General features: G+C 40.6%; 4 protein-coding genes across 11 annotated transcripts; 3 read left to right on the top strand and 1 right to left on the bottom strand.

The window, feature by feature from the left end:
* The first annotated feature begins 20,242 nt into the window (after positions 1-20,242).
* On the top strand, positions 20,243-54,286 carry CREM (cAMP responsive element modulator). Of its 5 annotated transcripts, XM_082478975.1 has the most exons (8): positions 20,243-20,378; positions 26,108-26,231; positions 33,831-33,977; positions 37,860-37,951; positions 38,094-38,239; positions 43,154-43,342; positions 50,989-51,145; positions 53,340-54,286. In XM_082478975.1, exons 2-8 carry the CDS (start codon positions 26,112-26,114, stop codon positions 53,482-53,484), a joined length of 996 nt encoding a protein of 331 aa, XP_082335101.1. In that variant the 5' UTR covers positions 20,243-20,378; positions 26,108-26,111; the 3' UTR covers positions 53,485-54,286. The 5 variants fall into 5 exon arrangements, with proteins under 5 accessions (XP_082335101.1, XP_082335103.1, XP_082335102.1 ...); XM_082478977.1 differs by lacking the exons at positions 20,243-20,378; positions 26,108-26,231; positions 33,831-33,977; ... (1 more) ...; positions 38,094-38,239; positions 53,340-54,286 and adding exons at positions 40,503-40,570; positions 52,939-53,142; XM_082478976.1 differs by lacking the exons at positions 20,243-20,378; positions 26,108-26,231; positions 33,831-33,977; ... (1 more) ...; positions 38,094-38,239; positions 53,340-54,286 and adding an exon at positions 52,939-53,142 and having other exon boundaries at positions 42,866-43,342.
* Positions 54,287-80,343: 26,057 nt separating this feature from the next.
* Positions 80,344-207,232, top strand: CCNY (cyclin Y; the record flags this gene model as incomplete). Of its 4 annotated transcripts, none has more annotated exons than XM_082479063.1 (10): positions 80,344-80,497; positions 156,187-156,261; positions 162,102-162,136; positions 173,448-173,548; positions 177,107-177,142; positions 181,033-181,090; positions 181,191-181,310; positions 194,780-194,946; positions 200,304-200,466; positions 206,403-207,232. In XM_082479063.1, 10 exons carry the CDS (start codon positions 80,344-80,346, stop codon positions 206,517-206,519), a joined length of 1,026 nt encoding a protein of 341 aa, XP_082335189.1. In that variant the 3' UTR covers positions 206,520-207,232. The 4 variants fall into 4 exon arrangements, with proteins under 4 accessions (XP_082335189.1, XP_082335188.1, XP_082335190.1 ...); XM_082479062.1 differs by having other exon boundaries at positions 156,187-156,283; positions 162,106-162,136; XM_082479064.1 differs by lacking the exon at positions 156,187-156,261.
* A 17,080-nt stretch (positions 207,233-224,312) lies between these two features.
* GJD4 (gap junction protein delta 4) lies at positions 224,313-228,697 on the top strand (the record flags this gene model as incomplete). The annotated part of the gene is made up of 2 exons (XM_082479858.1): positions 224,313-224,376; positions 227,517-228,697. The coding sequence occupies 2 exons, from the start codon at positions 224,313-224,315 to the stop codon at positions 228,695-228,697; spliced, it is 1,245 nt and encodes a 414-aa protein (XP_082335984.1).
* An 18,101-nt stretch (positions 228,698-246,798) lies between these two features.
* Positions 246,799-249,455, bottom strand: FZD8 (frizzled class receptor 8; the record flags this gene model as incomplete). Its single annotated transcript, XM_082499359.1, has 1 exon — positions 246,799-249,455. The coding sequence occupies one exon, from the start codon at positions 249,453-249,455 to the stop codon at positions 247,437-247,439; it is 2,019 nt and encodes a 672-aa protein (XP_082355485.1). The 3' UTR covers positions 246,799-247,436.
* Between the last annotated feature and the right edge of the window lie 26,804 nt (positions 249,456-276,259).

Here is a 276,259-nt window from a genome sequence, read left to right as displayed (position 1 = left end):
ACACAGCTGTTCTTATTATGCAACAGAATTTTCATACCTGTATCCTCCTTTATTTCCTTGTAACTTCCAGAACAAACTTCTTCAGGCCTAGATGATAGCCAGAGATGTATTTGTACACGTGCATGTATAAAACCACTGACTTCAAATTCTTAAATATGTGTTTTCCCCTGATTGTGGAAAAATATTGCTTAGGCTGCTTTTTTATTAAAGTCAAGTCTAGTTCCTCAGTTCTGCAGGAGCAAGCTTAAATATGTCTTCAATAAAGAGGCACTTTATTAGAAAACAGCAAATCACGTTCTAAAGACATAGGATAAAAATGCTCTGTAGTCTACATTGAATAAGATTGTCATAGTGCATATTTCTGTATCTCTGCAAAACTGTATCTAGGTATCAGGTTTACATAGTTATGGTACTCCAAAATATCTTAATTCTATGTATATTAAAAAAGTATGGCAGTTTTACTGTGGTCTTCACATGGGCCACTGTAAAAAAAAAAAAATGTCCAAAATTATGTAATAATCAGGCAATTACATCAGCAGGTAGTCCAGCCAATCAACTGTTAATGTTCACGGGATGAAAAGTCTGAAGTTAAACCTCTGAAAATCATACAGTGTGGATATCAAGTCCCCAGCACCAACAGTTTGTTTTCTACAGATGTGTTGTGTCACATTCATGACTGTCGGTACAGCCAGAAAGCATCAAAATACAAAAATGTTTATTATGGGATAAACACCCAGACTGTTTTCTGGAAATCTGTCCATCCATGCGCTGCAGCGGTTATTTAGTTCACTCGCCGTCAAGTAGTAAGCAATATTATGGTGACTTTTTTTTTAAGATGCAATTAAGGAGATTCTAAAAGAGGCTAATTCTGCATCTACGAGGTAGATTTCTAGAGCTGAGCTAGTCATTTTAGACCCTTCTTTTGTACTGAGAGAAGCAGGCAAGTCATTTACCTCATGACTAAGTGTCTTGTTTTAAAACATGTATAGTATCAACCTTAAATATGACTACAGATTGCTGCTGTGACTGTATTTCTTAATACTGGACAGAATTTAGGACCCTCTAGGACCTGCTGCTAAATATAGCTGATCCAACTTTGTTCCTGTCAAAGTGGAATAGAATCTTACGTTTCATCTTTTAAAATTTAAACTTCGAATTTAAAAAGTATTGGGCATGGGTTTTCTAGAAGTGCCTAAGTGACATAGAAAAATTCCCCGGGGCGAATGGCATGTCATGGATACACAGGCTTCTACAGCATTTCACTGAAAAATTAAAAACACGTTAATGTGAAAGGTGTTACATAAAACCTATGCATGTTAAGTAAGTTCTCCAAAAATGTCTCTGCATCAATATTTATGTTTTATTAAAGCTAAAATAAGGATCCATTTAGAGGATACAGTATAAGCATCTAGAGTTTTCTGGAAAACAGGCATTTATTTCAGAAAGCTCTCCATTGTTCAAATCACTTAAAACTCAAAGTAATTCCTTTTTCTGTTGGCAAATCAAGCCCTTGCCTGTTTCATCTGCAGTGCTGACAGCTTTTTCATTAAGCCTTAATAACTTTCTCTGGTTTTAATTAGCTTTATTAACTTTTTCTAGACATTTTAAACACCATTTCACCTTTCTCTATTTTCACCCTAAAAACCATTCTTTTCCAATTTTGCTGGTTTAGCTCTATTCTGTTTGCTGCAGGGAGGGGGGTTGTAATGTTCAGCTTTTGATTGCATGTTATTTCAGCAAGCGTTACACTGTCTTCTTTTTGTAGGGCTGAAGGCTCCTTTCTAGGGGTAGCATTAGCAACAAACTGGTAAAATTAAACACTTAGGAGTGAAAATATATGTTGGCATAATTACATTATGCTATTTAATCACCCTGTGCAAATATATTAATTGTCCAAGATCATATTACATATCACAAGTTAGATGGCAGTTAATGAAAAGCATCCTTACCTGTACACTACCCAAACTTCACACAGCACATATTTTCTATTGTATGAGGAAATATTATCCCAAGTTAACTGCTGCAAACTGGAAACATAGATATAGGAAAGAAGGTATTTTCAATTCTAATAATTTTGGGCATTCAGCATGGGAGAATCGTGCTGATTTTCTGAGATGATGAATATTCACAGTTTCCACAGGCTTTAAGTTAGGTACCAAATCCTTACCTCTTCTGCAAATTCTTTTCTGGAAGACTGCAGTTGGGGAACCACGGTTAGGGAAACACAATTAGGAGGAAGAACATGAACATTTATTATTGCTTTTTATGTAAGGTATTTAAAAATTGTTCTCAGATTTAAACGTATAGAGGAAGTAACAATTTCTAAGTCCCAAAACTTTGTAAAATCTGGATACTCTTTTCATCAAGTTTCTTTGCCAAGGCTGGCCAGAGAATTGCCACCTGGAAATGTGTGATGGGGTATTGCAGGAGCCTGAGGTGAGCACACACTCATCCCATCGCTCCCACAGTGCTGCCTGCACATCCAAAAGAACAGAGAGGTTCTCCTGCAGTCCATTAAGAAATAATTTTAATGTATCTGCTCAGAACAAGACTAAAACTGGTGTGTATGCACCAGTGCTTTACATGAGTGGATACATGATTTACGCATCAGTGTTTAATTCAGTGTTAACTGTGCAGTGGGGCTGCTCCACTGTCTGAAACCCAGATGCTGATGGAGTGGACTAAGCCTGCTGGGCAGTCATGCCCAAGAATACCAGCTAAGAAAGTTGCCATTTGACAAAACTTTATCAATTAATGGAGCATTCGGCAACCTTAACCATATCTTGCTGCATTTCTTGATGACACCAAATTTCCAAACCTACTTTAAATCCAGCTTAACCTGGGCACAGTGTTATCTTTTCGCAGCTGTAGCTGGTGGAGTCACAGATGGGTGACACAGATGGAAACTCTGGAATTTTTCATAGGATGGTCCTATGGAGAAGCCAACTTCTCAGTAAATTCCTATCAATTCTTTATCAATTCTTGATTACAGTAGTGACATACACATTAATTTGTAGTATATGCATATGCATATGCCACCTTAAAACTTTACCGCAACATATATACAAATTTAACACTTCTGTGATCACATCTGCTATCAAATCTGTTCATCATTCTAACCAGTATTCCTGAAATTCCACTGTTGTTTATATGCATTTGTTTCCTCTTATCTGATGCTTCTGTTTCTCTGTTTGTATTAACTTGTTTTCTTTTCTGTTATATAATAAATTCTTTTGGCAGGAGCTGTTTATTTTGTTTATGTTTATGCTACATCTAACACTGTATTATTCTGGTCCAAAATTAGGAATCCCACAGACCTCTGATAATACAAACACTATATGAAATACGCCACTATATGACCTACTGCTTTATTTAAAAGCTGTTTTACAGACCACAAGCTGAACTGACAGTAAATAGTCCACATTCCTCACCACCACCGTTTCATTCGCAGATGCCTTCCATGTTACTGCTTTTTGCCTCCGATTTCAAATCCCGTTTTTACAGTAACAGATCCTTTGGCCTTTTTCACGTAGAAGAAGAGAATATTTGCTAAATTCTGAGCAAGTTACCTGTCTCTCCTTCCCTTGCAACCACATTATTTAGTTTGTGCACAAGATGTATGCGGGATTATTCATGTTATATTCATGCTACATTAAATTTTCACTAAATGAGTTAGTCTGCATTATTGGTGCATATAATAATATTAAAGTAATTTTAAAATAATTTATTTTTTCTAAAAGCAACATAAATGAAAGCAGAAATGAATCTTCAGTTCATTACAGCTATTTTTAATCTAGACTTCTATTGTGGCTGTTTGTCTTTCATGTGGTGACGTACAAAACATAAGTATAAATTAAGCGTCCCGTTTGTGATTATAAAAATCCACAGTAATAAAATATTATTCTTGTAGCTTTCAGTTTTTAAGTTTATGAAGAATTTTAAATGTGTGACTATTTTATCTGCTTAAACCCCTTTAATTCTTGGTACGAAATGGAAGCTCACTGCAATCATGTCCACTAGATGGCAATGCCGAATATATAAAGAATAAGAGTTTAAACTTGCACAACCTACACTAACAAAAACTACATCCCGTTGTTCGTGAAATAGGAAAATAAAGAGGAGCTGAGCTCCCCCAACCAACATTTATTACTTAGCCATCAGCTTCTTAGTTCAGCTCCCAGATTTGTTCTGTCCTTCCCCAGGACCTGAGATTGCTTGAAAAAAAAAAAAAATCACTAATGTCATTTTTTCCTTGATCATTAAAAAGGGGCACCAATTTATTTTCATGTCTTTGTAGCTAAGCAGTTACATTATCTGTATGTATAAGCAACCCTAGATAATTTTCCTGTATTTTTTGCCAAAAAAAAAAAAATTGCTAAAAAACCACCCTGTTCTCTAACATTATTGACAAGTAAAATTGTGTATTTAGAACTTGGATTTAAAGACCAATGAGTTGTAAAACTTTACTAATGCAGTAACCTTGAATCTAAATGATTCTACTTAGAGGACTTCTCAGATATAAAATAGCTTTATGTGTGATGTATCAAAATAGTAAAAGCTTTCGGAGCATTCATTTGTTCCATTACAAGATTGTCCTTCCTGTTCAGTGAGTGTACCAAATGCAGACAGCTCTGGCACCTACTTGTTACGGGCTGGGTGGAATTAGGTATAATAATTTACCAACAAACAAGTAATCTGGCATTTAAGAGGTTTCAGTGTTCCTATTTATCACATTGCTAATCTAAGCAAACTTGGAAAAAGAATAAAAGAACTTCTATTGAAGCTCATATGTGACTTTTTTTCTGGCTTGCTGAAAATGGAAGAGTCCTGGCTGGGTCATTACCTGGCTGGGTTTGAATTTATTATTGCAATTTTGCTTTCACGCTTTTAATTTGAATATGAAACTACCCCTGAAGCTTACTATCATAAATAAGCTATTGTTTGCAGTTTTCATGCTTTATCTTACCTGCATAAAATCCCAAAGATATTATGTGTTACAAAAGTGCAGTAACAGAGTTGAGTACACAGAACTGTTAAAACATATATCGTCTCTGTCGGCTGCGTTAGGAAAATGAAAGAGCCGCGTGAGGGCACTGTGCACAATGGAAGGAAAATGGGCAAGTTCCAGAAAAAGTTCGTTTACTTCTACCCACTCATGATTAAGAAATACAGTTGTTTATGCTATCAGCAGCCAACCAAACAAAACACTACAACCAGGCCGGTATTATTTTAAACTCCTCTCCCCCTTTAATTCAGAAATTGTGTAATTACCCTCAGATAGTGATTCAACCCCCCTTTTTAGCCGTGTGACTACTTTTTATAAAAAATGCATAGGTCATGTGCACCATAGTAAAATCCTATTTAAAATCATACTAAAATAATCCTCACAAGGAGATGCTTGAAACGCAATGAAAAAGTATTGCTCAACAGATACTGCGAGAGGAAGAAGTCTGCTTCTTTTTGTTTGCCAGGCACAATCTTTTGGAGAAAATAGTCATGTAAATCCTGCGGGGTTCTACCACTCCACTAAAAATGTAAACCCCAGCATACTGCTCTTTGACATCTGTGTGTGGGGTATGTATAAATACACACAGATGGAAGAAAAACGTTGGAACTTGGTGACTGCACAACCCTTAGGGATGATGAATCTTGGACAATACAGCTTAGCTTTGAGACAAGGTTGAATTTGCAGAGCTGTTGTTTCCAGGAAAAAAAAAAAAAAAAGAAAAAAAAAAGAAAAAAAGCAAGTAATAACTGTCTTCACAAAAATATGATAAATAGGAAACATCTGGTGCCCATTTCTAAAATATCATTTTCCAAATTAAACTAGATATCATTCCACTGTCAGTTTCCTTGTTTTTTTTTCTTTGAGAAATGATTTTATAAATATGTATATTTGTCTCTCAAACAGTTCAGTAAAACACGTTTTTCATACTTAGTGGAGACTGAAACTTGCGTAATGTGCAAAAGTGGCAGAAATATAGAATGAGAAAAAACAGTTCATAAATAAGCCAGCTGGCAAAATAGCATCATCAAGAAGATTAGCTGAGCTAGCATTTGATAAAAGAGATTTCCTCTTCAAGAAAAATATCTTGCTTTAGCCATTTATGTGTATTACTGGTAGATTAAGAACCAACAATTCTTGACATGAAAGATACAAAAGCTCTGTCACATAAACTACACTGTGAATAGCCTGATAATCTCCTTTTATACTGAACACTATTCCATTTTATTATTTTTCACTTGTATCTCTTCATTCTCTTTATAGCTCCCAGATACCTCGACTTTATGGCTAGAGAGCACCATTTATTCTGTTGCTTTTGCTTTTCATTTTTTATTCTTCATTCTTGCTCTTCACTGTCATTTACAACCATCTACCACAAACAACAACAAAATCTGCTTCCCCATGGTAAACAACCCACGGGTGCAAGAAACTCTGGTCTGCAGCCAGACTGTTAACCAAATGCAAATTCTTCTTAGTACTTTTTTCATGTTTTCATTGCATATTTTTGAATGAACATGAGACCTTTATAAGCATTTGTCTTTTACTACGTTATCTGAATGGTTATGTCATTCACCTTTGTGGGAGGTAGTTTCTCCATGTCTGGATTAGTGCCTGCCCCATTATTGCATTGCCTTACTTTGCTTCACAGGATAAATCTTTTGCAAAGCATGATCATACAACAGCAAAGAGTTTGTGGTATGTATGCTTCTGTGATGCAGTATATTCCCATTATGCTACCAGAGCCTTTTTTAAACTTTCAGGAAGCTTTTCATACTGGCAAACTTTGTTTTCTGTGTACTACTTTTAACACAGCATATTCAAAATACTTTTAATAGTGAAGTTTTATGTATTTAAATTTTAAATAGAACTCAAGCAGTTGTTTGGAAACTTAATATTCATGTTGTAAGTACAAAATAATGTTTTATACAAATCTTATCCTTTTCACCAAAGAAGTTCAAAGATCTCTACAAACTGAAATAAATTGCAAATGGCTGAGAATAGTGTGAAGTACATATTATGTTCACGTGTCTTGTTTTCAGTGACACAGGATTAATTTCTCTTTCAGTAATTTTACTTTGCAGTAAGGTCTTTCCCAATGCTAGGGAAAACTGCAGTTTTAGAAGACTCTCGTGTCTGAATTTGTGAAAATATTTACTTTAGAGCCAGCTATGGTGTGCAGCTTTCAAGGTCTCAGTGTTTTCGAGATTGCCAGGTGCAGGGATGAGAAGGAGCGAGACCCAAGCACTTGACCCAAGCTGGCCAACAGGATTATTTCATGCCATGAACGTCACATTCAGTATAAATTAGAAAGTTTGCTGAGGGGTTTCTCCTCTTCTCTGATGGCTGCCATCCTGAGAACTTCTTGCCCCGGTGCCGGACCCCCCTTCCTCCCGAAGCCGCAGTGCTCGCAGTGTCCGACATTTCCTGTCCACTGCTGGGAGTCCATGTCTTCTGACCGATATAGTTGGCTGAGTATAATCCTCGTGTATTTTATATTGGTAATGGGATCAATATTGATTCTTTAGTGTTTTTAATGTTAAATATTTAGTCTTATTCTATTAAATCTGTTTCTATTTCAACCCTTGGGTTTCCTTGTTTTTCCCAATTCCCCTTCCGGGGTGGGGAGGGGTCATCAGGTGATAGAATAATTGTCTAAATGACAATAAATTGTTGTGGGCTCTTCAAACCATAACAAACTTGGCACCCAACGTGGTGTTTTGATGAACTTGGTGCCCAACATGTTATTTTGCACTTAATTCAAAGAGTGCTGGGAGAACTGTAGGCTTTTAATTTGATAATTTTGAAGAGTTGAAGTTTTCTACAGATTTGGTCGGATTTGTCAAACAGTCATTATGATTCTGTTGGAGCGGCTTAAAAGGACTATAGCTGGAGTAGTCTGGTATCTCTGTATAGACTTATGTTGGGAGCTGTGGGAGAGTTCATTGCCATTTATGACTGGGTTAGGGCAATTTATTGTTTCGAAACATGGAGTTAAAGCCATCGCCTTGCTATCTTGTGTGGTGGTATTTTGTTATGTTATTGGGTCTTTTGTAATCTTTCCATTTTTTGTCACTTACCTCATGGCATGTCACGAATCACTGCGGTCAGACTCATCTCAGGACGGTGGGAGACCTCTCCAGGCCATTGTGCTTGATTACACCTTGGGTTATATTTTGGGCCGTTTAGCAAGGGGGGGGATGTCTCTTGAGGATTTGAATGTTCCGGTGGCATCAATAGCAATCAAAAAAGTCTTTGAGAGTCTGGAATACCCCTGGGATGTTTAGATAACCGTGCTTGTGTTGTTAAGCTTTGTGGGCTTGTTCTTCCCCATTGGCTGGATCTGCTCTAGAGGGAAACGTCCAGTAGAGACCCCACTGGCATCCACAACAGGACTGCCTGTGCAGTCCCTGCCGGCTCCTGCAACATTCACCACACCTGCGCAGACCTCACCAGCCCCCGCGACAGACGCTGCACCCGCGCAGACCCCACCAGCCCCTGTGACATACATCTCACCTTCGCAGACCCCGCTGGCCTCTGCGACAGACATCACACCTGCGCAGACCCCGCCGGCCCCCGTGGCATACATTGAACCTGAGCAGACCCCACCGGCCCCCACAACAGACATCGCACCTGCGCAGACCCCACCGGCCCCCATGACATACATCGAACCTGCGCAGACCCCGACGGCCCCCACGACAGACATCGCACGTGCGCAGACCCCGAACCCCCATGACAGACTTCACCTCTGCAGCTGCGACAAGTACTGAACTTGCTCCAGCTTTGGTGCTGGATGATGCAGCTGACCTAGCGACTCAGTCAGTCCCACTATCAGTCAACCCCGCGCATGAAAGCAAACACGCAGTAAGAGCCGCTAGTGACAGTCGGCCAGGGGCATCACACGCCGAAGAAGCAGAGGTAACCACTCGCTCATTATCCCTAAGCGAGCTGCGAGATATACGTAAGGACTACAGCCGTCAGGAAGGTGAGCAAGTGGTTACTTGGCTGCTCCGATGCTGGGATACTGGAGCCGATGGTTTGCACTTAGATGGCAGACAAGCCAAGCGGTTGGGACTGTTAGCTGGAGAATCGGGTATTGACAGGGCCCTTGGAAGAATACCGCAATCCCTCACCCTCTGGAGGCGACACCTGTTAAGCGTGAAGAGCAGGTATCCCTTTAGGGATGACATCGTATACCGCCCATGCAAGTGGACAACTATTGAGAGAGGTGTTAAGAATCTGAGGGAAATAGCTGTGCAGGAGGTGATTTTTACTGATTTGGACAACCCGCAGCCACCATTAGATCCAGATGCACTCAATATTACTGGATCCATTTGGCGTAAGTGGGTACTGGGCGCACCACTGGCGTACGCTATTGTACTGGCATTATTTAGCTGGAAAGATGATGAGGCACCGACAGTGGGTGTGAATGCAGCGTTACACAGGTAATCTCCTTTCCACCCCACGGGACGGTCTCTCAGCTGCAGAAAAAACACCTGACAAGGCCGGTGTCTCAGTTGAGGGAAAAACCTGTGACAAATCCACGATACTGCTTGGCAAGGTGTTGGACAGTGTCCCTCTGTGGTTGATGTTTCAGCCATGGCAAAAACATCTGGCAAACCTAGGCAATGGCTTGATGAGATGTTGGAGAAACCGTGCAATGTTCCTCTGCAGGCTGATGTCTCAGCTATGGGAAAAGCATCTGATAACTCTGCAGAATTGAGTGTTCCTCCAAAGGTCGATGTCTCAGCTGTGAGAAACGCATCTGATGACTCTGTGGAATTGCTTTGTAGTGTGTTCCACAAAATATCCCAGATGGTGAATAGTGTGAACTCCCAACCTGTACTGACAGGTGCTACAGCCATTGGGGAAAAACTTTCCCCTGACAAATCAGTTCGAGAGAAACGACGCACACTGCGACACACCCCATGGGCTACCCTGCGTGATCAGGGAGACAGGGATAATCGAGTTTACTGGACTGTCTGGATTCAGTGGCCTGGCACATCAGAACCACAAAAGTATAGGGCCTTGGTGGGCACTAGTGCACAACACACCCTAATGCCATCGAATCATAGAGGGGCAGAATCCATCATTATTGATGGAGTGCTGGGGGGATCTCATGAACTGAATGTATTGGAGGCCAAAGTGAGCCTAACTGGCAATAAATGGGAAAAGTTCCCCATTGTGATTGGCCCAGATGCTCCGTGCATTCTTGGCGTAGATTATCTCAGGAGAGGGTATTTTAAGGACCTGAGGGGGTACTGGTGGGTGTTTGGTGTAGCAGTGGTGGAGATGGAGGAAGTTATGCAACTGTCTACTTTGGCTGGGCTGTCCCTTCCATTGTGGGGCTGTTGAGGGTTGAGAAACAAAATGTGCCCATTGCTACTACAATGATGCACAGGCAACAATATCGCACTAATCGAGATTCATTGCTCTTTACCCAGAAGTTGATCCGTCACCTGGAAAGCCAAGGGGTGATCAGTAAGACTTTTTCACCCTTTAACAGTCCCATATGGCCAGTGCGAAAGCCTAATGGGGAATGGAGATTGACAGTAGACTATCGTGGCCTGAATGAAGTTACACCACCGTTGAGTGCAGCTGTCCCAGATATGTTAGAACTTCACTATGAACTGGAGTCAAAGGAAGCTACATGGTATGCTACAATTGACATTGCTAATGCCTTTTTCTCTATTCCTTTAGCAGCAGAGTGCAGGCCACAGTTTGCTTTCACCTGGAGGGGCATCCAGTACACCTGGAATCGAATGCCCCAAGGGTGGAAACACAGACCTACTATTTGCCATGGACTGATCCAGACCACACTGGAGAAGGGTGGAGCTCCAGAACACCTGCAATACATTGACAACATCATCATATGGGGTAATACAGCAGAAGAAGTTTTTAAGAAAGGGAAGAAGGTAATTCAAATCCTTCTGGAAGCCGGTTTCACTGTCAAATGAGGTAAGGTCAAGGGACCTGCGCGAGAGATTCAGTTCTTGGGAATTATGTGGCAAGACAGGCGTCATCAGATCCCAATGGACGTGATTAATAAAATAACAGTGATGTCACCACCTACTAACGAAAAGGAAACACAAGCCTTCTTAGGTGTTGTGGGTTGCTGGAGAATGCATATTCCTAGTTACAGTCAGATTGTGAGCCCTCTCTATGAAGTGACTAGAAAGAAGAATGATTTTAAATGGGGCCCTGAGCAGCAATCAGCCTTTGAACAAATTAAACGGGAGATTGTTCATGCAGTAGCCCTTGGGCCAGTCCGGACAGGACAAGATGTAAAAAATGTGCTCTACACCGCAGCCAGGGAGAACGGTCCTACCTGGAGTCTCTGGCAAAGGGCACCTGGAGAGACTCGAGGCCGACCCCTGGGATTTTGGAGTCGAGCATATAGAGGATCAGAGGCTCACTATACTACCATTGAGAAAGAGATATTGGCAGCATATGAAGGAGTCCAAGCTGCTTCGGAGGTAATTGGTACTGAAGCACAGCTCCTCCCAGTGCCCCAGTTGCCAGTGTTGAACTGGATGTTTAAAGGGAAGCCTCCTTCCCCATGTCACGCAACTGATGCAACATGGAGTAAGTGGGTAGCATTAATTACTCAGCGAGCTCGAATAGGGAACCCCAGTTGTCCAGGAATTTTGGAGGTGACCATGGATTGGTTGCAAGGCACGGATTTTGGAGGGTCCCCAGAGGAGCGGGTGGTGCATGCTGAGGAGGACCCACCATATAATCAATTATCAGCAAATGAAAGGCAATATGCACTTTTCACAGATGGATCTTGTCGTACTGTAGGAAACCAGCGAAGGTGGAAAGCTGCTGTGTGGAGTCCTACTCAACGAGTCGCGGAAGCGGCTGAGGGAGTGGGTGAATTGAGTCAGTTTGCAAAAGTGAAAGCCATCCAGTTGGCTTTAGATATTGCTGAGCGAGAAAAGTGGCCAGTGCTTTATCTCTACATTGACTCATGGATGGCAGCACATGCCTTGTGGAGGTGGTTAAAGCAGTGGAAGAAGAGCAACTGGCAGCGCAGAGGTAAACCCATCTAGGCTGCTGACTTGTGGCAAGATATTGTGCCTGATTAGAAAAGCTGTCTGTGAAGGTACGTCACGTAGATGCCCATAATATACCCAAGAGTTGGGCCACTGAGGAACGTCAAAACAACCAGCAGGTGGATCAGACTGCTCAAATTAAAGTGTCTCAAGTAGGCTTGGACTGGCAACATAAGGGTGAATTGTTTTTAACTCAGTGGGCCCATGACACTTCAGGTCACCAGGGAAGAGATGCAACATATAGATGGGCTCGTGACCAAGGGGTGGATTTGGCTATGGACGCTATTGCACAGGTCATCCATGAATGTGAAATGTGTGCTGAAATTAAGCAAGCCAAACAGACAAAACCTTTGTGGTATGGAGGATGGTGGCTGAAATATAAGTATGATGAGGCCTGGCAAATTGACTATATCTCCCTTCCACGAACCCGCCGGGGCAAACGCTATATGCTTACAATGGTGGAAGCAACCACCAGATGGCTGGAAACATATGCTGTGCCTTACGCCACTGCCCATAACACGATTTTAGGCCTCGAAAGACAAGTCTTGTGGTGACACGATACTCCAGAGAGAATCGAGTCAGACAATGGGACTCATTTCCAAAATAATCTTATAGATGCCTGGGCTAAAGAGCATGGTATTGAGTGGGTATATCACATTGTCTACCATGCACCAGCTGCTCGGAAAGTCGAACGATCCAAGGGACTACTGAAGGCTACCCTGAAAGCAATGAGTGCTGGGACATTAAAAAAGTGGGATGAGCATTTAGCAAAGGCCACCTGGTTGGTCAGCACCAGGGGAAATGTCAGCCGAGCTGGTCCTGCTCAGTCAGAGCTTTCACCTACCGTAGAAGGGGATAAGGTCCCTGTGGTGCATGTAAAGAATATGTTGGGGAAAACAGCCTGGGTTACCCCGGCCTCGGGCAAGGGCAGACCCACTCGTGGGGTTACTTTCGCTGAAGAACCAGGGCATACCTGGTGGGTGATGCAGGAGAACGGAGAATTTCAATGTGTACCTCAGGGAGATCTGATTTTGGGTGAGAATCCTTAATTTTAAACTGTATGCTGTTGATTGTTGCATAACACTAACAGTGTTCTATAAGTGTTTTTCAGGATAACATAGTGGTAGTGAAACCAGAGTCAGTTTCATCCAGTGGCATCCAGCGACAGGGAACATGCCAGCTGTGAGTGCAACACGTATTTCTGCGCTCAACTCCATCCGTCTGTCATCCTGTACTGAGGCCTGGTCCCTATCCGACAACTGAGTGAAGGTCACATCACTTGTTCCTACCCTGAAAGACTATTATGACAGATGGAACTCACAGTTTTGGATTAAAGGAATTGAATGGACCTTTTAGAGGAGTAGTTCATAGCTTTAGAGAATTATATCTCTGTGTGTGTATATACATTAGAAGGCAAATGTAATAGTAACTTGAGTGTGACATATATATGGTATGAAATAAGGGGTGGAATGTCCTGGTTGGAGTGACACAGGATTAATTTTGCTTTCAGCAATTTTACTTTGCAGTAAGGTTTCTTCTAATGCTAGGGAAAACTACAGTTTTAGAAGATTCTAATGTCTGAATTTGTGAAAATATTTACTTTAGAGCCAGCTATGGTATGTGAGTTTCAAGGTCTTAGTATTTTCGAGCTGGCCAGGTGTGGGGACAAGGAGGAGCAAAATCCAGGCACTTGACCCAAGCTGGCCAACAGGATTATTTCATGCCATGAACGTCACATTCAGTATAAATTAGAAAGTTTGCTGAGGGGTTTCTCCTCCATCCTGAGAACTTCTTGCCCCGGTGCCGGACCCCTGAGGCCTTCCTTTCCTCCCGAAGCCGTAGCGCTCGCAGTGTCCAACATTTACTGTCCACTGCTGGGAGTCCATGGCTTCTGACTGATATAGTTGGCTGAGTATAATCCTCGTATATTTTATATTGGTAATGGGATCAATATTGGTTCTTTAGTGTTTTTAATGTTAAATATTTAGTCTTATTCTATTAAATCTGTTTCTATTTCAACCCTTGGGTTTCCTTGTTTTTCCCAATTCCCCTTCTGGGGTGGGGAGGGGTCATCAGGTGATAGAATAATTGTCTAAATGACAATAAATTGTTGTGGGCTCTTCAAACCACAACATCATGTTATTAGGAAATTATTACACCGGGAAAGTTCATTATTCAGCAGAGGAAATGAGAAAACTTCATGTAATGGGTCTCAATTGCCATTCTTTTTTCCTGCTGCAGCAGAAATACCATCATTCGTATATGTTGAGCTCACCAGTCAATTCTTTAGGCATTTCAGCCACCTTACACTGTTACCTAGTCAGAATATTATTTTTCCACTATAATAATTTCTCTCATGAAATGAGTAAGTAACAAATGAGTACACAGCAATTTATAGAATGTCAAGTTATTTGCCAAACTACAGGTTTCCCCATTTTTTCCTTCGTTCTGGCTCCAGTGTGCAGGGAGACAACACTGCTGACGTAGGCATGGTAGATGAGAAAACAGACGCTGTGAATCATGTCAGTTCTCCTTCTCATAAAGCTTTTCTTACAAACATCAGACCAAATGTTGTATTTCAGACTGTACATCTGGGTGTGAAATATTGTAGCATTACTGCAAGTTATTATCCAAAATCAAATCATTACAACCCCCCCAAAATCAAAGTAATGATATTTTTAAAAACTGAACTAGATTAGTACTCCCTTCAACAATAATAGCCTCCAAGCCTCCCAAATAAAGAAATCCTGTTACTTACATGAGACAAGGCAGTGCTGAGCTAGCTGAGGCACCGCAAACCCTCACAGCGGTTAGGCCACACTTCTCACTGCGCCGTACCTGGGACTCCTCAAGGCCACTCCTTCCTGCGCTTCTGGCTTCTGCAACCCACAAAAGTCAAGGTGGTACCTTAGCACAGCACTGATTGAGGCACTATCAATTTTCAGAGGTTCCAGTGATGGGCAGTAGCGAAAAATAAGAATAAAAGGATCAGTAATTTGTTCTTATACTACTCATACTGTCACTCAGTCTTACTTCCATCTTAATGTAGTTTAGGAAAGGAGACATAACTAAATACTTATAATCCTACAGATGTGTAACATTTTTTTAAAAAAAACTATATACATTAGGGAAAAAAAGAATTTACAAAGCTTTTACCTTTTACAATATTGTTAATATTTGCCTTTTTAAGGGTGTGCCATTTCTGTTTCTATTTGAAAGCTAATTGAAATATGTATTTTTCTTGAATTGCTAGCAGTTTATCAAGAAAGAATAGGTAAAATAAATGATTAGTCTTATATTTTATATTCACTACAGTATTTTATATTTTGTACTCATTACAGTGTACTTGCCTAATCTGTTCTTTGTTTCAGACAGACCAGGATTCTGTTGCACCATGAGGGTATAGGTTACTTCTGACTTTCATCACACTTACAAAATCAGTTGTGAAAACAGTGGCTGTGTGTTGACTGCACTTTCCTGTGACTACTCTACGAGTTCTGCACTTGTCCTTCTATTCCTTTAGTGGCAATGAAAGAGTAGAGGTAGGGTTATTTAATGACCAGCTAAAATTTGAATGGTCCGCAAAGAGATCTGTGGTGCAATTATTTTATAGTAATTCAGTCTCTTCTAGGTTCATATACCCAACAAAGAATTAATCTATGACATATGACAATAATTACAACCACACAATCTTTAAGGAGACAAAGACGTAGACATAAAATATTAGATTGCATATGTGAAGAAAACCAGAACACTGTCAGAAAAGCCTAACAGTGAGCTTTATTAAGTGTTACGTGAGAACACATTTACTGGACATCATTTAGCTAGGCATTCAGTGGGAATTATTTCTGGCATAATAAATTACCTATAAGTTATAATTTTCTTTATTTAAATAACAGGGCATTTCAGACATAATTTGCATAAAGGGTTTTTTTTAGCCTTTCTTTAGCATGAAAGTTGTATTTCATCATGTTTAGGAAGTGTGTGTGTGGAATAGGCTGAAAAGAGAGATATGTAAATGGCTCTAGGATGAAAAAGAAATCACAGAACAAACATTTAAACATCAGTCAAGATGGCAATATTGGGATCATTTCTATAACGCATAACCAATGCAAAATTATATGTCCTGGTTTGAGGTAAAACAGAACCAATTTTGTTCAGTAACTTCGCTTCTTAGCTGGGCCTCTTCTAACAACTGAAATTAACTGCATATTGTGCCGACAGTGTTCACTCTCTCAGAGTGATAAGGCCAATTGTCTATAGGTGATGCCCAGGCATGGGATGCAGAGAGGCTCCTGCTTACACTTATTGCTATAACCCCCAAGGCCAACCAACTTTGTTATTTGCCACGTTGGAGGGTCGGAAGCGGAAAAGCATAGTGGGGTCCCACCTGCAGGGAGGAGCGGACAGGACAGGTGACCCAAAACTGACCAACAGGGTATTCCATCCCATCTGCCTCATGCTCAGTATAAAAGCTGAGGGATCAAAGGGTCAGGGGCTCTTCCTTCAATGGCCGACGTCTGAGGAGGACTCTCTCTGCCTGTGATCCCAATCCTGACTCCAGATCCGGAATCCAGTTCCCGTCCGTCACTGAGTCCAGCCTGGGACTGCCCCAGTGCCAGCCGGTGACGTGATTGTCATCTCGGGAGCTTGATACGGTTTTGTATATATTTTTCATTATTTCTTTTTATTTTATTATTAATATTTCATTAAAGTAGTTTAGTTTCTTCTAAACTCGTAAGTCTCTTTTTCCTCCTCTGCCTCTCTCTTTGTAGAGGGGTAGAGGGGAGCATCTGTCGGTCCCGTCTGGGGTCCCTCGGGTCCCCAGTGGTGGATTTGGCCTAAACCACGACAGATTAATTGGCGCCCAACGTGGGGCTCGAACGTGGGGCCTAAACCACGACATTATTAAATATCAGTATTATTTTAATGAGAATGCCAGTCTATTTTTCTGTTAGTCTAACCTATATTATCTTCAAATGTCTGAATGCGAACTAAAAAGAAATCTACAATGTAAGTAGCATATCCCTTTCTGTCTTTCCTTATGCCATGACAATCCATGAAGTTTTTTAGAAGAAAACTACTTAGGTGTTTCATAAGACTATAACTGGATGCACCAAGTTCTCTTAACCCTATTCCTTAAAAAATCAATTTAAAAGATAGCTGTGAAGACCCAATATGTAAAATCAGTTGTCTGAAGATTACATAGATGGCATTCAGATTGTTTTAATACACATTGGTGAAGTATTTATGTTCTCTGCAAAGAGCATCACATTTCTTTTGGTGTCAGTGCCGGCTGAAGTTGCTCAAACTCCTTGCTCATATATTACCCCCCCTCAGTGGTGGTAGTATTTCTCTCTGTGAGGATGCAGTGGACCAGACTTAAGAACTGATCCAGGCTGAAAGAAACTTTCTTTCTTGATATATTGTTTCTAACTCGAATTACTTCCTGGGACAGGATTCTGGGTTGCTCAAGCAGTCCTACCAGTGTAACCGAAGGGGTGGGAACAAGATTTGGGCTGCTTAAATTGACATTGCTCTTTCAGTTACACTTTTAACTTCTCTTTACAGAACTTCAGACTTTGCCCACCAAAGCCAAGAAACAATGAAAAGGTAACTGCTACTGAATCACTGATGCTTCCTTGAATCTGCAGGACATAGCATCAGGTTGGACATTTCAGGTTAAAGAGAAAAGACGGCCCAGGTAGTCATTATGACGGCAGCAAAGTGCCTGGATTTCAAATATATGTTCAGTACCATCTTTGGTAAATCATAAAGAATCCTGACCTGTGCAGTCTTCTTATGGATTGCTTTTGGTTTTAGCATTTGAAATTAAATTGGTTCATATCAGGGATTGATACCAATTGAATTAGAACCATTTTAGAATTATTTTAGTTCAAATGACACACTTTTGTAGCAAAGGTCATTTTGGCCTCAGCTAACAAACATAGTGCCCCACCCCTGTCACCGTAAGAATACAACACTTCCTCTTCTGTGCACTCCTCTTCCAGCCCACCAGCCCTGTGCCCAGAGTAAATCCTGACAGAACTTGACCGACTTCAGTAAACCCTGTCAAGAGCTGAAGCTGGTTAGTCGCCTTTATATCACCAAGGACTAAATCCCTTTGGCAGTTCGCTCACTCCTCTGATACACTTCACTAAATTATCAGAGAGAAGAGTAATAAATTCTTAGTTAAACATTTCAAAGATGCTTATAACTTACTTGGAAACTAATAGAAAATAACTGTTTTTCCAAATTCACACTGTGAGAGTTCCATGGAAATTCTCAGCTTGTTTAAAAATAACTTATTCTAGTGGTTTCCCTTATTTAACACACTGATTCGAAATTTCTTCCTGTTTGTAACCAGATTTCTACCTGCAAAAATATTTTTGAGGTTCTAGTAGTATCACAACTGCCTCTTTTGGCTTTTTTAGTATACTATGCAAAGACGGATTTTTTCCAAAGGCTTCAGCAGAGTTATTCTCAGTAGTTTTACACTTGCACGCTCATTTGATTATCTTATTATTCTGTCAAATATTTTCTAAGTCACCAGAGGTTTTCTTAGTAAAGCACATCTTTTGACGAATGGGCCTACCAATTTTGTACCTAACGGGTTAGCTGTCAAACTAGAATACATGCAACAAACAAAAAGAGGGAAACAGAACTCAAACCAGGAAGGGGGTGTTGTTCAATATTTCAACAAAGGAAATGTAGGATAAAAACTGAAAACTTGCATAAGCAATACGGACCTTAAAAATTTTATATTCTTTGCACCATATTATGATTTTGATGGGTGTGTTAAATGACTTCTGTGAGGCAAATTAACAAACTTAAATGCTTAAAAGCAAAAAGTTTTGCAAATAAATATAATTCATCTTTCATGAAGTCAAAGATAAGAGTTATTTGGCTTTTTTTAAACACAGGAAATCAGTATCTAGGTTTTCTTCATTCCACAAATAAGACCGAGTATGTGACCTTCACAGATATATTACCATCCTGACACACACATCCTCCAATTCTTCAATCACAATGAGTTATGTGAAATTAACGTAGGTTTTTCATTCTTATTTAACATACTATTGAATAGGTTCTCACAGAAAAAAAAGAAAAAAAAAAAAAAAGTAAACATAACTTCAGAATACAAGTGGAGTGATGTATAGACATGTACTTTAAAGTGTACTGTAGTATAATCCGTTCTGACACTACTTTGTAAAATACTGCACAGCAATAAAACAGATGACGTTAAAAGACCACTAGTAAGAGAGTTTAGGGCCCAAGCATTTATGGCATTTTAATATTATTAAGGCTGAGAATATGAACCTTATACTTCCTGGAACAAGAAACGCTCAAACATACAGCGCAAACCAAACATGACTCATGACATTTGAACGTATCCCGTGGCAGCGAGCCGGGAAACACGCGCGTCACTCCCGTTCCTTATCTCTTGTCAATTTCTGATTTATTTAGCTGAATGAATACAAAACACCATGTCATACTTCAAAAGGAAAAATACACCGTATTTGGAATAACCGATGTAAGGGACGTGCTTTCGGCAAGCAGAATTTAAGACCAAGCTGTGGGCGCCGGCTCGGCGGGGCGGCCCTGCCTTCCAGCTGCCTGCCCGGCCCTCGGCAACTCTCCTTGCACCTCACTACGCCGGCACCGCCAAGGGCGGGCAACCGGTTCCTCTTCCCCGGGGGCGGCTCGGGGAAAGCTCCAGCCTCGCCTGGGCCGGGCTCGGCGAGGAGGGCGCTCCGCCGAGGGCCAGCGCGGCCCAGCCGATCGCCCTTATGGGCGGAGGCCGGCCGGCACGGGGAGCGGCCGGCACCGCGCCCCCGCTATCTCACACCTCGAGCGCAAACCGCGTCCGGGGAGCGGAGCCGCCTCCCCCGGCCGCCACTGACGGCGCCCCGGGCCGAGCCGAGCCGCAGCAGCCCGGCGCCACCGGCTGTTCCGCGGCTCCACAAAACCTCCGCCTGCAGAGCCCCGGCGGCAGATGGGGGGCGCGCCCCTCCCCCACACCAGCCGGCTGGGCCCGCCCCCCAGCCAATGAGAGGCGCCGCCGGCAGCCCCGCGCCGGCAGTTGGCCAGCCCGCCAGCCGTTGGGCGCCCTGTAGCCAATCGGCGGCACCGTCTAGCGCTCCGGCTCCTCCTCCCTCCAGGGCCGCTGGGGCTGGGAGTCGCCGCAGACGCCATTTCCTCAGCGCCCCCGCGGCGGCGCGGCTGCATCAGCGCTGACGTGAGGCCGACGTGCAGCTTCGCCCGGCCCAATCCCCCCCTCCCCACCCCCTGTGACGGGGGCAGCACGTACAGGGCGGCGGGTGAGTGCGGGAGGGGGCGGGGACACGTGTGCGCGCAGCCCGACCCCCTGCGGGCCGGGAGCGGGGGAGCGCAGCGGGCAGCGGGCGGCCCCGGCAGCGCCGAGGGGCGGGCAGGGCAGGGCAGGGCAGGGCAGGGCAGGGCAGGGCAAGGCAGGGGGGCGCTGTGCCGCTCGGCTGGGCCCCTGCTGCCGGGAGCGCGCAGGAGGGGGCGGAGGCGCGTCCCCGCCGGCGGCCGGGAGCGCGCCCCGCTTAAGGAGGGCCGCGCGGGGCCCGCTCGCCCGGTGCGGCTCCGTCGGCCGGCCTCGAGGCGTGCGGAGCGCTCTGCTCCGTTACAGCCCGGCAGCCGAGGTGTGCCCGCCGGGTCCCGGCAGGCTGCGGCTCGGGCCCTTCCTGCGGAGCGAGGCTTGGGAAGGGAGACCGGCTCGCCTTGGCCTGTCGGCGGTCCGGCGGAGGAGGGGACGGGGCAGCGTGCCTGCCCGCTGCGCTCAGGGCCCCCGCACCTCCGGGGTGCTGTTCCGGCTTGCCGGCGGGGTGCCCCGGCTGAGGGGAGAGCGCTGTCCCGGGGGGAAGGGCCGTGGTGCCTGATGGCTTTTCCCCCTTAGCTCGGTAGGCCTGGTCACATCCTTGCCCGTAGGGTTGTCCGAGCTGGGACAGGCAGACAGGCAGGAGAGCATCACAGTGGGCTTCGTGGGTCCTACGTGTTGCTTAAAGTTTGAGGGTTTGGTCTGCATCCACCAGTGCCGTTTCAGAATCTTGGTGAGCGGACCAGCGTGTCTCGTTAAACGATGCGACGGGTACCGGCACTTAAGTAAATGATCTTCTTACCTGTTCAGGGACTGGTTGGGCTTTTCTTCTAAACGGGGAGGGACCGTGTGTCCTCTTCACAGCAGGCTCGGCGCCGTCTTGTCAGGATCATTGAGGTGGCCGGTGCAGAGGGGTGGGTAGCGTGCTTGTGCTTACAGTAATGGCAGGCTGGGATTTTTAATTATTTTTTGAGGGTTTTGATACAATATTCTAGGAAGAAAAGGATGGGGAGGAAAACAAGGAAACATGTTAGAGTTTAGGAGATGCAAGAAACTAAGAAGTATTCTGCTGATGCTGAAAACTTAGCAGAAAGATCCCACTGTCAGAATCTGGTCTGTTGCACTGTCGCTCATTTTACCTGGCTCCGTGCTGTGACCACCTTGCCGGCTGGTGTGCTTCACAAAGCACTGTAGTAAAACAGATTATAGACTTCATACTTGAAAACACAATGCTTTTCTGAAACTGGTGCATTCTGAGAGTTTCCACACTCACAGTGAGCTCATCAATAAATGCAAAAATAGGTGTTTGTAAATTCACGTCCGTGCTTTCTAGTAATTTCCCTGTTAATAAAAGCCCTCAAAGAGATTTGGAGCAAAGGTTGAAACATATTTCTTAGCCCCTTACAGTTTCCTTTGTAATAAACCACCTTTGTAAACAGCCTCTGTATAACGTATTGTTGAAATAAAGTTGTCTTTAAAATGTCTCTGGGTATTTAATTAGACAGGCGCACATTTCCAGTTATGCAAAATACTATATCAATTTGCTTATGCAGTTTAATTTCACCAGCAGACATTATATATTTGTATTAATATTTAGTGATGTACTTGTAAAACAAACAACAGTATTGGAGGGGATTGAAAGGATTTTTTGTGCTCTTTAATCCACGAGAACACATCTTAATAGGGATGCTGTCCTTAGCTTTTTTCCCATGGACAAAAATATAAAAGGTTAACACCTTTAGCTATAAATGACTTCCAGTTTTCTAGGTCACCTGGGCAATGTTTTCCTTTAGCTGATGCTGTCTATCTGTATTGTCCCATCAGGGATGTGCTGATATCAACTGAAGAAGCTTTTGATGTGCATCTTCTTAATCAGTGTTTACCTGTTACTGACCTATGGTGTATTAGTCTCAGTGACTATAGTGAACACATGCTAATGTATATTGAGATGTTACTAGCTAGTTAACAGTTAATCCTCCTGTCAGATCCCAAAGATTTCTTTGCTATTTTGTAGGAAGAAGTAGGTGTCTTTGCGTACATTATGGAAAGCCATTTTTGCCCCTTTTTATGGGAGGGAAGAGGTGTAACTTGTTTATTAATGTAAAAATCCAGCCTAATATTTAAAAATACTGTGCAATGATGGTAAGCAACCAAGGTGGAAAATCTAAGAAATGAATGTATTACTACTGAATATAAGACTAAAGCTTGTATATAATCATACAGTGAAGAAAAACATTATATAATTTTAAACAGGACCTAAGACCATATACCTCAAAACTGCTTAGTTTTCATTTAAAATAGGAGGAAGGTAATGTAGACTTTAAAGTATGATGGGTACTATTACTGATGCACTTCTATAAAGGATTTTAAGTGCTTGGCAAAGGTTTTTCCTTTTTCTTACTTTGAAATGTAAGAACAATAAATATGTTAGAATTTGCTTGCAGTGTAGACTGATTGAGTGTGTTACATGCAAAAACTGTTTATGTTGGTAATTTCTGGACTGGATTAATAACTGTTTCTTACCACAGTCTGTATTACTGATATTTTAGAAAAAACATACTTATGATCTTGCTCTGTATTTTTCTGTATTTTATTAAAAACAATTTGATGTGTTAATGATAAAATTATATCTGAGGTAATACGGGAAATACAAAACCTGTACACCTCAGGTTATAGGAGTCTGAGAGTTTATGAGAGTGTAATAAAGCCAGTGATAACCTGGACTGGACTGTGACGTTCAGGAGTTTGTTAGCATGCATGATCTCGAGCTGTGCACGAGCCCACGTGAAGTGACATGGCCTGGTGCAGCTGTCCCGCTTCTAACCCTGTGCGCTCAAATGGCTGCAACTGACCTTTATCTGCAAGTTCAGCAATCGCCTATGGTTATATCTACTGAAGATTCATAATCTTCCAACATTATGATACTAATGTGCTACATTTTGTCTTTAGTCATCTTTCTCATTGAAGTTTTATGCCAAGATAACTAACTAGCCTGTCTTTTAAAATTACTTATGACCTTTGTTATTTTTGTTTTGGGCTTATAAGACTATGGTTAGGTCTTTATATTTGGACAGCATTTTTAGTCAAGTCTTTGTTTATAAACATACTGGAATTACCAGGTTGTCAAAAAGAAGCAGATTTTAGCTTATCTTGAAAGAGTATTTTGCTGTGTTCTGGGGTAACATTTACATTTTATGGCAGTAAAAAAAGGCAGCTAATTAAAAGCAATATACAAATTTTCAGATTTTACTCCATGTTGCTAAAGATTTAAAATAGGCAATAATTTGTGTTAAGAGCCAGAACATACACAATTATAGATGGAAAATCTATTTATATTTTTGAGGTTTTCATGTATGTCATAAGTCTTATTTATATTTGTCATTTCAATAGCATATATAATACTTGCTGTTGTTTTTCTAATTTAACATAGATAATCTAAAAAATACAGTCCTTTGGATAACTTTTTGTTAGATTTTCTGCTGCACTGATGTTCTTTTCATAGCTATGTGCAAACTCAGTTAATGGAGCACAGCAGAGGAAAAGACTTTGGGAGAAAAATCCTGATAACGTAGTAAACAATTTTTTTTCAAGTTCTCTTCAGGAAGTGAAGAACTAAGCTAAAATTTAGAAATGAAACCCTATTTTTTACAAGAAGAATGGCTCTTTCAAGATAAAATTTTTATGGCATGCATTCAGTGGGAATAAAAGTACTTGTTTTTTTCCAGCAGTAGGTTATCAGTGACAGATGGCTTTGGATAAGAAAATACTTCAAGGCCTGTATAAAATGAATTAATTCTGACTATATTCCCATCTTTAGGAAGAGAATGATATGTTGCCAGTACCTATCCATTAATTAATCTTCCTTGGTGCGTGAGCTGTTTTGAAGCTTATAGAGGCAGTCTTGCATGAACCAGATGAGAGCTTTCATGTTTGAGACTCTATGGATTGTCCTAGTTTACTGAGGAGGGATATTTTTTTTTCTACTTTTAAAATTATTATTGTTATATTGAATGCATAAATAAAACTGAAATGTTTCAATAAGATAAATGTCTTGTTATGGAAAATCGTGGTGGAAAGCTTGCTGAAAACATTCTTCCCCAGAGTTGTTCTACTTTGGTGAATTTCAGTAGATCTTTAATTAAGACTGTGTCTAGAGAAAAAGGTAATTAGTGGTAACTAACAAGACAGGAATGTAGAAAAATTTTAGGTGTAAAATGTTGCCTTATGAATCTAATCTGAATTGATACTGGCATAGAGTATGTAACTTCTGTTGGCAGAAATACTAATGTTAACCCATAAAATCTTGAATTGCGTACAGCTTGGCTACTACTAGCTGTAGTGCTGTTAAGTCTGGTCAGTAGAATACCATTGGAGGAATAGAAGCTAGAAATAACGCTTTTCTGAATCATTTGACTAGATTCCTTTTCATGCCTTTATTCTAGGCAAAAGGGGTGATTTTTAGAAAAAAGTTAGTTTTCTTCAAAGACTATGGAATATTCTGTAAAATAGTGCCACAGAAGGAGTTTGGTTTATATTTAATCTGATTTAATGTAGTTAACTTTTAACACGTGGGATTAAATTCAGGAGCCTTGGAGTCAAGCACCTTCTTCCCCGTCTCTTCCATCTGTCAGTGTAAGATCTGAGAAGAAACTGCAGTAACTATCAGCCAGTTGAAATAGTTGAACTTTGAGTTTAGACAGGGTTGCCATCCCCTAGTTACAGTAACTGAACCCGAGGAAGTGAGATTTGCTGCCTCTTAAATCCCACAACTGTATCACGTCTTCCTTTTGTGGCCTCAATTCCTTGTGTAAATAAGGTGTAGGTGGGAGTGCGCCTGCCGGGTGTCCTGCCTGCCTCTGCCTGACCCTATCCTGTCTCTGTTCTGTTTGTAAACTGACCTGTTGCCATGGCAATGTTTGTGACATCACCTGTTGCACCTTCAGTGCAGGGTTTGGTAGGAGAGAAAGGGAGCCGAAGAGAACCAAGCTCTTGTTTTAAAACACACACCTTCCGTTATGACTAAATGTGCCAAGAAATATGGAAAAGCAACTGTCAGGTAATTGCATTTTTATATAGCAGATGTATTTGGAAGCTTTCTCTATGGAGTTTAAACTCATAGTTTAAGTCAGGGAGTTGCTTATTCTTCTGTGAAACTTACCCTACTTTTAAACCTGCAAAACAAGAAGAATCATTGTGGGTCTTGAGCCGCGAGTAGTTTACAGACAATTCAAGTGTAGATCCCAGCCCAGGGTCGGTATCTCAGAAAGTTTGAGAGGCCTGTAGCAGAACATGGCTGCTGGTCAACTTGAGCCTTGTCCGGTGGGAGACACGAGGCACGAGGGACCTGCTGTGTGCAGTGCTGGTGGGCTGCTCCGCCATGCTGTGCTCCCAGCCCCGCTGCCAACACTGCAGGGACCCCAGGACTCTGCTTGTCCCTCCCCTGAGAACCGTTTCCAGACCTGCCTCTCCTTGCAGCTTTCCAAAGTACTTGTTTTAGAGCTCCTGGCTATATGAATGAATATTTTAATATGGGGGATTGGGAAGAAAGGACTTCAGTTAATCTGACAGTTTTGAGAGAAATCTATTTTTTTTCCTGTTAGTTGTCTGCTCCAAGTATAAAATAGTTTGGAATTGATGTTTTCTCCCTCAATGCCTGATATGCCTCCCTGTAGTGCATTATTTAGATGTGTATTTACTTACTTTTAGACGGATGACCATGGAAATGGTTGAATCACAATCGGATGACAATGCAGTGGATTTTGTACCCGAGAGAGATGCTGGTCGCCTTCAAAATCAGCCAGGCCGAAGTCAGATTTCCTCAGGATCTGAGGTAAGTTAAAATGTGGAAAGATGAGAAGAATCAATAAAGTGATATTCAGAACTGCTGTGATTTTTAAATTATCAATTTATATGGAGTTCTCATGTTCTACATGTCTTGTTAAATAGGAAAAATCTAGCAAAGGTATACTGAAAACTATGCCTGTGGTATTTAAGAAGGTGCTAGTATAACACCAGGTCTGTGAAAAGGTAACACTTTTCAGAGTGATCGGTAGGCACATAATCATTTTTTCTTTAACTTTTCCAAGGTGATTATGTTTGTTATGGAGATGGGAATAGGGTCTTAAAGAGTTGAGGTAGTTGCAAAATCAAACATAGCTTGTGTGTATCTTGAAGATGTGTGTATAACAAAAATGAAAAATAAAACAAATAACGGTGGTTCTTTCCTAGTTCCAGTTTTTGTACAGAATTTGCATCTTCTTGCAAGTACATTTTGCACGTATGCTTGTTTTGTTTCATCCCTGTGCATCCGATGACAGTGTCTGGAGTTCTAAAAATATACATGTTCTGTATGGTAGATGTACCTGGATTCTTCTTTGGTATTTAATGCATAAAAGATGATGTAACAATAATTCTCAAACATTAAAAATATGCACTGAAACATTTATCACTTAAGAGAAATAGTCTTAATGCCAGTACTAAGATTTATAGCTTCAGGAAGCTATATAGACCCCTTAGAAGGATCTTCAAAAACCCTTTGTGAAAGAAAGGAACTGATTTTAAAAATCATTTTACAGAATTACTTGGTCACCAGAAGTTAGAAATTACTTGGTAAGATTTGATGCCATGTATTTGGTGTGTTAGATACTTGATTTACACTATGGGTATATTTTCAAGACTGAATGCAGCTGCTTTTTGTCAGGTCTTCAGACACAAAGTAGAGTGCAAAATATTTATGAACACTTATTTGTTGGTTTTGTTACCCATGGCATTTGTTGAGGTTTTCATACCTGCAGCACTGGCAATACTGTTTGGGTTTTTTTTAAGAATGGATCATGAAATCAAGAGTTTTATTTGGTTTGCTCTGTTGATGTCATCCCCTCATTTCTTCTTTCTGTGACAGTTCAGTTCCAATTTTGACTTTTAACTTCGTAGGACGATTTATATGTAAGATCTATCGGCTTGTGCAGTAGTCTCTGAAAAAAAATACCTGTGAATTCTGTTACTTGGGATTCTTAATGTTGATTTAGAGACAAAGCTGTTACTGATGCTGTAGGAGGGCTTCTGCCGAGTCCCCAGGGAAAACTTTCTGTCTTTGTAACGCTTGAGTACTGTGTATGAAGGTTCTCTCAGTTAAAACTAATAACTCTGAAGTACCGATGGATCTCAATCAGTTAGCCCTAAAATGAAATGTGCACTTCAGTTTGAGGGCTCAGTATAATAGTCCAGAGTTTACATCTGGGAGTCCCTCTTTGGTCAGACAGCCTAGAGAGCCGGCCTGGACCTCTCAGAGCTGCTGGGCGCTCATAGCTGGAGTCGATGTTCCTCTCCTGGGCTGTCAGGAAAAGTGGGGTTGATGCAAGTGTGCCAATCTGTGAAAAATACTGAGGCTGAGAGGCCTCCAGTGGACAGGCCTGTCACCTCAGCCGCCGGGCAGTGCCTTGGGCTGGGCTGGGCGCTCCGCTCCCCTGCCCTCACTGCCGGGGCCTGCAGGCCGCGCCGTCGCCCTCCCTGCCTGGGGAGCCCCTGCCCACAGCCTCGCGCCCTGAGGCCGAGCTGCCACAGCATTTCTTTTGGTAAAACGGGGCTCTGACTGAAAGCTTGTTGCTGAAAGGCCTTATTGTGACATTTCTTGGGCTTAAGATGAGGAGGACTTTCTTACCTTATGTTCCTGCCTGGCAGGCTCTGAAGGTGAGATGCTTTGTCATGGTGAGGGGTAGAGGCGGACGTTAAGAGGTGTGGGACACCACTCATCTGCTTTTGCTGGTATGGGGTGGGAAACTCATGGTGTTTGTGAGGAATTCATTCATGTCTGTGCTGCTGGTCCAGCATCTGTTTATTTTGACTGTTACAGAAGGGCACAGATAGCTCCTTCTCCCTCTTTGGCTTCTGGAGGACTGCAGTTAAGAGAAGACAGCCACTTAAAGTGACTGAAATGTGCCTTGCACCAACTTCCAGTCACCCCTCCTACTAATTTTCTTGCAAATTTGCAGGAATATGACAGAAGAAGAATGACTTGGCTCTTACCAAGAGGTAAAACGCCTGGTCACTGAACCTGAGGGCTCTTTTTCAGATATCTCTGGGGTTTTTGTTTCTGGTGGTTTTGTTTTTTTTTTTCAGCTGAATGTTGGTTCAGCCCTGGTTTTGTTCAGTCAGAAGTAAAGCATTTCAATACACTATCTTTTAATACTCAATTTGTGGCTTTCTGTGTATTATCAAAGAATCTCAGAATGGTTGAAGTTGGCATGGACCTCTTGAGACCATCCTGTCTAACCTTCCTGCACAAGCAGGGTCAGCCAGAGCAGGCTGTGTCCAGTTGGGTTGTGAAAATCTCCAAGGATGGAGTCTCCACAGCCTCTCTGAGCACCTGTGCCAGTATTTGACTGCCCTCACAGTAAAAAAGGTGGGGTTCTTTTATGTTCAGATGGAATTTCATGGGTTATAATTTGCTTGTTTTTTTGTTTAACTGTGACTAGCAAAATCCTGAGGGATACAACTGTCTAGTAGGTGTATTTTTTGTGGGTTTTTTTTTGGTGGGTTTGTTTTTCCCCCTCTGGAGTTCAGGCTTTTTACAGAAATACCTGCCATTTAGGTTTAAAAAGACAGACAAGGTATTCAATAAGATAATAATCTCTAGAGGGCAGACATTGTTTTGTGCTGAAGCATTCTGCCGTGTTGGGAGGGAGGGGAGAGGAGACATTAAGAATGTTTGGGCTGAAGCACTATGGTGTGATGGGATAGCCTCCAGTGCTGAGGACCTATTAAACATTATTAGTAGAGAAAAGATAGTATCTTCTTTTTTTTTTTTTTTCCCTAGCTTGTGTAATAGATATTGCTATATGCCTCAGTTTTTTGGTGCTGAAAGTAAAATTACTTTTTCTGCAGAAGTCAACATTAGTAAATTAGAAATTAGCAAAAATGAGATGCATTTTTCATCCATGGAGGCAAAAAATTCAATTTCTGTCTTTAAAGGGTCATTTTAAAAATAAAATTAATTAATATAGAATAAGTTTGCATTTATATTTGAATTTCTTCCATCCCTCACTTTCAGCCAGTCAATGAATTGACATGATATTGCTTTAGTGATTCAGCCACCAAAAGAATTAGGTAAGAAAATATTTATTTATAAAATTTTTGGTGGTTATCTTTAGAAGCTGTTGGAAGTGTACAGAACACCTGTGTGTCCAGAAGCTTGACGCCATTTCTTCAGGGAATAACAAAGGTGCAGGGTGGAAAATTTCACAACCTGTTTTGAGATGGGCTCCATGAGTCTGTCTCACATTCACAGTTCTTATACGTAAAGAGCTGGTCTTAAAAAGAAATTAATTTGGATTGAAATATTCTGATGATTATGATAGTCAAACTTGTATCTTGGAACAATTAACATCTGCATTGGTCTTCAAAAAGAAATGTTCCTTTTGCAGGATCTAGAGGCCATACTGTATTCTGTGTTGCCTTGCGCTCACCTACACAAAATAGTTCTATAAAAATGTAAAAAGAATGTACTTAGACCTTTTTCAGATTTGACAAAATAGTTTTGGTTGTTGTTTTTTTCTTTAATCCTACGTCCTTGATGAGTTCTTCTTTGAGTCAATTTTTGTAAACTTTGTCATGTTCTATCTATCAGTAGAGCTGGCTGCTGTTGTGGTCTGAGATACCATCCGTTGAGCTGTCAGTGCTGGCCCTGAACTAGACGTGGGTCAGGATTTACAATGTGAGAACTCCTGTCAGAGAGAGCAGAGGGAGTTTTCTGGAGCCTGGAGTGCATAGCCGTTGCAAGCTGGGACTGCTCAGGTTTAGTGCTTAAGGGGTATTCTCCTTGTGGGCTCTCAGCATCAGACTTTGTCTTAAATCCTGCTCCCAACAGATGGAGCCCTGTAGAAGTTTGCCAGGCAGTTGTAAATATGGCTCTAAAACCAGCCTGCCAAATGCAAGTCCAGGATGTTTCGTAAAGTTGATGTTAGAGCATTATAAACCTGCAGCCTTGTCACCATTTTCTGCTTCCTCAGGGGTACGTTGTCACTAAATGGCTGAAATCAGCCTAACCTTGTCTTCCTTAAAACTATGTGTTGCTGCTTTGGTATTAGCTTTGGAATTGACCAAAACTTCCCTGTCTAAGCTTTTCCATACATGGTGCTTGAGTGTGGTCAGTCCTTTGCTCTTTTATTAGATGAATTGAGAATAGGTTTGCCTTGTTTATTCCTTTTCAAGAAATACTTTTCACTTTACTTCTGGAGTCCTTGTAGTATTTAGATTCTACACACCAGGGACAGAAATCAGATGGAGCTGTGTACTGCATACTTTGTATCAGCAATGTTTGAGGTATGAGGGGTTGAATGTGACCATAACCTCTGTAGTACTCTTTAGGGAAAAGTTATCTGACCTTGGGTGACACAAGTGCGTACATCCACAGTATAACTGTTCAGATGGAAATGCATCTTGAAGTCAGATAACGGGAGTAAGCTCTTTCTTTGGAATAATGTGTGCCTCAGTATGAAGATCATGATCTTTTTTGCTGATGACTTCTATCTCCCCTCTTCGAAGAGAGATCATGTACATTTCCAAAGATATGAAGTGTGGGACCATAGTGCTATGACAGAATGTATGGTTGGTGTTTGAAGCTATTAGACTTGACTGTTGCATAGCTAAGAGGATAGAACGAAAAAAGACATCACAACATCTGAAGCCTCTTTGCCATTGTCAGGGATGTAACCCTCACACTGCTTACCAGGTGCTTAATGTGTTAAGCTTCCCCTCACCCTCTGTGTTTCTCAGTTGCTTCTGTGGATTGTTTTCAGTCATTGTACCAGACAGCCCTTGAAGTAATGATGTTAAAGGTAGCATTGCTCATCATTGATGTCAGAAAGCAATTCTTTTGCCAAGTCTATTTCAGTCAACATTTATGCATGGTAGCATCAAAAGGTTTTAGTATTTTGGTTAACACGGGACCATTCAATTTGAAAACAGTGCAAAGGGAAATGTAGATCAAAATTGTTTTAATAATCTCTAATATTTATAAAAGAGATGCAGAACATGAAATTGGAAAGATTTTTTTCAGTCTTAGTTGTAGAAACAAACCTAATACAAAAGAATAACAGACATTTTAAAGTAAAGTTCATAGATTATACATTGTGTAATCTTCGGATATTTGTGGAAACTCAGCAAACAGTGATCAAATCGAATTGAGCTATTTAAAATAGATATAAATGAACAAACCAATCATTTTTAAAACACTTTCATCTCCTCTTCCCTCAACCCTACTTCCCCATTTAATCTCTTATCTGAATTAATGGGGACAAAACAATTTCTCTTGCGATATTGAAAACTTTAGTCTAATAGAGTATTAGCTGAGTGTGGTTTTCTTTTTTTCTTGTGTGGTTATACTGAATAAGGAGCTTTTAAATGAATGTGGTGTTTCTTAATCTTGAGTACTGGATTACTTCCTGATTATATGTGCCTGACCCGCTGTGTACTAAAAACAAACTCATAAACTGTTCACCTTGTATTTTGCGTATAGTACTCATAAAGTTCTTTCTGATACACAGAGTATTGTGTCAGATTGCAGCTCTCACAAAGATAGCAGTAAATTGAAAGATTTGGTGAAATTTCCCTTGTAATGTTTTGAAAAGTTAGCATATATTCTGTAAACATTTGGACTGCTCCATGCTCTTTCCTTGAAGCTTGGGTTTAGGGTGATGTCAGCTTTTACACAAAATCAATCATACTTTTCAAATCCTCGAGACTTTCTAGATCTTAATCTCAAATATCTGTTTCTGATAAATTTCTGATAATAATATTAATGTTTCTTTTATAGATTGGGAAGAAGCTTTGTATGTCCTATTTACATATTGCCATTTAATGCCATTTAAGGAATGACCGTTTCCATTTCAGGGTTTGAAATGTCCTCAATTGTTCTATTTCCTGAAAAGTGGTTCAGTTTCCTATAACAATTGAACAAGTTACACAGTTAATGTTGACAAGATCCTGTCTCTTTCCTAGAAACATTGTTTCTTCAAGATAATTTGAGCCAACATCTGGTCTTTTTGATAGTAGTGCATCTTAATAGTAGTTAAAATTTTTCTCTTGCCTCAAGAAAGGAATGTTTCCCAGACAAGCAATGGCTTATGGATCAGGAATGAAAGCTTCTTTAATATTTGCAATTCAAAAAAAACATAAGTGTGAATACAGAAAAATACAAAACTTTCTTTAACTTTTTATATTCAGCATTCATCACGCTTTTATTCTCACTGTCATGTCTGTTTACCTTTACTGTTCATACCAGATACCTTTTGGGGCTGAACTAAGCAAGGAAGGGATTTATACCAGAATTTTATATATGAGTCTGGGTTTATTCTTGTACATGCAGAATTTATAAATAAGTTTTTTCAGTGCAGTTTACTTTGGAAAGCACAGTGTCTCTTTTTATCTTATGAATTATGTTTGTCATTCTCTTCCTTTTCTGAGTTTAGAAATGTTTATCACAACTGAACTTGAGAACAGTCATAGTGTTTTCCCTTTGCTTCAGTATTTGTTTCTGTTAATTAACAGTAATAGGATAAATATGGAACTATTTCTTAGCCTGTAGGTGTTAAACTGTTTCTTAACCCATTCATCCTCTGTACTGATGGTTGAGAGCCAGGGGCTGGGGGAACTGTGTGTGCTCTAAAATGTCACCAGAAAAAGGGATCAGATTATTCCTAAACAAAACACTTTCTTCAGCTGTGCTAGGCTTAAAGAAGATACAGCTGTTATTTTTGCCTTGAAACACTGATACACTCCAACTCTGTTTTTCAAGAGAGAGATACATATCCAAGAAGAGGATTTCTTAAACTAAAACAACTTACAAATCCATGTATTGCATTATTTAATATTTTTTTTGCTGTCTGAAAAGGTCTCGTGTCTCTTGAGACATCTATCTGAAAAGCATAAGATCAAACTAAACTTCTTGCCTAATAACAGAGCAAACCCAAAGCATTTCTGGATTTTTATTACTTTTTTTCTGACTAAGAGCATTCTGCCCTGTATGTTGTCGCAGCAGCATACCACTTCAGTTAATATTGATATTTTTTGTTACATTTCTTGAGGTTCTTCCTAACCTTCATGCTAGTGACAGCAGATTTGGTGTGTGGTAGCTTACGGTTGTTTTTAATTGAAAAGAAAACATGAAGTCACTGGAGAAGAAAAGAAAAGGAAAAAAAAAAGTAAGAAAGATTTGCAATCTTTAGGGGACAGTTTTAAGCTTCCAATAGCGTTTGGAAAGGTACGCCCCAACCTTTTACTAGTAAAACTAGTTTTCTGTGCATGATAATTATACACATCTAAGCTATTTTAGATGCGGCATCAAAACCGGTTTGTTTTAGTATCACTTTTAAAAGGATTTGCTGAAGTCTTAAGGCATGTTACTTAAACACGATGATTATAATTTTTGCAGGTTTCTGTAGCTGCATCAAGTGCTGGAAGAGGATCTCCAGCTGTAACTCTAGTGCAGTTGCCTTCTGGTCAAACTGTTCATGTCCAGGGTGTCATTCAAGCCACACAGCCCTCAGTCATTCAGTCACCACACATGCAAGCTGTTCAGGTTAGCTCTTTTATTGTTACATTTTCATGAATATTTGGTGTCTCGTAACTCTTCCCCCCAACCCCATCTTCAGTTTATCTTCATTCCTACCAGTGCTGCAAGATGTACTCATAAGGTATGGGAAATGGCAGGGGGGAAGGTGGCAAACTGCCAACCAGTAGCAGCTCTACGAGCATTGTGTAGCGATTCCTTAATGCTTCCTGTTTATCTTTTAAGAAATTGTGTTGTGGAACTCTGAACTTAAGCAACAGCAAATTTGTGTAATGATGTCGCCTTTAGTGTATCTTGCAGGTTTTCTGTTTTGTTAAATTCTATGTACATCTTGTTTCTAATGAGACTGTGAACTCACAAATTTGCAAGTATCTCATACTGTATTTTTGGAGAGCATCTGGATGTAATGGAAGTAAACATATTATAGTCAAGTGATTCCTTGTTGTTTTTAGCAGGCCATGTTAGAGCATCTGGTATTGCTTTTTGTGGGTGTGGATATGTAAAGACCAAAAATACAGGCAGCCTCAAAATAACATTTATTTGGCAAATCTTCAAATGTTTACAATTGCTGATGTTAGAAAACAAGGACTGGTGCAAAATGCTTAAGAGCTTTCAGAGCTTCTAAATAGTGAAAAAGACTAGAGAGAATGAACTTGCAGTGTTTTGAAAATGACTTGGCCTCCAATTGGTGTTTTTCTTGTAGCTAGGAATGCCTTTGCTCTAGTTTTCCTAAAATCTGATTGTGAAATGTCAACTGAATTGCCTTTTGCAAATAGAATAGATATCTCTGGTGAGAGGCTGTATACCTTTTGGATGTCAACTGTTTTACCTGCAGTCATTACAACATGTTAAGAAAAAGATGTGTTGTCAGTCTTCTTGAGAAGCTAGCTTTAATGTTTGAGACTTTTTAGTAGCTTTCAAGTATAATAAATAAAAAGGCATGTATATGTATGATTTATCTTGGAGATTAGAGAAAAAGAATAAAACTGTGGCCAGATACTGAATATTTATTTGTAAGCAGTAGGTGTAGATGATGGGACCTGGTAAGGTTTTGAAGTTCTCGATCGCTATTGAAACAGGGCAGAAGATGGCAAGACACCTGGGTTTGGTCAAACTTGAAGTCAAATCAGACTATTAAAAAAAAATACTTTTAAAATGGAATTATTTCTAACTGTAATTTGCCAGAGTGAACTTTATCAGATAAGCATATTACAGTCATTCCCACTTTCTGTCACTGCTTTTCTTCAAGTCGGTATAGGCAGGACATACATGCAAAAAGTAGAGGACTTGCTGCAAAGCTCAGAAGTAACAATTTGTCTGGAATCTCTTGCCAGCTGCTGCTGTGTCTTACCAAATAGAAGTCGACTGTTTGTTGTATTGAGTGAACTCTGGCTGTCTTCCTTTTCCCAAAGGAGTAGAGACAGGAAAGCTGTGTCCTGATTAATACTGACTAGTTAGTTCGAGAGTTTTGCTTTGGTTTCATTTGAGCATGCTAATGGCAAATAAGGTGACTCTACAAGAAGGGCTTGGAGATGCTGTAAAAGACTCCATTACAGAAGTTGTTCAGCCCTTCTGTGATCTTCTTACGTACTTTATCCTGCCACCTGGCATTTCCTCCAGATCAATTGGCTTTAACTTGATATCCTATCTCTGCCAGACAGTGGGGAACTTGGGAAATGATATTAGTTTACTCTAATTTAAAGAAAAAAAAAAGTATGCTGAAGGGTGATGTTAAAGCTTCCATGACCTCTCCCTCAAACACCTGCAGCTTTAAACTGGAAGGTGTTCAAAATTTTTTCTTGTAATGCTGTTGCTTTTGGGATGAAAAAAATGCGTATCTGTGTCACGTTCCTTACTGTTTTGTTAATGTTGTTTTACTTGTAGCAAGGTTTGAAGTTCAGATTGGTATTTGACTTTTCTGCTTGCTCCTCACTGTAACATATCGCGAATCAGCAGTCTAACATGAGCTTGAAGTTAAATTTGTTCAAGTGCAGAGTGGTATGGTAAAGTTGAACTCTGAATGATACCCTGGAAAAAATGACAGTGGTTTCCATTGGTTAGCATTGTGAACATGGTTGCTTGCTATTAGTACAAGTTGAAACATTTAATTTATCTCTTTGTCTTGATGAAGCTCAGAACCTTTGAAATTTCTTGCATAAAATGTCCTCTTCCACATTAAAATATTTAAATTGTCATGTGATTTCCTTACCTTCTTCCAAAAGTACAACTGTTCCTGACTTCTTCGGCCCTCTTTACAAACTAGGAGTGGCTATTGGTAACCCTTGGTGGAATGGGAAAGTTTAAAGGCACTAAGGTCGTCTTTTCCTGCTGTTTGTCCTGAGCCAAATAGATTATTATGGTTTCCCAACCCCCCTGCAGAATGAGAGTTCTGTTTTGAGATAGGATGCCCAGACTCGCGGCTGTGTAATACTATATTAATTTTGGAGTCTTATGCCAGAGGCTTGAAGGTCGATTCACAAGCAGATCATTGTAGGGTACTGGAAAGAAACACCTTTAAGAAGATCCCTTTGCTGTTCAGCATCGGTACGTCCTGCAAAGGGATGCATACAAACTTCTTGAAGCTCTTGTATGTCTGCCAGTCAGCTCTGAAGTCCAGTTTGGAGCTATACATCTGTAGACATGCAGAAGTACCTCTCATTATTTCTAGGTGGTCTTTTTTTTCATTAGGCAAGCATAGAGTTTTAATGACATTTCCTACGTATTACTTCGCAAAATGAGGCTACATTAAATATCTTTACACAGAACTGGAATGTAGTAAAATTAACAAGTGAAGAGACAATTTCATTCTGCAACAGCTGTAGTTCTTTCAAGGTGTAGTTTTATAAGTTTGAGTTGGGGTGACCCAGTCCCATAAATTTCCAGAATCTTCCAGCCAGTCATTTTTTCTTGGGGTCATGCAGGTTTTGTTTCTAGTATGGAGCATTCAGGCCCGGTGGCTGCATTAGTTCTAAAGCTTGTCGTCGTCTTCCCCGAGCTGCAGGGAAGCCTCCACTGCACCCAGGTCGAACATTTGAGCCTTCTAGTTACTTAACTCATATTTGTTCAGTGTTAGCTTAACACAGCGCTTAGTCTGAAACCACAGTCTAGTCTGTCTTCAAGTGGAAAGGTCGTTTTCCACAATAACTTTACTGCACTGTTTCAGTTTGAAAATCTTACACACCAATAGTTCTGAGTAGTTAATCAAATGAAGAAAATGGCGTGTTTTCCTTGTTCAATAATCACTTTCAGTTCTGTGTAGTAGGATAGTTGCTGATAAAGAGTGTGATTCAGTTCTAAGCCTTAATGTCATCTTGGGTAATTTTAAGAGAAAAAGAACCTGTGAAAATACTACTAATAGCGGTCTGAGAAAATGAGACATTGTGAACTTGTCAGGAGTTTCTAAAACTTGCACATTATTGCTAAGCAATGTATTTGTATTTATGAACATGTGTTGGTAAGTGTAATAAATGTGTGTATTTAAATAAAATTATTTCTAAATAGCCTTGGTGTGGTTTTGAAGAGACTTTTGTGTTGTATACTGTTGTATAAGGCGCGTTATTGCAGTATTCTGTATTTTAAATGCATAATTTAATGTTTAATCTTCTGCCTTCAGTACTTTTTCTTGGTGTCATTCACAAAAGTAGTAACCTGGATTATTTTGATTTTTTTCTTTTTCAAATAGAAGATGTCATGTAAGTGGCGATATGTTGCTAACCTCATAATTTGTGATTTGCTTTGGAAAAAGAAGTCCAAGATCACATGATTAGTGATTAAATAAGTGGACAAACTTCTTGTAGGCAAACAAGGAAGGAACTTTGAAAATAATCTTTTACTCTCTTGCTATCTTCTATTTTTATAAAGTTATGAATTTCAGAAACTTTACTATTACAGGTAGCATCGATTGCAGATGAATCTGCAGAATCAGAAGGGATAATTGATTCTCAAAAACGTAGGGAAATACTTTCAAGAAGGCCTTCATACCGGTAAGGACTTTTTATTTTGGTTTTGCTGGTTTTTAAAGGCAGCTTATATATTACAGCAAAACTGTCTGATAAAAGCCAGTGACTTTGTTTTCTTGTGGATATGGATTTTCATATATATAAAATTATTTACATTCTTTTTTAGAAAAATTTTGAATGAACTCTCATCAGATGCTCCTGCAGTACCGAAGATTGAAGAAGAAGAAAAGTCAGATGATGAAGGAGCACCTTCTGGAATTCCTGCAATGGCCATGCCAACCAGCCTGTATCATACTAACACAGGGCAATACAGTATGTTTGCAAAGATACTATGTGATGTTGGAGAACATATATAGGAACAACTTTGTTTCTAAGAGTTCGATAATGAAGTAGAATGGTGAAGAAGAATGAGAGCTTCTGTATTTCTAATTTTTATATTTAATTTTTCCTAACATGGGTGTTATAAACTTTTAGTCTGTTTCTTGTAATGTTTGTTGGTTGCTAGATTAAGTCTATCTAGAACTCCTATGCATTAAAAATGTGGAGGTGAGGCTCAGGTGAAATGAAAAATATTGACACTTTTGAGTGAACATTCAGTGTTATAAATCATTGCAGTTTCAAATTACTGTTATTTGCTATGTATTAGTGCCATTCATTACATGGAATGACAATTAGTGAGTTAGACTTTTTCAAAGTGTAAGGTTTGAGTATGAAATTATTGCTTTACTTTTAATTTTCTTTCTTATGTCTCTTCCTCTCCAATTGCCAAGTAAGAACGCTTAGCTGCAGAATTAACCTAAATCATGGTCTCCAACATTTGACATTTCATCCAAATGCAAGTTAAAAGTTAGATTCACAGTTCTGTTCTATATATATTTAGATTTTTTTTTTTTTATTCCTATATTCATGTTCAAACTGTTGCATAACTCACCATAACTTCTTTGGACTTAATCTTATATCATCCGAGGGATAACTTTCTAGCAACTCTTTTTATCAATTATGTATCAATTAAACCTTCACTCCTGCAGTTATTCTTTTCATGTCTTTTCATGTGTAGGCACACTGAAATGCAGGTATTTTTCCTTTGACATAATGACAGGAAAATTGCAACAGAAATGTTGTGGGTTTTTTTCCTGAAACAAGAGAACAGAGGAAATCTATTAAAACATTGCGATGGCATATAAAAAAGGATAGAGTGCCTCTCTAGTTGTATTCTAGTCACCCTTAGAATTCTTCAGTTACTTTTAATTTATGCAACTAAAGTAATTATCAACACTGAGAAAGCAGAATTTGCCTGCAGAAATTCTGCTTTCTATAGAATAGCATAGACTGTAATTTTGCTTGGGCTCTTAAGCTGCTTTTCTCATGCATTCTGTAAGGTATAGACATAAATAAACGTCTACTTCATGATGTCCAGCATCTGAAGTGTTCTTTTCTGTGGGCTTGTGGTCATGCTAAATGATGCTTATCCAGTACGAAATCTGTCAGGTATCCTTGACCAAATTAAATTATTTTCTTAAATTTTTTTAATTGTATTTTTGGTTTGGCTTAGGTTTAGTTTTAAAAATATATACATATTTGCAGTTTCAAGGCTTAAAAAGAAGTGGTGTAGTGTGTTCTAATAAGCCTTCAAACCTTTAGGATTTCTAAGAAATTAGAAGTTTAGGTTTCTTAGTTATAGATTCCTCTAGGAAACCAGAGTTGTACTTTTACTAGCAATGTCTTGCAAGAGGTTATTCTTACCTCTTAATTGAGGATGTTTTCATTTGAACATAGCTATAAATCATAGTGACAGGGAAGTGCATAAAAGAATAATGAAATTCACAGGTTTTGCTTTCTTGTTCAATCAAATATTTACTTTTGAAAAATCAAACAGAGAGTATCACCAATAATGTGCTTGAATTAACAGTCTGCAAAACTTTTAATTAATCTCATTTATCATAATTTAAACTTGGCTTTTGCATGAGCCAAACATAGAAGAGTTCTGTTTTATGCTGCTTTTTCTTTGAATAAGTTATATTTGTAGCCTCAACCAGGTGCTGTATATCTAAGATAATTTAACTTGTTAAATAAGTTCTCAGCCATAACGAGGCATTGCTTCAGGATGCAATGTCAGCCTTCATAGTCTCTCCTGACTCTGGCTCAAAACCTTTGTTTTGAGAGCTTTGTCTTCCTGGAAATGTTTTTTCTTACCCAATTTATTAGTTCATTAATTTGATTTATTTTCTTTTAAGTTAAACTTTGTAAGTTAAAATATCACACATCTTTTGCTGCAGTGAAGTCTGTGTGTTCTCTCTAATTCTGCTTAGGAAAAATTACATCAAAATCTTTCTCAGGATGTTGGTCATTACCCTTAAAGTTATTGCTTGCCAGAAAAGTTAGATTTTAAGTTGAATCCAAGTGGTAGCAAGGAAGGTCATCTCTGTGTTAGTAGAGGGGATCTTAATTTGGAATTTACCAAAGACAGCTTAACTGTTTACTTCTAGTCCTTTATGCATATAAGGCACAGATCTACAGCATTTCTGAGCAGCCATCCTGTTAGCTGCCTGTGATCCTCAGGAACTGCTGTCAGCTAAAACTGGGAACACTGTGTGGGAATGCAGCATCTCATGTGTTGATTTCAGCCTGGATATGACATAAAAGGTCACTACATTTATCTATTTTATCTTTAAGTCTCCTGTAAGTAGCTCTTTACTTCGGCTTATCATTGTATCTGAGTACTCTTCCCATCTTGGCCAGCATTGTTGTGTGAGTTCTCTTGTGCAGGCATCCAGCAGTTCATAAATTAAGCTTGTGCAGTGTCCACGGCAATGAAGAACTGGTCTTGGCAGTGTCACTACAGCCATCTGTACTGTGCCCTGGTTTAAAACAGATATATTACTACATTTGCTGATTCCTTATTTCCTCTACCATTCTCTCTATTCCTGCATAGGAAAGGCATTTAGTTGACAAGATAATTTTGACTGTATGTTGATGTCTGGATGTCTGGGGTGATTATTTTTGGAAGAACTCGATAAGTAAACTTTTCTGAAAAAACAAATATATTTTTTTCTATTAGCAGCAGCGATGGCTGTTCTTTGCTTACTTCTTACCAGCCAAAATGGTATGTTGCCATGGTTTCCAAATATGTTTTTCCTCAGAGTTTCTTGGCTTTGGCTTATGGAAACAGACAGATGGAGAGGCATGACCAGCTAGATAAAATGTCTTTCCCAGTTACCTGCATCAGCATGTATGTTATATTTCTGTAAGGAGAATGGATAGTTTTGCATAAGGCGGTGTCTTGTGTGTGAGCCTTGTAGCCTGATCTACAAACCTACTCTGTTGGCTATAGTTCTGTCATGTTGGTTATTGAATACTGAAAAAAAATTGGTTTTCCTCATCTGTGGTGATGGTCTAACTGTGCAAGAGTTGTTTGTTCAGTTGGAGTCTGTGAATTAATCGCTCCATGCTTTGTCTACTTGTGCACATCATGATGTTCTGTCTGAAACGATGTAGGGGAAATGAAATTTACTTGTTCTTTTGCCATCTGTTTGGGTTGCTTGCTGTATTAGGACAGATTTTTAACAATTGGAGAACTAAGAAATCTTTTTGGAAAGACCAACTTTAGTTGCTTTTTCCAATTTTGGACGGGAGGGGGAGATCTGATTTTTCTGGATTAGAGCTGTTGATAATACTGAGAAAATGGTATCAGTACCATGTTCAGTCCTAGCTAGAAATGAAGGTGCCACTTACCTCCATCCACCTGCATGATGTAGAACTCCAGGGACTGTCCAGAAGAGTCCTGTACTCTTCATTGAAGGTCCACTTTCCAGTAGAGCTCCAGCACAATGAAGGTCTGTGCAGTGGTTGAAATCAGGACAGTGAATGGGTGGGGGGCACTTGTTGTGTTCTGGGAATATGGCATCATGGTTAGGATTTCACCTTATGGGCCTGGGTTTTTTGTTCAGAGGTTGTGCATGTATGTATGTTTGGCAGCATTCTGATGTGCTGGCCATGTAAAGAAAGAGACAGACATCCTGGGATAGTGGTTTTGAAGACTGATAAATAAGGCATGGGGATATAATGGAGAATTGAGAAGCACCAGGCCTGCTGGTAGGTAGTTTTTGGATTTTCAGCAAGTCCCTCTTCCTGGAATGCTGCTTTTCAGACAGAAGAAAGACATTCAGGTGCTGGAGCATGTCCAGAGAATGGCAACAAAGCTGGTGAGGGGTCTAGAGCACAAGTCTTGCGGGGAGCAGCTGAGGGTACTGGGGTTATTTATTCTGGAGAGAAGGAGGCTCAGGGGAGACCTTATCGCTCTCTACAACTACCTGAAAGGAGGTTGTAGTGAGGTGGGGGTCAGTCTCTTCTCCCAAGTAACAAATGATAGGACAAGAAGAAGTGGCCTCAAGTTATGCCAGGTGAGGTTTAGGATGGTTATTAGGAAAAATTTATTCACCAAAAGGGTTATCAAGCATTGGGACAGGCTGCCCAGGGAAGTGGTTGGGTCACCATCCCTGGAGGTATTTAAAAGATAGGTAGACATGGTGCTTAGGGACATGGTTTAGTGGTGGATTTGGCAGTGTTAGGTTAATGGTTGGACTCTGGAAGGGACCTTTAAGATCATATAGCCTTGATGATTCTATGGCAGCAATCAGTCCTGTAAGTGAGAGAGTTACTGGAGTTAATTCACTCTTGTTTAGAAAGTACTGGATTGTGATCTGAATTAATAATTGCAGGACAGCTGTGACATAATTGTTTACCCAGGCTCACTGTGGAGCCAAGAACTTTGAATGATTCTGTGCTGATGTTTTACTGCTTAGGAACCCAAACTGACTGTTTTTATGTGGTATGGTACTGTGATGGTGTAGACATACCATTTTTGGTGCTAACTTTGTAAGAGGCAGAATTCAGCTGTGTATAACGTCTCTGGGAGGTAGAGGTGACAAATCTGTCTGGGAAGCTCCCATGCTGCTGGGAACCTGCTCTTGTCCTGGGTCTTGTGAAGAATAGAGGAGACAATGGTTTATTCTTCTCGCTTCTTTCTCTTCCACCCTGCCCCAAAATGGAGCACTTTCTGCTTTGGAGGCCAGACCGCAACAACAGCTTGCTCATTTTTTCTTTCTTTTTTTTCCCCCTCCCTTAATGCCTATGGAGCCTGCGTGTTATTTTAAAAAGGGAGATGTGCTTTTTAATGTGTTATATCTCTTTCTATTGCCTAACTTTTCTTTTTCTTTTTATATTTAGTTACTATAACTCAAGGTGGTACAATCCAGATTTCTAATCCATCCTCTGATGGTGTCCATGGACTACAGACATTAACAATGACAAATTCAGGAGCTCCTCAGCCAGGTGCTACCATTGTGCAATATGCAGGACAATCACCTGACGGCACACAACAGTTTTTTGTTCCTGGAAGCCAAGTTGTTGTTCAAGGTATATTTTATTAGTCTACTGCATTTTAGTTTTTTTTCATAAAACAATTTTTCTTAAAAGTTTTTTTATTTTGTGTTGACATTATTGCGATATTAAATAAAATATTTATGCATAACAAGATGAAAGACAGTCTTAGGAGGAGACTCAGTTTCTCTGCTCAATAAAGCATGTATTTCTTTTCATTAAAAAAGTTACGAGGAGGAAATAATGGTACAAAATCACTTCCTGCTTTGAATTCTCTTGTTTGGACTTTGTGAGATATGTTTAATTGCAGTAAAGGTGCTGTTACAGATTGAAATGAGATGCTGAGGCTCCATCTCATTTAATATATGAAACTAATTTATTGTTTTCAGCAGCTGATAAATCTCAGTAAAACATGAGATCTGAGGTTCTTTGGATATGTTTAGGGGAGAATTTCCTTGCAACTTACAACTCTTGTAGTTACTAGAAAGGAGATCCTTTACTGAAGCTAGTTTTCTCACAGAAGAACATTTTGTAGGTTCTATAAAATGCACACATATGAATTGAACTGTAAATAGTGAATTCTTGAACCTTGCTGTAGTTTATGCAGGATTGTTTTTTCCTTCCACTGTTCCCAGCCTCTTGGAAATGCTGAGGCAGATTGAGAACTAAAGGTAACTGGGATTCATATTGATACCAGGGTTGGGATTTGGGTTATGCTGAGGAAAACCTTTGAAAATGGGGAAGAGATTTCTGTACAGAGACACTAAATTAATGGCTGCCATGGAGGATGTAGGGAATTTATTTTCCATTTTCCCTTTTTTTTTTTTTTTTTTAATCGGTACAGAAAAGTAGCAAGGGAGGGCTGTACGAATGCTTTCTTAAGCCAAAACAGCTATCTGAAATAAACCACCAGATGAGCTAGGAAGACTTTGAATATGTATTCATGGAGTGGATGAGAGTCATCGACTAAATGACACAGATATCTGAGACAGTTGGTGAAGTCCAGGTTGAGGTGCTCTTTTTGCCCTTATATGGATGTTTGAAATAAATTCTGTCTTTAAGTGGCTGTTTCTCTCCCCTTTCCTGTAAAGGAAGCCCAGGATGTAAATAAAGCTAATAGCTTGTAGATATCTGAACTTGTTGAGACAATGTTGAATGATGATACCTAATTTGAATTCTTCCATTGCCTGTGGTTAATTCTTTGCTGAAATACATTGTCTTTCCAAGACTCTTGAGAAGCATTTCAAGGAAGCTCTAAGACTATAATATGAAAAAGCCTAAACCAAAATATTAGTTTTCATCATGCAGAGAGTATTGTTATAACTTCCCTAAATATTATTCTGAATACATTCTTAGCAAAGCCTTAAGAACCAAATTTGGCTGTCCCCCAAACAAATTTCCCACTCTGGTAGTGCGTGTTTTCTGAGTATGAGTCTAATATGTTTTCTTTACATGTGTGTACACATCCCTTAAATTAGAGGACTTCTCTATCTCTCAAGGTTGACTGTAGTCTTTTGTATGTATTGCTTTGATTCTTCAGAGCTTTGGCAGGGGGGAGGGCAGAGAGAGTAGCTCCTCAGTGGTTTCCTAAAACCTCTCCAGTCTGTGAGGACGCACAGAACTTAAGGATTGTGTCTGGCAGCATTTCAGTCCTTGGGAATTTCATGTGACTGGCCACCTTCTACAGACTCTTCATTACAGGGTTGTCCTCTGACAGGGATGTCCTCGAACCTCCCTATTCAGTCTTGTTGATGGGCTCAACTACTTGATGGTATAGCCCATTAAGTGTCTTGACTGTAATGAAAACTTTCAAAACAGATTCAGAGGCAGTTACTGAATATCTGCTATATCCTGTTTCTGGAAGCTTCTGGATGCTTTTAACTAAATTGATTTGTTCTCTGTCCATGCACAGAGAAGTTGATATATGGAATTCTCTGTTCCATTGGCCCAAACAAAGTCCAGTGCTGTAGTGGTGCTCATAGCTGTTGACACAGAAGAAAAATGCTACATATACAGGGAAAAATACAAAGGGAATAGTAAGTGATCATGAACTCAGAGATGATGAGAAGATAAAAGGTTTCAACTTATTATACATGCTATTGATACTGGAAAGTCTTAAAAAAAACCCCAAACAATAAAACTTAATTAAAAAAAGAACTTAATTTAAAAAAGAGTATATAAAAGGAGTATGTAAGCACATGAGGATGTTTACAGTAATACAGATCTCTTTATGATAATAATTGCATATTGTCAACAAACAGTTATTCAGGATGAAGCGAGACAGTGGAATTAGTTGGATATACAAGTCTCTAACATGTCCTTACAGGTCATACTGCCTATGCTAGAAAGTCTGTAAGAATATAGTTTATGAATGTTGGTCATTTGTGTACACTTTGTAGTTGACTGTTCACCTAGTCTCGTAATAGCACAGATTATAATAGAAAAGGAACATTCTGCTTAGCAATCTTTCCACTTATGTATGTTTTTATAATGATTTTGGGTAGACAGCATATAAAATTTATTTGTAATAATCACAGAAGTAAAAGAAAAAAAAAAAACCAACAACAAAAAACCCACAAAACCCCAACAAAACAGCCCAACCCAACACCAAATATCAGTCCTAAGGCAGAAAAGATCTGTTTCAGAATCTTTCAGATAGCATATGTATTTATATTTTTTCTAAAGTATAGGTTGATGAAGCTCATATAATAGTGGATGGCATCACATAAACCCTCTGCTTGATATTTTCTGATAACCTGTGATGGGGAAAAAGGATTAGCATAGTAATTAATATGCATTGATGCTTCCATTATTGCTGTCCTTTGTATAGTTTCACAGCTGATGAATTACCAGTCTGAATTTGTTTCATTTAAATGGATATAAACAAGGAGTAGCTCTGTTGGAGCTGAGATTTTTTTTAATTTTTGTTATTTATTATTATTATTTTTAAATTTTTATTATTATTTTTTAAAACTAAGTCAACCAGATCTCTGGGATTTATTTTGAAAAAGGAGGGAACCGGGAAGAGGCAGCCCTTATCCAGAGTTATTGTGCTGCCTGTTACAGCATCTGAAATCACCAGCTTTAGGTTGACTGACTTTGTTGGAGCTTTCTTCAATCTTTTCTGAAGCTTTTAACTGAAATTAAATGCGTGGGTTGTGAGTTCCCCCCCACCCCACTGCAAGGAGCTTTAGCCTTTCATTTACCTATTTGTTATAGCTTATTAAGCTTTCCTGTCTCTCACGTCTTTCCAACAGTTCTCTGCCTTTTAGTGGAACTGCTCCAATCAAAACAATTGCATGTCTTTTTAAAATTTCCCTATTTTCTATCCAGTCATGACTTTATCATTCTGTTTCATTCATGAATTCTAGAGCCACGTTTTAATTTCTGTCAGTCAGTGCTGTGAATTTTCAGGTCTTGCTTTGCAGCCAGCCTAGTGGTGAGTGTTTTCTGTAGCTTTATGAATAATTCAGGGGAAAAGAACAAAGCTAGGCTTATAGAAACATGGAAGAGGAAGAAAAAAAAAGGGGTTACTGGAAAAGGAGTTCTTTAAGCTGCAGATACAGTGAGCTGTTCCAGTGACAGAGCATATTAATGACAGTGGTAAGCAAGTGAGGTCACTGTGATGTCAGTGCTCTTGCTTGTAATCCTGCACATGCTTGCTAGTTTGGAACAGTTCATGCTGAGCTCTGGTAGAGGAACAGGAGAATCGTGTGTGCAGAAGCTGATCATGGCTGTAACAGGAGATGAAACAGGTAAAAAATTTGTTAGTCTTTTACATTATATTTCTGGGTGGCTAAGCAGTGCTTACTTGGTATTTGTGACATTTTCTTTTAAACCTGTTGCTGTAACTCTTTCATCTTTCAAAACTGCTACAAATAGCTTCTGGTTATATCTGCTTAGTGTAGGATTTCAGGGCAATTTTAACAGTTTCATTTGGGGAGGGGAAAACCACTGTTAGTGCATGAGTTCTTGCGCAGATTGATTCAGATAACTAATCTTTACTCTTTGAGGCAGGATTTTGGTGAAAAATCCACCACTCTTAAATCCTTCTTTGTTGTGGAGATAGTCATATATGTTACTATGTTTATAATGCTTTTATTTTGTGAAAATGACACTGCTTTTTTGTTTAGCAATAAACACTTCAGATTTGATAGCTAAAATAGGCTTTAAGCATAGCTGTAAGAGAAAGGTGTGCATTGTTTCAGTAGTGTAAATAAACCCTGTGCTTTTATTATTAAAGAAAATACTGAAGGCAAACAAATATGAGAGAGCAATAATTTTAAATATTGTAATGCCTGCTTGTTTTCTCCTCCACTGTTAAAATGGTCTGTTCCTCAGCTAATTGAGTTCAAAAGGCTTACGTCATTAGATTTCCTGGAATCGTGTTGCAGTAGGGAACTGGAAAAGTTAAACTCCAAACAAGATACACATTGACGTCAGCTCCAAGTCATGCTGCGATTTAGTCAGTTCCTTTCTGCTTCGTCAATTGCCTCCGGCAGATCTGTAATGTTAACCAGTTCGCAGCCGGTACCTACGTGCTGCTGCTTGTTGCTGGTACATATTGTTTCATTAATCTAAAGATAAGTATCTTCTACAGGTCCAGGGTTTGGTTTGTTCGGGTTTTTTTGTGCTCAAAGGAATAATGATTCATGCCTTGTTTAGCCAGTTTAGTGGTGAAGTTAAAAACCCTTTGATAATCTAGTCCCATCATTATGACTCACAGAAGGGGAGAATAGCCGTACTAATACATAAGCTTTTTTTCATCATAAATAATATATCAGGCATTTTATCTCCTGGATAGTCACTGAAAGAACTCAAGTGCAGGGATGCTCTCTAGTGTTCAGCCAGTTACTTTTTCCAAGAACGTACTGATACAAGGTGGTTGATTTTTTTGTTTGTTTAGTTTTAAAGCTTAATTTACAAGGTTAGTTGTACTCTTCTGAAAGTGGTTTGGGTTTTAGGTTGTTTTTTTGTTTGTTTGTCTTCCTGTTAATAATTTCCTTTTTGTAGGTCTCAACTCAGAGCTTCAGATTTTCAGTGACTTTTTAGTCCCTTGCAATTTTAAGGATCAAAAAAAAAAAAAAAAAGATGACTTGGGGCAATGTGTTAGGGAAATACACCATCTCCAGGTTTGTTGCTTTATTAACAATCTCAGTCCTACTTCTGATATGTTAGGAATGACATTAAACTTCCATGGGGTTTCATTAGAAATGGCCACAGAGGTTTATCAGTCTATATCAAGGTGTGTGGGATTTTTGTCTCAGATGCCGAAATGGAAGGGCCCCTTCCCTGCAATATGTAGATACATTATTAGACTTACCTTGAAAAAATTCATCATTTATTTTTCCCCCCTGCTTAAAGCTTGTTTCATCTTTTTTTGGATGATATACAAAAATTTTGCAGACTTTGAAACAATTGATTTGCAATAATGTATCATAAAGCACATATTACTGCACAACTAAAAGATACTTTGTCAGTGCAATTTTTTTTTCCTCAACTGCGGTTTCTGGGTTTACAAGGTCTGTACCACCAAAATGGTTAATTATCTTTGTTACCAGGCTGGTAGGTTTTTAAGTGAGCCAACTGTTAGATAGGGACAGAGACTACTGGAACTTGGTCAAACTATTCATGCAACACACTTACAGTGGTGTTTGCTGATCCTGGCTGAGATAGGGACTCACTTTTGTTAAGTCATGTTGCAGGTACATTATCGCACTGAGTCCTCTTAAGAGCAGCAGTAAGTCCTGTTAGCTGACATCTAAGTGTAAATCAAACAAAGGCAGCAAAGTAGTTGGTCTTTCCAGGCTGAGGTGACCTTGGTTATGAGTCTTTCCCCATGGCTTGATCTACAAAATGATTCACTTTGATTTCTAATTCATTGTAGCTAATGCAAACTAAGATAACATCTCTTTTTTTACCTAGTGGTGAGAAAGAGAAAAAGGTAGCTCTTACCATAGAGTCTATATATGTACTGTGGCCAGCATAAAGGTGAGCCTGAAGAGTTTCTAAAACTCCATTTTTATAAATACTGAGCTGAAGTATTGTTCAATTGACATAACTGGGACTGCTAACAGATGTGGAGAACTTAAAGGGTTAAGGAATTATCTTGTAGCTATACAAGAAGACCAAGCCCTGTGTTCACTGTTCAGGGTGGCTGCCTGTTAGTGCTCACAGGGCTGTCCTGGGCTGATTTCTCTCTCTGTCCCCGATCCCCAGGGGATTATCCCTAACCCAGGTCAGTTCACTGGTCCAGTTCATCTTGTAATTCCACAAACACTTTTACCCGTAGGACTGAGAGAGGGGGGAGGTGCAAAGTGTTTAAGCTGATAATGATTTCAGGACATGGCTGTGGAATTGTAGTCTACACACAGCATGATCCTATTTTTTGTATTCAGTTAGTGAAGAACGCGCATGAACTTATAAGAATAATAGTATTTTTTTGTTAAGTTTAGGTTTTGGTTTTGATTCTTTTTTTCCTCCTGTAGTTGACCGATGTCTCTTTACTGCTCTACCTGTCAGCCTCCACAAAATGTTTTTGTCTACATTTTATTTTTCCAAGTTAAGTTTTTCCATTATTTGAATTGCTTTAAAGAATTAAAATATAAAATAAGTATAATGTAGCAGCCCCTGGAATTTCATCTTTTATGTTCAGTTACTTTAATGATAAAAATTGAAGTTTTGTTCTGCAATAATATAAAATACTTATGGAAAGGAATAGGTAAATACTTGCTTATGATTTGAAGAGGGATATATTTTTTGTTTGATTATTTTTTTTTTCTTGTGTCAGACAAGACACAAGTACTTAGGATTTTTGCAGTGTTTTAAAGTTGGGGTACCTCATGTAAGAACAAAGTACCTCAGAAATACAGAAATGAGGTGAGACTATCAGGAAGGTATTGGTTCCAAATAACATGTCAGATTTCAGATTTGTGTTTAGCTTGGGGAGAGCTCAAAATTGGTAGGCTCAGGAGCTGAATCTGAACTTTTGCACTGTGATTTACTGTGTAGCTACACCCCTTCCTGTGCAACTGCCACTACCTCCTCTCGCCTGCCAGTGCTGCAGCATTCTATTTATGGTCCTCTTGCTCAAGGAACATACTCCTGTTCACCATGAGCACTTATCTGTTCCTTTTCATTTTGGCAATGGCAGCTCTCACTGGTTTTCCAAGGGTTGCCAAGCTGCTGCTGTAAAGGGAGGAGAGGCAGTAAGGCTGGTGCTGTTGGTGTCACAGGGAAGGAGGAGAAAGTTGACTTCAGAAGCAAGTAGACTCCTGAAGCCTCTGTTAGAGGAAGGGGGTAGCGTATAAACCTCAGTGGCTACAACAGCAGGAAAATCTTTTCGTGGGATTGTTGAAACAGGAAATAAGTGTGGGTGCTCTGACAGTGTTTCTCAAACAGCTTTCCCTATTTTGTCTGAAAAGAGCCATGTGGGAGCTTTCACAGGCTTCAGTCTGGCTGGCTAGTGGGGCCACATGCTAGAGCAATTTAGATAACTTATTTTACAGTGTGGAAATAAAAGCTAGTATGATAACAAATATAGTTGTGACATTGCGGGCCTGTGAAATATTTTATGTAGCAGGGATCCTGGGTAACTCATGAACAGAAATCTGTTATTTCCAGAGAGACTTCTGCATAGTTCTTTCTTGCTATAAAGTTTAAAATATGATTCTTTTTTACAGCTGCCACTGGAGACATGCCAGCTTACCAGATTCGAACTCCCAGTACTACCTTACCTCAGGGAGTGGTAATGGCAGCTTCACCAGGGACTTTGCATAGCCCTCAGCAACTGGCAGAAGAGGCAACACGCAAGAGAGAGCTGAGACTTATGAAAAATAGGTAAGACTATGTAACAATTAATAGTCAGTATTTAAAAAAAAAAAAACACAACACAAACAAACAAACAAACCAAACCAAAACAAAACCAAAACCAAACAAACAAACAAACAAAAAACCCAAAACAAAACCCCCAAAACGTTCTAATGAAGTTTTCTTCTTAAGGTCATGAGCACTGCCTGTGACTGACAAAGGGAAGGCAAGAAATTCTTTGTCACTCATCCCACATCCTTATAGCATTGAGTATGGGCTGTCAACTCTGGAAAGTTAGAGTTGACCTTATCAACATGGATTTTGGTTCTAAAATATTACGGTAATTCAGAAATCAGTATTAGTGTTGTTCCTTTCTGATAATTTCTGTGATGATCTGGAGGTATACTTATTGTTGATTTTTTTTTTTATATTTTTGTTTCCCTACTGGCAGGAAAATGACCAGTGTGGGTTTGTTCATCATGAAACATCCCAGCAAAGAATTAGTTAGGAACATATCTGAGGATCTCATTAGCAGCTGTCCATTAGTGATGCTGTGAAGAGGACTTATTCTAGGATGGAATGATAATGATAGGCTTTCCTAAATACTTGGCTGCTGGGATAAGTTCATCATGCAGTGCCCTTGTCATTTTGTGAGGCATATTGTGCGAGGTGGCTGCATATCTTTTATTTAACTGGCGTGGACTTGACTGTATGCTGTAAATGCCAGTCTTTCTCTGTGCATTCTTCTTGCTGTTCTTAGGGCACTTTCTTTTTTTTAAGTGCATAGTAACTGCTATCAATGGCAGTTAGATTAACGGAAGAAGTAGTCTGCTATGTGGATCTCTCATACATTGAATAGCCACTTGCTTTGTGATTGAATTTATGGTATTGCTTTGCTCTCATGCCTGTCCTTTATTTTAAATTGCTCACAAGGATTGCTACATTGTGCCTTCTTTTGTTTCCCCTCACTTCAGTTTTAAAACTAGTGATTATACTATCCCTCATATAACTTGCTGGAAATTTACACTCTCACAATTTGACAATTTGTTATGTTCCAAGATGTTAAAGGAGTGGACTCCCGGTACTTCTAAAATTTCTTCTGGAATTGAATTCTTGTTCAGTCACATGCTTCTGAAAATACTACCCAAAGTGTTTAGCTTCAGTATTCTGAGAATACAGAATTCTGAGCAGAACTATGAGAATGGCTCCAGACTGCCATTTGCCAGATTAAAAAAAACCCAGACGCATGTTGCTGAAACGTGCCCAGGTGGGCAATACTGAAATGCTATTTAATTGTTTTTGGACATAAATTTTACTGTAGATTGTTACATTAAGGTAAAAAATTACAGCAGATTGTAAACTTGGCATCTAACTTTTAGCTGAAAAGAGTAGTGTTATGCTTGTATTTTCTGAATGTAAATTCTTTGGGTTTGATTTAAGATTTTGATTGCAGAAGATCATAACTCCTGATAAACAAAATGGAATGTGACTGGAAGAAGAATTGCTGCTTTCAGTATTAACGTTTAGTACAGCTCAAATCAATACATTATCAGTTGCTCACTGTTTTTCTCAGTTCCTCTGTGTATTAATTCCATCTTTGTATTTGTTGATGCTGAATTTGTTTCAAGTTCTAGTTGTTTTGAATTGTATTTCAATCATGTTATTGTTTATGGCTGCTTCTGCTGTTCTGTTTGTGCAATCCAACAGTTGTTGTTGGTTGTTGTTGTTATTGTGGAACTGCAGGGATTGCAGGTAATTTCATTTATCCAGTCTTTGCCATACTGTGGCTGTTCCTGTAGTCATTTGCCTTGTATTGGTTCCAGGGAAGCTGCCAGAGAATGTCGCAGAAAGAAGAAAGAATATGTCAAATGTCTTGAAAATCGTGTGGCTGTGCTTGAAAACCAAAACAAGACTCTCATTGAGGAACTCAAGGCCCTCAAAGATCTTTATTGTCATAAAGCAGAATAACTGTCTTTCATTTGGACCTTGTTTATTATGAACTTTAATCAAGGCATGAGAGGAAGCAATTCTACAGATTGCCATATGAACTTGAGAAAGAGACACTTGAGGCCCTTGTGGAACCCAGTTTTGCTTAGTGTTTTCAGACTGATTTGGGAGATATTCCAAAATTTGGAATTCTGTCATAGTCTCCATGCTCTGCTGAGCTTTCTAATGGCATGCAAATGGCTTTTTTGTTTGCACTTTTTACTTCTGCTTTTTGCAGGGAAGCTGCTAAAGAATGTCGACGTCGGAAGAAAGAATACATAAAATGTCTGGAGAGTCGTGTTGCAGTGCTAGAAGTTCAGAACAAGAAACTTATAGAGGAGCTTGAAACCCTAAAAGACATTTGCTCTTCCAAAACAGATTAGTAAAAATATTTATTATACTGTGAACTGACGAAAATATGTCCAGTTGCTTTATAAGGCAATACATAGCCAACGTGAATTATGGCATTCTCTTTGTGTCATTTATATTATATTCCAACTTCTAACATTCCTGAAATGCTTTCCTGCTTTTCATCGATTCATAGCTCTGATTTCAGGTTTTTCATGTTCCTCCCTTCCATCTCCCAAGGAGCCAAATGTTAAAAAAATGTAACAAAGTAAAAAAGTGCATAATTTCTAAGAGCTGTTTCTTTGCCATATATTTACATACTACTTTTTACATGTTACTGAGTGTCCTGCACATACAAATTATTTTACAGTTGTTTTAGATTAATCATAAAGATGATGCATCCGTAATACAAGAACATCAAACAACCCAAGGTATCTCAGGAAAGAGTTTATAAAAGAATGCTATGATTACATATATGTACTAGCATACTAGTCTACAGATGATTTTATGGCATATTTTTATATTAGTTGCTTTGTGGAAAAAAGTATTGTATTGCTGTCACCGAGTGCCATGGTAAAAGATAGTTTTTAATAGAACCATGTTGTTTAACCTGTGTAGTGTCTGATTTCCTTTAAACATCTGGTTATTTGAGATGCTTTAAAACCCATGAGTACCTGGAAGAGGACAAAGGCAAAAAGCGTACCTAAACTGGTGACATGATGCAAGTATATTGTAAGTAGCTGAAAGCAGCTGTCTGTTTTATGGCTGCTATTTCCTTAAACTTCCTGTATTTTCTGATATTTTTTTTATTAGAGGTCTATATATATCAAAATTCAATTTTGCATCCTGAATACTTCCTGTTCTACATTCTGGACAGTTGTAGACAGTTGCCTATAGCGAAGGCTGATGGTGTAGTTCTTCTCACACTTTCTGCAAAGTACTGAGAGGAAGTAAAGGTGACTTAAAGAAGGAAGCTTTCCAATAAACAGTAACTGTCTGCTGATTCACAGGGTTCTGGAATAGCCTTTAGGTGAGAGCTGAAGATTTTTAAAAATAAACACGTGCTTAAACCAGATTAAAGTTCTGGTAAATGTAGTACATGCCAACTTTCCATTGTACTTTGAAAGAAAATAATACTTATGCAAAATTGCTTCTGGGTATTTCTTTAATTCAGGAATCTGATCTAATTGATTGTTGGCCAGTACTGTCTATGAGCAGAGTATTTGTGAGCTTTGCAGGAACTAGCAGCACCATTGCCTTGCTGATGTGGTAGGAAGAAAGGCTTAGTTCCTACTTAATTGGCTTTACTGGGGGGAGTGTGTGTGTGTGGAGGAGGGGAGGAATAGAATTGTACTGTTACTGAAGTTACTGAGACTTCTTCACTTAATTTAAAATGAATTCATATTTAACCCAGTCTTCGCTCTGACACTGTTGGGGCAGGGTGTGTATCTTTTTTTTTTTTTTTTTTTTTTTTTACTCTGGTTTTCTTTTAGCTTTCCCAAATTACTTGAAATGCAGGGTGCATTTTCTCAAAATGTACATTCTCAAATCTTTTGCAAATCCCACTAGGTACCTCAGTGAGACCATTTGTAAGAAGGAGTATTATTTCTCATTTCCCTCAGTCACATCAATTGATTTAAAAAGGAAACAGGCTGCCTTTTGGACCCACAGGCTCTGCTTCAGGTCTGGAACAAAAGTAAAGTAAACATTGAAACATCTGTTTTACTGTGAAAATACATCTTAAGTGCTAAAGTCAGCAAAGGTTAAAGATTCTGTGAAAGCTGGACAGGGTGAGTACAGTCTGCAGGTCCATGTTGCAGCCTCTAGACTGCAAATTGTTTGTTGTGGCTCTATCACTAGAATCTATTTTCTGTTACAGGTAGGCATTGGTCCCGACTCTCAAGGGATTTGGAAACTTAAGCAGAAAGAAACTTGGGTGCATGGTGGATGTCTCTCCAGTATAAACTTCTGTTATCTTCCCAATAGTATCTGGTCCTAACTGTAATTAGAAATTCGATTGGAGGAATCCTTGTCTGTTCTGCATCTATGTAGTCTACAGTCATTTCTTTGTTAGTACTTTCAACACATTCAATTAATGGTTACTTTTTATTTAAATGAATACTTGTGTGTGGAGGGGTGCATTGTTAATAATGGGAGCTAAATCCAAATGCTATTAGCGTGTTTGGTCATTCTGGAAAACTCGATTTGATCTGTTTATCTGCACCAGGGAGAAGTATCCTTCTTCAGGAAAGTCAATTGCACAAAACCTGGCTCATTTAGACTAAGACTAGGAAAAAAGAAAAGTTTATGACGTATTATGCTTTCATTCTCAGTAATTCACTTTGGTGTAGCAATTATTTTGACAGAATTAGCAACACACATTTCTGTATTTTAAAATGAAAATGGGTGAGTTTGTTGGTGAATAAGATTTTAAGATGTATGGTCAGTAAATTGGAATCAAGATGCATCTTGTTGAGAAGGAAATAACTTTTTTGAAAATGAGCAAAGGCAGGTCTTTACAAATGCCAAGAATCTGCTGCCAAATTGCTATTGCAAAAATTACTGCTTAAAAGAATAAATCCAGTTCTGAATTGTTTTGAGAGATGTACATTTGTGAGAGTCTTCCCTGAGATTAAATGAAGATTTGAAGGAAAACTCAGTGTACCACTGGGGTTTGTCAGAGAAACAATACCAAAATATTTACATGAGATGGGACTGCTGGAGCCTGGGTCTCTGTTCAAGCAGCGTATCAGACAGTTAAAGTGATAGATAGGATATATGCTAGGATATACAAATTAGATTATAAAGGAAAATAAATCATATTCAGTCTTCCTTCAGTTTATTTTTTTCTCTTTATGGTGTCAATATAGCCCTCTCAAGTTTTAGATCAGTTGTGAGACTCATTTTATTCTATGTCAGTGTCATGTTTCTGAGTGTATGTCAGCACTGGAATCCAGAGTAGATGCTCGTGTGCTATGAATGAGAATTTTTCATTCGACTTGCTGTCCATCAAGTTTGCATTTGTGCATGCAAGTCCTGCGCTTGCTAGTGCTCCTTGCCAAGGGCAGAAAAAGTAAAAATGGCTAGAACTATTCATCATTACTTGTTACTCTTTATGCAAGAAAACTGAAATTTGATTGGGGTCTGAATTCATAACTGCCAAAGTTCTTGGGGGGTGACACTGACACATTTCAGGAGCTGTGCTGCCTAGCAGTCCAGGCAAAACTGCCTATGTTTCTATAATGCTACCTACATTCTGGATACCAGACAAACAAAAGGTCAGTTTATAATGGTTGTGTTGAACTTCTTCAGGTAAATCTTAGGGTTTTTATTGAAATTGGTTACTGATCTTTTTTCTGAGGATGCATTTTGAAGGGAGAGAGGAAACTGCTTTCTGCATTTTGTCTGTCTCTTCACTTTGTGACCACTTCTGGTCAAAAGGCCAAACAATCTGTTTGCAGAGAGTTACCAAGTGGATCAGACACTGAGCTCAAAGCATTTCCTTCAGTGACAGTGGCTGGAAAAGCTGTTTTTTTGAGTTTCTTCACATCTTATTCTTTGTGTAAATGATAGATCCATCCCTTTTCCTAAAAGTATTATCATCTAAAATCGTACAGTGCAAGCATGCAAGCTAACTGTTGATTTTTGTGATAGGTCTGTGATGTGGCTGTTAATCACATAACCTAAGGAAACACAGTGTCAGTGGCTGGTGTTGATCATGCGAGTTACCGGGACTTGCCCTCTGTCCCTGTTTTACTACTTAAATTCTCAGTTCAACCAGGCTTTGGGTTCAGTACTCTTTCCAAAGAGCTTCTTGACCACAAGATCAAAACCCACATTCTAGCATGTGTGTGTTTTTAGTTTTAATGCCTTTTCCCACAATTTGATGTTGTTTCTACTCTCAGAAAAAGAGGTTGCTAAGAATGTACAAATAGCAACTGAAGAGGTGTTGACTCTTAATTATCTGACTCAGTGGCTGTGTCACTGTCTCATTTGACAAGGCTGGGAAGCACCTACTTCTCTAGTAAAAACATAACTCTGAGCTTTTGATACCGGTATAATTTCCACAGGAATCTGGTTCCAGTTCAGATTTGTGAAGCAGAGTGCTTGGTGTGGTGCAGGAGAAAGGCCTTTTGAACACAGTATTATTCTTAGTACAGAAACATTAAATGAATCTGAGTTTGTTTATTACATGAGAACTTGAGGTATGCCCAAGCTTTGATTTATCAGAGCCAGGAATTTTGTTTTTTTCAGTACTAGAAAAAAAGGCTGAAATAATTGTGATTTTTCTTTCTGTAAGGAAATTGCATCCCTATGGTACAAAACTCTTCTCCCTTGCTGAAACCATGCAGCTGTTTGCAAATTTCTTTGCAACAGATAGATAGAGGATCTGCCTTCACAGGAAGGTGTACACAAGACTGCATGAATGGGTATTTTAAATAGAATTTAATGTAGCTCAGGGAAAATGGTCTCTTTAAAAATGACTTCAGCCTCCTAGAGTTGTGGGCGATGAGGAATGTAACAGTCAGCTTCCTCTTAAGGTACAGCTTTGAGTCATAGCTGTTTTCTTCCCCATCTAAACGGAATGGGGAGCAGTGTTATAAAGAGAAACTCTAGGCCGTCCAGGCAGAACTGTCTCTTGACTGTCTAAACCAGCCTCAGCCTGTGTTGACCTGGGGAAAACAAGGATTAAAATAAGTGTATTGTGCGAGTGTTGGTTTAGTTTCTTGGGGTTTTTTTGATTGTTAGTTCCTGTGGATTTTTCTGTTTGCAAGAGTAATTGTAGCTTTTTCTGCCTGCACTGATACAGTCATAAGGAAGTGCAAGCTCTATTGTCTCCCACTTGGTTCTCCAGGGTTTTCCTTCCATTTTTACCAAACATAATTGCTGATCTGTACTGTTATCCTGCAGACATCAGTGCAAGAGCTAAAGTCAGTGTGATATTTTTTTGAATGAATTATCACTTCAAAGAAAACAAAGGGGTCTGCTCAGCTTCTGGTTTGGATTGACTCATTTTGCCCACAGTTGTTTTTTCTGTTTTATCCACTTGGCATTTTGTGTGTGGGTGTGTACATGACAAGAATGTATTGAATGCTGAGCTGTTAAGCAGCTGATAGAAGTAGCTGCATTTTGGTTGTCAGCATTCCTGTACAAAATATTGTCTTGGGGGGGTAGCAGGTTTCATTTGGCTGGGGATTTTTTTTTTTTTCAGGGCACTATGAGGCTCTTCCAGATGAGGGATAACAATGACTTAATTATTCCAGCAACAGTTGTGTTAGTATGTAAAACCTGAAGAAAATTAGTTAATTTTTAGGGCAATTAAACAGTATCTCATGCAGACTGGTAATGGCAGGTAGCAAAAATCACTTTATTCTTTGTCTGTCTCTAATGAATCTTTTCTAGTCCATTTCTTCAGGTTTCTGTTTTTTCCTGTTTCTGAGACAGAGCTTCCTTATTGCAACTTGCTTGTTAGACATAGTTATGAAGCAGAAGCTGTGCGTATACACAAAAACTCAAAGAGAAAGAGGGTAATGTGAGAGTTGAATGCTGTGTGCAGAGTAAGGAAGAAAATAACTTCATTGTATTATGTATGACTTGAATGGAAAAAACAGTGAAGGAAGTGTCTTTGTTACGGTAACTGCTGAGGTTTTTCCTCTCCTTTAATAGCCATATCAGTGGAATTGGGTGTGATTAATACATCTTGTGAATGGAATTATAACTATAAGGATGTCACAATTCAGAAGTCTTGTTACCTAGCAAGTCATTGTTTTTGTTTTGTGGTTTCAAAAATATAATTTCCAAATGGCCTTGAATGAGGCTTTTAATGGTCTCATTTTCATGATTTTTTTTTGTTGTTGTTGTTCAAATGTGGTTGTGGTCATACCAGGTAACAGCTGCAGCAGAGTTGTTTAACATAGGGTCTGCTTCTTCCAAACTAGTTCTCCAGAAGTCTGGTGGTTTGTTTTTGTGGTGTGGTGGGGTTAGTTTTTTGGGGTTTTTTCTTGTTTTTGTTTTTGGTTTTTTTTTTTGTTTGTTTGTTTTTAAATTTCAGCAAGGTATTTATCACGTTCCTAGCTTTCATTAATTCTTACAGAAGTGAGAGAAGTGCAAACACATTTTTAAGTTTAATGCATACTAAGGTGTTTTGCTTGATGAAATCAGTTTTCAAGAACAAGACTCTCAAAGATCCTGTTGTATGAACTAGAAGCTTTCAGAATTTTGTCAGCTGCCATACAAACAAGAAAATACTTAAATCTTTACACACCTGCCTCTTTACCGGTGAAGTTGTCAGTTACTTCAAAGATCTGGACATGGCCCTGGAACTGCAGCCTTCTTGACACAAGTTGGCAACCAAAATCTGTTGAGATCTTCAAAGTAGACTTTCCTCCATTTCTCTCATTTGAGGTCTGATCTAATTAGCTTTTCTGAAGCATGTCTACTAGAAATGAGACTAACATGAATTATTGCCAGAGAGAAACAGGAAAAAAATCTGGATAGAGTGAACAATGTGTTTGAAAGCTGTAGTGTTACAGAGTAACACAAGCAGGCAGGTATTGTTAATTTGCATGTTGGACTTTTTTTTTTCTTTTTATTCTTTGTTCTGTATTTTTTTTGTTAGAATCTGTTTGCTCTATGCAGGGATCAGAGCTCTGCTGTACTGAGCACAGGATGAAAAGTGTTAACATTTCAAAACTACTTCCAGTTTCTATTGTAGTATCTTGTGTAAATTGTCACCTATAGCTATCTCCCTCATGCTAACAGATCTGTTCCGAACATTCTGTGTCTTTTCTCGTAAATGATTTTCATTTTCTTGAAATATTAATCTTGTTTCCTGTGAAATGACAGTTAGGCACTCATGTCTGTGTGTGATTTCTTCTAGTATGTTTTGAACCAGATGGTTAATTTCAATTAAGGTTGACAGATGTGTCAAAGATCCCTCAAAAGTTCATGAAAATAATGTTAGTTTCCAAAGAAGGCATGGACTTACTAAAGGAAGAGCTACAATATAAGCTTTGTTAGATGCAAGAAAACTTACTTGGAATTCTCAACTGTTAGAATCCAAAGAATTAATTCACTGATTGCAGGTGAGCCATAGAAAATGAGGTTTCGTTAGTTTTATTGCTGACAACTATTAGTAGTTTTGGGGGGATGTTGAAATTTCTATGGAATACACTGCATTTATTAAAAAGGAAAAATGTGTTTATAGACAAAAGCGTATGCCTTGCAGATCTAAGCTGTTGGGTCTGAAGTTGTTCTCTGCCTCTTCACTAAGCCAACAGTAGTTGACTAAGGGGCAAGGGAATGTACCGTTATAAAATACTTGCTGGATTCTGTCCTAGATTTCAACAGTTACTGACAGTTCTGCACACTTCAGCTAGGCAAATAAGTTAAAAATAGATTAGTTTCGAAATACACTATTTACAAGAAAAAAATACCCACTGCCTTTACTGTTACATTGTAGTAGCTTTGAGTAGAGAGTCTGGTGATTAGCTCTGTTAAAGCCGAAATGCTAGTAATTTCTGACCGTTTGGGTTAAGTTTAAAACAAGAAGACATGATTTTTTTCCAGCTGTTTTAGAGTGACACCTGGTGGAGTATAAATGTCTACACTTTATTTCCAAACTGATTAAGCAGCCAAAGGATATTACAGAAGTAGAGAATTTCTTGTATCTCCCGGGGGGCAGCGGGAGAACACAAACTCATTTTTCCTGCTGTCCCAGGAAAAAAAATTCATATTGACGAATTTTCAATGTATAGTCTTTCTAACCAATAGTCCTCCTTAATGAAAGCCAAAATGAGAATTATTTAATCTTGATTTTTATAAATTCTAATAATCGTAGAATGTTATCTAAGTATTTTTAAAATTATATTACACATACTGCTATTGAAGCACAGTAGTTACTAGTTCTAGGTCACAAAAATGAAATATAATTAAAAACTTCCATATCTTTTGAAATATAATGGTGTGAAGGGAAAAGGAAATAATGCAATTTTAATCCAGGCATATGGAAAGATCATTTTGGAAATAGAAGAGGGGGGGGGGGGGGGGGGGGGGGGAGATAAGAAGTGGGAATATGGAAGATGGAAAAAGATAAAGGCAATCCGTTCTTCAGGCTTATAGGTTTCACTTTGCTAATAAATTGCTCACTTCTGCATTACAACCATGAATATATAGTATTCCATCCTATAGTCATGTCTGCAAGTGGCTGTCTGTCTGCATAGGTTACACAGGACTCTGCAGTGTAGTGTTTTTCCATAGCTCCTATGAAGCTTGAACTGAGCACCTAAACAGAATATTTTTTTCCTCATTCAAGAGAATTAGCCAAATATATGAGATGTGGTCTCAAGATCTTCAACAAATGAATTTCCATATGGTAAGTTAATGGGCCTGTACTATGAAAAATGAAAAGATACATGATTTCAGAATTGTTGTTATTGAGTAACAGGTTCACTTAAACATTTATGTTATTTAATTAACAGTTAAATCAGTTGTGAATACAATGTAATTTCCAGTCATAAATGTAATGTTAACTTGGTCACAGTGTAAAGCTGTTCTTCGAGTTTGTGTTGCAACTGAGACCGTCTGAAGAGGGTTGGTATCCACTTTCCCTGTAGTGTATGACTGCAAAGCTTATAAAGTTGATTTACTGTCCCAGCTGTTTTCAGCATAGCTGTTTGGCCTCTATTAGATCTGGTTGTATATCTTTTCCACAGACTGGGGCATTCCTGAGGTTAAAACATTGTGCTCAAACAAACATTTAACATTAGCTCTTGTTGTGTGAGTAGATCAGCTGGTTTCACAGACAAAGCCCTTCTGTTACCAGTGTGGCTCCCCTCCCCTTTCTAGAATGAAACAAATAATTGCTACATTTCTTTAGCCAATATTTTAGCCCTGGAGATGCTTAAATCTTCTGCTTGGTCTCCTGCAACCTGCCATTACCACCCTGGGGTTCACGAATGGATTTTTGCCCTCATAACACAACTGAGCTCTTTTACTAACAGCAGAGGTCTCACTGTCCAACTTGAAAACATATGAGGAAAGAGGAGAAACAACTCGTGCAAATATGCACTGCAGTATCTGTGGGCCTCAGGTCAGAGCCATCTCATAGTGGCACCATTGCACCAGATCTCCTTAATAAATATCTGACTACAAAACCTCTGCTCTCTACTGCACATTTGCCCAAAGCCAGATATAAGGGAACCTGAACAAGTTACTCTCATTTCTGAAAGTAGCACTTTCTATCAACTCCTTTTAGTTTGTTTTTCAAAGTCTTCTCTCAGAGTGATGGCTCTTGTAGCAGAGTTTGACCTAGCTGCCTCCAGGTGACAATGTTCAAGCTTTAATTTTTCATACGCTTTTTCATACACGCTTCCCACTAAGGGAATGGCTGCAGAGGTGTTAACTTTTTCAAGAGTACTAAGGTGAAATAAAGGCATATGCTCAAACTTGATGGTAGGAGGAGCTTCCTCCCAGCAAGAAGGGCACTCCCTTAATAAAATTATCAAAGCTGTGCTCTAAAGTTTCATAACATAAAGGCTGTATTTAGGACAGAGAAAAACATGATTAACAGTGTCAACATAAACTTAACTTTTGGTCAGAATATGGGGCAGTTTTAGCTGTCTGAATTACTCTTGGAAAAATCTTCATGTACAGAAAAAAATGACATGTAATGATTTATGCAATTGCACAAGAGAAATTGTGTATAGATCAAACAGAAAATGAGTCAATTATTGTCCCTTGTGAACGGGCATGATGGTTAAGTATGTAGGTCACTTTTTAGAGATTAGTTATCTGGGATCTTGGACAGATGCCCAGTAAAGTGAAACACACTTAATGGAATTGCTGATATAAAAATAATCCTATTAAAATAAAACATTAAATTTGCAGTAATATAGAGAAGTGGTGTAAAAACAGCAGCTTGGTTTTAAAATATGTACACGATAAGGAAATAAGCCTATCCAATAAAATCTCTTCATAAGGAAAATGACTAAATACATTTTAAATGTGATTAAATATTATATTCTTGATGATGAAGTCATCTGCTTTGAATCTTTAGCAATATAATGCAAGATGAAAGGTGTTCAAAAATACAGGGAACGTAGCTGATATGTGAGCAGGTGATACGTGGTATGTGACATGTAGCCCAAATCAGCAGGTTTTGTTTGCTCATGGTAGTCTGTAGCAGAAAGCCTAGTGGGACCTGGTAGCAGCATTTCCATGTGAACCAACAAATGCTATACTAAAGTTGTCCTTTTTTTTTTTTTTTTTAAGCTACTTAGCAAAAAAAAAAAAAAAAAAAAAGCCAACACCCCAAACCCCCCAAAAAACAACCAACCCCTCCCCAACAACAGAAAAACCCCAAACCCAGTATGCACCTGAGGCAAAATGAAGGAGTTTACTGGAACAGATGGAATGGAAAAAAATAGTAATGCCTGCTATCTTAGCCAAGTATTCAGTAGGAGGGGTACAAAATGAGTCCGGAGTGCTATGCCTGGTTCTCATTCAGCTCTCATGAAGCTGAATGTGTCCAATGATGCGAGGAACAGAACTGCCTGAAGAACAGAGTGCTTCACATCTGGAACTTGACCTGCAGATTTACTTGTGCCTTATCACCGCAGAGTCTCTAGAGGGGCAGAAACCTTAAAGAGCATTCCACGTTGATGGTACCCAAGAGAACTATAATGGCATCTGTGAACCTATGGTGGGAAACAGTATTACCTTAAGGGCCAGACATTAGATCGTACAGTAAATTGTTGCATGTCTAAATTAGATATCTGGTCCTGAGTATAGTAACTGTTTCTATCTCTGTGTGCACAAGCTCTCTACGCAATACATGACTACTTACATTAAAATTTGGAAATGTTTATAGAAGCAGACATAGAGAGTCCAAGACTTCTTTCTCCAGACTCTTGGACAAGTTTAGTTGCTTGAAGTAATATTTATCTTATCTAAAAATGGTAATCTAAAATCTAGGTATTCCTTTGTAGTCTTCTCTGTTTCAGTGGGATAGCAGGCAGGGTTTCCACAGTGCAGTCCAGAACTCTCCTAGGATTAAATTATTTGCCCTTGATGAAGTCCCTTTCCTTCCACTGAACATACAAGCAGTTCAGAGAAGAGCTAGGAAGAAAGGGTTGACTTTTCCCTAGCTATAGTCAAGATACACCTAATGTCAAGGTTATAAATAACAAAATATAAACCTATCTCAAGACAGATCAACTTTCATCTTGAAGAAAAAATTCTGAGAAGAATGGCTACGGTAAGGAAGTGGAGGCTGTACTGTCAGAACAATGGTATACAGACGGCAGACCCTGACTAGCGTGGTGGTTAAAGACTCCTCCCAGGAGAGGTAAGGTTGAATGTTCTTGGGCAGAGGAGGAGTTGAATGCGGGTCCCACACATCTGGGAGAGAGTGATCCTGATTCTGCGCCACAGAAGATGCACCATAAACATCCCAGGCATGAGTTATGTCACTTTAAAGGTAGTAATAGCTTTGTTGGCTTCACATGTCAAGTTTGATTTGAAAGCATGAGGTAGGTTTTGCTACTTTGAAGCTAATTGAGATCCCTAATGGTATTAGGCCTGTGTTCTGGATTCTGGTCAGGTTGAGTGTAAGCAGCTATATGAGGACTGAAAAGATTAGCTGTTAACAGGAACAAAACTGTAGTTATGTCAGGAGCTCTTAATCAAGAACTGAGATACGCAAGTTCATTCATATCTCATTTTGGATAGCGAAGCCTTTCTTTAGATCTGACCGTGTTGGAGCATGTTTAGTCAAGTATCTCATCAAGTTCTTATTAATTTTTCTACCTTGGTAAATGTGGATATAAATACTTTCATAAGTCTAAAGTACAAAGATACCCATGACCATTAAATACAAGATAATGTTAATGATTATTTTATTTCTCTTTTCTTTAGTCTTCCTTATCAGCTAGCATATTTTACCTTACTTGATGTAACCCACGGTTTACTAAAAACTTAATTATTTCTGTGTAGTTCTTAACCTTTTGAATATATTCTAGAAATATTTTATGGATATTAACTGAGTTGGACAATTGCATATGAATACAAACAGGGCTTAAACTAACTAATGTGTGACTGACTCTTGAGAATGAGTCAAATGTTCATTTGGAATTGAAAACACACAATCCCAGGAGAAGATTCTAAAGTGATATCAAGCTATTCTGTTAAAATGTGTTGGATTTTTGTCAATAAGTTAATTGGCAGCAATGGTATGTGAATGAGAATTCACTGTTACCTGTGAAACAGTCTCACAGTAAAAACACTAAACTCCTCACAAGATTTTATCTTCTAGAGAGGAAGGTTTAAAAATTGAACATTATTGCAATGTACAATTTGTTCATTGTACATTGCAATAAAGTTCCCCGACCCATATCTCTACTCTAACCTAGATAGTTATTTAGTTTATTTGGATTCCAGATGTCAACTTCAAAAGTTATGTTATTCAGATTACCAACATAAATTAATAATCAGTGCAGATCTGAAAATGTTTGAAGTTATTTTTGTCTTTGTTTGCAGTACTGCTCGCCACTGATGCTGGCAGCTTTAGGACGTGTGTAATTATTTCTCTGTGCAGACAGAAGCCTATTTGTTATCCTGTATTTAAGTGTATGCTTTCAGTCTTACCAATATCACACAAAAAATCTTGACTTACGGAGTCGAGTTATGGATCTTGCCTCTACAATTCTGTGTCTCTGTGACCTATTCAATCCCATCTGGAATGTAGTGGTTGTCTTATGATCTTGCAGTTTCTGTGTGTTATCCTGTGCACCTTACCCTTCTATTTACTTAGCCAATCTGGCAGATTAGAATTAAATTGATTTGCTCTAGTAGGTAGGATAGCAAAGTCTTTTAATTGATGTTGGTTGGTACATATGGATACAAAATTACAGATGAGCTTGTGGAAATAGACCGTTACGGAAGTTTGCCCTGAAAATGGGTGTCCATATAGTTAAATTACATACATAATAGGGTTACAACACGTATGTGCAGTAAATATAGCACTCCAGGATACTCAGTAGGATCAGTGGTGGAGGTAACAGTGGTATAAAGAGTTAGAAAACTGACCTCCTTAGTTCCCAAAGAGAGAGAGGTACGTACATTCCTCCTCCCTCAGAAAATCCCACAGACACTGAGTTAGTCTCTGCTGGCAACCCATCAGCGCCTCAGTACTTTCTTCGGCAGTGTTTTCCCCTTTATTATATAAAGGAAATTGCTGACTTACAAAGGCAGCTGCTTCCTGCTATCTCTGGCTAAAAATACTTGGGTTTTGATGGAATAATGTTTCATCTATTTATAAAAAAAAAAAAAAAGAAAAACGAAGAAACAAAAAACCCACACAAGAAGCACCAAACCAAAACATACAATGCCCAATGCCAGTGAAGGCTTCTGACTTGACAGCCCAGGAGGATGAAACCCCAGAATGGCTATAACAACTTTAAATTTCCCCATGATATCTTCCATTGGCCTCTTTTGATCTGAAGAGTCCAGTGGGTGTGACGAATGTCATCTGATTTATGGCTTTTTATAAAAGTTAACTCTGGAAAGTATAAAATAAGGTGAACAGGGTACCCTTTTGTTGGAAACTGGCCTGATACCATGAATGCCATTTAACTTGCATCCATAATGTCCATAATGCAGGAAGTGAAGGTATGACACTGTTATGACAATTCCTATGTTCTCCTTGGCTGTAGGATGAAAGAATAGGGCTGTGCAATTAAGATGCATTTCAAAATATGAGATTGAGCAGAATAGAATATCTTGTGTGCACTTCTCTGTTCTACATTTATTATATGCTGGGCATTGAAGCAAAACCTTAGTGTAAATGAGTATTTGATAATGCTTAGTTAATGGCATATATTCGTCTCTCATTATGATGTTTACTTCTGTGATTTCAGAATCTCAAATCTGTGAACCTGTAACCTAACTCCCATTCTTACTAGCTCCAACAAGTTCTTGCATGGATCACGAATAAGCTGTAAATGCTACACAAGTAGTGAAATCCTGATACCTTAGCTTGTTGCTGAGGCTTCCTGTAGAATGGGGGTGGTAATCTCACAAAGAAAATTCTGTAAATCACATTGGAGTTCTGCTGAGTTCGGTGGCTAGTGAAGACAACACATCTTTATGTGCAGAAGCTTGAGCTGAAAACAGTGTTCTACTGTTAGTCCCACGTTTTATATATGGATCTCACATGAAAAATGCTAATCCCAGTTGTGCAACACTTCTCTGTTTCAGGCCTTATTAAAGAGCTGGGGTTTGTGTTTATTCAGGGCAACTGTTTCAATCCTCTTGTTCTGCGGTCACATTAGTTTTTGTACCACCAGAGTCTGAGGGCTTGCATTCTATCCCTTATTTGTAAAAAATGCATTTTTATTTTGTAGGGGAGTCACTCAATCTTGTTTCCTTTGACTTGATAGCTAATTACTCAAATGAAGCAAGGTTCACTTCTAACATGAAACTTGTATCCCCCAGAAATCTGCCCTAAAAACTGGATGAAGACTGGAGGTGATGGACTCCTGTTCAAACGCAAGGATGGGAGTAGGCCTATGTTGGGAATTCTGTCCCAGGGCTGTTGGCCAACGTGTGCCTTATGCAGCTTCCAGGTTCTGCAGCAGAAACTTGACTGTGAAGGCAGGAATTGTTTCTTTATTAAGTCACAGTTATATATTCTAAAATTGCACTGGGGATGGATGATCTTATTCTAAAATATATTTTTTTAAATAATATTTTTTTACGGTCTTTTTTACTCTACTTTTCTTAGTCTTTATAATTTTTCATGTGTATACAGGGTATGGTAACCAAGATAGCCACTACTCAGCACTGTCTGCGCTGCGGGTGAGAGAAGCTTCAAAGATATGTATGATGCTAAGGTGAATAAAATAGAGGTACTAAAGAGACCCTGTTTCCCTCCTGTGTAAAATGAAAAGAATAACTGGAATGCCTTGACAGAGAGAAGAAAGTAGAATTTCCCAGATGTCATGGGGAAGAAGCAGCAAGTATACGTGGTATACACAGCTGTGAACGCTGTGAATGTACAATGCTGTGAAACTTTGAAGGAAATGTGAAAAATTAATGCATTACATAGACTTGATAGGCAAATTACATGGACAATGCAGTAGTCCAATCTGAACATATCTAGGTCTAGAAATCTTGGACAAAATCTGAAAAACCATGACCTCTGCCCATAAAAATATTTCCAGGGGAAGTCCCAGATGTGTATACTCTTTTTGTAAGTAAAAGTATTAATGAGATACTTGGGACACTATGCAAGTATCCTTTTCTCAGAAATGCCCAGAACTAAAACTGCCCACTCTTGATCTAGAGTTCAAGAACCGAAGTCCTAATTTTTCTCCTCTTTCGGGTGCAGTTTAGTAAACTTGGAGACAACTCCAAGGAAGCTAAGATTTAATTTTTCCAGGCTATGCTTGTTCTACAAGTGTGTGAAAATTATTTTTCTAGGACTCTCATGCCAATGCTTCTCGTAAAAATAGACTGTATAGTCGCAAAGGTGTTAGTAAGAATTGAGAGAGTTTTGCATTTGTAGGTCCATCCTCAAAGGGAAAATTGCCTCAAATTTATTACAATTGGTTATTTCCTGATGTAATATATTTTTGTTGGTTTTGTGTAGGGATCAGCCAGATAATATCCTTCTTGATCTTCTCTGTTGCATCATTTCCTCTAACAATCGAGTAGGTTGCGAGAAGTCAAGACTAGCATGACATCACAACTTGGGAAGTAGAAGCCAGTAGCTTGCGACTTCCGCATGTCCAACTGATAGTAAGCTGGAGCTCGTGGGTCATTGTGCAGTAGCTTTCTGGGAAAGTTTCACTTGGATACGTAGCCTCTCATTTCCAGCTGAACTTTTTTCTGTTGTCAAAATATGTAACTCCTTCTCTGACAGAACATTACGATTCTAATTTTCTTTTGACAGAGCAGAAAGCATGTCATCTTTTACTTAAAAATACATTTCCAAAATTACACAAGCAGAGGTCCAACGGCTCTGCTTGTGAAATGAGATAATTCAGAAGTATGATTTTCCAGCATGATAGATAAAGATAACGGGATTAATACAAAGCCAGTACTTGTTTCAATATCCATATTGTATGTTTCTGATTCTTAGTCTGTGCTTAGCAATGCTCTGTGATGGTCCAGGTTCTTGAAGTCGAAGCAAATGATATAAGCACTAGAAAGAGGACGGCATGGTGGAAGATTTCAAGTAAACTGCTGAAGTTGTCTGGCACTAGTCAAATTCACTTGATTAAAAATACTGTCCTGCTTTTATTCCTGCATCTTGGATGTCCTGAAAAAGGAAGTGGCAGCGTAGGAGTAGTAATAAAGAGAGAGAATTGATGAGAATACATTTGCTCTCAGACATGATTCCCAAATTAAGGCTGCTGTCTCAGTCACTTAAGCCCCTCGAGTGAGACCATGACCCAGAAAAACAGTCCTGTCTTTCCCCAGTCACCAATTTCTACTGCTTCTCTTGAGCTAGTAATAACGTCAGCACAACTACTTGGTAAGCTGGGTTAGAAACTGGCTGAAAACTTTTTTGGCTGATTTAGCTTCAACTGGAACAGGCTCCTGACATAGCTTCCTATGTGGCCACACAAGTAATGATGTTGGCAGGGGGGAACAGACATGATTGTGCATACGGGAGGTTGGGACAGCCAGTTTTATAACAGTTCAGGATGGCAAATTTCCTGTCTGAAATGACCCTCTTAGATAACGTGCAAGTGTTGCTGTCATTGGGCCTGAGTGATTTGTTACAGTGTCAGTGGAAATACACTCTTTACAACATATGACTGTGAAAAAAAAGAGTATTAATAAATACAGACATGCTAAAACTGAGCAGTGGTTGGTAGAGTGAAGAGTGAAAAGCTACTCAAGCTATGTCTTGCAGTTGCTGGGAATCTCCCTATTGACTGACCCTCCCATACAGTTTTTAGGGATGCATTATTCCATTGGCTCCCTGACATGTTTACTGCTTCTATGGCATCTAAAGATTTGTACATTAAATTTAAGCATGTATAAAGCAGGATGTTTGGGAGAGAGAGCACTTGCAGTGAGAGAGTTAACTCAGTGTTTGTATTTCTGTTTATTCCAGTAGTCTGTTTTTTTTAACTTCTTGTCAATGTGATTGTGTGCGATTAAGGATATAGATCAAACTCAAAGAGCCTGTAAGCCCCAACACTCTAGATGAATGACAGAAAAAGTATTTTGCATTACTTTCATGTATTATTTTTTCTCCTTTTGTTGGCTACACTGCCAACAACATGTATTTGATGAGAAATGTTAGCCACCACCAAGACACTTATTTTAGCTATGCAGGCAGTCCCATACCAGTTGTGAATTCTTAACATATCTCAGTCCGAACAGCTGGGAAAATTATGTGACTGGTTAACAGATTCAGAGAAAATACTGCATTATCATTATGGATAAACCACCATACTTAAACAGTGAGATGTATCTTCAGCAACTTTATTAGGGACAAAGACAATGAAGGCTGAGGTTAGAGACTTCGTATAACTTGAATACATAAATAAAGTCCAAAGACTGGATTTCATCAGGTTTAAAGCTTTAAGGGGCGACTGCAAACATCTGCCCTGAATTGTCTAAACACTCCAAAGAAAGAATTTTGCTTTGCAATCTTGTACCAAATTTTGCAATTTGTGTAATTCACCCAGTATTAGAAATTATTTTAACTCGGAGATTACAGAAACAAAAAAAGGTCTTTTTTTTTATTGTGCTTTTGCTATTATTGAAAAGATATTGCTGCTATTTTAGAACTTTTATAATAAAATTTGAAGAAAATGTGCATGTGCTTATAGACAGATATTCTGTCTTGTATTATACAAGATACCTTTCTGTTTTTAAAATTGATTCTGGGGAGGTCTGTCTCCTCAGTTTGGAGCCACGCATATCGAGGAGGGCTGCAATTTATAGTCATATGTTGTAATTTGCTTTCATGTTATTTATTAGAACTTGGTAAATTGTGAAAATATGTGACAGTTGAAAGTTCCTGGAATGTAAAAATCTGGTGTCTCTAAATCCTTTCCAGTAGAGTAGCTTTAAAATAAAGGGACACTCATCACCAATTTGGTCAGTTGTTTGTTTTTTTTTTTTTAAAGTATTGCACTCATGAGCACAACAAAATTATAGTACACTAAACCTGGTGATGCAGTGAACTGTGCCTAAGAATATACCTGTTCTAATGTGCATATTTTATTTCCTGTAGCACTCCCCCAGGGGTATTTTATGAATGAGAGATGTCTATCAGCAGAGGGCAGTTCAGTAAAGAGTTAGCTGAAGAGTTCTGGCAGAGAAGGGTAGCATTAACTTAAAAGGAAAAAAACCAGCAAGCTAGATCCTTATTTGAGATAAGAGCATCTTCATTAATTATATTCTCTTTAATTTGAAGTATAATTCAAATTGACGAGATTCCTCCCAATGTTAGTCAGCAGTTTTCTACAGAAGTTGCTGGGCTGTGTTCCTCATTTAACCACACGTTGCTAGATGTGCCATCATAAGGCCTCTGGCTGGGCAGCTGCTAAAATTCCAGAGCTGCCACAAGGACTGCAGGACAGTGCAAATATATAACTGTTTCCTCATTAAGAGTTTAAGAACTGTTCCCTTATTTTAATTTTTATTAAAAAATAACTTTAAATGGGTCATTTTGTCTTTTAATTATTTGGAATAATTGCATGATAGTATTAATGTATTTTCATTACTTGTACTTGGTGTTATTTTCATGTTTGCTAGGACACTCTATTCCTTATTTTACCGTATGGTCCTGCTTCTTTATCTGCTTTAGTTCCTGTCACTTTTAACTGTGAAATGGATTCACAGACATCCAGCACGAAGTGTTTGTAGGTCAGTGACTAATTTTCCCAGGTCCATTTTTGCAGACTCTGGTGACTTATACCAACTCTATTTATAGAGAAAAGATGACTTTTTTAACCTATGAACTTACTGTTCTCACGTTGGCATTTCTTCTATCAACTGATGTATCTGCTTGTTGAGTGATGATGACAGCGAAGTTAATAAGCGCACACATGGCAAAATGTGTTACAACATACAAGGATTTGTTTCACATTTAATGACAGGTACAGGCACTGTCTGCACTGAGTAATGTTAGTGTGCACATCAGAAGTACCACGATAGGATAGAATATCTATGTTTACAGAGTAATCTAGCAATCTGGTCCCCTTTCCTATCGAATCATAGAATGGCTGGAAAAGACCTTTAAAATCATCAAGTCCAACTGTTGTCTAACTCTATAATACATGAACAACTCACCATTTAAAATATTTTAGTTTTAAAAATACCCTTTGATACAGTGAGATTGTATTATTCCCATTTCACTGAAAGAGATGCGCAAAACAGGGATGAAGGGGTTTTGAAAAGTCTTGCACTCAGTCTGCAGTGGAGCAGAAGACTGAATTTGGGTTCCTTGACTGTGTACAAATGAGTGGATGGTTATTCCCAAAGCAAGCAGTACTGCTGTCTCTGGGATTACGTAGTTTAAAATGTAGTAAAAGAATAAGCAGAAAAAGTTCAGGATTTCCCTTCAGATCAGTTATGAAGTGTCTGACTGAAGGCTTGCTGATAGCAACTGAAGGAAAAACAAAGCGAGCTTCACCTGGTTAACAGAGAAAGCCTTTCTTTCCTGTTTTGCCAAAGTAATGGAAACTGATTCTGATGATCATGACAGCTTTTGCTATATTTGAGGGGAAATTTTTAAATGTTCATATGGGACTCAGTTTTAATTCTGTAGGCTTGCTTATGTCCTGGGTACTTTTTCATTGAGAGGGAAAGGACTTTGGAAATCATACAGAGGTAAATGTTTTCACTACTTTTGCAGGCCAGCCTTTCTGCTCAAAGGACATCCATACCAATGCCTTTTGAGACTGGACACAATTCACTGTTCAAATAGAAAACAAAGGAAAACTTTTGGTTTTCCTTTAGGTTTAGGTGCATAGTTTTCAATCTTACATTATTTTTCAAAGGAAAGGGTGCTGCCTAATACCATGTAGGACCTGGGGAAGCTGAACAAAATCTTTAAGAACCATAGTTCTTAATCACTCAAAATGATATATCTGCTATTCATTTGTTAAGTCCATTAATTAATTTGTGGTCCTTTACCTCTAAGATCTGTATTTCCATTTTATGTATTTTCCAGGCATATATGCAGAAACTGAGGGGATTTGTCCTGAGAGGGGTGATTTTTGGTCACTCTGCAATTCTAGATGAGTTTCTACAGGTATTTACAATTGTAGTACCTTGCTAAAAACCCACAAAGTTCCTGCCTGTACACTTCTCTGTTGAAGACTTGGATACTTCAAGAGCTTTAATTTTCATACTGAGAATTTCCTCACTTTTTCATTTCACCTCGTGATTTGAAAATTAACTGAGGAAGGTCTATTTTCACTCAATATAGATGTTAAGACTCAGCAGAACTTTGCTCAGTTTGAGAACGTGTTTCACCAGAACAGTTCTTGAGATAAGTCTGTACAACTTACCATACTTAGGTTGATTCTCTGTCTCTGCAACATTAAACTTTTCTTCAAATCTATTCTTCAAAGACCTCCCTTATTCTAGTTAAAAAGGTTGGTCTTCTAGGGAGCTGTAGGCTACAGTAATAAGCTTCCCTGATGCTGCTCTTCATATAGAGGACTCAGCCTGAGCACATGTATGCACAGCTGTATCCTTTTCTGGTGAGCTATGTTTCCGAGTACATGAGTCCCTTGCATATTAATCTGTATTAGTTCATAATACAGGACTTGTAAGCTCGTACTACACATAAATGTTTCTAACTGTGAGCTGCCACAACTGATATTCAAAATTGCCAGGTATTGAGAGGTGGGTAAAAGTGGGGTATTTTATTTTCATAAGATGAATTTGAGAGAAAACAGTTCTGTCTGAACATGCTATCCCAAATTGCTGCGCCTGGTTCAGATCTCATTCTTAGTGTAAATTAGGAGTAGCTTCATTGAAACTAAAGAAGTTATACTTGCCTAGACTTGTATGAAATCAGTACACATTAAGAGATATCTCTTTATAGGCAAGCAGAAAGGAGTAAAACACAGTAGGCTCTTATTTGTACTCCATATAGACTCTCTAGCTGGCAAAGTGCTTTGTGGCAGCACTGCCTGTTTTTACACATTACTTTGTTTTGTTTAGTTATGCTGTTCTCTACAAGGGGTTTTATTGTTCGAGCGGGGAGGGGGGGGGGGGGGTGTGTGCTCCCACCCTTGCTCGTAGTCATCAAGCCATACTATTGGGTAATTATCAGTCTTTATGAGCCAAGATCTCAGACCAAGAAAAGGCAGCCAATCCTGATATGGGAAGACACACACTGGCACAAAAAAACTAGCAGGGAGACAATGAAGAGAGAAAAACACAGTGAGAGACTGTATGGGATTGTGCTCTTCTGCCTATGACAGTAGCATCAGGGGCAATGTTGGTTTTCTCCGGTAGCTTTCCAATATAGTTACTCCATTCACGGATGAATTAAGAGTATGTGAAACTGTGCTAAAGCTAATCCAATCCAATTCCACCCAGCTGGTTAAATCCATGCCTAAAAATTGCCTGTGCCTTCCTCCACAATGCAAGAGCATCCATGGTAAAATTTGCTAAACAGACTCTTCCCCTCCCCATTCTCACTGCAGATCTGTGCTCTATGGGTGATCTTCCCTCATATGCATAACGCGTGGATTTCTGGCTGCTTCCAAGTGCAGATCTTATCTTGTTCTATCCCTGAAGAAATAATAAAAAAAATATGAATGGTTATATATATATATAAAAATATATTCCAGTGTAGTTGTTCTTGAAGTGTTTCACCTAAAATAATGAACAATCTTTCCCTAGTTGAAGGGAAACCGCTTCTTTCTGCAGTGATTTCAAGGTGGTGAATAATATAGCAATAAGTAAAGTAAATAAATAAATAAACAAATAAAAAAAATAAAAACTTATCTGGGATATGTACACTTAGGGAAGTATTCTAGCACCTGCTCTCCAGTGTATCACTTTCATTCTTGAATTGCTTATTTCCTCCTCTATAGCAAATGAAAATAGATAGGATCTTCAGTTGCCGTGCACTTCAGAGCAGGACCTTCGCTTTGTGCTCTCAATTATTGCCGACAATAGTATCTCTTCATTGGCTAGCACAAGATTAATACCCTAATTTATGCACTAAAGTTAAATACATGAAGTAGGTAGCTCAAGTTTCTTCCTTTATCTTCAAAAGAAATCCTGATTTACTCTTTACATGTTTCTCTCTGATTCAAATGAGGTACTTGCTTTCTGAGAAACAAGAGTACCATTCGCCAAAGGGCCAATGTCACTGATAGCATTTGAGTATTTTGAAGGTAGGTAACACTAACGAGTAACTGCCTTCTCTTACATATTCCTTGTTAGGTCTTGATGTCTTTCCTGTGAACAGTAGCTGCAGCTATCTGCCAAGTACCACAGAAACCTCCAAATATCTCTGATGACAGCACAACGGTTTGGGTAGGCATAAAAGGGCTTCAGGTAACTTGTGACAAGGCTGAAAGGATGGTTTTTGACAAGCACTGGATTTCTCCCTCCAAAAAAAAGAGAAGACTGCCTTAATCCTAGAAGAATCAATACCTTAAGCAAAGGGGAAATTCTCCACAGGAGTAGTCCATCCAAATCCATACGGGTGGGAATCTAAGAGGTGATCCATGAATGCGTTCTCTTGAGGAGCACAGCAAAAGTCTTTGCCATGCTGGTTGGGTCAGAATCAAGTATGATGCATTCTGAACTCTCCTTGAGGAAGAAAAATCTTTTGCTGCTACTGAATTTAGGCTTGTAACAATAAACATAAGTGATAACAAATAGTATTATCAGAGGGATAATAATTAACATTCCTCAGGTGTGTTCATCACCGCGGTTTTAGCTGATTTGGAATTTAATATTATAGTCAAAAGAAATTTAGCTATTACAATAAACAGTGTTTAGGGCACGATTCAGTTGACCAGTCAGATCATTTTTTACATAGGAATGTTCATTTTAAGCTTTTGCTTAAACTCCACACAACGTTTAGTAGCTCTGTGATAAATTTGACAATAGGGCATTTTAGAGCAAATGTATGCCCAAATTGCTCGTAGGACTCTTATTAAACATTAGATGGCGGTGTGGGGAAGGTATTGTGTGACAGATTTCTTGGGCTATTTGAAAGACGAGCAGAATCAAAAGATCTGGTTGCCACCAATTGTTTATCTTAAGGATTTTTTTTTTTAACTGTGCTTCCCATATCATTTGGTTTGCAAGCAGAATGTAGTTTTGGATTAAATAATATTTATCATTTTCATCTACTCAAAATAGGTAAAAATCTTATCTAAGCGAAACAGTGACCTACCTCTGCTGGTCTGAAACACTTATTTCAACAATGTTCCAGGAGGACTTCAATCACAAAAATTTAATGGGTCATATCACATCATTAATATTTAACCTATGAAAATTCAATTGTCTTCTGTATAGTAGAGATGCTACATATTTAAAATTAACTTTGTGCAGGAATAAGCCCTTTGTAAACAGAGGTACCTCAGCGCTGACCAATGTTGAAAGGCCTGGCCTTAGTTTAAGGAGCTCATGGTGTTCCTCAGCTGATGCATGAAGTTGCTCAGGAGGGCAAAAATCATGAAAATACATAATTTTAAACCTCAAGAATAGAATGGCCTCTAATCAAAGCAAGACACAAAAGAACTTCTTGTGACATACATGACATCTAGGCATGTCACTAAGGTACAGTGAACTGTTCTTGCTTTACTGTACCAATATTTATCAAATAATACAATTGCATTTGCATGATGCACTTGATATACCTGAACTAAGGTAATCATAACTGACAACAAAATATGCTTTCCTGACATATATTTCACCTAGGTACTTTTCTCAGCTCTCAGATACCAGCAGGAGACCATTACCCTAGAGCACCGTTCCTTTTCTTTGACTTTATCTTTAAATATGTATTGTAGCACCTTTGTCATTATAATGTACTTCAGCAAGCTCTTAGGGTGAAAGGAGGAGGAATAAAGGCATATGAAAAATTCAGAACAAAAGACTGCAAGTAAGAAAATAGGTAACTATGCAGTGATTACATGGTCACAACTGACGATCATAAGTTTTAAACACTTTATATTTTAAAATATTTTAAATGTTAAGACCAAAGTTTAAATCATCCTCTTTTAATGAAGAAAATATGTAATTTTAAGCTCTGCTTATCTACTTAGAGAAGCGGACTTTGCAATTAACCCATCTCCATCATTACATTGCTGCCTGTTTTATTTCAAAGCTTATGAAAATTGCGGTCTATGTATAAATTTCAATATTTGACTATGGATTTGCTACAATAGATTTAGAGCTGTTAAAAAGTTTCTGAATAATTAGGGGTTATGAAATGTTTGCTCTATGCCTAAAAAACGTAGTGGGATTGTTACAGCAAGGCAAGACAACACAATGGCTTCCCAGCTGACGTTACCCAAGCATGTACTTAGAAGACAATGGTACTGCTGCCCCAGGAGTAGTCCTGCTGGGACACTACAGGTCAAAAAGGCCATAAATGGGTAAGTGTTCCTGATTCCTACAGGAAGGTAGGATTTAACAGGGCAGGTCAGTAGCCATGTCAGGCAGGCAAGCAGATAATTCTTCCGCAGAGGTCGCTCTAGCTCGGTTGAGGTCCTCCTGTGAGGTGTGGCAAGCTAGGCACTTAGTCCACTAACATTTTATTATTCTGTTGTATATGCACTAAGGTGATCTGATTCTTACAAATTTTTGTTTGAAATTTTCTGATCACTGCTTGTGCCCATTTGAGATTTAATGAACCCTGCCGATGAGCACAGTTTATGCCCAGGCTGGGACTGAGCAGAGGAGGCACCGCTGAAGGCAGGGTGTGCTCGAAAGAGGAGCTGAGGTACCCTCAGCAAGTAATGGTGGTGGAAAGCGCTAGGTAGCATCCTACAAGGTAACATCTCTCAACCAGACCACCAGGAAATAGTTCCTTTTGTTTGGATGTGAGCTACTGAAGACACTAATACACAAAAGACGCTAAACCTATTCTTGTTCATCCTGAGTTACTGAAACACAAAGGGACAAAGAAACTCAAAAACAGCTGCCCATCCATGCTTGGGGTGTCTCACAAAACTAGTTACAGAAAACATCCTCAAAACAGTTTAAAAAACCCCAACATTCTTTTTCTTTCTTGTTGTTTCTTTGTACCTCAGTCGGGTACGTTTGCATCAAATAAAGATTCAAAGCTAGTTGAAAATTAAAAATTAGTTTTTCTTTAAAATGTGTGATGTGAAAAAAAAATGTAGGATGAAAACTTGGAAGTCTTTCATGTAATTATCTGACTTGAACAGATCTTATGAAACCACCAGATATCATGAGATGCCTGGTGGAGTAACGAGTAATGGTTCCTGGACACGGGGCTGTAAGTCAAAGCATTTTATATAAACACATAAATGTGTTTTTCTGTTATCAAATTATCAGTGTAACCATTCAATTACCATGACTCAGACCTCCAGTAGTCATGAGATTTGTTTACAGAGATATTTAAAAAAAAAAAAGAAAAAAAAGAAAAACATGTGCAACCCCCACCTTTAGCATTACACTGACCCGAAAAAGTGGGTTTTGACTGGGAAAGCTCTGACCACAGGGAAGGCTGTCTACAGGGACCTGTTACACACCCTCCTTCCTCGCTGGCCAGCGATCTTCAACACCGTCAGTCTAAAGGAGTTCTCATCAAGTTCTCAAAGAATTGGTGCATTCTTTAAAAAGCTGAGAAACATGGGTGAAAATTTCCTGCTGGCGGCCGCAGCCAGACTTCTCAGCCGTGGGGCAGGCAGTGTGTCCAGCCAGGCTCCAGCCGCTGTGCCTTTTGGGCCTTGACCGGGAGGCAAAGTGGAGAAGACCGTGGCCACCAGGCAGGGCTCCCAGTGGCAACGGCGGCGGTGGGCATGAAACCGGGGGTTTCCCGAGGGACGGTGGCGCAGAACTGCATCATAGAATTGTCTAGGTTGGACGGGGCCTTGGAGATCTTCGAACCCCGGGGCCGTACAGGATGGTTTGGGTTGGAAGGGAGCTTAAAGATCACCTCGTTCCAACCCGCCAGGCAGCAGCCGCTGCCATCCCCTCTCTTCCTTTGCTCTCACAGTGTGTAAGAACACCCACAGATGCGTGAGGGGACGCTCACAGCGGCAGGGCCGGGCTCCCGCCGCCGGCCCGCGGCCCCTCCTCAGTCAGCGCTGAGGGCGGGTTCGACCAGTCGCCCCCGCCGGCTACCGGGCCGGCCCCCTCCCGCCGCGCCGGGCACCGCCGTCCCCCGACAGCCGGCACGGCGAGGGCTGCCGGCTCTCTCCGCCCGCCTGGCGGGAGGCGTTACCGCCCGCTTGAACCGGAACCGGTTAGCGGGGGCCGCCCGGGGCGGCTGCTGGGGGTGCCGCTGCCGCCTGGGTGGGTACGCGGAGCGGGCCCGGCGGCTGCGCGGCGGCGGGGGAGGAGCGCGGCGGGCCCCGCCGCCGGCGATGGGGCTGTGCCTCGGCGGGCCCGGCGCTGCCTGCCCGCGGAGGAGGGCTTAGCTGCCGCCACCGCCGCAGCAGCAGCAGCCCACGCCGGCGGGCCGCGCTGCGGGGCTGCCTCCGCGGATGAACCGCCGAGGGGTTCCGCCGGCGAGTGCTGCCGCAGGGCGCCGCAGCAGCCGCCGCCTCTTCCCCCGCCGCTCCCCTTCGTCTCCGCCGCTGCCCATGGCTGCCCGCCGCCCCTGCTGACCGGCCGCCCCTCGCCTCCTCCCGAGCCGAGCCGGGCCGGGCCGGGGCCGGGGCTGGAGCTGGAGCCAGGGCCGGGCAGAGAAGATGGGGAACACCACCTCCTGCTGCGTCTCCTCCAGCCCCAAGCTGCGCAGGAATGCCCACTCCCGGCTGGAGTCCTACCGCCCCGAGGCCGAGCTGAGCCGGGAGGATACGGGCTGCAACCTGCAGCACATCAGCGACCGGGAGAACATTGACGGTGAGGGCGGGAGGGCTGGGGACCCCCCGCTTCCCTTCCCTCCCCTCCCTTCTCCTTCCCTTCCCCTCCCCGCGGCCGGGCAGGGGCTCTGCCTCCGGCGTCTGCCCCGCGGGTGGGGCCGGTCCCGCCGCCCGCACCCCGTCCCCCCGCCGCCCCGCCACGACCCGGTTGGGTGCCCACATCCGCCCCTGTGGGGCTCACGAGGGGGTTGTCGCGGTACACCTGCGCGGGATTTATCCTCCAGAGCCGCTCCTTTCCCCGGGGAGAGGCGTGTGGGACCCTCCCGGGCAGGGCTGGGTGCATCTCCCCTCTTGACCCCTCCCCCCCGCCGCATCCTCTGGCGAGGCGCGGGGTTCGGTGGTGGGGCCGCGCTGCCGAGACCCCCTCTTGGGGGTGTCGGAGGGGGATGGGATGGCGTTAGTGACACTCTCCCGCCCCGCCGGGGACCCGGGGTGGGGGGGTGGGGGGTGTCAAAGGCAGACGTGGGGGTTCGGTGACGGCGCAGGGCAGCGGTGTCCCCGCAGCGCCGGGCAGCGCAGTCCCCGCTCTCGCCAGCGAACGTCACCTGCCAGGCCGCTGCGGGGACACACACGCACACACACACGTTCAAAGGACAAACCCAGGCAGCGACGAAAGTGGGAGAGATGTTTCCCGTGACAACCTTCCCTTCCAGTGACTTTTTCTACCCCCGTTACCGTCGTGCTGAGGCACTGCCCTATGAGACCGCGGGTATCTCCTTCCCCTCTCCCTCTCTTTCTCTGCAGTGATACTCAAAAAAGCCATGTTCCCGTTGGGTTAGCGATGACTGTGTGCTGCTGCTTTGGCTAACCAGGATGCAGCTTAATCTTAAAGATGTGGTTTAATGTATACATGTAATTTAGTTTTTGATTAGCTGCAGTATTTAGTCCTAAAACTTTACTTGGTAAAAGGTCAGTTATCTCATGGATTGGTTTACGTGAACCGCCTTTGGTAGGAAGCCAGAAAGAGGGACTTTGGTGCACTTCAATTTACCTCCCACATTTTTTCATAGCTTATTCAATTGTGATTTTTATTACGGAGTTTTATGTTAAGTCAATTCTTGACACTGGCAAAGTTATGAAGCCTATAGAAACAGACAGGTTCCCTCTCTGGTTAAGATTATTTATTTTAATTGGATATGTTCTGGAAATATGAATGTTATTCAGATGTCTTTGCTGCATGCAGCTGAAAAATTGGGAGTGTAACAGGATCAGTAGGTGGAAAAAAATACTTAATGGTCTGGTCTGAGAAAGCCAGGGAGATGAAAGAACCAATTGTTGATCTGTGAATGATTAATTCTTCCAACACCAGTATTGTCCAGCATAGCAGCATGCAGCTCTCTCCGATGGTACGGCTTTCTCCATCTATACCAGCACAGCCTGCTGTAAAGTTTTTGGTCAGAGATGTGTGGGTTTTGTGCCTTGTTCTTCACACATTGGTGGTTTTTTTTCTGGATGGGAAGAAGGGCATAGGTGGAAATAGTAAGTGCACGTGCGCTTTTTAAAATGTGTGTTTAATGCAGATAACTTCCTGCATCTTAGCAGTTATTTACAAAAAAAAAATAAATCTTTTTTCATTGGTTGTTTCATTTGTTGGATCAAGGCACATGCGTGTTCTGTCTCTCCTTTCCATTAAAGTGTGGCATGTTGTAAGCCTGGTATTATAACCTGTTAGAAAACTCCTTTTGTGTTATTTATTTTTAAATTTTGTTGTTTTTGATCTGGGACTGTTATCAGTGTAATGTCACATGTTCAAATGGACAAGCTGTCTTTAATTCTGAAAAAGCGCAGTTTTGGGTTTCCTTTTTGTGTCTTGTCTTGCCCCTTTTTATGGATAGAATCTGATAAATAAGTTTTCACTGAGGACACTGATGGACAATAAATGTCTGTACACACAAAACAACTAGACATACTTTGGGTAAAACAGCTTTCTGAACTGTGCTTTGCAGCTCTGTTACCCTGGAGTTGTGTCCACTGAAGGTCTTTCAGTCAAAGATGATAGACTGGTTCCTAAATGTAATAAGATGATATGGTGTTCCTGAAATTTTGTTTTCTGTTAGGCTGGCTACTATTTTTTTGTTGTTGGATTGTTTGAAGTTGCATGCAGATGTTTACAGACAAGACACCAGGGTAAGAAAAAACCTTCACAATAGACAACTCTGATGGTATTTTTATCATTTTACGGTGATATTCTTTTCAATGAAAGAACAATACTTTGGTTATCTGTGTCATGAAGAGAAAATGCTGGATGTTGTTTCCTTAGTGTTCCTGCAAGTCATAAAGTATTCCCAAGAGTTTCTCAAATTGGTAGTGTTGCCAAATGTACCTTTTTTTTTTTTTTTAAATAAGTGGTGACAAAGACTGATGCACTGAAAGGAAACTTATTTTGACAATTCAAATTTATGTTTCTTGCTGTTCTTCAAGCGAGAGCCCTTCCATCTATCTCAGCACAAGTGGCAGTGACAGTCAGGCTCTCGAAGTGCAAATTCGTGTCCCTAGGAAGGGTTTACCTTAAGAGTGGTACTTTCGAGGGAGGTAACAAATCATGGCATGCAGTGTCTGAGTTAATATGTCATGTGGAAGTTGCCTTCATGCTCATATCCATGGAGATCCATGAAACATTTTATGTTTTGGAGTGGGTAAAGCTGCTTCAGTAAAACAAGAACTTTTAGAACCTTTAAACCAGCTAGGGGCTGTTTAAAATTTTAAGAGAGGAGCGGGGCCTGCTGCAGGCTCCATGTCTGGCAGTATGAGAGGGAGAAAGAAAAAGACAGAAGGATGTCAAACCTTTAAGAGTGATTTAACTGGAAGTTTTAGTACTAGTGGAACTGTTTGAAGTTTGCCAGTCTTATATACTTCATAAGGAAATATTTGTGAAATCTGCCTTCAAGATCATGCTTTTGAATTGTCCCCTATAATTCAAGTACAATACCCAATCCTGTAGCGTTTTTTTAAAGAACAGTTGGAGGAATTCTACTTCAGTAGGAATGGCTTTTATTGCAAGATTTTACCTCTAAATCACTGGTACCTTGTCAGAAAAATCTCGATTTCTGTAATATTTCACAACTGTTTATGAAGTGGTATCTGAAAGAGAAGGGAATTTTGAAAGAGATTTGATTAGGAGGAATTTATCAAATGACTTATTCTGGACAATGATAGTCTCGAGTTTTTCTTTCTTCCTTTTTTTTTTTTTCTCCCAAAATTTCCAAGGCGGCAACGGTTTCCTATAAAAATCCACACATATGCAAAATTGCCTCTCTAAATATTGTGCAGTCACCAGAATGCCTTTTTTTTCTTTCTTTTATTTTTGTTTGTACAGACTCATGATAATGAAGAACACCAAACAGATTTTTACCTCTGTTTTTCTAGAGAGGGAACAAGAGGATAATTGTAATGTACAGAGGTTACCATCTGTTTTTGATAACTTATTGCTAAGGGGGAGCTTCAACATTTTTTAGTGCTTCACATTTGAAAACTTACTTCAAGAAAATTATGGCAGCGGATTCAAGACTTGCAGATTCCTAGCTCTATCTGTTTGCCATCAAGACATTTTTTGACAGCAGCGTTAATGACAACAATAAGTAAAAGGGGTGGAAACCTTAATGGATCAGATGCTGTATCTCATTTGCATATAGACTTTTGTCTGTGCAAGCCATGTAAGCATCTTGACGTATGCATTGTTTAAATCCTGACTAGCTGGGTTGACCATGGTCTAGACTCCACTTACTTTTTACATCAGCGGGACACACAGTCATACCCACTGTTGGTTTAACTTGTGAAAAAACAGCGTGTGCCGATGGGCTCCTGAAATGCGATTTCTCTGTTTGAAGCATGGTTTCTGCAGTAAGTTTTTCAAGTACAGAGCTGTAGGGAAGGGGGATACCTTACCGCAAATGTACCCCAGGTAAGAAATAACTCCCTAGGCCACAGGGGTTGGAACTAGGTGATCTCTAAGGTCCCTTCCAACGCTAACCATTCTATGATTCTATGAAGTATGATGGCATGAAGCAAAGCTGATACCCTATAATGAAATTGGCCAAAAGGCTGCTCTTGAAATAAAGACTAGATGGAGCGTTCCTAGGCTATTGGAAGTAAAGACACTTCTTAATGATTAGCCCCTCCCCTGTTTCATCCTGCCCTCTTTCTTTCCCCCCTCAGCCACTCAAAAACCTGATTTTTTTTTCCCCCTCTGTAAACTCCAAGTGTAAACACTTGGTCATTTTTCATTGCTAGCTCAGATAATGTCCTCCTGTGCAACTGTGCATCACTGATAAACCTCTTCAGCCCTTTTCCTAATGGGCCAATCATGTTAATTTTTTGCTGCATAATGCACAGGCTCCTAAGAATGAACTGCTTTTTTAAAACCCATCTTTTTGTCCATTTACTTTTTTTTTTCCCTTCGCTTTCTTGAAACTGGCATATGGGAGTCTGTGAAATGAGATTAGTTAGTAGTTGTGTATCTCTGTCTACTTCTGTAAGAATTGTGAGATTTTAGCGAAATACAGGGAAGTTTTTAAATGTCTGCCCCAAATACCTAATGAAATTTTGCTGAAAGGGAATACTGGTGTTTTCAAGAGCTAGGGCATGATGGGTTGCATGTTGTGAAGGAACTGACCTACATTCACAAAACTCAAGATATAAGCACTTGAGAAGCAAATTAAATATCTAGTATGTTGCACACAGACATTCCTGCTCACACCTGGATCGTAAAAGGATAGCCCTTCTCTAAAAAAAAATTTTCTTGTTCCCTTAGCCAGAATTCCTGCACAGAGGTGATCTATATTCTTTTCAGTACTATTGTTTGCATTTCCTACCTAAGCATTTGTTAGAGGTCATGTGTCAAGGTACCACTGCAAACTTGTGCATCAAAAACCTAAAAATAGAGCCTGCTGTGGCCTACATCACTGAACATAGTCCTATCCCGCATGCTGCTAGCGATGCATACCTCACAGCTTGCTTTTCTTCTTCCACTATCAGCTTCATCTGTTTATTCTGCGCTGTGCCCTGCTTCTCAGAGAGGTGCCATCATGTGTACAAAGACTTCCTAAAAACCTCACTTCCACATTGGTCACATCAAATCAGTAAATGTACACCTTTTATGAAGTAGGTATTTCCATATTTAGCTGTAGAAGCTTTTGGATGCACACATGCTAAGACTAATCGTATTTGAACTTCTGACAAGTTTTATTAGTGCACTGCCATCTGATTAAGATTTTCTTTGAAAGTGAGTTACACAAGAACAACAGTCTTGGCTGGGTAAATTGGTACTTGAAGCGGAATGACAAGACTTAAAATTATAGGTTTCTGAAAATTGAATTTTGAGTATTTTTTGTATTTGAGTATTTTTTGTAAAATTGTATTTTGAGTGTATTTTTTTCCTTAGATTTTGCATGTAATAAGAATAATGTATTTTAAAAGGAGAAAACAGCTCTCCACTGTGTGGTCATATCTGTTTTACCTGATTTTATATGCTTACTGAAGGTTTTTTGGACTTTGAGGCTATGTTTACTGCATCTTCAGGCGTAGCTCAAGGTCAGACCGTACAAAAACCAGTCCTGAAGCCTGGCACCCGCATGGTGGGGCACCATTTTCCGAAACGTGTGAGATGCTGTTTGCTGCACACATATAGCAACGCACTGACACTGTGAATGCCTTTTTCTAGCTGCTCTCTGTAATGTACCATGAGGCTGGAAGGGGAATAAGTGAGCAGTGCCTGGCGCTCCCTAATAGCCGTCCTTGTCCTGCCAGCCAGCTGCAGATCAGGCGTAGTCTAAATGTCTTCCTTGTTTAATATCTTTGGAAGAATATGAAATACACTTTACACACTGAAAACATAATGTATAGCCTTTCTCTGAGTTTTCTATGTAGACATGAAGCAGCATTACTTTTGCTTCTTTACTTTTTCTTTGAACTTGGATAACTAAAGCTTTTAAAATCTATTAATTTTCTATGTGCATTCTGACATATGGAGTGGTCTTTTTTTACTTCATCCTGCAGAATATTTAATATATGTGCCGTACATCTCTGAAATGTATGTGAAGAGCTAGTGAATGTTAATAAACTATTTAAATTTAGCAGTTTTTTATTTAGATAGAATACTCCCAGCAGTATGGTTAAGTGGTGCCTTCACTGGAGTAGTTACCACTTCTTTAACAGTTTTGTCTCCGTACAATCCAACTTTAAAAGCAAATATTCCAGAATTGCTGAAATGGGCTGTTGGGATTTCCATGTTTCCCAAGCTGAAACTTTTTGCAGAAGTTGACCAAAATTCAGAGATGGTTTTATTAAGCTCAACGTAAACTACTTCTGCTGTAGATTGTGTAGGCCTCTTCATATGTCGTCGTAACCCATCCCTCCCAGCCAGTTCAGTTCGAGCATGAGCAGCTCCGGACCTTCTTCTGGGAGGACTAACTTAACTTTAGAGCTCTCATTAGCCTGAACTGGATGGAGAAAGAACTTAGAAGCAGGAGCGTTGTCCTGAAGACCAGTCCTTAGCTAGTCCTGGCCAAAGAGCTGCGATTGGCATTAATCAGTAATGGGAAATTACTAGTGAAAGCTAGTTGGAGAATTTGCATGAAATCTTTTTTTTTTTTTACCTTTGTTTTTGTTTGTTTCCTTTCTCATTATGCCTGTAACACTTTGGGCCTGCAAACTGTAAAGGGTTTATTAGACCAGCTGTCATTCAGCTAAAACAAGTTTCTCAGATCAGCAAGAATGTATGCTTTCCGTTAACAGGCGTTATTTGCTTCTCTCTTTATTTCTTTCCAAAATAATTCTATTTCTGTTAAGTCAGGCTAATGTTGTAGCCATTTTACCGAAATACCTTTGCTCTGCCATCATAGGTGCAGTTTGCACTGCAAAAGTTGTGCCCTTGTGCTATAGGTTATGATGGTTTGCATAAAATGTATCAATAAAAGCAATGTTTTTGTCACTGAGTGGCACTTTCTTACTGTCTTTGTCGGTGTAAAAATGTTGCAGAAAACTGTAATATTAGAATGCTAAGACAAGTTTATGGAGTAGAGCTAATCCCAAGATTAAAAGTGAATTGTCATCCACCTCAAATGACATTTCTCGCACTCCTCTCCACTGTGGTTCTTAGAGCAAAACAGCATCTGCACTGGTATCTGTGTGATACAGAATCATAGAATGGTTTAGGTTGGAAAGGACCTATGATGGAAGATCATCGTGTTCCAATCCCCTGCCATAGGCAGGGACACCTCCCACTAGACCAGGTTGCCCAAGGCCACGTCCAGCCTGGCCTTGAACACCTCCAGGGATGGGGCCTCAACAACCTCTCTGGGCAACCTCTTCCAGTGCCTCACCACCCTCAAAGTGAAAAACTGCTTCCTAATGTTCAATCTGAACCTGCCCTCTTCCAGTTTAAAGCCATTCCCCCTCATCCTATCGCTACATGCTCTAGTAAAAAGTCCTTTCCCAGCTCTCCTGTAGGACCCCTTTAGGTATTGGAAGGCTGCAATAAGATCTCTCCGGAGCCTTCTCTTCTCCAGGCTGAACAGCCCCAACTCTTTCACCCTCTCCTCCTAGGAGAGATGCTCCAGCCCTCGGGTCATCCTTGTGGCCCTCCTCTGGACATGCTCCAGCAGGTCCATGTCCTTATGTTGGGGACTCCAAAGCTGGATGCAGTACTCCAGGTGGGGTCTCATGAGAGTGGAGTAGAGGGGCAGAATCACCTCCTTTGACCTGCTGGCCACACTTCTGATGCAGCCCAGGATATGGTTGGCCTTCTGGGCTGTGATCGCACACTGCTGGCTCATGTTGAGCTTCTCGTCAACCAGCACCCCCAGGTCCTTCTCCTCAGGGCTGCTCTCCAGCCATTCCCCGCCAAGCCTGTGTTTGTGCTTGGGATTGCCCCGACCCAGATGTAAGACCTTGCACTTGGCCTTGTTGAACTGCATGAGGTTGGCTTGGGCCCACCTCTCCAGCCTGTCCAGGTCCCTCTGGATGGCATCCCTCCCCTCCAGCGTGTCTACCTCGCCAAACAGCTTGGTATCATCGGCAAACTTGCTGAGGGTGCACTCGACCCTGCTGTCCATGTCACCGACAAAGATGTTGAACAGTACAGGCCCCAGTACCGACCCCTGAGGAATGCCACTCGTCACTTGTCTCCACTTGGACATTGAGCCATTGACTGCAACTCTTTGAGTGTGACTGTCCAGCCAGTTCTTTATCCACCAAGTGGTCCGTTTGTCGAATCCATGTCTCTTCAATTTAGAGACCAGGATATTGTGTGGGACAGTGTCAAACGCTTTGCACAAATCCAAGTAGATGACATCAGTTGATCTTCCCTTTTCCACTGCCACTGTAGTCCCTTTGTAGAAGGCCACCAAATTTGTCAGGCATGACTTGCCCTTGGTGCAGCCATGCTGGCTGTCACCAATCACCTCCTTGTTTTCTACGTGCCTCAGCAGAGTATCCTTCTCTCTTTGCAAGAAGAAGAGTCAGCCTGCAACTACTTTTTCATAATTATCTTTAAAAAAAACCCAAGCCACCCAACTTCAGTAAAAAAAAAATTGTTATCTCAGGCTTTTTGCTTGCTTGTTTCTTTGTCTGCAAAATGATTCTTATACACCTCTGGCTGAGATCCAGAAGATATCAGATGGGAAGTGAAAAGATTTACTTTCAACAGTATTGAAACCAGTATGAGCCTGTGTTGAAAATTTAAAAGCTTATTTTCTTTGCTGTATCGGTATTTCATTAAGAGTGGGAATTGATAAGTTATTCCAAAATCCAAAAGTTGGTTGTAAGGAGGCAAAACTGTTACAGAAGATACAGAGGAAGTGATAATTGCCCCAGCTTTTAATAAAGCTAAGCTACCCAAATGTCATCGTAAGGTGCATTGTTACTAAATAAATGTGAGACTGGTGGTATGGGGATCCTTTTCTAGATTTTGAGCAAAATTAGTGGATTATTGGCATGCTTAAAGTTGTCTCTGGTATGCGGTTTATCCCTAAACATTAGTATTCTGGGAAATGGTACCTTTCTGTTGCTGTGTTGTTATTTGTGTTATGACATCTTACTGAATGCTTCCAACTGATAAAGAAACTTATTACCATCTTTGTTCCTGAAAAGAATACATTGATTTCAGACACTGAAAGTAATACTGAATGAGAAAAAAGCTATACTTGATCAGCAAAGATGTTTTGAAATGCTATCCTACAGTTTCTCGCTTTTATGTGAACTCCCTAAGGAGTGGGTAATTTAGGAATTGTGAGTATATGTGAGGTTGTGTATGTGAAATGACTGGCAATAGTTAAGCGCCTGTGCTTGTAGTTTAGTGTTTGGCTTTTTTTTTTTTTTTTTTTTTTTTTTTAGCATTTATCAATAGTTCCATTTTGCACCTAAAAATACTGTGGTTTGTTTATCCTCTTTTCTGACTTTCCTAAGGAAGGAGATTGCATTAGTTGAAGGTCCAAAGTTTGGGAATTGTAACTGGTCCTGAACAAGGCAGGACATGCTTCCCTGCTTTGGCTAAAAGAAACGTTCAGGCTGTGGTCAGTGAGCTTTACAAGCAGTAATTACATCTCTGAAGTACTTTGTGAGCTGTGTTATTCTGTGAAATGATGCTAGTGATGTAAAGACCTTGAAGAAAGTCTTTCAGTATTTGAAATTAATTAGACCTCTTGATTCCTAGGTTGATGTTCAGGTTTTAGATCTCATCTGTTTTTCTAGCTTGAAAAAAATTGTCTGTGTGTTATACCATCACACATACAGTTCACATTCAGTAAGCTGTAGTCTCTACTAATTTGGTGTGTGTCCCCTCCATTTCCTCTTCCTCAAAGAATGCTGTTAAGGTAACCAGTGTGAAATACAGGTTAGAAAAAGAAAAAGTTATGATCGAGAACACGCAGACAACCTGAACGAAATTTTTATTTCTAGAAGGTTGGTTGGTTGGTTGGTTTGCTTATTATAGGATTGCAGTCTCCTGAGTGTCTGGGAGATAATATCACAGCTGTTATGAATCAGGATCTTTATAATCTGTTCTGATACCTGTTTGGGTTTTTTTTTCCATTTTGGAGGACTTAAAAAGACTAATTTTGGTTTTATTAATTAAGTTTATGAAACTATGTAACTGAAATCTACAGAGATAAAATTCATAATCATAGAATGGTTTGGGTTGGAAGGTACCTTAAAGATCATCTGGTTCCAACCCCCCTGCCATGGGCAGGGATGCCTCCCATTAGACCAGGTTGCCCAAGGCCCCATCCAGCCTGGCCTTGAACACTGCCAGGGAAGTGGGACGTCCAGTTATTGCAGAATGTTTTGCATAACCATTCAGTGCATTATTCTGCTGTGGTTGTACTTAGAAAAAAACCACAGTTTCAGATCTTATTAGAAAGAATTTTATATCTAGTTGCTAACACAGTTTCAACTACAGCTATAAGAAGGATCTTAAATTTATTGGATCCCCAAACTCAGTAAAATCTGTTGAGGATGATCTTTAATTTGAAATTCTCTGCCCTATTCACTATCCCTATTAAAACAGAGAATGTAATTAACCTCTTGCCATAGCTGTTCACATATATGCTTTGAAATTCTAGTGTTTCAACTATTAAGTAGTCGTCAGTGATAGATTTATTTGCATTTGGAGTGAACAGTTCCTGAAAAGGGATTCTGAAATTAAGATGTGGGAGATTTCTTCTGGTTAGTGTTTTGGTATTTCTTACTATGTGGCCATATGTAGTAGATTTGAAGTTCAGATGTTAAAGTAAACATCAAGATAAAATCCAGCTCCACGAGTGAATGACAAGATCTTTTGTATGTGCTTCTACTATAAGCTATGTGTCAGTCCCACCTGATGCTCCCTATGAACCCACAGATAGCTCTCGATGGCACTTTGTTCTTGAAGCTTTTTGTTGTGACTGTTCCTACCTGGCAGAAATCCATATGCATTTTACTCAGTCAGTCAGTTGAAGTAGAAAAGGTGTGAAGAGTTTGGAAATGCAATTGTATTTTAAGCTTTCAAGTTGTGCTTCCTGCAGCTAAACGTCCTCCTTCCTTCTGGGATAATTCATTGGGGATGATAAGTGTCTACTGTACTGCATTGACAATGCAGTTACCTTCTCTGTGTCAGACACAGAGAGAAATTGGAACTGTAATTTTATGGATGGGTATATGTACTTTTTCGAGGGTTTAGGTAGGAGAAGGATTCATGTAACTGAGGTGGTCGTAGAGATCCAGTCTATGATAAAAAATAATAAGCAGTAGGAGAAATCTAACTCATTTTGTGCAGAATAACAAACCAATCCTGCCTTTGAAAGCTAAAGTAAACAAACAAAAAATCATTTAAAATTCCATACATAAGCAGTGATGTAAATTCTACATCTAGGAACTTGTTTCCCCCTGGCAAAATGGATATTTAAGTGAAAGGGATGTTCTGAAGTTAAATTTAGCTGGAAATGAATGTTTTGTGAAAAGTAAGCTCTTGACCTTAAGTCACATTTCTTTAAAAAATGTTATAGTAAAGAGTTATTTTTATAACAAGTATTTGAATCACAGTTTATGCAATGCAAACACTGAAGCTTTATGTTACTACGTGAGAACCTGAATTTAATTGAACAACTGCTCTTGTATTGTCACATATCTGGTTGTGTGGTGGTGGTTTTTTCCTTTCTTTTTCTCCTTACTGCATGCTTTAATTTTTGAATATAAATTTGCAGTTCAACAGCAGTGAAGTTAGGCATGGGTGTGGGTAGAAGAGGAGATGAGAACTTAAGGGAGCGCATCAGTAGTTCTTTTGTCTCTGCTTTTGTGTGGATTATCTCAAAATGGGTTCACGTGGATATCAACGTATTTATTACTCTAAGAAAAAAAGGTGTATTAATACTGGCTTACACACAGTGGTTATTCAAGTGAAGTATGCTACTTTGAGATTGTGACTTCTGCCAAGCATCGTATGCTAAAGAGAAGATAGTTGCTCGCTGTGGGTGAGGCACTGCCTGATGGAACTGGTGTGTGCAGCAATGTCCTGGGCACGCTGCTGAGGTCTTCCTTTCCTTCTGTTCCTGGTGGCTGAGGTTAGCTGAGGGCCTCTTCTGTTACGGTGGATAACTGTGTGATGTAAAACCAGCATGGCGTTTGTCTTTGGGATATTTGTGAGCTTCAGGAAGCTCCAGAAGTGAAGGCTAGATCTCTTGGCTTTGTTGGAAATTCAGGCTAGGGTTAGGTAGCAGACTGTTTGCCCAAATTACTTATTTTTTTTTTTGGTGCGTGTACTTGAATGAAATCTTTGTACCTAGGATTTTATATTTAACAAATGTTTTGAAAAATAGTATTTTAAAAGTAAAATGTTATTTTCTCTTCTTTTGTCATGTTGCTAGTATAATGTTAAACCTAGCTTTGAGTTGAGAGATAAATATATTCCTTTTTGGTCACTGCCTTTCTCCGTCCCTTTAGCTTTAGCAAGATTGTCTGATTTTTCTCTCCTTCCCTCCTCCCCCATGTTTTTTTTGTACATCTCTGTCGTAGTCTGCCTCACTTGCCTCCTGCTTGTGCTTTTCAGCCCAACCTTTTTCTATCCCCAACATACAGAAGTTCCTCTCTCTGATCTCATCTCCTCTTGTTTGACCCCTTCTGTTTTGCTGTGCTTTTTGAGTGATGAGAAGTGCACAATAGGTACAGTATTCTGGAGCAGGGTCTATGTGATGACTCCAGGATGGCATCACAACTTTCAATGTTGATTTCAAAACCCTGTTTTAGATGACATCGTGTTTGCATTTCAACATTTGCTGCACATTCCTAGTCTCCTACCTCTCCTGCATGTTTTATAGTCAAGCAAATAAAATAATCCTTGTTTTCTTGGGTCTGTGTGACAGTTATCCACATATTGGTAAAATTTCTGTTTCCCCCCCCTGTATCTTTGGACTTTTAAGTAGCACTGAAGATGTTTTTTGATCTCTATAATTGTCTTCCTGACTTTTGGAAATGTGTGCTTTATGATGAATTTATGTCCTGGATTACAGTTTGGGATTAGATATAAAGATTAGAAGTAAACCATGGTGCATGAGTTGTAATTCTTAAAATAGGTTCTGAGGCTGTGTAGGTTTTTCTCTTTTTAAAGAGTAGTGGAGTGCATATACAATGCTTTCTTCTAAATAAAAAGCTGAAAAGAGATTTAGTTAGTAGCAATATTAAGATTTGCAATTCATGGAAGAAATTTCTTGGTAATTACCGTCTCTGTAATTGATACTCTGCCCATGCTTCAATGTGTCCAGCTGTATGTAAATCTTCTCTAACTACATATTTTTGCATTTCTTTCCTCATGCAAATTAGGAATCTCCTTGGTTTCTATTTGGAGACTCAAATCTGATTGATTTGGCATCACTGAATTGAAAGGCAGGGTCTGTTACTAAAAAAGGTTTTTCCTTCTGTTGAGCGTGTGGGGACGTGTGACTCCTGAGCTCAGAGACAGTCGATGGGGCTGGCGACTGGTCTGTCCTGGCCAGGGTTACCTGGCGAAGCCGGTGGCACCCTGGGCATTAGCAGGGCGAGGAGGGCCGCTGTGCTGTCATTGTTGGGTTGCCGGGGTCCAGCTCACGTGCCGCCCAGCCCTGTCCTGCCAGGGAATGGTGGGACCAGGAGGGAGTTTTCATGTCCCACTTGTGGCCCATGTCTGGTACTCTTCTTTCCCTTGGGTTTGTTGGTCTGTGGCTCTTGTCCGTGTGAAGGTTGTAGTTTGTGGCTCTGTAGGTCAGAAAGGCTCTCCAGCCCTGTTGTCCACTTCTCTTAAAAAGTTTTGCTGAAAGTTGCTGAAACATGCATGGGTGCTTCCCCTGCTCTGCTTGCTCACCATGCCATCATCTCCTCAAGCAGCTCCTTCAGACTAATTGTGCTATGCTAATCAAACCTGTAGGGAATGTCACACGTTACGACAGCACTCTGCCAAATGTTGCTGTAGCTGGAGGATTTGTCTCGTCTTATTTATGTGACAAAAATGAGTGGAGGCACCTAGATCTCAAGAGAATATGCTGACCTGCTGGAGCCAATGTCAGTTCTTACATGGGGATTTTAATCTTGTTTTTCATCAAGGCAAAATAGTTTTGATGCAGGTATATCAGAAATAAGCTGTTAAAGGTAACCTATCAAATAAGGAGGGGGGAAGATAACTCCTGATATAACTGCTTTGGTGGGGTGCAGCAGTGTAAAATTAAGTATTGTGAGGCTTCAGTTCAGCAGCACACATAAACTGTACGATCAAGTCCATTGCTGCCTGTAAAGCGCTTGTATTTGCAATGATATTAGAGCATCTGAGCTTGTTCTTATCTTGTGGTTAAGTCCTATGATAAGTTTGCTAAACAGGGCCGGTGTGAGAATAACGCTTATTAAAATAATTGAGAACATGGAGCTTGCTCTTGCAAGATGCCTAGCGTTCCGTTCTCTGTTCAGCGAAGCACTTACTGAGATAGGATATTGCATCTGATTCAGAAATAGTCCTATTGACTTCCTGCTGCTTGCTGCTTGCTATAGTTCTCTTTCCTCAAGTAACTCAGGTACTTTTTTTTTATGTCTGTTAGAAAATAGTAGGGAAAGTATGTGCTGATAAAGTTTTATTGTTGATGTCTTCTAGAGAGTTTGTAATATCTAGCTATAATCTGGAAAATAATTTGACGCAGGAGCCTCTTTGATCTCTGGAAAGATCTCTGCAGCATCTTTCAAGTAAGAGTCTGACAATATTTACTTATCATTTGGGGAAAAACCTAAGACTTGGTTCGAGAAAGTGCTTTTGTGTCATTGCTAAATGGAATTACCTGTGTCTATCTCGCTGTCTGGGTCTGCTTTCTTTTTCCGCCCCCTATATTTTCATTGGATCCTTCTCTTTTGTCTTCTTTTTATCCCTTTATGGCAGGGTTTATTGTTTTGCAGCAAGTAAGCTTTCTTATCCTAGCAGGCTGAAGTTATTATCCAGGACTGGGTCATGATAGCATTTTTTGATGCCACGAATAAACTTGTGTTTGGTGTATTTTCTTAATGGAACTTAAAACAGTTGGGAGGAAAAAGTCACAGTTTCCCTATGATAATATATAGCAGCTAGCCCCAGGCACATGCCTATGTATCTTAAATAAATAGCTAATACATCGGTAGTTACCATTAATTATTTCCACTAGCTTCATTCCTTTGATTAAAAGGGATCATTATCATCTCTATGGTGGTACATTGACCTAGTAAACAATGGAGAATCAGAAATTACTTGCAAAAGAAGGTTGTTGTGATGAACACCACTCTTTATTCATGCCTGGGCTTATTAATATAATATATTAATAATTGGTGACTTACTGTGTTTTCAAGCTCAAACAGCAGTAAAGAAATGTCCTCAGCGCTCTGTTTACCAGAAAGATGGAATTAAACAAAAAGGATTGATGAGACTTACAAAGAAAGCTGAAGGCGATTTGGATATTAAATAATCTTGCAAAGACTGTGCCTGACTCTTGGGAACGGAATTTATTTTTGAATTAATGTATGTCTCCTTCCCCTTAATGGAAATTCTTTTATTTCCCCGTTATAAAAGATTTTTATTTTCTAAAGACAGTCTCTTGATGCCGCAAGCAAGCATTAAAAATAACAGTAGGCATCTTTCAAGCAAAGCAGTCTCCATGTCAACAAGTAATATTTGTGAGAGAATTAAAAGCCCTTGAAACACATTAGAAGACATATGGTGAATGGGTAGGGAAATACTGTTTTATTCGTTGGTACTACAGACTGTAGCAGGAATTTCAGCATCCCTAAGTTGCTTGCTTAAATACCCTTCTCTCAGCGCTAAAATTCACTTAGGGTTAAATACTAATCTGTTGTAAATAAGCTTAACTGAACTCAGTGGAACTACATCTAAGAAAATGTATCTCTCTATTTTCCAAGGTGGTGTATTGAAGCAGCTCTTGAAGTCAAATCCATGTTTTGGGAGTTCTTTCAGGCTGTGTCAGTTTTCTGAGGTCTGTAAGAAAGTAGAGGGATTTTCTGCCAGTTTAGACTGAGCTAATCCAGTTCTTGTAGTAAAATTGCTTCCTTGAAAGTAAAATAATGCTGTAAGATTTGTGGAATAGGCTTGGTTTTAGTTGTGGAGTTGTTTGGGTTTTCTGGGGTTGTTTTCTGGTTGTTTGGGAGTTGGAACTTGATGATCTTCAAGATCTCTTCCAACCTAAGCCATTCTGCGGTTCTATGATTCTCTGTGTGTGTGTGTGTATTCATGTATGTATATATAAAAAAAACCCCACAACTAAAACCTTTCTGTAAAGAAAATCAGGGATAGGTTTCTGCCAGGAACATGAAATCAAGTGGAATTGGTAACAGCCAAAGACTTTGCTAATTTCTTCACGCCTCTGTACACTGTACAATAGGTCTTCTTGACTTTATTTTTTGTTCTCACAAAGGGGAAAAAAAAAGAGGTGAAAAATAACCTTCCTGTTTGCAGTCAGAAACCAGGTGTGCTTCTGGGTTTTGGTCCTTAGTTCATGGCTCACATAGGAGTTTTTCATTCCCATCACTCCTGGCTGAAAGCTGTTTTGTTCTGTGCTTAAGGTGTGAAGGACGTATATTGAGAAGCATCTTCTGGGACCTGCAAGGGGAGCAGCATGTGGTATGCTTGTTAGGGTAGTTGCTTGGGACGGATGGAAGACAAGATCAGCAACTTTGCTGTCCTGTTGAAGATGAATTTAGCATTAAATAATAAATTTGACTTGCTGTTTTGTTTCTGAGCGAAGTCCAGCAGTGTCGCTACTTAAAGCTTAATTTGTAGCTTTGGTAGTAGTTACAACCCCTTTGCGGGTTTTAGCAAAGGACAGATTTTTTTCCTGTCTCAAATATCTTCTCTGTGAAAGTGTATGTAAAAGGTAGCTGACCAACTGTTCTTCTCCCTCCCTCCCTTCCTTCAGACTAAGGGTCTGTTACTGCCTATGTTGTTTTCTGATGAGTATTAGCTGTGTATATAGTATGCTGAGATAGTCACTATATAAGACTGACTTTCAGAAAGGCAAAACACTTGACCACTCTGTAAGGTTAAAAAACAAATGCAAAATAAGCCTTTACTAAATTTTCCCCCCTTCCAAAAAATGCCTCACATACTTCTCTTCAAGTGTTGTATTAGCACATAGCAGACAATTTGGGAAGTCCCACAGTTGGTCAAGCCAATGTCTCTGAGAGCAGTGGCTGCTCAGAGAATGTGCATAGAAACATCTGCACTGTGCTGTATTGGAAGAGGAGCCTTTCGGAGCTGAAGAATGCCTGTGAATATGTAAAAGGAGTCAAGAAATAGAACGGTATTTGAATGTGACCTTATTTTTAAAGGAAAGATTGAACTAGCCTTAAAAAAAATAAAAAATACATTGCCTATGTATAAACCTTTGTGTTAGATTTGGATTGCTTCTGTTACAGGAAAGTCGTTTTGTCCATGGGATTGTTCTGGAGTGCACTCCTTTATTTCCTGGGCAGAAGGGCACGTGCTGGAGTCCTCCAAAAATATGCCCGTACATGAGCAGCAGACATCCTTACATATTTGAGACTTTAATTTTGCTGGGCTTAGGCTGTGTTGAGGATCTATGAGCACACTGTGACAAGTTTTCAGAGTCAACTAAAACGTTGAAAAACACTAATTATTTTTTGTTTACTTAATATTTTTCCTAACAAAAAAAGGTAATTCTGAAAGACAATTATCACATACCAATATATTTTATAAGGACATGCAAATCAAGTCAGATTTTTGATGTGAAATACGATTTTAGTGCTTAGGCAGTACAATTGCGTGCCCGTACAGACTGATGTTTGCTTTTGGCCTTAAAGGGAAGAGCAAGGGGTCGGCTTTTCTCAGAGTCAGCTACAGAATCACAGAATCACGGAATTTTCAGAGTTGGAAGGGACCTCTAGAGATCATCTAGTCCAACTCCCCTGCCAAAGCAGGATTGCCCAGAGCACATTACTCAGGACTGCATCCAGGCGCGTCTTGAAAATCTCCAGGGAAGGGGACTCCACAACCTCCCTGGGCAGCCTGTGCCAGTGCTCTGTCACCCTCACCGAAAAGAAGTGTTTCCGTGTATTTGAACGGAACTTCCTGTGTTCTAAAGAAATGTCATAGGCTTTCCAAAACTCAGTTATTAGTTTACTTCAGTCCCTAATTTCTGAAGGAACTATAGTCAGCCTTAGGGTGTCTATAGTTCTTAACTTTTTTTTTGCGTAGAATGCTGGGGGTGATTTGGATATTACATGGCCTATAAATACTGTTTGATGGGAATGCAGTGAAACTGTCAGCTGTGCTGCATAGCCTGGGTTCTCCTTGCCTGATAGCAGTTTGCGAAGGGGAAAAGAAACTGGAAACATGAAACTTCTGTTAACAGTTACATTTCTGCTGCTCTGTGTATTGGAGAGCATTGTTAGCACACTGAAAAGAAAACTGGATTTATATCGGGAAATGCATTACTGTTGGATAAAAGGAAGCCTTTTCTTCTAGCAAAGGTGTCTTGCAGAATATACTGCACTTGATTATATAGTCAGCTTTAGTAATTGCAAAAAATTACGTACTTGAAAAGTAAGTAAAATTCAGAGGTTAAATTAAAACTGAAATCTACCACGTGGTGAAAGTGGATGTGCATAGCAAATCTCACGGTCCCTTAAACAGTGTATTAGGGGAAAAAAATTGCTATCGTTCCCCCCCACCCTCCCCATTCCATACTGCACTTATTCACAAGATAGGTATTTGGAGGAAGCAATATTGCAATTTGAGACCACAGTCAAGTGTTTGTGCATTTGTGGCGTTATTGTTTTGGTTCCCTTTAATTTCCAATTAATAGAAGAACCTTCTCAAAGACTGCATTTCACAAAATATTAGGGTTCAGAATATTCAGTTTAGGATAATCAACAGGTGACGTTCTAGACTATAATTTCTATGTATTTTATCTAAAGCCTGTCCAGAACACTGATTAGAAAATAGTTTTACTTTTAGCCCAGTAATTTTGGGCTAGTTAAAAAAAGGAAATATTTAATTTTTGTACATGTCTGTTTGCATACCTTGATTTGAAGTCTTCTGAGGAACCCAACAGATAAAACCTACAAAACGTTACGTTGTCAGTATTTTTCAAACTGCCCCTTATCCACCTCAAATTTTGAGGTTTGAAGTCTTGTCCATCTTTAATATAACTTTCATCATTGTTTTAAAGACCTCCCCAGTCATTTCTGAAATTGCAATAAAGTCTCTACATTGTGCGATGCTACTTTACAAAGTCTGGATATGAAAGTAAATAGACAAAGGTGGTATTAGTCTGTCATCTCTCTGTTATTGCTTGCTGTTACTTACTTGTAGCCACTGCCTGGGACTTCTCTGATGTCTCAGATGCCCTTTTCTGCTTGTTTCCTGAAAGTAGAAGTTTAATACACACGTAATAGACAACACTTTGGCATTCTGCAGTTGCTTGTATCTAAAGACAAGAGGAAACTAGCTGATAAGCACCTCCAGTGCAAGCCTACAGTGTGACACAGAATATTATATGCCAAATGGGCATTTTAGCAGAGTATCCCCCACCCAGCGTTGCTTTCTCAGTTGCATTCTGTATTCTACATTAATTAGATGTGTTCAGCAGCAGTAGCTGTGTCAGGGACAAGGTACAGCAAACACATGTTGTGTTTCTGCTCGGGGGTGGCTACATTTAATTGGTGGATGAACAGTCAGAGTCCACTGTCAGCGTTCATCCTGCTATTGTTTTTTAACTGGAAATTGTTCAGTGATGGGCACTGAAACTCCAGCTATGCTGATGGAAAGACGGCAGAGGGCTGTTGGATTTAACAAAATGAAAGTCTCTGCTTTGGCATTTACCGTCTCAATTCTTTCTTCTGTTTTAACTTTGTCATTAGGGAGTGGAAGAATGTTGCTGTACTTATAGAAAAATAATTGCAAGCAGGTGTTAATATTGTTAATTCTGGTTTGTGTTTATCCTTTCAACTCTATCTGCTAACCAAGGTATATAAGTGTTTTCTTTGTGAGGCTGCTCTTGTGTCATTTTGATAAGATTAAGTTAGCTCTTAGACTGTTAGTAGGTAATTCCAGTTTTATTTGTATTGCCATTGAAATATTCTTTATGCATTCATTACAGATTTTCATGCTTAAAAGAAAATTTTCTGTTATTCATGAACACTACTTATTTTCTGATTCAGTTGGACTTCCTTACCTCATGCTGATTGTGTAGAAGTCCCTGTAGACTACTGAAGAATTGTCTGCTTTCTAGTTGACTGTTCTTGTTTTTTCTTTGTTCTGGATAGTTAAATATTCTGTTTTTTTAAATTAATATATTTTCAGAAGCTTCCTGTTACAATTGAAATCCTATCAATTTACTTCTAATATTTTCTGTTTCAAGTGAGCCTTTCTAGTCCGCTTGACTACGTTCTGCTCTTTTATCTGTTGCTATGTGGAAAATCCAAAATTAAAACTTCTTAAAATAGTTTCATTGTATTACTAGTTTTGAATGGGGACTTCTCACACAGCTAGGAAAGGGCAGGTACGTGTGCTATTTGTAACAGAGTAATGGGGGTCTCCTTTTTTCAAATAGTTTTCTCATTTTCTTCTGTCGTGCTTCTCAGTTCATAAAGTAGACATCCGCAAAGGGAGGAATCAAAATCTCCCTGTAAGGAATGCAACTCAGTATATCAGCAAGAACAATGCAAGTCTGTATTATTCTCAGAAGTTGGAGAGGACCATGTCTTAAGAGACAGGCTTATTATTCAGTTAAGTAACTTGCTGGGATGGCACTGGGAAATTAAGATACAGGAACTCATTCTTTAAAGCCCCTGTTGAAGAAAGCAAATGATTCAGTGGGCTTTAAGCGTATAATTGAATGGCCTTTTCTCCACAGAATTTCAGATGTTATTTTTAGGCAAACACCAAATCACGTCTGTATGCCTTGGCATTTTAAATGTTTAAAATATTAGTTTTGTATTGATTAACAATCTTGCTGGAAAGTATTTTTTCCATCACAAAGAAGTGGAGTTTCTTTTTTCCTCTTTAAGGCTGTTTTTGCCTGTTGCTTGATGCTGTGATGCAGAGATTGTTAATTTCCTAGCAAAACTGATGTCAGAACAGAATTGCAAGTGTGCTGAGAGCAGAAAAGCTTCAGGGTAAACCCTGGTGTCTGTGGGCACATTGATCCCTTGGAAGGAATATCTTTGTGTGTTTTGTCTAGCTCTGATCTTTGTTTCTCTGGTGGAGAAACTTAACCCCTAAGTAATGAAGTTCTTTAACAGGTTATTTTCCTTCACTAACTTAATTTATTTACAGACTTTTAAACATTCTAAATTCTTCAAAGTCCCAAATTCTGATGCTAATTCCAGATAAACTGGTGACACCTGTGCTCATTTATCTCAACACTGTAATCCCTTTTAAGGGCTTGAATTTTCCTTTTTAATCTGCAGGCTCAGTGTCTCCTTTCAAAGCCACTCACGCGTGCTCTGAAGTTGATCGTTGATATCATCTGAGGCTGTGGCAGGCTGGAGCCTGATGAGTTTTATCTCTGTCTGCCATAATGTGCCAACAGTACGCAAAATTTCTGGTACAATCACTTTACATTTGTATTCTTAAAATACTGTGCCAGTCAGTTATTTTCTATGGAACCAATGCAAACAACCAGTAAGTAACCAATACAAAACTGTAATTTAAAAATAACGTTACTTATGCAGTTGATGCAAAGCTGCCTTGTAAATATGGGACTTTAGAAATGTGTGAAAGACTTCAAATTTTGTAGTATTTATGAAATGACTCTGCTGTTTATCAAGCAGTGGTACTGTGGGACATAAAGTGTACAGCATGCTTTGGCTTTACCTTGGGAGAGTGCTTCCATAGCAGGGTTGTGTGTTTGTTCTTAGAGTTTTATGAGGCGAATGAGACGGCGGGCTTGGAGTCTGCTGCTCTGTGGAGAATTCCCTGTCCCAAACCTGGTAAGATAGAAGTACAGCAGGTTTGCATCCTCTTTGTGTGTGTATGTGTTGGTCCTGCTTCTTGGGGATGTGAGGATCTTTCAGTACCTAGAAGTATTACCGATCAGAGCTGGCCTAAAGATCTTGGCAAAATGGAAAGGAGACTCTGGGATGCTCAAGGGAGAAGTTGGATAGTCTTTCCTTACTTTGCCCTTGAAAGCTCCTTTATGTTTGTCTGTGAAGTCACGATGTTTCTGTTGTAGGAAAAGAGCAATAATTTTCTCTTTTTTTTTGCCACTATGAATGTTGAGTTATTGGTTCTTCCCTTTTGGGAATCGGTTGGGGGTGGACTAGAAGTGGAGATACTGTGAAGGTCCATCTTTAGGGTTCCTCGTATCAGTCTTTATCGGAAGGGAACTATATAGGTTCTAAAGTTCACATAAAACAAAAACAAATCCTAAACCAGTTACGTCTTTTCAGAAAGGTGAATGGATAACTAGTAGAGACTGTATTTTATGTTGTAAAGCAACACTCTTGTCTAACAGAGGGTGAATAAATAATTTCTAAGAGGTATACAGCTTTCAGGTAGAGAGGTATGGCAGTGTCCTGCTTAGGGGCAAAAGTAGATATCGACCATTAAAATATATGGCAGATATGATAACTGACGTGTTAAAAATTCTTAAAACATTATATTGGGTTTGGGTGGGTTTTTTTTTTTTTTTTTTTTTGTTTGTTTGTTTTGGGAATTGTAGAAACAAACAGGAGTCCCAAAATCTTAAGTATGTAACCGGCCTCTGAATGAGTGGTCACGTCTGCCTTTTCTTAAAGGGAGATCTGTTTTGCATTTAGTCATCCATGTTTGTTTTCTGTGTGTTAGAAAGAATATTTTTGGAGGCCTTTTCCAGAGCTATATAATACCTGCAATTTTATTCCCCAGAACAACAGGTGTTAAAGATAAACAGTGAACTGAATTTGGAGTTCCTGTAATCTCCAATCTGACTTGTGGAGTTACCTTGTTTTATGCCAGAACTTGTTTAATTCTGAGATACTTCAGGAGTAATGTTTCTGTTTCAACATCAATGATTTTTTTTGTGGTTGAATGGATCATGCATATATTATGTCATGTTGCACACTAGAGAGGGCTGAAAAGTGCCCATGGTGGTTTAGTCCCAGCGCTGACAGTGCAGAACTGCGGGGTCGCTCGCTCACCCCCACCCCAGCGGTGGGTTTGGGGCAGAATTGGGAGAAAAAGGCAAAACGGATGAGTTGAGATAAAGGCAGTTTAACAGAACGGCAAAGGAAAGAGGAAAACAACAATGATAATACCGATAAAGGAATATAGAAAACACGATCAATGTACCACCGCTCACCGATCAGAAGTCCGCTCTGGAGTGGTGACCCCTGCCCCGGCCAGCTGCCCCAGCTGTGCACTGAGCAGGAGCCACAGGGCATGGAATAACCCTGTCCCTGCTGGAGTCAGGACACTGCCTTCGCACAACTGACTACAAGGAGGAGGTTTATTTTTGCAGTAATTCTTGTTATAGGCGAGACTGCTGCAAAATAGACCTGGGTTTAGCTGGTACTGAACAGAAATGTTGGAGCTCTGGAACAATCTGGTTTTCAGCTTTGTGCAAATAAGCACGGGCAACTACTAAACGAGCGGTAGGAAAACTGCCTGAATCACAAACCACTTGCACAACTGTAATACTTTTGTCTTACCTGAGAGTAATGAATTTAACATTGCTTTTACTTGATCTTCCTAAATCTTATCTTCCGATTTGAGGGTTTTAACTTATTTTTGTGTTTTTCTTGGTGATTGATTTGTGGATGTAAGAGGTGCATAACTCACGCCTGTCAAGTTACATCAGGCCTGACGGAACAGTTCACGTTAACTTGTGGATTGCCTTTGGCTGCCCGCTTTTCTGAGGACTTTGCAAAGTCTCTGCCGGATTTCGACCTGTTTGAATATGTAATGGTTACGGCCGCACAAGTTGTGTGTGCTCTTGAGCTCCTCAATAGGGTGTTCCTGTATAGAGGAACATTGTGCTGCACCTGTATAAAGAAATATTGTACGTGTCCTCAGTGATTTGAAATTGAGATTTTGTTACGTACCTGATGCTTAAAATCAAATTACATTGCTCTAATATATTTATTTATTCATTGAGGTGTACTCAAAATTAAGAACATTTAATATTCTCGGACCTAATTTGGTTGACAAGAGTTCTTTCACCTTTTTTTTCCTCTGATTAAAAGGTCACTGAAGTAAAAAAACTTGCCCCTTATTCTTTTGTTATTGCATTGAAATGTAACTCATGCAGTGGAAATACCTTTAAATTCTGATTCTGATTCGCATGTTGTCATCTTTTAGTTTAAGTGATCTTCCCCCAATCATCCTGTCTTTTGAAAACAGAAGTGCTACATAATTGGACTTCAGGAGTCATCCATTGGACACCTCTGCATATCTTACTCTTTAAATTTGACAAGGTTGTTTTAATTTTTAAGAATGAGCAGTTTGAAGCTAGGATCTGTTTCCCATAGTCTGGTAATCTTGGGAGGAAAGTGACCCAGTTCCAGCCTCTGTGTTGAATTTATAGTTTCTACATGTTTATATCACTGGGAAGAATAATTTAAAGTTATTTTCTGGATGCTGAAATGCTTATCATCTTTTTGTAAATTAGTTTAGCTTTTTACCAAATGACTTTGAATAGGCTTCCTTCTTCTTTCCCCTGTCCCCAAATAACCCCTCTTCCAAATTTGGTGCATTTTAACTTCATTTTTTCTATCAAGGTTTGTAAGAACTAATATTCATTTCCATGCTATAGTGATAGTACTGTTATATTCTAGCTTACTGGTTATGCTTCCCTTGGCTGAGCACTTTGTGATGGGAAAGAAAACCTTCATGTTGGTACCTGGCTGATCAAGCGTGCTCAACTAAAGTGCATCCTTAGCCTGAGCAAGCCCTAGTCTTCTGTCTTAGGGGTGTGCTGATGCAAACCTTGGAGACTTCTGTAACGGGCTAACTTTTGGTAACATTATAAGGATGTATCGGGTGCCCAGTGTCAGTTACGTACACTTGGAAGGTTGTCAGTGTATTGGTTTTCATGGGAGAAAGTGGGAAGGCATTAGCCAAAAGGAAGTGTTTATCTGGAGAGCTCCGCTGCTCCAGCACATTTGTTCAGATGTCTGACCTTTTTTGCCTGCAAATGGTCACCCTTCCCAGTGTTTGCTCTTCCCTCTGTTGAAGTTTGTTTTTCTTTTGGGTTGAAATAAAGCCAACTGTTGATTTGGCCCTGGCTGTCTTTTTGTTACAAGTTTTTTTGAGTTTGTCCTCTCCTCTGGTTTTGTATACAATTTCAGCAGTAGTGTAATGTTGGAGGAAGAAAAGAAAAATAAAACACTTCTTACATTTTTGTCTGTAAGATTACAGCTTGGATTCCTGCCTCTGAAGCACCCATCCCTCCTTGGCCTTCTCTTTTGTCCTTTGGTTCTCTGGTTAAACTCACTGTCAGTGATGGATGAAGAACTTTTTTCTTCTTTATCAGTGTAGCTTGACAAAATAGAGGAACAGAAATGAATAAACTAAAATGTTACATTTTTCTAGGATGAGAAAGTTGAAAACAAAGAAGGAATAAATTTTACTAGGGCAGTGGAAGTGAAGGACTTAAAATCTTATAGATGATGTGAGGTATCTTACGGAATAGCAGAGAAGTATGCCTCGAGCTCAAGGGCTGTATGTTAACATAATTCAGCATGTATGTATTTTTCAATGGATGCCAACTAGTGAAAATCACTGTCACACAACATCAAAACCAGAATGCTGAATGTACTGTGTAATACATGAAGCAGGGTCTTCTGTTTCTTGCTTTGTCATAGCTAAAGCAGTCTTTGGGATAGTTTTGGTTCAAGCATGGCCTCACTGCATATAGAAATTCTCCTGTGGGCCAACTAGCTTTTATTTCTTGTGGTTAAACCACAAAGTGTGTGGTAAACTGGACTTTTACCTCGGTTTCCTTCATACTTAGAGAAATGTACTGTGAATATTTTACTGCATAAAATGTAGCCTTCCGGTTCGCTGAAAACATCCTCAAATGGGAAGTATGTTGTAGGATTGTCTTTAAATCCTGTCTGGGAAATAATGATTTGTCATTATTTATTTATTTTTTATTTATCAAATTGCTACAAATGTGAATGTCTCCTGCCCCATCTCGAGTGGGAGAACTGAACAAACTTCAAGTCTTGTTGCTTGTTGTGGTGTCTGAGGTTGAATGAAATCTGTTAAGAGCGAGCCAAAGCCTAGTAGCTACAGTTGCAGAGATAATGACAAGTATTCATAGCTTATTGAAATAATTTTCCTTTTGACAGGAGTTTTGGTATTTACTCTTAATTCCTGCTGCTTTCCCATATGCAGTTTAACTGAAATGTCATTAATTATGACTCTGGATAATAAACATCCCGAAGGCAATGAGGTGGTTGTTCTCTGTTCCTTAAACCAATGCAGATGGAGACCTTCTCTATGACCATTAGCTGTGCTGTGAAGTTGTCGGTACTTTGTGTTTTCTACCGCCAGTCTTATTCAGAGGAACACAGTTTCTTCTCACGCATCCCACCAGGAAGTCAGCTGGTCCAGATTAAATGAGATGAGCTTTAGCAGCATTTGCAGGGACTTGGGCTGAGACCACCAGGCTTACTCTTAGACTTCAAAGTAGGCTCTCAGAAGTGAAATATCTTTCAACCCACACAGCTCCCACCATATGGATCAATAACATTGGGCTTTTTGAATATTGAGTTAATCCAGAGGAGCAAGTTCCAATTATTTTTCTCTTACAAATAGCTGACCACTGTGTTTCTGTACTCAGGATTGTAAAGTGAGTACTGACACGCTTTCATATCACAGATTGTTCTTCATGCTTGAAGGTGCTTTTCTAACTAGGTGCTTCTCTAAACTTAGACTTTGGGGTCAGTAACTCAAGCTTACATAAGGTGGGTAGATGCTCTTTAGTCATCTCTTTCTTTTTATTCCTCAGTAGCAAATACAATGAGTAGAGTGTTAGTGTCCTCCAGAAAAACAGAAAACCTATTGTATGTTTTAAAATCTCCCATGAGTTACATATATATAATGAATAGTTTAAATCAGTGTTTTTGTAACAACAGTGTTCCCTCTCCTTCTCCTTTTTCTATTCCTCCTTCTCCAGAAGCTTCTGTCATTGCCAGATCCTGTATTTGTTTTTAGTGTTGCTTTTGCTTGTGTATGAGAGAAGCCAGTTTGGAATCTTGTCATATAAATTGAGATTCATGCTTTCAAGGCCAGGTGCTTGAAATTAATCTTTTAAATAAAAGAAGCCCAGTTGGTAAGTGTGCTGAGTGTCCATTATTTCTGTGGAAGCTGTATGTGACCAGCATGTGATCCCTCTTTGATGCAGGATACTCGTCTTAAGAAAGTATTCAACTTTGAAGCAGCTTGCCATGGTTATGTTTTAGTGATACTGAATGGCAGACATCTTTAAAATGGATGAAAAAAAGCTATGCTTTTAAGTCATTTAAAGCTCTTGTGAAGAGGCCTTTAATTATTTCCCTTACTTTTACCTAGATTTGATAACGAATCTCTAGGTTATTTGGTGGAATCTGCTTAAATGTTAATGTGCAGCAGGAGTCAACTTTTACAATGAGAATTTGTAGGTGAATTCAGGGAAGCGTAGACCTGCTTCTGCTGAATGGGACCAGGATGTCACCTTCTGTTCTTACTCTGCTGTTTCTTTGTGTCAGGTGGCTGGTAATGTCTTTGGTAAGTGGTCTGCCCTCGAGATCACAACATAAATAACTCCATTAAGACAAAAGGAGGAATAGAATTACAGCATCTTCCGTCTATTCACAGTAACATAATTTGGCTGTTACAGTTCTTTCTTAATGTACAGTCAGCTAGGAAAGTCTCCTAATGCCCTCTGCAGCCTGGGAATTTTATCTCCTGTCCTTTCTCATGATAGATTAATGGAAATGGGCTTTCCAAGAGCTGTGAAACAGATGTCAAAAATGCAGCTCAGAGCAGTGACAAACTCTGCCTTCTGTGTTTCTTGTTATCGTTGGATCTCAGCATGCTTTCAAACCAGGATGAAAGAAACCACGTCAATGTAACAATGCCTTTTGCTTGTGGTGGGTGTTTATTGTAAGTGTGGCCTTCAGAATATTTTTGGTACGTTCAGAAATATGTCTGTTGGAACAGCAGAAGGCGGCTGGTTTGGGTGCAGAGCTGCAGCAAGCTGAGGAGTCTCTTGCCTTACAGTCACCAATGTGCATGGTAGTATAGAGGAAATCAAAATGTTGCAGCCTCTTCAGTCCAGTCCGTTCTTTGTGTATTATTCTGAAGCTAATGTTTTTAGGGCTTGGGGAAGAGGAAAATAAATACCACCACACAAAGACTGTGAAATAAAAACAGCCTTTAAAGGTGTGTTCTGTTGTGAATAACCTGAATTTGTAGTGTCTTGATTTGTGGAACATTTGGACATATGTTACAGTTATGGGCTAGATCACTTCAGGATATTTTTTTTATCCTTAGAGTCAATATTTAGTGTCTTATTTCTCTTAATACTATTAGAACAGGTAAGTTGTTATACCAGAGTACATCTAAATAGGGAATTCCTGCGGTTGCTCAGTCACTTTATAACTCTTATGTTGCAGCTTAAAGCAGCTCTATTATAATTTCATTTCTTGCCATGTCTCTGTTTTCATTCACAATTTTTTCTTTATTTTTAATCAAGATGCAAGATTTTATGAGCCTATACAGTTTGAGTGGAATTTCTGCCATTTTTATCAGTCTGAGCAGGCACAGGCTTTAAAGTAGTGTTATGTTTGATGGAGATTAGATTGATGCTAATTTACCATGAAGAAATAAATGCTGCAGAATTTACCACCCATGCTAACTCTCTGTAGCATTTAGCTGAAACAGAACCATGCTGCTAATAGGCTTGCAAAGATTTTCAGAGGCCCGTCAGATAAACATTGGATTATTAAACAGGTTGTTACTTGTGTCATGGAGGTCAGTGGCTGTGGTCCTGTATCAGAACTAAGGGGTGTGCCCTGTTTCTCCAAATAAAAGAAAACAGCCGTTTGAATTTATAGTATAAAAGTATAGAAGAATCACCATATCAACAAATAAATTGCTTTCAAAGGTTAATTATTCTCACAGTTAAATGTAAATTTTGTCTATATGTAATTATCACTGCTTCCAGCTATTAGGTTTTACTACGGCTTTCATAATACATTATCTTACATCTGCTATGTACATATGTGCTCCTGCAATTTCTACTTTTTTTTTTTCCTTAAGAATTCAGTACTCATCACAATACTGCTGTCAGTGGTTCCTGGGCACTGTGCTTTCTCACATACCAGCTCTGACTGGTAACTTTAATCATTACCAAAGTGGTAAATTATATTTTTATTTCCTCAAGTAATCGGTAGTCAGTTTGAAGCGCAATCAGTGATCTTCCCCATCCAGCCCATTCATTCAGCTGCTGTTTTTCCCCACTCTCCCGGGAGCTGGCTGTATTCTGCTCTTTTTCCCTCCTGTTTGTGTACTGCTTTGATGATAATAGAGGGGGAGTTATCTGTCATATAGCCTCTGGGACGTAATTTGGCCCTAACAAAGTTTGTTGGTGCTATAGTTTGTGACAGCCTGCACTTCGTGTTGGTGCATTATGTCTACCAGGTATGCCATAGACCAACAGAACCTGTGAAAGCCTGGACAGCGAGAAGCCAGTCCAATTTATTACTTTCTAGTTTTTAAAGTAAAGGGAGCTGAAGGGGGTTTTCCGGAAGAATGGCTTTGGAGGGATGGTGGCGAGAAGCTGATTGTTGTGTGTGTGGCACAGGTGAGCGCATCCCGTGCACTGCCGGCATGGCTGCCACCCGGCAGCGTTGGGAAGGGCTGGCGCTACCAGAGGTTCGCCTTTCGGTCCCTATTTGTCCAGGAAAAGCCTGGTAGCGGGTGTTACGGGCACATCCCACATCCACATCGGGTGAGCCTTGGTCAGTGGGGCTGTGGGCAGCAGATGGGAGGTGAGGACCTGTGGCACTCGGTGCCGTGAGGAGCTGCTGGCTCGCTTCAAACAGTAAACGTCAACAATTCCAATGATTTGGTAAGGCAAGCTGCCAAAAAGGTGAGACGGGGGTCAGTCATACCTCTCGAGAGTGCCTGAAGCCGTCCACGGCCTTTCCCGTTGGCCCCGTTCTGGGCAGGGGTCGGGGTGTTGGGGCAGGCAGGGATGCTGCGCAGCGCATCGCACCCACTGCTGCGGGCACGCCGGCGCGCCCCGCGCCGGGGAGGGGGATTCTCCCTCTGCTGTTGCGCGTTCACACGGTTGGGGAGAAATCCAGGCATTCGGAGCCACTTGCTGGCAAGTTGCCCCGCAGGGAAGTTTGGTGTTCTAACAGCGTTTCTGCCTTGCTCTGGAGAGAAGGCTGTATTTTTAACCGCACTTCTGGTCAGGTGGGAATTGTTGCACAAGGAAATGCAGCAGTATTGAGATTACTCAGCTTTTAAAAAAAGGAATTAAAACATTCAAGACATATGCAATGCTAATTTGGCCTTATTTTTTAATTTTCTTGGGTGTAGGTTTTTCCTGCTTGTTATTTGAGATGCTTTCATTTTTATTTTTTTTTCCTAACAAACTTTGGTATATGAAGAGTGTGCAGCGTAGACAAGCTCAGAGCTTTTTGCTTTTCCTAACCCTGTGCAAGTTTATATTAAGCTTTGATAGAGCTTTGGGATTAATTAGTTTTCTTCAAGAAAAAATTAGCTATGCTTATTACACTAGGTTTGAATTTTGCACTGGGTTTTCATTTTAATAAGGTGGCTGAGGTGTAGGAGGAAAACGTCTCTGACGTCTGTCCCTGCTATGTTTTCTGTAAATATAGTTTTTACAGGGCTGAGCTGTAGATCAAGGCAATATGCACGTTGGATCTGCTATATCAGCTGTATCTTTTGAATTTAAAACCCAAATTCAAGCATAAGCTACATTTTTCTTTACAGTTCAAGCAAACTTCTGCATTCTGAACATGCTTTTATTTTTCTAGTTAATTTAGATATTTTTTAACCATCTTTGTTGTTTGTATGTTGATTTTTACTTTGGAAGATCATGATATATAAATAAATGATACGTGACTTTTCTGTGATTCTGTGATCTCTCCAGTGTGATGCTAATTTGTGGCCTATGATGATGCTGTTTTTAAGATGTATGTTAAACGGCAGCTGCTAATTGTGGTTTCTATTAATTTCCTTGCAAACATCACCTGAATCGGGGGTGCTTTCTTATGATTTCTCAGTGTCACCGCTTGTGCTGCAGACAAGCAGGGTGAGGAACACTATCCCTCTCGTGCTGCAAATTTCTGTCCTGCTTCATTGAGTATGCCTGAGGCTAAGGAAGTACGTAATTTTTGAAAAATATTTGTCTCTCTCCTGAAAATGTTGGACCCTAATACATAATGTTCTAGCAGCAGTTGCCTTTCTGGTAAAGACAGATAAAATGGGCAGTGATTCCAGAGAAGGACAAAAGCTATGGTAAATCCCGTTAAGATCCGAACAAATGCTTCTAAGTGTTCTTGGAAATGAAAAAAAATTTATAAAAAATCCCCCTTTACTTACCATATGGCATTGTTTTAGATCTTGTTGGGAGGTCTTGACTATTTTATTTCAATGATTGCATAAGCCCTCACTTCAGAAGCTTGTTCGCTTTAATAGCTGGCTGAGGAAAGGATGGACCTTTATCTTCTTTACTTCTTTAGGATGCATAGACTTTAGATTTTAGATTTAATGGGATTCACAGCAAGAATTGAAAGTAGCCTTCCTTCTCAGCTGTGTTGCTGGAAGCAGGGGTACTCTTTGGGTAAGCGATGGTTGTCTTCTCTCTCTCTTTTTTTTTTTTTTCCCTCTTCTCCCTAGTAAACTGTGGATGGGCTTGAGCATATTTGAAGAAAAATTCAGGGTCTGAGATTTTAAATATTTTTTTTTCTTTTTTTTTAAAGGTGGGATGACTTGTATGGACAATACTTGACATAAGGAACGGTTGACAGCCTCTGGTGGTTGAAGGTTATCTAAAAGGATGAGAGATCAAAATGGCTTTTGTAGAGTTATTACCAGTTGTCTACTTCACAATTTTTTGTATTATATACAATATACAGCCTCATATTAGCTTTTTTACAAGAACTGCTAGTAAAGAGGTTTTTGGTGTTGGTTTTTTTTTTTTCCCAAACCTCCTCCATTTCAGGTCGTTAAATGTTTCAGGCACTGGTATGCTTATCATCTTGCTTGGGAGATGCTTGTCATAACTTTCAAGCATAAATAGTAAAATATTTTTTTCAAGATTCCCCTACAACATCTTCTCTCTAGCCTTCCCTCTACACACATCTTCTATAACTTAAATAGGCTTAGGAGTTGCCTTCAAGATTTTTTGGGGCACGGTGTAGGAGGAAATGAATTCCTGCAAGTTACTATATAACTATATGCCTTTAGTGGTACAGGAAATATTGTGGAATGTGATTTCAAAGTCTGAGAAGACACTATACTAATTGCTGCCTTTTTTGCTTTTAGATTGATGGGTCCTGTGGAATGCAGACAAGCTGATTTGGTGGGGCGGGGATTGTGGAGTGGTGTGTGTGTGTCATTTAGGTGACATTTAGTATTGTTTCTTTTCTGTTCAGGGGAGAACTCTTTGCTTCCATAACACAGATGCACATCAAAGCAGCAATCTTATTAGAAGTGCACTTACTGTATTCTTGATTCACTGCAGATTGATTTTGTTGTTGGATATTTTTTTTTAATAAAATATTTAGCAGTGTAGATATATAATACGTTTTTACTTTGCAACATTGATAAATCTGCCACTCTGACTCTTGTTGAAAAATTCACTTTCTCAATAAGTGTAACTTTTAAAATTCAGTTTATATTTTATTTGGTAGAAATACTTGCACAGTAAGATACTTTCTAACATGATTAAACTTGCAAAAATAAATCCAATGGCATATTCCACGTGCTCTTTATTATATGGGGAAAATATTTCTTACAGTTCCTCCCCTACTATCACAACCTGCTTTTATTATTGTAATTAATCAATTTCTGTAATGCAGTTTCATGATTCAAATTGTTATAGAGTTACACTCTATGTCAGTAGGGATCTCTTCACCTCAATCACTGCCAGCTACTGCAAGCCTTTTCCTGGGTGAAAAATACTAAATATTGCATGAACACCAATAATGAAGCAATTTAAAGATTTGGGTGGATGTACCATGGGCTTCTAAGGTTGTGTGACTGGAATTTTTAGCCCAGTGCTAAAACTATGCTTCTGTCTGTGTCTAGTAACAAATTATATTGTAAACCTCATTGACCACCATTTTAGACCTCGATTTCATGCAGAAGCTTGCATAGGTGGAAGCTTGATTTTGAAAATGAATCAAGTTGGCTTGTCCACTACAAAAAGAGACCAAGGAAACAGTCTATTACTTGCTTATGTCTTGGGACTAAAATCTGTATTTACTTCTGTAGCAAGCTTCATGCCTCCTGCAAAATTCTTCAGGCCTGGATTATTTAAAGTCCTAAAGTGTACAGCGTTAATGTGTCTGCTTTTGTGTCTTACGTCTCGAGAAACTATTTGACCATACCAAAATATGGGCTTGTGGTTGAATAGATTTCTTTTAGCAGAGGTTCCACTTAGCATGTTGTGTTTCCTAATGATTTGGGGTTGATGCTATTTATAGTTAGTGACCGTAGAGAGAGATTACAGTTAGTGGAAATCTTTCTGATGTAATAGCACACAACAGCGTTGTTGTATCCATCCTGTTGTTGTCTCCTGTCTGCTCTGTAAAAGAGCCATAGCCTTTTATAGCAGCTTTGTGTCGGACCTTGACATCTGCTAATCAAGTCTCAATCTGTGAATACTGCCATTGTATTTGTTTTAGGCCTCCAGGAATGTTGTCACCTAAGTACTCCTAATGTGGAGATTTTATCTATTTTATCCGGATTACACAAAATCTTGAATAATTTTTCATCGTAGGGAAGCTGTTTTTCTTTTTAAATACTCAAAAATCAACCTGAGGCAACTAAATATGCCAGCATCCCATCTGATAGACCAGGATGATTCTTCAAAATATTCAACGTTCTTCTTTAAATTTCCATCTGCCTTTAATGAGATCTTTAAACCATCTTTAAAACTGATAAGGTTTTGTGGCTTCCTGTGCTTCAGGATAAAGTGCAAGTAAGTATATAAACATTACATTTGTTTTTTGTAAGACAAACCTTTGTTCTGTATTCTACAATCTGATTATGTTCCTCTTCTGTAAGGGTTATTCAGGTAACTAATCTTCCTTTCCTTTTCCTTCCTCCAAAATGAACCTGGTGCTGGGTGAAATGGACTGTGTAGAGGGCTGCCTGCACATCCTGGGACTGACTTTGAACGCGCTGTTCTCATTGAGTAGTTACTATTATTACTATTCTAAAGAAAGAACAAGAATTGGAGGATTGGAAACATAGACTTCTTTGCATATGGAATCTGCTACTCTAAAGAAAATTACTAATAGCAAGACTTAATAGCAAAATAACTATATTAAAACCTTGATATTTAGAAATATATCATTTACAGTGGAAACAGTTGAAATAATTAGTCCCCGATTTTTTTCTCTTTGGTACACCTTTTTTGGGCAGTTACATTCAAAGTTGTTTGGATTTATGTTCTAGTTCTATGTTTCTGATTATTTCCATTATCTGTTTCGTGTGTCCCTGTGACCCGTGTGTACGTGGTGCCTCGCGTGCTGGCATGAGCTGCTTTCTTCATCTGGCCTCGGCAGAGGAAGGGCTGCCCTGCATGCTCCAGTGATGGGCTTTGGGGGTTTGGGTGTGTGTGTTTGGATGGCTTTTTTTGGTCTCCATCCCCTCTTTGGAGAGAGGTGTGCCTGTTGTGGGTTTCCAATTACTATTTCCTGTAAATACTTGAAACATGTTGTGTGTAACCGGTTCCCTTTTTATAGCTGCTCTTCGTTCTTTGGCTGTGACAAAAACCTGCTCATCTGTTTTGGCTTCGTTTTGTTATTTGTCCCCATATCTTCTGAGTCATCTTGAAGAATTAAGTAAGTGGTGTTGGTAGAATTGGATAGTCTGTGCCTTGGGGTAATGGATTTGGGGTGCTAGAGATGATATCTGTGTTTCCCTTCAGTGTGGGTTCCTTGTAGGTGAAGTGTGCCCTTGTCTAGGGAGATGTCCCCCTGGAGAGGCTGTGTTTGGCCACTGCTGCAGAAGACACTCTGCTTCAGGCAGATTTGATAACTAACCATGCTGATAGAATGAGGAAAAAACGCTCAGGTTTCCTTTTGAAGCCAGGTATTATCTGAAAATTTTTGAACTTAAAAAAAAAACAAACCACCCACAGTGTTTTTGCCATTGTTCTGAAGTCTTGGAGTGTTATCTTCATTTCCACCAGCAGAGACCATAGATGGAAGTGTTCCTTCCAGGGCAGCACAGAGCCTCTGAAACCTCACTCTGCAATTGTCCGTCTGTACTCCCATCTCCCAGCTGCTTCACAAGGGGTGTCCGTGACCTGACCCTGTTTTTTTTTCCTGGCTGCTTTTCCCCTGTATCTGTGTGGACCGTTCTCTCTGTCTCATGTTCTCCATCTGTTCAGGGATGCTCCCTGCTCTGTGGAGCGGGGCTCAGCAGAGCTGGCTGGACACAACCATGAGGGTGTTGGCTCTCTGCGGCGTATTGCCACAATACATCTTGAAATGTTTGCTTTCTGCTGCGTTGCAGATTCGCTTCCCTTGGGCATTTTTCCTTTATTACAATGTTAATGGAAAATAGTTCCGGTCCTCTCCTGATGAAATTCACGTGTCTGGAAGTTATACGTGTGTTTTCTCCTTCAGGTTTTAGTAATAAAAGGTTTAAACTCTCTTATACTCTGCTGCTCAACAAAATTTTCTGTGCTGCCTTTCTCTGCTCTTCCTTAGACCGTTTGCTCCTTGGTTTTGATAATGTAGCTCGGTTTTAGTAAGAAAGTGATCTCTCCTGCCAGTAGCCCCAGATGTTTTCATCTACGTTCCTTTCCTTGAGAAAAGGATGTTTAATTTTGCATGAAGATAATTCCTAAAATAAGCACCACATTTCTGTGGATGAATTTGTTCACTTCCTTGCTGCTGGTGGTAATTCTACTTGCATAAGATGTGAAATTGCATGTTGTACTCTTGTTCTTCTGTTTTGTTACTTTTTATAATTTCAGTGGTGCAAGGCTCAATGTTTTGCTTTGCAAATTTGTCAAGAGAATTTTGCATATGTAATCTTTTTTATTCTTATATTCAAAGATGCTTTTCTTATTCTAAGTAGAAGGTATTACCTCTAATTTATATCTCTGACAAAGATCTTGTGCCTGTTTGCTTTACTCAAGCTGTAGAATGGGCCACAGTGCTTGTCAGGTAGCAGAGACCTATGGAGGTTCAGTGATACTTAAGATGAAATACATATTTTTTAAAAAAGAAATTCAAATGCCTCTGGTCATAGGAGGGAAAATGATAGAACTAGAACAGGAGGAATTGCTGCTGGGGTAATACATCTTTTTTCCTGACTTTGCCCCGTTGAAGCAAGGGCTCATACTAGGAGTTTGTACCAGCTGTGTGAAGTGCATGTTACACCTGCCTTAGTTCTGGTTTGATTTTTACTTTCTTTTTGGTCAGTTTAGATCTAACCAAAGTCAGTCCATCCTGCTGAAGTACTGCAGAGGGACAAACCAGGTCTATTTAATCATTTTAAATTTGTGGTCTCCCTTTTTGCATCTGGTATGAACAGTTTCCTTCCTGTCTTTTAAAATCAGTATCTAATTTGTGTAGAAGTATATTCTGTTTTCAGCTGAAAGACTTGCAAAGTCCCTTTTGACATCATGAAACAACTGAGCTAACTAAATTTATTTTCTCTCAACTTTAGAGGCACTCTTTGCTCATTAGGGATATTTTCAGTGGTTTAACACAGTGGTTCATTTTGCTATGTTGTTCTGTTTTAAGCAGCCAGCATACAGAGTGTGCATTTGGAGTGACACTGGTTCTTACCTCCGTAGAAGATCATGTTTAATGGTTCAATAGTTAGTTTCTGAAGAATAACAAATTTGCTATTTCAAGTATAAGTGAAGCTTGATATAAGGGATAAGTTAAAGGAGTCGATTAAATGAGATAAAAACACTTTTTGTTTGTTTAATGCAGCAGTAGAAATTATTTTAAAAAAATATTTCAAAAAGGACTTGACTAAACTTCACTACACTCAAAACTCGAGTCTCCAAAGATAAGCTCTCTGAAGCAGTAAATTTCTCGTCTCTGTCCACGTTCTTCACTACTTGATGAACACTGAGAGCAGCCAGCCTGGCTGTTGTAAGGAAAACTAAAGATTAAAGTGATTGGTGACACGTGCAAAGCAGTAACAGAAGATGGATAGAATTAAGTCAGAGCAGTACAAAACAAAAATAGTAATAGGAGCTTTTTTTTTTTAAAAATATGGTCTGCGAAATGCCTATTTTCCAGGCTTCTGTTTTTGTAGTGCAGGACTATGTTTATTGTAACTATCTTCTTGAAGTGTGTTGTGAGATGAAGTTTTTAGCTATGTTTATGGGACACAGCTGTAACTGAAGTGCTTTGTCACCCCTGGTGGAGAGGGAACATTATTTAATCTTAGCATGTTGAATTGCTCCTCTGGAAGGTAAAAAGTTGAATTGAAATTGCTGAAAAATGTATTTGATGCTGCACAGTAGTATTCTGTGTCAGGTGGAAATCCTTGCAGAACTAGGTAACCTTTGGATCAATTTATTAAAATGCCACTGGGCACTCTTCAAGGCATGCAACAGTAACCTAGCTTATTACGGCAGTGGGTATTAGCTTCCAGCGTTATATTTTCATGTTCTTAAGGCAGGCTAATGCCTTTATCCAGTATTTGGTCTCCTATTCTGACCTTCACCTGCCCTGTGAAGGGTTTTCCTTGCTTTTTTCCCCCCTTTTTTGCTGCTGCGGATATGCATCCCTGCATGCCCACCTGCAGTGCATGAGTGAGGCAGTGGACTGGCGTTGCTGGGCGGTCCTTACTGGTCCTTACTGGTTTGTGTATGGGCTGTGGTTGTTACCCAGTTGGCAGACTGAGCTGAATACTGGTTTCTGGTTTATAGACCTTGCTGAATGTGCATGTTTTTCCTTTTCTAAACAAAAGTCTGGTTTGACATGCGGGGTGTCCTCCTGCAGTTGGTGGCAGCGGCGCTGGTGCCTGTCTCTGCATGCGGGACCAGCCCCAGTGCCCTGGTGGCACAGCTGCCTCTGTAGGTGCCTGTGTGGCATCCGTCCTCTGCTCAGCTTCCTCGCTGCTGGAGGGAATATTTATTGCAGGCCAAGTCTGCCCATGTACTGCCTCCTATTTAAATGAAAATGCAATTTTAAATGTCTTTAAGTTGTTTTGCTGAATCGTAACTCCGTCCGGAAGCAGAGAGTAAGAGTGGCTTATGGAAGGGTCTCCTGCACCCAGTGCTGTTGAAGGGTACAGGTAAATCCACGTCACGAGGCACAGGGAGAAGGACCGGGACATATCACGGAATCATGGAATTTTCAGAGTTGGAAGGGACCTCTAGAGATCATCTAGTCCAACTCCCCTGCCAAAGCAGGATTGCCCAGAGCACATTACTCAGGACTGCATCCAGGCGCGTCTTGAAAATCTCCAGGGAAGGGGACTCCACCACCTCCCTGGGCAGCCTGTGCCAGTGCTCTGTCACCCTCACCGTAAAGAACTGTTTCCGTGTATTTGAACGGAACTTCCTGTGTTCTAACTTGTGCCCATTTCCTTCCCTTTATTTGGCCATGTTAACCTGTTAATGTATGTAATTTGTGTGTCAGCAAACTGTTAAACAGTGACTTTTCTAGTTCTCTTTATTTCCTGAGCAGTACATCTTCTGCATGAACTTGGGTCTGGGTCCAGGTTCACAGTGCCTTGAACTTCTGTGGGATATTTGGGTCTGAGGTTTTCGTTCTGCAGTTTTCCACCAGAGAAGCTGTCCAGGTGAGGTCTAGCAGTGAAGGCTGGTTTGGGAAGGCATCCCGTGTGCTGACACGCTGTTTGTGTGCCTGTCGAGGGAAGTCAAGGCAAATCCCTAAATGAGCAGGCGTGACTTCTGATGTAGTCTTCTGCAGCCCAGGAGGAATAATGTAGAATAAAGACTGACCTTGGGCTTCTGGATGTACATTATAAAGTATGTAAATATACCTCTAGCAAAAAAATAGCAGAGGTCCTCTGGAGCTGTCAGCTCCTTGTCACAATCTTGGGGTCACTTTGGGCTTGCTCTGAGTTTTTCCCACTGGCCCATGATGGATTCCACATCTCTCCATAGGAGAATACCTGTGGGACAGCACTGTCACTCACTCGCCACCTCCGTCTGTGACCCAGTAACACGGGTGACAGTTCAGAGTAGTCACTCCGTGATATGAACGTTCAATCTGTCCAGAACTGGCCTGAGATGGAGAGCTAATGTCATGGCTACTTGAGTGATCCTTTCGGTAGGGATACTTTGTTCTTGTTGTTCCCTGCGCCATTTCATTTTAACCCTTTGGTTGAGCAAACAGGCTCCTTTTCAGTATATGTGGCATAGTGGTGGTCCTGCTAGTACTGATGCTCTAGTGTCATCTAAGCTGCTGACCAGCCACTACAGAGCTAATAATTGGGACTGAATGTGAATGAAAGCCAAACCTTCATTTTCCTAATAAATGGTAAGGAAATAAAAACCAACCAAACAAACCTTTTGTTTTTAGATGAAAATCTGTAAAGAACAGATTTTTTTGTATGTTTTTTTCTTTGTTTTCTTTATAGCCAAAGTTTTGCCCTATTTATTGCAAAAAGGCAGTTGACATTTATGAGCTTGTACATACATATTTTTTTTTTACTTCTTACTTAGAAAACAATGGCAGGTAGATCTCCAGGTTTTATGCCTGTATTACACACCATAATGCAAAACTTCCCCATCCCTTGGCCAACAACATGAGATTCATAGGACAAAAATGGTTTAGAACAGTAATTCCTCTTACAAGTCTGAAGCTTACCTCTTTTAATACAGTGTTGAACATTGTTTTTTCAGCTCTTCCGTATATAGAAAACCATTGTTATATTGCATTGAACTCAATATTCATAACTGTCTCTTAAAAATAAATTGTGGAAAAGATCCTTGCAAGAGATCATCAGGCCTGAATTCATCCCGCCTAATGAGGTTGCACAGGTGCCTCTGTCATCCCCAGTGTTAATTATTTTTAAATGCATATCTGTCTTGTTCAGAGAATTTTTCTCACCTCCCTTTATAATGGTAAGCAAATATTTCAGGCTGCAGAAGCTTTGCCATTTTTATCAGTAACAAAGAATTCTGTGGCATCTACATCTATCTCTCAGAAATTGTAACTGCAAATTTAATAACAAATATTGCCTTACAGAGAGGTGTACCTTTTCTAATAAAGGTATTGTGACCCATTTTAGTCATTTGGAGGAGTGTCAGTGTAGTCTCAAGCAGAAAATAAAATTCGAACTGTGTATTTCAGTATTGCAGTGGATCTTTCATTGGGGATAGTAGGGTCTGTCTCCAGCAGAGCTTTAAACTTCACTAAGGTTCTTCTGCCTTCATAGTGATGTTTAACAAGATGCTGTAGATTTATTTTTTTTTCTACTAGCAAACACATTACAGAGCACTTGTGAGTTCATAGGCGGCATGTGTGATGTCCCTTGTGCTAGGCACGGATGATACACGTGTTAGCATGCAGAAGAAATGGCAAAAGACTCATCCCCAAGAGTTATTTTTCTTAATTTGTTTTTCCAATTGAAGGTTTTGGCATGATAATATACAGTGAAATATTCTGCCCAAACATAAGTTTTAATTCTATGTATGTTTTGTGGTACAGGAAAGGAGAAAGTTTCTGAAGCTTTGTAACAAACCTAGGCCTGTCGTAATTCAGGGCTGAGTGTTACTTGCCCTGCAATTAATTTAGAATCCTGGTAGGTGTAAGCCTCTGTACTGTTTCCTTTCCCAAAGCAATTAGTTGTGGAGTACATGCCTTTTCAAATGTGCCCCTGATGAGTTCACAGGCTGTCTGCTGTGTGCCTGTGATTCTGTTTTGTTTGTACCAGTCGTTTGTGCACAAAGCAAAGAAACCAGTAACATAATGTGGGATTTGCAGGATTTTTCTACGCTTGCATTTATGTGGCAACTTATTTTTTTTCTACCTTCTGTTCAGTGTGTTCCAGCACTGAAAAAGAAAGTCTTTGGAGACTTAAATAAAACAAAGCTTTTTTGTCAGAAGATCCTACAGTGATAGATGCCTTAGAAATGTGGATAGGTATTCTGCAAAAGTACCTATCACTCAGAAAACCATTTAGTTCTGCTCATTCAGTGGTGTATAAACACCCTTAATTTAGCCTGATGTTTAGGCTTGCATCTTGAATATAGAACACTGGGAAATACTGTCGCTTCGGCTTAGCTCTAAGAAAATCGAGATGATAGAATAGCAGTGAGTTGAAAACTGACAAATTTTGGACAGGAAAAAAGATCTACTGCTTTGCTGTTTGACATCATTTGTAACTGGAGTGATGCCTGTGGAGGTGAAAACCTACATCTGCCTACTCTCTTACTTATTTCTTCTCTCTTTTGTCTGCCTCTTTTTTCACTTTCCCCTGAAATTTTTAATGTTAGTTTCTACAAGATGAAAGTCCTGGTATAAGTGGGCAGCATATCTGCTGGTGTGTAGCGGCTCCCATCTGCAGGCTCAGGTATGTAGGGAGGGGAAAAGCACCTGAAATGTTTCCTGAACCATCTGTGTGAAGTTCTTACCAAGACAGGAGATCAACAATAAAACTTATATTATCAGGTTATAGTCATTTCGATGCCTGTCTCCATTTGTATGAGATACATGAATGATATAAAGTATATATGCACAATATACACATTATAAAATCAGATATGCAGTTCTACCACTGTATTTTATAAATTAAACATCTTTGTATGTCTTTCTCTGTCTTTTTTTTTGTTTTTTACATGTACTCATGCACTTTTGTTTGAGTTACAGCACAGCACACGTGAAAGGTAAATGCACGCTTGGTGGGTGTGTTCTCCGAACTTGCCAGGTATCCATGGTAAGAGTGCAGTCAGTGTGGGAAGACTGGGAGCTTGCTGGAGAAATCAGAGTCGGGGAGGAGGCAAGGATCGGTCAGATCTGCTGGGAAGAAAGTCGAAGATGCTGCCAGCTGTCTAGGAGGAATTAATCCATTTGATGGGCAGTGAGGATGGGGAGATTGGAGAAGCTGCAGACCACATATGGGAAAACAGTATGCTTAGAAAGGTCGGAGAGCAAATCCCATTCCCAGCCCCGCGCTATTTCAGCTTTAAATGCACTTCTAAAAATTTACTTGCTGTCTTTTTGCCGTTTTATAAATACACCAAAAGAATGTAGTGGTGTAATTGCATGTTCATGGATTTTTTTGGTGTTGGTTTGGGTTTCTTTTTAGGTAATTCTTCTCCAAATGAAGTCAATTTCTGTTTTGGATCTCCATGTTGAAATGTGCACAGAAGAACATATAGGCGTTAGATTCATCTCTGTCAACTGTGCAGGGAGGCTGAGATGATTAGCCCATAATTTAGGCTTTATTTAGCAAGATGGGTTGAGTGTGAGCCTAGCAAAGGGATTTAGTTCTTTTTTGGGCAAAATTAGTGATATTTAAGTGCAATTTAGTATTATAGTGTCTTCTCTGGTCTCATGCATGTTCTTGCTGGTCTCATGCAAACCCCTTTAATCTTCCATTTTTCTAGGCCACAACCCTTCTTTAAGATGCTTTATGTTTAGCACACTTTCCCTGCATAGCAATCTTCTATTTTGGCAACTGTATTTCTCATATTGAAAACATAAATGTAGCGTGGTCTTTCCTTGTGAAAGCATTGATGAGGCTGCCCTTGTTCCTCCCAGCTTTGGTATTTATGTGGCTCTCCAAAGATATGAATGGTCCTGCCTTTTTCAGTCAGTCATGGTGTTCTGGATCATCTCCTCACCTTCACCCTGGGTCTTTTTGGCTACTTGAAGCCATCTCGCCCCTGCAGTAAAGGCATTGACTGTAGTTTGAAGGAGCCCATTAGTACCTAAAAAATCATTGCCACTTCACCTCTTGCATACTGTGACTGTTCCTGCTGTTCTCGGCGCTGAGCCCTGCTGGTCTTCACTCTCGTGAGACCTCACCTGGAGTACTGCATCCAGCTCTGGAGTCCCCAACATAAGAAGGACATGGACCTGCTGGAGCATGTCCAGAGGAGGGCCCCAAGGATGATCCGAGGGCTGGAGCATCTCTCCTATGAGAAGAGGCTGAGAGAGCTGGGGCTGTTCAGCCTGGAGAAGAGAAGGCTCCGGGGAGATCTTATTGCGGCCTTCCAGTACCTAAAGGGGGCCTACAGGAGAGCTGGGGAAGGACTTTTTACCAGGGCATGTAGCGATAGGATGAGGGGGAATGGCTTTAAACTGTAAGAGGGCAGGTTCAGATTGAACATTAGGAAGCAGTTTTTCACTTTGAGGGTCGTAAGGCACTGGCACAGGTTGCCCAGAGAGGTTGTTGAGGCCCCATCCCTGGAGGTGTTCAAGGCCAGGCTGGACGTGGCCCTGGGCAACCTGGTCTAGTGGGAGGTGTCCCTCCCTATGGCAGGGGTGTTGGAACTCTATGATCTTCAAGGTCCTCTCCAACCTAAACCATTTTATGATTATTGCAGATTCTAATTTTGGGGCTGGAATAACGGAGATGCAGGTAGCTGGGCTGCTGCAGAGCGGGCAGCCCCTGATGCTGCTGCTTCGTGTTGGCTCAGTGCCACGTGTATTTCTGGATGGGGGGAAGTGGGTGAAGAAAGCCCGGGAGGTAAGGGAACCCAGTGAAGAAATAGCTAATGAGTGCTCAGTGTTGCTGTTAGGAGGAGAGAGAAGTAAACTTGCCCCCAGCTTCTCTTCTGCTAAGGAAGAGGAAAGAGAGAAAATGTAGTAAACATAAAACCAGAGCCCCAGAGCAAGACAAATAAATACAAAAGAGGGAGAAGGAGAAATAATATAAATTTGAAAAAATGTACCTGGAGGGGAAAAAAATCGAACCCTGTGACTACAGGGCAGGAAACCTAAATTTGGGAAAGGAGAAGATGTACAAATAGATAATAGTGTATGCTACTGTAACATTCGAGTTTGTTGTGGAAGAAAATAAAATATCTGGAAAGTGAAGGAAAATTAGGACCAGGAACAGGTTAATGGGAGTAGGTGCATGGTGGTGTGACTTCCCAGTTGATGATGCGAAAGTAATTTATGGTGGTTACCAGCAATTAAGGTCACTGAAAACCAGAGGAAAACCAGATGCTGTTAGTTAAGTTCTCCCCTGTCTTTGCTTCTCATTGCATCTGGAGATTTTGTTATGACAGATCACCTTTATGTCCTTGTTCCTACAGGATATGAGAATACACATGTAATTGCTGTTCAGAATGAACATTTGTATTAAATAGCCTAATGCAATTTACCTCAATTTTTTTAATTCAATCTGAACATAATTTAGCCTTCATCATAAAATTATTAGTGCCAAGGGGCATATTTTAAAGATTGTGAGGAGCACTTAGGACCATTTTAATCTGGGATGGATAAGTCCCATTAAACAATTGAGCTGATCTTCCTGCTGCGACAGAGCATAGCATGCTCTATGCAGATGTATATATGGTGGTTCATGAGCAGCAAGTCTAATGAAGTTTCTCTTTTTTCTTTTTTTTTTTTTTCTCATAATAGATCTTTGTTACCTGTACCCCGTGCTGTTGTACCCCATCTTCCTCCTGTGTTCCTGTCTCTGTGGGTGGACATGAGTTCCGTCCCTGAGGTGGCAATGGCAGGGGACTGCCCAGCCAGCCTCTGCCCCGTGGAGGGAACCCTCACTCCCACCTTCCTTTGAACAAGGTCTTTGATACGCTGCCTTCCCTATGCCTGCCTGCCAGCCTTCCCAAAATGGGCAGGCGGGTTGGATGTTCGTGATATTTAGCCTTTTATCAAAATTTGATGCAGTTGGCTGCAGGTTCAGAAATTATTAGGAGAGAGGGCTGAGTGTTAACACAGTTGCATACGCCTGGTTTCCTTAGGAAGTTAGCTAAAAATAGTGTTACGCTTTAATATTTATCTACAAGCCAAGAAGCTGACATCATCTATTGTCTGTGAGCCCTGTTTGTGGACAACAAAAATAAGCAAGTATGGCACTTATGTATGTGTCAGGTTAGAAAAGATGACAGCTGAAATTTCCTGACTTGGGGAGTAAAACTGTGTACTTTTATACTTATGTTTTTACCCAAATACATCCTATCTTTTCTTTTTTTCTTTTTTCTTTTTTACTTCCTTTTCCCCTCCTTTCTTCTTTTTCCTCTTTTTTTCCTTTCTATCTTTCTTTTTCTTTTTCTATCTTTCTTTCTTTTAATAGATAACTGTTTTGATGTAGCTGACTACTAAGATGGTCCGTGCATGCAGAAGTTATGTGAAAACTAATCTAAATACACACCTAATTAGAACCACATCTAGCAAATAGTAAAACAGATTGCATAGGGAAATTGTTGCATATATAAAATACCCTGTTATCGTTATATTTTTTTTTTTGGCGGACTGCTTGGGTCTTTGGGACAGGTAGTGTGTACTCGGCGTGCCAACTAGTACTTTGCCAAGTGGCTGGAGTTGCACTGAGTTTTGATGAAAGTGCCCCTACAGCAGCCAGTTTTAGCAGCATAATAATAATGAAAACTCTGTTTGCAGGTAGTGCGTGCCTCTCCCTGTTTGTGCTGCCCAAATCCAGAGCCTCGTCATGTGTATGCACCTGCTTTATTGACAAGGTGGATGGAAGACAGTTGCTGTTTGAACAGCAGCCCTCATATCAGTGCTTAGATTTCCATATAATTAGGCTTTTTGTCTGATACCCTCTATTAATTACCTGCTAGTTAACAAACAGTGGAAAAACTGGTCTCTTCAAGGGGCAGCTCTACTAGTGTGAAGTGTAGCACTTAGTGGAACAAGCAATAACGAAATACCGTGTCAGAGACTGGTTTGTAATTGGGGTGTTTATTTTTATGCCATGAATATTACCTGCATTTGTTGTTCCAATTTGCCTCTGTTATCGATGTCTTTTTAGATGATTATACAAAACATTTTTAAAATAGCCGTGTATTTTGGCTTTTAAGTTTTAAAAGAAAGCTGCATTTCGCCAACGTGATAGAAGTGTTTCGTGATTTGAAGTGTGATTCCACATTGAAATCTGTAGAAATATAGCACCTGTTCTTTTAGAAAAACCACCTAGTTGTTTATTCAGTCACTCTTCTGATGTCAGTCTTTTTCTTATGAATTCTAGCTGCTATTAATAACACTTAACTGTAAGCAGAGAGCAAATCAGTTTTAGCTGTTTAACCCCATTACAGACAACAGATTTCTAATTGATTATAAATATTTGCAGTAGAACTGGAAGACGCATTGCCTTGCGTGTTGCTGTTCAGTCTGACACTCACCACAAAGATGGAAACCAGAATAGTGATGAACTTGGTAGACTTACAGGTGTTTTTATGTGATGTAATATTAGGAATATAGCAGACTCAAGACTTGATTTACTTAGTGTTTATTCAGAATAAGGATCTGTGTAGTTACTTACTAACATAGTACGTTTTATCATTTACAAACAAGTAGTTCACAGATGTTTTAAAGGACTTTGTCATTTATTGCATGCCTGGGAAGCTGACAGCCAAATAGCTTTTGTTGTGATGTTCTGCTCGGAATTCTAGGGCAGGAATCGCTTTTTGTCTTGAACACCTTATTGTACTTGACAATAAAAAAAAATCATCTCCTAATTCTTGCCTTCTGGAGACAATAAACAGATAATCTAGAATGAAATAAAGTTTAAAAACTTCTTTCAGGGTTGCACTTGTAATGAAAGATCTCAAATTCACAGTAACTAATGGAAAGATTATTTAAATTATTTGTTAGTGGTATATGCTTGAGTTTTTTCGTGATGCAGAAGGGAAATAATTATTTATTTATTTTCATTCTGGAATAAGAGTTTTTTATTTCAGGTGGATACTTTTAATAGAAAAAGTCGCTTGGCTTGAAGACCAAAGGAGAAGAACCTGCTTTTAAAATTACATAGTGGTCAGCTATGAAGCACAGTTCTTGTTCCTCTAAATATTTTGTATAAAGCAAATACAGTATAACATTTCTCAAACATGTTATAAAGCAGATGGGCAGTGGGCATTCTCTGTATAAATTGTGTTATAAATGGTGTATTCAAAGAATATTAAGGTGCAAAAATCGAATGCTTGAAAAATAGGAAATATCAGGATTTAAGGCTGCCTTTCAAACTTAATTCACTTTGCTGTTCCCTACTTGTAATGCAAATTCCAGAACCACAGCCTCTTTCCTGCCTTATTCAGTAGCATTGGTCACATAAGGGACAGCTTTTGAGCGGCTTTCTTACCCGGTGTTCACTTTGTGGGCTTGGGTCTTCTGCTAGTCAAGTCTTGTTCCAAGGGAAGTTATGCAGTGCCCTTGTGGACAGAAGTGGTTTTCCTTGTCTTTCAGGACTTTTATCAGGTTTATCCTTACATTGCAGATGGTGAGTTAATATACAGAATAATTTTGTAAAGGCCTACTAATTTAGTGCTCATTTTTAAGTACCCAGGAACTCATTTTTCTGGGTACTGAGCATTATGTAGTGGTTCATGGTCTTAGCAAAGCTGCTGTTGTTGGTTGAGAATAGCAACGCTTGGTTACTCTGGCAGTCTTTTAATCAAACCTTAGGAAGGGATGGACATGCAGAATGTGAGGACTTGCAGCTAAGGATTGCCTCTGTGAAGTTTGGGTTTTGCCTAGCAGCAAACAAGCGCTGTCTGGAGGCAGAGAAACCATTTTTTCTGCCATCACGAAAGACTGACTGGTTTCTCTTTTTACAGTCTATTGAACACCCCGTTTTTTCTGATGAAAGGAAGCAATCCTTCAAATAACCGTCATCGTCATTCAGTGCTGCAGATTTGTTCCTTACAGCTGGTGTGTTTTGTGCGTTGTGTCTAGTGCCCCTGTAACCACTGGGGAGAGGGAAGTTTATACCTGGGATAAGTAACGGCTGCCAAAATGAAGGACGCCTGATTAGAGTTGCTCATAGACCAAACTGCTTTGGCTGAACTTCCCAAAACCTGAGAAGTGTGCTGAAAGCTTTCTGATCCCTTAAAATTTTCAAAGTTGTAAGTAATAGGTCAGAGTCTGCATGTTGGAAACATAAGGTGGTCACCTGAGAGTGGTGGGGATGCTTCTAGCCTAGCCAAATATATATTTCTCAGAATACAGTACAAAAAAACCTCATACATAAAACAATACCTTGTGTATTGATTTCAGTTGTGAGGCCGTACTTTCAGCTGAACAAGCGGTGAACATTTCCTTAGTCTAACAAATGGGAGATACCAGGATATCTCAGCATATTTAGGGTAATAATTTAGAATGTTATAATCAGGCTATTGCAGGATCGTAGACATTAACTGGGAGCTCACACTACATACTTTACACCTTTCACTTGTAGTGTCACGTGTCAGTTATTTCTGATCCCATTACCGTACATTTTCTTGGCTCCCTTCAGAGAGAGGAGCCCGTTGTGCCATGTGTCGTGATCTGCAAATGCGCAGAAGAATCGCTTGAGGACAGCCTCTGAGAGGTAGTTCGTGAAATCCCCCTTGTCTGTGGCATGGGTGTTACGCCTGAATTATTGAGAATCACGTGTGAGTCGTGAGTTGGGTATTAACCATCCCTACTCCAAAACCCCTTTCCTGATCTGTGTCATAACTGGCAACAAGTAGACCAACCATTCATTCTGTCATCACAGAATGACAATTTGGCTCTGTTGGACTTTTTCCTCTGTCCTGGTGAGAATTAGTTTCTAGGTTCCTTCTCTTAATATTTCATATAAAGAAAATAGTAATTTGAGTATGGGAATATGAGGAAGTGTGATAGGAAGTAGGTAAAGAAATTGTGAAGGGAAAGCAGAATGGAAAGGAGCATTTACGAGTTTTGGATGTCCCCCTAGTGCGGAACCTCATTTCAGTAACAAAAGCGTTCATATGAAAGTTACACTCAGTAGTGTAATATTCCTTCTTGATAGTGTCCCTGTTGTGGAAGAGAAATCTTGACTGGGGTGGTGTGGACATTCAAGTGATGACCTTTTCAGACTTCATTAGTGTATCATTGGCCCCCCTGACTGACACATTTGAGGGCAAAATTTGCTGTACCGTGTCATACCATCAGTCTCCCAGCTTGGGAACCCTTCTTCTGCAGTATCCACTTAGTACCTCGGGGTTCAGAGCAAAATGAGTAAGTGGTCTTCTCGCTAGAATATCTGGCAAGTCAAGGGGAACGCTCTCCTGAATGTATATCCTGTAGCGTGGCGCTTACATTTCCAGCATAGCATTCGTAACTGTAAATGTTATTACCCTTCACAGTATTCCCTCTGCCTGAGCTGTGCTGCATTTATTTAGTTTAAATAGAAAATATGTCCATATAGGGATTATGTCATGCATTAGGAGGATAAATTGTGTTTGAAATTTTGTTACAGTAGCAGATATTAAATGTGATTGTGAAATGACCCTTTTGGGCTGTATAAAATGACAAACTAACTGGGTTTTTTTGATCAGGGAAATTGAGATTGGTATAGTATACTAATACATACTCAGAATGAACACAGAATATAACTGGAGAAATCTCAGATAATACTATACATATTTCTGCTTCTAAAGGCAAAAAGGATCCAGGTTCTCTCTCTATAAAAATGTGGAAAAAAATAAAAATAAAATTAACAATTTCCCTTAGTCTATCAACTATATATCTCATTTTAGAACAGAAATTTACATTGTATTACACTTTTTTGGACAAACGTATATGGTTTGGCTGGGTCTGACGTGCTTGAACAATAGTGTTTATTTACTTCAATATTGAAGTATACACAATAAATGCAGTTTGCCCTACTTTATCCAAAGCATCTTAAACCATTAAAAATATTGTTAATATTCATTAACAGTTTACATTGCCTTAAAATATTTGAACAATAAGGAGCAAAGGAAAAAAATTGTGAGTTATAATTCAAAATATTTTTAAGTCAAGCTGTTAAACTTTAACTCTCTTACGGAGATAAAAACTACAGAGAGAATAGTGACATATTTTATCTCTGTGTAATTTAGAAAGTTGTGTCGGCCTGTGTGTTTAATGAGTATTTTCCTGGTTTGGCATCAAGGAAAAGGTGTTGCTGCCTGCCTTGCAGTTATTAGAGGAAGGGTAGCAGCTAAAAGAAACAAAAGAACTAAACCACTTTTAAAGCAGCCAAGCCAGCTGACTGACTTTTTATTAATTATTCATGAAGAATACATTCATATGAAGTCCTTCATTGTCTGAAGTGTCAGACTTCCTGCTATTTCAAAATGAAATATAATAAACCTCTTAGTGAAAAGTTTCTATTTATATACCTTCAAGCTCTAGAAAAGATGATTGTGGTAAATAAGACCCCGTATCTTTTTGAATGCCTGATTTGTTATTTTTCTGAAATCTGGTTTGTAGTTGTTTTCCCTGATGTACTTTTAGTCTTTTGATCTTGGAACTAATCAGCCAAATCTGTATAAATCTGGAACAACTGTGCTGAGATTGTTATTTAGTGTAAAATTTTTCCCCGATGGCCGAAGGCTTTTTTTGTTCTCTCTTTTTATTAAAACAAAACAACCACTCCACTACAAGAAAGTTAAATCATATTGTGGGGTTTTTCTTTGTGTTATGTCAAAAAAACTTTGTTAATTAGCATGGCATTTATAGTATTTTTCCTTCTCATGTTTGTCATACCTTATTTCTTTATTAGCATCTTCAACCTTTTAGTTCTCTTAATGTTGAAAACAATTAGCTTATTTCAGCTTTGTTATATCTATTACGATATAGTATAAAAAAAGGTCAAGGAAGAAACTATATAAAGAACACCCCCATCCCTGGAGGTGTCCAAGGCCAGGCTGGACGTGACCCTGGGGAACCTGGTCTAGTGGGAGGTGTCCCTGCCTATGGCAGGGGGGTTGGAACTCGATGATCTTCAAGGTCCTTTCCAACCTAAACCATTCTATGATTCTATGAAGGAAGGTAGGGAATGTTGATGGACCTCTAGGTTTACCCCTTTCATCAGGAGCTGACTATCTTAATTGCTAAGTTACCTGTAAATTTTACTGTCTTGGTCTGCTGATGTTTTTTCTGTCTGATATTTTGCTGTCTCCCACTGTCTAAAATGGGGGATGTGGGGGCGAAAGGTGAGATTTGGTCAAATACTGGTTTCTTTGAATTTGTGTTCCAGATTCCAGGGTTGCATTTACTTAGAAGTGGAGCTACAGGATGCAAAATTTTCTGAGCCTTCATGAAAAAAAACCTGAAAGTTTTAATTTTCATGGCACTGAGAAGATGCATGGCAGTCTTTAAAGGTGGTGAGATGTGCAGTGAGAGTCCTTGGCAGAATGCAGAGGATGACTCAGGTGAAGTCCAATGCTCTGTCCCCCGGGGAGTCTTTTTATCTTTGTTTGCTGTTTGACCTAGTAGAGAGTAGGCTTTTAATTGCATCAGGAGAATGGGCAATGTGTTTTTGTTTGCATTTTCAGTCACTGCAGCCTATTACCAGCTATCTGAATGATACTAAAAATCAATTATTAGAGAAATACTTCATGAGAAGTACAAATGAACCTCTTTTTTTCCCTTTTCCTTCACGTGCTTCAGTCAGTCTCCACTCCCTGTTGATTTTGTTCCTCCTGCTGTTTCTGTACATTGCAGACTCTTGTCATAATTTTCCTCTTGAGCTGTCTTTGCCTGCTCCTTGTGAAAAATAAAACAGAATGGAGAAAGCCCTCCTCATGCTTTTTTTTTTTTTTTTCTTTTTAACTTAATGTACTGTTGTTCCTCAGAGCTAATAGACTTGTGGGAATTTAAGCAAGATGAGAAAGAATGCATAATTTTTAATTGAAAAATCTTCCTCAACTAACTCCAAGATCTAACGATTGTCCCCATTAAAAAAAAGGAGTGAGGAACATCTTTCGCCAACACCTAAACAGTCTAAAAATGTTTTGGCGAGGAAAAAAGTGAAAGCTGATCAAGGTACCAAAGCTGTAAAGTGAGAGATCCAGATATTCCTATGCACTTTCACTAATAATTGGAGACCTCTCCCTATGAAATAATAAAGCCACTACATGCATTTCTGTGATTTAAAAATAGAACTATTTGCCAGTCTGCTGACACTCATTCATGCCATTGATCACTGTAGATTAAAAACAACCGCCTGTTCTCTAGCCAGCGTTGTAGTGTGGCAGAGTCATAGTAGAGTGTCAGTTCATTTGATGCAAATTCAAATTAACAGGCAATTTAACTGTGCAGTACTAGTTGTAATGCATGATATATTTCAAAGGTGGAGTACAAGAAATGAGGTTCTAAATGGCAAGCTTTACTTTATATTTTCATCTGTTTATCAACAGAAACTTGATTTTGGAGCAGTTTTGCAGCAAAATGTCTTTTTGAGTAGCGACTGTAGATAGCGGTGTAAATGTTTGAATACACTTCCCTGTGATAGTTCTGAGGAAGGGAATTGTGATCAGTGAAGGCAGGTTGCGATGAACTTCAAAGCTTCAACAAAGTCTAGAATGGAATAATAAAAAATCGAATGCTGTTTTGAGTAAGGATGTATCTTAATCCTTATTCAAGTAAGGAAATAGGAAACTTGGATTTAGATTCATGTTTTACATTTTCAGTTTTCTATGGAGAATAGGTTGAATCTGTTTTATATAGTAATTCTTTTTGTTGACCAGAGAAGAAGGATCTACAGGTTAGATGAGTAACTGTAGAGTTTAATCTTTAATTGATTACATAGGTTAATCTTTGTATTTCTGTTAGAAGATGCTGAATGATATTTAGTTACATGAGAATGAGGTTCTCCAAACTATATGTATCACCAACAGTATGCAAACTGCTTCAGAATGATAAGCAGTCTGATGTATAGCAAGGATAACTACTGGTGATATTTCATGCTTTTTTCGAGGTGTCGTTAGGGATAGTTGTGCTTGATAAAAATGTATACATGAAACACTGTGCTAACACATAACTCACTTTTAAATATGGTATATGTCAGGCACTATCGACAAGGGATTTAGGATTTAAAAGAAATGCACAAAACCAGTTAAAACTGTCTTACTGGATAAAGTAACCCCTGTACTGAGAATGTCAAGAAAGGGAAAGTGTTCATGTATTTCTTAAACTTACTTGTTAAGGAGGAAGATATAGTAACTATTGTTGTACTGTTTCTAGACCCTTTATCCTTCTGAATTTTAGAACTAACGATTTAGTCTCTACTGGTTTTATTCGCAGAGTAAGCATGCTTGCCTGTTTCAAATCAAATTTGACTTCTTCACTCAGTTATATTAATGCAAATAGCTTCTGCACTTGCAGAAGAAGCCATTATTGACACAAACCGGTTGAATGTTTGGCCAACAACTTGCATCAATTCAACCTTTTTAAAGCATCGGTTGAAAATGTAAAGGAAAGCTTAAGCAAACACCCTGAGGCCTAAGCCTAGGACAGACAAAACTCACAAGTTATTTAATGGTTAGTTTTTAAAAAGGGAAAATTTTAATTTAAATACCTCCTTTTGACCCTTACTTGCCTTCCCATTCGTCTTGCATATGCTTCTGCCCCAGCTTGGACTGGGAACAGCAATGCAGGAGTTTATTGTGGAACAGACCTTTGGCAGTCAGAGGAGACTGTAGGATAATATTATTCACAGACTTTTGGAAGTGGAAGTATGAAATTTGTTCTCACCATACACCAATCCCCGTCTTTAGAGCTGTATTAACAGCTGTGTTTCTAGACTTCTATCTCGCGCTGGACAGGAGCGGTTTTATGTTTTGCTTAGACTTTTTTCCTTTCTGTTATTCTCCCTTCTACTCTCATTTGCACCTCACCTTGAATTTTTAGGAGGATCATGGACTTTTTTTTCTGAGGCTCTGCTCTACTGGAAGTCTTTGTGAGAGCCTGTGCTAGAGCCCCCCATCTTGCAAGTGGCCCTTTTGCAGAGCCGGGAGTGTTTCCCTGCAGGAGCTGAGTAGAAATTCCTGGAGAAACCTCCAGGATGCAGCTGGAAGTGTAACGTACACTGAATTTGTTCCAAAATACAGTCGTCTAGTGTTGTTTGGCACCCTTTGACCATCTCAAAAACATATTTTCTACCAACTTGTAACTGTTTACCGGTTTATTTTTCTCAGGTTTTTCACCCGTACCATTATGTCTGAAGTTGAGGGATGGGGACTTGCAAAGTGCACATATTCCACTTTTCGATACAGAGAGTGGAATCTTCTGGCTGAGACTCCTAGCCCATCGTGGTCTAGACAGTGTTTAGAGAGACATTCTCCAAATGTTTTATTTGCTAGGAAGATGTGATCAGAAAAAACATTCAAAGCCTGGCAGCATTGGAAACTATTGTGAAAGGGTGTACTAGAGCACATGCTTGGATGGAATGGGACATGCATAAAAGGGGGGAGAATGGTAAAATAAGTGTTTGGATGAAGCAACAGAGTAGTAAGTGATGGATGATCACCCTACTAATTAGACGAACTTAGTTGTACTTGGAGATGGCGAAATTATCATATCGGTTGCAGAAGGGATTACTTTTGATGACTTAGGTAAGATCATCCTTTTTGAATTTTTTGTTAGGTTTACTCAAGACGAAGTAATAACAGAGTCCTGTTTGAAGGGTAACTTACCCAAAACATGTCACAATGTTCAATTCTACACTACTGGGAGCAGAAGAGTTAATTTTTCCAACAGTGTGATAACATTTCTACTTCCCGAAATAATGTTTGTATACAAATGTAATAATTAAGAAACTAATAATCTTCTCAAGAGAATAGAGCAGACCCTTAGATGGAGTATTGCAGAAAAAGCATACGCCTTATGGAAAATTAATATGCACTTAAACATCTCTCTGTAAATGGTGAAATTTATAAAGCTACGGAGGTTATACATAGCTGGCAAAAACTTGCATTCACGTGCTTTTTTTTATTCCAAGAAATACGAAGTTCACTTTAAGAAAGCTGTTGGTGGTGTTAATTTTTTTTTCTGGGAGAAATCCAATAAAAAAAATTGATCTTGGTGACAGAAAGGGAGGTGAATAAAGATATTTTACAAGCTCCTATTCTGTTCTAATAATGCCTTTTTTTTTCCTATTGCTTATTGCTTTCTGTGGTGGATTGAAGGGAACGATTTTCCACTTGATTGTCTATGTGTTACTGTATGACAGTTGGAGACATACTAATTTATTGCAGAAGGGATATGAAATTTTTCTAGTGAAGAGAAGTGGGAGGGAGAGCAGAGAGAAAGATTTTTCTTATGACAGTTAAAAATAATGAGAAAAATTTGCTTGGGAAAAAAACATTTCAGCAGAACTATCTTACAGCTATTTTGAGAGACCTGCTTCTCCTCTTCTTCTCTTCTCTTCTCTTCTCTTCTCTTCTCTTCTCTTCTCTTCTCTTCTCTTCTCTTCTCTTCTCTTCTCTTCTCTTCTCTTCTCTTCTCTTCTCTTCTCTTCTCTTCTCTTCTCTTCTCTTCTCTTCTCTTCTCTTCTCTTCTCTTCTCTTCTCTTCTCTTCTCTTCTCTTCTCTTCTCTTCTCTTCTCTTCTCTTCTCTAGAATGTTTGTTAAGGTCACCTTGGAGTCAGAAGTGAGTGAAGCGGTGGCTTGGACAGGGTGCCCTCTGTTAGTAAAACTATGATTCTTCTGACACTTCTGTGATGAACTCAGAACAAAAATGAAAAAAAAAAATCTTATGGTTTATCAGAAGAAAAAGATGTAATCCTGTTAGATTTTTCAGGGAAATATGGAGCAGTTTCTTCTGTGTTCTGGTCTCACAAGTTTAAAAAAAAAAATGGGAGTAAGCCAACATGGACTGCCTGTGTAGTTACTTAATCCCTAAGTGTAGCTCTTTGCGTGCTTGCTCTTTGCAGAGTGTCAGCAAAACGAAAAGTGGAAACTTATTCACGCGGTGATGGATTCAACCAGTGGCAGAAATGCGGGAATTTTGATTTGCTGTGTCCTGTCTTCTCCAGACCTGTGGAGCTGACGCCTATCTACTTGACCACTCCTCAGCCTGCTGTCAGTCTCAGGGTCTCGGCACTGCTGGGACATCTGCTATGCTGCTTCTCTCTCAGGAGGCCGTGGTATTGTTTCTTTCTTGGCAAGATTTCCTGGTTTTAGGCTTATTTTCACCCTGTCACAAAAATGGAGCTTTACATCCCGACTGCCTTAGACTCTCAGGTCTGTGCTGATTTCCAGGGTATTTGGGGGCTTAAACACTGCAGTGTCCCACATCTCCATCCATATTGGCTTCCTGGGGCATCCGCTGCATGTATAGGTGTGTGTTGTGTCACGCTGTACACCTAAAGTATTTAGGACATCATTGCGATTTACTTAGTAGTATAAAATACATACAGATGAGGCAAAAGTGTATACCTACCCTCTGATTTGTTTCCTCTTCTGGAACACTGTTTTGGCTCAGGAGGAAGATCCAGGATTCTTTTGTTGCAGCACCCATGTTTATCCCTTCTCCATCTCAAACCTGCCCAAAACCTGCGTCTGTCAGCTCAGTCCTCTCGCCTTCTTCTGCTATGGTCCTCTTTAGAAAGGATAGACTAAGGCACTCCAAGATCTGGCAGCTTTCTTAGAAGCAACTTCTTATAATACGAAACTTTTCATAAGTTCTATGTAAACTCTTCCCCTGAATCATTACACATGGCTATCGATTTGAAATGACTTTGCGTTGCTGTAGTGCAGACAGTCTCTTGGAGACTGCTGTATGAGAGCTGAGGTGCTATGTGGCATACTTACAGCAAGAAACAATCATTCTTCTAAAAGGTGTAAAAGTGTGAGTGGGCCAATACACCAAGGTTAGGAATCCAGGAGGATTATTTAGTGAAATTCACATAGTAAATTTGTGGCAGAATTGAATGCTTACCCTGAATCTCAGGAGTCCCAGCCTTTTGCCTCATGTTTTTGACAGGACAACCTTCCCTTTATTGTGCTGAAGAAGAAAAGCCAATGTCAGAAATACCGGTAGCTGATGGCCTGCGGGTGCTGTGGAGTACAATGTATGTACCCAAAGCCAAGGCATGAGGCACGTGGGAAACCTTTGAGATGGGTGTCTCAAAAGTTGTTACTGTTGCTTCAGTCATCCTAGTATTTTGGAGAAATGAAGTACTGTGAACTGGCAGAATATATTTCCGTATTCAGCTGATGAAAGTAATTTAGGGCATCTCTTGTCAGCGTTGGTGAAAAGTGACTAAGACCTTAAAAAGACTTCAGGAATAAATTAGCTATTTCCATTTATTTATGAGGGAGCAAACTGGTGTCCAGTTGTGGGAGTTTCAAATCTCAAAGAAGAAATGTAAGGTATAGGATGAAGAAAATAAAAGTCAAAATTAAAAACACTCATAAAGTGATTTTCGGTATGCAGATACAATCATATTGAGGGCAAATCATTTTCTGTGTTTGAAGTCAGACAGATTGGAGACAGCATCAAGTTTTAAAGGGTGAAAAACAGAAAACAAAGATGATGCTAATGATTTTTCAAAGGCAGGTACCTTTCAGCTAGGTTCGCCTTGCTAGTACTTGTACTATAGAAATATGTCGAGTTGAACCTTGTCTCTTTTCTGTATTTTTCTGCGGTTTTGTGAGTCTTCAGATAGAATAATTGGAATGTTCCTTAACACTGCAAAAGTGAATTTTAAAACTTTTGAAAATCTTAGCCTATTGCTGGTAAATTAAAACAGACTGACTTCATTGGTGCCTGGAAGACTTCCAGTTGCCTTAAGACCAAGGCACGCTGAAGAGTGATAGATAAAGGGAAGAGGAAGACCTGTCTAGTGCTGCTGTCACTGGAACTGCTGGTGTGTTACGTGCTGGAGTGTTTGTTGAAAAAAGGCTAAGGTTCAGCCAGTCCACAAATTCTCAGAAAAAGCTGCCAACAGCAGTGACGTCAATGTCAATTCTGGTGGCTGTATTTTACGGTGACTGATCTGCTGGTATTTGGACTGAAATCACTGCAGGTATTGGGTAGTGTAAATTAGTGTAAATCCATTAACTTCTTTAGAGCTCTTCTCACTTACAACAGGACCAAGCCCGAGGTATTAAATAGACAGCCTCTGTATATTTTATTTTATTTTATTTTATTTTATTTTATTTTATTTTATTTTATTTTATTTTATTTTTACTCTCTTCCCTGTGTGGTTTTTTGGTAATGTATTTGATGATACACAGTGAAGGAACTCAATTGTGATTTCAGCTACATGGATGTGTATTTTGGAAAAACATGCTGTCGAGCTTTTGAATGCAAAAGGAGTGGCAGGTTTTCAGGCAAGCCTCCAAATCCCTCCCACATAGCTGGAGATTATACAATCAAATCCTGTGTGTGTTTCATGTCGCTAGGACAAAGTACAAGCAGCAAAGTGAAATTAATTCTTCATCTTATATAAAAGGAGGCTGGGAGCTGCCAGGTTTTGCAGAATTATTACAGCAAACGCAGCAGGAAATTTTTTGGGGGGGTGATGAGGATGAAGTACAGATTGGATCCAAACTCAACACATGCAGTAGGTGAAACTCTGGTCAGTCAAGTAATTTTTCTGCACAACTTGGATGCAACTGAAGGGCAGGCAGAGAATGACAGCCCTCTTGTCTTTCTGCAGGTGGTCAGAGGCCGGTTGGGCCTTCAAATCATAAGACAACATTGTACCTTCACATTGTACCTTCTTTTTGAAGAAATTTAAGGCAGTAAGAGAGCATTTAAACCTCATAGTTTAAGAGAAAAAAATAGTTTTGTTTTGTTATGTTTGTGATTTGGCCCTCTAGCTGGCAATAGTCATGATTTATAAAATGTGGGAAATCTCTATTTTAAAAAATGTGTATCAGAATGAAAACACTACATTGGATATTTCTCTGCATCCAAAACCTGTTAATTTTTAGAAATGTGAACTTATGGTATTTTGAAAAATATTGACAAAAAATAGTTCCACCAAGGTCTTGGAGCGTGTAAAAAGCAGCAGCAGTTTTGATCTGCGTTTACTGAAGTGTTAAAAGTTTCTCTGGCTCTCACTGAGCAGTGATGTGCTTCTGGGCTTGGCTCTTTGGTGGAGTCAGGATCCAGTCCCTCCTTACAGCCAAGGCTTTTTCAAAACCTCACTTTGTTGTATAAATGTATATGTGTTGAATAACACGTTTAATAAATGTAAGTCCAAACTACTCCACAAAAGCTGTTAGATGCTCACCAGTGAGCTGTGGTTTTGCCTTCCTGTGGTTTGGTTGTCTCCCCTGCCTGTATCTGAGTACACTTTCGCAATTTAGGTATTTTCTCTCACTAGCAGTTGCAGCTTTTCTTTCCCCTGTGCTTCACACAGTATTGCTGTCTAGTATAGCGCCTCTTTTTCTTCCTATTTCTGATTTTAACTTTCTCTTCTTTAGTTTATTTCATCTCCGTTTCTCATGCTAGTTCACATAAATGAAGCAGCTGCCCACTGCAAGATGTAGGGACCATAATATGCAAAGCGACCCAGATGAAAGCTGAAATCCCTCATGTTCCTTGCACGGATAGCAAGGGCCTACAAAATCTTCTGCATTTAATCTATTTTCAAAGTGGCATGTGGAGGAAAGCGACCCAAAACACCAAACCCAAACCCTAAAGCCTCTGTTCCTCTCGACCCAAAAGTACTGTAATTTTTTTCCTGCAGAACTAGCAACTCTAGTCATTGTTTTACAAATCAGAGATGCATGGGTTTTAATATATGGCTTCAGTCTGGGTATGCACTGGTAGGAAAAAGATTAGTGACCAATTCTTCCTGCACTGGTCCAGATTCTTAGGCAATTTGCAGTGGATCGACATGTATATAGCGTTAGGTGGGACGTGGGCCTTATTCCGGCCGGAAGAACTGCAACACGGCAGTCTGCTGACCTGAGACTTAACTGGAGTGGTCACATGGCCTGTAGCAGATGAATAATTGGGCTCTAACTGAAAATTTGGTTCGGACTGGTTTTACTTCTGACTCCTCTGCGTTTTGGTTCCTGCGGTTGATGCACGAGGCGTGTGGTACCTCCCTTTCCCTCTGCTTTCCAGAACATCAGCTACCAGAAAGACAAATGCAAGTCCGGTTGGAGCTCTCTGAGGATGAAAGTCCATATGCTGCAATAAATCTAACACTGGAAAGCTGACAAAACTGCAGCAGTGGAGAAAAGTTAGTTAATGCTAAACTACTAGGCAACGACAGCTTTTCTCCATGCTTAAAAAGTACACACTGGTCTGGTAAATTCCCTGCTTTGGGTTTAGTTAATTCAGGTATTTTAGTAGCTCTCAAAGACAAAAGGACCTGTTTGGTTTAATTTAAGATTTTTATTTTTCTAGTTTGTCAGATTACAATGTAACAGGATTTTAATGTGACCCCTGTTGGTTATACCCACATTCTGCCTGGCCCTCTCTCCTGTCCCCGCAGGAGCCAACACCAGAATATAAAGACAGAGAAACGTAACAATATCTCTTCAGAATACCTAGTTGCACCTTGGGAACTTCCTGAGCAGTTACTCTACACTTTGCAATTCTTAGTAAATTTGTCTTCAAGGAACCTATATAATCCCTTTTGAACCATTTGAAACGGTGGGGACTTCAGTGTCTTGTGGCAAGTAGTTCCACAGCGTTCACGTTGCTGAAGAATCTCTTACGTATGGGTGGCTTGAATCTCTCCATGCTAGTTGTGTTTTTTTCCCAATTCCTACAACATATTGCTGCCTGAGTAGGAATATTTAAAGCTCATAATTTTGAAGGTGAAGTTAGGATTTTTCCTATGTGTCCCGTTTTTTTGCATTTATCTACATTTGCCATTTTGTTGACCAGTAACCAAGACATTCTTCGTAGCTGATGCTAGTCTGCTATATTATGTCCTATCATCTGCAGACTTGGCAGTCTTATTAATTTCCCTTCATGGTTTTGAATGTGTTGAAAAACAACAGAGAACAGTTGTTAAAAAGTCACCTTTTCATCCTGTTCTTCATTTGCCATCTTTTAAGCAATTTGTGCCTGTTTGTGCTTGCGTAGTTTCAGAAGCAGGTGACCTTGTTAAAGCCTTTTGGAAGCCCAGGTAGGATGTATGGTTATACAAATGTTTAGTATTCACTTAAGGAACTTCAGAAAGTCTGAGACACATAACTTCCCATTACAAAACTGCTCGATTTTCCCTCTGTGTATCCAGGTACTTTAAATATCAGGAGACTATTGTTAAAAATAGATTCTTCAGAAGAGTAAGACCTTCAGGTAAATACCACCTCTTCATTTTATGTAGTGATTCCTGAATGTATGAAACTGTATCTTTTTCACTTTTAAAGGACAGCCAGATTTTGGTTGGATATCTGCTTCTATACATACAGCACTTGCCAGCGAAACCTCTCCTGTGATGTCAACTATCTGTCCTGATTTAATGAAAATACCTCTGATGAGGTTTGAAGTGAGGAACTGCTGTCCTGAGTGAAATGCCTCATTGTATTTAATTTTTTATTGGCAGATTAGACATAGGCCTTCAGAGTGGAAAATTTCATGTCTGCTTAGCAATTACTTAAACATTTAATCTATGGTGTGACTAAATGCATTCCTGACAGGAGTACAAATTGCTAATGATGAGGTTATTCTTCCCTGTCAGTAGATTCCCTCAGTAGATTGTCTTGGAGGAGACTTCATGAAATCATTCTGATTAGCGTTCTGCTTTAGGTATTATCTTTTCTGATTTAATATATTGTTTTTCTGATTTTCTTTTGTCATAGCAACTCTGAAAGCAGTATTGTAGACTGACATGAGGTGATTTTAACTGTTCTGTGGTAGCAATTCACAGTTGTTGCTTTCAGTGTATCTACCCGATGGGTTGAGCGCCGGTCTGAATCTTGCAATGAACATTTGAAAGTGTTGAGCTATTTAAGGCAAAAATAGCTCAAAAGCACTGAACTTGGTGAGTTAAATTAGCGTTTACCTGCCAGGCAATAATAGGAAATGTTCGTCCAAAAATGTTCCATTACGTAGTGTCTGATGTTTTCACATATCTTTCCGGTAGCCTTGATACATGGAACAATTCCTGTAATCTGGGAATAAGCTACTACTTAATAAATAAGCAGCACACAGGGTCAGTCTGAATGATTAGAAGCAGACTATGGCAAACTATGACCAGGCTGGTGCAGCACTTTATTTTATGTATATTTTGAATTAATTCCCTGGTAGCTTTGTCAAGCAATGTATCAGGAAAGATACGGGGTCAGCATGTCTAGGGTACGATGCGTCTGTTCTGTCCAGAATTTTTGTTTTACGATTAGGCAAAGAGCCAGTGGACAAATGCACTTCTAAAAGTGTGTGCTTTATTGACTGTAGGGCAACTGGGTGACTAGCTTTGAATTAGGCATCTAAAAGCAGGGCTATTAAGATTGGACAAGATTGTCCTGTGGTCCCGGAGTATGTGCTCTTCTTTTTCTGGCTAAGTAGGTAGATGGAGGCCTGGAGTCTGATCTGCAGAGGTGAGGACTAAGTGCAAAATGGTGCCAGGCTTTTAGCAATGCATTGGATTTATTCCTTTGCCTTGGTTTCTCATCTGTAGTGGAAATACGAGTACCTCCTTCACCTTTCTTGTATGTAATTTAACCTTGTGTGTGTTCTCTGCAGCCTGTCTTCAGATTGCAGCTTCACAGTGACCTTCCCCCTTCTTACCAATAGCACAGGTATGCCTGTTCTGGGTTTGGTCTAGTAAGGTTTTATCAGCCTGAATTTAGAATGGCTGCGTTACTTGTGGCTGATCAGGTCAGCCTCAGGACTTGCATATTACATGCAGTGGCTGTGCCCACAGGGCTGGGAGAAAAACAAATCCGATCTTCAAAAAAGGCAAGAAGGAGGACCCAGGGAACTACAGACCGGTTAGTCTAACCTCTGTCCCTGGGAAGGTATTGGAGCGACTCATTCTGGATGTCATCTCCAAACACGTTGAGGAACAGGAAGTTATTGGAAGTGGTCAACATAGATTTACCAAGGGTAAATCATGCTTGACCAATCTGATAGCTTTCTATGATGTTATAACTGGTTGGCTGGATGAGGGGAAAGTTGTGGATGTCATCTACCTTGACTTTAGCAAGGCTTTTGACACTGTCTCCCATGACATCCTCATTAGGAAGCTGAGGAAGTATGGGCTAGATGAGGTGACAGTGAGGTGGATTGAGAGTTGGTTGCGGGACAGAACTCAGAGGGTTGTGATCAGCGGCACAGAGTCTAGTTGGAGGCCTGTAACCAGTGGTGTCCCCCAGGGGTCAATACTTGGTCCAATTTTGTTCAATATATTCATTAATGACCTGGATGAGGGGACAGAGTGTATCCTCAGCAAGTTTGCTGATGATACCAAACTGGGTGGGGTGGCTGACACCCCAGAGGGCCGTGCTGCCATCCAGCGTGACCTGGACAGGCTGGAGAGCTGGGCAGAGAAGAACCTAATGAGGTTCAACAAAAGCAAGTGCAAGGTCCTGCACCTGGGGAGGAAGAATGCTAGGCACCAGTACAGGTTAGGGGCGGACCTGCTGGGAAGTAGCTTGGAGGAGAAGGATCTGGGGGTTGTGGTAGACAGTAAATTATCCATGGCCCAGCAATGTGCCCTTGTCGCCAAAAAGGCCAATGGAATCCTGGGCTGCATAGGGAAGAGTGTGGCCAGTAGGTCGAGGGAGGTCATTCTCCCCCTCTACTCTGCACTGGTGAGGCCACAACTGGAATACTGTGTCCAGTTTTGGGCTCCCCAGTTCAAGAGGGACAGGGAACTGCTGGAGCGAGTCCAGCGAAGAGCAACTAAAATGATTAAGGGCTTGGAGCATCTGCCTTATGAGGAAAGGCTGCGAGAGCTGGGACTCTTTAGCCTGGAGAAGAGAAGGCTGAGGGGAGACCTTATTATGGCATACAAGTATCTAAAGGGTGGGTTGAAGGAGGATGGAGCCAGGCTCTTTTCAATGGTTCCCAGTGACAGGACGAGGGGCAATGGGCACAAGTTAGAACACAGGAAGTTCCGTTCAAATACACGGAAACAGTTCTTTACGGTGAGGGTGACAGAGCACTGGCACAGGCTGCCCAGGGAGGTTGTGGAGTCCCCTTCCCTGGAGATTTTCAAGACCCGCCTGGATGCAGTCCTGAGTGATGTGCTCTGGGCAATTCCTGCTTTAGCAGGGGAGTTGGACTAGATGATCTCTAGAGGTCCCTTCCAACTCTGATGATTCTGTGATTCTGTGAAATAGGAAGCTGCTTTTATCCCTTTTCCAGTTGCCCAGAGCTCATATTAATAGCTGAAGAGTTGCAAGGTATGAGATCTGAAAGTAATTACTGCTCTGGGACTGAATGTTACTTGTCCTGGGCATTAAGCCAGTGAAATTTTGGGAATAAGTCCCTGTTTGGGACAAGAACAAAACATTTCTGTATGACTTTGTTTCAAAAGTAAATATATATAAGACTTTTCTGGGGCTATTTAGGGCTATTTACATATTCAGAGTAATATGGTAAATCACAATGAAGGTGGATGGCAGTGTTTTAGATCATTGTAAATTCACAGCAAATAACAAGATATCAATATACTGCTTTTTATCACTCTGGTAATGTTACCTCCTACAGTGACAGTTCTTATAAGGTGCTTCTCCGAGATTAGCACTTAATGATTCTGAGCTGACTCCTCTGAGAACAAATGTCAGTTAAAGAACTCAATCAAAGACTGAGAATAAGTGTCAATTAAAGATCTGCAATTGTTTTCTTCAAAGTTTAATGTATCTTTTCCCCTCTTGCTCCTTTTTATTTGCCTGGTATACAGGACATATGAATGTGAGTTAAGGGTTTTTTGAGGAACAGACAAAATACCTGGAGGTCACAGGTTTTTAGGTTTCAGAAGCTATAATATCTGGATTCTGTGTAAGAATGACGTGGGAGTATGTTGAGCAAGCTATATTGTATGTGTTCTGGCATAAGACTGAGGAGACCGAGCCTCCTGGGCTTCGGGACAGCACTACAGCTCAGTAATAGAAGTGCTCAGTGGCTCCGGTGTGTGTATATACATGTACATGTGTTTTAGCTGTATGTGTTTATGGACTTGAGCATACATGCACAAATGCAGAGTTTCAGTGATGAGGGAGGGTTTAAATGAAATGTCAGTCGCTTTTCAATTTTAGGTGACTGTCTGCGTGTGGTACTGATTTTAACGTTGTAATTTGGTTGCCATGTGAATACAGATCTGCAGGGGAAATATTGAAAGCCTATTATTGTAGTTTACCAAGTATCCTGTGGTGTTCCTCAGAAAAGATCGCAAATTATGTTTTTGCATATTGAAAAAGCAGCTGCTGCCCTTGAAGTCACAGACATACCCTTACAAGTGTTTTGTAATACACTTGCACTAGATTTTCTGAGAAACAAGAACAGATTCTTTTTCTGCTTGTGTTTCATGGGTTACCTATTAGCTGTCTGATAAGTACTTTAACTTTGGGTCACGCAAGTCAGTAGGGAAGCAAAAGGAGAAAGAAAAGATCCTGGAAAGATGCCATTTTCACTGGCATTTATTAAAATCTTTTCCGTAAGGGAATGAGGAAGGGTAAGCTCGAGCTGCTCTGCTGGGCTGGTGTGAGGGCTCCTCGGAACTCAAGTCACTATTATGAAGTTACTTTTTTCCAGATGAAGAGTTGAGCTACAGCTCAAGCTCCTGTGCCCTGATTTGCAGAACATAACACATCCTTCAGGTCATTCTGTTTCTTAATGATTCACGTGGCAATAATGTCTGTTTTGAGGAATGGTGAAATGCGTACACCTGGATGCAAAGCTGCAGATAAGGCTTCAATCTAAGATTCAGTTTTATAATGTCAGCTCAACTGTGAAATGGTGATGATGATTATGCTGCTGACTTCATATTGATCTGTGTCTTCAAGTAAAATTGGTTCACTTTACTGTAGGTTAACCCAACACTTCTGCTGACTGGTGTTGTGTGTTTCACTCAGTGACAAATAATTCCTTGCCAGCTGCTAACCTCTGGCTTCAAGTCTTTCACAACTGTTTATATTCTATTCTTTCTACCTTTGGGTCTAATAGGGCAAAGTAAATTAATTTTAATGTGGTGTATATGTTAAGTGAAAATGCGTTGGGGAAAAAGCGTTCGTGGTGCTCAGTGTCATTGGGGCATTAGAGAAATGCATAAATTTCAGGTTGAGGTTAATAGGACAGTGGCTCTGTTCCTTTTGTTGCTACATGTGCCATAAGTGGGGCACGAGTGACATTGACAAAAGCAGGCAGTATTTCGGGTGTTAATAAAATCCACTGGAAACAGGGGGCGAAGCAGTCCTGGTGGTGACATCCTGCCACCTTACGTGGAAATGCACTTGGAATGGAGAAGGGGCAGCCTGTGTTTCCGTTGGGATGCGTGCCGATACGATCACATCTATGGTGCCTTAGCTGGCTCTGTCATTTAACAGAGGAAGGCTATTAAGAGAGAAGGTGGAACTGTGTAACTTGAGTACTGTGTTCTCAAGTGCCAAAAAGGGCTGTTTAGTAACGAAATGGCAAGGTCGGCAGTGAGAAAATGAGCAATGATGGGAGATGCACAGCAAAGCACGGAAGTGCGAAGCAAGATACTCTTTTTTAAGGTGCACGCTGGTGTTCCTCTTTCCATCTTGCATTACTTGAGGGCAACCATATCACATAAGGTTATTGAAAAAAAAGGGTTTTGTGGGGATAATCATAGAATGGTTAGAGTTGGAAGATCATCTAGTTCCAACGCCCCTACCATGGGCACTAGACCAGGTTGCTCAAAGCCCCATCCAATGTCTTCATATTATTGCTTATATTACTTATAATATTCAGAGCAGACCATGCCTCTGAAAAAATGATGTTAAGGGTTGCCCCAATTTGCATTCCAACAGCAGAACTGAAATGTCTGTATGTTTCCTTGCCTTTTGGTGATAAGCATTAGACGAGCTTTGCTTGGCTTTGGCTGTGTTTCTCTGACAGTGTGTTCGTCTGGGTGAGCTGAGGCCGGTGGTTGTTCGTAGACTCGAGACCTCGGAGGGAGGCTGCTGGGTCTGCTGGGTCTTGCTCTGGCTCCCTGTGTCCCCTGGGCTGGAACCTGCTCCCAACTCGATGCCAAGGAGCCAGAAGCAATGCGAGCTCTTATGCGCGTTGGACTCGCAGGGCTCCACTTGCTGTCCCAATGCAATTTTCTCATTCTAAAAATCTCCTTTACTATCACTATAATGAAAATGGGGGTTTAGAATGAATTTTTGTCCATGAAAACCAGTAACGTCATAGGGAATGCTGTCCCTCATCTCTGGAGTCAGTTTGTATTGCAGCATGTGTCCACGTTCTATCCCCGGATATCCTGCATATGAACAAGTTTTGGGTCCAGTTGCGATTCTTGGGCTACATTCTGTTGAGTGCTTCATAAAAAAAGAATTTAATTCTCTTGTAAAACATTGGCGGGGGTGTTTCTGGGAGGACGGTTTTCAACTGAGTGTTTATCGGTGTCCCCATGCTGCAGCATGTCTTGAGCATGCTGGCGGGAAGGTTGTGAGGTGTGCGCCGCGCACGGGCTTGCCATTGCTCTTGCTGATATGAACAGGAAGCTGTTTTTCCTGGAAAATCTTAAAGTTACCATATTTTAAAAGATGCTTCTCTTTGCTGGCCTTAGATTTCCATTTGGATAAGTGAAGGGAAAATAACATTCTTTATATCAAGATATTTTGACATAAAGAACTGGCTTTTGGAGTAGATCACGTTCTACATTCCTTTATTGTACTTTATTTTATTTATGCTTCAGGTGTTATTAGGGTACTGTAATGAAGAATCATGCTTTATGTTATACTCAAAAGCTGGGGAAGCAGTATTTGAGTGTGATGTAAATACATATATGCATAGCCATATATTTTGCATTAGGCACTTTTTATAGTGGACGATTCTGTTTAAGGAGTGGGAATGCTCTTGAGCATTAAATTGTTGGCTGGTAAGTACACGCTAAATTCTTCATGTAATGTGGAGAAATTGCCTTTTCCTCTCCATTTTCCGGGGGGAAGGTGGGGGGATGGAGGTGGAATGGATATGTGTTTACATTTTTTTTCTTAACCTGTGCTAACTTATCTATCAATAAAACTTTTTGGTTACAGTTAAAGCAAAACCTAATAAATACAGTACTGTAATATATGAAAGACATTTATGAGATGAACTTGAGAGGGAAAAGATTTATTAATTTGTATCTTTTCTGTTCTAAATACAAGAAGATGTTAAAAAGGAGGCTCACATACCACATTGTGTCAGCTCATCTCATTTGCTCTTGGGATAAGTCTAGTTGGAAGAAGCTGCTGTGAAAGGGAACTCAAATCCTGAAAAATGATAAAAACCCCTAACAATTCTGGGTACAAACCTAGTTCGGCTTTGTTCTGTGAAAAGTTGTATATGTAATTTTCCTTCTAGAAGAGAAAATAAATACAGCTGCATCAGTGAGAACTACTCTATGCTGTAACTCGGCTGACTGGTGAGGAATAACTGTGCAGAAATGAGGATTATTTGCCACAGAGGGCTCCTTTTATTGATGGACTATCTCAGTGTCTCCCTCGAAGACCGAGATCAGAGCAGAGCCTGGAACAGTCACTGTGTAGTTGGAGCTTTCTGAGAAATGTCATGCCCATCGTTTGCTTGGAATGGTGCGCAGAGAATACCGTCGCTCCAGGGGAGCAAAGATTATATCCAAGTTTTTCCAGCGGCCTAGCCAAACCTGAAGGAGTTTGCCCTTCCAGCCAACTGCCTCCTGAAAGCCTTCCAATTTCCAACTTTCTTTTCTTCTCATAATCACTGTTAAAAAGCACTGGAACGTCATCATTAACATTTGTTCTTACAAGAATCCTACAGGCAGTGACGCAGCTGAGAGGCATTTTCATTTGGGGTAGATTAGTTGCTGCTTACACAAGACATTGAGTACTCTAAAAAGGTACAGATAAATCTTGTGGTCTGATACTGGTAAATCTGCGTGCTGGGATTGTGTCATGTTTGAATGGCATGAGCTGAAACTTCTAGTAGTGCATCTCACATCTTGGAAGCTTTGGTGTAAAAGCAGATGCAGTTGTCGTTATTAACCAGTGAAATCAGCCTCTACAATTCAGTCTTATTTTGACTTGAAAGCTGTAAAAACTTCTGAACAGAAAGCATGCCAGTGCTTTGTTTATTTATTCATCCCAGTGAATTATTTTAGTCCCAGTGCTTGGCGCATCCCATGTTTTAGAGATATTAATGTAGAAGAAGTCGCAAATGGAAACTTTAGTACTAGATTTAGTCATATGGTTTTGCAAATGTAAGATTGTATCATGGCTCCATTGCATAAATCATGGTGATTTAAAATGAAATGTAAGAAAATGGATGATAATGGTGAGAGATTGCTTTCTGCAGTCTTGTTTCTTTGTGCTCTGTTCTTTTTTAAAGTAATCTTTGGATTTTTTTGCTTCATTTGTCTAGAGGCAGATGAGGGAGATCCTCTTGGCTGAGGAACCTATTTAACTCCTACCAACTCCTGAGGGAATTATAATAACGTAATGTTTAAGGGTATATTTTCATTACTGTCCATTTAAATGGCTAATTGTTGTTGATAGAGGGGAGCAGCCCACCAGAGTGAAAGAGAAGCAGAAAGATGTAAGGTGCAGTGAGATTTTTGAAATTTATTTCAGCACTTTTTTCTTGATTCACTGTTGGGGAAACTTATTCCCTGGTCTGTACCTGGAGAATACCGTTTCTGTTTCTCTTCCCACAGATGACATCAGCTCATTCGTACGGGCTGGTACACTGAAAGTTGCAGCAAAAGCTTCACTCTTTCTGCCAGATGGAGAAATAACATCTCAGGTCCTGCTGGAAACATGGAGGTGGCGTTAGCGAGGAAGGCGCTGTTCCCCACCCGCGTCAGGGCGCACCAGAAGCCCTGCCCTTGGCATCTCCATGAAAGCCTTTCCCATCCCTTGGGTCACCTGTGCATCCCTTTCCCTCTGTTCTCGTGGCGAGTGTTTTTTCTTTGCTTTCAATGGGCTTCCTGGAAACATGTAGAGCTTAATCAAACATTGCTTGCATTCTTTTAATTTCTTGATAAGCAACTTTGTGGTGTTTTTGTTGTTCTCCACCCACCAGGCCATACCATGCAGTTGCTCTGTAATGTCAGGTTGTGGGTGGGGAAAAGATGGCAGAGAAGTTAATTAATTCACGTAGTGCCCAGTCAGCTGCAGTTTTCTCTGTGGCATGTCCTGGACAGGTCTCTTCTTTTCTTACCTGATGTCCCTTTAAATAGCTAAGAAAAAATTATCTTCTGGGAAGAAAAAAACATGGGTTGATTTCAGTTTTAGGCATGTGATAGTTCATTAAGCTAATATGTGACAGCGTCTCTTTCCTTAATGCTAGTGGTGGTTGTGCAGTGGCAGTGGTAGCCTGTGGTCCCAGGGGGGAATGGAAGGAAGGAAAGTAATTTCACCAGATTATTTCAGAACTGTTTAAGTCTAAACCAAGTGTTTTACTCAGTTTAGACTTTCGTTCTTTACTGAATCAGCATCAGAGCTTTGGCAGTGCAAACTTACCCGACTTTCATTGTTCAAAAGGAAGGAAATAACATCTTATTTTTCTGATAGAATAAACACATTTTCAGACCTGCTGCCTGTGCTGCAGCCCACGTGCGCTGTTATAAAAGCAGAAACTGTTGGTTTTTCCTGTTTGTGTCACGGCAGAAGCTTTGATGCATGTTGCTCAGAAGTTAGTTGCTACAGCACCTATCCTTCATCCTCTCGTGGTGCCTGTCTCTATCTCAATAGGCTCATGAGTTGAAGAAACTTTTTTTGTTGTTGTTAAATTTTGCCATGAAAGATTTAGTCTTGTCCTTTTCTGGGTTTATCTTGCATAATGTATTTTGACCACAAGTCATAAAACGTAGCTCTTTCTGAAAAATTGCAGCAGTTTGGTGCAATTTTAGAAAGTTTACAGCTGTGCCACTGGGTTTTGCTGAGGTTTTCTGCTTAAAAATTTAAATATTGCTATTTCTGAAGATTTTATAGAACTTAAGATAGAGGCCCCTGGGATAATCTGATCTGACCTGCGTATGAATCATAAGCCAGTAACTTGCATGTAGTTATTCTTAAATTGAGCCTAAATACTCATACTGGACTAAAGCCTAAAGATGTTTGGCTGAAGGAATCTTCTAGAAAGGGAAAACATCAAAATAAGTTGAGTTCCTTGGGTGTGGAGCTTCAGTGCCTAATTATCCTCCCCTTTTTTTTCATCCAAGTTCATAATTAAGATGTTTCTGCTTTCATTTTCTACTGTTTTTGTTATGTTGTGTGCTAGGTCAGAGAGAGCTTTAGTACTTCTCCCCCTGTGAAGGTACATGTGACCTACAGAAAATCTCCTAGTTTTCGTTTTTCATCAGCTAAATGGTTTGAACTCAGACTCTCATTTGAAGGCATTTTCTGCAGTCCTCCAGTCATTATTGTAGCTCTCATCTACACTGATTTGAACTTTATTCTTATCCTTTTAAAAAGCACAAAATAAGGCTGCGTTCAGTGTTTTTGGTCTCAGTAATGTTTTTTAAGATCTTGTTTTAAGATTTAAAACATTGCCTGGGCTTTAGCCAAAGTCTGAAACGGAACTGGTTTACCATTCGCTTCTTTTTATGGTCATATTTGAGTGCAGCTACTGTGGCTTTAGGAACTAAATTTCTCACAGTGTACAGGGTGAATCTCATTGTGATCTTCTGGTGGTTGTCCTAAACTTCAGCGCAGTTATGTACCGAATTAAGTTATATGCAAAACTTATTTCTTTTTCTTGGAGAAAGAGTGAATTTATTTCAACGTGATAAATCAGAATGCCCATTATAATACCTGCTATTTTGGCATGCTGCTACGCAAGGAAGGGAATGCACTCCTAAGTATATTTGCATGTATTTGTAACTCTGGTCTTGCCCAAATCCTCCAAAATTGTATGAATTCTGTTAGGTGCATGATCTCTTATCTGAAGTGTACCCGAGGCTGACTTTACTTTGGCTAACCAAACATTAAGTTTGATTTAAATAGACATCTATATAGATACGGTTATAAGCATGTGTATGTATACGTGTATTTATAGACACATATCTTTGGTTCCTCATCCTGAGAAGAAAAAAACCCTGAAATTTTCACAGGGCATCACACTGTATAGATGTTTACAGAATGCGAGTTATGTTTTGCATAACTTAACAGCCCTTTAGAACCAAAAAAAGAAAACCTGATCTTTGAACTATGGAAAGATGTGGAATATTTTCTGACGTCTGTTTAACCGGGAAGAACATCTACAGTGAAAGATTTTTGATTTGGGCTGTCTATGAGACAGTGACTTTTTTTTAAAAGCTGATTTTGGAGAGCAGGGAAACTGTTGGAAGAAGTACCCACTTGAAATCTTTCATTTGTATGGCTATGATGAGTCACAGAGCAGACTGCTAGCAGTGGAGAAAATTTTTGTGCAGATTTCAATAATTGAAACTGTGGCTGTCATTTTCCTCTCTTTTGAATAGTAGAGTGCTGCTTGGGTGAGCTTAAATCTCTCTTTATCTTTGACTACTCCATTACAAAATGGGTAAACCTTTCATATTGTGGCTGTTTTTCATGATACTGTTCAAATACTAGAAGGAACACAGAAGCAGTATGAATATATAATTTCTTTAGGATGGAAGTAACCTTTTGATGGATATTGCCCTTTGGTGATGAGTTACAAGCTTCAGATATGGGTCTATCATTTGATCTCTTTCTTCTGTAACATGGTTTCTAATCACAGATTTGTAAAAATTTGCTGCCAGATTCAAAAAGGCATTTGTTTTCAAGTCGTACAATAAATTAAGACGTGTAAGATCAACTAGAGACTGAAATCTTACTTGCGTGTTGTGAAACTTCATCCATTCTAATGCTCCTGTATGCCAGCAGTGGTGGCACGGAGTGGTGTGGTCCCACAGGTGGCCTGTGGGATGCTCTGACTTGACTGATCCTTTTTCCTGGAGGACCTGGGATTGATTGAATTGCTAACAGTTAGTACCTACTTCTGCCTGCAAGCCCATGAGCCCTATGCTGTTCCTCAAAGAGCAGGTGGGCAGCCAGCCTCTCTCAGCAGCACTTGTCTTCTGGCCACCTTGTGCAGGGTAACCTGCCCTGGCAGGCATTGCTGCTCTCCATACCCGTGTTCTCCTCCTCTGATTTTTGTGCAGGCAGTTCGAGAAAGACAGATGGATGTGTTTGATGGCTGCTGTTGCTGGGGAGGATGTGAGAGAAGGGATGTGGAGAGAAGAGGACACATGGAGCTTTCTGGGGTTCAGCAGTGGGAAGGAGCCACGGCCACTGCCTGCTGTCCTCTCCCAGGGTGGTTCAGAATCCCTGGTCTGGCCTCTGCAGCTGCCGAGGTTGGATTTTGCTGGCCTTCTTTCAGCTCCTGTCAGAAGAATCTGAGAGCCAGTGCTTTTTGGTAGTTTGTGCTTTTTTTTCCCACAAAGACTTCAAGTCCTCTGTTGGTTTACTGCTTCTGCATAATGGCCTTTTATAGCACAGGAATCTTAAGTCTTGCAACTTGACTGCAAGATGTGGCAATTGCTTTTCCTTTCTTTTTGGCCCTGCAAGCAGACTGTAAGCCGGTGCCCGGTTGTTATTACTCCCTGAGCAGGTAGTTTTCTGGGCCTGAAGGGAAGGAGTGCTTGTCAGTTTAGGGACAGTGGTTTGTAAGTTGGGTTCAGCGTCATGTTGGTGGTCCTGTTCTGTTGGCTGAATTTGCATTGCTGTACTTCGAAAGATTTGTAGAAAGATTGCCTGTAGTGGTTACAAAAAGGTGGTTTTTTGTTTGTATTGTGCTGTTTGATAAAAGATGATGAGGATGATAAAAGACGATGTATTTTGTCATTTTAAAATGCTGATTGCCGTTTACTTAATGAATTGCATCTTGAATTCCACTTAATGGAAAAACTATCCTGAAATGGAAAACAATCTTTACGAACACTGTTGATCTCAATGGGTGATTCTTTTTTTTCTTCTTTATGTGTAAATAAGATGCAGAAACTAACAGGAAAACATTCTTTCTAATTCACAGTCCTTTCAAGTCAGAACTTTTAGTAGTAAGATGACCTTCCTAGAACCTTCTCCAAGCATGGCTGCAAACTGGTTTCTGGGAGAATCAAAATTACTTTCCCTTGAAATTCTTAGATTATTTTCTTTTTCCTTTGTGGGTTTGATAATAGTAGTAAGCCCCCTTTCCAACTGAAGCATTCCTCTTCTGTGTTTCTGGGTTCTTCCTTGTAAGAAAGATCACATTTATTCCAGAAATTACGTGCAGGTACCAGCAGCATGTCAGGCTGCTCATCTCATGGGCTGCAGAATGCAGGGAGATGAAAAGGAAACCAAGAGAGCATATAGAAAGTAGATTTGTAGAGAGGTCAGGAGAAAAAAGCAGGCAAGTAGAAGACCTAGTAAATTAGTAAATAAAAGGGAAAGGCAGAAGAGAGTGTGGTGATGGATGGTGAAGGAACAGGGAAAGCTGTAGACAGGAGAACTTGACTTCTGGGCAAAAAGACTGTTGTTTTTTATGAAAAAAACTGGGCTTAATTTCCAGTTTTGCTGAGCTTTCACAGAGATATGAAAGAGAAGTGAGACCAATGTAGAAAGCCTGGGATAATCACAGAAGATAAACATGTTGGTGCTCACATGTAGTCTTGTATAAATGCCTGCATCAAGTGGAAGAGAATGTGTATCTGGAGATCAAAAGAATGTAAGAGAACTAAGGTTGAGATAGCCACTCTGTGAGAGCAAGAAAATGATAAAAAATTATGTGGTATTTTTAGTAGCATACTTTCAAGTGGATACAGGCATATAAGAGTTTTGAAAAATTGGTCGTGGAGTGGAATTTGGGAACAAGTAAATTCAATGGATTTTAATTTTGACAGCAAAGATCACATTCATAGAAATCTGTATAAGCTGTGATAGATTTGAGTCTTTAAACTGGTAAGTGTTTCTTAGGACTGGTTTGGTTTTGGCAGGTTTTTTTTAGAAGTTGTTATGGCAAGGATTACGTTCATCTGTGAAGTATCAGGAAAGTTCCAAGTTTTTCTAATTGTGACCATTTAAAACACTCTGGCCTAGACTTGTTTACATTCAGCTGCAACACCTACTTATTTTAATCACATCTAATCCTAGAAACCCATCTATCTACAGAGGGTTGCGTATTTGTTTTATAATACTCAATTCTTCTGTAATTACATATAACAAGCTGTGTTCCTGTGCTTAGAAATGGCTTTGGGGTATGGTGGGAAGAAACCAATGGTAAATGGATAGCTCCTGACTTCTTGTGTACCAACTTTTCAAGCTGCTTTATCTGTTTTAATCCAAAAGCAGCCCTTAGAACTGATGTCAAATCCCAAAGCTGTGTTGATGCAAATGATTTGCATGCCAAAAAGTGTAAAGAAGGATAAAAAAGTGAGCCTCAAGATGGATTTTGTTTTACAATAGCTGCTTCAATATGTAAACTTGGTCTTATTAAAAAGAATCAGAAAATCTTTGTATACCATTGGATAATCATAAATGTTTTTCTGCTATTCTTTCTTTCCTTCTTCCTTTCCAGATTTGAACATGGAATTCAACCCATCAGATCATCCACGGGCCAGTACGATATTTCTCAGTAAATCGCAAACAGATGGTAGGTTACTGAATTTATTACAGTATTTGCTATTGCAGTTATGTCTAAACCCTTTGTTAGAATGCATGTGGTAGTCTTTTAATATATAATTCCTCTCCCCAAAAAAGAGGCTTTTATAGGTATCATGTTAAAGTTGAAAGAAGTCACACCTTTAGTTAATTATTTTGCCGGATCAGTAGTAGAAGGTACAGATTTGACTCCTGTTCTGTCCTGAAATTGTAAGTTCCAAGTAATCATTGTATCAGAACTACAAGTGTGGATAAAGCTTAATATAATTCTATTTTTAAAATATATTCCCTAAATTTAAAATTTTCTGTGTGTTTGCTGTTTTTTTTTAAAAACTCTGAACATTAGGCCAAGCTTCTGGGAAATGTGTAGGGACTGTTTTCGTGAGAAAATGCCAGTTTATGTTAGCTGAGAAGACAGTCCAGAGTTTCCTCCAATATAGCTCATATTGTAAATGAGCTCAATACTAGATTTTAATAACAAAACAACCCCCATCCCACCCAAACTTTCTCTCTTCTTCTCTCATGGATTTGATATGATCATAGATTTGTCTGGAGTATTTTTTTTGTTCATGGACAAAATGGTCCCTCTGGAATTACATCTGTTAAGCAAGCCTCTTGATACGAGTTTGTAGAATAGAAGCCATTTATTCTGGCTCTTTCCCTGTTGGACATGTATGACATGTTGTTTTAGAAGTAGATGAATAATCGATGCAAAACACATTATTTTCTACCAAGGCTTTCAAAGCAGTTTCTGCATTGTAATTCTGACTGTTCAGTATGAATCCTTTGTCCTTCTTTCTGCTGCCTGTAAATGCCGTTTTTCATTTGCATAGTAAATTGCAGTGTCAAACACATCACTTAAAAATAATATAGTTTTCACTTACTGTATATTTTTTGCTAGTTTTTGATCATGACTAGAACAAAGAGGATATACATGTAGGCCCTAATTGAAGAGTTGATTATGTGAGTACCTCTTTTGCCCTTCAGATTGTCCTTCTGAATTCAGCCCTGGTTCTGTCAGTGCCTTATTATGTGGTTGTGGATGTGATTTATCATTCTAATCTGGTTTGGTAGTCTGTAAAATGAATATGATAATATTTCCATAGTACACTGTGTTATGAAGATCGATGTCTGTTTTATAGTGTTTTTATGATGTTTTGAGACTGTATAATCCCATATGGATGCTACCTGTTTCTTGTTACTGCTTGTTGAAAGAAAGGACAAAAAAAATCCCAAGTCCAACAACTAAAATTTTTTTACCAGACCTGATGATTATTCTTAGTTGTAGCAATAGTGGTTAATTTATTGCAGCATGGAGTTAACTGTAAGCATTTTTTTAAATGACAATTTACATCAATGCTAGATTTGGTCTATGAAACTTTGTTCTAGTTTAAGTAACATTAAGAACATTTTTGAGTGAGAACAATGAATTTAGTGAAACAATATAGAAACATTATCAACAGGAGTGTAAGACCTGTTCAGCTGTCCTTGATCACTTGATGCCTTGAAAAAATGCAAAGGCTATTTTGCTTGTACAAAAGAAAAAAGATTCTGCAAACGTTTATCTACTGATGTATTGCCAAGAACCTTCCCATTCTGGTGGGACAACTCACAGTAGTAAGCGTTTTGCTTGGCTGTACTTTGGGCCTGTTCTGGAACCAAGTGAGCTGTAGGAGTTATCACACTATTGCAGGACGTTGCCTAACACCAAGATGCAATAAAATGCTTTTAAAGGGAAAAATATAAGGGTTTTTTAGGGTGTTGTAGGGTTGTATTCCGGCAGCCTGCTGTGGAGCCTAGGGACCCCCAAGACTTGTTAAGACAACGTAGAAGAGGAGAGCTGAGCTGGCAATGTTGAAAACACTGAACTTGGGCATGTAACTACCTCTCTCCATTACTTGTATTGTATTGGGCTGGCAAACCTTCCTGTTGACTGTAAGTGAAAATATTTCTATAGATAAAACCTGTAGACATTTAAAATACCCATATTGGAGAGCTGAGGGGCATCAGGAGTCAAGGTTTCATCCAGGATCTGGCTGTGACTCTTTGAGTGTACATCACGTGTTTGTACAGTGGGAAATAGCTGAGTGCACCGCTACGTGCTAGAGTGACTTGGCAATGCTACCTTCAGGCAGTTCCATGTTTGGCTTTCTAGTAGTCCTGTACTCTTTCAGCCTCACTGGTAATCTTGTAGTACTGTCCTGGCATAGGAGCTGTGCCAGAGCTGCTTGGGATCCACATGTGAGTGAAGAGCAACAAGCTGACTACCCCAGATATAACAAAACGGGACGTGACATCTCTGGATATTACTTGGTCTGAATTTCCTATTGTTCTGTGAAGGTTGGATGCCATACTGAGCATCTAAATCTGTCCTGTCCCTCTTAGGATACATTCAGACTACCAACTTAATTACCTGAGAGTTCAATGAATCTGCAGAAGAGTTGAAGACACAATACATATTAATTAGATTCCTAACTAAAGTAGCTTTTCTAAATGTTTCCAACTCTTTATGGGAATTTTCTAAGTGCTGGATCTTAGATGAGTAATTCTCTCTGTTTAGGGAGCTAGTAAAGAATATCACCCTTTATGTCTTTTACTTCTATGAGTGTCTTATGCAACCTCTCCCTTGTTTGCCGAGTCTGTCCTGTAAGCAGGATGGTCTAGTTAACTGAAAAGCCATGCACTATTTAGTGTGTGGTTGTGGTTAAGCCATGTTTTCAAAACTTTAGCACTCCAATAATGTAACTTCCTTTCCTTATAAGAGCAAGAGGGCAACGGTTGCTACTTCAGGGTGCCGGTAATGGTCTTTCCTGTAAGTGGGTTACAGCTGTTCACCTCTCCTAACTCACATTAGGCTTTATGCATTCAATTTCCTGGCAAAATTTTGCAGGATCAGTGCAACGATGGGCTTCAGACAAAAAGGATTTTGAAATTGTATTTATGTAGTGGCTAGAAGTGAAGGCAGGTGCACTTACTCTTTAATGTTAACTAGGACCAGTCTCCTGTCTCGGATAAAACAAAAAGAAATGGTTTAAAAACTCCCCAAATATGACACATTTTTATAGATGTAATCCTCAAGGATTTTGTCTTCGATTCTGGTATGGGTAATGTTAAGATAGTCTATAGAAATTGCACAGAGAAAGTTTCTATTACAGCTCGATGAAAAATGCATACATGTATTACACACGCGTACCTATATATCTGTATGTGTGTGTATTTCCTCACTCCCTTTTATTTCAGGATAATATGTTTTCCTACTGTTGCGAGAGTTCAACAATAACGGTTGAAAGTGGCTGCAGAAATAGGAACAGGTCATTGACCTTAAAATGAGGTAAACTAAGACAGTTTGACAGCATCTCAGTCTCTACTTGAAGAGTTCTGTTCCAACTTTCAGGTTTTATAATATTAGAAAGAAACTAAAAGTTTAATTGTTTAAACTGACTCTGAATCTGTTCAGCTTCATTTCATCAAACCCCTGTGCTTGAAAGCCAAAAGCCTGGAGTTGCAGTTAGGAGTTTATGCTACAAAATGATGGTTAATTATATGTTATAATGTGGTCTGGTCTGCTGAAGATCATACTGTGCTGTGTGAGCAGTGCAAAGCATCTTTAAACTGACTGAAGCCAAGTGATGGAATTACCTCTTTACAGTCATTTTAGCTTGGCAGGAGTGGCCTTTTGCCTTGTGCAATAATTATCTTTCCCTTGTTTAAAGGGAGGGTTGTGGTCACAAAAGAGGGTGGTTACACCAAAATGGGTTTCTGTTATGCCCGATTCCCCATCGACATATATTCTGGAAAGAGCTGAGCCTTATGCTGTGGCAGAGTGGGCCACAAGGCTGAAAGCACAGTTGCCTTCTTGTCTTCCATCACCGGAGAATCCAGACTGACTGAATTTCTGTTATATGGGGGAAATAGGGGAAAGGAGGTCAACGAGGTGCTTGGAAGAACGCGCAGCACAAGGAGTGCTTGAGCAGGGAGAAGTGAGGGCTGTGTCTAAATACATGAATATATTCTTCTGGAGAATGGAAGTAGCAAATGGGAACGAGCTGTGAGCCATATTCTTGCTTTGGTAAATAGATGATTGTACTTTCATGGGGAATTGAATAATGGATACAAGGGAAAATACAGAAGAGAAGAGCTAAGGTACGGGAAAAACGGTGATTAAAATGGAGTTTGGAGTGTGTGTGCAGGCTGTCTTTATAGGATTTTGTCCATAAGAACTTTGTATGCGGTATAATTGTTTGTGATTAAAACACTGCTAAATACTTGTGTTCAAAATTTCCCAGTGAATAGGTGTTAATTTTCAGTTATGTACTCTTACTAGGTTTACATGCAGCTTATCAGAATTGTTTACTGCCTGTACATTGCAATATGCAATACTAGACAAATACTTTGGCTATTCTTAGAAGTGAGTATCTACCATCATTTTGTTGTTTCCCTTTAGATTACTTATATTCCTTGCTGGTGGTAAATGCAGTGTGTGGAACTTAAGTGTAGTGCAGTGTTTTAGCAGGATTTCAAGCAGTTTAACTATTTACTAGACGATCAGAATTTTCCTGCTGTTCCTGTTTAATTCTGTTTACAATGTCCATAATTGTGGATCTGAGCATGTACTAAGTGACATGGCTAACATCTGTCATGTGTGATTCTCCTTTCTGCTCCCTGGGAGGAAAATTATGTAAGGATTTTTAAAAGTTTTTTCTTATTTTCTTTTCATTTTATGTCTGCATTAAACACAATTATTTCACAGTATTCACACATACAGCCTTGTTTATGTGAGATTGCTTGCTTATAAAAAATCACAAATAATGGCTTCTCATCCAACAGGGAATGGACAGGCTATCCCACCATTATGAACACTCTTATTTTGCTAAGTGCATTGGGTTGCATAGCTTTTAAATCATGGTGCACCAAAGTGCATTTAATCACTTACAGCATGAAACCATTATTATTTTAATCCTGCAGTTTGATTTATGTGTTAGTTGCCTCCAGACTTGTATCCTAAATGCTGTGGTATTTTCACTGGAACAGAGCTCCACAGGCTCTCTATGGGGTGAGTTAATGGGGAAAGTGCTTAAAAAAATTAAATAGAGTATATTTAATCAGCTGTAATAAGCATTTGCCTGACAATTAAGACTCTATACGTCTATCTCCCTTGTTGTTGCTGTTTGCTTTCTGAATATTTTGGCTAATTGTGGCTTTGACTTGCAACCCTTGCTTGTGGTGACTGGTTCGTGCTCACCAAAGTAAAAGATTTTCATTTTTATATCTGACATGAATAATGGTTCCAGGCTTGCACCTGATCATTATAGAAGGCAGCGGTGTAACACAGATGATTTCAAGGCTGCTCTACAGGAGTTAGTGCACAGTAAGCTATGACGAGAATTTGCTAACTCCACGGTGTAGCTGTTTAGGTGCTTCCATACCTGCAAGATAGCGTAGGCCACTTTGCAGCAAGGTACGTTGCACGAAGGCGCTGGTGGCTGAGGAGTGCCCACAGAGAACTGGTGAAGGATGGCTGATCCATTGCTAACTTGGACTGTAGCTTACTGCATATTAACTTGCCCACGCGGACCGGCGCCTGGTGAAGTACGCAAATGGATGAGAATTTCAATCCATCGCCACCCTAGTGAGCATAAATGCCTTTATGCGTACAGATATATGTTCCTTTTGTGTTTGAATATATATAAATATACCTGGTTAGTGCAAAAGCAATTATAATGTTGCACATAGATAGCCTCCTGTTCTTCTTTTTATTATAAATGGTATATAAGAAGCTTAATCGGGAAAAATAGTCATGTAATATTTCTATCATATTTTGTGTTTTTGCAGTGAGAGAAAAACGCAAGAGTCTCTATATAAACCACGTAAGTGAAAATGCCTCGCTATGCAGCTTTCTCCTTGTTGTCTATATTATACAGTAAATAAGACTTATTATCACACATGATGTGCATATTGGTTAGAGCGTGCTGATGCTTCGAACATCTGTTCTGCATCAGGATCCAGAAGTATAGGTCTCGGCTATTGAGTTAGTGGAATGGATCTGTTGGTTTGAAGACAATGTCATGCTCGCAACCAGGCTACGTAGGTAACTGGTATCTGGGACAGAGCTGCACGCATTAGTATGATTTTTAAAATTATTACAAAAACTCTCAAAACTTTAAATTACATTTGTCTGCAAGTTTGCTTTGGCAGAGAGCTGCAGCAGCTGATATTTACACAGAAGTTCTGAAGTGCCTGACCAGCGTTGATGCAATGTAAATGTGGATTGACATACGGTACTTGCTGAGTATGCAGATGGGGTTTTGATACGCTTGTGTACCCTGGGCGTTTTTCAGTTCAGTTCTCTTCTGTTTGAATCAAATTCTTGGTGAAGCTGAGAGCAAATCCCCTGTAGCCTGCTTTGGGTACGGGACCAGGCTCTTTGCCCCACTTAGTATTGTTTTTACTACTGAAGCACCTGGAACCAGTGGTGTTCCCAGTCTGTTAAGCCTTGCGCTGAAATATCTGGAGTCACGCCTCAGTAAAATTAAAGAGGGAAAGAACTAATTGTCTCCCAAATGGTATTTGCCTTTAGGGTGAAATGGGGAGAAGTTCTCAAGCTTTTCTCTATCTGGAAATAAGGGCCATAATTCCGTGAATCATTTTTAAGCCGGTACGGCTGCTGAAAGGTGCAGCCGTGGTTTATAGCCTCCGCATACCTCTGTGCTGGGGCGAATGTTTGTGCGGCTCCAGGTAAACTGGATTGGGGCATGAATGCGGGTAGCTTCAGCACGGCTAAAAGCTAACGTGGATCTGCTCCTAAACGTGACTCGCTTCAGGGCTTGCACCCGCAGGAGGGGAGGGAGGCGCGGAGGCAGGAGCGAGCCGCCGAGCGGGGCGAGAAGGCAGGGCTGCTTCGTTTGTTGGCAGAGCTGGTTTGTGCTGCGTGTTTCTCAAACTCCTGCCTGGCTTCAAAAGCAAGCTGAGATTTTCAGTTTCCCAAGAGTTAAGGTTTTGAGAAGTCATGAGATACTTTGAGGCTTATAAAAGCCTTAAAGTTGGCCCCACTAGGTTAGCAGACACTCTCGGTGCTTCTCACCTTCTGTCCCCACGTAAAACATTTCCATTGTTTACAGTGCATGTGAGGCTGGTTTGCAGTGCTGTTGTGTTGTTATAAAATTACTTGTAAAGCTAATGCACTGGGTTCCTGTAAACTTAATAATGTGTGCTCGGTAACTCCCAATGTGCTTTTTAGCCTCAAACTTGGAGGGCTTGATGCCAAAAAAATGAATATTTAGACACTACAAAGCAATGGTATGAACTGAGTTTCTGTGACAGTCCACCTTGTGTTCATGGGGGAAATTCTCGCATGTCCTGAACCTCTTCACGTCATGTAAAAGGTGTGTTCTGCATTAGCCTGCGAGTTCAATCCTCTAGCGGATTGAGCGAAGACGACTATTACAGATGCTGCTGGAAGCACACTATTGCAAACCCTGGTATCAAGTGTTTTTAGGCAATGCTGGAATGTTGCAGGAAAGGGAAGGACGATCGTGCCACTGAGGAGTTGTGTTGTGGGGAGCTCAGTGTAGCAGCTTATGCAGTTGATACCCCAAGCACTGTACCTCCCAATTTCTTTCCTTTCTTTTTTTTTTCACCAAGTATCATTCAAAGCATTGGCTCAGGTTGCAGCAATGCAAACTTCCCCCTGTAGTCTGGTTTACTGCTACCTCAAGTGTGACTTCTTTGTACGTATAAAGTACTTCTTCTGAATTATAAAGCTAAAAATAACTTTTATGAAGCTGAAGTCCTTACCATGATGCTTCCTGTGTGTGTCCTTACAAGTCAATGAAGTTTTTTAGCCAATACTCACAGATAAGCTATATTTTCAAATGTGGCCTGTGATATGGAAGTTGTTACTTCGGCACACCTGTGAGTATTCATTCAGCACCTCCCAAATATTCAGTCTGCTAAAGCTGACGCACAAACTGGTGATCATTTTTGAAGTGGTTGCTGTGGCCTTTAACTGGGAATTGTGTTTAGGTTTGCAAACTGCAGGGAACCATCGTGATTTTCCTAAGCTGCCTTGTTTGAAGAAATTTGAGGAAACAGTCAAATTTAACAAATGTATGTGACAAATTATGGGCAGTACTTACATGATAAGCGAATTTATGATATACCCTATTGGTTGATTAGTTCTTTTCCACCATTTTTCAGTGTGTGCTAAGTGCGTTTCTGAGAGGAGCTATTGCTACTCATCTGTCTCTTTATTGATGTGAAATTCTGGGTCCCCACATCTGCTCTGGAGGAAACAAGCTATAGGACATAAATTTTGGAGCGTTGCTTTGTCTTCCTTTAACAAGAACTCCTCACCATAATGCAGCACTCTTCTGTTTTGTGTTTTTTTCCATAACGTCATCTTTTTCTTTTTTTTTTTTTTTTCTTTTCTAAGTCATGTATACTTATTCTCCTTTTGTGACAAATAACCAAGATGAGCAACAAAATATTTTTACCCTTTTGTGCACTGTCTTACTGGTTATTTTGCAGGCAGAGTCGAACATTTCCCAAATGATCAGGGTGGCTGGGTAGCAAGAGAAGTATCAAGAAATGTTGTGCTTTTTCTTCTTTAACTGCTTGTCTAGTTCTGTGTCGTAATAGATGAGAATAGTAGTTTATACAAATACAGTTTCAAAATGTTTTATATTAAAAGAATTAATTAATATTGACCCTTTTTCCTTTAAAAAATGTACTTTCTCAGTATGATAACAACACTGTTCTTTTCCTTTCTTGTTTGCTCTTGTTTGTAGAATATTTTGTTTGTCCCCAAATACAAATAGAGGGTTCCTACTTTGATTTATTGCGCTTTGTCAAGGGCTGGCAGTTGCCACATTTCAGATTCACCTTGTCAGTAGGTGTGATGGAAGAAGCCGGCAGCTGTTCTTTTTTTTGGGGTGGGGAAGGCAAGGGGGAAGGAATGAAAGTGGGAGTGACAGGGTGCTATGGAGAAGCGGTCGTCTCTCAGTCTTCCCACGGAGCCCAGGGAGACAGACGACAGGTTGGAGATGGTGCCGGATCCTTTGCATAACTTCCAGCATCCTTCTCGGTGCTGGAAGTGACCTACCTGCAGTGTACCTGGCATGTTTGCTTTCTTCCAGCCTATTTTAATTTCTAAGCAGTTGCAGCAGACTCTACTTCACTTTCCTGTTGAACTGGCAGTTGTTTTTTGTTGCGGCTTTAGTGCCGCTTCAGTGTGCGCTTGCCTTTTCTTCTAATCTGCTTAGTCAAGCTGCTGAGGGGGATAAAGATGCAGACTGAGATAGAGGCGTTTCCTTTTACAGAGAGGAGAGATTGCATCAGTATCTCTGCCTATACAAGGAAAGCAAACAGGAAGACACGTTTTATGTATTTGGGGTGGGGGTGGAGAAAAAGAGAATTTTTTTGTTAATGTTTAGAGTAGTTAGTTCTTTGCACTGGGTGATTATTTTTCTTTGCAGGAAAAAGGAGCAGGAAAGGGGAAGGAAAAGTTGTTTTTTCCGTCAAGTTTTTCTAGCAATTTTCCCTTTCAGGCAAGATGAAAATGCTCTGTTTGCCAAAATACTTTATTCTCTTCTTGACAAGAAATGCTCTTAAAGTTGAATCTGTGTTTATGAGCAGTAATATCCACTAAAAATAAGGGATTTTTTTTGCATATTAGAATATTTCTGTAGGAAGGAAAAGGGAAGGAAGAGAAAGGGAAGTAATATCTCTCTCCTGCATTTTTTTTTTTATTATTCTGGAGACCCTTGGTCAGCGTTCTAGCAAGAGCTTCCCCTCAGCATCGTCTTGCTTAGGGATCTGGACATGACTTCCGCTGTCTGCTACCCGGCAACTGGATGTTCAAATCCTAGCACACTAATATTGGTTTTATATCATCCCAAGTAGAAACACTAACATCTGTGTATAGGCCAAAATTTTTTCAGCATCCTGGGGAAAGTTCCTAGGCATCATTCATGTCAGAACCCCAGTTCCTGTAAGTGGCCCTGTAGTGATTCACATCAGGGGAAGCTTCTTCCCAGCGGCAGTCCTACTGATGGGGACTGGCAGAGAACAGAGAGGTCTTTTGCTGTACGTGGTGCGGCACAAGCAGTTTCTGTGAGTCTTTTTGCATGCTTGAAATGATGTATGGTATTTGCTCCTGTGTAGCCCCCAAATTTTGCTGTCAGGGTGGATAAAGAAGTTGTTCTGCTTCTCTGTTGTAAAACTACTGGGCATGTGACTGGTAATCAAACACTTTCAGCTAGCGATTATAAGAGTGAATATGATACATGCTGAAGTGGGAACATAGTCTAAAAAGTGCTTTAATCCATGTAAAATGAAAAGCACAAAATAAAATGTGAAATTTCGTTTTTGTTATGTGCCTGAGCCTGGCTATTGTAAAGGTTTGTAATTACTGTCCAAATTACTTAAGATATTTTAATTAACATTCCTTACTCAGAGAAGAACAAGATAAACTGGAAGATAAATTAGAGGCTTCTCAGGTGCTCTTGAAGCTCTGCTAGAGATTGCTTAATGTGGTCTCTGCTCCTCTCCATTGCAAGATCACAAAAAAACAGATCTAGAGGGGGCCTTTACAGGCAATCTGGCCCATCTAGCAGATTCCTTATACTGATGCCATTCTTAACAGATGCTGTTTAAGATGCTTTTTCAGGCTTCCAGTAAGTTGAATCAATAGGTTTTCTTTAATGTTTTACTTAAACTTACTGTCTGAAATGTTTTTTCTAATGTCTTTCAGCCCCTTGCTTCTTTTCCTGTCCTTTAGGGTGAAGAATTTTACCTCCCTTGTCACCCTCAACGCAATAAGTTATATGAAGTGGCAAACTTTTGTAGAGGGAGGAACAAAAAACAGCTTTTAAGGTGGAATGAGAGCACACAGGAGAGTTCTTTTACAAGGTTGCTGTATAATACTTGCTGTGCAGGGAACCTAGTAAAGTCCCTCTGGTCAAATTGCACAACACTAGCAATTATACGCTATGTAAATATAAGCCTTTGAGCTGCTTTTAGTGTTCAAAGAAATATTTAATCTTTTCAGGTTTGTAAAACAGGGTGCTTTATCAGTGGTTAAGTAGGGCCCCTGTGTGCTGCAGAAGAGTTTACCAGTGGTTGCTGAGCCCCCCAGGAGCTCAGTGGTACGCTGACATAGTTTTCTATAGTTGACGTGGGTAAGGACAAGCTGTGAGAGCCAAAAACTTGCAAGTACAGATCTAGTCTAAGGCATCAGTTTTGGACCTCATCAAACAGTGGGGAGAGTAATCAACTGAGGGCAACGTCGAATCATGTCATGGACTGACGAGGACAATGGGTATTACAAGTGGTTGGGCTGGATCTTTTTTTTATTGTAGATGTTGGCAGAGAAAGGTAAATGTTCAGTGGTGCAGTTTCCTCTGGCTTTTGTTCAGGTAAATATACCCATATCTAGCCAGTAAATTTTTAAACGATGCTGAAATGTCTGTACCTTTCCCTTTTTTTCCACACTAAACAGTCTCATTTTCAGTTGTTTTTAAGTTGCTTTGCCTTTGTTGTACCTGTGAAAGGTCCTCAACAGTCTAATCCAGAAATTTGAACTAAGATGTGGCAGAATAAAAGCTATAAATCACCAGTCCCCTAGTCATTCTCTCTGTATACATCAATGCTAGATAATACATTTTACAGCATTAATGCTTCCAGTACTTCTAAATTTTCATTTTGTTGTCTTGCTTAGCGTATAATAGCTTGGAAGGTGGATGGATTATGAGCTTCCAAAGTATTACAAAGTACCTTTCCAAACTCCTGGAGAATATTTGAGAGGGGATATCTAGGCAACTGTGCTGTAGTATCGAATTATGCAACATGAAAATGAAAGCAGAGCTTTGCAGAGCCGGGCAGAGAATTATGTTGCATGGCTTGCTTGATTTGGAAGCACTTTGTTGACCTGTAAAATCATGTTTCTGCTGTGAAAAATGTTGTCAGAACTAAATCATGTCCTGAAGCAATAGAAGATGCACAAGATAGGAACCTCCCTTTTCCAAGTCAGAAGCAGTGCTGGTATTTGTGTTCACTGTTGTAACTTGGCTTCATGTGTCCTTTTACATGCCAGTTTTGCCTATTAGCATTTTGGCCAGCCTCTACTGCCTGGAAGCTAATGGGCATGTCTCCACAGACGGGGGCAAGCAGGCTTCAAGTTTTCCATTGGGGGGAAACGCTATTTAATAGTACCTTTTAAAATCACGCAATAACTTACACCTGGTTTGATGGACGAAGAGACAGTGCTATCATTATTTAGGACAGAAGCTGCAAATTATCTTTTGATGGACAAGTGCAAAAGAACACTGAAAAAGACGAAAGCTCCTCTGCCAGGCTGGAGGCTGGCTGGCTGGAGGCCAGCTCTGGTACAAAAGCGGTATGGCTTCATTAGGGCAGTGTTGCGCCCAAGTGAACAAATCCTGCTCAGCAGCAGGGCAGAGTGCCAAACCAGCGTGGCGGAAGAGCTTCCAGGGCAGCGCTGGCACCATGGTGCCCCTTCTGGTCAATTCTGAGGGTGGGTTTTGGTCAGTATGCACCTGTCCGTCAGATGTTTCTACCACAAAACACCCTGAAATGACTATTTTAATAAAAGAAATAATAGCCCTTCCCCTTTCCCCACAAATTTAGGTTTAATTTCTGAGTGATGCCAAAATGAAGGCTGAGAGAAATTAATCCTTTTGTGTGTTCTCATTGTGATTTGGTTAGGAATTTGTTTTGATGCCTTTCATAGCAGGTACAGAAGCAGTTCGGCAGAGCTTGTGTGATTTTGATGGCAAACTAAGCCATTCTGTTTCTGGTAAGATGTATTTTAGGTAAGCTTCAAGTAAATTGTATTGGTCAAATGTCTTAAAACAAATGCGATTTGGAAAGTTGGAAAGTTTCAGGATAAAGCTGGGAGAAAAATAACACAGAGATATTTCCTTAGAGCTGTGCAAGGGGGAAAAGCTGCTGTTTTTAAGAGCTAGAAACACCTGGCATTAAATTGAATCTTGATCTCTTAGAGCTTGTTCTGTAACACATGTAAAAGCTTAGCAAGTTACAAAGCAGTTTTTTTCTATTATAAACTTTTTCTGTAAAGAAAAAAAAACCACAAAACAGCTATTATATATTCATTGGAACCTATATTGCCAGTTTTTTTAATGAACGTCTTTGGTTGAAATGAGAAAAATAACAACTGCTATGGAGTAGAGAGTTACAAATCCTCTCCACCAGAAGAAATCGCAAAATGATAGAAAGTTGTTCCAGAATTCATCTCAAGAGGCCGTTCAGTCTGATTTCTTGCCTCAAAGCATCTAAGATATTCCTGGCATATTTTTGTTTTACCTCTTCTTTGCAACTTTCAGTGACGGAGATTTTATCACTGCTTAAGTCACTCAAGCTATCCCTGCCATTAGAAAAAGGTGATAGTTTGGGGTGGGTATTTTTTTCCCATCACCTCCTCTCATACTTTCACGTCCAATTTTAATTTTCCCTAGTTCAATATAAGCCTGCTCTTACTTATCCCACCCACAATGGTCATGGAGAACAACATTCCCTTCTTTGGAACTCCCTTCAACATGACTTAAGGCCAATATTGTTGCTTTGTTCTTGGAGAAAACCTCTTCAGTCTTTCAGATTTTCCTTATAAATGAGGTTTTTCAAACCTCTGATTATTCTTGCTGCTCTCTCCTCCTGACTTGCTGAAGTCAGTTCATCTTTCTTGAAATACAGTGGTCAAAACTGGACATAAAATTCCAGCTGAGCAGAGTGGAAGGGTGCTCTGCGCTGTTGTATATACATCGTAACTCTATAGATCCTCTATTATGTTTTCCTTTTGTAATGAGTCCTCTGCAAGGTAATGCCAGCTGCAAATCCAGAAAAAAATATCTTGATTCTGTTATCAAAGTTATTGCTCAGTGTTTTACATTAAGTAGACCAGACCTCTGTGAAATGCCCCTTACTTCAACCTTCCAATCTGAAAGTGATCCCTGGGTGAGCAGAGTATAGTTTTCCAAGTAGTTTTTACTTGCCATGTTTTCCTTGTTTTGCCCTTTGGGAATTTTATGCAAGATGAAGTCAGGAGTCTGGCTGAAGTTGAGAAGCGTGACATCTACTGAATCTCAGCTGGGGCACAAAAATGTTTCTGCAGCAAGTTAAAGTAGGTATAAAGGGTATCCCACTTCATATCAATGAGGTTCTTTTAACTTGTAAATATTTGTAATAGCAGAGATTGTCAAGACTCCACACGTCCTATGCTCACTGTCATGTTTGCGTATGAAGATTTACAAAAGGAGCTATACCAGTTCTTTCTTTCCCCCATGTCATCCTTAATGGTGGGACACAACCTGAGAAGGATCCCGTTAATGTTAGAGGGTTTGGCTAATTTCTTCAAAGGCTCTATATTCTTTCTCAGCTCTTCTGAATTTTCTTGCTTAGAGGCTGTCTGACTTGTCTGAATGGAAGATTTTTGTGTTCAGTCATGATAGATTTGAAATGTGAAGGCATGAAGCTCCTGTACAATTTGGGGTGTGGACTTACCCCACTGAAATGGACACAGAATGGGGTTTCTCTGTAGGACAGTGCTGAATACCGAGGTGATGCTCAGTAACTTTTGTCCTTTGCAAGGATGGAGAAGGTTCACCTGCAGCATTTCATGGAGATTCAGAAAAGTCTATTTGACTGAACTATGGGACTTGAGGTGTCTCCCAGGTTAGTCAAGCTAGAATATGAAACTGAGGGTGTTTTCCAGTAATTTGGAACAGGCAGAAAATCTATTACCTGGCATACCATATGGCTGCAGTTGGACGTCAGAGTAGAAGCTGGGAATGTTGATCTACCGATAGGTTAGTTATTCACATGGCACAAATGTGTATATATACCCAAGATAGTAGGTTTACACTTGGCACCATTTTTCAGACGGGGAGAGGTGCCCCTTCCTGCCAAGTTGTTATGAACAGAAAGCGAGGCATGAGACACCACATATTTTTCTGAAGTGTGAAAAGTTCTAAGCCTAACGAAGTGGAATGTGGGCTGAAAACCGTGGAGAGTTCTGTGATGTGGTAGTCTCAGAAATAAGGTGCGTGGCTCTAATTATTGACATGTATCAAATGTTAGAGTGCTGTTTACATAAGAAAATTTAAATCTGATAGTGGTGTTGCTACAGAGTTGTTTTCTGTTTTTTACTCGTGCTTGCCTTGAATGAATCCAGTCCATCTATCTTAAATTTTATCTAAACCTTTAAAGCATGTTGGCACTTAAAATGTAGAATGAAAACTTTCCCTGTTCTTTTTTTTTTTTAAATGATGCTGAAATGTCTGTACCTTTCCTTTTTTTCAAATACTAAACAGTCTCATTTTCAGATTTTTTTGAGTTGCTTAAGTCCTCAGTAGTCTAATCCAGAAATTTGAACTAAGATGTGGCAGAATAAAAGCTATAAATCACCAGTCCCCTAGTCATTCTCTCTGTATACATCAATGCTAGATAATACATTTTACAGCATTAATTCTTCCAGTACTTCTAAATTTTCATTTTGTTGTCTTGCTTAGCGTATAATAGCTTGGAAGGTGGATGGATTATGAGCTTCCAAAGTATTACAAAGTACCTTTCCAAACTCCTGGAGAATATTTGAGAGGGGATAATATTTTTCAGTAAATTCTTTCCTTTCCAAGAAAAGCAGTTCAGCCTACGAATTTATTGGTCAAGTGGGATGACCTTGACAGAATTTTTTGGTGAACTTTGAAATAATTTGAACATAGGGTTTCTACAATTGCAACAGCTTCAGAAAATTATTTTCTTCCATTAATGGAAGACTTTGAATGCTCTTCTGCTCATAGCTGGGAAAAACAGAAAGATGACTCAGATGCATGTAGGTTTTACCAGGAGTCTGTCTGTTCTGTATCTAATGACTGCTGCTAAGAAGTCTTCTGTCTATGGAAAATGAAACATTAATGAGATGATGGAGTGCTGGCACCTGAATAAAATAACTGTTTTGGAAATTAAGCGGGGGGAAGATGTATTGAAGTAGGAGTTACGGGACTTCAGTCTGGGTACTCAGTTGCTCTGAGCTGGTAAATGCCTGTGGATTCCACCAATGATATAGACTTGGTCTCTCCACTGAAATGCTGGAAACAGCATTCTTTGTAAGGCAAATTAGAATTGTCTTGTGGATGTGCCGACTGATTTTTTTAAATCTGTTGTGTTGTAAGTTAAACATGTGATTTGACTGGTCTTAACTTTCCTGACACAGGCTCTTGGCTGAGTTATTCACTCGTGTAGGTAGAATAAGCAAAGATAAAATCAAAAGCATTAATGACTGTGATAGCTATTAGCTCATATGATGAAACTATTCTCTTTCTACTGACGGAGTGCTGGCTGCTCTAAACAGATGAAGGAGAAGTCCCCTCAACAAAAAAAATCTTCAGACATAAGCAGTGTTGGCTAATGTGGGTTTGTGGCTGAGCATTCCAATGTTTTTCTATGGTAGTGCAGAAATAGGATCGAAATCTGTTGAAAACATTTTCTATTAAGAGATATGCTGTTGATTCTTTTTTTTATTTGCATATTCACTTTCTCTTATGTACTTTGATCAGTTTTCCTCCTAATAACAATCTATTCTTGATGAATTACTCTTTTTATTTTTCCCTATTAATTTTTTTTAGTAGTTTCACTGTAAAGACCTCTTTCTGCTATTTCATTCTTTTAGTTTTGTTGTTGTTGTTGTGTAGTTGTTTTGTTTGTTTTTTTTTTATTCTCTTTTCTCCAAGCATGATTTTGTATCTGTGTGTGAATCAGTCTCATTTTTAACATGATTTCTTTTTCACTCTTCCACTTACTCCTTTGGAATGAGGACAGAAACATAGGGTTTGTTCATCTTTGCGTTCCAAATGTGTGTATTTAATTTGAGGAATTTTGCAGAATGTTTTTTGCTTGTTTTTTTGGGAAGGAGGGATGGAAGGGAGATTGGGACTTGAAAGCGTTAGGCATAGCTCAGTCAGGGATTGTTGTGACTTGTGCACTGGTAATTATTTCTGAACTTTCTGAACTGCTTCAAAACATGATCACATTACTGTGTGCGTCATTGTGAGAGACAGAGAAATTTGTTTTTTCTAAATTCTTACATCTCCTCAGAAAATTGTTTTGGTATTACGTAATTGCCATTGTTCTTTTGCATGTTTTTCATAGCATCCTCCTGGGCAGTTGAGAAGGAAGTACAGTTCCTGCTCTACTATTTTCCTGGATGACAGCACAGTCAGTCAACCAAACCTCAAGTATACCATCAAATGGTGGGTTTTATAATTTTTTTTTGCTAGCACCTACATTATGTATATGCATATATGTACACATAGTTCTGAGTCATTGCTAAGCAAGCTTCACACCTCTTAGTTTTTGAAACAGTAATTTTTTTTTAATCCAGTCGTGCTCCAGAGGCGGTGAGTAGGATGAGCAAAGGGTATTACTCTGATTTTATGTCCTTGCAGAATCAGACTCCCAATACTGAATATCTCACAAGAAAGCAGCAATTAAGGACCTCGCATTCTAGCAGCTGAAATCCTTGTGCTTCAGTGTTCAGCTGGATACTTGCTTTGGATGAGTTCTCAAAACTTGCTTGGATGCTTGTTTGTCCAGAATTTAGGAATGATCGGAAATTTCTAGAAATCAAAGAGCTTTTTTCTGTTAATGAGAAAATGCTCATTTGCTAAGCTTTCCTTCCAGTTTTCTGTTTGAAATGGAAATTAATTGCCTCCAGATTCATTTTCTTACGGAGTACCAGGGCACTGGCCGTTTATTGCGCAGCAGTCCGGAGCTTTGCATGTGTTGCACACATGGGCTTACCCTTGGGTGATGTCTCAGGTGTTCATTTCAGGTTTCACACGTGCCTTTTTACATTTGGAGAGAAACAAAATTTATATTTATAATGTATTGTTCTTTACTTCTTGTACAGTAAGGGGAAAAATGAGATAACAAATGCTTGGGCATTTTATGCTGTTTGATTATTATGATTGCTGATATCTTGAGTTGTTTGTAGGATGGTTACCTTGGTGTACTCAAATGCAAAAGTTTATTAAGACAAAGTTTGTGCTACAAAGACTGAGAGATATGTGAGAGATAAGTATATGCAAACTAACACATCCAAAGGAGTTTGTACTGTCGGTGGGCACTAAAACATGTTCTTAATTTTTCCCATTAAGAAATAAGAGGGGAGCGGAGAACAGATTTGCAGTCCAACTGACACCTAATTCCTCCTCATCAATTTCTGCCTGAAATATAGTCTTGCTTTTCTTCAAGTTTCCTTAATTAGTAACTTTAAAATCAGATGAACACTGGAAGAATATTTGTAGGTTTTGAGGTTTGTTTTTTCCTCCTGGAATCTCATACTCTTCTGCTCTAAAATCCTTTGCATGCAGGTTTTTCTAAGTGCAGCCTTTGGGGTGGGGGCTTGGTTCTGATCTGATTAGGCATTGGAACTGAGACTGTTTGTGGAAAGCAGAGGTGGGTTCAGGTGGCTGTGGCAGCCAAGGAACGTTTTCAGCCGGCCATGGTGGCCAGCAGCAGCCTCGTGAAAGGGGAGGCAGAAGGACAAGCTGGGGGGGGGTGAACAAGGGGGCGGCATTTGGGAGAGACTCGGAGTGGGTGGCGGGGGCAGAGCTGGAGGAGAGGGCGTACGTCGGGCTGGAAGAGCGGGCGCTGGGTCCGGCTGGGCAGTTGTGCGGGGCTGGGGGCGGGTTGCCGGAGTGGGAAGGGTTGGAAGCTGCGAGGGGTCGGAGGGTTTGGAAAGGGGTTATGTGGGGTGAGAAACTGGACTCTGGCACGTGAGGCCTCTGGGTGAGGAGTCTTTATCTCCTCTGCTGCCCTGTCTGGCTGCACATTTAACAGATTTAAGGGTGGGGAGATGGCAGGGTTATTGCTTTTGTAGTGGAACTTTGTTTCTTGCCCCCATCCTGGCAGTCTCTGCAGATAAATGACTATTGCACGTAGGTTAATCTATGAGGGATATATTTCGGCCAGCTCATTTATTTCTTCTGCGTCACGTTATGCACTGGTGTGTTTCAAATATTGGCACATCTATTGGAGACCCGCAGCATCGGTGGGGCGGCCAGGGTAGGGCGATGGAAAGCTCCACAAGCTTCTTCCCTGCACACTGAGTGCTAGCTGAACCAGCGGATGGAAAGCAGAATGAAGCTTGGATCTGAGTTAATCTGTAACAGCTCTGAAGGACTTTCAGATTCTGATACAGATTTCTAAATAGTGTATGTTTTCTAAACTTAGTTTGGCATTTTGTTACAAAAGCAACCATATGGGCACCAAGCAGAGCCCTGCACATAGATTCTTGCATCTACTTTCATGAAGTGAACTGGAGCTGCAAGTGTGTTCCTAGGGGCATAATTTAAAATTAAATTTTAGGAATGATTCATTTTTTGAATAGCTTTCAGTCAAATTATTTTCATTCATAAATGTGTTTGTGTTCAGTGAGGACTGTGTCCTTTAAATGTCCACGTTACACAGTATCTCTTAAATAATTTAATTCCTTAAATATGTATCTATAGAAAAAAATCAAATTTAAAAAGCATTTATGATCTAAAAACTTCTAACCCAGCCAGGTAAAAGCTATAATACTCATACAAAGTCAGTAAAATATATTTACATTCAACTAAGAAAAAAATATTTTCCATTACATGGATGTTCAAAAAAAACCCAAACAACAACCAAACCTGAAATAATTTAAAATTCTACTAACGGGGTAGCTCCGACATACTGTTTTCCTAACACACAGTATGTCAGTTTTCATATAAAAATTCTGTAATAAAAGCATAGAGCAACCAGTTGAGTCTTTTAAAAGTCTGTTTATGGAAAAGAAAAGGGGAAGGAATTTTGTGTCAGTATAAGACATAAGCATCTTACAGTGAATCACTGACAAAACAAATTGCCAACAAACAGAATCGGTGAACTCCCTCCTCCTTCCCCTTTGGTTTTGACTGGGTTTTATGCTGCTGGAACAAGTAGGGAGGATGGTCAGTAAAGCCCTACCTACCATGTGTGAAGCATATGTCCTTTGATAAAGCTGGAGTTGTGAGTTGAGAAGTGGAGAATAGCCATGAGAAGCCATGTCTTAATTTTCTTCATTCTCAAATGTGAATGAGATCAGTTAGATGTATCTGTAATTAAAATATTAGCTTTCTGTGAATATAAGGACACATGTTGTCTTTGCGCAGAATATAAACAGAGGTACTTGGGTGTGTGGTTGAGAACATGGGAAATGCGTAATGCCGTAAGTTATTCAGGGAGTCGTCTTTCCAGAGTTAAAATAAGTAACTTGATGCCATCAAACTGTAGAAGGCTGGTATTTGAGTCTGGTATGTGAGTAGCTACATAGAAAGACAGCCAAAAGTTAATGGATTTAAATATAAAATCATAAGCCAGTGGTGATTAAAACATTTCATGTCAGCCTGGCAGCATTAGCAAAAAATAAAAAAGAATGTCCAATGCCTGTGACACTTTATCTTCAACCTTGGAAGTCAGTGGGAGTTTTATCATGGACTTCAGTAGAGTGAGGCATTAAATGGAAAGTATGTGCAACTCGTTGTGTGGAATATGAGGATTTTTGTAAGGATGAGGATTTTTTTTCATTACTAGTGAAAAAGAGGCACTTGGAGCGGGCTGAATAAATATTATAAAATTGTCTATTTACAGCAGTTTTCCTGGTATCTAACAATGAATAGAATGAAAATGCTGTTGAGTATACTTTTTCTTGTGCGTTGTGCTGGTTTTAAATTTGCACGTTAATATGACAAATAATATAATTTGGCAGTCCTACGATATTAACTCTGTGTTTTTCTTTACAGTGTAGCTCTTGCAATATATTACCACATCAAAAACAGGTATGTGAATAATGAAATCTTGTACTGAAGATATCTTTAATCAAAACAAATGGTCTGCCCAAACCCTAAAAATCCATGCACTGTTACTTTCAAAATGTTTTGGGTAGTAGTTTTCTTATTTTCCATGTCAGAAATGTGAAACATATTCTTTTATATTTTTATATATATTATTTTGCTTAGAAAAATGAAAATTGGAGGATTATGTACAATAAAAATCTGGAAGCACAGTTCAGTGTTGAAGAACTTTGATTCAGTGTTTGGTTTTGCAGATGGTTTTGCATTGTTGCAGATGTTGCAATTACACATAGAGAACCCTGAACAATGTCTTTCAGATTTTTTTTTTTAGACTACACCTTTGTAAATTTAACTGTGTAAATGAATGATCAGTTAATGTTGATGGATTTTGAAATAAAAACCATTAATTATACAGTAAGAGTGACATTGTGAATAGATGCAATTCAAGATGCCTCAGAAACAGAGCAGGTCCTGGCTTATCTCTTTTGGTGTAGTGTGTTGTCTGCTCAGTCAAGTTGATGAAAATTGAATAGAAAATGGGTTCTCTAAAATGTAACTTAGTACCTAAATTAGCTTTCTTCATATCGAATTGTGCTTTTGTATCTTAAATTTGAAGTTCTCATGATATGTGACAGTATCATAAAATAGTATTTTCTGACATCTCTAAGAAGATATTGTATAAATACTTTAAGTGACTTTTTTATCTATGGCTTTTCAACGTGTCTTTTCAGAGAACTTGGCTTAGATCTCGGTTTAACAAGCCACTTGCACATTTTTTTCTTCTGGACTGTAAGAAGTCCGACTAGAACAAAAGGATTTACTCATAAGTTTAAAGTTAAGCTGGTATGTGGTTCGGGACCATGTTTCAGGTCACAGGAACCCATCACACTTCTTGAAACAAGGCTGACATCTAAAGAGAAACCTTTAGAAGTGCACAGGGGCAGAAAGGCTTAGGGCTTGATCCCTGCTTAAAGCTCTTAGAAGACCTTCCAAGATGTCAGTGGGCCTTGGACTGAAACATGGCAATATGTAAAGCAAAAGTTGGAGTGAAATCTTTTTGCTAACTTTTAATCTCATTTCCCAGGAAATGAAGCATTAGTGATCGTGCTTGGATTACTTGTTTATCCACCTGTGGTTCCCTTTTCCCCCTTTCCTCCTGGGTTAGTCCCTGGGTTAGTTTGGCTAACCAGTCAATTTTTACTACACTTGCCTAAATAATAGAGAACTCAAAGATAATCAGACTCTAAAGTTTTATGGAAATAAGTTATTCTTAAGCACTCTGTTAAGCTATCATGCCAGCTGAGTAAAAGGCTCGGGAGAACGGGGAACATCAGGGACCACCAAGGGTGAGAAACTTCAGTAGGAGCTCACAGTCGAGCAGGAGGAATCCAGAGCCAGAGTACACCAGGCTGGCTTTGTGCAGATTGCCACGGAGCTGATTTTTGTCTGCAGTAGAATATGCCTATTCGTGGTCTGACAGAAGTGGGTGCAAATTTGACCTACAACTAGTAGACAGAGAGGCTAAACTTTTATAAAATAGAGAGTCCCATGTCAGTGTCTTGAAAACAAATACATTCTGAATGTTGTCTTCTTGGGGAAACTTGCTGCCTGTCCTTTCACTTTTTGGGATAGAGAAGTGATTTATTCAGGAAGGACTGGTTGCTGCTTCTCCCTCCTGCAGCTGCCCGGCGCGGGGAGATGTGTTGTAAATGTGCCCTCTGCCACACTTGGGACAGATGGTCTCGGCAGTGATGCTGGAGCAGGCTCGCGTACGACGTCAATTAACAGCTCTGAAATGAAGGATGTGAAATGACTGTTCTGTCTTTGGTTGTCTCTGATTTGGAACAGAGGGACAACGTGATAACAGCATTCAGTTGTACTTGCTGCTGAAGCAGCAATAGCAAAACATATGTTCCGTTTCCTGCCATTATAGGCGAAAAGGAAGTTGTTGACGTATGTGGTAGATTTTGGTTCATTATGGAGGGTGGAGAGTAAAAACCACTGTAGATCTTACATAGATTCGAGGTTGATTTTGACAGAAAACGAGTCAAGCACCTGCTTTGCCAGAGAAGAATTCTTTTCAGACAATATTTATTTGTTCCTTCTGTCCTGCACAGTAGGCTTAAAACTAACTTCTTAATATTCCAAACATTCACCAATCCCAGGTTTTTTAGAAAACATACATGAAACAGAATATTCCTTCATATGCTTCCCACATTTCATTTGATTGTAATATTCTAGTTATCATTCCTTCTTTTCCCAGTGTCTGCTATCATTGTTATATCAATTGGCTTCCTGCAGCTTTTGTTGTGCTTAGCTATTCAACAAGTGGTAAAAGACTATACCTATCTTGTTTTCAGAGGAATGCGTGAGTATTGGCGAATTTGCTAAATCAATAAATAAAATAAAGTAGACCCCAATAAACTAAACATTAAAAATGCTTAGATCAATTAGTAGATGGTTCATTTTTGAAAGATAACAGTGTGAATTTGTTCTAATGAAGATGAAAACCTATGAACTTGGGGGTTTTTTTGTTGTAATAGATTTTTTTTTTTTTGAGGGCAATCAAACGCGCCTTCATAGCATACAGCAGCTACAGCATGAAGAAATAAAATAGAAAATTCTTTCTTTCTTTCTTGTTGTGAAGGGCCACAGTTTACTGTAGCACATCAATGATTCCAATGAGACTACTTCTGCATTAAGATCCTAACCTTTTTATGTAGGGGTAAAAGAATCTGGCCTAAAATTCTTGCTCATTAGGAATTTTCTAGTAATTATCTCAATCTGTTTTTTTTTTTTCAATTTAGGTACTCCTTTTTTTTAAAAAAAAAAAGGTATTTATTACTAGCATCATCAGGCTTTATAGCAAAAAACCGTCACCTTCAGCTGTTGGGGTTTAAATTGTAGCTGCTAAGAAGTACATTTTGTAGACATGAATCCACTGTAAAACTTGTGTTTGCGTGCTCTGAGAGACACGTGCTGTTGAGTAAAGATAGAAACCATATCCAGTGGTTTCTCTCTTAAGAACTCTGTGACCAGAGTAGCAGGGATGGTATAAATAAAGACGGGATTGTAATAAGTAGGTCACATGGATGCATCCATCCAGAAAGTGTCCAGTTCTAACTGGTACTGGTATACCACTTGCTTTTGGGATTGTTAGTGTTCCTGCCAATATTACACGCAGCAAAAATCTTATATTGCCTACTGGATGTCAGGCTTGTGAAGCTGCATCAACTTGCACGCTGATCTTAAGCAACAGGGATCTGAGAGAGAAATAACAAGTAAAACCAATGAATAAGAATATTATTTTGTCTGGATGTTTCTTGTATGTAGTCCTTTTTGCTTTCAGAAGTCGTTAGTAGGATAGGGTTTTCCAAATAAATAAGAAGTGAAGTATGTATGTATTCACTAAAGGATAACTGTACAAATGAAGTTGCATATTTGTAAGTGTTTGCGATGCTGACAATAAAGGAGAAAGAGATTGCATGGATTAACATGATGAGGTTAAGAAAAGGAGAGTAAGCTGGGCTGACTTCCTTTTTTATAGTTTAAGGTTTTTTTAAGATTTTTTTTTTTAGGTTTATGGTAGTACCTCTTAGGCTATGAAAAAGCCTCACAGTAGAGAGCACAAAAGCTGCGCGTCTTGGGCACTGAAAGCTGAAAATTTTAGCATATTTTGTAATATGGATTTCATATTACATGTGAACTTTATGGCAGAATAGATCCAACTTCTCTTTGAAAATTACATTTCTGCAGTGTTTCTAAGCTCCCCGCAGCGTGAGGAGTATTGGAGTTTAATGATATGCTTCTGTCTATGAGAGCTTTGTGCTGTTGTGTTCAGATAATGACACTACTTTGGTTTTAATACTTTTTAGGGACACAGACGGAAGAATGCTCTTAGATATTTTTGATGAAAACCTTCATCCCCTTTCGGTAAGTTCCTCTGCCTCTTCTTCCCTTTCATGTGAACTGTCTTTCTTTCTGTCTGCTTCGTTTTGTTTCAGTCACCTATTTGGAAGTATTTCTTCCTTAGAAATCCGAAGTGCCACCAGACTATGACAAACATGACCCGGAGCAGAAACAGATTTACCGCTTTGTTCGGACGTTGTTCAGTGCTGCTCAACTGACTGCTGAATGTGCCATTGTCACCCTGGTGAGTGTCTGAGAGATGACATCAACGATCTGACAGACCCAGTTTTGTTCCCAAAGCTTGGGTTTGTATGATTTAATAGATCTAGGTGCTGCCAGGGAATTTTTTCTCACCATGGAGACCCAGGGAATTTCTCCATGGGAGGAGATACTACAGTTCATTTTGTCCGGGAGATTAAGTGATGGAAGAAGAGAATGGGTAACATGCGACACAAAAGCCGGGGTTACCTCTTGCCCTCACAGCGATAATGTTACAGGCCACCAAGGTGACTAATAGAAAACACAGGTGCCATAAGTGTTCTGAACAAGAGGGAATGTTAAAAGCAGAAAGGCTTCCACTTTTGGGGGGTTTGCTGTGTGTCATTGTAGCTCCCAGCAGAGACTCGGGAACAGCTGTAGGTAATTTAATAGCCCTAATAAGAATTGATGGGCACACGAAGGATTTGGTGAGTGACTGGGACATGTTGGTGATGGCTCTTTTTTACTCCCACTGTACTTGTCTTTCAGGACCACGTCATAGGATTGAACAATTGTACTCAAGACTGAAGTTTAGCTACTTAAAAATAGCACGACACAAAAGAAGGTTCAGATTTTCAGCTGGCGTGGATCAGCATAGCAATGTGGATTAAAGGAGCTAAAGGGATCTCCACCAGCTGAGAATTTCTTAATTTTCCTGAAATTTTTATCCTGCCAACTCTGACAAGCCTCTTCAGCCTTCAGGCACGATTTTGGCCATGTTCTCAGAGATTTTAAAAGAACAAAATGTGTTTTTACCACTACAACGTGTGGTTTCATAACAGCTTTGTTATGCGCTTTAGATGGAAGAGGAGGAAATTGGAGAAGGTGGATTTTGAAGCCCAGACCTACTCATTTCCTCTGTTAATCTCTCTCCCTTGGCTTCTAGGATTAGTTGGCAGGCTTTTCTTCTTCAGACAGTCAGAATGAACTGTACTAGCCAGTACAGAACAGGAATATGAGAGAAATAGGGCAAGAAACACCCTGCAGTGCTCCACCCTTACATTTTGAAGTGTTACTCTACCTAGTTACTTGACCCAGCCATTACTTGTTTTCTGAAATGACATTTTGTCTCTCTCTTTTACATAATTGCGCTAAGTACTTGTCCTTCTCCCTTTTCTTCCTAAGTGTTTTCTGCTGGAAGCAAGATATGGTGTGTGAATCAGTATGTTCTTGTGTAATTTAATTAATCTGCTGTCAAATACAGTGAAACCATGTAGTTATTGGTTGTTTGATCTTAGGTTATTTGATCAATAAGGGCACTGTTTAGTAGAAAGGAAGAGGGCTTTTTTTTTTTTTTTAATAACAATTTCTTCCTGATATTGCAATGCATGGGAAGTTCTTCCCCACAAGTCTTGTTAACCCAGCCATATAGTTAAATATCTTTCATTTGTAACTACTCCCTTGCCTCTTCTGGTTCTCATGTGGTTTCCCTGCAAGTAACTCTTTTGGTGTGAACTACGATGAAGTATAAATGTTTTTAACTCATTTGTTATATTGCAGAGGCAGTTTCTGTAGCTGTTAGTGCTTGAAAACTGTGGCGCCTTGCGTTTTTTACCCAACACGATGATGACAGATAAACCATTTTATAGCCTCGTTCTCAAAGCAGCCATGCAGATATTTGCAGACAGGTTTGGTGCAGGTGATCAGTGTTACTCTTCTGCTGGTCTTGCCAGTGTTTTCAGCATAATAGCATCTGCTTGATCCCTCTTTCCAGAAAGCTTTAGAGTTTTGGGATAAATAGTGTTTTACAAGTACAAAATTCTGCTGCTGCTGCTGTTCTCAGTTTCCTCTATGCTTCTAGATCTCATTTCTTTATTTGTTAGTGTCATCAGGAGGGGCCTCAGAGACAGATCGTGTTGTTTCTCAAATGTTCAAATGTGGAAATCAATCTGTTAAAAAGCAATCAACCCTTCCCCCCTCCCCACACTCCTGAAATCTTAATAGTGTTGATATAGCTATTTACGAGCCCTCCAAGTGCTGTCGATTTTGATACCCTGTCTGGAGAAGAAGAGAGCAGCATTCCCTGCTGGAGCGTATGTTTTGCCATAGTCTGGCCGTCCGTCGGGGAGCAATCTGATAGCCCTGTCTGCCACTTGTTCCTCCTGGGAGCGGTGCCAGAAGGCAGGAAGTATATCTGTGGAGATCACGGTACATTTCGAACAAGATGCTACAACTATTATCTTTCTTCCACTCACTCTAATTCTTTTTAAACAGTCCTAAGCACCCCTTTTTACTGCCCGAATTATTAGCGTGGTCTAAGGTGTGTAGTTGAATGCACTCACCGTTTGTCTTTTTACATGCCATTAGCCAGGTAGAAGGCAGTTACAATTGGTTATATCGCGGTCTGTACGCTCAGGACAGGAGCTCAGCAAGTGTGAAACTCCAGACTGTTAGATAAGCTAGTCTCCAGCAAAAAGCCAGCATTGTGTTGCTTCAAGCACTTAATTAAAATATTTCAATTAAAGCCTCCACTATTACAGCAAAACCAATTTATAATTAAAGAAAAAATGTAATTTTCACACAGCCTCCAGAGCTGCCAAGAGATTTCCCATACTGATAGGTGAAAAATTAAAATCTCGAGTTGAAACAATTAAATACTAATTCACATTATTTATTTATAAAATAATACCATAGGAATAAAGTTAGTTTTAAGTATTAATTGTGTTACTGATTTAAAGTCTTGCAAATAATGGTTTTTGTCCCAGTGAACAGCCGAACTATGCTCTGTGACCTGACTTTGTGAGAAAAATAATGCACGTGTGCTTCTCCCTCCACCCAGAGTATTCTCACCCCTGCTAAAACTGAGAAATGCCTCTCTTCACCGTCTCCTCAAACGCAGAGGTGACAAGTTGTACTTATGTTAATCTATTAATTGGATAACAAATAAAAAAGTAAGCAGGAATGTTTTCCATACCCACAGGAAAACAATACAGTGTTTTCATGTCGTGAGGAGAATTAAATATTTATGCTTTGTTCTTTTGTTCTGTAAAAACAAAACAGCCCTATTAAGTAGACCTGAAGGGGAGAATGGCCCAAGTGTTCTGCTTTGCCTTGGCATGACTTTGAGTTTTGTGGAAATAGGCCAAATCTAAGGCTCGTAGTATACTTCAGTGTCCATGGTAGTTTCCGAGAGGATACATCTTGCGTTTGCATACAGGCAAATATGCTAGGTCTATATGCTATAGACTGATCAGATACAGTGATATATAAATATATACAGTACCTGAGCTGAATTATTTCAGTGAAGTTCAGAGAGTGCACTTTTGAAATACGTTACAAAGTTCATACTCTGACTGAGAGGATTTGATATTGGGAAATGTGAAATTTGAAGTGCGTAAGAATAAATTCTCCTTATGAAAGACAGGGATTTAATTAATGTAGCAAGATGTTCTGAGTTTTTATTGCACTCTGCAGTCACATTTTCAGCAACTAGGTAGAGAATATTGTTGAACCATGTTGTGAAAATTATAGGATTTGAGGAGAATTTTGTTTTCTGTGTGTTTGGAGGAAAGGAGAAAGCTTTTAACTGATTTCCTTCCACTGGGATATTTTTACTTTTAAATGCTGATAAAATACCTCTTTTTTTTTTTTCATATTTCAACTGAAGTATCAAAAACCTGGTATTTGTTTAAAAGCAGACAAAAACAGAAAAGAAAGTCATCAGAGACCATAGAGACTTGATCTGCGGCAGAGTTCCTTTTCAGCTGGCCCAGTATACCTGCCGATCCTGATGCAGCTAATGGAAGATGCAGGTTCCTCTGAAGACATCAGAGTGCAATGCAAAGTACTGTTTATTGCCTGGTTGGAAAGCTGTCACTCTTCATCCAGTGACCATAAGGGATCATGAGTGCAGTTGTGTGAGCAAGGAAAAAAAACATTGAAGCTGGGCTCCACCTCAGGCAGGAAGTCCGTGAGAAGAGTTATGTGTATCCAATATTGTTGGTGCCCGCTTTTGTCCTGGGCTTCAAGCATTCCCGGGGAGGTGGAGGAAACCCACCACTTTGCCACATCTGAGGAGGGTCTCCCAGGCACAGAGGGAAGGTCTCTCCACCTGTGCCATGGATCCTGAGCCCTTGGCAGCTGGGTGTGGGTCAGGGTACGCTCCGGAGAAGGGCAGGAGGAACAGGGGCTTTGTACCTCTTCTTCAGGCACTGGTGGGAGCAGAAAACTCAGATTTCGGTCCCTGGTTTTACGAGTTTTCTCATCTTTTGACTACAGTCAAATATACAACACACGCATCATTATCGGTTAATACCTGTATGTCTCTCAGTCAAGTCTTGCTTTAGGCCTACTGGGATATACACTTTATAAAAAGAGAGTCTTGAAGCTGGGGAGGGGGGAGAGGGAAGAATTATATATTTATATTTTTTTTTTAAATCCCCAAGAGAAGAGGATATTCATTCAAAGAATGGGTGTCTGTTTCCTGATGCGTCTCTGAAGGCTTCTGTGTGGGCAAGGAATGAATACTGATCCCAGTTTTAGACTGGAAAGTTGATGTTGCCTAATAGTTTGAGTGCATTTTATATGTATTATAGATCTTTGTCTTAAAAATGAGTAAATTATGGGGCAAACCTGGAGATGTGACTTTTCTCTCAATTCCATTAGTGCTCCCTACAAATATCTACAGTGGTACTTTGCAGTTATTCACATTTTCAGAGTTTTGTGACTGCGTTTGTTACTCTTTTTTCAACATTTGGTCTCAGAAATAAAAATCGGATGAACTTGCAAGGCCCGTGATGATGCAGTGTCCTCTTCCACCAAATGGGTGGCACCAGACCTTTGTGGAACATTTTAAATGCCCAGCTGGGCAACTGCAAAGCACAGTTATTTCTGGAGAATCGTGGTAGGGAACTGGCTGATTGCTTAGAACAGAGCATATGGCAATTTAGTGATTGGATTAGGGCTGTAATTTGGCTATATGGGACCCACTACCAATTATATTTTTTTTTCCGTACAAATATCTTTCGTTTCAAGGGATTGTGACACACTGAAGTTTTCTCATTAAAGAGGAAGGACTGTGTATTTCTTCGTGATGTGTTGGGATGGAAACTGTCTTCGTTAGTTGTTGTGTGCTCCTGCAACTTCTAATGTGGGTTACCGAGTGAGTTCATATAGAGTTTAAATGGGAAGGGGAGGGAATGAGGGTTTTGCAAATACACTTACATTTGTAGATTCTCGATTATGGTAATTAAAATACCAAAACCATCACCTCCTTTCTCTCAATGTAAATCAAGTGAGAAATAAATAGAGTCACTAGAGTTTTATTGGTAAAGTAGAGATAGAATTTGACATAGAGCAATATAAAAACAGCATGAGAAAAGATAATGCTTTGCTCTTGCTGCTGCCTCAAAATGTGGAATTGTTCTTGTAGCATCAGTGACATTCCTTGGTGATCTTTAGTGTGCTGAGACTCCCACTCAGCCTCCTCGGAGGCAGTGCACAACTTCTGACCTCTTGGTGTTGCACCCCAGGAAACTCCAGTACTGCAAACAGATGGAATCACAGAATAATTTAGGTTGAAAGGGGCCTCTGGGGTCACACCTGGTCTGACCTCTGCTTGAAGCACGACCGGCTGGATCAGGCTGATCAGGGACTGTTGAGTTCTGAATTTCTCCAAGGATGGAAATTTCATAAGCTACATAGAAAACCTGTTCCATTGTTTTAGGGAAGCCTAAAAAAAAAAAAAACCAACCACAAAAAAAAGAATTACAGTACTTTGGGTGCTTAGACTGCAACTCTGGTGTGATAAGAGGTATCAGTGGGATATTGGAGGTTAATGTTGAACAGCTTCAAAATGAAGTAACAGAGAGAAACAAAACTTCTGTAAGAACCCCATAGTAAGATTCTAATAAAATTCGAGTGTTCCTTTGGATTATGAAATATTGAAATGAAATGATTTGACACTTTTATATTTGGTATATATCCTCCTGCAGGGAAAAAAAAAAAAGAGGAAATAAACCTCCTTCAGTATTTTAACTTTTCTTTCTGCTTGAGAATATTATATAAGATAAAAAGTATGCTATAATGTCCCCTGAGATGGAAAAAATGAGATGCTGTTTTGCACTAATTAAAACTGAACTCTTCAGTGCTAACTTTAGTTTTCAGTTTCTGCAAACGTATTTAAGTTCTGTTGATTGGGATGTTGTGTAACCAACTCTCTGCTACCCTGGGTCATGGGGAGCAGGACACCCTAGATAACTGGGACAACATTGGATGCTGCAGACACTGAGGAACTAACTCCAGGATAGATTCACCCAACTGCAAATAATCACCCGGGGGATTAATTCTTGCTCAGCAGTGCCCTGCTGGAGCAGCATTGCTGGAGCTTGGACACTGTTGCTGATCTGGTTAGCTTTGTGCCATATTACATGGATTAAAAAAAGCCCCCCAGGACTAGTGATGATAATGGATGGCTAAACGCTTCTTCCCCATGCTATTGCAAGTCCAAGTCCTGAGAGTTAAGATCAAAGGCATCCAAACTGGCTCAGCATGGAGTCATTTCGGGTCTGGCAAGTTTATGAGCTCAAGATATGTGCTGAAACAAATCAGTTCTGTACCTCTGCTGGACCTGAAATGGCTTTGGAAGCCATTTAACTACATTCCTGTGGTGCTGCATCTAAGCTAACAAACCTCTCCAGAGTTCACTGAACTCAAAGCCAATTTAGGATTATCTATACCCACAGAGTGGTAAGTTTGTTTATTAAAATTTAATTCTTTCTTATTCAGATAACTGTATTCTGAACAAAGGCAAATCACCCGATTGGTTTCACTTATGTTTAAATAATAATTTGCTGATATTCCAAGTGCAAAGGTCAGTCATTGCAAAATCTTGGTGCAAGTCTGTGGGAAGAGATGGAAAATAATAATCCAATATTGCTCTTCTGAAATCTTGGCTCTGTGCAGTGTTCTGACGTGTGCTTAAGTTACTAAAATGTCCCTAATGAGGTGTAAGTGTTGTCCATCAAAGCTTGTTAGTCGTATGCTGACAGTTGTATAAAACTGTGTGGTTCATTCCCAAACACAGTGGACTAATAGTGGAATTGTCAAACTCTGAGGTATTAAGTTTGTAAGTAAACACGTATTCATGGACCAAATTCCATTGGTATTTTCCAGATCAGAATTGCATTTTCATTTCAGCTAGGAACTGAATTATGTTACAAATGAGTTTTGAAGACTGTAGTGTCGTTGGTATTAACACTGAGTTATATTTGGGTTTTGCAAGCTGGGAGAAATTCAGAATGATATGTTGTTTGACTGAAGCCACTGAGAGTTTCTGCTGATGTCACATCAGTAACTTTACTCTTGTATTTAAATAATGTTATCATGCTGTAAAAATCTATAAACATACAGTTATGGAACTAAGTGGGTCATGAAAGGTGTGATGAAGATGGCTCTTGGAAGCTATTAAAGTGTTTGAGGAGAACTAGGTGTTCAGTTAAGGCAGAATAAGTCTTTTGTCTTTTTGGAATTCAGCTTTTGAATGTTTAGTAGAGAAGTGCTCAGAACTTTTGCCATAAAAGCTTACTTTCAGAAGAGGCACTTCAAAGGATTAATTAAATTGAAGAAAAGTAACATTGGTATAACAGCTTCAATTTGTTTTAAGCTTTAGTTGCATTCTTAAGCATGGGTACAGCTGTTAAAAGTGGGTGGAGGCAAATCATGGCATTTATTTTAACTTATGTCTTCTAGATACTAAAAGTTCATTTTATCTTTTATTAGTTCTAGTTCTATAAAGGAACACCTACTGAAATAATCCAGAGGAGATGAACATTTAAGACTTTTGGTTTAAAAAAAATATGTGTTTCTCACATTATTTCTTGTGCATTTTTTGGTCTCTTGACAGTAAATTTCTTCTAGCATTCTGAGACATGAGTTACAATATTCTTTTCTACAGTAAGCTTTTAAAATTCAGCTTTATTATATGACAGCAGCTAGTCCTAAAGAAAATGTAGAAAGTGTTTTGCTTGTGAACATTAAGCCAGTGAAAATCATTACAACACATGAAGATACTGAACTGCATAGTACACACAGAATCCTAAGTCTGTCTGATCTAAAATCCACATTTAAGAAAATGACCCCTGTGTTTAAGACACTATTAAAAGTACAGACATAATTACATACAAATGGCATTTCCATATGTCACATTTACCATTACAGGGTCAACGTTTTCAGTAATTCTTTTTCTTTATTTTCTTTTTTTTTTTTTTATAAATGAGATGGAGCATGCCTGCCTGCATGTGGGAAGGCTCACTTGCTTTTGCCAGCGAAAGCAGGTGGTGTTCTCCCACCAGCCATGAGTTTGTTTGTGATGAGTAGCGTAGTGACTAACCGCCCACCAGCCTTCCTCTTCAAACGGGCTGAGAGCCGCCTGGCCCTTCTCCAAAAGTCTGCACTGATTCAGCACATCTCTGCAGCAGCCAGGAGCATCCCCCTTCGGCGGCGTCAGCTGCTGAGTGTGTGGCAGACTCTACCACTCCTTTTTACTCTGATGTCCCATCAAAGTCAAAATCTTGGTGCTTGGGCTGGGCTTAGTATATTGAAATGCTGTGATATTAAAAACAGTGGTCAACAAGCTCCATTTGTCAGGAATTACGAATTTTCTCACGTGCATAAGAGACAGAGCTCGCTTGGCTGTGTGAATACTGCTCTTGTGAGGATGCTCTCCATCAGTAGGGCAAGAGCTCAAGTGTGTACCAGCCTTTCCTCTGCCTAAATTTCACTGTGTGCAGAGTCACCTCGTTCTCTCCAGACTAGAGCTAGAGAGAGCTAGAACAAAGACTAGTGTGACTGAATCGGCCTGACTGAAACCTGAAGAACGACACTAATGTGACAGCACAGGCATATCTTTGGGAAACAGTTCCTAGATTACAGAGAATTCCCACATTAGCTGAGGACCTCGGTAAACTTTAACAAATGTTTGCTGCAAGAAGTAGTTCTGTTCTTTTTCTGTCTTCTCTTACTTGAACACATACACTTAAAACCCAAGGCTGAGTCAAGGAGGCTACAGCAAGTGAACAAACCAAAATGCTCTGTTTTACGTCATTTTCAAGAAGGGAGCCAGAAGCCACACTAAGTGGCCTTTCTCCTGGCGAGGTATTTATCATCTTCAGTTTTATCGGAAGATGATACAGGGAGTCACTCCAGCAAACTGTATGTCTGGAGTTAAGCCCAAGTTATCACCAAGGTCTCAAGAGTGATTATTCATATCCTTCAACGTGCTCTTGGAAGATGTTCAAATATGGTAACGCAGGAGGTATAAGAATAGTGTCCAGCAGTGAACAGTATCCTTACTAGGTTTTCTTTTGTTTATTTGTTTTTTTTCTCTCTCGTTCTAAGCTAGAGCTGCAGATAAGAAAGGATACTATTTTCTGATTTTTGTGTGCTTTATGTACCTATAAATGAGGAGTAATCATCCAGAATCTACTAAAACTGCATGTGGGAAGTTGAAATTAAAGAGGTTTGCATTAACAGTAAAGGGTGAAATTCAGCACCAATGGAAAGCAAATGGAGTTCATTTCCTAATTTAAGAGTAGCATGATGTTACGGCTCCATATGCTTTCTGCTTATGAAGCTCCCTGCATTAGCACGGTGTATTGCTTTAAAGAAGTCGTCTGCTTCCCGGGGACAATTCCAGCGAATGATATTTGTTCTTAATTGAAGGAGCAGTTTTGCTTGCTAAATGGGACAAGTTTGTTTGTGCAATATAGTGTGTAAGGGCTTTGTTTACACAGGCTGCCTGGACAGCAAAAGGCAGCCTTTTGAACAGAACCGTCAGGTAGTGCAGGCTGGTGAGATCCACGTACCACCTTTTTACTGAGCTTTGTTTTTCTGTGGTCTGCCAATACCAAATTTTACACATCAAAATCTTTTCAGTGATGCTCTAACTAAAAAGTCAAAACTCTGTTTTTAATACTGGGCTTGGCACATAATTTGGAATTTGTAAATTTGTGCTTAAATAGTGTTTTGCCTTCCTTATGAAGGAAGATGCATTTTTGAGCAATTAGTGAAACTTTGGTTTACAGAATTATAAGATAACGTTGTGGTTTTCTTCAGCATTGGCATGGCAGGCAGGGGCGAATCACAGCTAAAAAAGAAACGGTGTATTCAGGAGTCTGGTATGTGGCCTCTTGAAGAATTCAGTTTTAGTTTTATGTTATCTTGCTACCTATACGTTTCTTATTTTTTAGGAAAAAGATATGAAAAACCCAGTTTTATCTGGAGGTCTTATGCTGTAAATATTCTGACTTTGTAGCTCTGTATAACTTTGTTTTCACAGAGACTTTTAAATGTTTATTAAGCCTGTCTTTTTGTGCCTAATGACGTAGATAGAGTTCAACAAAGTGTCCAAAACAAGATTAAGGTTAATTCCTCATTAACACAAGAAAAATAGAGAACCCTTTGGGGAGTGAGACTTTTTTTTTTTCTATTTGACCAGTCTGTAATAGCCAACATACTGTAACTATTCAGACTTTTTGAATATTCTATAATTTCAGAAATTCGTTGAAACTATTTTGACGTTGGTAGTATCAATGAGATGATGCTTTTCCAAATAAGATTTCTATGCATCTACCATTCTGTATGTATGCTCCTTTTATAAGTTAGTAGTTGTTACTTGTTTAGTCTAGTATTTATTTGAAGGTACAGATATCCCCCAAAATTGGGATAGACATTTTCTAAAGGTTTTGTGAGTTTTAGTAATGATCTATAAATCAGTCATAATCTTAAAAAAATGCTTTAAATTGGTAAGTGAAAAACTTCCACATTATTTTAAAACAAATATCTATCATAAGGGAATGTTTTCAGTTTTCTTAGCTGCCATGTATTTCTTTTGTTAGAGCAGAAGTAAATTCCCTTCAGCATTGGTAGAAGAATAGGTATTTAAAATTTAAAACAAAATGCTGGTCCTTCAGAATCCCAAACAGTGTTCTGTTTTTATAAAATACGCAGCCTTTCAGGTAGGTATGATACTTAGCCTGTATATTGTACTTTCATCAGAATACCTCATAAAATCTCCTGCTAGTTTCTGTCAGTCAGTGTAGACTCCTGTAGGAGTACTACCAACTTAAATAACCACCTAATTGCTTTTACCGCTATGCAGTGAAGAGGGTGTTATAAGATCTATTACAAGATACAAAGAATAGGTTATTCTTCTGTAAATGCAAACCTGTATTTTTTATAGAGTAGCATATCGGGACTAATTGTTGGTTGTAGTAAATGTGTCTGTGTTGTCACGTTGAAGCACTTCCAGTTTCAAGTTCTGCTTCTTCGTGCACAGCAAGCGGTTCCACGGGTGAGAAAGGAAACTGCAGAACAAGTTTGGTTCCTGGATGCCAGTGAAGGCAGTAACAAAAGTTTTCTTCTGAATGAGAGCAGAACTTGCTAACTTAATAAATGACTGCATCTCATTTTCCTTAAATCGTTGCCAGAAGAGTGCAGTGAAACCTGTTTGAAACAACCTAACAGTGGACTGAGAAATCTCTTGCTTGGGAGAGGTGGTCTGTTGAGGAGAGAAAATTGTATAATTTTTACACATGAATTCTTTGTAATATGAGGGTATTAGTGGCCGTTGCAGACATTGTAACTCAAGTTTTATTTTCCTTCAGTAGGGAGTACAAAGCAAAGAACTTACACTTTGTGGTGGCCACTTCAAACAAAAGTTGTCTAATATTGTGCATTTTGTATTTTTACCCATTATTTTCTTGCTCAGTATGCCGTTTATACTGCAGTGTGTGAGACAGTTCATTTTGTGGGCTGAATATCTGCGTACATGTATTCAGATAATCTAATTCTTTTTTTCATAAAATGTATTTTTTCATAAAACTTTAAATTATATAGCAGCTGTCTACTGTTTTTGATTATTTTGTTGCCAAGCTCTAATTACTTGTACATACCATAATTCTGAAATTTAAGGAACAAAACTATACGAAGGATGTAATTGGCCTTGGTGATATTGTGGACTCAACAATAAAAGAGTTTCAAAATATATCAATCTTTATTTTATTATTAATTGAATAATATCGTCTACTAATGCTAGACCTTTCAAGAAGCACAAATCACTGAAGGCACTCTGTGTGCTTGTATGAGTGTAAAATGTTATAGAAAATCACAAGTGAGCTGTTCTGGGTTTTAAAGTTTCCCCCTGATGCTCCCCCTTTCCCCTTCCCCTCAAATCCTTACCAGCATGTAACCTACATTGAATTTTTGATATATTAGCTATTCTTCGGGTATTATTTGATTAGGTGTTAATAAGCATTATTTTAGTCAAACTGCAGATTTATTATCTGTCTTCTCCGATGGTCTATAAACTGTTTAAATGTTGTGAATTGCATGAGTATTCAGTTTTGTTCACCTCACAGGTAACTACCCATAGCTGTAATTTCCTTTTCCCTAATAGGGGATAGAGCAGGGGGGCACACAGATCACCCACAACCAGTATTTCTTAGAAAGCATTTTGTTTATCGGTCTGTTACTATTAATGTAGTTGAGCTGCTGTTATTGATAGCAGGTAGCTGTTCACACAACACGTTGACTTGCTTGCTCCCGTGGATCCCTCACGTGGATCCCATCCGTCCCTGGCTGGGGACATCGGTCGGGGGACCAGGCCAGCTCTGTGGTCCGAAGCAGAGGGTCCTACTGCACCCACCCCCAGCAGCTTTTTGCTAAGTGTTCAGGAAGTCCCTCCGTGGTCCCTTGTTTGATCAGATGTGTGTATGTAATCCTGTGGTCTTTGTAAAGAGTAGCTACCACCCTCCTGGGTGAGGTCTTGGTTATACGAGCTCTGGTTGATGCTAGCCTGTGTTGGTGGCCTTGGGCAGACTGGGCCGGACTGCGGCATCCTGAGTTTGTCAGTTCTTGTAGGTCCAACAGGATTACTGTTACTCATCTCCAGAGCTTATCCAGAGGAAACTGTTATGCATTATCTTCTTAGCAGATATGTTTCCCCTGTTCAGCTTGCTGTGTCTGTGGTAGCTGTTCCTCCGTCCATCCTATAGGTGCCTATAGAACCTCTTCACATGGGCTTGCCAGAGGGGCCCAGCATGACATGATGCCATGGTTGTTTGCATGATAGTAGCTCTTATTGGTAGCATACCCTTGCCTTCCTCACTAGCACTTAGCATTGTATTTATTTATGTTATTATTTTCAGAATTTATTTAAACTATTGTTTGAATTCATTCCAACATGTGAATATACTAGTAACAGTTAACAGATAGAAAAATAACAGTTTTGTTTCTGGTAATAAGAACAGAAGGCAAAGGCCAACTAAAATATGAATTTGTCACATCCAGTCTTTAGCTTGGCATAAATGTATGTGTTTAAACCTACAGCTTTTATAAAAGAATCTTCTTGAGAACAGATTATGGCTTTAAAACTGCTGGAATGGGTTTATGAGAATAGTTTTCATTTCTACTTAATAGCAAAATAGATTAAGTCTTGATTTTAATGTGTTTTCACAGGTATATCTTGAAAGACTTTTAACTTATGCAGAGATAGATATTTGTCCAGCAAACTGGAAGCGAATTGTACTGGGTGCAATTCTACTGGCATCCAAAGTTTGGGATGACCAGGCAGTGTGGAACGTGGATTACTGCCAGATCCTGAAAGATATCACGGTCGAAGACATGTGAGTTCAGTATGTTTATCTTTGTCAATGAATGCCAAGATCTGTGTGTATGAGGGGGACGGGAAGTTCTTTCATAAATAATATAAAGTTTTTATATCTGCGTTGTATCTAAACATGGTGGATGCTGATAGATGGCATGAGGTCTGCTTGACAGTTGCTTACATTGAAGACATGAATTATTTTTGTTTTCTGGTTGAAGTGTATTTTACCACTGGATGTTCATGCTTGGTGATGATACCTGCTGAGTATTTAAATGTATGACTTGACAAAAAATCCCACATCCAATGAGCCCGCACATGTTCACTTCAGCAACATTTACTGTTGTGCTGATTCTCCGTACAGGCAGTAGGCCAACATGGAAGGCAGGAAAAAAAGTTGTTGTCATCCTAATGACCCTTAGATGATCACCTGCTTACTTACTGCCATTATTCAAAACTAGTGCTTTGGGGTTTTGGGGTTGGTTTTTTTTTTCCCTCCCTGTATCATGCTGAATTTGTTTCCAAGATGCTGAAAGTTTAGTATTTTAACTTGCAAAGAGAAATTTGCCTTTTTCCATTGTTTTAGTCTGAGGGCATTCAGAAGTGCATATTGTAACTGCATAGAGGGTTGTGGCATCTGGCTGGATACCCCCGAGTCATATTAAGAATATATTCTAGCAGTAATAAAAAGAACTGTAATAAGAATAAATACAATTAAGAACTTAATGCTCACAAATACTAAAATGAATACTCACTTCACTAAATAGTCTAGTGCTTTTTTTGTTTGGCTGGTTAGCAGGTATTACATACATTGGCAGAAGTGCCGGGGGTTTGTATCATCTGTACGTTCAGGGCTGAGTCACATCCCACACACATTTTCCGGAGTGCCATTACCTGAGCTGCCGTGGGTGCGAGAGCGGCACTGGAAGGGCTGCACTTGGAATTTATTACTAATATTTAATTAAAGTAGTTTAGTTTCTTCTAACCTGGTAAGTCTCTTTCTCTCCCTTCTTTCCTTGGAGAGAGAGGTGGCGGAGAGCATCTGTCGTTTGTCTCGGTGGCTGGTCCAGCCCAAACCTCAACAGGGCTGTGCCACGACAGGCCACTGGAACTCGTGCATACTGGTACCCCCAGACTATATACTGGCACCCCGGTGTACTGGTGCACCCCTTTTTTTATAAGGACTAGTAACAATAAAATGATTAAAAATAAGTTTTAGTACCATATCTGTGTGTTTCAGAGCTCTTTAAGCAGAGGTGAGTATCTGTAATGAGAAGTATATAGACTCGTCTCTGCTTTAACTCACTTAAATCAGGATCGCAGTCACTGAAGAGAGGTTGTGGATGAATAAGCGCTCTGGGAGGAGGGAAGAGGGAAGGAGGGAGGTAGATCAGAATAAATGTTTATGCGGACAGAACGGTTTTTGAATCTAGGTTTGTAATCTCAAAGCAGCAAAAGGCCAGGCGTTTTCACTAAAGGAGCCCTAATTTAGGTTAATAATTTGCTGTTTGTCAGATTTATAACTGGTCTAAAAGTGATCTGTAAGGGAAAGGTTGAATGTGAGAAGTCAGCTGATTGCTTTAAATTAAGCACGCTCGTACACTGCTAGATAAGACTTATAAATTGTGAGCAGCTGTCATTGCTCAAGTATTAGACAAGTTATCTCTAAATCTTGTATTAACAAGCAATTTGTAATAAGGTAAGTTTCTTTCCTGAGTCAAAGGGAAGAACACAAAGCTTGCATTGCTGTGGTGTGCTGTAGGTACTTTCATTAGTTTGGGGGAGAATTCTCCTTTCAAATTAGAAGTGGGAAATACCACATAATGCCATTTCAGTATCTGTTTTAAAATATGTAAACTACTTTAAGGATGGTAGATGATACTTCTTTTCCTACATAACCCAGACAGAATGAGATTTTCAAAATAAAAGGGGGGTGGTATGGGCAACAAGAAGCTAAAATCAGGCCCTTCACACTTCTGTGTACAATATTATTCTGTGCAGAACAATTTGATAATGCTTCCTTGACCGTTTCAAGCATTTGCTGAATGATTTTGCTAAGCTACTTTTTCCTTGATCCTTTTCTCATGCTTTCGGGTATTTAGTGGGAGTAAGGGCCTCCCCTCCATCCACTCCTCCTCCAAGTTAAAATCTGGGAGTTTTTAAAGTTTTTCTGAAGCTGGGACATGAGCTGCAGTAGAGTGCTGAGCAGCTTGAAGCGGACTGACAGGTTTGGCTGTGCCGTGTGGCAGTATTAATCAGGAATGGTTATAAATATGAGTTTTGAAATTGCTGATTCTCAGGGCTTTTTTTGGAAGGCAGGTGATGAGGCGTACTGTGGTGTGAAAGGAAACAAAAAAAGAGGTTATTGTTTTTGACAAACACATGTGACGGTGCTGCTGTTAGAAGTTGCACTTGAGCTATATAACACCGTTACTCACGAGGCAGACCCGTGCTCCCATGTGAGCATCAGCCCTCTTTCTGCACTGCAGAGTCCCTCAGCCAAACTGTGATGAGTCCTTGTCCTCAATGATTTTAGCTTCTTAACTTTTTCTTAAAGATTTCAGGGTTCTCACAATCTGCAAAACCAGAAGCCTTTGTGGAGCCTGTGCTCTCTGTATGGTACTTGGTGATCTGGCTCGTGGGCTTTGTCTTGGGCGCTCTTTGTGAATCCTCCAGCAAAGATTTTTGGTGCTTATTGACCTGTTGTATTCCTGCTGCCAGTTTTTCCAATTTTTTTTCCTCCTAGCCCTAGTGTGGTGGATTGGATTATTTTTTTTTCTTTCTTATTTTTCAGGTAGTTGGGACAGTACAGTACTATGATTTTGAAGTGTCTGGCTCTACGTAAGACGGGGGCTTTGATTGTTTATCTCAATAAGGCAGAAAAACTGTAGGTCAAAATCTTCAGCTGCTTCAGCATAAGTGTACCTTGTAAAACATAGAATCATAGAATGGTTCAAATTGAAAGGGACCTTAAAGATCATCTAGTTCCGACCCCTCTGCTTGATAGACCAGGTTGCTCAAAGCCTTGTCCAGCCTGGCTTGAACACCTCCAGGGATGGGGCATCCACAACTTCCCTGGGCAACCTGTTTCAGTGCCTCACCACCCCATAGTGAAAATTTTTTTTCCTAATAGCTAATCTAAATCTCCCCTCTTCCAGTTTGAAGCCATTACCCTCGTCCTATCATTCCATGCCCTTGTAAAAAGTCCCCCTCCAGCCTTCTTGTAGGCCCCGTTCAGATAACTGGAAGGCCGCTATAAAGTCTCCCCGAAGTCTCCTCTTCTCCAAGCTGAACAATCCCAACTCTCTCAGCCTGTCTTCATCGGAGATTTGCTCCAGCCCTCTGATCGTCTTCATGGTGCTCCTTGGCACCTGCTCCAACAGGTCCACATCCTTTTTATGTTGGGGGCTCCAGAGCTGTATGCAATATTCCAGGTGGGGTCTCGTGAGAGCAGAGTAGAGGGGCAGAATCACTTCCCTCAACCTGCTGTCCATGCGTCTTTTGGTGCAGCCCAGGATGCGGTTGGCCTTCTGGGCTGGGATCGCACATTGCTGGCTTATGTTGAGTTTCTCATCCACCAACACCCTCAAGTCATTCTCTGTCTCAGGGCTGCTCTCAATCCATTCTCTGTCCAGACTGTGTTTGTGCATGGGATTGCCCCGGCCCGTGTGCAGGACCTTGAGTTCCTGTGTGGATTTGAGGAGTGGCCACAGGAAAGCATATGCTAAAGCAGTCTAATGTAGATGTATGGGGTAAGAAGGGTATGGTGGTTAGTTAAATTACTTTAGTTCAAATAAGACATATCTGTATTTCTTTTTTTCTTTCTCAGCTGTAGTTAGTCTGCTGAGCTAACCTTCAAATCTAGGGGATAGTAAGAATCAGAGGCTATGTGCTATTCTTAAAGATTTGGGGATGCCCTTCAAAAGAGATACAGCCAATGTCTTTCTCCATTAAAATAGGCTTTATATTATCCATTAACATAGACCTTTAGGCTTAGCTTGTGGAAAGTAAAATCTTGGCAGCATAAAGTGACATCTAAAGATAATCCTCTGTATTTATTGATAGAAGTCTTAAAATGTAATTTTTTTAATTTTGATTTTTTAAAAGCTAGAATCTTCAACAGTGTGAATTCATGCCAAAGAGTCCATATCCAGCTTTTAGATAGTCTTTTAATGTTAATTAATATTTATCATTGTGTAAACATAAAAATTTGGCAGAGAGAATGCGAAGGTAAGGAAGGGCAGTGATTTATAATGTAAGTGATGTAAGAGTAAAGAGTGAGAAGAAGAAAAATCATTCAGTGTTGAAAAACTACTGTACCAGTACTTTTTATCTTCAGATCTTTCCTCTTCTGTTGTGAACTGCCTGCACATTCCTTGCACACTTAGACTGCAGTCAAAATGTAACTTAAATGCAATATCATAGTCGGTCAATACCTGCTGGTAACACAGCTATGCAGTCCCTATACTCCTCAGCAAACATGCAGCGTTTACCACCCAGTTATTTTTTATTTCTTGAAATCACTGTTCTGAATATATCATATGTCCCTGTATAAGTAATATGTAGGATGTCTAGTTACCATGCAATTTACGACAATTTCCAGTCCTTTAATTTTGTTGATTTGCTTATTTCTTAACATACTTTTTAATGTGCTGGTGTAGGTAATAATGTATTGCTATACCAAAGCTTTCATGGGGTGGGAGCTCAAATAGCAGCTCTGTTCTTATTAGGTATTTTGATAAACACATTTGTTTTAGGTACTGAAAAACAAGTGATCACCACTGTGAATTTTGATTGCGTGTCCTAGGGAAAAATTGCTCCTTTGCGGTCATAAAGAAAGATATGACAGTATGCTGAAAAATTCAGGTTTTCCACGACTAGTTTTAAATGATTCATTATGAAAGGCTGAAGAGAGTAAATAAGTTCTCCAGTAATTTAGGTGTTAGCGTAATTTGCAGCATTTATGAGAGATGACTGACAAATTTAGGGCATGTCTGCATTTTGTGTTTGAATAGCTGTGTGTGCAGATCCACCTAGTGGAGGTACGGCAGAAACTGCAGGAAAATGTTTTTCCCTGCTAGCTTTTCTTTCCCGGATTGTCTTAGCTAAACTGATAAAGGTGCCCTTCCTCGAGCAAAAGTTTGTGTCCGGGTTTGACTGGCATTGCAGGAGCAGCTGGGAGGTGCGGCATCTTCCATATTCCTCACTGGCGTACATGTGCCAATAGAACTTGGTAGACGAGGTCAAACCTTAGGCTAGGATAATTGCGTCTGGCAAGAATAAGAAATGAACTTGGTATATACCATTTGCAATTTAAAGTGCATTACATTCAGAATGCACAGTCTGAAATATGTTTTCACATTTATCTCCTTTCTACAGGAATGAGCTGGAACGCCAGTTTCTTGAGCTGTTGCAGTTCAATATTAATGTTCCCTCCAGCGTTTATGCCAAGTATTATTTTGATTTGCGTTCCCTGGCAGAAGCGAATAACCTGAGTTTTCCTTTGGAACCACTCAGCAGGGACAGGGCATATAAACTTGAGGTAAGACACTTTCTTTTTAGATTGCTCAGACTTGAATATATGGGGGGGGTTGGAATTTTCGCATTGTTTCTCCCTTCTCCCATCTCTTCCCAAATATTCGCATCAGATATTAGGATATCACGTGCCCCAGTTTCCATAACTGTTTTGTTTGTACTTTGGGAATTCATGGATGTGGGGACAGCTGTTTGGCCTGATTTGCTTCATACCTTGTCTTACTTTCCATTTCTTTTTCAGTTCCAGTTGGCTAAATTGGCCTTGTGAAAATACCCACAAGTTTTATAATGACTCGGTTCACAGTCTGATTTTGTGTGTTTGTTTGGTTTCTTAAAACTGATTATCCACCTAAGGGACAGGATATTAACAAGTATTGCTGAAAATAATTATTCTATGTGCTTGGTAACTGCTACTGCTCCACTTCACGTGGATCCAAGTCTGTTATCTCTTGTGGTATTTTTCTCAGTCATGGGAAAATCGAAATGAGCACACGTCTTCAGTGAATAAATCATGAATGCTTATGAGACCTGAATATACCATGTGCAGAAAGCTCTACGTTGGATGGTCTGGACCAGCAAAATGCAGGGCACTGAATTCCCACAGACACAGGAAGGATTTAAAATCGCCTGACAATTGTGGGCACTTTCAATACTGGAGTATTTTTTTCTTGAGCTTTCTGATGTGAAGCTTTTCAAATAAGGGCATTCTTGCCTGAGTGTGTACACATTTTGTTACTAAATTTGAAATTGTCATTAGATGCTAACTGCTTTTAACATGGCACGTCTTTAATTACATAACAGCTTTGCACTGGAGGTTGTTTGCCTGTGGGTTAGGGTGAGCTTTGCGTGTTCTGAAACTCCTAGCGCTCCTGTAAAACAGGCAGGCAGTACTATACACGGGTTTGTGGGGGGAAGTGGTGCGTGGGAAGGTTAATTGACTTGTTTGTGACTGTAATGGGAACAGAAGGTGGTGGAGAAGGAATCAAAGATTTCACTAAAGTTGTATTTTGCATTCTTTCTAAATATTCTTTCTAAATTTCGCAGATAGCTCCAATACGAATGCAACTTCATTCTCTGTATGGAGCGTCATGTAAATTTGCATCAGATTTTGTTTCTGTTGAAGGGAATTAAAAAAAATAATCATTGGGATTCTAATCTTAAATTAAAGATGTCGTTTATTAAGTTATTAGATGGTGGGTTTTGATAAAAAGTGCCATTACATATATTAAAATTGAGTTAATTGCTTTTTGAAGGGAATTTAGTACACAGTGTTTCCCAACACTGTCAGTCTATATTGCAGAGAATGTATAACAGTGGGTTACGAATGACAGTAACAATGATAGCTCCTAATACCTTGCAAGACAAGCAAATAGGAAATGACTGTAAATACCCAGAGAATACTGATGGTTCTTCTGTACTAACTAAAGAGAATGCATATTTAAAAAGAAATAATGGATTATTTTATTTAAATAAATCCGTATTATTCAAATTTTTTCATGTTGGGGCTGCTTTCTGCAGCTAGCAGAAGTTGGCTGTGAAGTAACCCTGCTCGCCAAAGAGGATGTCTTCAGGGAAGAGGACGAGTATGTGCCGTGAAACCACCTTGGTCTAACAGCTCCTTGTCCCTGTTCTGTGTCCAGAAGGAAGGGAACATGATGGGAACTGCCTCGTTCCCTGGCAATACTTGGTTGTCATTAGTGTGCCCTTGAAAGTAGTTGACAGCATAAATTATAGCCTAGTTCCTTGAGCACAGTTAAGCATTTAGCATGCCAAGAGTTGTCAAAATGCATCTGCAGCACTTTTCTAGGTGCCTCATGTGCTGTTCAGCTCAGAGTTCTCTGTTTTTAAAACAGTTGCCTCAATTGTCAAGTGGAGTAGATGTAGTACCACACAGGCTGTGATATTTTTGGTACAGAGAGAAAAGCTGCAGTCTCTGATGAAAGACAACAGACTCATAGCGAATGTGCGTATGCAGTGGAAGGATTTGCCTTGTCTGGTAAACTGGAAGGACATCGCTCAGTCCGAAGATTTAAAAAAACTTATTTACTGGCATTTGAGATCACGAAAGGTCTTACGTAGAGAAATAGCTATAACACATCTTTGCTACTTCTGCATTTTCAACCTATTTTATGTATCTAAAGCAGGAGTATTAGATCTGGCACGGCAGAATCTGCATTGCTCTTTCTGCAAATATCAGGTTGACATACCTTGATGAAAAAAAAAACCACAAACCAAGGACAAGGCTAATAAATACTCTTCCTCATCAAATGGAAACGCTGGACAAGATCCATCAGCTTAGAGGTGTTATAAGATGTTACAGTACTTGTTAAAAATGACATCACTTTCTGAAGCATCTGCAGTGGATGTTTTTCCTTATTTAGTGTTCCCACAATTGACACTTAAGAAGCAGCTTTGTCTTTTCAATGACTAAATGAAAGTAATTTTTTCTTACTTTTCATCAGCCTGGGGCCTAAAGGTGTCCTGAATTTGTTATACCACTCCACCTAGTAGCCAGAAACCATTTTCATAATCCCTCTTCCCCCCCCGCCCCCTTGCATTTTTAACATGCAAGTTAAAAATGGCAAATAACCTTTCATTAGATCATCCAGTCTGTCCACCTGCCGATGCTGTTTGTTCCGACCAGCATATGTTGTAGTGTGTTTTCTCCTTCCTTTTAATTATGTCAAATGTCAAGGCTTCCTTTGCTTCTCCTGAGAACTATTTTCTAATATGTGAGATTTTTCTGCCAGGGAGGTTGTTGGAATCCAACCTTAATCCACTATTTTGTAATTTCCTACTCTCGCACCTGGTTATTCTCCTGTGTGCTGAGCTAAATATGAGTCAGCTTCTGCTCTTTGGGGTAAGTCCACGAAACGTGCCTGCCCTATTTCTGCTTGTGATCTTAGCACCGTGCTCGTTTCAGGGCTAGATTTTGTAAGAGCATTTGTTAGTGCACTCCCAGTTTAACTGACTATATGTTATCTGAGCTTTTTATTGTTAGGATAGTGCTTGAGCCCATAGTTCAAACCTTTTGATCTAAGTGCTGTATTTTCTTGACCCTAAAGAGGTACAGTCCCACAGATCAAACAGACAAAAAAGAGGAGGAAAATAATGTAAGTTCCAAGTACAGAAGTGTCTTTATATCCCTCCAGCTTCCCACTGTCGCAGTGATTGATTGCAATCCTGCGTGTTTTGTATGTTCAGAACCCTCTTAGCCAAGAAGCGAAGGGAGAGCAAAACTCCCCTGCTCTTTTGTCAGGAGTAATGCCAATGTTCTTCTTTTTATTCTCCGTAAGATAAGCAGAACCCCCATCATCACAGCTTCTAGTTGTTCCAGTGATCTTTTTTTCTTTTTTTTTTTTTTTCCTTTCTTACTTTTTCCTTATATATAGTCCTTCCTGACTTAGTGCTGTCTGTCCCTGCTGAGTTCTCTCTGGTTTGTCCCTTTTCGGGGCTGTTGCAGGACCCACAGTTGTGCGCCTTTGTGCATGCCCAGCAGTGAGGCCATAGCCAGCCCCGCGGCTTTCCTGCTCTGCGCAAACATGTGCACGCAGCCAACGTTTACACTACTACTACTACTACTACTATTGCCTTTCTCCCCCCTCCTTTCTCCTTACCTGTCCCTTTCACCAGCGACAAAGTCTCGTCTGGAGTCATATAACTCAGCAGAGGAACTGACTTCTGTATGCATATATATAATGGAAGAATATATACATATATGCATTTTTCTAGCTGATTACAGATGTTACAGTCAGTCCAACAAAATTTCACATGATTCTGTTTTCTGTTTTTAAGAACGTTTTGATTTCGTGTGAGAAATGGTCCCTTGCAACTGTCAAAAACTGGTTCATTTTCCTCACAATAAAAACAACAGAAATATCAGATAACAGAAAAGTGTTTATAAGATATTTGGGTTTATTTTAACTGAAGGATAATAATAAATATTTACATTTTTTTGCTTTTTGTCTTATTTCCCCATATGTTATGCTGAAGTTGACTAACTAACTTGCCAAATAGGCTCCAAATACCAATTTTGTAAATTATTTGCAAATGAAGAGGCATCTTTAGATACAGGATTGCCTTAAACAGCAGTCAGTGTGTTTATTATCCATATGATTAATCACCAGAGACTAGAGATGCCAAATATTAAGTCCTGCTTCCAAGCAAAATTTCATTTTGTCTGACCATGTGCCAGAACAGAAATTTTCCTGTGAAACAGGCAATTTTGAAGTGATTACCTTCTCTGGCTGTTTGATGCCTAAGCTAATAGCCTGATTTGGCAGCTGAAAGAAGCTGAGCTCAACCTCAGTACACCTATTTGCCAAGCCGTGCCTTGGCACATTATTTCATGATTAAATGCTTTTCGTCTGTTGGATTTTAAATCCGATTGAATTGCATAAACCATTGAGTCCATTGAGTTCCTGGTTAAATTAAATAAAATGTTATTAAGTAGTTTTAAGTGAGTTACGTTATGGTCTGCAAAGCAATGGGAATATTTACTTTTATTCTGTTGTTCTCTTCATTTTCACCAAGAAAGAAACTGTTTGGGAATGGTCTTAACAAAAGTAAATTCAGTTTCCAACTAAAAATTAGCAGCTGGTTTCTTGTTGGTGGAGGTGGGTTTTGTGTTGTTTTACTTTTTTTTTTTTTTTTTTTTAGTTTAACCATGCTTTGTCTTGACCAAAGCATGCTTTGGCTTGACCAAAGCGTTAGGTGAACTTGCTGTCAGATGCCTGAGTTGTGTGCTTCTGTCATAGCTGCTTCTGGTCTTCGCAGGACAATTAAAATTAAAGGGCTCTTCACTGCTACAACTTGCTGTGCTACGGAAGTAAAGATTGAGAGAGAAAATGGCCAGTGGAGTCAGGCTGTTTATTTGTATTGCCTTGTTTTATAATCAAACACTTGTACTGGTTTTGTTTGTATAACGCTTTTCATTAAACATCCTATCTTAAGACACCACTTAGAAGCATTCCTGAGTAAATAAAAATACTTGTTTAGTTCATTATATTTTTTAATTTGACCTTGAGTACTCCTTGCAGTGAACTTTCTCTGCAGTTCTCTGCGTTTGATGGCCAGAGTTAACATCCCTACTGATGCCAACCATAGCCTGTCCCACCCCTGTGAACTCTAATAGAACATGCTATTTTAGGGCACAGTATATTTGTGCATATGAGGTCCATAATAAATATTTGGTTTAAACTCAGCTAAAAACAGTAGAAGAAACATAAAATGTTAGCTGCAGTGCAGTATGATAGGAGTTAACATTTGAATAATGTTTCTCTCTCTCTTCAAAAAGTGTTTAATATTTCTATGTATTTTAATGCAAATTAAATTATTTTGAATATGAGTTACGTTTCTCACTGGCACCTATAAGATAGCCTGATCACATAGAAATCACTGTCTCCTTCCGAAAGGCAAGTAAACATCAGCCCTGTAAGCAAAGCAGGGCGAGTATTCTGCCAGACCATTTCTCAGTGGAGAAAAATATAATTACTACAAGACTTTTTAGGAAATAAAAAAATTAAGAGCCGTCCTCTTTATAAATTCTACAAGCATACTTACAATCTCTATAATTGTTTTATTAAGTTTTTCACAATTTTTCGCCAATGAAATGCTATGTGTGAGTTACCATATAGCAGTGGGTAAGCATTGTCAGCTACCTCGGTGAGATTTGTGGTGGTTAACCTGAAAGGAAGAGGCTTGGAATACGCTCGCCGACTCCTTCAGAAGCGGCTGCAGAGGGCGATGCAATGGCAGTGTGTTTCTTTCTTTTAAGATCAATGAAATGAGTAAGAGGATTTGGGGAGAAGCTCTTCACGTGTTTTGCTTAATGAAGTGACTTTTTGCAATTCTACCTATAATTAGAAATCTACGTTTATTTTTATTTTACCTGTACAGCTGTGGTCAATGCAACTGAAGTTTTTTCGTTCTTTTGTCTTGCAGGCCATTTCCCGCTTGTGTGAAGATAAATATAAGGACTTCAGGAAAGCAGCAAAGAAACGGTCAGTCAGTGCTGACAATCTGACTGTGGTTAGATGGTCCCCTGCTATTATCTCCTAACAGAGGAGACTGGAATATTCCTACGGACGTACTGTTTCATCCATCCATTTTTCGGGGGAGTGGGCTGGGGGTGGGGGGGGGGGATAAAGAAAAAAAGACTTGTGATTTTTTTATTTTTAAATCTGTCGAGCTGCCTTTACAGTGCCTCCCCATTGTGTAGCACACGAGTAAAACACCTAGTGGAAGGAGAAATGGAGAAATCGGTGTTCAGGAGAGAACGTGGGCAACAAGTTTTTTCTCACTTTCGCTAACAGCTTTACCCTTTTTATGAGGAAACGGCAAATCAGGTGCTTGGAAGAAGAAACAAAAAAAATGAAGTAGAGGCAGAAAAGTCTTTAAGAACTGTGCCATTTTCTAATATGCTGTACTCATGAAGAGAAACGGCAGCATGAAAACAAACCATGTAGTCAGATGACTGTGCACTAGAGGAACGATGTTGGGAGAGTTCCATCCTAAAGGTTTCTCTTACTTTGTTTTTTATTTTCTGTTGGTTTTTTGCGTTCCTTATTGCTGCTTCCCAGGATAAATTCTTCCCCTTGCACAGCAGCAAATACGAAGTCTGTATTTACAGTAGCACAAGCCCCTGAATAAATAGCGTTGGGTTTTTTCATTGCACTTTTCTCTGTAAGCTGTCTTATTAGCATTATTCTTCATAACTATTATGGATATGTTATATTTCTTGTATGCCTTTTATTGTATTTCAAAAGAGAGAACTTGACCATAGTGCTGAACCAAAAGTGTGTACAGGGATCAGAAGGTCTTCGTAATTTCATGATGTGTTTTATTTATAGTATACTTGGGTGCGTGTGCCTTCCTGAGTTCTTGGAATCCTTTATTTTTCCTTAATATAAAGATACGGTTATTAAAGTATTCAGATGATGATGATAAGATTTGGGCCAAATCGCTGAAATTTGCAACAGATCTTGTGATCCTTTTTGCAGATTTTCATAGCATTAGGAAGTTTAGCAGAATTCATTTTGAGGGAGATTTTTTTTTTTTGTATGGCCTGACTAGTTCATTCCTTCACCTCCAGGTCCATTGTTGCAAGCAATATTCTCAATTTTTATATGTTTACTTTAAATCAAAGTGAGTCTGTTTGTATAAAATAAAAAATAATAAAAAAAAATTGTTCCGGTGAGAAGGCCTGTGAAGAGCAGAATGGAAATCTTAACGAGGTATTTGTCACAAGCAGATTTGATTTTGAAGCTAAAATACAAACCCTGATGTTTTTCAGCATAGGTGCTTATAGAAATTAAAAGTAACCAAACCGTGAAAATAATTTTCAACTCGAGTTATTAAGCTCTTCTGTTGTTGTTACTAGTTCCCTCTTCCTGTAGCTGTTGTCCCCTTGGAATTGTAAGAACCTTTTATAGAAAATAACTTGTCAGTGTAAGCGTATTTGCTTTATAACGCCCCAGGGTGATTCCTGCCCTCCCCCCCCTCCCCTTTTTTCTTTCGCACAGTTTAGAAAGATATAGCTGAAAACTCTCAGTTCCCTGAACTCCTTTCTTTGCGACTATCACTGAAATGAATGGCAACAGACGTCCCTGATTTATGCACTACTGTGGTAAACCATAAAGATTCCATATTTGTTTTATTAAGCCCTATGGGCTTGTAGCAAACCGAGGGGCCCAGAGATGCGCACTTGACTTCCAGTGCAATGCTAATTGGATGCCTGCGGGCGGAGAGGCACTGACAGGGTTGAAGTAGTAATACCAAACAGTTTTCTGTTAACTTTCTCATGTGATTTGTGTAGTTCGAGACATGAAGGTTTTGTCCATAAATTCTCCTGAGCTCCTTTGGGCCTTTAAAATAATCTAATTCCCATCACTTCTTGTTGTGCCAATACATCGGAACTGTGAGTATCCAAGTCCATTTTTCCCTTGAACATGGAATGTAAAGAAAGTGTTTATAACAATACAAATGCAAGTTCCATCATTTGAAACCTCTTTACAGATAGTATCAAAAGGAACATTTTCAGAGCATTTGAAATTCATCCTTTATAAGCATAAATTTAGGCTTTAAAATATGTAAAATATTTTGATTTATCGACACTTTGCTAAACTATTTCCCATTTAACTTGATATCAGGAACATTGGGTTTATCCATTTCTGCGTGATAGAGATATGAACTTGGGATTATGTAAAGATCTCAATGCATCTACTCTAATTTTTGTGAAGTTTATTAAACTACTTTAAAGATTGTATAGTCTATTTATTGTATGTATGTACATACAGTCTGATACTTTAAAAAGTGGATTCCGTAAAACCTGGCTCAGTCTTGTTTAGACTCTTGAATATCGTTTTAGCCTTGTGCACTGGACTCTACCTCTGTATAGGAGAATTTTCCATATTCTTAATTAGTACTGATTCTGTGATTAACTTGGTTATGTTTCTTGCACTAAGAATTAAAAAAAAAATCTGCTGTAAGTGTGGATTTTTTCTTTAGTTTAAATTTTGCTGTGTGAATCCTTTACATTTAGATGGATGTTTCTTTCCCTCATGGTTTTAGAATAATTCTTTGCTTTATCTTCTGGTTTGTTCCAGGGTTGCCAAAAAACGCAGTACCTGTCAGTAAATCTTAATGAGTGTCTTTTGTTTGCAAGGTATTCTATACCATGTAATTAAAAATGAAATAATATTTAGGATTATGTTGTGTTTAGTGGAGTTTTTTAAGCATTACTGTATGGAAAATGCCATTGCAAGGCTAGAGAATCACCTGGGGTGTGAGAAGGGAAGAGAACCAAATAGTGTTTTAATTAACAGCACAAATACATTGTGGTTTTCATTTCAGAACCTGAAACTAAACTTGCTGTAAATGTTTTCCGGATTAAGGTTTTCATTATTATTATTTCATTATTATTATTATTATTCGGCTCAGAAATGAAAAGGTGTAGGAGACGTAATAAACCTGTCCCTTCAAGCATCATTGTCTTAATGAATTGTTTTTATATGTTGAGCCAGTGAGCCATTCGTTTGGTCATTTCTGCATTGGTAATTGGATAAATATTTGAAAAAGCCATCTTGTAAGGCTTGTAAGCCATTCGTGCATCCCTCTGCAGCCAGAGATGTTCCCCTAATTCCTCTTTCCATCTGCAGACATGTTTATTTTTTTTTAATATTTCATTTTTTGTCAATGGTATATAACATTTCAATTTTTTGTCAGTGATATATATAATTCTGACAGACACTGTTCTTTGGGACTGAGAACATGGAGTCATGTGATAAAGTGCAAAAAGAAGAAAAAAGTCAAATCACCTTTTCCACCTTTCACAAACACTGTCAGTCTTTCAAATGATACGTTTTCTGTTGCTAAAAACATACAAAATCCTGTCCCATACTAGGGTAATGGTATCCTTTTTAATAATTGTATTTTTTATTTATCTTTACTTATCTTTTTTCTTTGAGAGAGAGCGAGCAGCATATATCGCTTAGTTTCACTTAGCTTATTTGGCTTAGTTTACGTGTAAACTAAAAACATGGTGGAAATACTGTTTACGTTTATGGAGTCTTAGTTCAGACTTTGTTTTTTAACACCTCTTTCTCGACTTCCTAGCTTTCCTAATGCCAGAAAACTTAGATACAACCTAAAGATTAGAAGTGGCGAAAACCTCATCAGAAAAGGGTGATGGTGTATTGGTGTCACGACGTGACATCTGGTAGTGTTGACTATATATAAAAATAGCAGTATGTGGGAGGGGATAGGGGAATCGAAAGGGCAGAACCAGAAAAAAAACAAAGCCTTAACAGCTGAAGCAACAAATTATTTACAGTTGTCTTTTGTTGGTAACGAACATGGCATTTTCCAAGGACATGTTTGAACTACTTAACTGAAGTGCTGCGCATCTACTGCAGACTCTTCTTGTGCTCTGCTTCTGTGTGGTCTTCATAAGGAAGTCCCTCAGCCTCGCTTTTAGCACTTTCCTCACTCCTGTTTTGAACACATTTCTTTAATCAGAACATTTTTTTTACTTGAATTGACAGTTGTTGGAAACATCTGCTTAGTTCTGCAGTGGAGCGCCCACTTAGTGTCTCTAACAGGTTCTGAGAAAACAACTTAAATATAAACACAACCATACCTGCGTGAATGCGACTTAGATGTATATGGAATGTATATGGAAATGTAGATCTATATGTAGATGTATATGGAAATGTTCATATCTGCGCCCAAGGTGTAGTAAGTGTATTTCTGCTGTTTCTGATATTCTCTTCAGCTGAACTACATCTTGAGGAAACCACAGAACTGATGAGAGTCTGAGTTGCATAGACTTAAGGTAACGACAGAAGATATGTAGCCACCGCTGTTAGGAGAAAATACTTTAAAAAAGGAAACAAGATTTAGAAGAAAAGCCGCTGAGCATAAGGAAACCGAAAGTGATAGCAGACATGGGTTATGATGCTGAAAATGATTGTTTCATAGTGTGTACGAACCTGCTTTTCCAGATCCTCTTCTGAGAATCTGCATAAAGTAACTGGTGAATCCCAGAACCACAGCTTAAAAATGACTGAACCCATTATCCAAGAAAGCTGCACTTGGGTCTACTTCTGTTGTCTGGGCTGGGTCATCAGGCTCTTCCCATTGAAGAAAGAAGCAACAGGATGGCAGATTGGAGAAAGGCAGGTGACGAAGCAGTACAAATAGACTGTATTTCTTGTGTTCCTTCTAGAATGCTTGGTCTGATGCAATTTGATGTGGAAAAAAAAAGTTGTTTTTTTCATGCCCGTTGCACCATGTGTAATGTGTTTCAGCCATCAGTTGTGGATGCCCCATCCCTGGAAGTGTCCAAGGCCAGGCTGGATGTGGCTTTGAGCAACCCGGTCTGGTGGGAGGTGTCCCTGCCCATGGCAGGGGGGTTGGAACTAGGTGATCTTTAAGGTCCCTTCCAACCCAAACCATTCTATGTTTCTATGATTATTGGCAGAGACTTTCAACTGTTATTAGCTGGAGATGCTCTTTGGTGATAATATGCTAAGCGAGCTTCTTGGTGTGGTGATAGGTGACAGCAGTACACCTGCGTTTCCCATATGAGTTGTCCAGAATCTCTGTAAGTTTGTAAAGCTCACCCAAGCTCTGGACAGTACCTTTGTGAAGATGTCAATGGTCTCTACAGATCGAGAGCAGCAAATAACAACAAAATGTAAAAAATTGTATTTGTGAAACTGTACAATTTCTGACTTACTCAATGTACGTACATAATTTAGTTTCACACTTTGGTTTTGGTTGTTTTTTTTTTTTTGTTCTTCCTTGCATCTCTGACACTTAGGCTGGGGTGCTGTGGTACCTAATGCAGTAAAAAACGTTGAAGCTAGAAAATCTTTGGCGCGAATGCTGCTGCCCCATTTGAGTTCCCTGGCGGTGAAGCACGTACTCGAAAGGCAGATGAAGAGTGACTCATGTGACGAGTGCTTTACTAAATGGGGTGTTAGAGTAAGGCACCTCCTTCGCGTAAGAGATTCTGCAGCGCACTGAAGTCGAGAGCTAATTCTTCTGTTATCTATATGTTTTCTTGCTTCACTGCCTCTGAGTTTTCATGCCCCTTTATTTTCGACGTGAGTACAAATTGTTCTCCATGGAAACAGTATCTTGGGAGCTGGCAGCTGTGGTTCGCTTGTTGCCTTAAATATAAGCAATAGGGATCATCCTGTGGCCACATACTTCTCTTTCCTGTAATTCGGGCAACCTAGGCATTCTTCTGTGGGAAAAGGAGAGGCCAAAAAGATGGGGATTGGTGTGCTGGGAGGGTTATGAGGCAGATTTAGGTGTGCATAGTTTTAAGATAAACCAGGAAATAGACAGGCAAATTTATTTGTATCTTCTATAGTGTCAGTACCAAACGTTATTAATGATACTTTAAGTAGCGTGATGTTGTTAAAATTCTTGGGCAAGGAGTTTGAGGGATAGCTGTCTCCCTTCAACTGGACAGGATATGCAGACTGTTCTGCCATGAATCCCAGGAGGGGGAAGACCAGTTTGTACTGAGCAAAACGGCACAGAAGCAACACACAAAATGCATACACCAAATAGTCTTCAATGTCGTGCCTTAGAATTGCAGGACTATCTCGGTGTTGAGACCCAATCTAGCAGTGTTGGGAAAGTGTTGGTGGTCACCTTACTTGTATAACTACATCCTGTTCCTTTTGTGGCCTTAAAGGTCATCCTGTGTAGGCAAAAGTTTACCTTACTTTATCAAGTACTAGAACATAATCAATAAGATTTGGAAGTAGACTTTACAAAAAAAAAAAAGTAGAAGGGCTCCTGTTAAGAACAAAAGCTGCTGGGGGTAATGTGGCGGTTCTGTGTGGCTTCATCAGTATGAACGTTGTGTGAAGAGAGTCTCCTGCTTGGGACACATCCCAGTACACGTCAATGACACTTTTGAAGTCACAGGGTGGGAGAGTGAGAAGAATTGCAGACTTCCCCACCCCCCCAAAAAAAAAAAGTCCATTGCTGTAGTTACGGTAATTCCGCGTTAGCACTAGCAGAGTTGTGAACAGAGATGGAAAATTAGGTTCCAGCTTCTTTATGTAGTCACTTTGCATAAAAGTGAAAATGGCTTCAATTTCCAAATTGCCGTCAGCATTTGTAACATTAAATATTTCACTTACTTATTACTGCCAGACTATGCACCTTACATTTTCCCATAGGAATGAGTCCACAGTCTGAATGTGTACTTTAATGGTACTTTATAGGGCACCAATTCTACATTCGTCCTCTAAGAAACTAGAGGACTGATTCTTGTATCCTATGAAAATAGCTGGGGATATCTGGGGTATTTTTGAGTACTGTCAGTTAAAGTGATCTGCCAGATCTGCTTGGATTTAATGCTTTGGATCAATGATTTCTTCTGCTGGACAGAAATAACTATTACAAAGTCTAAAGCAGCAGTAATGACTTCGTCTAGAGAAACGAGACTGGCTGGTCACGGCACGCTGACACCGAGCCCGAGTGCCTGAGTGCAATGAATCCACCGCTGAATCTCAGTGCAAACATCTCCAGTGTTTCTGACCTGCGAGAAATCTAGACCATGAAATCATTGCTTTTCTGTGGTGGCCTGTCACTGCGATACATCAGAAAGGCTTTTTTTGTTGTTGTTGTTCTCTGTTTTGCTGGCATGTGGCAGAGCAAAGTTGTTCTGCTCACTAAAGCACGCAGATAGCTAAGGCGTGCTATAGCTAGAGCTGGGTGCGTAGGTATCTCATCCCAGCTGCGGCACTTTCCTTTTAACTTTTCTACAACAAATTTCTTCTAGAAAAAGAAACCTGGGCAAGAAAACAGTGGTGAATTTTCTGTGAAATACATAGATTCCAAATCAGCATCTAACGTCATTTCAGATTTTTTTTTTAATAATTTCAGACTTAAGCTGAATTTTCCTTGACAATTTTAGTATGTGAGTGTGTGTGCGAGCATTTATTTTTTGTCTTAAGTGCAATAGATAACAAATTTTTATGGCAGTTGCTAATAGAAAAAGCAGTTATTTTAAATGTCAATTGGACCTGTTGTTTGTCCCCCTGACCAATGCATTTGTAAGGATTCTCTGACTTACTAAGAACAGGTAAATCCAGTGATCCAAGATTGCAGGTTTTGGCATTGTCCCCTTCATATTGCAACATGAACAATGAACTGTTTACAAATTACAGTATAAACTCAAAGCATCAGAGGATTGGGAGATGGGAGAAAAGTGAAACTAACTTTGATTTCTTCAGCAGACTCTACTATCTGTCGCACTCAGCTTTTCTTCTTCATAACGTGTCGTTAAAACCAGTTCCGGCATCTATTGCTGTTTGGCATCTCTTGCAGAATGTACTGTATTCTCCTGCATGCAGAATTGCTCGGGATTTGAACAGAACAACCCAACCCCGTCAACCCTTTTTAAGACTTGAGGTGCACTCCCCGGGAAGTCGCCCTGAAATGCGATATAAAATGGGAGTATAGGGCAGCGGGGGAAGAGGACCTGTTGGGGCAGTGGGGAGCGGCAGCACCCGGGCCGTGGAAGCGGGAGAGGAGGCAGCGCTTCCCACGGTGGCCCCGCCACGAATTCCTCATCTTCCTCCTCGCGGCTGAAATCCCGAGCTGCCACCCAGCTCCCTCTCCCGGATGTTGAAAACATCGAATTCTGCAAATGTGCGCTGGTTTGTGGTGCCAGCTTATGTCCAGGGTGCGTTTCGGTGGAGTGGGGGTGTGTAGAACCGGGCAGCCCCAGCGCATCTCGAACCTGCCGCGCGTTTGCAGCGGTCCCCTCTGCGTCGGTGCGCGGAGCCCCTCTCGCGCACGCCTGGCCGCCCTGCGCCGTCCTGTCCCCGCGGCGGTGCCGGGGTCCCGGCCAGAGTTCCTGGCATTTTTAAGCAGACCTAATCTGGAATTCGGAGGTTACATCAGGAATTAGGAGAACTTCCTTTTGCATTTCAGAGCGGAGCGGGATTGTTAGCCGGTGGGTTTTCTTTGGCGTATTCATCCGCACGTACTGGAACAGTGTCTATAGTGGGGTTTGTGCATTAAATAGGTGAAAGTCTGGGGAAGATGGAAGTCTCGTCAAGTAGGATTGTGTAACAGCCTCCCGCCCCGAGAGCAGAGCGGGGGCCGCACTGACACCCCGAGCTCACGTCGGGCACTGCTGGTTACTTACAGTCACTTTAGCTGTGTTAGAGGAGATGAAACCTCCAAACCTGGGGGGTGAATTAAATAATTGCTGGAGGCGGGAAGAGTAAGAGGGACACATTACTTGAAGTGAAAATGACCGTTGCCGACTTCTGAGCATCGCTGTCTGGGCCGGGAATCCCTGCAGATCAGAAATAGGTGTCGTGGGGATTCTGCCACAAACCACTAAATGGAGTAGAAGTCAATATGTAAATAACTTTAACATTAAACAGTAAGTGAAAAACTTTAAGTTCTCCTCACTGTCTTCAGTGTGGAGAAACAACAGCATTTACTGTGGGGGACTGCAGTTTAAGCATGTCCTGAAGGACTCATGGTGACTTTCAAATATAAGGTGTTATAACCTTCCAAAATTGTCTATTTTTGCAGATAAATTAATTTGGTCATTGAAGGAAAAATTAATTGTCTAGATATACATAAACACAACATAACTTCATTTGTCATGTACATAAGAGAACACAGTTATATTCAGGAATGCAGGTTTTTGGTAATTTATAAGATTGGTTTTGCAGAATTTAAAGCATCGTGGAAAAATTGAGTGGGTGAAAGTACGTAAACAACTGTTCTTTGAGATGTTTCGTAAGACTTCTTGGATGCCCTAAATACTTCTTTTCCCATGAAGAGAAATAAAGGCAGCAAGAAGAGAAAACAGTGAAATAAATAAATAAATAAATAAATAAACAAATAGAAACAGAAATAGTAGCAGCAGTTAGGAGGCACAATGCAGTTCACAAGGGAATATATCCATAAAGATCTGTGGCCAGTTAAAAGAACTAATACAAATTTTAAATGTGTCAGGAACACGGTAATTGGTAGCAATTTTGTAGATTAGATTGAAATGGCAAAGTATGTGTCATAATGCAGAAGAGGCAGCAAGATTGAGCTAATAGTCCTGTTTTGTCTTTGCACGCTGTGTTCTCGCCTTGCCATAGTAATGAAATTTCGTTTCTATTATCGGTGCTAAAGGAATTTTCAGCGGAAGCTATTGGATATCTTGGAGTGGGCAAATTCACCTTACCCAGCCAAACGGAAGGGTGTTGCTGGGGCCGAACGTGGTTGGCTGGAGAGGTTTCTCAGGTCTGGGGGAAGCTGCCTTTGGAACAAAGCTTAGGAAGAATAAGTCTAGAAACAGGAGGTAGTTCAGTCCGCATTTGTCCCGGGCACAGCTAACGGAAAGTCTGAAGTTCCGTGCAAGCCGTGGGTAAGTAAAAGGAGCGTAATCAGTAGTCCCTGCTGTTTCATAGAAAATAGACTGTCCAACTATCATTTAAAAATGAAACAAAACACATTAGTAATAGGGATGGTAGAGAAAGACTTCTTACGCGCTTTTATGGGTGAGGCAATGAATCATATTCAAAGTATTTGCTGTGTATATTCTTGCATATTATAGCCTGGACTGTGTCTTCAGAAGCTGTGATGTTTACTTCCCCTCCCCCCAGCAGCATAAGCCACGTAGCACTTGAGGAATCCCTTGCTTTTCCACTCAACTCTCCAGTAACCAGCTAATGGGAGATGTCTACAGCAGGGCGCTCCCCAGCGCTTTGATAACCTAAAACTAAATAGGTGCTACCAATTAAAATAGCTGCTATCAGTACGAAGCCAACAATTATGTGTGTCCACAGCTCCGTGGTGGGATGAACACAAGAATGAGATGGGCTGTGTTTCATCTCCCCTTCCCTAAACCGGACCTGAAGCAGGACCTAAACTGGCCTCCTTATCCGTTTGTGCCCTGGTTTACCTTCTTGGCAAAAAACCCCAACAAAACAAAACAAACCCTTCCTGCTCTCTGCTTTGGCCCAAATACCACGTCCGACGATGTACCTACTGTGTGGGGTTTCCCTGCCCTGGAGCGCGGCGGGAGGTGGCCCCGGGAGGCGAGCGGGGCTGGGGGGCTCCCGGCTGCGGTGTGCCTTGGGGATGGGGTCCTGCCGGGAAATCCACTCCTGGTGATTCTTGTCTGTTTTCTTTCACTTTCTGAAACATTGGAATAAATCCTTCAGGACCCACATTACCCTTTTGAGGTTATGGTAAAAAAATTTTCAATGGCATAAATGAGAGAGTCCGGTATTGAACTTCGATTGATTTTATTAAGGACTAAGCCATCGAGCTGAAGTTTATGATGCTTTTCTCTTTAAAACAAAAAATCCTGGTTGTTATAATACACTAAGTATAAAAGCTGTTGCAGTTTAGCAGGGGAATTCCCTGTGTCCTGCACAGTGTGTTCCGGGTTCATTAACGATGATTAATAAAAAAGCTCTTTGGGAGACAGCAAAACAGAAACCGTGGAAACTGTAGGCAACTAGCAAAGCAGGTGTGGGTTGTAAAGCAAAGGTCTGGGGGGAGAGGGGAAAATTCAAATCTTGAAATTATAATTTGTTTTTTTCCCCAATGTTGTGGAAGTTGGCCCAGCTACAGTTTGTTTAAAGTAGTTTTTACAAGGCCGCTTTAATAAACAGACTATTAGCAGGTCACAGATTAAGGTCAAAACAAATCTTGTAAAATCAACATGAGGTTCAAAAACTGTTGTCCTATAAATGATATCCTGCGGCTATATGTACATACATAACTTGTATGTCCTGATATTGATGCAAGAAATCTACTGGTTTTTTCCCTAGTAAGTTGTGAGTAGCAACTATGAAGAAGATTAGATTTTTTTCTTCATTATTCTTAAAACGCAGCTGAAGATCAAAGTCTTTTATTGTGAATCAGTATGACAAAAGTACACAGTATTTTTAGACAGAAATACTCTCCTGTATAAGGATTTTTTTATGTATGGGACACAGCTTTTGGGGGGATTTGAAGTCATCTTTTCGAGATGTAGATGAGCTTTAAAGGAATGTACCTTTTGACTTCTGCATAGGAATGAGTTTAACTTGAAAACGACGTTTCTTCACATGCAAGAAGAAATCCACGCTCAGTACTGCCTGTAGTGATTCCCGATGTTTAAACTGTATGTGAAATAGAGGAAAAAAACACCACTTTTCAGCTTCCTACTTTAATTTTTATGTTAGTTCAGCCTTTCCTCCATGGTGCCCAGTGCTTGGTTTGAATGACCGTGTAGTTACAATTCATCTGTCCCTCGTGAAAGAAAAAGCCGTGTCAGTGTTCAATAACAGAGACAACAGTATAGGTTTTGTTTCTTAAAATGATCAGCCATGAAATACAAGAAGGTGTAAAGAACTCTTATTTTAATTCCACAACGGCTGCCTGTATGTTAAATCTGAGATGACAGATTTATTTACTGATATCCAGAACAGACACAATAACCCCTTTTGTTGTGTATGTCGAAAACAGGCATCTATTTGCTCTCCACAAAACTGCAATATTCATAGTGAAAAGCGATGGTATATAAGTACTAAATTTAAAGCAAAGATATTATTGCCATCCTCTGTTTATTTTGAAGCCTATTTCCCAGTTACTTATGGCATTTTTCTTATTTAAACAATTTGCACGATACCAGCACACCATAGTTTTGCCTGCCTGACCATTGCCAGGTTTGGACCCGTGTGAGCAAAGAACTCAGCCTCTCCGTAACAGCCGGTGTTGGGCACTAATGAAACATGCGTTCACCAGCTTCATCATAAAATAGAGGGTCCCAAAACTTTCCAACCCTTCAGATTTGCATTTTCACTGTGCAAAAATGTAATGTCAAACTCGGTGTCAAATGTTAAGTGTAAAAGAACAACAACAAAAAAATAGCTGGAACCTCTCATACTAGATTTTTGAGTTACAGCAGAGCAAATTTCAGTACTAAGGTCATGTGCTGCTGTAGGTACCTGTTTCAGTGAGAGTTAAGCAGATATTAATAATGTGCTTTTGAAAATCCCATGGACTCACTTTATACTTTTACTGCTTAGTAAAATTAAATACTTTTGAAGAAATTTGCCCTGAGCTCCTGAATGAGAATATTCTTCCCATTACTTAATTTCCCTTCAGATCAGTCTTGAAAAGTTTAAAGTTCTCGGCTGAATAACTTTGAGGTTGCTGAACCAAAGTCTGAAGGAGAGCTGCTTTTTCCATTCGAGCAGGTTCCCTTTAGAAAGATGACCTTTCTGAACCTTCAGATATTTATAGTAAGGGGATCTGTTTGAGGGAAAGCAAGAGAGTAGTGTAAAGTATGAGTAGAGTATGCAGTAAAACATAGTCTTTTTTTAGATTTACTAAATTAGCAGAGGAAGATGGAGACAATGAGACATAGGCGAGACACTATACACACCGGCCTTAAGTATCTGAGATGACCAACCTCATGTGGAAGTTACCAAGTCCAAGTCCAATCTATACGAGCAGTTAAAGTGTGCTGAACTCTACTGTTCTGAGTGTCCTTCTGAACTGTTTCATGTATGTGTGCACAGGCGTTTGCGTATATTTGGGCACATGTGTATGTATCTCCTTCCTGGGAGTCGAAGGTAGACAGTGAGGGAAGGGAAAGAGGGACACGTTCTTTGAAAGTTTCCTAAAAGACCTTCTGCATAATGCCACTTCTGGGGAGCGATGGCTTTAAGACGGAGCAGTGGGGAGTAGGAGCGGGTGGTTTGAGCTCCCCATTGAATAGTTCACGATGGAAAACATTCACCGCTCCCCTGCCTCAGTGTGTGTAGGCTCCGTAGCCCTAATTCTGGAGCTATAATTTTCTTGCTTTCCCCATGTCTGTATGGTTACGATAGCTGCTTTGGGGACAGGCTGCTTTTAAGCTTCTTCCGCCCGCAGTGATTATCCCAGTGGCAGACGGACGGAGGTCCCAGGGAATGCAAAGTGTGCAGCGCTGCGTGCGCCTGTGTCCAGCGAGGGCTTTCCACGCTGTGCGGGCTCCGTCGCTATGCGTGCGCTCGGGTTGGCTTTCACACGCATCGTGGCGTTGCTTTGGAGGTTGGCTGACACGTTTATGCGCGTGCATAGGCACTATGTATGTCTTAAAAAGAACATTTGTCCGGGCAGCTTTTCCTGCTATTTGTTTGCTATTGCCCTTCACGGTTAGCTTGTTTTCCTCTTCCCCCCCACTTCTGCTGTATTTTACCAGTTTTAAAAATAAACTTCAAAAATAAGGCCATCAAGATTAGTTGCCTTAATTTTAATGTTTACCAACTGTTTTTGTTGGGTTTGTAAATTTACAGAGCCCCTTCTGAAGAGCTAGATTTACTGCAAGATTGGTTACTAATGCGTCATTTTTGCTAACTAGAAAAATCCTAAATAGCTTTTAAAATTAGACTTGAAAATACTGGATACGCATCTGTGTTTTTTCTTTCTTAAATAATAACCTGCCAAAGAACCTCTGACTGAAATGCCAGGTGCCCTTCTGTATTAAGGAAGCTGCTATGCTGACCTGTTTTGCCTTAATTTTACTGAAATTGGTAGGAGGAGGTTTCTTTATTGTCAGGTGTTCTGCAGGGTGCAATCTCCTGCAGTAACTCCTGCACTTCCATGTCGTTAGTGTAGGTGTTGGCTGGGTAAGACAGATGTGGTTGGGATCTGCGGTACCAGAGGAATGCCTCTAGCTTCTGGGGTTTTTTTGGCTTGTGATATAGACTGTGGCACCCTTCAGGTGATTGATTTGCTCCTGGATTGGGAAGCCCTGAAGTGGCCTCAAGCTAACTGCGTCTCACCTCTGGCTCTCATTCTGAGCCAAGGTCTGGGTGAAGTGTCTTTGCTGGGCTTTGTGCCAAGTAACCTGGGTCTTAGCCTAGCGACGTGACACGGGTCCACAGTGAGATGCAGTTCCAGTAGTTCAGAAAGTTTCAGTGGATCACTCGCTGTGACAGAGTCATATCTGTGCATTTTCATAGGATCAAGCCCTGGGTCTGTGGTGAGGAGTTAGAAATGTGGACAGCAGTTGTGGACTTTAAAATAGATTTAATTGCATCTTCTTATGTTTCATTGTTGGTCTCTGAAAGTTTTCCAGTGGCTTTTAGGACCCCTTCTAAAATCAGATGTGATGAGATACCGCTGCATTTCAAAGCTTAGCTTTACCCAAAACCGCGTCTGTGTTTTCTACCTGTCTCTCTTATTTAACTAGAAGTCAGTGCAAGTTCACAGATTTGACAACTGAACTTCATTGCAGTCTGGGAGTGTTTTTCTGTGAGATTCTGGTACTGGAGTCCGTACAGAGGGATGGGGCTGTGCACCCTGTGCCTGTCTTCTGATGTGGAAGATGGTGCCCTGCCAACTGCTGGCACTGCGGAGCTGGAGTCCCTCTGCTAGGATATCCACGTCTGTAGTATTGCTGTCTCCCTATTTACTTACAGCCTTTACAGATGGACAGGAAATACAACCGCTACAGATAAAGAATAAATGAGGGGAACTGCATGCTGAGTATCCTCAGACACAATATGGAGTATCTTCAGATGGGAACCCTGGCCTGAAAGTTGGTGCTGAGTCAAAGGATGAAGAAACTACGGTCTATATTTCAGCACCGACCAAACACTTTATAACAACCACCGTAGCCTGTAGCCCGAAGCTGGGCAGGCACCTGCAGAGCAGAGCAGGCCCGTTGGCCTGTGGTTTTGTCCTTCTACAGACACGTCGGTGCTTCAAAGGCAGCTGTTGTCACTGCGGCGCCCCTGAGGGCTGTGCCCAGGCATTGGCTATGTTTGTGTTCCCTGCCTTTCTTCGACCAAACAGCTCCAGATCACAGCCGAAAGAAGCCTCTGGGTACCATAAATCCAAGTTGGCTCTGAAGGGTCCCAGAGAGCTAGATGGGCTGGGTCTCTTCCTAATCTGAACGTGGGAAGAAGACACATCACAAAAAGCAGAAGTATTGGATTGAAGTAAGGTAAGAACTGTCTGGAAAAGCTAAAATAAAAAAAAGCTGAGTTTGTCTGGAAAAGCCAAAATAGAATTTAGGCTTTCTGACCTAAATCCAGCCCTAAGTTAGGCTGCACGGTAAGTCTGGAAGGTAATGTTTCTGGCTTTCTTTCAGGAGAAAATGGGCCATCCTACCTCAGCATGTCCTGCTGCAGGATCAGATGTTGTCGCCTGGCGTAGTCCTGCAGGCAGCAGTTTGGGGGCTTAAATCCCAAGCTGTTATCCTTATTTCACAAATGGCAGAGGTCTGTCACAGTAATGACAAGCCAGGATATTTTAACTGGCAATATTGACAGAGACAATTTATAGTCTATTGTGTGGATGCAGCTGCTGAGCATTCATACCCTGCCACCATCTTGGCATTCCTGACTCTATTTTTGACAAAGGATGTTTAACCAGAAATACCTTTGTATCTCAGCATAATTTATGTCTTGGCTATTTGCATCTTTTCTCTGTTCCCTTCCTCCGGCTTTCCCTCCTTCTCATACTTCTCACACAGACACATATTTGGATAAAGTGTGTGTGTGGGGGGAAATGAAGCTAAAACCATCACCACACACCATAAATAAAACTCAGTAACAGAAGAAATGGTTGCTTAGCAAATATTTTACATAAAACAATTCTGAAACCAAGAAAACTCCCGTATTTACTATTGCAGCTAAGAATCTTGTTACGCAGTTAATGGATAAAGAATTTTTAAGTGCCATCCTTTCAAACTCCACTTTTAGAGTTTCCTTAGGATGGGGCTCACGACGGGAAGGATGCTCAGTGTGTTCTGCCAAGGCATTGCACGCCCTGTGAGCAGAGAGCTGGGGAGAAATGGTCTTTGTACAGTTATATTTTACTTTATTATATGATTAGTTTTACCTTTTTTCCAGGTAAGCTTCAGTCATGAAGCTTAGCCTTATCACGCTGACCATAACTCGTGCAGGATTGGCACACAGCTCCCTGTCTGAGACAACTCATCTTTTCCCCCGGGAACGGAGTCGTGGGTTGAAGCACGTGAGCAGGGTTGCAGTGACAAGCCTGTGCCCGGGCTGCTGGCAGCCCCGAGGTGTCAGGTTGTCACGACATCTCTTTTATCCCTTGCTATATCACATGCAGACTCCTTTTTCTGCTGTTCTTCTAGTTACTGCACGATTTCCTGACCATGAGTGTTCATATTATGTTTGCCCCTATTACAGCACAGACTAAAAAGGACAGAGTACCATCCCATAAGTAGTTGAACAGTGGGTGGAAAATGGTAGTAGATGATTTTTCCCAAGGGAATCGGGTATGGTGGGGGTGAAGAAAGAAAAGCTGAGTGTCTTATTTCCACGCATGCTTTTTTCCTGGGGTACAGTGTGGGTGTCAAGGGGATGCTGTGCAATCGGGGCATCCTGCTCCGAGGAGGCAGCTCGCTCCATCATTGCTGCAGAGGCTTGCTGGGCTTTCGGGTTGCTGGGTAATCAACCCTAGGATCTTTCGAGTGATGTCCAGAGTACCAAGCAGTTTAGGCAGAAAAAGCATAAATTAAAAGTAAGTGACTTGTGGCATCTTGGAAAAATAGCCTCCTTTGTTATTTTTTTTTTATTTTTTTTTTCCACCCAAAGCTTCCCCTGCTTTTCATCGTGCCTGCAGGGAGACTGGCTCCGCACACAGGAGAAAGCTTGGTGCGGCTGTGATTGACGGGGCAGTGATGTCCTGTCAGGGAGGCTATGTTTTAGAAATAAAATTGCTTTGGGAAATTGCAATGGGATAGCTTCCAGTGACCTAAGCTGAAAGTGCCTTTCAAACATTGGGATGCTTGTCCTTTTCTATCCCCTTTCCTTCTATAATCTGTCTTCAATTCTCATGGGGAGACAGAGAGGTGTCTGTTATTTCCTGGTCTATGCTTTTCTTCCCTCTCTCCCCTCTCTCTCCCTGTCTTTCACCACTGAAATATCTCAGCAATGCCAGGAGGCTGGTACGCCCCGGGAGGGTAAGAATAGTCTACAATGGCAGAGATCACTCCTGTTGTTGTTCGTCTGCTTGCAGTTGCCTGGACAGAGGATCCACAAAAGAGGTAGGAGCAATTGGATCTGAGAGCTAGAGCCTTTGCCAGACAAATTGTTAAAGCCTTAAGAAGATTTGCTCCAACATCCAAAGCTAACAGTCTTGTTCAAATCATCAAAATAATCCTTCATCAATACATTGCTGGGCTCCTCATTTCCATCCTTGACTCTTACCAAAATTCCTTTCTTTAGTTTTCTTTTGCTTTCTTCAGTTTTCTTTTGCTTCTTCCCTGTCCAGGTCTACTCTCCTGTGGAAATGCCAAAATCATTAGGGCATCAGGAGCTGGAAGTATTGTGAACCTGTTCAAACATGGAGCGCTGGGACTCGCTGGGATTTTTGATTGTCACACTCAACTATAATGTGACTATCGTAGGTAAGTACTTTTAAAAAACTCTCTTCTTTCTTTTGCTGTTCCATATCATGAAGCCAACCAAGTGTCCTACTGATAATTGACTTTAATTTCTAGCTACGCCTCTGTGATCCTTACAGTAAGAAGTTGTTATTTAGATAGTTATGTGGTAAGAGTGGTTAATGTACTTCTTTTCTTTTTAAATAGATTCCTACACCCTCTCCGGTAGGTATTTTCTGAACTTTATAGAAAAAATTCTGGCAAGGTTTTCAAATTTGGCTCTTCTTGGTGCCTGAGCTTCCAGTCAGCTCTAATGGCTCTTGTAGGGATCGTGGTGAAAACACACAGAAGTAATGCCTTATTTAGACCACATAAAGTGAACAGTAGAATGTATGCAATAGCTCTAGTGATTAATTAAAAAGTTTAAAGAAGGGGAAAAAAAAGCCCCACCTCTCTTTTAGAGGAAGAATTCTGTGGTTTATTACCATTGTGGTTATTTACCATTGTTTGTCATTCTTCATTTTTATAAATGATCAAAGTTTACATGCACGTAAAAAAAACCCATAAGAATTCAGTTTGCTTTTCCTCAGCTAACAGTGGCCTGAGTGCTTCTTTTATTTTTCTTATCTAAATGAGACACTGTCCCTTTTTCAGGGGCTACTTTGAGCAAAGTGTGAGCCGGAGAAAAACTTTGAAGGGCCTTTCAAAGAGCCTTCGCCGCCAGTCGTTGCTGTAGTTTGTGCTGTGCATTGCAGGGAGCACCCAACTAAGCCGCGGGGGGGTCGGTGAAGGGGCTTGTTCTAGTACGTTTAATCAAGATTGAGTCATTAGGGAAAGTGATATGTGGAGGGGTTATCTCTAAAATGTGTGTCATACTAAACTACTTCCTAAGGAGCCATTGATTTTTCTTAAGCAGCACTCCCTATTGTACATGTTCTAATTAAAAATTGATAGTGAAATAGCATGTAGCATTTTGAGCTTAATTAACTAATGTGCTTCAAACACTTTGAGGTCCTCACAGGGGAAAAAATGCTACCTAAGGATGAAACATCGTTTGCTAAATATGAGTGACTCCGTACAGCTGGTGTTTTCCGTTGACCCAGGCTATGTCGAAAAGAGAGTAACAGTGCAGTCTGGACACCAACAAGCAGGGAGCAGAAAACACAGCAAAACCACCACTACAGTTCGAGTGACTCAAGATAAAATGGAAAAGCCTCAATTAATTTATGGTTAGATAATATGTTATTTTGCCAGAAGCAGGAGGTCTCTCTGATGATCTCTCACGCAGCTTATAAATACTTAACCTTTTTCCAGCTGAAGTTTTTCCACTTCAGAGTAGTTTTACTGTTCTAGCCCATAATTAGTCTACTAGCCGCCAATGGTTTATATGGGGCACTCGAACTGCATGTTCGGTACAATAATAGATATCAAACAATGTTGCAGAAATATTTGAATATTTAAAATTCACAACAACTACAGGGAAATAGCTCTCTGGGAGATAGAAAAGAATGTTGTTCAAGACAATACCTGTAAATAATCATATATTTTATAGAAAAAATGCTCTGGGATTTGCATTTAAAAAAAAACAACAACCCACTTTAGAATGTGTATGGGTGCGATTTCACAGACTGCCTTTAAAATCTTGATTGTATGTGAGATGTGCATCACTACTAATGACTTGAGGTTTTCAGTGCATTTCTCAACCACTAACTCCATTTAACATGTTTCTCTTTAGTCACTGACTCTTGCTGGTTTTCTGTCTCTGGTTACAACTAGTTTCTTAACCATTCCTTAAAACACAGAATTAACCTTATTACTCTTTTCTATTTGTTTCTTTTTTCTTTTTTTCCTCTTATTTTGACATGTTTTAAAAATATGTTAAATTAAAGCAGAGTATTATTAAATTAAATTACTTTTTCCAAACCGCATAAGGAACTAGTGAGAGGACTCAAAAGAAACTTGAGATATTTGAGTGTTAAGCTCAATATTTGAAGTTAAGTTTTTTCCATATACTTGTACAGAATAAATTTTTAAATTTTTGACAATATAACAGTATATTTTTAGGTCTTCCTGCCCTGCCCAGGAAAAGGATTTAGTTTTTCTTTTTTTCTTTTTTTTTTTTTTTAATAACTAACTTTGTCAGTAATACAGCAGTGTGTACAACTTTACAAAAAAAACTTTCAATAAAGACCTACCCCATCCAAAAGTCCTCCAATAAACTATCATGAACAATACAGTCTCATGCAAAAGATATGATACATAGGGTACCAATGCCCGATTTTTTCACTGCTGTTGATGTGATGGAATAAAGATAAGGCCTGATCTTTCCAGCCAAGTGGGTGAGACCAAGATGAGACTAAAGCATTCATATGAAAGAATTCAAGGAAAGATTAAGTAGGCAGTGTATGAAAATGCCAAACTTGTGAGGCTTCACTTGGTGTTGGTATCAAAACAGAAGGGAGCTTTTGGTCTGGATGGAGAGAGAAGCTGCACACCAAGGTGAATGAAGGTTGGAAGACACGATCAAAACGAGGCCACCAAAGAAGCAGCAGAAAGAAATGACCGGGGTACACATGTGCGCACACAAATTTGTAGAACACTTTGCATAAGTTTGCTAATAGCACCTATTAACTAGCTCACCAGTAAATACCAGTCTAGACACAACAGGGAGGTTTCCTTTTCTATAGTAAACTTTACATAGGATTTCATGGCCAAGAACAAATACTATGCCATAGAACAATCTTTTGTATCTAGAAGAGTTTCATACCGTGTTAGCTGATCTATATTAGTGAAAAGGGACAAAATTCAGGTGCAGAGGTATAAAACCAACAGCAATGAAGACCTGTAAGTGAAACGGAATTACTCACTCAATTGTGAACTCTTTTATCAGATTTGGACATGTTCAGAGTGTTTTCATTAGGCTGAGATTTCAGTTGGCATGGCTTATTGTACGTCAAACTCCTACACTGTCGAGTCTAGATGAAGGTTATGGACTGTGTCAACTAATACACTTCTGCCAAAGAGGAGCTTTTAGGAAAGGAGACTAATTACAGAGGCTATTTCTTCAAATGTCTTTTGTATAGACAGAGCATCACTACATTAGTGATGTAGCCTTCCCTTCCTTCTCAGTGCTCTGACTCCTTTTCTTACCTTTTCTTTTGTAGGAAAGATCTGGCTAATGCTAGTAATTCTGCTGCGAATGGCAGTGGTGGTGTTAGCAGGCTATCCGCTCTACCAAGACGAGCAGGAGCGCTTCGTCTGCAACACCCTGCAACCAGGATGCTCCAACGTTTGCTATGACTTGTTCTCTCCCGTATCTCACTTCAGATTCTGGCTCATTCAGACTGTGTCTATCCTGCTACCTTATGCTGCATTCAGCATTTATGTTTTGCACAAGGTAGCTATGTACATTGTAAAAATGCACTGTTTGGTGCACGGATGCAAAGGGAATAAGGGTTTATCAAGCCCCAAAGACCCGAAGGAGCTCTGTAGAAGTGCTGGTGTCAACAGATTAGATTGTGGTGCAAACAACCTAAGTGTTCTTAATTTTTCTGGGGCATATACTGTTCATCTTTTTTTTAGGACACTACTTGAGGCTGCCTTTGCAGCTGTGCAATATTTTCTTTTTGGATTTTTTGTTCCTGAGCGTTTTTCCTGCTACCATTCACCCTGTACAAGCATAGTTGACTGTTATATCTCCCGGCCCACTGAGAAATCCATCATGATGATTTTCATCTGGGTGGTCAGCAGTCTATCCTTTCTGCTCAGCCTTGCTGATCTTGTCTGTGTTCTCCGGAGAACGACAGCAAGAAACCAAAAGAACAAGCTGCTGGCAAACCTCCATGCAGATAATGAGTGCATTTCAAATCTTCCCCCAGTACAGCTTGGTAGCTCTTCTCCGTCTCAAAATCAGGACTGTCCAGTATCAAATAGTAGCCAGGCCAGTGATGGCTCCTGCTCACTTCTCTCTGAAGAGGAAGAAGAGGCTGTTCTTCATCCTGAAGTGGCCTCTCAGCAAACTGCCAGCACTAACCTTAACAGCAACAGCACTAAGCCCTGTATGTCAGATCTCACTGTTAAGCAAGATAGCACTGAACAACCCTTGTGTGCTGGTGACCAAGGAACTACATGCAGGCAAGTGAGACCCAGGCTTCAGCAAGACTTCGTTAAAGATACTGCCCTGACTTTGAGACCTCAGATCAAGTCTCACCTTGGAGTTTCTTCTTCTGTAGTTCAGAGCAAGCTTTTAGGATACTACCCTTCAGCTGAACTAAAAACCCCCGATGTACAGTCAAATTATAGCAGTACTAGTTGCTTGAAGTCAAAGAAGTCAGAATGGGTATAGAGCCCTGAGTGAACACTCCCCTATGGCCCCGGCAGGACACGTCATTGCATCACTGAGGAGATTTCTGGTAGTTTCAGCTGGATCCCTCGGCTGAGGTTATGCTGCAGAGGCACTACCATGCTGTGTTTCTCCATTGAAGAGGAAGCAAAAACCTCGGATAAGAGTTTGAAGGCTATGACATTAAGGGAACTGTTCTTCGGAAACTGTAACATCTTTACGTTTTTCTGAGTGTAAGTGACTTTAAAAGCTGTGGACTGTTGCTGATGTGACTCACCTGGTTTTCCAGAAGTACGTGTGAACACTTGTTTGCCCTAACCTAATTTTATTGCAAAAGACTTAGCTTAGGAAAGACGTGACTTTTAAACACAGTTGTACATTGTCTACTGTCAGAAGGTTAATTTATCTCCTCATACTAAATTCACTAAGCCCACTGTGAGAAAGGATATTCAAGCAATAAGAGTAGACAATGAATAAAATAAAAATAGATGTTTTGTAGCAAAGTATTAATGTGTAAAAAAACCCTTGGATCTTACCGATTGAAGGCTACACCTATCCTAGTTAGCAACGCCACAGCAGTACCTTTCTCGGACCCTAAAGGTCAACTGGCACAGTCTGACCACATCTGAGTTATTTAACTCCCTTAGCCTCCAAAACAGGGTGGCTGCATCCAGATTGGCTCTTGCAAATGGTCCTGTGCTCGAGAATTGCTCAGGAGAAGACGAGGAGGTGCGTGTCAGGGAGAGCTCCAGCAGGCTGACAGTGCAGGGGACTGAGCGCCAGTGCCCGTGCCCTGGCACTGCTGACTCGGCACGAGCGTACACGGACTGCTCGCACGTCTACAAGGTGTTACGCGTCTCAATCCGAAATGGTCACACCGGGCTCTTGATTTCAGTAGGGGGAATGCATCACCTGACCTGGTTTAGGCATCTCTGAAGATGAATCACTTTCTAGATAAACCTATTTCTCCCACAATGCGATTATCTCGGACCTGGGCTTAGGGAAAACAGTTTGTACCTCGAGAGAAGGATATAGCGGCAATGTCTATATCGAAGTGCTCACCCTCTTTGTCTGACAGACTTTTAATGCTAATCATTTGAAAACGTGTGTAAACTGAGTGACTCACGGAAGATTTTATTACTGTCATGCTTTGTACCCGAGCATTAATTCTGTTGCATTTACATAAGCGTGGTCCGGCAGTGAAGCACAGCGGTGCGAGAGCTGAATTTTCTTTTAGCTGCAAGTCAGTGGGGGTTGAAGGTTGCGTATACCTGCAGATCAGCAGTGGGAGTGGACGTAGAGGAGCGTGTGCTCAGAGAAACGTACTGGTGTTAGTGTCTTACGAAACAGATTACTCGGAGGGTGGCAAGAGCCGGTATGTGTGGACGCTGCTTGGAGCTGGAGGAGCTCCCTCTCCATTTAGACCCATGCAAAGGAGTAAACAGGCACAGATCCAGCCTTGCTCTTACTCTGCCATATAACAAATTTCTGTAATGACTTAATGGCTGGCCCCTCTGTGCATACCGTCAAGGGACAACAGCTTTCACATTGTTCTTTTTCTCTCCTGCGGGTGCAGATGTCTTTAAGACAGTTTGGCTCATAATGTCTATGTATCATTCCTCACACATGCAAGGTAAAGACTAGCACTTAATTATCCCTTATCTTCTGCATCCCTTCAAAAATTAGGTAGCTTAATAGACAGACAGAACTGCTCTTTGGGTCAGGAGGCAGAATTTACTTCTGCCCGCAAAGTACTTTGGGATCCTGAGGTATGCAACAGAGGTTTTTAATTACTAGCTTCTAAGTAAAGTTTCCCTCTCTATTAGCTGTGTTTGTTTCTTTTATCATACGTGCTTGTTGTATCATTTGTCATTTCCAGGGTAGGAGCAGCATTAATTATTAAGCTTATCACAGGCAGAAAAACATTAAATATTTAAACTTCTCATCCTCCAAAGCCTCTTTAACGGGGTCTGCGCTGATTACACATACCATGACAAAACATTGCAACAATGAAACCTTTTATGATTCATTGCATCTTCTCAGCTGTGAGAAGGAATGCAAGGAACAAATGTGGATTAGTCTATCACGTAAATCCCTCAGCGTGAGATATAAATAGGGTTGGATAAATAATAAATGCGTTGTGGCTGGACACAGTTTGCCTTTTGGTGTCTCTAGCTAGACATCCTTTAATGACTAAGGAGTCTCACTTCTAATCAGAAAGATCCTGTCTGTGTCTGAAATGGAAAAGGAAATTACTGAATTTCTTCCTTATTCCGTTTGCAGTTTCTTGTTGTGAGGTTGCGGCCTTTGGTTTGTGTCACTCGGCTGCAGACCCGACTGCTTTTAGGACTTGTGGACCCTTTGACTCATAATTCAGAGCCACTGCAATAAGCACTTAATGTGTTTATAAAAACTGCATACTAAAAAAGCAGGATTTGTATGGGCTTTTCAGTGGGGAGCGAATAGAATTTTCTGGCATCAGCAACCTACTCCTAAGGGAACGTCTGTGACTCTCTTCTAACAACTATTTCCACCTTGTATTCATTAGTTACAAAGACATGTGTTTACAAACTGGGTGGATCTGCCAGCAAGGGACGACCAAGGGAAGATGTGCAAATGTGTTTGAACTATTCTGAGCTTCCGCAGCTCAAGCAATGAGAAGAGATCGTTGGCAGGGGCGTCTGCAGTGGGGAGGAGGAAACGGGAAAGAAGATCTGCTTGAAAGAACAAAGAGGAACATCTCTAATTTCTCCTTATATTCAATATGGCCGAATGTTAAGGTACTGTGAAGATGTCTAGAAGTCCTGGAAAGAGTGAGTAAAAGAAGTAATTGATGTGGAGCAATGAAGCAACAAGATTTTCTGCTGTTGAAGCAAAGATTAGGTCTTTAAAATTTGTGAATTGGTTTTGTAAGTCCTTCTAGAACATGTCTCGTACTCAGAAAAATGTTACAAAAGCTGCTTGTTAAGTTTGCCCATGTATGTTTTAATCTTTTCTTAACCCATCTACTTCAGAAAAGCATTTCTGAAGATGTGTTGAAAACACAATACTCCTAATCCTGCCCTCAGGAAGCTTTGTTTTGCATTCAGTCAAGGCTGCCATAGCTGCAGCGCAGGTACCACTTGCAGCGTGAGGCGGGTTTATGGAACAATACATAAGCTGCATATATCGCTTATTCAGTCTCATGTGGTACTGAAAATGAGACGATACAGAAAGAAATTGAGCTCCCTGGAAATACAAGTTGGAACTGCTTGGGAAATCTGTGATAAAATAGTTTTCACACAGGGAAAAATAAAATATTAGAAAATTATAAAATGCCTAAAAAAAATGTTGTTTTCTTAGTATCTTCAACTGCATCATAGCACTTCTCTTGCTTAATAAGTATCTACTAGGCTGCTGGAGACTCAGAATATCCATGTTCTCTATGCAGCAAAATCAAGCATCACTGGGAGTTTCTACAGTATTAGCATGTTTTAAAGAACTCTTTCCTCACACTCCAGTTTGGGTCACTTTGATTTACTGTCATCAGCATAATGGAAAGCTGCAACTCTCTCTTGTGAACTACACTGTAGACAGGTGTCTAGGGAATGCATAATTTCCCATTAGCAGCAGTTGTTCTCCATGGATCTCTCAGTTCAGACCAGAATAAGTATTAAATCTGAAGTTAACAATGTAGAGAGATCCTTAGTGTATTCTTTCAAGTTATTAAAATTATCTGCCCTTATGTGATACATCGTTATTGCAGTGATTATCTTTCTAGAAGAGATCATTAAAGAGGATATTAATTGCACGTTATTTTATTTTAATGTCGTTATTACAATGGAGAACAGATAAATTATTCCTGCTTGTAGTATTTTAGGATAATAAAGAAATACATCTCCAAAAATAGGAAAGCAGAGTAGTTGAAAAGGCTGCTCTTTCTTCTGTCTTTTGTAGTGCTTTTAATAGCCTGATGTTCAACTGATAAAGAAGTAATTTTACAATGTACTGCTCTTACACTGTAATTGAGTAGCTAAAAAGTTCTGCAGATTAGATGGTCTCTGTTCAAAGTCATAGCATGAACTCTTGGCGTGTGATGCACTGCAACGCCAGTTCTGAAAAATTAGTTCACCGAGGCAGAAATCTGATCGGAAAGTATGAACTCTACCTCTACAATTAAAATTATCCAGCATCCATGTAGGTAGATTACAATCACAATCCACTTCACTAGCTTTTGCTTTCTCCCACATCCCCTTCTGTTTTCTTCCATTTGCTGTTGCCAGGCAGGATGTCCCAGGCCAACTATAGTTGGAGAACACACCCAGTGCTAACTCCAAGGACTGTTTTATGATCCTGTGCCATTCACAACGTGGAAATGCCAGGAGGTAGAGAGCTGTCTCTAACTCAGGTTCTGCAGCTAACACTTCAGGTTGAGTAGTGGATTAGCTTTGAAAAGCTTTCACTGATGAACAATTTACTTAGTGAAGATGATGGCAGATTCTGAGCCTTTCTTTAGGAAATGAAGTTTGTATATGGTGCCCTCAAGAAAGATGGAGGATTTGTGGTCAGCAATCAGAAGTGAGTCCTTTCACTTCTGACTTTTCTATGTGTGTAACATTTATTTTGCCTGTGAGACTTTATGCGCCACACACCAGAATGTGTTCGGGGATTTTCTTTCACTGAACATGTTACTTGTGGCAAAGAAATAACAATAATGGAAAGAAACAGACGTTTTTGACCTAGCAGAAGGATTTTTATTTTTTTTTATTTTCCTCTGTGGTTTCCTGCCTTTTACTTGTACTGAAGATAGGCAATATTTTTTTAATTTTTTTTTTTTTTAAGAGAAACCAGGATAAGATGCTTTTAAAGCCCCACCAGGCTTGTTAAGCAATGCCTTCCTTGTCTTGACAAATTACACACCCACTAAACACCTACTCCTTCTGCTCATTCAGCGTGAGGGATTTTTCCTTCTGACAGACCATATACAGTGCATTTAGCTCTCACTTTCTGGTACCTGCTTTTTCCTAAAGCTCTGTGGTATCCTTGAAGGCCTAGTGGAGATGTTCAAAGGTAGGCAGATGGACAACTCATGTATACATTGGCTAACAAATCCAAGCTTTTCTTCTGCCTCAGCAAGGCGCTCTCCAAAGCATTCTTCTGAAACATAAACATGGAATATCTATAACACAGTTTACCAAATGTGATGCATTGATAGATACCTCTTTGTGCAGGTTCACCACAGACTGATCTTTGAATGACTGGAGAAAACCACAGAATCTGCATTGCAGCCCCACTCCTGTCTCCCACCAGTCACTCAGAACTGATTCCGCGGAGCAGAGACCCATATGAAATTCAAAAGATGACCCTAAGTTAAGGAATGATATAAACACAGATTTTTTTCTGTAATGAAGATAGATAGATAGATAGATAGATAGATAGATAGATAGATAGGGCAATAATTATCCACCTCATGGCCTGGAGTTGTGTGAAACACAGAGCTACTTCAATTTAGAAGAAATCCATCTCAATTTTCAGTCTATAGCAACAGACTGAAATGTGCAGATAAATAGGAAATAATTTCTCCAAATTACCCCTATCTGAGCAACATATCTCATGACTTCTGGACAGAAATATTGACAACTTAGAACAACAGTCTCATGTTTCCTATTTCGTTAGCGCTCTGTACTTTAGCAAAAACCCTTAAAGTGGTACCAGCATGGTTTAAACGCGACAGCTGACATTTCATTCCTCCTCAGGACAGTACTTCTCTCACATAAAAAAAAAAGGAGTTGATTAAAACATCCAAGCAGTTGTTTTATTCTTACATGAGATTCCTAAAATATTCCTACAAGGCTCACTTCCAGAAACAATTTGGCTCAGCACACTTTACCTTTTGAGAATTTTTGCTGGTATAACCCAAAGATCCTATAAATTAAAGGTAAAGCAAAACATTTAAGCTGTTCGCTTCTGTTGAAATCCTTGTTGATACCAGTGGGTAATACTCTTGTTGCTGGACCTGGGGTCCACACTGCTTCTGACACCATATCCTACACAAATTTTGCCCTGGTTTTGGAGTGTACACTCAATCATCACAAGAACGGGTCACCTGGGACACCAAAAGATAAATTTCAGGACTTTCCAGTCCCCACAGAGCTGCCCACTGCGATTCCTGCAGGCAGCCTGCAGGCCCCTGCCAACACAGACTGAGGACCTTAAACATGGGGTACTGCTGTTCATTCACAAGAAATTAGTAGGTTAGTTGAAACAAATATAGGATTACATTGAGGAACTTTACAAAGCTAAGGGCCGCTTGCAGGGCAACCCGTTAGCAGATATGCAATACAATTGCATGCACACCTCTGTGTCTGCAAAGTTAACTATAGATAAATTTAGCAGGATCTTCCATTGAAACTAGACTGTATAAAGAATATCATGAAGGTATGGGTGCCTCAGTCAGTCTGACAGAAGACCTCACGTACCATCTTGGGGAGGACTGAGCTCTCTTGGGTGAGTCTTCCCTGCAATTTGGCACACCACCATGCAGCGTACCTGTAAGTGTTTGCAGGAATTAATTTGTGAAGAGAAAGTGCTAGTGAGGGTCAGCTTCTTCCAGTTTTGCCAGTCTCTTTATATTCTGTCTGCCTCAATACCAGGTGGGGTCTCATGGTGCAGAGGGCTGTGGTTTTCCAGTACACTGCTGCACATGATGCTGCCCCAGCTGCATCTCAAAAAGCAGCAAGGTACAGCCTTCACCACCCGCCCTGGGGTACCACTTCCACCATTTTCAGGATCTTTGGCAAAGCGTGTTTCCAAAAATAAGGCAGAACTTTTTTACCAGACCGCCTGTTGCTGTATCCGACTGTGCCTTTCTTTACTTTCCAGCCAACCAGCAGAAGCTAGCCTGTGCCATGTGGTGACTGAAGAGGCAGGATCCTGGTATGAAGGATGACCCAGGAGTAGGGAAAATGTGGTGATAAACATGGTCTTCAGCTGCATACAGAGCATTCCCTCTTGCTGTATTTCCCCTCTTTGCCTGCCTTCACCCCTTTCCCTCACATTGCACTAGCGTACCAGGATGAGGTGAACATTCCTTGAGGCAAGCAATGGAAGATGCATATAGGTCCTATCCGCTTCCCATCTCTTCCAGCCCCTCCAGTTTTGTCACAGGCCAGCCCATCTGTACCCTGGCCTAGCCCCCAACACATGGTACGTCCCTTTTCCAGAAGGGGTTTCAATCCTTTGCTTCAGTGTGGTCTTGGCAGTAGCTCTTACACCAGCAATGTTTTCTGTCCATCCAGAGCCATCTCTTAGAGCCCTTCACATTTACCAGAGCTCAGGTGGTTATTCTGGGGAAGGTGGTTCCCATTTTTACCCCAGTACCTGGTAATTTGAAGCGAATGCCACCAGGAGCGTTGGTAGTGGAGATGAAATGTAGTGTGGGTCACAGAAAACGGTGAGGAAAAGCTGCTCCACTTGTGACCATTAGGCCTTCTGCAGATCTGGGGTGGCTTAAGTTGGCTTAATTGGCCAGGCTTATACCTGAGAGAAAAACCTTTGCAAAAGGTGCTTTAGACAGTCAATACAAAGTCGAGCACAGGCCCAGAAGCTTCACTGGCAGAAAACCTTACCAGAGACAGGTCTGCAAACACAAGAGTGTTTTTATGGGTTTTCCCATTAGAAGGAGTTTGCTTTGCTGTTAGGTCCGTGTCAGCTGTGCGAGTGCTTAGGCAATTGTCAGTTTTGCTTTGGAGATTGATCTTAAAGAACAGGGGGAGCTTTGTCCTTCTTTTAAAGATTTGTGTATTATTTTGGTCCAAACACATGGTGGTGTTAGTCTGAAGAGATCTACAGCTGGGAAGAATTTTCATTACTATGACAATTTTTCTTTAAAAAAAAATAATTGTGATGCTCTGTCAGGTGCCGAGTTCCCTTAAACCCTAGTGCACACCAGGAGACAAAGCCCCATCTGTCAAACGCCCACTGATGGCCATGAGGAATGGAGAACTTGTGGGTGTTTTTCAGAAAGCGAGTGCTTCCTCTTGGCCAACAGTGAGTAAAGACGGGAAGCTTTACAGCCCACAGATCTGGTGGGCATCCAAGGCTGGTCCCTGGGCCAAGCTGCACCACCATTGCCTTCGTTCTCCCCTCTGCCATAAGATGTTGGTGAGTTTGGGCTGGGCTCGGGCAGGGCTTTTAGAGAGGGCAGGGGGCTGCATCCACACCAAGTGGCCCTAGCCAGGGCTAGGACAGTTCTCAGACAGTGTTTGAAAATGCCAGACTCGGGTATAGGACCTCCATTCCTTGCAGTTCTTTGCTCTTTATCAGTACTTAGCTAGCTCAGTTAACAAAGGTTGTGAGTGTTTCAGGGAACATTGGGTTGAAGCGTGTTGCTATTTTATTTGAACATATTTGCTGCTCTCTAGAGGAACTGATGGAACTTGCACGGTTTCAAGATATGTTGTTATGCACTCTAAGCCAACCTAAAGTCTGGGTAAACAAAGAAAACTGAAGAAAGGTAGCAAACCAAAGTAAACAATAGCCTCCCTAAAATGTTGCCAAGAAACGAAGCAGCAGCAAAATAAATTTTAAAGTAATGAACAGAGAAGTTAATATACTGCAAAGAGGTAGAAGAAAGTACATGGATATCATTGCAGACAAGAGAGGGGACGGCCAAAGTATGCTTCAATAAATTATGATTTTACCAGATAGATTATGATTATACCAATGAAAGGCCTCATCAAGACCGGCCCCTCCCAAATCCTTAGCAGACAGTGTGCAGAGTGCTTTTAAGAGTGTCAAAGAGGCCAGACCAGTGGCTACGGAACTACTTCTCTATTGAACAATCAAAACAATAAAATGTACCAGCTTGTGCAAAGACATGACAGAGCCCAGCAAAAAAAGTCTAAAGCTTGAGGAAACAGCAATTAAAGAATCTACCACCGAGAAAATACCGAAATCTTGCAACAGAGGTGTGGCTGATAAAAAGAATCACCAGACCTTCTTGGCAGGGTTCAGCTCAAGATTAAGTCACCTACGTTCTGTCACACAGCTCTGAGGTAGGTGTCTAAACTCCCACTACTCTCCAAGGAGATCAGGTCAAATCCAGATCTGGGCTCCAATCAGTTGCTCACAAAAGGTATCCTATTTTATTAGTGTTGCCAGAGGGTAACTGAGATATTCACCTGGGGCTTTCAGACATGACAGAAAATTACAGGAGACCCATCATCATTTGGAGAGGCGGGTAGAAACTGGATAGGAGTCTCCAGGACCAACTGGACCCTATGTCTGTGCAATTGAATTAAGGCCCACAAGTTTACTTTAGAGGGAATTGACTCACCTGCCAGGACCCACTGACTATATTACTAACACTCTAACACTCTATTGACTACAACAGAGATTTATGTAATAGCTTACTTTTTAAAAAAAAAAAAACAACCAACCAAGCAAACAACACATATTTAGATACCCACTTGCATTTAGATGTCTTAGTCTTGAGCTGAACCTCAGCCTTCACCTAAACATGGCACTTACGGGGGGGGAGGGGGGAAGAAAAAAGAAAAAAGAAAAGTATGAAAATATTGAGAAATAGTTAAGCAATGATCACAGCTGGAGGAGTACTACTGTAGAAGATGCTACCTGCCACCAAATGTGATATTGGTTTTACTCACCAAAAGAGACAGAGAAACCCAAGTCAGGAGAATAGTATTGCTGTTGACCTGGAATATCATATGATGTCAAACATTTTCACAGTAGAATTATTAAGGAAAAGAGCAGGAAAAACAAAATTACACTGGTGATGCCTTTCATAGATTTCAACCAGACATCTTGCAAGTCACCACTGCAACACCCTGAAATCTTCTAAAATGCCATAAGAAAAATTGACACTTAAGTCTAACTTTCACAAGTACAGTCAATATGGCCACAGCTGTAGACTGAGCTCTTTTAATTCTCATGTATACTGTTGCTAATTATTTACTTGAGAGAAGTGCATAAAAAGAAGCGCTGTAGTTCCACAAGAACTAGGAGATGCAAATATGCAGCTGGATCAATGCTTCAATAGAAACAATAAGATTGTCCAGTGTGGACAGAGACATATTATCTCTTATTATCAGAAAACACAGCACATCAGAATCTGCCACCTCATCCATTGCTTCAAAAGAGAAGGTATTTTGAGGCAGACACACTGCATTTCAGGAGACATTAAATAAAAGTTTGTTCTACCTAGTGTTTGTGACAACTGCCTGGAAATGAAAAAAAGGCAGGAGTTTCTTAAAAGCAATTCTCTTGCTTTTCTCAAAGCTAAAATATGATATCACTTAATGTAAAATAGCATAACCCTTTTCTTCCAAAAGACTGCCATTATCTATATACCTTATATTCAGAATCTTCCATCATTTGGTTGGGATGAAGCCAGCAGAGAGTCTCTGAAAGTTGCTCTGTGAACATTACTCACTTTCAACTTCCACAGATTTTTGACTGTTGGCTTTTGGACCTTACAGAAAATTCTATCCTGAATAATTCTACCCAGAATAATTCTCCGTTACCTTCTTTTAAGACATGCAGAACTATATATGTATACATATATATTTTTAATTCTCATCTAACTTATTTTCCCAGAAGAAATTATGTTTGAAGGCACTGGTAAATTCATGAGTTAAACCCTAATGCAGAAAAGCACTCAGGTTCAGGAAAACATTTACGCATGCGCTTACTTTAAGCATCTTATAAAACCTCACTGAAGTCAATAGGACTTTGGCATGCACTTAAATAGTCCTTACCACCCTACATGCTTACGATCCACTTCTATTCAAGAAAGCAATCAAGCACAAGTTTCTGAATCAGGATCTAAAGGTATTCTGTGAAAACCATTTCTATTCCAAGCTCTACTATAAATTAGGTTTTTTGTGATTTTGCTTTTTTTTCATTAAGAATGTATAACGTGAATGTGCTTTGCTTCATTTTAAGCTGCAAAGGCCCATTTTATATACTGCTTGTTAAATCAGATTCTAATGATTCTTTCCCTCATGCAAATCTTTCCTCTCATTCATGGATTGTATTTAAATTCTGCTCAGCTTGCATTCATGATGCCTTGTCAGTGATTTGCATTGCTCTGATGCGTTTGCCCTGGTTGCACCCCTCACTCACTTTGGCTTGAGAACATAGAAGCCATAAATAACTCTTTAGCTGCTAAAAACAACACACACAATTCTCGTACACTAATGAGCTGGAGGATGGCAGCAATGAAGCTCCTTGTGGGTCTCTGCCGTTTCCTGATCTGACTGTTCCTAATGCCCCGCTCCAGATTCTTGAAAACTGTGATTTTCCAAATCATTATAGGCAAAATATCGCTTCCTTAGAGTTTTGCGAAAAAGTAACTTCAGCTTAAAAATCACAACTGTAAATGTGTTTTCTGCCCAACAAGTTCGGGGAAAGAAAATAATGCAGCTCCCTGCAGAGAGACTGGTCTCCCCTCTCCGTGGCGCTGGGAGGCTGTAGCTCCAGATGGCAGCAACGTACAGAACATGCGCCGCCCAAAGCTGCAGGTTCTGTAGCTGAATGGCAAACATTTCCCCTTCCCTTACAAAAAGTCAGATTTGATTTTCTTCCCACCCTACATTCAGGCTGAAAGCCAAAGCCGGTCGTTTATTTCATCAACCAGATTGCGACATTTTCTAATTTACATTGAAAGAGACCATTTAGATTGCAACCACTGAAAAATGATGACGGTATCATGTCTAACATACATTTTGAATCAAGTCAGTTCATATCACAAACGTTATTCTTTCTCATTTCAGAAGATGTGAAAATGGGACATTTTAGGTGTAGATGTATTCACTGGAAAAAAAATATCAAGGAGAAAAAGTAATTGAGACTTTGTTGAGTAATTGAGAAAAACGTTGGGTTTAATTCAGCAAGGACAAATGTTTGGAGGAAATAACATCTAGGGAAAGCATTTAAAACACACATAAAAGCATCTAACAAGTCACACAAGGCAAAAATGATTGGAGAAGAACCATATTCTTTTTCTGCAACGTATTAAAAAAATCAGACACTGTCCAAGAGAGACAGTGCAGCTTTCACCTTTATAACATATTGGGTACGTAGAGTAACTTGCCCACGTCTTTCTGACTAAATGTATGTTTTCTTGCAGAGCTGTGTTTTTAAAAAAGGACGTCTTGGCTGTGTATTTTTCTCTGCTTGTTGGGCTGCCCGGCGGGTCGCAGCAATTGGGCCGCGCAGGGGCAGCGGGCAGGTCCGGGGCTGTGCTACCCACCGCCCCCAGCAGGCAGGGGGACGGGGAAGGCGACAGCACCCACGCCACGGCCTCCGCCACGCACCGAAGGGAGAGGAGAAGCCGAGGAAAAGGTTGAGAACCTTAGCCGGGGAGCCCTGCGAGAGCAGGACGCGGTGGAAGGGCCTCGGGGTGAAGTTCCCAGTCTCTCCCAGTTGAGGGCACTGCTGGATGCCAGCAGAGCGGCGGGCCCCCTCCCCGCGTCCCCCGCCGGGGCTCCTGCTGCACGCCGTTCCTACCGGAGTGCCTCCGTTCGCCGGGATTTCTTACCCGACGCAATTCCAAAACTGTTGTAAACAGTCTTTTCCATCCCTGCCCACCTTAGAGTATGGCAAGAAGGAGTAATTTTTCTCAAGACTTTTAAAAGCCGATTTAACTTCATCCCTTCAGCATAAGTAGCCCAGATTTGGGCTGGTAAGCCTAACGTGATGGCTCCTTCGGTTCACCTAACTCCCTCAAATCTCTTCGTGTCTTCCTGATGAAGAGGATCGACTCTCTCACCAGGCCCCATGTAAGGGCTACCGTAGTTTATAAGTTGTGGAGGGAGCAATGGGTCTGGTGGTTGAGAGTGCCAGCTTTACTGAAAACCAGTGACGGATTTGGTGCTGGGCCTGGGAAACTGCCTACACTCCGGACGTATGGGACTATGGCCCTTTTGGGTGATGGTTGTTGGGGAGAAACTGGTGGGGAGGGCATAGGTGCGAGGACATGCTTGTAAAATGGAGCGTTACTGAAAACACAGAAGAGGCAGGAAATCCAGGTTCCTCCCTTAGACTTGCACTTAAGTGTCATTAGCCTGGGTATTATTACTGCAATCTTTGTCTCCCAAGAAGAAATTTGACTATTAATTCACCAGTGAGTGTAAAGTGTTTTGAGATCATAGATAAGAGGCTTGTAGGAGTTAAAAAGTATTATCTCAGCCTACAAAAAGCTTGGTTCAGCATTTGACCTTAGGTACTAGTTTCTGAAGTGATCTGACTATCCTTAGTCACCTCAGATTATGGCTCCACATTTTAATACCAGACAGTAGTTATTTCCATTCCACCATAGCATTTATGATGTGTGATCCTTTCTGCTGAACTAGTGAAATTCGTATACCTGATTATGGTAATGATGGGCATTTATAAAAGCTTAAATATATAGAGCTGTCTGAACATTTCTAATTGCGTTCTCTTAAAGGCTGCCTAGAACTCATCAGGACCACATGTAGGGAGTCTGCCCTGTTTAATTGTTCTTCCTTGGACCATCATCTGTAAATCACTTTATTCTTCTTAGGCTTATCCTGTTGCTTTCAGGGTGACCTTTGTTGCCCAGCCTCTTTAATTCTAGGAAGAGGTGTGCTATCTTTTCTGTATCATTGCCAGGATGGGCAATGGAGAGAGATTGTTCCTCACTTGCTTCCCTGTTGGGCCAGAAGTTGGGTTGGCCATGGTGGGTGGGAGTGGAAGAAGCGTGTGGCCCTGGAAACCGGGTGCAGGAGCAAGGCATGCTACAGGCAGGTTGTAACAGGCACTTTGGAAACTGGTTGTGGTTCTACAAGCTGGTTTGACTGGCCCATGTCGAGCTTTTCTCCAGCATGATCATGACTGCAGGTGAGCTTTCACTCCAGGAACATCTTTTGTCATTTTCAACATTCCTTATCACCAGTTTGCTTTTTGACCATGTTAGGTGGCCTGTCTATCCCATATAAAATTCCATGTCTTTATTGGTTAAGAAGGTTAACTTACTGGGCAGGTTAGGTTTGGCTTTTGCACTGCATGTAGTGTTTGTGAAAGAAGTGTGGTAAGCACAGTCACTGTGGTCTTACCTGTATTGAAGTTTTTATATTTTAAAGTAGACCTGGGATTCTCCCAAGGACTCTGGTATTTTTTTTCTCAGCTACTGACTCCTTTTTAAATTTGGGCATTCTGCTTTGGCTCCCAGTACTGGTTTCCTCTTGTGAAAAAACGTTGTCAATTTTTTCCTACAGTCCACCTGGAGGTGTCTAGCGAGGGGTCTGCCCAAGTGAATCTGGAAGGAGCCTGAGCTCCGAAGCCAGGCTGAAGCACATTGTGGGTAGTGTGCGCACAGAGGCGCCTCTGCCTCCAGCTTTCCTGCCCTACCTGGGAGACCTCTCAGGACTAGTCAAGCGCATTTGAAGAACTCTTTGATGGATGAGTACCCCGATACTTTGATTTTAAAATACTGTGTAAGAAAGGAGGAAAGAAGACTCCGTGTGTGCCAGAAAGTGTGGCCACATTCATATTATTTCAATATATAAAAATTTTCCAATTCCTCCTTGTCTAAAGTCCCTTCCATGACTGATTATAAAAGCTCCAGGGAAGCTTCCCCTGCACAGGGAAAATGTTGGAGCAGGTCACAGGAAACTTCCAGGTCACTCCCACGGACTCAGCAGCAGGGCCCAGGGGAGGTGTGGTGTCCCTCCTGAGGCTCTGCAGCACACCTGCACGGCATTGCCTCTTTTTAAAAGGTCTGCTGGCAGGTGGGCCAGCTGTTTTGGAGGCTACAGGATTATTCAGTCCTTACAGCAGGAGGAGAATAATCCACAGGATTTCACAGAATCATAAAATGGTTTAGGTTGCAGAGGACCTTGAAGATCATCGAGTTCCAACCCCCCTGCCATAGGCAGGGACACCTCCCGCTAGACCAGGTTGCCCAAGGCCATGTCCAGCCTGGCCTTGAACACCTCCAGGGATGGGGCCTCAACAACCTCTCTGGGCAGCCTGTGCCAGTGCCTTACCACCCTCAAAGTGAAAAACTTCTTGCTAATGTTTAATCTCAACCTGCCTTCTTCCAGTTTAAAGCCATTCCCCCTCATCCTATTGCTACATGCCCTGGTAAAAAGTCCTTCCCCATCTCTCCTGTAGGCCCCCTTTAGGTATTGGAAGGCCGCGATAAGATCTCCCCGATTTCCTTTTGAAGCAGTAACAGGTAAAGCAGAGAGGGCTCCTGGAAAGAAAAGGAACACTAGATCTAAAGGTATGTTGCTTATTAGAGAGGAAAAAAAAAAATCATCCCAAACCATGTTTCTCTGCTAGCTTGGTCACTCTCCTGAATGGAGCAGTTAGACCTCTCTGTGAGCTGCAGGAGGCTCTTAGTTGCCATCTGTCCATCTCTCCAAATGTTACTATACAAGTTGTGCTATGGAGCCACATCAGTTATAATAATAAAGCTGTCCCTTAGCTCTCATGAGCTGGTGCGGTTACTGGGGCGTGTGGGTGCTGCCCCTGCCCACGGGTGAGCCTACACCAGCAGGGATGCTGAGGGCATTCCGGCTCCACAGGCAAGGGCTTGGGCCACAGGTCTGCTGGGACTGTTTTTAGTAACTCTATGGCAAATTTAGGGAGAAGGTGCTTTATCATCAGACCTTGACGGGTAACATGTAACTCCTACCACCTCACCAATATATTTTGGATATTCATACCAAATTTATATTTAAAGTATGATAAAGGGTATCATAATAATGTGAAGTTCTGTGTAGCTGTGGATTTTTATTTGTGTACCTAAAGGCCTTGCTGTTGGTTTTTCAGATCCTCCCCCCCCCGACATAAATTTTATGTTGATTCACAAATATCTGAACCTGTAAATTAACTTCTCTACCACTGTTTCCCCAGGTTTGTGTTTCTAGTGATTGGAATTTTGTCTTAATTGTTTAACCTTCGCATTATTATGCAGTCATTTCCAAATGCCAAAGCAGGCATCTTGTTAACCTAACTTAGCTCCGAGACTGCTTTCCTGACTAAGTCCACCTGCGGCAGCTCTTAGCTCATTCCAGGGTAGGTTAAGCCACAGAGCTACTTCCTATCTTTTAGTAGAAATGCTTTTATCTCAGCACTAGCAACCTGTAGCAGCAGTCTTCGAGAAACCTATCTAAACAAATTCTCACAGAATAGTTGTGGCTGTATCTTCCCTCTGTCTTCCTTGCTAGAACCCACTAGAGGGGAAGGAACACAGATTTTTATCTGAAGAAGTGATTGTGCTTCAAAACGTGGAGCTTCCCCAGCAGGAGGAAGACCTCTACCTTAGCCTCACAGACAGCAGGGAAAATTGCCACGTCGATTTAAATGTTTCAACAACTGTTAAAAAATGTTTCCAGCAATACAGGAAAATACTAGGGCCTTTTCAACTTACAGGTAGGTCAGTATTCTGATCCTGGTCAATTGGTGTATAAATAGGCACTGTGCATAAATGCCAGTGGAACATCCTTTGCATTCGAGTAGTTAAAATTACTTTTCCCTCCAAGGAGTTAGAGATTGGCATTTTAAATTCCTCCTTTTCATGATCCCGATAACTTTGTAGAAGTGAAGGAGTCTATTAAGTTACGGGATCTTTGAAAAGGACACCAATAATCAAGTCAGTGCTCAATAGAACAAGGTTTTTCCCACAAATCATGATTGATATCTGTGTCATTAGTAGGGTAGCTGCCCATCTCTTATCATGATTGACAGGTTAATAAGGGACCTGGGGCTATCTTTTCACTGCAAGCACACAACCTAACCAATTGCTTTTAAATGATTGCTAATTTGACAGAATATAAGCAGAAGGCATAAAAATATCTGGAATGATGTCTAATGCAGCTTTTACTCCTGGTATTCCAAGCAATCTCATTTTAGAAAACAGATCAGAATGTAGTTAATAGACTTTATTTTATTTTTTTAGATACTTAGTTTTTAAAGAAAATCTTGTAGTTGTTCTTTCGTTCAATTAGGAGCAAAAGAGAAGGGAGTTTTGTAATGCAATTGTCCTGTAAAGGAAAATGTTTTAAATTGGGGAGATTATGTGAGCAGACCACCTGTAGGGCATTCATAGCTCTTTTCTATAATGCTCCAAGCCATGCCTTGCTGCCTGCGGTCTGGCTAACAATGCAGGGAAAAGCTGTTTAAAAGGCTGTTCTCCCTTTTCCCTCTGGTGTTCACTAACTGTTACAAGTCTTCCTCTTAAAATAAAAAAAAAAAAAAAGTCCCACGTCCCTTTAATTGAAGAACTTTAAGGCTCCATGGTGGCCAATTGGTCTGCAACAAGAGGAACCAGGCAGCAGGGAAAGAAACTTCAGCCTATACATCACGTTTGGTGAAGAGAAAAGATCAAAGTTTTCCCAAACTCAAAAGAAACCAAGTTCCCTACAGATTAACCCTATTCATTTAGCTCCTCTTAAAGGAATGATGTTCTGAGCCACTGGGCAGACAGGTAAAAAGTTCAACAATTGCCAAAGCATTCTTCTGTTAATTCAACAGCCTTCTGCTCAAATAAATTAGCTTAGTCCTGACAGAAGAACAATACCTTTTCTCTTGAAAAAGGACCATATTTGATATACAAAAGTTAAGTATGAAAGGTTAAGATGTTAGTTTAATCTGTTAAGAGATTGATCTAGCAAATCTGAACTTGCTGTTCCACCGTAGTAGATGATCTATGAATTTAAAACATTAACCTTTTACACTTCAGAATGCATCCCCGGAAAGGCAGGTGCTTACAGAAGTGTAGACAACAGATATGAGAAGTGTGTGTGCACATTCCTAAAATAACACCCATTTTAAAAGGATACTTAACATGCCATGTGAGATGACTCTTTTGTAAAGGCTCAGTTTAAAGACTGTCATCTTTCAGAAAGCAGAGAACTATGGTAAGGCACCTCAGGTTCGGCAAACACTTTTTCAGAATGACTTGTTCAATGACTTGTTTTCCTTGTGTCTACGGCTCTCACTGCTTCAACAGAGGCAGCTATCTATTATACAGAAGTGACTGGAGCATGAATGTAGCTAGCAGTTTATAGAACCATCTAAAGACAGAGCAGCTGGAATAAGCAGGGCAGGAGTAGGGGAAAAGCTTGAAAAAGTCATTTATCAAAAGTCATTTTATTGACAAAATAGAATACTCGTATTTGCTCTTACAGGGGTAGCCTCTACACTTTTTTACAAAAAAAATTTACAGACTGTATAGCTTTGGATATATACATATTTTACACATCTGTACAAGGTAACAAATAATTATATAAATACATCCTTTAATGTAGGAAACCCGTATTTAGCTGGGGTGTATAATTAAGACATGTTTTGATTCAGTCTGTATTGTAAGGCATTTGCCTGGTCATCAACATCCCAAAAACCTGCAGTCCCAGCAGACTCCCCCCTCAGGATGGGGGGAAGACCCTCCCTCCCACGAGGGAAGAGCTGCTGTTAGTCCAGAGTGAATCAGCAGCCGCTGTGCCTTGCCCTCTGCAAGACACGGGTGAGCCTCTACCCTCTTCTGCCAGCAAAATAATAAGCTGGCTCCTTGAAGTACATGCTCCCTGCATGTGAATGGAGGGGAAGAAGGAGGGGGCTGGAGCCTGGGACCTCTGCCAGCTGCATTGTTCTATACAAGCTGTGGCTAATAAGGACCATTAGGGGTTCATTAATGGCACCAAACAGTGAGGGGGCATTTTAGGCAGGCCGGTGTCCCTCATTCCCTAACCTTTGGCCTCTTTCCCCCTCTTCATACTTGAGACAGGGGCATCTGCTTGGAGTAGGAGACGGAGCTGGCGGTGCCCGACCTCCACGTCAGGCCGGTGCTGACATCGCTGTAGAGGGAGCCACCACCTCCAGCCCCAAGTCCTCCTGCTGCGGCGATTGCTGCCTGCCCTCCTGCTCCTGCCCCTGTTCCCCCAGCCACGGCAGCACCTTTGCTGGCCCAGCAGCAGCGGGTGCAGAGGGCCCTCCAGGACTCGAGGGTCTTGCCGGACCAGACCCAGACACCGGAGGTGATGCCCACCACCAGGCACATGAAGTACTTGAGCATGAAGACAGCATAGTCAGGGCGTCGGGCCTGATCAGGCTGCTGGTCACGCAGGCAGGGGCAGTTGTGCGTGGCCTCCCAGCGGGGCCGGTTGTGCTGCTCGTAGAAGAGGCAAGCGACCACGCTGGCAGCTGGCACGGTGTAGAGCACGGTGAAGAGGCCTAGGCGTATCATCAGCTTCTCCAGCTTGTGGGTCTTGGTGGGGCCACCCTGCTGCTTGATGACGCTGCGGATGCGGAAGAGGGAGACGAAGCCAGCCAGCAGGAACATGGAGCCAATGGCCAAGTAGATTAGCAGCGGTGCCAGCACGAAGCCCCGTAAGTTCTCCAGGCTCTGGTTGCCCACGTAGCAGATGCCAGCCACGGGGTCCCCATCCACGGAGCTGAGCGCCAGCACAGCGATGGACTTGACGCTGGGGAGCAGCCAGGCGGCCAGGTGGAAATACTGGGCATAGCCGGCGATGGCCTCGTTGCCCCACTTCATGCCGGCGGCGAGGAACCAGGTGAGGGAGAGGATGACCCACCAGATGGAGCTGGCCATGCCGAAGAAGTAGACGAGCAGGAAGACCACGGTGCACAGCGCCGGGCCGGTGCTCTCGTACCGCACGTGCTCGGCCACCGCCAGCTCCGGCTGCAGCTCGGCCGCACCGCCCGCCGCCCCCCGCCCCCCCGCCGCCGCCGCCCCCGCCGCTGCGCCGCCGCCGGCCCCCGCCGCCGCCCCGGCCCCCGCGCCGCCCGCCCCCGCCCCGCCGCTGCACGCCACCTTCTCGTGCCCGGCCACCAGGCGCACCAGGTAGCCGAGGGAGACGAAGAGGTAGCAGGCGGCCAGGAAGATGATGGGGCGCTCGGGGTACTTGAAGCGCTCCATGTCGATGAGGAAGGTGGAGACGGTGGCGAAGGTGGAGAGGAAGCAGAGCACGGACCAGAGCCCGATCCAGAAGGCGGTGAAGGCGCGCTCGTCGGGGCTGAAGTAGGGGTTGTGGCAGGGCAGGGCGCAGTTGGCGATCTGCCCCGTCTTGACGCGGTTGTAGAGCGGGTGCCGCTCGCTGGACACCGACACCATGGGCGCCCGGCACTGGCAGCCCGGCTCGCAGGGCGGCGGCGGCCGCGGCTTACGCGGGGCCTCGGCCGGCGGGACGGCGGCGGCGGGTGGGGGCGCCCTGGCGGGGCCGCCGGGTTTGGCGCCGCGGAGCGGGGGCTTGGCGGGCGGCGGTGCGGCCGTGGTGAGGTCGGTGCGGTTGTAGTCCATGCAGAGCGTGTCCGGGCTGCCCTGTTCGGGCAGGCGGTCGCAGCGCATCCTGTCGGGCCAGGCGAAGCCGTACTGGCGCATGAGCGGGGCGCAGCCGGCCTTAGCCCGCTCGCAGACGCTGCGGCAGGGCGGCAGCGGCTTCTTGTAGTCCTCCAGGCAGATGGGGGTGTACATGCTGCAGAGGAAGAAGCGCAGGTCGCTGGAGCACTGGATCTCCACTAGTGGCCAGAACTGGTGCACCTCCAGCCCGGCCTCGTCCTGCGTGTCGTGGTTGAACTGGTTGGGCATGTAGGTGTAGTTGTAGCCGATGCCCTTGCAGAGGGGCACGGTGATCTCCTGGCACGACAGCTCCTTGGCCGAGGAGGAGGAGGAGGCGGCGGCGGCGGCCGAGGCGGCGGCGCAGCCGGCGCGCTGCAGCAGGGACAGGGCGGCGAGCAGCGAGGTGATTTCCAACAGGTAACTCCACTCCATGCTCGGCGGCGGGCGGCGGCCCCGGCTCCTCTCCCGTCCCGCTCAGCAGCCACGGGGAGCGCCGCGCCACAGCACCCACCCGCCCCGGCTACCCCTCTGGGGGGCGGAGGGCGGCCCCCTCCGTGCCGGCCGCAGGCGAGAGGGCTGGCAGCCCCCGCGGGGCTCCGTCGCCCGGGAGGAGGGAGAGGGAGCCGCCGGCCGAGCCCCCGCGCGGTACCGGGGAAGAGGGGGTCCGCTCAAGGAAGGCCCCTCAGCCGCCGTCGCATCGCTCCTGGCGGGGCCGGCTGCGCAGGGGGGGGTCGCCGCTTCTCTCGCCGCTGCTCCAGCGCTGGCCGGGCACGGAGCGGCGGCGGCCGAGGAGAAGTTTCGCCGTCAGCCCTCGCGCGGCGCGGTCAAGATGGCTGAGGCGTCCCGGGGAACAGGCGGTGATGCGCCCCGCGGCGCCGGGCTCCCACCGCCCCGAGCGGGCGGGCAGCGGCGAGGCCGGTGCTGGGGCGGCCGGAGCGGATCCTCCTGCCGCCCGCCCGAGCACCCGGCTCTGTGGGCGACCGCCAGCCAGCCGGTCCTTACTCTCCGCCTTCCTTGCGCTGCTGCCGGCGGGGCGAGCCGGGCGCCCCTGGCCGCGATCGCGCCACCTGAGCCGCGGGGCTGAAGCGCGGCAGCGCCTCCGCGCAACTTCTCGCTCCCCGGCCCCGGCAGCGCCGCTCCGGCCGCCGCGCTCTCATGAATATTTATAGCGAGCGCCGTCAAGCCCCGCCCCGCCGCCTCGGCCGCCTATCAGTCGGGTCGGGCGGGGGGCGGGGGGTGCAGGCCCCAGCCCGCCTTAAGGTGGAGCGGCGGCGCGGCAGGCGCCGTTGGGTGACTCTCAGCTGTGGGGGACGTGGCGGCAGTGTGTTATAGGTGCTCCGGTGCGTGGAGTAAAGTGTGGTTCTGTACCGCGAAGCGCTGCCCGCCGGGTGCGTGGGCAGCGGTAGGAAACTGCTTTCCCCTTGTGAGGGTTCGCGGTCCGGTCCGGTCAGGCTTATTCCAGGAGCAGCAGCAGCTGCCCGCAGTCTCCTAGGCAGCGGTTTTGGACGAAGCCGTTGGTAAACCGCGGAAGTTCGCAGTCGGTGCCGGTTCGAGCGCTGCAGGCGCCGTCCGTCCGCCGGCGCGTGCGGGAGCCGCGGCGGGACCGGCGGGTGCAGGTGTTGGTGCAGGCGGCGGGAGCGCGGCGGAGCTGGGGGACGCGGTGGCCCCGGGCGGGGGCTCGGCCCCCACCTGCCCTCGTTTCCCCGGGGTTCCCGCCTCCCCGGGGCACCGCGGTGGGTCCACGCGTGTACAACGCCACCCTGAAACGCAGTGCCGGTGCTCTCCTACTAGGGGTCACGGCTCCGGCTCGGCAGGGAGGGAAGTATGGAATTAATAAAACTGGGGTTCCTAAAGCCGCAGACAGCCGCGGGTACCGCCGCTCTTGCCAGGCACGGCAACGCCGTGAGTGGGTACGCCCACACGGGCCCGCGGGCGCTGAGCGCACAGCGCGGGGCGGCCGGAGCATCCCCCAGGAGCGCGGGGAGCAGCCCCGCGCCCCGACCGGTCACCGCTTCCCCGCGGGGGGCCGGCGGGGCTGCTCCCGCTCTGGGTTCGCGCGGCCGGTGGGTTTGAGCTGGTGCCCCTCCAGCCGGGGAGGGACCGAAGTGCCGCCCGGCGGGTGGGCTCTCCCGGTCCCTGCTGGGCCGCGGCTGCCCGGGCTCTCGCGTCAGCCCGGCGGCGGAGGCGGCTGCAGCCGCCGGGGGCTGGGTGACCCGCCCGGGCCGGCTGCTGGGTCAGCACCACCGGCGCGGTAGAGAAGCCGGTCCGCCTCCCTGTCGGGGCGCAGCGCGGTGGCTCCCGCCGCCCGCCCGCCCGCCCGCGGGCCGCCGTGAGGGCCTGAGGGGGGGGCTGAGGCGCCACGCGCCCGCCTCGCTCCCCGCGCAAGGCCGCGGGCCGCCCGCCGCGCGCTGCTCCCGGGGCCCGTGGGGCGGCCCTGAGGGGGACTCGTTGGTTTCCCCCGCCCGCTGCGGGGAAGAGGAGTAGGGGGGATTCTCCGTTAGCCGGACCACCTTAAGGGGAGCGGCGGCGGGCGCGGGTTCGGTGCGCGGCGGGGCCGTCCCGGGGGGTTGTCGTCCTCCCAGGACGGGGCGTTTGTTTGTTAATCGACGCGCGGTTGCGCTCGGCGCTTGTGCGGCGCTCCCGCTGGGGCTGTAATGACTGTAATCTCGGGAACACGCCGCTCGGGGAGCTCGGCGGGGTGGCGGCGCGGCGGGGCTTGTCTTCTCGGCGGCGTGAAATGTTTTGTGATTTCGCCGGGTTTCGCAGCGGGAGGAGCGGAGCCGGGGCGGGGGGAAGGCGGCCCGGGGCCGGGGAGAGCGGCGGGAGGCAGCGAAACGCGTGAGGCCAAACAAAAAAGCCGTCCCAAGTTTGTTGGCTGCGCTAACGGGATCCTCTCCGCTCCCCTCTGGCCGTTCAAATGGACGCAGGGATTACCCCGCCAGGAGGAAATGGGCAATAATGGGGCAATAAACACGTTTATTGGGTAATTTGCAAAACCCCCTCCCTCCACCCCGGCGCCCACCTGAGGGAAGGGTTTCGCGTTCCGACGTGACCGATGGGTGCTTGGGGGACACGGCCGCCCTTCTCCGTGCTTCACGTCTCCGGCTATGAAATAAATAAATAAATAAAAAATCCCACTACGAAATATGTATTATTATTTCTGGTCAAAATCAGAACTTTTCCGCAAGTAGATGGTTATTTTAGTGCTAATTAATACCCTACTGAAAAGAGATTGAACAGTGCCCCGTGAAGAAAACGGAATGAAAAATTTGTCGTCTACCCGAAATCTCCGCGACTGACAGAGGTGTAAAAAGTCTCTTTCTAGACCTGGATGTGATGCACCATATTAAGAAGTGACTGTTACGCTGCTGGCTGCTTGAAGAGTACCTTATTTAAAAATCTCTCCAGAACGTAAAAACGAGCGAGTCTAGTCAGGAGAGCTGGGTGAGTCTGTAAATTACCTCTCTGTCAGGATTCCTATTGCCTATTACAAAGTACCTTTTTACGCTGAACTTAAGCTCTATACTACAGAGACAGCAGATGTGAGGTGATGGCTTCCAAAAGCAACACAGATGCTGTAAAATTTCCATTGCAATATTTCAGCAAGGAAACTCAGGAGACATGCTGAATGCTACAGTTTAGAATTACACTATAACTCTCCCAGAAATAGGAGAATACCAAGTTTTTCAACAGTACACTTGGCTTCTTTTTACAGTCGTTCATATGCTCTTGTTTTCTTACAGCATGAAAAGAGATGCAGCACAAAGATACAGTGTGTCTTGAAGCTGTTCGGTAGTAACAAAATTGGTAATATGGAAGTTTATGGCAATTTAGTAATGATTGCATGTCCAAATTCCCTAGTAAGACCATGACAATTTTTGAAACTGTCTTTCAGGTATATAAAACAGCACAGCTGTGGGGAGGCTGCTTTACTTGAGGTGGCTGAAAAGCAGCCTGGATAGCTCAAGGCTGTGGAATCACAGCCCATTGTGTGTTCCTGAGACTTCCCTGAAGTCAGTAGAAGTACTGAGATGGAGGAATCAAGGGTCAAGTCTTGAAAATGGTTTGTATGTTTATTCCAGAAAATACAGCAGCTGCTTTTTCTGAAAAGCTGAGCTTTGCTGTAGCAATACAGATTACTTTAGAGCACTTTTTGCAGGGATTTCAATACAGATGTCCAGCCATCAAATCATGTAGATATACAAAGCCAGCAAGAATGTTATAGATACTACAACCTTTTGCAAACCCCCAAAATTGTCAACAAGTAGATAACGCTTCTACAAGTCTTTGCCATAGATATTCATGTCACTATTATTCAAACATTTAGGCTTGTCGCTGGCCCCTCTGACATAACCTGAATTTTTGTATACGTCTAAGGCTTTGCGTTTGGGATTATGTGGATCACACCAAACCAGGTAACAGTAACTACAGGGCTTTTTAGTTCGAGAGATTAGCAAATTTACTCTTGAACTTTACTTTTTTTAATTTGAAAAAAAACCAAAACCAAACCTCACATAAAATATAGCTTTTTAAATGGTATTTTGTTTCTTCAAAACTACAGATATTTAGTTTATAAGAGTGAAAAAAATGCTTTTTAATTCCCTCCCACCTAATGTTCTCCAGTAAATTTTAGAGTGGCATTGTCTGCATTGGATAGGTCAATGAATGGTGCTTTTATAAAAATGTTTGAAAAGAAGAACTCGGTCCATGGAAATTGTTCAAATAATCTTGTTAGAATGGAGCTTTGACTGAAGGCAGTAATTTCATGGATTAAACCCAGAAGGGGCTGTCTAGGCTGCTCTTCCTATTGCAGGCCACAGAGCTTTATCCAGAGCCTGCCTACGCACATACTGGTTAGCTACAAGACATTGGGGATTTTGCATGGCCAGTACATTGAACACCACCGTGAAACTAGAAACTGTGGAACTTTTTGAAGACAGAGTAAATGGGAACAGGAAGAAAAAAAGTTATTACAGGCGGGTTAGTAGAGTAAGGCAGAGTTGTGGCATCTTACTATGTTCAGCTTTTCTGTAAAAGGAACTGATTAAAGGTAAAAGAAACTTGGGTTTTGTTCCAGCCTCTTCTCCTGCATGCCATATGTGGTCCAGAACTGAACAACATGATAGGTGCTCCAAGTATGGGAAGCAACACATTGATTTGTACTTCTGCAAGTTTGCAAAGCAGAAATTATGAGTAAAAGTCCAGCACTGTGAAACCTGCAAAGAAACAGGGGTGGAAGAGTACAAGTGTGCATATATATTTTATATTTTGATGGATATTTTTCCTTTCACAAAAAAATTAAATGGAATTGACACATCTTCTGAGGCAGCCTATATTTTATTGTGATTCATGAGAACTTTTTGTAGACAAGAAGAACAATGTTCTGTTTACATCTTTTCAGGGATGTCAGATCTGATCATGAATGGACACAGTACCATGATGCTACCGTTGGTTGATGAGACATGAGAGAGCCTTTAGGAAAAAGAAAATAGGCTGAATACAATCTGCTGCAGTAGCTACTTCTGGAGTGCAGCGAGCAGGTTGGCAGAGAAGGAGGAGAAGCTGTTGGAATGGTACTTTGCTGTCCCTTTACCATGAAGGAGAATGACAAAGTGATTGATCAGTGCTGTGTTCTGAGGATTGCTCCAACGGTGAAGCTGCAGGTTGTGGCCCAGAATGTGGCAGGAGGATTTTCTGCTGAATGTAGGAGCAGACCATGATTAGATTTCTTCCTGAGGCTGCTTTGGATGTAGCCTTCGCTAGAGAAGCAGCACAAACAGCAGAATCAGCATAGGAAGTTAGTGGGAACAGCAGTTTAGCATGAGGGCAACATAAGATCAACATGTATCGAAGGGCTTACTTTTATTCTCCCACACCATGCAGTTGATGATTGGGCTGCAATGTATTGGCTCACACAACGTAATTGTATATTGCTTCATTTCTTATGAGTGAAAAAATGAAGGAGGAAGGAATGCAAGAAAATATGGATTATAAGGATTACGAAAGAACATAAGCGTTCTTGAGGGCAATCTTTTTAATTTTCCTTAATATTATTTTTTAATTTTGGCCCACCATTTTGCAAGCTTTATTTATAATCTACCTGTGCTACAGATTGTAATACCTCATGGTGTGATGTTTCACACATGAAAAATCATGTGACGTTTGAAGACAAATTGTCGTGAGTTAAACGATACATTGATTCATTGTCACTGCATTTGGAGAATGATATAAATATCATGCAGTTAAATAGCTAACCATATTGAATATGTATGGACATAGTGAGTAGTATTGTCTTCCTCTGATTGCCCAGGTAACCATCCATTTACTTTCTGGCAACTACTAGAACACGAGTATGCAAATGCACTTTTGAAGGTCAGGAAGGTTCTGTGGATCCAGGGTGATGAGAAGAGGCTTGGTCTCTGGGGATAATGTAAGCGTACATACACCATTCTCTCCTAAAAGTCAAAACTTGTCCAGATCTCTATCACACCAGTGACTTCTGCAGTGATATTTGTGATTCTCTCTCCATGCTCCATCAGAATGTTGTTAATTGTTCATATATGCTCAAATAGCGCACACACCATCATTACTCCCAACACAGGTTGGGAAGTCAATTTTGTCAGTGTTCAGTTTTGAGGACCTCAGTTTTAACAACTTGTTTATAAACCCCTCCAAAGCTTCTGGTAAATATCCAGTAGTACTGCATTGCCATCGAATCATAGAATCATTTAGGTTGCAAAAGACCCTTAAGATCATCAACTCCAACCATTAACCAAACACTACCAAGTCCACCACTAACCCATGTCCCTCAGCACTGCATCTACACATCTTTTAAATACCTCCAGGGATGGTGACTCAACCACTTCCCTGGGCAGCCTGTTCCGACACTTAATAACCCTTTTGGTGAAGAAATTTTTCCTAATATCCAACCTAAACCTCCCCTGGTGCAACTTGAGGTGATTTCCTCTTGTCCTCTTGTTACTTATGAAAAGAGACCAGCATCCACCGTCTGGCTTACCTGACTGAGCCATAGCCACTGGGGGTGAACAATTTCCAAAGAAAAATTGCAATCTGGCCTTAAAATGGTATGGTATGTACGTATCTGATCTACTGGAGGAATTAAGAAGCCTCTATATTAACTTGACCTGTGTTAACTTTGTGGCATCTGTATTTGGGTTAGGTGATAGCGGACGGGGTAATAGCATGAGCAACTCTTACCAACTCTGAGTATCAATGTTGACAGGCTATAAGGAAGAACCACAACAGAGAAGCTGGGGACTGCGGGTCTCTCTCTCATATAGTATGAACCAGAGTTGGAGCGGCTCAGTTGCCACATTGCAAGGAGCTGTGGGACTCCTGGCAAGAGATCTAGCCCAGCCTGTGCTCGGCTCTCTACTAGCTGATCCAGCCTGGTGGAAGTAGACATGAAAGAAGTAGATATGAAAGGCTTTGAGCTAAGGTTGCCCCATCTGCAGCAGGCTAGTCTGGGCTATCTGTGTTGATGTGGAGACAAGATTAAGCAGTGTAGTCCACTTTGACTTACCAGCTTTTGCATAAACTGTATGGAGACATTAGCTTACCTGTATGCCCTCTCACGTGCTGTAAACTGGTGAAAAATTAATGAGGCGCTGCACTTATGAGTCAGAAGTGAACTGAAGGAAAAATGACACTTTGCCTTGAAAGGCACGGAGAAGGATAAACCCCAGATATAAAGAGAAAGTGGAACTTTGTATAACTGATTTGAAGACGAGCATGTGTCATTAAATCCTTGAACAAGACCAAGTTGTTCATAAATTCTGATGCTCCGTTTTGCACCTCGTAAGTCAGTAATAGCATAATTTAAGGGAATAATGTTTTGCATACATGTTTGAAATTGACATTTTTTAAGTTTTGGTGTTTCCAATGCCAACTTTTGATGGAGGATGCACAGTAGTATTTTTTAAAATACTGAATGATAAAAATCACACTGAGAAATTCTTACTGAAATTACTCATTGCCCCCGAGTTAAAATGGAAATAACAAACATATCTTTCATCAGTCATTTTGAATATTTATTCTTTGTATTTCACTTACTCTAAACAAATTTTTTATCTCTGGGGCTAGATCCTGACTAATCCTTCACTGTGTTAATTTTGCTGGGACGACACATAAGTGGCTGGTGATTCCAAATATTAATAAGGACAGCAGGCTTGGGCTTGTGCTTATTTTGATGAATAAATTGGCCTTGAGAATGACAAGTCATGTTAGCACTTTTCACTTTATAACATTAGACAGTCAAAGATGTTAACTCTGTGCAGAGAATCAGCATTAAGGCAGTGTTTGGAACTGCTTATATGGAACTCTCAGGTGCCTAGTCTCAGCAGAAACTGGCTCTTAAAAAGCTTTCTCTAATTTTATTTTAGTAAAAGAATGGTGTGATTGAAAAGCAAAGTGTTGAGAAGAATTTCACTGTAGTAGCAAAATATCCTTCCTTTCGTTTTACCCACTGAGTTTTTAATAAGGATATTCCTCTGCCAGTTCCTTTGAATGTTCTTGGTTCTTAGCTGGTGCTAATGATGGCAGTAATAGTCCTCTGTGTGTGTGGTTGGGGAAAAGAAAATAGTACCCCACTGGTATGAGATTTTTTGCAGTTGTCTTTTGTGGGCTCACAACTGTGTTACAAAAGATGCAGTCTTGACTGATTTCTTTATTTTGCCTTCGGGGTGGGGGGATGCAATTGTATGGCAGTAAACAGCCACAAGGGAAGAGACGGGTATTAGAAATTTAGTTCTAACATTGTCCCTGGTGGTATTAGTTGGGTGCTTCTCTGTCTTGGTCTGGTCAGGGCCTGTTTCTGGACGAGAGGCTTTCAATTCTTCCAGTGCATTGTGGAGTTCCAAGAAAAGGGGTAATAACAGCCATAATGGGATAGCTGTTACTCTCACTTTTTATTGCATTAACCTTATCAAATTTATTCCTTCTGCTTAATTCACTGAATTGGAGAGCCCTGAAAGGGAATAATAAATGGAATATCTCATTTTCTTGCCACTTTGCCAATTTTGCTATACAGATTTTTGGTATTACAGATTTCTTACCTAGTAAGTGTAGCCATTGTTTGAATCTTATCTTCATCCTTTGCTTTTGTATGTTAGGCTGGTTGGTCTTTTATAACTTAGGACTCATGCACTAAGTTATCCCATCTAACGAGCTCTTACTGTTTTTGTTTGGTTTTAGCTCCTTGGCTTTTGAACAGTCCTGCTAACAGAACTGCTATGGAAAATTTGAAACATTTTACTGCTGTTTAAAGTTTTTCTGATTTGTGTCCGGATGGAGCCAGGTGCTAGGTTTAAATCTGCGTGTTGATGAATGAGACCTTGCACAACCCATGAAATTTCCTGCATGAATTTTTGATAAAAAAATCCAAATATTTTTTCATTTTTGTCTTAATTTTCCAGGAAAAACTACATGCTTTGACAGAATCCAGAGGACTGGAGGACTTTGTCTGAAAACTAAAGCTTCCCGATTTGAAAAATGTTACTGTAGTCCTCCTCTGACGTTATCATCTGGGCGCCTGCTGGTCCTATTCTGCAAGACTGAGGCTGCCTGGCACCTTCAACGCTGTGCCATGATCTTTCCTCTTTGAAGGGAGTGCTGGAAGTACGGAATCCCTCAAAGCGATCTATTATCGGAGTTGTCATTTAAATGGTGAGTCTAGTTGATAGAGGAGATCTGCCACAGGTAAGCCACAGATTTAGTGAGATGCTACACTGTCATTTCTATACAACATTTTTTGTTTTAAATCAAAATATTTTGGTTTGTAAGTTTGGCTTTTTGGTAAGGAAAGTATATTTGCAGAAGCACATACTTAGACATGCCAAAAAAAAAAAAAAAAATCCAACCAAAAAGTGTTTAGCTGAAAGCCTCATTTCCCATCAAAAATAGATACAGTGGAAAATTTTCAGGCAGCCCTATATTTAACTTCCTTGGATCAAAATTCAGTTGTTGGACTGAGGGAGGCTCACAGAGGTTTTTTTGCTGCTTTTGTTAGGGTGTCTGTTTTTTCACTCATGACATCTGCTTGCTTTTCCAGCTATGTTCAACCTTGTTAGAATTCTTGCTCTTGCAGCAATTTGCAGTGCTCGAATGCTAGTTCCGACTGGACTCAACTTGCTGGGATACATGCAAACTCCAAGTTTCTTTCAAAGGGTGCATCAATCTTACTTTTTTATTTTGGGTGGGTTTTAGTAAGCAAATGTGAGTATCTGTGTCCACTGAACACTGAATATACACAAAACATAGCATCACTGCAATACAGTTCTTAGTTCTTTGCCCATGGAAGCCTTGCTTTGGGATGTTGTGGATGCAAAGAGTATCTGAGTTTAAGGGGCAATGGGCTAAGTGCTTGAAAGAGAAGACCCATTGGGCAAGCTAAACAGATAAATCACATCAGTCTTGGGAATTCCTGAGTGGAATATAGTTGAAAGCTGGGGAGTTATTCTGGGAAAATATTGTATTTGATTTCTTTGCTCATGCTCTCTTCTCTTGGCTCTGACTTGTGGCTGCTTTTGGAAGCAGGATACTGAGCTAAACAGACCATTGATCTCAACTGGCATAGCCATCCTTGGTCAAGGAGAAGTACACTGATAAGTGAGTAAGCGTGGGCTTTGGCAATCTGGAATTCAGCAAAATTTATCAGAAATTAAACTCCTTTCTCCAAGAAAAGTGTCGGCCCATCACAAAATATATGAGCATAGGAACAGAGAGTTTCATCTGAATAGGTTGTGATTCTGGAGTGTCAAGCTTTCTGTTGATTTTTTTTTTTGCTTTTGCAGCTTCCAATTCTCGTTCATTTCTTCTTGTAGCAGTAAGAATTTGCTACAACTGTGTCTTAAATACAACTGTGAACCTTTTTGGGTGTTTTTCCAAAGTTGGTGGGTAGAACATTACTGTAAGACTCCTGCAGAGTTCACTGGACTTTGTATTAAGACAAGAAGAGAAAACAAAGCGAATATTGAAATTCGGGGAGGAAAATTGTTAATATGACCTACATTGGCTTTAGTATGTGTTATGTTCTGTCATTAGTTCAGTGTTAGAATGCAGTTTGTAGCCAGAATCTATCAGCAACTGGCAACATGTGGTGTTTCTTAAGCAAAAGTTGATTGTTATTCTTTATTGCTTGTTTTGCATCTTAGCACTCTTACAGAAATACTTTTCCAGATACTTTTAACTTTGTTTTCATGGCAATTTAATTTAGATCGCTTCATGACTGCTAAGCAATACTATGCTTTTTTAGCCTTCACAGGCATTAATGATCAAATCTGACAATGAGCATATGCTTAGTTTTGTAAGACAGCAGCTATTTTTTTTTTCTGTATTTTTACTAAACTCTTCAGAAGTTTTATGATTACCTGAAAGTAGATATATCTAGTTATCCTCCTGTATACTTAAGTTTACTTGGTAGTTATATTGAACAAAATAGCTGGGGTCTCTTCTGTTTCTTTTCCTGACAGGGTATACATTTTTCCTTCAAATTTCTGTCAGCAGAATTTGATACAGTACATTGTCAGTAGATGACCAGTAAATTCCCTCTTCCCTGTTATTATTTTAGAATTATTTTAAATAATGTTTGAAAGAAAAGAGAATAGCTAGGGAACATTTGAATGGAAAAAATAGTTTGAGTATTGTTGAGAAAGAGATTCATCATTCTAGTACCAAAATTGTGGCGGGAAAGAGGAGGGAGAAAAGAAAGCACAATATTGAAGTATAAGAGTGAGCTGCTATGGTACCACTTTCCAGCTGTTCATGTGTGAAATCCAAATACTTTTTGAAGCATAGTGCTACACAGTCAATTAGCTTTACTTCTAGTAATGATTGTATAAGGAAGAAATTTTTGTACGTTAGATGTCACGAGTTGGAAAAAGTAACAAAAATAATTATTTCCAGGTTTTCCTAAAAATGCAGTGAAAATATGTAGATTCTTTTAAAATGAACTGAGAAATTTTGTGAAGTGAAAGGAGAGATTGTAATCCTGTCTCTAAAGTGTGTCAAGAATAGCGAGAATAGTGCAACCTCTCTCACATCATTTGTGTGCCTTAATCTGAATCTTAATGATAGTGTCAAGAAGTGAGAAGCAAGTAGAGTTGCCAAAACTGTCCAGTCTTTTGAAACTGGAAGAATTGTGGGAAGTAATTGGGTGAGAAATAAACATGTGTTCACAAGTAATTGGACTGAGACTATTAAATTTCTTTCACTTAAGTAGTAGGTAGTAACTACTTAAACTTCAGGGAAAAGAGAAGCTTACATCCTGCAAAACTTTCTCATGCAAAATAGTCTATCCTGATGTCAGTGATCCTGGTTACTTTAAAGTGTCTGTTTGCTTGAGAAAAGGTTTGTCAAATCACATCTTTAAATGGGAGAAGGGATTAGGAAACAACAAACAAAATCTGGCTTGCAGTGTGAGTTAACTTTTGGGGGTGTGAGGCAGAGAATGGACAATGAACATCACCATCTTTTCAATGTTCAGTACTATCAAAACTGTTTTTCTTACAGGTAACCCTTTATTGGCACAAAATTTGTGAGAGAGTCAGTGAGGGAAAATGATACGGTAAAATACATATAAAGAATCTCATGCCAAACCCCAGAGAGTTAAGGAATTTATCTTCTACAGATTTAGAACTTGATGAGGGTAAATTGAAAAAGTGTTCCTGTGCTTAAAAAGCCTAATTACCATCGTGTATGTCAGTGACTTGTCTATTTTATACAGCCATTTGTGCTATCTCACTGGTGGTTTTGAAACAAACCGTATTTTTATAAGGGTTGCTAATTTGTATTGGGATATAAGATATAGTTGTTAGTTTTATGGGTAGTAAAGCTGAACATCATAATTTGCACTTTTAAATATGCTGCTTCATTCTATATGAGAAACAAAATAACTTCAATGTGCTTGGTTTTGTAATTAACAAGTGTAGAGTTGATTAAAAATGTCTGCCCTAGTACGATGCATGGAGATTAGGTTAGACTGTGTTACAGAATAATGTGATAATAATGATTTCCTTAAGAGAGTACAAAAGCAGCGTCTAAGTTTGAACTGACGTTTATTGACACACAGCATCAGCTGGGAGCCCCATCAAACTTCCTATTCTTTTCTGTTTACCACCTCCTGCTTTTATTTACAGTCAGCATATCTGTTAATTAGCCTCAGGTAGAGTCAGTTCTTCTAAGAAGATCTCTTGTCTTCCTGGTGATGGCCCCATGAGGTGACCATGTACACACAGCCTGGGAGTGAATTAATCTTTAACTCATTAATTTCAGTGCCTGATTCTGAAATGTTTAACTGCTGGCTTGGTTTCCTACTCAGCAGTTCGTATTTGGAGAATTGTGGGCCTTGACTCCCATTGACTTCAATATCATGAACACATCCCAGTGAGCTCTCAGCATCTCGTGGTTACCTCACTGGAAGTCATATTTTTCTTGTCATTTTTTGGTTTGGTATGATTGGACCAGAATGCAGATAGCTCGTAGGTGACTTCCAGGTAAATGCTCTCTGTCACTGAGATTATTTACCTGGTTTTCATTGCACTTTTGCAGAAAGTGCCATTTCTCAGCTATCTCTGTTGCAATGTATATGAATGAATGCAGCATTTTACAAAAAATCTGGCGTAAGGGTGCAATGCTTGGATCTCACAAGGGCGTACTCTGTAGGGAACCTCTATTCTATAAGAGTCTCACCAACCTCAGTTAGACCTTGTGATGATGTGAAGCTGTTTATAGCCACAGCCTGAACGCTAGAGGTTGTGGTTGTAGTGCACTTCTGTCACAGCATGACCGGTTTATTAGAAAAGAAAAAAGTTGTGGTTATATTTGCAGGAAAAATTCAGGAACGTGATTCCGAGATCTCCTGCCCAAGTCTACCGGCCATGTGAGAAGTGCTCTGAGAGGTGTGAGCTGATCTGTGCATCTCACTGGGGTGTTACAAATCTTGTAGTTTCAGCGTTAATGGTTGTGTTTGTTTCACCTGAAACCCAAGATAAGAAAGAGTGGGCCACTTATCTGCACAGTCAACTGTAGGTAATGTCTTTAAGTGATGACCAAGTTCCTCACTTTTGCCAGACTGCCATTTATTCCTTCTCCATCCTCCAGCCGAGGAGTAGCCAAACTCTAAAGACTTAAGCATAGATTATAGGCGTCCTTGAAATCCTGCCCAGAACAAGGGCAAGTATGGAAAGCCATAAAGTGCACACTGTGGTAGTATGAGCATTTTTATAATTTAATAAGAGAGCTTTACTGGTAAAAATTCACTGCTTCAGTTTAAAAACAAAAATAATTGCTTTAAATTCAAATTCCTGGGATATCCAGGTGTGCAGGATGCTGAGAAAAGAGACACAAAAATGTAAAAAGAGGACGTGAATATTTGCTAGTGTTGGCTCATGGCTTTGGAGGCTTAGTGGTGATGCAGTAGTGCAACAGAAAAATCAATGAAAAGTATCAGTGAAAGTTTCCACCATCTTTAATTGTAAGAGGCCAATGCTGCCTGACTGGCTAATGTTTCATGAGGAAAGTCAACACTGAGGGGAAAAGGTGGGTGATATTTCTTCAAAACGTGTTAACTGCTTCTATGTATTTTGTGGTTGAAGGACAGAGAGATAAGAGACGCTGGAAATGTTTCCTAGAATTCAGTGGCCCTTCAGCAGTATTTTATAGGTACTGTTTAAGCCGTCTTTGTGAAGGAGAAGCTCCTTTACTATTAGTATGCTGTCATCTTTCAAATCTCATCAAGGCAGCACCAGGATTTTTTTTTTTTTTTGCACAGATTTCCTTTGACATACAGCCTCAATAAGTATGGAAATTGCAACTTAAATCTCTTTTTTTTTTTCTCGCAAAGCAGTGCAGCGCCCAAATTCATTGAATTTCAACTTTTATTTTTTCTTAATGTTGAAAGACAGATATGCAAATTTTACTAACAATATGCATGGTTAAATTTAGCTGTAATTTCCAGTCAGGGATTTCTGCTTTGTTTATTGTCCAAGTCAATATGTCTGTGCAGAAAACCTCCTGCTGTGCAGGAATACATAGTCAGCTGCTTGGAAAAGTGGAAAGTTTAATTATGAGAGTTTATTCTGGAAAAAGGTAAAGAAAAGCGAGCACTGCTTTGGGGTTGGTTTTTTTTTTTAGTTATTATTATGACTTCAGCTAACAGAAATACAACCTATATGGTTTGTTTTGATACTGTTAACAGAAAAGCCACTTGATTTTTCTTTAGCCTGGTCATCTGTGTAACTGAGGGGGTCTGAAAGAAAGTAGAGGTCATGAATAAATGATGTATTTCTTAAACTTGCAAGGTAGATTGTGACATAAATGAAAAATGTGAAGAAAAAAAAGTATAAACACATGTATTGCTGAGAATGTCTTCATTAAAATACAGTTTACCCTGTGAAGGTATTAGTATCAGGTTGCCTAAAAGATGCAATTTCCTGTGTTGCTTTCTGAAAAGTTATTCTGGGGTTTGTGTGTGTAACAGCAAAGTATCATTACACAAGGTTTCTGAGTGGAAGGGTAAACTGTTGCTGGGGAATATGCGTTGTAAACGATATACAAACTATTCTCATGTTTAAAACAGAAAGCTCGCCAAGATTTTAATTACTGGAGTGGTTCCCATTTCTTCAGTTTTTGTAAGTCATTTACAAGGAATACATTTTATCTAGATATCTCTATAAAAAACCACTGCATGCAAAGGTGGCGTTTCTCCTGCCTACCTAGAGTATATGTAATACTGTATTCCTCCGTGTGGTTCAATGCCTATTTCTCCTTTCTAAGCCTGTTCAGCTGTAATATGAAGAAAGTTTTTATGATAATTCTAGAATGGACAATAGTAATTAGATTTACTCTAAGCTAATAAAATTTAAATAAAATGTGCTATGGCTAATATTTGGGTTGCATGACTTTGATTGGATGTGTAGGCATATTCTTTTCCTTGCATCTGTGTAGGAATGATCCACGACATGAGCTTGTAGGTTCTACAGTAATACAAATGGTACATGATAACTGTGTGTGAAGAAAGGCTGGCAGCTTTACAGAGGAAATTTCTGAATCTGTAGGTAGGTTCAGGATAAGCAATTGCCTGTAACTTCTCTTCCCCCATACTCTGCATTCCTACAATACAACTGCTCTTCTAATGTTTTACTGAGTCTCATTAAATGGTCCTACATGTAGGACATTAAATGTATTTATGGTAGAGTGGGAGTTTTGTTCTAAGTCACTGGTGCATCAAGAGTTTCTTCATAATATTCTTCTAGTTGCTTAATATAGCGAGACAGGCACCAGAGAGGCATGCACGCCTTATGGTGGTGATCCTTGAGCCTGAGTCCTAAGAGGTGTGGAGGTGACTATTTTCCTGTAGAACTGAGTGAGAGTTGAAGTTCCTAACTAGGATTTCGGAGCCTAAATACCTTGGAATTCTCCATGAATAAAGCTTACTCGCAATATAGCTCCTTAATTCTCCACACATCCCTGCATTCTTCCATACATGTTCCTCGTTGGTTATTTACTGTTAATTGGCAATTTGGATGCTTAATTATGCTTCTGTTTTGGGATATGTTTCTTGCTAGTCTTATCCTGTATTTCTTTGGACTGTCTGTTCCTTTTCAGCTCTTTCCACTTTTATAGTTTGTGTACCTACTAAAGGCACTAACACACTTGGCTTCCCTCTCACGTCGACATGTATGAAACGTAAGACCTTTGGTATTAATAAAGCTAGCTACCTTGTAAAGAAGCTCTAAAAGGAATCACTAAGGCTCAAAATTGACAGGGATTTGACTATGTTGTCCACTCAATATTTTTTGACCAATGTATGCCAAATATGCAAGTTGCATAATAGCCAAATTCTACTTTGTTTGACTGACAAAGTAGGTAGGGCTAGGGTACGTGCCACAGGTAGTTCAATAATGCAAAACCTTATGTCATTCCAATGCTTTTGTCACTGAGATGACTCTGCCGGTTGCTCTTCTGAAAATACTACCAGTAAATCAGGGCATAAATCAATCTTTTTTCTGTCTGTGTATGATCTGACTTCTCCGTTCTTTAGTTCAGTACACAGGTTATCTGTAACTGAAGTGCCCCATGAAAGTGTAGTGCTTTCTTCCCATGTTAGACTTTTAGCTTACACAGTACAATTTTCCTTAAAGTGCAGCAGAAGTGGAAAGGAATGAAACAGATGTAAACAAGGACTCTAGTGTTAAAGAATGCTCTGAAAAATCTATCGTCCTTCAATTGCAGTGCATCTTTTTTCATGTGATCATGAACAAGTTTTCCTCAGGACTACAGTGGTCATCAAGAAGAGGGATCCCTTGCCCTGTGTCCTGGTAGATGAAGTGCCTGGAAGAAAGCAAATAACCTACAGATGTTGGCTTATGCTGCTGCCGAAATGATGACCTAGACAAGTGTCAGTAGGTGCTATAGGGAGGATGGTGAAGAAAGAGAAAGCTTCTAGGCCTAGGAGGAGTATGGAAAGGTGAATGAGGAGTGGAGGTAGGGGGTCCTGATTCTTTCAACACAGTTGGTATTGTACCGTACTCCATTTTTAAAAGGTGAGTAAAGTTATACTAGGGGAAGGAGAACGCAGGGAGTAGTTTCCAGCCCTTGAGTGGGATGACAGCATTGTCTTATCTGTGTGGCTTGTCAACAGAGGAAGTCTAAGAGCACACGATGCTGAGGGTATATAGGCCACCAAGCACACAGGAAAGAGGAAATCGCCCTGTTAAGGACTGGTGTCCAGGGTGATAGGATTTTTGGATGGTGTAGCTAAACGGATGGAAGAAAGAGTGTTGGAAGGGCAGTGAATAAGGTGAGGATGGAAGGGGGCATGTGCTCTGTGTTGCTGTTGCCTCATTGCAAAATTCATAGAATCATAAAATCGTGCAGGTTGGAATGGACCTTTAAGATCATTGAGTCCAACCATAATTGTTTTCCTTCAGTGTTGTTTGCAAGAATAAAGCTGATTTATGAGAATAAATTGGTTTCTGGACTAATACCAGTGTTTTTCTCAGCTGGTGGTATGTGAACAGTTTTCATGCAATCCCAGTTTTGCCACAGGTCTGGCTGTGAGTAATCTTAGTGGGTTATGAAAAATGCTAAAATACTAAAAAAAAATAAATTAATAGTAGGATACAGTTTGCAGTAGTGATCTAAGTGCTTAGATATCACAGACTGCTTTTTGCTCGTGAAACTTGTTTTCTTTCTGTATAGTCAATAAGGGAACATGACATAATTAATTAATTAAATTAATGTGATTGACTGTTTCTTGTAGCTTAGAGATTCATGCTGCTTCGCTAATTGATGGCCATGAGTGTTGCATGTATCAGTAGTTAGAAACACTTTGTTTTATTCATGCTGATTTTTATCACAGACCATCATCGCTTGTGCTGAGGAACGCCCCAAGTGGACCGTAGCCCTTGCTCTCCACCTCAGCGAGGGGTGCTTTCAAAGGGCTTCGTCTATTGCCACATCAGTGCAAGGTCTAAACATATTCCATAAATAAACTCATAGGATCAGAGAGCAACTGAACTGGAGATGATGAGAATATGGAAAACTAGGTTAGGAACAGGCACAATGTTCTTGATCTTTGAGGGAGAGTGTGAAACTGCCTGTGGCAGTGTGGCTTCATCCAGTCAGCTGTATGGTTGTTGCCTAATGCCATATGCTACGTCTATGTATTTTATTATGAACCCTATATTTAAAAGCTATCTAGCTGCTCTCAAACCAGTATTGTTAACTTTCTACCTAATGATGCTGATTAAAATGAAAGTGGTTTGTACTTGGTCATCTTGTTTCATGATCAGATGCATCTGGGAACTCAGTCTGTAGAATCTGTTCCTAGAATCGTCTAAATCTTTCTGAATGCCAAATGCAACTAACTGAAATGTTGAGAGATTAATAGATTTTAAATTATTTTTAGTCTAATCTAAAAGGCTCAGCACATTTTTACATAAAGGTGTTGGTGCCTCCCATGCGCTGGATTTTTTTGTGGCTTTAATGTAATGTAAATAAACATTTGTTAGATGGGAATGCAGAATATAAGTAGCTTGTCGACTGATGATACTGTCACCTACTCTATATGTGTTAATAAAATACCATATTAGTACTCTATTAATCAGTCCTCGTGAGAGATTATGCTGGTGGAAAAACATGATTATGGGATTTGACCTCCTTGGAAGCAAGGGCTTTTCCAGGTCATGAAAGGCTACCTATTCAGCTCATGACTAGTGTAGAACTCTTTTTCTGTCATAACTGAAATACTGACACCTGGTTTGCACTTGAAAGTGTTATCAAGGAGGCCTGTCAGGGAGGGCTATGAATTTTTTGCTGACATAGCTATGCCAGCAAAAACTCTAGTGCGGAAGCTGTGTGAGAAGTTCTTTTACCTGTACTTTTTACTTCTCTTGAGGGATGGGTATAAGTTGCTTGGGAAGAGGAGTCTTGTTAGTATAATACCTATATTAACCTTTCTAATGTAAATCAGCTGTAGGCCTCATCCTGTAGGGACTCATATGCAAGTTTACTGCTGCACACAGAGATGATATATCATAGCCTATGTGTACGTTGCTCTGAAGAATGACCTCTAGAGCAACTCTAGAAATAGTTTGCGATTTCTGTCTCCTGTTCATCTTCTGTCTGCAGGGTTGTCTTACAGCTGCAAGTTGCATGAATAATGCCTGGCAATGCATGAATTTTCATGTTTAGCACCTGTCCTGTTGGTGGTTCTGGTCCTGAAGATAGTTTTGGGAGCACACTTAGGAGACAGTATAGGCATAACCATTGTTTAACTGAACTACTTGCGGGAAGAAAGGAGGCTGGGTGCAGATATGATAATGAAAAGGAAGGAAGGAAGGAAGGAAACTCCCTAGCAGTGAAGCTTGCGATGCGCAACACACAAACTAAAGGATGAGAAGTACAAAAGTGGAAGCTTCCTTGGGTGAATCACTTCCAGTAAAAATAAGCATGTGGAAGCACTTGGTAGATCAGGATTGTCCTTTGTTGATCCTCCGTACAGCACCATGAATCACAAGTAGTTCTAAAGAAACTGGTAGTGAAACAGGAGAGTAGAAATGGTGTGAGTAAACTCAGATTATGACTTCGAATAGAATCGTAGAATCATAGAATCGTTATGGCTGGAAAAGACCTTTAAGATCATCAAGTCCAACCATTATCTAACTCCACCAGGCCCACTTCTAAACCGTGCCCCTGAGTACCATATCTAGATGACTTTTAATTACATCTAAGGATGGCAATTCAACCACTTCCCTAGGGAGCCTGTTCCAATGCTTGATAAGCCTTTCAGTGAATAAGTTTCTCCTAATGTCTAACCTAAACCTTCCCTGGCGCAACTTGACACCATTTCCTCTTGTCCTATTGATTGTAACTCGCGAGAAGAGGTCGACCCCTGCCTCTCTACAATCTCCTTTCAGGTAGTTGTAGAGAGTGATAAGGTCTCCCCTGAGCCTCCTTTTCTTCGGCCTAAACAACCCCATGTCCCTCATCTGCTCCTCATAAGACTTATTCTCAAGACCCTTTGCCAGCTCCGTTGCCCTTCTCTGGACCCTCTCCAGCACCTCAATGTACTTCTTATACTGTGGCGCCCAAAACTGAACACAGCACAGTACTCAAGGTGTGGCCTCACCAGTGCCGAGAACAGTGGGACAACCACTTCTCTAGTCCTGCTGGCTACACTATTCCTGATGCAGGCCAGGTGCTGTTGGCCTTCTTGGCCACCTGGGCACACTGCTGGCTCGTGTTCAGTCTGCTGTCAGTCAACACCCCCAGGTCCTTTTCCGCAGGGCAGCTTCCCAGCCTCTTCTCCCCAAGCCTGTAGCTCTGCATGAGGTTGTTGTGGCCTAAGTGAAACCTTCCCTTGTCTCTTAAGATGCAGGTCTTGTATGCCTCTTTAATTATCTTTCATTTAGATGTTATACCTTAGTTGGAAGTGATGACCTAAAGAGTGGGCTCTTAGTATTTGTCTGCAGGAAGGACTCCCTTATGTCTTATGCAGAGAGAGACCCTAACTAGAAATTACAGATAGCCTCAAGCGTATGCATATTTTGTATTTGTTCAAGTTATTTCATAACATCAGAAATGAAGGCTGAACCAGATACCAGAATACATCATTTGCACTAGCAGAAATAATTTCACATCACACTGCAGGAATTTGGACTTGTTCTATTTTTGGGCTTGCAACAGGAATAGCTTGGAACAAGCTAGGTGATGTTTTATTGAGGCAAAGGTTTCCTTTTTCCTCAAAGCTTTTTTCAAGACACGTGGAAAGCCCATTTCAAATAATACTGCCAGAGCCAAAGCTGCATATGTAAGCTCTGTGGTCCTGTACTGAGGTTGATTAATCAGCCAAGGTTAATAGAAATCAGTATTTTCCCTTCAAGTCCCAGAGACTTACTTTGGAAATGCATGAATTTGTAGGCTTGCAGTCTCCCTGGCAGATGAATCTAGTCTTGAGGATGGTAAGTAGAGATATAACTAAGGCATTGGATGCGATCATAATCATAAAAAGGAGATATTTTGAGATACAGAAATTGCAAATTCAATCCCTGCTGTTACCAGTCCAGCCACAGGGGCCATTTAACAAAAGATCCCCGAGTTAATGATTGCTGTTCTATGACGGGGATATTGGACTTATTATACACTGAACACAAAGGTCTCTGATCCATATTCGTGCCTTGTTTCCTGCTTGGGATTCAGCACCACATGGTGGTAACTGTCTGCTTCATGCAGGAAAGCGTTCTGCTGTGATATCAGTGAGCGATAGTATCAGAAGAACATCCATTTTCCATGAATTTAAACTATTACCGCAGTTAGGTGCAATTATTGAGAATCCCTGTAGAGTCGTACAAAAAATGTTGTCTCTGTCCAAAGATGTTGATTCTGGAATGTAGCAGTGCCAGTCTATGACATTCTTAGTTTGGGGTCTCAGTGGCTGCTATAAATTGTACCCTGGAAAATGGTTACCAGGACTATAAAGTATAGTGCTGCGTTTCAAGCTCTATTTTAAGTACCAGTGGCTTTGTCAAACTATACATATAATTTAAATCAAAATTATATGGTGAAAATATGTCGAAGATGAGCCAATGGAAGAAGACAACTTTATAACAAAGAATATTGACTTTGCATATTAACTTCATTAACTTAATGCTGTCTCTTGTGTATTGGAAAATTGTTCAAGTGAGAATAATAGCTTTTGAACTACTTACAGGCTAATAGGTAGTGATTGTAGTCACTAAGACTTTGAATAGCTGTGGCTGTTGATTACACAGATTAAATGTGAGTGCAGTTTTCAATATGGCTGATTTTCCAAAAACTCATTTTCTATCCTTCCTTTTGACTTTCATGGCTAATGACACTGCCTGCTAATGCATATTAAATTATGGGAGTGGGAAATTAAATTCCTCTTCCTCCATCTACAGTAGAGACATGAGTGCAGAAGCATGCCATATGCTTATTTTAAATTGTTCAAGATTGAAGCTATATTAGTCAAATATAAGATTGTGTTAGTGGTAATATCCATACAGTGGGGCATGGTCTGTTTAAACAGCTGATTGGTTATAGATGTTTGTATTATTCATAGCACTAATTTTTCATGCCCTCCATCCCTTATGTTTTTTCTCCTCATATCTGAACTGTCTGTGCGTCTCTCTGCATCCACTGTGATTTCACAGTGAATGCTGGTTCCCAAGTTCTTTCTCTATTCTCTCCTTTTTTTTTTTTCTTTTTTTTTCTCCAGGGCCTAATTATGAAACAGCTTCAAATAAATACAATTTTTTAACAAAAAACATTCGGCTTCCTGTGAACAATGGGCTGAATTTTTCTCTTTATTCTTGGGGAGTTCTTATTCAGTTGGAGTGCTTTGCAGTTGGCTAGGCCTGAGATTTCTGGGAGCTGTAATTGTGTCTCATTAATTCTTACAGTAATGTAGGGTAACTATAAGGAGCATGCAATTAGTGGTCCGGTCAATGAATAGAGCAGTTAATCAGCAGACAAAGGATGGGGCTCAGGACCTATTAGGCTGAAAGGAAGTGTTACTATTGTCACAGGCAGTAGGAATGCATGCAGACATGCCTTAAAGTTGGACTGTTTAAGGGAACTGTGTATGTCTTTTTGCTAAACCAGTTTTCCTACCTATTCCACTACTTGAGAGAGATTCATTTAAGGTTGCCTGTTAAAAGTCAGAGACCATATAGGAGGTTTCAACAGACTGAACAGACTGCTTAGTGTATTCTCTCACCTTAACAGAGGCAGCCCCAGGGTTTATCAAAAATAAAAGTGGCCAAAGAGATGTAAGGCATCCTTAGCTGTTCCTCCTTGTCAGAAAAATGGTCGGTGAATGGAGGAGACCCATAAAGTTTAAGTCAGCCATTGTGTAGATTGTCACTGAGTCATACTCTGCATGTTTGTCTTCATAATGAACCTTGTTTGTTCTGAATGGCTGTGCTTTCAGTGCATGTAAATGTATGCAAATAGTCATAACAGGTTAAAAATGGTAGCTCTTATGGTAACAAATAACCTTTCCCGCTTTTATGAAGCCCTGTCTTTTACTGTATCTAGGGTGTAAAATGCAAAATTTACTCCAACTCTAGACAGTGCTTTGGGGTTTTTTGTGAGCTCCAGATCAGAACTTCCAGTTGTTTCTGCCTTTGAAAAAATATGAACCTCATGAATCCTGTGAAATGTTATGACATATGATGATTATAAAGAAAAAGGCTTTATCAATAAAACACTGCCCTTGAGTAACTCTTATTTCTAGTAGGCATTGCTTCAAATAGAAAGTCATTTCTTCTCCTAAGTCAAACAGACAATTCGTATAAAAAAGCAGTAATTAAAATAACTTTTTTTGGGGGAAAAAAAGGGAATTGAACTTTAATAATTAACTTATATCCAGAGCCTAGTGTTTTTCTCAAAACTGAAAGTAATTTTTTACTGTCTTTGTATTAACAGGTCTGTAGCTTTATCTGTTCTCATGGTATTCACATCAGCAGCAAGTAACGTTAGAAGAATAAAGGCTCTCAGGCTTTATATTAAGGATTCAATTATTCTATATAATTAGTCCTGATTTGTTAAATATTTGAAACATTTTCTACTCTTAGGTATGGAACTGCATACTAGAGTGATCAGAACCACAAATGACTTGTACCTTTACTCGGAAAATGCTTCTTATCAAATAATAAGGAAGATTAAGCCTAAGTCTCTCTCTCTCTCTCTCTCTCTCTCTCTCTTTCTGTTTGGATTTTATTCCCACAAGAAATATCTGTTTTGTCCACAATATCTTGTGTATTTCTATTCCCTTGAAATACAAAGAGGCAATGGATTCTGGTATAAATTAGGTAGATTTAATGAAATATATGAGTTGTAGCTTGTGCCTTGAATATAAAATACTTGAGTAAGGCATAAGGTATTTTGCTGATGCCATCATTGTCACCTGTCTGTTTTTTCATTCTTCTGTGCCTGTTTCTGAAACACTTAGGGGCTGTGGAGTCTTGGGAATAACAGTTTTTGTATGCCACATATAGCAAATCTTTCCAAGGTCACATTTTCCTTTACTGTGTCTTCTTTTGAGGAAGCAGGGCAGACTTACCCTGCAAAATGAGAAAATGGTACCACTTGCACACTCAGAAGCTGGCTCTTACCTCATCTATATATATGCTACTTTTCCATTAATTAGAAAGTGATTCCTCACCTGTTGCCAGACAGCATCAAGAAAATTGCTGCTCAGTATCACTGATAAGCATTACAATTTAACAGAATTTACCTTTTTTCCTCCCAGTACAGTTTCTCCTATTGAAACACAGGTTCAGTAATGAGAGGCTATTGATCTGGAAGGGGTCTTAAATAATTCTAAAGTCACTGAAATATTAGTTGGGGAGGTAGCAGATTAATTGTGGTCTTCCATAAGAGCACGATGTCATGACTGAAATGGGCATTATGATTGAAATTATAAACACTCCTTACTATGTAAAGATTGATTAAAGGTCTTCAACCTTCTTTAAAATTAACAGAATATCCATCTCTGTATCTATTTTTACATAGACACACATATATTTTACTGAGCAATAAGAACTAGTGTTACTCTGATGGACAGTGTAGGGTAAGGTAGATTGAACAACTCTGTTGCTGTTTTGAGAACTTCTCTTTTTCTCTTTCATAGTACAGTGTGAATCTTATCCTGTGTACCTGGCCTGTTGCACAAGTCTCAACTCTGCAGAAAAAGTTTATAGATGCTGACTAAAAATGTAGTATCGCTGTATTTTAGAGTGCATTAGCTTTAAAGAAATCCTTCTGTACGTGTCCTATTTCTTCTGGTACAAGATTATCATAACATAAGGACGTTGCTCTCTAAGCTAGTTGTCCGTGCTTCTTCATCTGTAGTCAGAACAGAGACAGTATTGCTCTTTGTCCAGTTGTCCCATCTGTTTTGAACTTTGTTCATGAGTACTTCTATTATTTAGGTGGCAGGTCTGACCTTGCTGAAGTTGTTGCTTAAGCTGGTACTGTCACCAAATCACCCTCCCAGTATGAAAGAGACCCTAGATGATTAACTGAGAAAATACTGGATTTTAAAAGATGGCTGAAATCATAGAATCATAGAATGGTTTAGAGTTGGAAAGGACCTTGAAGATCATCGAGTTCCAACCCCCCTGCCATAGACAGGGACACCCCCCTAGGCCAGGTTGCCCAAGGCCACGTCCAGCCTGGCCTTGAACACCTCCAGGGATGGGGCCTCAACAACCTCTCTGGGCAACCTGTTCCAGTGCCTTACAACTCTCAAAGTAAAAAATTTCTTCCTAATGTTTAATCTAAACCTGCCCTCTTCCAGTTTAAAACCATTTCCCCTCGTCCTATCACTACGTGCCCTAGTAAAAAGTCCTTTCCCAGCTCTCCTGTAGGCCCCCTTTAGGTACTGGAAGGCCGCAATAAGATCTCCCCGGAGCCTTCTCTTCTCCAGGCTGAACAGTCCCAACTCTTTCAGCCTCTCCTCATAGGAGAGGTGCTCCAGCCCTCGGATCATCCTTGTGGCTCTCCTCTGGACACACTCCAGCAGGTCCATGTCCTTCTTATGTTGGGGACTCCAGAGCTGGATGCACTACTCCAGGTGGGGTCTTACGAGAGTGGAGTAGAGGGGCAGAATCACTTCCTTTAACCTGCTGGCCACACTTCTGATGCAGCCCAGGGTACAGTTGGCCTTCTGGGCTGCGATCGCACACTGCTGGCTCATGTTGAGCTTCTCGTCAATCAGCACCCCCAGGTCCTTCTCCTCAGGGCTGCTCTCCAGCCATTCCCCACCCAGCCTGTGTTTGTGCTTGGGATTGCCCCGACCCAAATGTAGGACCTTGCACTTGGCCTTGTTGAACTGCATGAGGTTGGTTTGGGCCCACCTCTCCAGCCTGTCCAGGTTGGCCTGGATGGCACCCCTCCCCTCCAGTATGTCTGCCTCGCCAAACAGCTTGATGTCATCGGCAAACTTGCTGAGGGTGCATTCAGCCCCACTGTCCATGTCTCTGACAAAGATGTTGAACGGTACAGGTCCCAGTACCGACCCCTGAGGAACGCCACTCATCACTGCTCTCCACTTGGACATCGAGCCGTTGACTGCAACTCTTTGAGTGCAACCGTCCAGCCAGTTCTTTATCCACTGAGTGGTCCGTTTGTCGAATCCATGTCTCTTCAATTTAGAGACCAGGATATTGTGTGGGACAGTGTCAAACGCTTTGTACAAGTCCAGGTGGATGACATCAGTTGATCTTCCCTTTTCCACTGCCACTGTAACCCCTTCGTAGAAGGCCACCAAATTTGTCAGGCCTGACTTGCCCTTGGTGAAGCCATGCTGGCTGCCACCAATCACCTCCTTGTTTTCTATGTGCCTCAGCAGAGTTTCCAGGAGGATCTGCTCCATGATCTTGCCAAGCACAGAGGTGAGACTAATGAAGTGAGGTGAATACCTCTATGTAGAAAAGCATTCCATTATAACTATTTCATCTATTATTTACACAGCATTTCCATCCTGAAAACCCGTTTTAGGGATCAGGCTGTGGTGCATACAATGAGTAAGTTATTTTCTCAGTCAGTTGAGGAATATATTTGTAGAGTGTACAGTATTGCTGAGAGAAGCGGATCACTGAAATCCTCCCCCTTTTGTTACCTAAAATGAAATTTTGGAAGACTACGCTATCTAAGTCCAAAACTGGGACTGTAAGATTTCCTCCTTA

This window comes from Vanellus vanellus (genome assembly GCF_965231255.1).
Source record: "Vanellus vanellus genome assembly, chromosome: 2".
Classification (NCBI taxonomy): domain Eukaryota; kingdom Metazoa; phylum Chordata; class Aves; order Charadriiformes; family Charadriidae; genus Vanellus; species Vanellus vanellus.
This window is presented reverse-complemented; position numbering and strand designations above follow the sequence as displayed.

Coding starts and splice junctions, on each gene's coding strand:
- CREM (XM_082478975.1), top strand. CDS start 26,112: ATGACCATGGAAATGGTTGAATCACAATCGGATGACAATGCAGTGGAT. Junction 26,232..33,830: donor AGATTTCCTCAGGATCTGAG/GTAAGTTAAAAT, acceptor TAATTTTTGCAG/GTTTCTGTAGCTGCATCAAG. Junction 43,343..50,988: donor AAGCCAAGTTGTTGTTCAAG/GTATATTTTATT, acceptor TCTTTTTTACAG/CTGCCACTGGAGACATGCCA.